This window comes from Aythya ferina, assembly GCF_964211825.1.
Source record: "Aythya ferina genome assembly, chromosome: 2".
Lineage (NCBI taxonomy): Eukaryota > Metazoa > Chordata > Aves > Anseriformes > Anatidae > Aythya > Aythya ferina.
The window spans coordinates 5,490,543-5,774,485 of record NC_140297.1 but is presented as its reverse complement, the minus strand read 5'-3'; the positions used below and the strand labels follow the sequence as shown (position 1 = coordinate 5,774,485).

At 48.3% G+C, this 283,943-nt stretch overlaps 7 protein-coding genes and 3 long non-coding RNA genes across 14 annotated transcripts; 5 read left to right on the top strand and 5 right to left on the bottom strand.

Annotated features, from left to right (window-relative positions):
- The first annotated feature begins 123,711 nt into the window (after nt 1-123,711).
- XIRP1 (xin actin binding repeat containing 1) lies at nt 123,712-145,676 on the top strand. The gene is made up of 4 exons (XM_084507317.1): nt 123,712-123,839; nt 133,546-133,703; nt 134,934-134,987; nt 136,728-145,676. Exon 4 carries the CDS (start codon nt 136,728-136,730, stop codon nt 144,426-144,428), a length of 7,701 nt encoding a protein of 2,566 aa, XP_084363443.1. The 5' UTR covers nt 123,712-123,839; nt 133,546-133,703; nt 134,934-134,987; the 3' UTR covers nt 144,429-145,676.
- Nucleotides 132,172-133,605, bottom strand: LOC311430587. Its single transcript, XR_014688887.1, has 2 exons — nt 133,522-133,605; nt 132,172-133,377 (listed from the first exon to the last, which is right to left on the bottom strand). It is a non-coding gene; the product is annotated as an uncharacterized lncRNA (long non-coding RNA).
- Nucleotides 145,677-149,659: 3,983 nt separating the features above from the next.
- On the top strand, nt 149,660-155,226 carry LOC311430586 (uncharacterized protein). The gene is made up of 3 exons (XM_084507318.1): nt 149,660-149,762; nt 150,492-150,616; nt 151,970-155,226. The coding sequence occupies exon 3, from the start codon at nt 152,028-152,030 to the stop codon at nt 155,190-155,192; it is 3,165 nt and encodes a 1,054-aa protein (XP_084363444.1). The 5' UTR covers nt 149,660-149,762; nt 150,492-150,616; nt 151,970-152,027; the 3' UTR covers nt 155,193-155,226.
- A 3,452-nt stretch (nt 155,227-158,678) lies between these two features.
- On the top strand, nt 158,679-166,216 carry LOC311432194 (solute carrier family 22 member 13-like). 2 transcript variants are annotated; one of them, XM_084510429.1, is made up of 11 exons: nt 158,679-159,030; nt 160,421-160,524; nt 161,087-161,241; nt 161,722-161,890; nt 162,180-162,300; nt 162,781-162,875; nt 163,355-163,569; nt 164,052-164,160; nt 164,647-164,857; nt 165,396-165,439; nt 165,568-166,216. In XM_084510429.1, exons 1-11 carry the CDS (start codon nt 158,764-158,766, stop codon nt 165,629-165,631), a joined length of 1,554 nt encoding a protein of 517 aa, XP_084366555.1. In that variant the 5' UTR covers nt 158,679-158,763; the 3' UTR covers nt 165,632-166,216. The 2 variants fall into 2 exon arrangements, with proteins under 2 accessions (XP_084366555.1, XP_084366554.1); XM_084510428.1 differs by having other exon boundaries at nt 165,565-166,216.
- A 2,592-nt stretch (nt 166,217-168,808) lies between these two features.
- Nucleotides 168,809-175,866, bottom strand: LOC311432425 (solute carrier family 22 member 13-like). The gene is made up of 10 exons (XM_084510861.1): nt 175,485-175,866; nt 174,531-174,634; nt 174,022-174,176; nt 173,160-173,328; nt 172,750-172,870; nt 172,174-172,268; nt 171,593-171,807; nt 171,004-171,112; nt 170,308-170,518; nt 168,809-169,753 (listed from the first exon to the last, which is right to left on the bottom strand). Exons 1-10 carry the CDS (start codon nt 175,854-175,856, stop codon nt 169,658-169,660), a joined length of 1,647 nt encoding a protein of 548 aa, XP_084366987.1. The 5' UTR covers nt 175,857-175,866; the 3' UTR covers nt 168,809-169,657.
- A 3,691-nt stretch (nt 175,867-179,557) lies between these two features.
- OXSR1 (oxidative stress responsive kinase 1) lies at nt 179,558-243,126 on the bottom strand. The gene is made up of 18 exons (XM_084511130.1): nt 242,678-243,126; nt 234,391-234,503; nt 228,242-228,350; nt 219,780-219,921; nt 208,997-209,052; nt 201,715-201,824; nt 198,227-198,328; nt 195,555-195,688; nt 193,695-193,743; nt 191,583-191,648; nt 191,218-191,340; nt 187,275-187,310; nt 185,547-185,702; nt 182,970-183,043; nt 182,191-182,243; nt 181,519-181,587; nt 180,534-180,598; nt 179,558-179,790 (listed from the first exon to the last, which is right to left on the bottom strand). The coding sequence occupies exons 1-18, from the start codon at nt 242,745-242,747 to the stop codon at nt 179,716-179,718; spliced, it is 1,602 nt and encodes a 533-aa protein (XP_084367256.1). The 5' UTR covers nt 242,748-243,126; the 3' UTR covers nt 179,558-179,715.
- Nucleotides 243,127-246,671: 3,545 nt separating this feature from the next.
- Nucleotides 246,672-251,621, top strand: LOC311432687. Its single transcript, XR_014690243.1, has 2 exons — nt 246,672-248,901; nt 250,077-251,621. It is a non-coding gene; the product is annotated as an uncharacterized lncRNA (long non-coding RNA).
- MYD88 (MYD88 innate immune signal transduction adaptor) lies at nt 251,383-261,808 on the bottom strand. 2 transcript variants are annotated; one of them, XR_014690241.1, is made up of 6 exons: nt 261,398-261,808; nt 257,915-258,046; nt 257,148-257,328; nt 256,424-256,515; nt 254,166-254,478; nt 251,383-253,296 (listed from the first exon to the last, which is right to left on the bottom strand). XR_014690241.1 is itself a non-coding variant. In XM_084511131.1 (5 exons), the coding sequence occupies exons 1-5, from the start codon at nt 261,771-261,773 to the stop codon at nt 254,324-254,326; spliced, it is 936 nt and encodes a 311-aa protein (XP_084367257.1). In that variant the 5' UTR covers nt 261,774-261,808; the 3' UTR covers nt 251,383-254,323. The 2 variants fall into 2 exon arrangements, 1 of the variants encoding a protein (XP_084367257.1); XM_084511131.1 differs by having other exon boundaries at nt 251,383-254,478.
- Nucleotides 259,974-261,101, top strand: LOC311432686. The gene is made up of 2 exons (XR_014690242.1): nt 259,974-260,516; nt 260,605-261,101. It is a non-coding gene; the product is annotated as an uncharacterized lncRNA (long non-coding RNA).
- Nucleotides 261,809-263,000: 1,192 nt separating the features above from the next.
- LOC311430929 (cryptochrome DASH-like) lies at nt 263,001-275,596 on the bottom strand. 3 transcript variants are annotated; one of them, XM_084507894.1, is made up of 14 exons: nt 275,506-275,596; nt 274,572-274,744; nt 273,072-273,165; nt 272,172-272,302; nt 271,523-271,671; nt 271,098-271,186; nt 270,063-270,136; nt 268,806-268,895; nt 268,108-268,187; nt 267,025-267,084; nt 265,915-266,072; nt 264,451-264,570; nt 263,603-263,779; nt 263,001-263,377 (listed from the first exon to the last, which is right to left on the bottom strand). In XM_084507894.1, exons 1-14 carry the CDS (start codon nt 275,560-275,562, stop codon nt 263,270-263,272), a joined length of 1,560 nt encoding a protein of 519 aa, XP_084364020.1. In that variant the 5' UTR covers nt 275,563-275,596; the 3' UTR covers nt 263,001-263,269. The 3 variants fall into 3 exon arrangements, with proteins under 3 accessions (XP_084364020.1, XP_084364021.1, XP_084364022.1); XM_084507895.1 differs by having other exon boundaries at nt 263,001-263,374; XM_084507896.1 differs by lacking the exon at nt 263,603-263,779.
- Nucleotides 275,597-283,943: the final 8,347 nt, after the last annotated feature.

Here is a 283,943-nt window from a genome sequence, read left to right as displayed (position 1 = left end):
CAGAAAGTCACACATTGGGCAATTTTGCTTCCAGGCTTTGCCTCCATTTCTCAAAATATATGTTTCAGAGCAGAGAAATCAAACGTTAGAGATAAGATGGGCCGCGCAGTTGGAAGTTGCTCACAACAGGCTCGGTTTTTCTCCCTGCTCTCGCACAGCACTAAGCATCTCGTTAGGATTCAGGGAGGGACAGAGCTGGTCAACCGATGTCTTGCAACCAAGAGATATTTCTTAATGAAATATGGGATTCTGTCAGACCACAACTGTTGTTCAAAACCATGACTTTTAGTGACATTCTCCTATTTTTCACCAAGTCTAAGCAAACAGCTTGCTCTCTCCCTGCCCCAACTTTCAAGTCATTGTTTGTAAATTTTTAGGTTTTAGATCCAAAGGCTATTATTTATGTCAAAAAATGTTGAAATCTTTTCCTGAGACCTGTCACCTTTTGTCAGATTTTGTTATTTGGTGAAGACACTCAGGTATGCCTGTTCCCAGGTTGGCTTTCTCACATTGTGTAAGGATGAAGCTGAACATTGAGATGTTTTTGGGGGACAGAAATTACATTTCCAGGGAATTAAGAATCTTGGGTGTTTGATATGAAAGCCCTTCTGGTGAAGACTATCTGAGATAAATCATCATGATTGGCATCTCAAATTGGGCACTGGGGGTCATGGTGGGTTTTGGTGGCCCGTTGTGCTACTTGCTGATCAAAGACACAGGAGGCATCACCAGCAGCAAGCAAAGAGCTCAGGGGCTCAGCCAGGAAGACAAAGCAGTGAGGGGAAAGGGAGGCAGGGAGAGGTGAAGTGACTCACCTGAAGTGCACCACAGGCCAGGTCAGAGCCAGCAGGGGAACCGGCATTTCCAGATTCCCAGTCCGAAGATGGCACGGCAGCCACGTCAAGGCAGGAGTGAATAACTGAGGATGTTTTGCTCAGGCAGTCACCTTGTGTCCTGAGATCCGGGGGACCAAAATGGCCTCTAGCAGAGGCCCAGTCCTCCCCTACCTGCTCTGAAAGGTCTTTTGGATAAGATCTGAGGGCTTGTCCTCCAGCAAGCTGAGCCTCCTCATCTACATCACCCACTCCATCATACAGAATCACAGAATAATCTAGGCTGGAAGAGACCTCCAAGATCATCGAGTCCAACCTCTGACCTAACACTAACAAGTCCCCTCTCTTCTTCCACCTGTTTTCTGCAGGAAACCCCCAAGCTTGTGGGCTCTGCAGGAAATCCCCGAGGCTGTGGGTTCTGCAGGAAGATCCCAAAGGTGTGGGTACCTCACTAGGTAGGGCAGAGCCACTAGCTACAAGCCTTTAGCAGATTTACCAGCAGAGCAAAGCTAAACACAGCAAACCTCACCATTACCACCACAGTTTGGCCTCCAAGATCAAGTGACACATGCCCCATGGATGCCAGGAGGCCTGGGTCATGCTGCATTGGTTTATGCTGCTGGATTTCATCAGAAAGCATGATTTGGTGGCCGTGCAGAGTGGGAGCATCCCCTCTTCCCACTGTGGGTCAGCCTCATCTGTGCACAAAAATCAAGGCCATCTGCTCCTGGGGCTGCTGAGCACAGCACACCTCCTGCACCTTCCCAGGAGGAACAACAGGCTTTTCGTCTCCAGCCCGCAGCAGCTGAGCACACTGAAGGAGGGGATCAATATCTATCGACCATCGCTATTTCCTTCAAGTGTCCCCAGCCCCCATGGTTATATATCTGCCCTCCTTTCTTGGCCTGCTTCCCACAGCAGGAATTCACCTCGTTCCCCTCTAGAACAGGGTTTCTTAGAGCTGGTAGCAAGTCACAAGCCAAAACAATATTATGGGAGATGTTTGTCTTTGGATTAGAGCTACTCTGGAAATTTTGGCTTTGTGGGTAGAAAATAATAGGTATTGCAGCCAAAAATGCCTTTCTGGTGCCTGTTCTGCATGGAAGCAAAATGCTCAGCCCTGGTGTGCAAAACATTTTGTTGCATCCCTGCAGGGGGAAGGGAGGATGGTGAAAGAAGGGGTTTCTGCAGGTGGCAGAGATGTGGGGTGCCCCCATAAACTTTAACTCGCTGGATCTGGGATCCCACCCTCCCCCGAGGCACCTGCCCTCCCCCTGCAGGCAGCTGGCTCGGAAAGCTGGAGAGCTAAGCCAGCAGAAACCCTCCCAGACAAGCCAATAATTTCCTGCTGGTTGAGTTCCCCGAACCAGCTCACCCCGGGGTGAGCCATGCCTCGCTCCCTGCCAGGCACAGTGTGCGAAAGTACAGCTGCAGGGGGATGGGGACAACAGGGTTTTGGGGGCTGAGACGATTTGCATCAGTTTCATCACAGCAAAATGGCTCTGTAAGCTGGCTGAGGATCAGTCTCCATGGAAAAAGGGGCACAGAAGATCCCTGGGTCCCCTCGCAACCAGCAGCTATGCACGGCAGCCCTTGTTGTTTGGGCATCCCACCTGGAAATACTGCCTACGCACAGGAAAACCATCCTCCAACCCTCTGATACCGACTGCTGAAAAACAAACAAACAGCTGCTGGCCAAGGAGAAGGGGAAAAAAGAGCAGTAATCCAAATCCCAAGCAGGCAGAGGGTGAAGAGTGTGTTGGGATGCCTGTGTGAAGCAGGCAACTTCTGGGAATCTGTGCGCCGTTGGCTGAAGGCACATCTTGATTGCATCTTTTCAGATAAAAGCTCAGATCCACTCCTCATCTCTGTCCTCCTCCCCACCCCCAGTGTTTACAGCTCTGAGACTCTGATTTAGGTGGTTTACTGTGGCTTTCATCTAAGTGCATCAGCATTTTTAAATTAGTCACAGGTGACTCAGAGGGTTACAAGAATAATGTTAAATTACCAGACATACACAGCCCATATACTTTATTACCTCATTTTTGTATCTTCTTTATGGCCTGTGATAGCAATGACCTTATAGTCTGTGGCTGAAGAGCCAGTTAAACTTGTTCCCTGTCAAAATGGTAATTAAAAAAATTCCTATAGGGTAGGAAGCAAACCTTTACTCTCCAGTATATTTCTCCTTCCAACAAGGCCCCTGAGTGAGGCTCTGAAAGAAAGAGAAGACAATGTGCACAGAAAGTCTCCGATGAGCACGCTTATCAGGCAGGCAGTGCTCAGTCATCTGCATTAATATTTTAAATAAATATATATTAGGCGTAACGGCGTACAGCGTATGCCAGGGCCAGAAAAACACAGCAATTTCTCTTTGGCCGTCATGCAATACTTGATCTGATTGAGAAGAAGGGGGAAAAAAAAAGATAAATACATTTAGCAAAGACTTTGTATTGTTCTTACTTTCAAATGAAGATGACAGCTTGACTATCTCCTTCCTTTTGTTAAATCCCCTTCTCCTTCTAATGTTTCAACTGTCAAGCTGGAGGAAGAGAGAATAAAAAGGAAGGGAAAATACAGTGTCTGAGGATATTTTGGTGGTTGGGACCATGAAAGAAACAGAAAAAAACTTGAAAATATAATTATTTTGTGGGGGAGGGAGGTCCCCCAAAACTACAGTAGTTACAGTTTCACAAAGGCATGTGTTTAGGATAGACCTTCATTGATTGCCCAGGATTTTTTCTTCCATTTCCCCTCCATCCACACCAGGAATAATATTGGCAAAAGCCATGGGGATGGTGGCAGGGCCAGAGCCTGTGGTGTAGGAGGGCAGGTCCTGAGCACCCGGCTGGTGCTGTGCTGTGGCTGCATCCCCAGGGCATCCGTGGGCACCACTGCTCCCAGCTTCACAAAGAAGAGGAAGAGGAGGAGGCTGTGATTCTTCACCCCCATCTGAACCCCTGGGACTGGTAGAGAACACCTCACAAAAGTGGTAGAAACAACACTGAAAATATTTCACCCCACTATTTTCCATGCTGTGATATTATAGATACATACTACTCTTTTCACCACCATCACTCCCCCACCCCCTGAAATAAATAAATAAATAAATAAAGACTTCCCTTGAATAAATGGGGGTTACATCCAGCTTTCCAGCACATGGTCCTTGCTGGGTGCCAGGTGTTTTTCTTGCTGGTGAGAAACAAATTCCCAGAAGCAGCAGAAGTACTGGATGAATCGCATCTTTTTCTTTCTCTCCTCCCTCCCCATTCAGAATCCCTTTTATTGGTGTCATTTACAGGTTACTAACCAAGTTGAAACATTCAAGCTGAAAGTCCAGCAGTTAAAAAGCAGCAAGGCATTCAAAGCCTGCTTCCCGTGCAATTTTTTAAAGTGCTGTACTAAGGAAATGTTCAGGAGAGTGAAGCTTCGCCTTTTATATATCCCAGCAGACTTACACTTTCTAATAGACCCGTCTAAATCAACAAAGTATTCCCGAGCCAGGGCCAAGAGTCGGCGAAAATGGCTCCAAGGCAACTGATGCAGCCACAACTTTCCACTGGAAGTTAATGAACTTTTAAAAACATTTTGGAAAGTGATGTATGCGCGAGGCTCCTTGGTGTACCACGGTTAATATAATGCATTCCCTTCCCTGGGGGAGACCCTGTCTGAGCTGTCAGCTGTCAGGTTGTTCTTCTGGAGCTTTTTCTTCATGTACGCAAGCCTTTCTCTCTCTTCTTTTGTTTTGCAGGGGAAGCAAAAAAGCAACCAGCTCCTGTTTGTGTAAATTCTGTGCTTTGAAGAATTTGAAGGGCATATGAACAGAGAAAAAAAAAAAAAAAAAAAAAAAAAAACTGTCTGAGTGAGCAGAGAAGTCGTGGTGCTGCCCTGGATGTCACCAGTGGGGTTACGCATCCCGTGGGTGTGTAGCTTGCACATGAGTGCACATGTTGCTGTGTACTGCTGTGCAACAAAGATCACTGGTGTAAGGGATCATCAGCTCATCTGCATGGCCTCAAGCACTTAATGGACAAGTTTCTCCTTACAAAACCCAAAGATTCCTTCATGAGTCCTTCATGGCAGCCTGAAGCTGATCAGCTTTCTCTTACCAAGGATGAATAAGAGCTGTCAGACCTGAGACAACATGGGGTGAAAGGAGGATCACATCCAGAACCTCACTGGTCCAGGAGGCCACCACTCCTCCAGCTGCACCCATACACAATATCCCCTCAAAGCTGAGCTGAAGCACAAGCCGGGATGCTTGGCAGCCTCTCTGGAGAGGGCCTGGTCCATCACCGCTCTCCAGACAGGTCCGTATTTGATGCCTCCAGCCTTTGGGATCTGAGGTTTAGTCTGAGCTTGCAATTTTTTTATTTCCAGCTACTGCTGTCCACTTCTCAGAACTCTTCTTCATGCTTACTCTTCCAACACACCTTGACACAGCATGGCATTCCGCCCAGGGCTGTCTTCTCCCTGTGCCAGGTGGCATTACCTGCCTTTTAAATAAATCCAAAGATTGGCTTCACTCTCCCTGGAACTGCAATGAGAGCTCATCCTGAAGGGTTATTGCAGATGACCCTGAAGCCATTCCTCAAGAGACTGCTTTCAAACACGGAGCTTGCTTTTCTGTAAGCACAGCCTTGCATTCTTCAATCCCAGAGGGACTCCCTCCTATTAGGCTGGACTAAAAGCATCCTGCTGAGCCATGGCCAGTTAAGTACACAATCCATATCTCTCAGTGTGAGTAACCCATATCTTCCTGATTTGCCAGTCTGCAAATTTCTGTGTCATCTGTAATGCCATAAATGGTTCCTAACCCCTATATGTTCTATATCACTGCCAAATAACTTATACAAAACCTTAAACAGTGTCGGAGGAAGACCAGTCTCTGGGGGAGCCACTTCAGAACAGCTCTACTCATTGCAGTTATGGTGTGAATGTTTTTCAACATGCAGCAGTGAACGGGTCCACTGAATTGTTGTCCTGTTGGCACTGCAAAAACACATGCTTTCAGAATCAAAATACCAAAAATACCATGCTCTCATGTGTGATGTTCTTTGATTATGCTTTATAAACCATATCAGCGTGGGTGTCTTCCTCAACCCCAGTCTATGATCATGAGAAAGATACGAGCAGGCTGTTTTCAGTCTCCCCTGACTCACCCCATCTAAGCAGCATTCAAAATTTCTCCATTCCTGAAGGAAGATTTGCTAATATTTGGCAGAAAAATAGCAGAGTGAAATCAATAGGGGGAACTGGAGAAGATTATGGATACAGGTCATTTGTTTACACAGCTTTGCTAGTGACCTGACTAAGGGAAAATTAACATAAGCTTGCCGTTTTGGAAAATAGAAAATTTTCACATGTTCAAGGAGTGTAGGAATCAAAGCCTGTGAAAATGGGCACACCGAAGCAATGTCCAATGGAGCAATATTTTAGCTGTCAACGTTATTCATTTTTGCTGGGTCAGAATACAATCCCTGAGCAAGACTTAACAACTAGACCCTGCTTTGTGTACTCAGTTTCATGGGTGTTGTGAATAAGAAAAATAATCTTCTTAGGAAGCTTGTAAAAATGGGAGACACTATTTAGAGACAAGCATTTTAGTCAAAATCTTTCCATGTTCCTACTGTTCCCGCTGTAATTGCACATTCACATCACTGTCCATCTCCACATCTCTCCAAAATGATTACATACAACCACGCTTTTCAGAAGTTTACGTGAAGTCTGCTATCACAAACACTTTGCTGAATATGAAACATCTGGAATGGACAAATATAGCACAGTTATGGAATGGCCTTTGTATAACACACTGTACGATGATCAAATAAGCTAGGACTTGTCTGTCTTTGGAAGTCATTGGGGAGAGGGTAGGATTGTGATGTCTAAAAACTCATTAGTGGCTCAAAGAAGATAAACAAGGACCAGGTGTCCGTGGTCTCCACCAGTACAGGAATAAGAAACCAGCAAGTAAAACTAGCAGGCAGATGGCTTAAACAAACAAAAGGATGTGGTTCATTACCCAACGTGCAGTTGAGCTGTGGAGGTCCTTGCTGCAGGATGTTGTGGATGCTAGAAATGCACAAGGGCTCATAAAGGAATTAGGCAAGTTCCTGGAAAAAAAAAAAAAAAAAAAAAAAAAAAAAAAGAAAAAAAAATCCATCAGGGCTTATTAAAGCTAACAACACTGCCTCGGAAGGGCTCCATATGACATATTGCAAAGTGTCCGGTGGAAATATTATATATCCTTTTCCTGTTTTTCTGCTTTTCTCCATGCATCTAGTCACTGTTAAAGTTGGCTAATCCACCAGTTCTTTAGCATTTTCAGCCTATTTTACTGTTTTCAGTGTAATTTTCCAGCAATATTTTGGTATTCCTAGTGAAATTAATTTTGCCATTGCCAAGACATTACAACAGGAATCCAACTGGCAGGCTAAGAAATCTACATGACTAGATGGATGGAACAATATTGCTGTCACTTTCATGAGCTTACATCAGGGTGCAAGCAGCTGTACACGAGTGGAGAAGTTTTATAAACTCGACAGGTTCCTCAAAGTCTACCAAGGGACCTGAAACACAAGCCTGTGGACACAAGCCTGTGGATCAGGAAGCCACTCATCTGCTATTTCTCAGCAAGCGGGGCAATAGAGAACTGAAAGCACCACTTCGGATTTCCTTCATTTCTCCTTTGTTCCTTGGGCATCTTCAGGGGACCACTACCAAATCTGAGAGGCTGCACTGCTTAGCCTCTGTACAGCCATTTAAACCCACCACGTTACCAGTCCTGGCAGAAGATGCCCTCCAAAGGGTTAAGAGATGTTCCTAGAGCAGCAGTGCTGCGTTTGTGCCATATGGTCCTCATCACCACGCTGTTACCAAGGCAGCTGCCGGCAGAGGTACTGTTAGGGCAGCAGACACTCGCACGTGGAGCTGCCCTGCTGCAAGCACCCAAGTACAAAACCCAAATGTTTCTTCTTAAGGCCCTTAGCTACAACAGCAGTAATGGAAGGATGGGGTTTCAGCAGCAGGTCTGTGAGATATGTAACCAGCTTAATTCCTCTGAGACTGTCCATGCTGGCACACAGCACACACCTGCCCACCTTCATCCCAGGAGCATCATGAGAGAAAGGGAGACTCCCAGAACATGAGCACAATATTAGCAGTGACTCCCTGATACTTCACGTCTCTCCAAAAACACCCAGGATGGGATTTGGCTGCCCATAGATAAAGTTTCTCGCCACTTGTTCTCCATCATGGGCTCCAACTCCTGCTCCATAAGGGCATGCATCTCCTCTAGGTCCTGGTCGTCTCTGTGAGGATGTCCCAAATAACTTGAAGCATCAAAAATGGCATTAGACATCCATGTTTAACTCATTGAAACCCATTTGCAATGTGATATGTGCTGAAATATTCTGTCTGCTTGTCTTCACCAGCCTGTAAAATATGGACAATTTTTACTTATATGTAGAGTGCTGCAAAATACAACTCATGGATTATGACCAGTCCTTCAGCCTGAACATATCTGCTCATCAGATGCTGTTCAATCATCACACTTCTTCCATGCTAGGGAAATCAGTGCCATCACCAAAAGATGATCTTAACTCTTCAGGCTAACATTAGTGCCAAAAAACCCTGCAGCTTCTCCTCATTGTGCCATGGGCCTTGTGATATCCATGGATTTCCATCCCTTGGAGGGGATGGAAACTGTTTATTAACATTGCAAAACCTTTATGTTAATTGATTCATGCCTGATAATGTGAACTGGTATCCTTATCCCAAAACCCCAGTAATTTTTAGTGACTACTAACAGGTCTGTAAAGTGCTGGCAATACAGTAAGGTGCACTGATTTGAGCACTGATGCTTTAGAATATTGCAGCTGGTTGGGTGGAGAAGGTCGGTTCATTACCCTCATCTCGGGTTGTCCCTCCAAGCCCCATGTCTCAGGGACTGCAGTCTCTCAGATAATATGTTCCTCACTGTCTTCAAGGCAAGTTTGTGAGCAACAACACGCTCAAAGATGAGGCACCAAAACATTTGTGTCACTCCAATATCTCTGTGTAAGTCTGTGCTGACTCTTAAAGATCTTTGCATGGTTCAGTTCATTAACTTCTCTCCATGTCTTCCAAGGCAGAGGCAAATCACCCTATTTAAAATGCCTGGTTTTCTCCACTGAGAACAACGTTTATATCAGATGGAGATGTCCACAGGAAAGAGTCCTGATTTTGGTTTGCAGGCAATCCCAGCCTAGAATGGCTTGTGAAGGTTAATGGCAGAGAAATTCCAGACACTTAGGAAATCTAGAGGTCTCAGCTTGTTCACAGGAAATCCACAAGCAAGAAGGGAAAACAGGGGGGTCAAATTCCCTGGACAATTGCCTAGACATTTTTATTAAGACTTAAGACTTAAGTCCCAGCACAGTGTGCACTTTCAGAAGGGTTGGTTTTGATGGGAACTTCATCAGAATGACTTTGTTGGTGCCAGAGGGGCAGAGAAGGAAGATTCAGGTGTCTGCATTAGGGAGCTTGACTAGGAGGCGAAGATCTCTGATCCTGGACAGCCAGAACACATGGACAGGCTCTTCCTGACTATTACTCATAGCAAAAGCCTGAAAAAGGCTCTGAAAAGGTTTTTTTCCTTGTTGCTGACCTACCTGAGCAAACCCTCACCACCCTGAGACCTTCAGGCTTGCCAGGCTTATGCCTTCAGTCCTGTTCTGGTGCAGTCTGAGATAAAACTGTCCTCTGAACCCTCAGGCATGGCAGAGACTTAAGCATCTGCAGCTCTAGAAAATGCCACATGTCACAGGGAAATATTTTAAAAACCTTGCTTTTGTTCCCATGAACGAGGAGAACAAGTCTGGAAAGGCTGAAGGTTGTGGACTGTCCTGCTCCACTGTCAGCCCAGCTTTTCACTCATGCAGGGGCTGACCTCTCTCCAGGAGCCCCTACAGAAAGATGAATTAGGATGAATTAAACCAATTATATTTGCACAGGTCCAGGTGATACCTGTCAGCTCCTTGCCACCCGTGGGAGCTGCAGCCAGGCAGCCATGCTGGCTGCTGGCTAAAATGCAATGGAGACAGCCCTGGAAAAGGAGCCCATCTCAATAACCATAGAAAAATGTTGACTTCTTAGGAATTCCTAGAGCATGTCATTGTGCACAGAGCTTATTGCAGTGTAATTGTTTAATTAGCTCCTGTGGGCACAGTGGACAGAGAGGTAGAGCATGGTGAGAGCTGGCACCAAGTCATTCTCCTGCTCCTCCAAACTATGCTCAGAGCGAGAGCAGCAGGTCACACCAGAGATCCAGCAGCTGCTAGAAACAGCACAGCCTTTGGCTGCTGTGCCCATCTCGGGTCGAGGTGCCAAAACCCAGGGCTGGATCAAATTGCCATCAGTTTGCAGGTCAGGCTGTGCCAACCTGACTTTTGCTTGCAGGGCAGACACATCTTGCCCAGGGCGAGCAGAATTGAATGAGTCCCAGACACCAGGATGAGCCTCTGCCTGAAACAGACACCAGACTCCTGGACCCCAAATGGGACTGCGTGTCCACATTCATCTCTGCCTGTTGACAGCCTCCCTGATAACAAGCCAGTTAACGTGGGGGCTGGAAGCTGCACACAGCTTGGGAATTGTTTCAAGGCTACCTTAGTCAGGCTGTGTGAGGTCCGTGCCTCCTTTCCCATCACTGTACATGGCCAGACAGTGTGCTGGGGAGCATCAGCCCAGCTGTGTGGGGCCAGCAGTTGGACTCAGTGATCCTTGTGGGTCCCTTCTAATGCAGGGTATTCTGTAATTCTGCGAGTCCAGCTAGTCTGAGGAGCTCTGCATCACACTCAGGATCTGGTCTTTGCTGTGCAGGAAAATGAAATGGGTTCTTTGAAACCGGCTTGTTTTCCCCCAATTCCTCCTGCTGGGCTTGGTGAGCTGGGCTCACCTTGGATCCCAAGGATCTCCTGCTCTCATACGGTGTCCCCAAAGAGCAGGGACAGACTCTCCAGCCTTCACCCACACTTCACACTGCTGAAAAGCACCGAGGGCCAGCGTCCAAAGCCAGAACAGCTCTGGATGTCCCAGCAAAAGCAGCCTACATGTGGCTGGACACCATTACAACCCCAGGTCCTCCCCTCACCCCTCTCCAGCAACCAACCCTGAGCAATAACTGCTTGCCGGAGCTGCCTTGTGCTCCCTAGAGAGCTTTATCTTTGGTGGTGGCTGCACACCGTGCATGTCCACTGCATGCAGAGTTTGTACTTCACCCAGTGCTACATTTTTCCCAGCACATATTATACTTTTTCCTTCACTGCTGTCTTGTGATCGGGAGCAGCCGGCAGGGTGTGCAGGGCTGCGTGTGTGTCTGTGTGGCTTTGCACGCCCCTGCGTAGGGGATCGGGAGCAAACTTTGCCCCCTGCCCGCAGTGGCTGCGGGAGCGATTTGCTATCACTTACCACCACTTAAGCACACCATCAGCAAACAAGCTGAGAAAATGCCACGGGGCTAACAAGCCACTCCAGATCCTGCAGGGAGGTTGGCGACTTCTGCAGCGCCGTGCCCTAGAGCTGATTTTATTAAAATATGTGCACCGAGTGCTCGAGAGCAGTGGATTTTTGATGGGATTGTGTGCAGGCAACTCGGAGGGACAAGCCAGCAAGGCTCAACCTGACCTTTCGAGCCTGGGTAATTGCAGCTGTGACTCTACAGCAGGATGAAGCCCGATTAGTGATTTTCAGAAACGTTCTGCTGATAACAGTGATTGCTGCAAGTTGCTGAACGAACGCAGACACTGGTGCCCCGCTTCCCAGATAAAAAGTGATTAAAGTCTCCTTAAGAGCTTCTAAATCTGCTCTTCAGAAATTCCATTAAGCAATCTAATTAGCTAATTCTATTAACTGATTAGGTGATATTAATTAGTTAATTTAGGGGGGAAATTTATAAAGCTATCGAAGGAAATACAGAAAAAGGAGGGGGGACTTTCGGCCAAGAGCTTCCTTTCTTCACCCCCACAGTGCCTTAATTAGAAATTTTAATTAGCCATATGCTGGGGGTAGGGAATCACTAATGGACCTCTGCTCAACCCATCCTCTCTCCTGCTAGTCTTGCATCTTCTGGCAATTCACGGTGACCAAAGCAACCATGGAGGGTGGAGGTTTGGCTCTTGGGTACATTTTCACATTTCTTCCCTATTCCCTTTGTCAAGATCACATCGCACAGGGCACCAGGCTGTGGGTTTAGGAGATAAAAGCCCTGGTGCCTAGGACACCTCTGAAGGGCACTACAGGGACATCAGGCAGCCTCCAAAAACATTCTTTAATTCGTGGCAATGGTGCTGAGAAGCTGGCAAGTGTTCCTCGTGCTTTTACAGGTGGATGCCCATCGGCAGGGACACCCAAGGCTCTGGTGCTTGTGAAACAAGTGATGTGCCCGTGGAGTTGCAGGGCTGGAAGGGTGGCCTGTGGGTGGTGTGAAAGAGGGATGAGCCATGCCCCAGGCACCTTCCCAGAGGTCCTGGGTGAGGGCTTAATCTTGGCAGCTTCACGCAGCATCATCCAGATTGGAAACTTGGCCACGCTTCCCAGTGACACCCAGATCTCAGCTCCTGACAAATACTGGCAGGGGCACAACCATGCCTGCGAATCCTCCTGACCCAGGCTGATGTATGGAAGCTCCAAGGATGCCAGGAAGACTCCCACCTACTGCATCCCATGTAGCTGTGAACCTGGTGCACCAGTCTGTCACCAGTTACACACAGATCTGGCAGGGGGAGGCAAGCAACCTCCCAGCCAGCTGCAGCGCTTCTTCCTGACAAGCACCATGGAAAAAAGGCTCAGCCTGCTCCTGGCACCTCTCTAAATACCTTCTCTACCTCCCCTCACAGCATCTTTTCTCAAAAGCCAATGGTTCCTGAAGGAATGGGAGTGGGTACCACCACCACACCGCTCCCAAGGTCTCTGGGAGGTGCTGAGCTAATCCCATCAAAGCCACTTGAGCAAACCCCAATATTGATTAACCTTGATGTACCAGGTGGGCTAGGGCAGAGGCTGAGGAGCTACAACCCCAGGGAGAGGTGCGGGTGGTTGAGGGGAAGGGGCAGCTGCTGTGAGTCAAAGCCCTCGTGCCTGGATCAGGAGCTCCTTGGGGCAGGGTGGTCTCACACATCCCTTCTGCAGTACCCACAGGAGATAATTCCCCAGGTTGAGTTGTTATCACACAGCAAAGGCAAATGAAATCCTGGGCCACGGTGGCTCTGTTAATATTAATGCTGCCAATGTTACCGCTAAAAGCACCAGTGCCACTGCCTGTGCCTCCACACACACCCACAGCAGGCTTCTGAAACCAAGAAGCGTCAGATTTTAGTGTAAATTTTGAGGTGTTAAGCCTTGCAATACACCCTGCTTTCAAATCTTTCCTAGCAACCATCAGGATCACAGATTTTCGAAAGGGAAGGTGAGAATTCACAAAAACCCAGGAACAGGAGCAAAACCCCCAGGGACAGCGTGACTCACGCGGGAGCCCTGGCAGCGTGGCGCAGTTCTGCCTCCCATCCTGGTGGGAGAAGAGCAGCCCCACAGGCTCAGAGAGCCCAAAGTGATCTCTGCAAGGCACTCACCTCCTTGCACCAGACTTCATGGCTTCAACCACAAATACTTGCTGCAACATGGGAATTGCAGCACTCACCTGTGGTGCAAGCAAGGCAGTTTTCAAGCCATGGTCCTGCTCCATCGCAGGGGCACACTGAGGCACAGATCAGTTTGGAGCTGACTTTAAACTGTCTTTGAAAGGTGAAGATTCATCCCAAGTAATAAATGTTGCTTTGAGGAGGGCAGAGGATGTCTCATGAAGCCAATTCCCAGTCAGGTCCAAATCAAAACATTCAAGTTTTAACAAATGGATGGTGAAGTGGCTGCTCCCTGTCTCCCCTGGCTGGATGCTGAGGAGCTGGGTACCAGACTCCCAGATCTAGGTGGTGCATACATTCCCTGCTTCTCATAGCTTTCAATGAGAAGTTACCAGCCATGCCACAACAGGGTGTTACATGCCCAGAGGGATCCAACGTGGTAATTCGCATGGCCTTTTGTTCACAGCAGCCTGCAAGCCATGCGTGTGAGAGCTCACCCACTTTGGGATACTTCTTACCACTGGGCTGGGAACAAGGAAGCCCAAAGAGTCTCCCAGCTCCTCAGTTCTCATCCTTCCAGGCACCCAGGAAATGATATTAGAAAAAATGAGCTCATCTTATGGGTGATCTCAAACATTTCATTGTTAAATATCAGATAATCCTTTGCTGGCTGTCCCACCTGTTTCCCAAAATACATCCCCCATATGCTTGCACATCTGGAGAGCAACCTTCAGCAGCAGCCACATGGATCCCATTTCCCTCGCCCTTCTGTCAGCGGAATGGCAATAGGTTGGGAGCAGTAAGGCCAAGGAACGTGAGAGCTCTTGATCTGAGCAGCAAAAAGTAAATCTTGGACAGCTCTGGGGTTGACCTCACTGTAAGCTGGATGCTTAAAAAGCACTGAGATGGATGAGGGCAAATTTCCAGCTCAACTTGTCAAAACTAGGCGGCACAACTAACCCAGCTGCATGCAGAAAGCATTGAGTTGGTGGCTTTTGTTATTTCAACCCATATTGGTTATTTTTTGTCCCACTTCTCTATTATGTGCCTCAACCCCATCAAAGTCTGCTGATTCTTCTTTGTTATTTCATAGAACAAATTCACAGTTTTTGGACCAAGTGATCATGTGGAGGAAAGGGCAGGGTCTCAGAGGGACTTTGCTATATCAGAAGACTCTTAGAAACCACTGCTTGAGCTAATTTTCCCAAAACTACCTTGATATCTCTTTGAAGAGGTGAGCCAGCAGGATATTTCTTACAGTGTTTCCTTAAATGCATGCTTTTTTTCTCTCTCTTTTTTTTTTTCTTTTTTCTTTTTTTCTTTTTTTCCCTGTTGGGTATTCCAGCATCAGCCCCCTTGGAGGATGAGAACTGCCACAATTTTCTCACATATCATTATGTCACGCTAAGAGCCTGGACCGTAACTGTAAGTCCTCTGCTGGGAATTGCCTCAAATCCTGTTTTCTGCAGAAGTGATGCAGGGGGCAGCAAGGATGCCCAGTGTTAAATGTAGGCGACGGGAGGCTCCCATGTGAGAACAGACTGAAAGGATTTGGGTTCTTCCTCTGAAGTGAAAGATTTCTGTGAGAATATGATATTAGAGCTTGTAAAACCATGAATAGGGAGGGAAAGATGTATATTAAACAATTATACCCAGGACCACTCGGAAAATTTGCAATTAAGCACATTTTAGACGTAAAATGAAATGTTTTCCCAAGTGCATGGAATTCACCTGCGGAACTCATTGCTGTGCAATGGCCAAATGTTTCAGCAGAAATTCAGATCTTTAGGGGGGGTATATCAATTAACATCTACTGATCTCCATCTTCGTGAGTCCTAAACCACTGGCAACAGCAAAGGAGGGCTTTGGGGACAGCCTGGGGACAGGACGTGGTGGCCTCTGCCAGCTTCACCGCTGCCCCAGCGAAGCATGCCGTGCTAGCTGCAGCTCACTGTGTACTTTTGCGAGGATCCCTGGAGCAGCAGAAGTTGGTACTAAAGTTCAGCTGTAACAGGAGCTTTGTTTAGCGGTGCTGGGACCAGAAGGTCAGCAGCAGCTGCTCTGCCAGGGTTTAACGCTTTGTTCACCTCCGCGTGCTCGCCCGTGCAGAATTTCCTGTTCCCCGGGCAGTGCAAGGAAGAACCTTCTGTTATTTTGTTAGCCCCTATTATTCATCAACTTTTAACGCCGAAAAGCCGAGCCGCGTGCGGCTCCGTTGTGCTGTAAGACAGCAGCCAGCAGCAGTTCCTCGCTGCTTTTTCCCAAGCAACCAGGAAATTTCGCAGCTTGTATTTTTGCAAAGTGCTGTTCAAATGATGGCAGCTCTTGAGAGCCACAGGGATGCACCACTGTCAGGATATTTAAATCACGGCAAACTTCAAGTGCCAGAATAAAGGCTCACATTGCAGGAGATAAGTGTAGCAATGCAGAGCACTCAGCTGCTATTTTGCAGCCCAGATCCCACCTAATTATTTTTTTCTTTTTGAGCAACTGCAGGGCTGAGGAGTCCGTGTGTTAACCTGGCAGAAGCCGGGGAGAGTTCAGAGGTGACTATAAATGAGCAGACAGCCCTCTAGGAGGCCATTTTGTGAAGTGGCTTGAGCACATGATGGACAGCAAGGTCTTCCCTGACTTCTAGCCCCGATTCAGGGCACGATCCTGGCTGCAGATGCCAGCAGGGTGGGCACGAGTCCCTTTTGCAGCCCTGAGGACGTGTGGTACAGGAGCACCGCTTGCGTCTATGCCACTGATGTCATCTATACCACAGATGTCTTGTCCTTCAAAACAGACGTGCGATCATGTCCCTGTGACAACTCCCACACTGTGCCTGGGCATCACCTGGGAAATGCCAGCACATCCGTGCTGTGATCACTGCCTAATAATACAGACACCCTCATGCTGCTGGGGGGGACCTTCATATTTCAGCACTGAGTTGAGGTGGTGCATGTACCCTCCAGCTGCTTTCAAACCCAAATTTCTCCTCCCAGCCTGGTAGCACACGTGTTTCCAGCAGCTCCTGAGAGGCCAACCCAGCCCTGCTCCAACACACGTGCCAAAGCCTCTGTAGGTCTGATCCCCCCTGGCAGAGACATCCCCGAGTGTGGCAGCACGCCACGTCCTGTGCGTACAGCCAAGGCATCTTGGAGGAGATAAAACTACAGCAAACCCCAGCGGCTCCCCAAGCTTTTACCCACCCTGCCAGGCCACCACCACGTGTCTCCCCCCGCTGAGCTGCCCTCCAGGTCAGCCCGTCTCATATCACAGCTCTCCAGCAGCCCCTGCCTGATGGCTCAGCAACAGCCCCAGGAGCTGCAGTCCTAAATTATACTGCTTTGTTATGGTTATAGTCTTTTATTCTCCAGGCTCTTCGCTGAACAGCCGTGACACTTTGACCAGAAACCTCAAAGGGCTCCAGCTACTTAGAATTTGCCTCTCCTCTTCACTAGGGTTTGCTAGTGTGAGACTTCCCTGGGGATTTACTGTTTATTCTTCCCACAGCGCCTTATCAAGCTGGATCAGCATGTTCAGATGAGAGCATTGTAATGTTGGCTATGTCACATCCAGGGTTCCTCAAATCCCAGCTCGGCACTACTCACTGCCATCTCCTGTGTCAGGTCTTGGACCTCCGCGCTATTTTGTAAAGTGCTGGAGGACTCTTTGTGCCGTTTCATAATTGGATCATAGCGACCTTTGGCAGAGTTGACCCTTTACTTTGAAGGTGATGGCTGATGATATCCCACAGGAGCTTGTGGATTATGGGCCATGCTTACCTGGTATCATGCAAAGGCTCCTTCTGCAGATCACCACTCCTCCTACTTGCAATTGCATGAGAGAAAAGCCTTTCCTGCGCATGGATGTTTTGGCAGCTTTATTTCTGTCTAGATTCCTATCAAGAAAATTTATCAGACCAGCCTTCCCCTCAATCAATATATCAGAAGAAAGAGGTGCAGTAGAGCTGGATAACAGGGGAACAGCAACCTGCCAACCTAGAGATGCCCAAGTAATGTGACACAGCCATGGGCACGTGGTCCATACTTGCCTGTACCACAGCAAGTCTCCATCTGTATACAACCAAATGGAAGGAAAAAGCCTTTTACAGCTGGGTAGTAGCTGCTCATCTTGCTGAGGCCACAAAGGGGGAAGCTGGATCATGCAATGAATGGCAAAGGTGCTTCCTTCACCAGCTCCACCACGAGCAGCTGTGGCCACAGGAGTTAAAGCCCCCATGGCTCTGCTGCTTTACAATATGCCAGACCAAATTTTAGGTTAGATGTTAGGAAGAACTTCTTTACAGAAAGGGTTGTGAGGCATTGGAACAGGCTGCCCAGGGAAGTGGTGGAGTCACCATCCCTGGAAGTCTTCAAAAGACGCTTAGATGTACAGCTTAGGGATATGGTTTAGTGGAGGGCTGTTAGCGTTAGGTTGGAGGTTGGACTCGATGACCTTGAGGTCTCTTCCAACCTAGAAAATTCTGTGATTCTGTGATTCTGTGAAATTACCTGTCGAGATGAATGGAGCTTGGCTCCACAGAATCACGCTGGGAGACAGTCCTGATGTATCATCCACAGAGGGCAGCGGGAGAAGGCAGATATTCTTATCTGATCTGAACCAGATTGCACATCTCTGGCAATCCCTGTGGTAATGTATAATCTTGGGCCAAGCCAGGAAACCCGATCCTGTGCTGAGGCCTCCAGCTGTTACTGCACAGTATCATAAAAACCTGCTTCATGCACCTGCTTGTATAATCCACTTCCACGGGGGAACCAGCCGTCCTGGCCATCCCCAGAGATCAGTTTTGCCCTGACAAGCGAACCTTGCAAGACCTTGTAGTTTTAGCTAATATAGTTAGCATTGGCTTCCTTCTCCTGTAGGTTTGTTAGCATGCTTCCTGCACTGAAAGTATGATCTTTGAGCCTTTGAAGTGTCTTCTCCTTCACTGTTCAGTGGCTGGTGAATCCATGGAGAGACGCAATCCACAAGAAGATGCAGACATGCCTTTCTGCATGGGCACTCAAGGTGACCAAGACAGTCTTGTAACAACCTGAGCTGGAATAGGAATACAGCCAGGACTGAACACAAGGACCTTTTCCTCTCTCTACTGATTCTCTAGGAACAGACAAGGAGAAACAACCATCATCTGAAAAAGCAAGAACACAAGTTACCTAGACCCAAGTTAGAGTCCCTGTGTGGGCTGTATTGACCATGAATACCACGCAGATCTTCTTAGTGACCGTCCTCATCAGGACAAAACCTGAGCCCCTCTCATCAGGGCAAGCCACAGCAGACTCAAGACCAGAGGCAGATTTCTATCATTCTCTCACCTTTTCATTCTTCTTTTTCCCCCAAATCCATGTGAATGTTTCCATGACACACCAGCATAAAAGGGAGTCTGGTACTGTAATTTCCTGTGGAGAGGAAGCTGTAAGTCAATTACCAGCTATCTTTAAGCCAGGAAAAAGACTGAATTCAAGATGAGAGACACCAATAAAGTCCTATAGGGACAGACTCCACAAATGAAAGAATGAACATTTTTGCACGGTTTCTTTTGAAACCACAGAAGAGCAGCGCTGGGCAGGAACAGAGCTTTCTCTGTGATTCACTGGAGGGTTCCAAAACTCCAGAGGAGACATAACCCTCCTCTAATAAATGACAAAGGACCAGCTCCCCGCTCTTTTCACTGGCTGCAGCAAAGTCAAAGCAGATGCGGTGACCCACAGCGAGCGAGGACTTGAGCTCGCTGCAGCAGCCCAGCACGTGGCCAAGGGTCTGGCTGCTCCACATCCCAGCCCCTTCCAAGAGCTGTAGGATGGCTGTTCCCCAGCAGAGCTTTCAGCTGGTCCGTCTGCTACAGGTTCTTCTTCTGCCCCCCACAGTGGGCTGTATTAAGTAAAATATCGGACATCTGCTGTCTGTGGTTGGTTTTCTTTCATCCCCTCCCCAGGCCGAGACCGGCCTGGCAGGAAGTGCAGCTCCCTTGCATTGTTTTGCACCTCCCTCAGGCTAAAAGGTGGGGAGAAGGCCCCCAAGTCACACTCAGCAGCTCCTTTTAGCAACAAATTGTAAATATTTGGGACAAAAGCCTTCTGGATCCACTCAAACAGGGCCTTTGCTAGTGCAGACAAAGACACACACAGCGGCAAGTGTTTCACTTAGCGCTGCGTCCTGGCCCTTTCTGAACCCTCCAGTTACTTACAGGGTTGTGTTTTGACCCGGCACCAAACAAAGTCAATCCATAGACTTTCCCACTCCAGTCAGTGAGTTGGATCAGGCCCAAAATCCCACAGTATCTAAATGTGTGACAAGCATTATTAACACCTTGTTAGTACCTGGTGCAATGGACTGCTCACTTCCCTGCCTGTGGTGCCAAATTGCTCCCAACCCCAAAATCAAACCACGACTCTTGGGATTCCCACACACCAAATAGGCAAAAAATATATCGTTCCTTTCTGAGAAGAAGACCTGGGCACAGCTCCTTACCTGTTACTGGTGGACTATCATGTTGCTGGTTTGTATAACAGGACCAGACTTTTTATAGCCAGGCTTGGGACCTCAGGATATGCCATTCCTACCAACAAGATGGTTTGAGGGAACAAATCCATATGCATATACCATGCCACTTCAATAACCAGCTTAAAGCTTACCATAAATGTCAGCTAACTTCTTGTTTTCCCTCTGGTGAGCTTCTAGACCTACCTTGTGCCTTGTCTGGCCTCTGTCTTCCTTGTTTCCCAGTCCCATTAGCATTAAAAGACATCCCTATACGTGCTGGCAGTGCAGTAAGAGTGCTTCTCATTGCAGTGTAATTGATTTCACTGTCACTGGTGCAGACAGCATAACTGGGGACCGAAACAACTTCAAACTAGCATAATTGATTAAGCAAAGTGACTGAAATGGTTATTAGTACCTGCATGGGTCAGAGATATTAAGACCAAAAAGGCATGGCAAAGCACAAGAACACCAGTTTCCAGCTGTGCTGAAGAGAAGAATGAGTGTGTGTGTGTGTGTGGGGGGGGGGGGGGGGGGGAAGGTGGGGAGAGAGACGTTTTCCTTCATTTTATTCAATCTCTATCTCAGCTTCACAGAACTAGAGAATAATTTGGGTTGGCAGGGACCTCTGGAGGGCTGCAGCTCAATGCTCTGATCAAAGCAGGTCTAGGTTCAAGGTCAGACCTGGTTGTTAGGTCCCTGCTCCATTGAGTATTTGTTATCTCCAAGGTCTGAGACGTCATTTTCTGGGCTCTTCTTCTAGTGCTTCAGTGCTCTCATAAGAAAAAGCTTTTTTGTTATGTCCAAAAGGATTTTTTCCTTCTGCAAATGGTGCCCCCTGCCTCTTCTTTTCTTGTGTAACTCTTCACTATAATCCTTTTAGGTAAACATAACATAAACTGCCTCTCTTTCTCTTCTCCATACACCTTGAACAATCCTTTTGACTCAGAGTGAAACACTTTACTTTGGGTTCTGGTAAGAAAAGTATCAATAATGAAAGCTGGCTTTTGGCTATGTGGGTTGATGCCACCTCCTTTTCTAGCTTCTCTCCACACTTTGTTTTCCAGCTGAAGCTTTTCAGGAATTTGGAGTTGAATATGTAAATGTTCTCCTGGGTGAACAAAAGTCACATTTCTAATAAAACTCAGTAGTCACTAGAAAAATGCACCCAAGGAAAATCATAGGAAGTTGTGTGTCTTTGAAAAAATCTCACCTGTTCTCAGCATCCTTTCCCTCAGCTCTCCTGGGTTTTAAATATTAAAGTAAGGAGCTGTTGGCTTTGATACAGAAATAGCCTAATTCTCTGCCCAAGGTATTTCCCTTCCTGGCTCTCCTCCCCTTCAGCTCGGAGTGATTCTTAAACTCTTTTTATTTTTAATTTTCTAGTATTTGCATATTTCCACCACCTCCCCCACGTGGCATGATGTCAAATCAGCAGCAAGCAGGCCAGAAGGAATGTATATCCCCATTACTCTCAGCACTACAGTGGAAGCTTTTAAGATGTAGCCAGTAAATTCAGTCTTCTACAGGGCGACTGCTAAGCAGAAGTCCCTCTTGCAAGAATGTCACCATGTGCTTCACACAACAAGGCAGCCAGCAGGCTCCTGCTGTTACCAACAGATGGCTGGAGGGTCAGCCCTCATGGTGCCAGGGCTTGCTGGATGGTTTTGCTGAGAAACAGGTAGGAAAAAATATTGCTACATGTCTGGGGAGAAAACACAAGACCAGAGCCAAGGTCAGAGCGCTTTTGAAAGGGTTTGCCACTGTCAGACCAAGTGCAGTTACCTAGACATGAACAGGCACTTTCTAATTGTCATGATTCCTGCTCAGTGTATGTTCCCGTGGGAGTGAGGTGCACAGGCCAGTGTGAAATTTTCCCATTGGGATATGTTTTTCTTTCATTAATTCCCTCCTGCTGTTATTTCTGTCTTATATCAAAGGCCAGGAGAATTTTGTCTATCCGAGAAAAGAATCAGAGGCACACACAAATCATATGACCCAAGAACCATTTTCCATTCTATTAACCCACTAAGACATACATGAATTATGAGGTAAACATTGTTGTTTCCTCTCTTTTTTTTTTTTTTCCAAAACAAAACAAATACTCACCCTGCATGGGCAATAATACCATCACACTGTGATTGTATTATCAGAAGGTCACCAGACCCAAGGAACTGGATAGAGCTGTTTTGGGGATATTTGCAGAGGTATTCTGGATCCAACTGCTTTGTAGAGGTCTAAACTTTAGCTGGTTTCAAGGAAATAAGCATATGTAGGTCTATGCTTTGCTCCAAGCCCTGAGATTTGATCTTTTCTTATCTCTACTGACCCAAAAATAAAGGTCTTTCTGACAGTTCTTAGCACACCAGCATGATACTTACACCCAGTGAAGATGAATATATACCTTCCTACTTAAAAAGTTCAAGTGTCACATGTGAAAATTGCTTTTAGGAAATGAACTGAACACATGAATATTCTGAACATGGTCATGGAAGGCAAGCTCCAGCAAGAAGCATGGGCTTTTGCTGTGGATATCTGGTGCCCTACAACACTTCCCCTATTTCTAGGAATAATGAAATTCTATGTTTCATTACAGACCATTGCTTTCTGGCTATTTTAAGCTGTTGTTAATTAGCAATATCTGTTCCAGTTGCCACTATAGGACTAATCTGGTTTCATGTAATTTATAGCAGACTGAAATGTTTCTGTCTTTATTATTTCTCTCCTATTCCTTCTGCAAACAACAAGAATAAATACTGATCAGCCTGACAGATAAACCAAACCTAACTAAGTTAGATTATTTTGATTAACTAACGTTTATCAGGCATTCAGTGCTTATCCCCATATTCTTGGAGAACAAAGTAGCTTTCCTGAATTATAAAAAGAAAGTGCATTGCGTGATAGGCGAAACTTGGAGCATATGTCTTGCCACAAGAGCATCATGGGTCTTTACAAAGCAAAGCTTTACTCCTTCAAAAATCCCTATTGCCACATATTTTGTAGCAAAAACTGACTATGCAACCTGGCAGCGCAGACTCACCTGTATTTTAAGTCAAATTCTCTTGCTTCATGTTGGGCTACCTTGACCCACGGGATCCTTACAATCCGTTTGAGAGGTGGGCATGCGGTCACTTTTAGAAATGATGTCCCACATTTCCATCCCCACTTGCAGATCTTTCTTTCTTCAATGTTATCAGTAACTCTGCGAAGAATACAGCTTGAAAACAAGACCCTTAAAATGTAGGCATTTGAGTGCCTGTGTCTACATGTAAGCTAAGTGCCCAAGCTTCCGTAATAGTCAGCAGAGGTCTGAGGCTCAATGTGGCTTTTCTGGACGTATCTGGTACCACTTGACATGCTCTCAGGATAGCCAAACTACCAGTACAGAGCTGGCCGATGAATCAAGGACCTTAGGGAGACTCTTCTGGGGCAGCAGCTGGAGCCCATACAGGACACTCAAGGACATCTCAAAGACACAAGGTAGTAGGGTGGAAGAGAGTCCTAATCCCACAGAATGCAGTTGAATGAATGTAGGGTTCACACTATCAGCTGATGGTGGTCTACTTTAGAGAAAGATTAATTTCCATCCATGCTCCATGGGCTGTACTGACTGAACTTCCACCAGCTACGGGGGGAACTCAGATGCTTAGATCCCACTTGGACACCCAACATTAAACGCCGAAATTTTTTCGTCGTAATTTCACCCTGAATAGCCAGTCGGGTGTACTGAATCAGGTCACATCGCCCTCAAGTGGACAAAGGCACCATCACAGTGAGCTGCACAAGGCAGCGATCACCGTCATGCTGTTTTCTTTTGAGGACATTTAAAAAACAAACAAACAAAAAAAAACACCAGGTATCTACCCAGTCGTACAGGACAGTCTGTACTATGAAAAAGCTCAGCTGCAAGAACACAAAGATTGCAAAGTATAGCCCAAAAATCTACAGTGGAGGAGGCCATAACTCATGCTGCCAAACCACCACCATAATTCAGCCACCTTGTACACTTCCATTACGATACTATCTCACCCAACTCAACATCAAACAAAAGGTAGTAGCAAAGCCAAGAATATAATTTACCTCTCCTGGATATCCATGCTGTGCCTTAATGACTAGAGAAAGTATTTGCTTTATGGCGCACTGCATTGTTCACTGTCCAACCGACGCACTGAATGAGCTTAGGGCCCTCTGCTGAAATATGCAGAATCTTGTTAAAAGAAATCAAAACAGGAGATCAAACTCAACTCATGTGAACAGCCTGACTTCTGGCAGCTTCCAGCACCAGGGTGCTTAACTTTGAAACCTTTGGAGTCTTAACTATTGTTCTTCATTGGACTTCCTCCAGGTTTAAAAACACACAAACAACAAAAAAGAAAAACACACACACAGAGTAATGTAAGAACAAAAGCCCTTTCACATGGAAATGTACTGACTAGTCCTGCTTCAGTCTAGAGAAAAAATTGAATCTATAGATAAAGATGCATATCTTTACAACTTGAAGGAATGGCTGACGATAGTAGCAGGAGATTATTACCCTTTGGAGGCAATACCAGAGGACAATACACGGTGTGCTCTGTTTACTTGTTAGATAGAGGAATAATGCCAAATATGGGAGTTTTCAGATCCTTCACCTGGCTCTGAGGAGGAACATTCGCCAGCAGAAGCAACTAGCCCCACAGCATGCATAGGAAACTCAAACCTGGTGTCTCTCTTCAACAGTTCACCAACCAGGAAGAGATGCACCTTGCACACACACTGTCCTCTTCCAGCTCTGTTCCTCACCCCCGTAGCAGAGGAGAACATGTCCTGCAAAGATGGTCCTATTGCTTGGGATTCTCTCTGTCTTCCTCCAAGCCTGCTCTGTCATTAGGTCCCCTAATTTATCCTGTAAAATCTGTGTTCAGGCTGTGGAAATGGTTGAACACTACCCGAAGGGAGTGGTGTAGATGAGTTTTCCAGGTTTATAACAAACATTTCTGACTGCCTTGGATACCCCAGATAAATGGTTGAGGTCAAAAGAAGGTGGTTTCTGGGACAAATCTCATCCTGCCAGATTTATATCAAGCACATTTCCACTCCAGGATAGCCTGTGCCTAATCTATTCCCAAATTTCCCTTGTAATCTCAGCCTGAAGCAGCATGTGTGCAGCCCATTTTACAGCACAAGGACCTAATTACATTTTCCAGCTGTGCAACAGACTCCCACAAAGCAAAATAAAGCCTATGAATGTGCATTTCTTAGCTACCACTCGTGGACCTCTTGGAAGCAGTCCGTGGTCCCTCAGGCTGATAAATGATCTGAAGGATGCCTGCACCCTTCCCACATCCACCTGGAGCACTTTTTCTCTATACATCAGACCTTCCCTTTCCAACCAAGTCCATTTAACATTTCCTCAGACTCCTAATAGTCCCCAGAAAAGCACAAAAAAAAAAAAAAATCCATGCTTTTCTGCACTATATTGTCTTTGGCAGCAGCTGATGGGTATTTTCCTCTCCACTGCAAGAAGTTTTGAAGAGCAGCTTCATGCCTCTGCCTCCAAGTCCAGCGAGATGTTTCTCCTGCTTGGAGAGGGCTCGTGTGAAGTCACCACCACTTGGAGAGGAGCCCAGGCACTGGAAGGGGAAACCCAGCAAGGTGCAGTCGGTCTGACAACCAAATGAGCTGCTCTGAACATGGTGGTTAGCAAGAGCCCCACAAAGGTCTCACCACAAAAGCCAAGAAACTGTGCGGTGGAGAAATGAAAGGAGGATTTAAGTGGAAGGCAAAAGAGGAGAGGCATTCTCCAAGAATTTCTAGCTCATTAAAAAAAAAAAAAAAAAAAAAAAAAAAAAATCTTAATGAGAAATGCAGCCCCCAGGCAGTCATAGGGAGTCTATTTAAAGGATGTTCATATTCCATCCCCTACAAAGTTTCATGGAGCATTTCATGGAGCATAAGGGCTCATCTAACTTTATCTCCGCTGAGAGCAGGCTGTGATTCTGCCCTTTCTGGAGCCTGACAAGGTAGATTTGGAAATGGTTCTTCACTGGCAAGGCATCAGCAGTGCTTTGGCCTGGAGTACGAGGCACTGAGGCACCCCAACCCAGAGGTACCTCTTGTCCTCTTAACCACAGGGTGCTGGGGGTGAATTCTCCGTCGGACAAGGCAGCCTCTGGGGATGGGGCCATGCCTCCAGTTAATCTTGGGTCTTTTGGTCAGATTACAAACTGACCACTTTGGCAGGAGAAATCTGGGTGAAGGTAACCATGAACTCCAGAACAGTCTGAACATGAGGAAACCCAAGTGTTCTGGGCATCATAGTACTGGCCAAGCTTAGCTCAGCAAGCAGAGTGGACTGAGCACAAGTTGGACCTGGCATGACCAAGCCATTCTACAAATGATTACCCAGAAGGGTTTTACACCCTTTAGACACCCTCATTTAAGCCTAATTCTTTCAGCAGGCCTCAATGTAGCACATAGCACACTATCATCTATAAAACAGTGTGTGATAACCATTGGAGATAATGCAGGATATGAGTTGTAGATTTGCAGATCTGAACTGTTACGGACAGCCTTAGGAAGTTCAGGGTGAGAGGGAATGGTCTGAAACTAAAAGAGGATACATTTACATTAGACATTAGGAGGAGATTCTTCACTATAACAGTAGCGAGGCACTGGAACAGGTTGCCCAGAGAAGTTGTGGATGCCCCTTCCCTGGAGATGTTCAAGGCCAGGCTGGATGGAGCCCTGGCCAACCTGATCTAACAGGTGGCATCTCTGCCTATGGCAGGGGGATTGGAATTAGACAATCTTTAACGTCCCTTCCAACCCAAGGCATTCTAAGTTTCTATGATTCAGGTTAGGCAGTAGCTAAAGAACCTGAGAATGTCAGGAGTTTGAAGAATCTGGGTCTTTTCTGGGGCAAAAGGCTACAAGGAACAGCTTGAGTATCACGTAACCAGTATACATAATTTTCACTTTATTTGGACTAAGATAAAATGGTGTGATTGTGGCCACCTACTTCTGATAGATGAGTATATTTTATATAATTTCTGAATAAAATAAAGAGATATCTGATGCCCCAAATGCATTCCTGTCCCCAAGCTGGCATTCATACAACATCCTCCACTTACAGATGCCCCAACCTGGCATGAAATTTAGTCACCACACTTATGCAAAATTTCTGGCTTAATAGGCTATTTCCCTATTAGCCTTTAAAACAAAAAGCAAACAAACAAAAAAACAGAAAACAGAAAAACAAAATTGAAAGAAAAACACCTCTTTTTATTGCAAATATCTCTGTTTCCTCATTTAACATTTGGCTTTATTTCTATTCTCCGTTCACATTTTCATACAGTTCCTATGAGTATTACACATAACTTTCCCATGCCATATCCTCCTTGCTTTATTCTCTGTTTTCCCTCTGTATTGGCTGATTTTATTGTTAAGAAAAATTTGTTTTTATCTGTCACCGTGAAAACCTAAATGCTTTGGGACAGGTTCCCTGAATACTTGTGAACAATGATCTCATGGGTGTGACTCAACCACCCACAGTAAATAGAGGACAATTCTGAGCATCCTGAGGATGAGACCATGCAGACTCAGGATGCAGTGGGGCTGTGGCTGACTTAGGGTCGGTGATGCAAGAAAATTCATTGTATGCGGACTCATGACATGAAGCTTGCTTTCTGCCCTAAAAAAGAAGCATCACCTGCATGGCTTTCCTATTGTTTCATGCAGCTTGATGTGCCTGCCCTCCACCATGTGCTAACACCTACTTGGCTTCCAGTGACTAAGGTTTGGGCTCTCATCATGGGAAGACTCAGGCTTGAGTCCAACATCTGATCACAGTGGCTACCTTCCCATTACACAAACCCTCTCCTTCTGCCAGTGACAGCAATAAAATCGACTGAAGCCTTTTCCTCTCTTAATTTCCAGTAATCTCCTGGATGAGCCATCCGGGCCACCTGTGCAGGGCTCCCTGGGTTTGCATGGAAGGCACTGAGATGTGCTTCCACTCCCTGTAGGTGTGAGTTCAGAAGCAAATCAGCCTTGCTGACTCACAAACCCCAGTATGGCTCTTTACCAACTTGCTCCGGGATGAGTCACCCCACGGGTGAGTAATACGGTGCATCTGCAGTGCATATTTACGGCAGTTTTGCATTGACCAAGTCAGCAGGGAAATTGTTTGTGTAGAGTAACCATGGAGAGAAAGGAAACGTTGGAGAGGACCAGGAGACTGGGGCTGAGGAAAATCCAAGGGGGGAAAACATATTCCAACCCCACAGTCCCATAGTGCCCTACACATGCAGACTTAGTGTTTAAGAAGGAAATATTTGCCTATGGCTTTTTCTTTTATTTCTTTATTTCTTTTTTTTCTTTTTTTTTTTTTTTTTCCCTCTTTTCCGTGATGTCTTCCAGTCAGGAAAAGCCAAAACACTATAAGAAGAAATAGCCTTGTGATGGTGTCATCTGGGTCTAGAGCCCCTGCAAATCCCACAAGGAAGCATGTTGACACAGTGGCGTCAGCTCTTCTGAGTTTTTCCTACCTACAATAGCTCCAAGGAGATGCTCCTTGGGTGTCAGGAGGGTTCTCCTCACCAGACTTTTCACCTCACCCCACACCCTCCCGAGATCACATCTCACGGGTTTGGCTCAGAAACCATGACTAAGTGGCTGCTGAGGGTGGACCCAAAAATCTCACTGCCTTCCCTTTTATTCAGTTTCGTGAGGGTGAGAGACAAAGAGGCAGGTAAAAAGAAGGCTGTGTCACTTGGGTCCTACGAGCCCATACTTGTAGCAAATTAATGTGTGTCTTCTCCCTTCCATCATGGTGCTCTGCACCATCCAGACTGCCTTTGAAAGGAAAAGGAGAAAAAATTAAAAATAAAACATCAATCATCTTATTCTTTAATGAAAAGCGAGATGTGTGTTTTCCAGGAACAGTTCACACCACAGGTGTTTTAAGAGCTGCTAAAGGACTATGAAGTTATTAGTATGTGTTTTCATAAATGGTTAATCAGTCAATAGATAGTGCCACCTCTATGTGTTCCCACTGATATGGTTTTAACCATCTGTTAGAGATTATACTTGTGTCTACAACATCACTTTACCCTGTATCAAAACAATGAATTATTTATAAATGTGCTTGGTTTTTCTCTTTTACTGCTTGTCTCCAGACCAGAAGCACCTTTAAGCAATGGGTTTTACAGTTACAAGGCTGGCTGATTCCTGAACATTATTAATTTGTCCACCTGCCTGGTAGAAACAACATCTCCCCCTGCAAACTTGGAGGAAGGGGGGCTTGTGCAGTTGTGCTCATTGCAACACAAACCACATAGTTCCTGGCTTGAGATATAGCAGAAAATATTCCTGCTTCTGCACAAAAAAGGTTGTAGCATGAATAGGTTGTTCACACGAAGTAGAAATAAAGACTCTTCTATTTTTCACTCTAACACAGACCTCAACTTCTAATTTTATTTACAGCAAAACTCAGCAGAAAATGCTCTTTTGGCAAAGCCTGGTATTATATATTTTTTAAAATCACTTAGAGTCGAGAATAGCAAAACCGAGTGAACGCGTTTGTTGGCTGATTTGTGCTGCAGAAAAAGCTGTACTTTGTACCACTCAGAACCAATGTGCATACAATGGGTAAACACACAATGAGAACCAGCCAGCTTAATTTTCTTTCCAAACAAACTAGACAAGGGAAAGATTATCTCCTCCTTGGAACTGGCTTTGAGAAGTTTACTGCTGACTTAGAACTGCACTACCTTGCCTCCATGGTGTGTTTATCTTAGATTACACATGAAAATTAGATATGCCAAAGTAAAAATAGCTACACATAATATCAGCCTGAAGATAAGGCTTTTCTTCACTGCATTTTTTTTCCCAAACATATTGGCACTTTCTGAACTTCCTCATGCTAGGACCAGTTTGCAGCCTGTCCCTGTGGCAGCACCTCCAGGCAAGGAGCGAGATGTGCTGGTGGTTACCGGCTGCAGGGATAAAGCATGCACCTGTGGCCAGCAATTAAAGGCAGTCAGCAGCTCCCTGGCTAGGGTGACCTCTTGCAAGCAGCAATTCAGATCCTTCTTTTCCCATGCAGGAGGAAAGGTGTTGCTGCTGGCTAACGCTGTTTCTTCTCCCTGATCACCAGTTGGATGTATGTTTCACGATCTCTCTGGGTAGTTAAAACCCACAGGCTAGAAAAAACTGCCCTAGACTGCACTCTGCAGCCTGTCCTGGCATGGGAAGTGTCCAAATTTACTTTCACAGAGCAAGACGTGACCAGCCAGCAGCTAACTCAAGGTATGGAAAACCCAGTAGAGGCTCCTTCTCAGAGCCAAAAAGCCAGGAGCACGGCCTGCCTAATGAGCATTAAGAAATGCAAAGACTAACTTGATTTTTTGGCAGAACTGAATTTACAGCTTGTCTACACGAAGATGTTGTTTCAAACAAACGGAGGATGGGAATTAAAGGCATTGTGGTTGTGCCAGAGTAGCTCTGCGTGAGCACTCGTTTTTCTTTTCAGAACCCCTGCTTCTTTCCAGGAGTGACTGGGACAGGACGGCTGTGCCAGATGGGTCGCTGGTGTCAGCAAAGCCTCAGGGACCCGCATGTGAAGCACAGGCAGTGGCTTACCCTGAACCCTGGGAACATTGCTGGCAGCAGCAAGGCATGACAAGGTTGAGGGCCAAAGGCTGATGGGGAGAGCCAAACCCCATGCTAGCGCTGAGCTGTGTTTGCCCAGGGTGACTGTCCTGGCTCCAGGAGGAGCCGGGAGGTTTTGCCAGCCTGATGCGAAAGTTAGAACATGGAAATTAACTGATTAATCCACATGGTGTATTTGCACTGGTGTTATTTTTATGCTGGGAAAATATAAGTACACTTCTCATTCCCTGGCCTCTGTTTAAGCCTGAAGCTCTCTGGAGCAAAGAGATGTGAGATGCTGCACGGAGGCACAACTTCCAGGTCCATCACAGGGAGCATCTCAGGCCTCCCTCATACACCCTGTCCACGGGGAGCCCTGGCTGCCCTGCTCTTGCATGCTGCTATCAGATGTAGCTCTGCAGTCCTTTCCCAGCACCGAGGCATGGGATTTTTACACCAAAGGTGGATATCTTCATGAGATCAAGTCACCGCCAGCTCCTCTTAAAGGTGAGGTCCTGGGGTGATTTTTCTCACCCAAAGTAGACATCCAGAATTGCTCAGAGGAATCCTCCCTACGAGGATGGATTGCTTCATGTCACCTTGTCTATCATCCTGAAAAAGTGCAGGTTCTCCACCCATCAGATGGCTAAAGGGATGTGGGAGGTCAGCAGATACCTGAAAAAAAAAAAAAAGAAAGAAAAAAAAAAAGCTATTAAGGCAGAGCTTTAGGCACTTTATCTGTGATAGAGATCGATGATAGACATGTCTGTGTTGTGTATTTCAAGTCCAGCTTCTGAAAATCAGGTGTATTTGGATTAAGAACTAGATGAAAAAATGGATTTAGGTCAGGACCTGAATTTCTTAGCGTGATCAGGGTGTATTGCCCTGGACTTTATTTTCCATTTCTCTAAAGGTGCACCTTTCCTGCAGCAAGAGAGCAAGAAACACATAATATCTAGTGAAGCTTTTCCTTAAAGACTAATACTGTTGAGATCTATCAGGACAATAGAAGGCAGTTGTGTTTCTTTTTGTTGTTGTGTGTGGTTTTTTTTTTTTTTTTTGTCAACTGTACACAAACGCAGACATTCTATAAACAAGGAATTGATTCAATTGTTTCCAGAGGTATGAGAGCAAGCGAACGAGCTGAGATTTGGCTATTAAAGACAATATCAGAAGAGGGAGGGAATTAGTCTCCAGTTGAGCCAAATATTTCCCTCCCAAAAAATAAATGAATCAAAGTCATGCTCAGTCAGCCAAATTATCCAAGCTGATGCCAGCATACCTGGTTCCTGGGCTGTATGTGATTTCAGGAGAGGGATACAGTGTTCTCTCTAAACAAAAGGGAGGCATCATGGAGGGGATAGGGACTATAGGTTATCCCAGTTTGGATTTTCTTAAAAAAAAAGGTGAAACAGGTGCATTTAAGAACAGCTTCATGCCCCACATGGATGGCTTTTAGGTTTTGCTTGCTGACAAACCCTGCTGGGATCTGATTGTTCCTAAAGCCGCTGCAGAACTGGGCTCCCTGCTCACCCTGGGACCATTTCGGCATTTGCTGTTTGTGGGTCTCACCTGGTGGCCCCCAACCTGCCATGGTTGCACAAAGCAGGCCCAGATGTGCTTAATTATCCCTGGAAAGAGTGTACCACGCATGGCTAACTAGTCCTTTGCCCATTACCTAGCTGCCCCAAGGGTAAGAGCACAGGCAGGAACCTGCTACAAGGCCCCAGTTCCAAGCTTTACACAGGGACCTTCACCACTAATACGGAAGGAAGGGCCCACCAGCGACGTTCACTGGGGCATTTCCACCTAGAGCAACCACCTCCACGCACGAGGAAGGCTTTGACACGTAAACCTCCCCCGTAGCATGACCACATCCCCTGGCTTCCTCTCACAGCTCCCTGACTCATGGCCCCAACGCAGCAGTGGGCAGGAGGCCAAGGAGGAGGTTCCTCCATGTCACAGCAGCTCCGGAGGCCAGCCACTGGTGGTGAGGACATGACAGGAGGAAGCCTGGCTGCTTGCCCTGTCCTCCTGCCCCACCACATGTCAGCTCAGCTTTTTTTTCTCTCTCACATGCCCTGCAGTGAGGTGCAGAAACACAGGGCCAAGGTATAAGCAGCCACCCCAGCTCTGTCCCCAAACCCTGATCCTATTAGTAGTGAGACAGTGGCAGCCAGCAACGAGGACCACAACCACAGCCACCCCTTGCTCTGTGTGAGCCCAGGAAGGGCTAAACCTGATGAATTCCCTTTGCCCTCACCAAGGGATGCAGCAGGAGAAGGTGTCAGCACCCATCACTGAAAACCATCCCAGCTCACTCGGACAGTGTGGTGGAGCAGCATCTTATGGTGCCAGGGCTGGGGTCCTTGAGCGTGAATGCATCAAAATGTAGCCATGCCCCATTTCCCTCCCTGAAGTCTTTACTCTGGGTGGCACAAATTGGCAAAGACGTCTGGGGTGGATTTTTGCAGAATATTGTATTTTCAGAGAATATTTTATTTGAGGGGCAGCTGCCACTTCTGCACAGACACAGACACAAGGATGCACTTCCAGCCAAAAGGTCTCTTCTTTTGTAGCAGCCAGAGTCCCCCTGTCCTCCCACTTCTGGGCAAAGAGTGCAGAGTACCTTGTCCCAGGGTTTCTGCTCAGGGAACATTTCTGTGTGCCCTGGACTAGGTGTGTGCCAACTGTAACTCAGATCCCACTGAGAAAACCTGAATCGAGATCAACGCCAGGATCAGTGTACAGAAGATCTACGTTTGAATTACAAGGTGAAGAAAGGGGCAGAGAGGGAGACCAACAGAAAAAGCAATGTTGTAAAATGTTGAGTGAAAGCTGGATTCCTACCAAAACCCAAATAGAAAATATGATCAAACCCAGGAGAGAGAATCTGGGCCAGGATGGATCTTGATCTTCTTGGGCAACCAGAGAGATGTACTGAAGACTTGAAATTTGGCATGAGACACACACATGTGGAGTGACAAATGGAGAAGCTTATAAGCCATGTCATATAAATAGAGCTCTCACAGCTGTCTCAGCGTAGCTTTAGCATATGGCCTTGCCACCTGCAATATCTTGGCTGCAATGAGCCAAGAAGTTTGCTTCTAGTTTGGTGGCTCTTCACCATGGCAAATAGTGCTGCAGAGTCCTTCAGCTGGATGCGATATGCTCACCCCGCTTACAGGGCTGGTCCAGAGCTTCTCAGCAGAGATGCTGAAAAACCCTAATTCTAGCATTGACCCCTTGAGAAGTGTTCGTGGGTGACTGGTAGGGTCTTCTTCACATCTGCTCACTGTATTTATCACCATCTCTCAAAATGCACCCGATTTTTCTTGGGTTTGGTTCATGTGGTTGAACATGGCCATGGCTCCTAACTGGGGCTGCTGGGTTGGCTACAGCACTAACGCTGGTAGTGCTTGATTAGGGAATAACTTGCCTCTGGCAATCTAGGTCCTGTCTACAGTATGGGGTCATGAAGAATGACCGCCCATCCATCTCCTCCCAGTCTTGGGTTCCTCCAGATGCTCAGCTGCAGAAATTTCCCAAGCTGTAACTAGCCAAGGGCACTAATCACTGACAGCCCTGACCCAGAGAAGTTTCCCAGAGCCACCTGGTCTCCCTGGAAAGCTTGCAAACCTCCTTCCATTCCATCGTATTTGACAGCAACTCGTAAATCAGCCCACAGCTGCTGGCATCCCTTTGAGGGTTGTGGTCTGCAGCTTGTGTTTGGGATAAAGCACGTGCACAAGTAAGGAGGGTCCTGGGGGAAGGCAGCCAGCTATGGATGCAGCAGCTGGCTCCAGGAGCACCCATGGGTCCCACATTCAGGGTTTAAGACAGCCTGGTAGTCACAGAGTGGTGGTTTCATTGGGCACAGCCTCCAGATGCTGTTCCACCAAACCTTTCCCACATCACCTGCAGCCACACCGGAGAGAGCTGCAATTGTCTGTGCTCCCCTTCCTCCCAGGATGGCTTCACCCGATCATATCAACTGTTTTCTCTGGCCTGCTTCTTTCCCAGCAAATCCACCTCTTTGTTTCTGCAGAGACTCAAGCTGCAACATTTGGAGGTGATTATTTCTGAAATCAGGGTTAGCACAGCAAAGCAGAGCTGAGATCACCACCACACTGCCTTTCCCAAGTCTGTGTTCAGGAATACAGCTTGATCCAAATCTCTGGATTTTTGTACTGTGGGCAAAGCCTTAGTTTAAACTGTCCTGGACCAGATTTTACTTCTTTCCCTGAATAAACTGAAAAGGTTTTCTTCAGAGCCAAAATAAAATAAAATAAAATGCAGCAGTTAAAAATAAAGCTCTGAGTCTCACCAATAACAGAGCACAGCAAGTATTTCCATCAAATAGTAATGCATTACATACGGACTCAGGGCCCTACTCTCCCTTTGAAGATCATGGGAATTTTGCCATTTATTTCTGTATAAAAAAATAAAATGCTGAATGCTCAGCATGAGTCTGGTTGGCTGCTGACTGAAACACTTTGCAAAGTGAAATCATCCTAGGTTTTCTGTCCAAGAATGGCTGCCTTCGTGGATTCTTACACTAGTCATGTGGAAAAGGCCAACGTGTTGGGAGATGGATGGCTTGAAAGCAAGTTGATGGAGTCACTTTGTCCACCTGTCGGCTGCTGGTGACATGTATGGCACCTTGGTGATGTCAAAAGGGCTGTTGGATGACTTCCTTCCCTTTGTCCACATAATGTGGGGAATGGTTTTGGAGCACTGCCTTCTCGCTGCATGTGGGGAATATGGAGACAGAGAGGTGAAATGGCAGCCCACAGGAGACAGCAGAATGATATATGGGACTACAGATTTTCCAGGTTGAAGTCACCTTGCTCTGCATCAAACTGGTTATCCTACCAAAGCCTGGGTGAAGATCAGCGTGAGACACTAATACTCAGAGTATACAACCAGAATTCAAGACGTGAATGAGGAATTGAGACTTCCTATAACCCTGGGCTGCCAGATCCTTGTTCCCCACCCAGTCAATGGAGAAAAGCAGAGGAATTAAAGGATCCCAGAAAGTCTCATACCTCTCTCCCCTGCCTGACATAGGGGTGCACACACCAGCTGGCAGTCTGAATTGCTCTTTTGAACTGCAATGACATTGAAAACGTTTCAAATACAGCCTTTAATCTGATCCCCTGTCATCTCTTATCTGACCAACAATTTCAACACATAAAAGTTCTGCTAAAACCCAAACACATATTGCTTCCCCTCCACCCATCTTCAGCTAATGATTAATGTGCTGTGGGAGCAAACGGGAGAAGCTGATCTTTAATGAGCAAAGAAGTTGTTGCAAAACACATCTCGAGCCCTGCAGGCTGCCAGCAGTTTGGTTTGAGAATAGCACTGACTTCACAGCCTTTACTCTCTGCAAGCACCAAGATTTTGTGGCAGGGACCAAGAGGTCTGCTTGCAGCTTCCCCAGATCAGTTTGTTTTCTTGTGTTCAGAAGTGATCTATTCTTGATATTGAAAGTCTGAGCCCAGATTGTGCCATTTAGTCATGAATGTTGGTATATAGCAAAAACTGTAACAGTAAATAGCAGATTTCCTTCCCTTCTTTGCTCCCCTTGGAACTTTAGCTGAAACCAAAGATCTTTCAACTTCCTGTTGTCCTTCTCCAAACAGAAAAGGAAAACCCAAACAGCTCATTTGCAGGGGAGTTCTAAAAAAGGTGAAAACATAATCCTTGCCAGAGCAGTGGAATAAAAATTTAATATATGCCGAGAGAAAAAGCTTCCCATTCCTTCCTCAGCCTCCCTTTGTGATGGGTTCAGCAGAAGGCCTAGCCCAATACTGGCCTTGAGTCACCCAACAAATGCTGGTATCACATTCCTCAGATCAGCTAAGGCACCCAAAAGGATTAGCTCCCATGTACCACATTTCTATAAACATCCTTATCTTATTCAAGGGAGCTCTGGGCTTTACCTTCGGTAACCCAGCCTTGCTTTGTATCCCATTTTGCGCTTTCCTACAGGCTAGAAATTACTATCCCCTTCAAAAATTTTCCAGTGGCTGCCTGGATAACTCTCTTATTATCATAGGCACTTCACAACCCTCTCACCAATGGACTAGTCTGATGTTCCTCATATTGGTTTAGCTGTCCCAGGAGACCTAGGGTTTATATTGCCTGGCTGAAAACAGACTAGAAGTGAAAAAGTAAGAAGCAATTCAGTCTGAGGACAGGAAAGTTTAAAGAAATGAACAGATTCAATGAGAAGCTCTGAATAAAGCCAAATAGGAAAAGAAGCAAGTCAGTCCTAAAGGCTACTACTACTACTAATAGTACTACTACTAATAATACCAATACTAATACTAATACTACTAAAAGGCTACTAATTCTACTACTAATTTGACAAAAATGGCAAGAGTTAGAGCAAATGTAGAAGGGATTTTGCAGTGATCTGAAGTTAAAAATAGTAAGAACAACAACAAACTGGTGGCTTGCAGGAAAAGGGAATGAGGAGATGAATGAGACTGCAAAGACTGAAAAGAGGTGAGATGCAGGTGATTTGGGGAAGGGAGCTAGCTGGAACGAGCATACTAAAATTCGGAGATTTTTTTTTTGTTTTTTCCTGACAGAGCTCATACAGGTAGATCACAACACCACATTCTGAGGTCCCACAGACCTTGTGCAGTGGGGAACATGGCACAAACTGGGCCAAGTGGCTGCCTGTCTTCCGTGGGACACTGCGTGGAGAGGTGGAAAATGCATGAAATTTGTGCGGGAACCAGAGCCAGCTGTGCTTTTTACCTAAAGTCCTTAAGCTCTGACAGATCCAGGGCATTAGCAACTCTCACAACATCCTCACCAACACTTCTGTTTATTTATACGTGATTTTGGAAACAAGAAGGGGGGTGTAGTGGGGCGAGGTAGGGGGTGAACCCTCCATGAAATAATGACTGGAAACCACAATGGGACCATTTTATAGGCTGTAAGATCCATAGAAACCACACGTAACTGATTTGCAACAAAAATCACCTTTAGATAACCTTTTTTTACTCATTCTAGAAAAGTGTAACACAGCAGGAGCTCCACTGTTCATGAAGTTTTGTATGCCAAGCCAAGGGAACTTATTTTGTACTTTATAGGCCTTATGTTCAATTTTTAATTATTAGCTTTTTCCCCTTGTAAATTTAAATCTGCTCCCATTACACTTCAGGAACAATAGTGAAACCCTCCTGCAGCTAATTTAACACCTTTAAATTCCCATGGAAGGTAGCCAAGGATTCTGTATCCTTATGGATAGTAAAATGCCTACCTTATTTCAGGGGAGGCAAGCCCAAATCCTGCTATGGCTGTATTTATTTAAAGAAGCTGTTGTTAAATTTATTTTGTTTTCTAACAAGAGTATTAAACAATTATCTTTGCTCATTATGATAAAATGACTGTCAAATAGGTATCAACTTGTTCAAAGTATTTCACATCCCCTGAAGATAAGCTAGGAAAACAGTAGTTTGATCCCATAAGGGATCAAACTTCTTCAGGCAGACTGGAGGAGTTAACATTGCAATCATCCAATTACGCAAAGGGAAAAAAAGAAGGCCAGAAGACTGACCAGGCTCAAGTACCACAGTGAAAAAAGGGAAGTTTGTAAAGTCCAATGGAAAGTCTTCACTCTAGCTCGGGGCTTTCATCTTTTATTCTTTATTCCACTGGAAGATGATGGTAAGTCTATTGCTGGCTGTACACTGATGACTATCTACATGTATTTCTGTTTTTCATCGTCACTGTTTTCCCCCTAGTGAAGGCAATTTGAACCATCTTTCCACTTTGTTGCAATGACGGAATAGCCTGCATGGCCCACGAGAACCACAAGTTTTTTATTTCATAGACATCCCAGCTCTATAAGCCTGCTCACATTTGCCTTGGATGTGCTGTGACTTCTGTCCTTATCCTGATCAAGTAACCCAAAGCTTACATTTACACCTGTACAACCTTCTGTCTTGTTTTGAGAAATTTAGTCCTGCAGGGGACCCTTGGGAGGAAAATAACCAAGTGCCTCTGCTGCAACTCTTTGTACATGGAATAAGTTCATTTAAACCCAGGGGCAACCACGGGCTTTCTGTTTCTTTCTGGATCCACCACTAATTATCCTATTCATTTTTTTGGGAGCACGATGCAAAGTAAACAGGAAATCGGTTGAATAGCTGGAATACCGATGAAAATATGCCTTTTTAATGAATGGAAAAATTCACGGAGTGTCTGTGCTAATCTGCTTTTATTAAATGAGTCCAAATGACATAGTGTGTAGATGAAAGAGAATCAGAGTGTCTGCAACTCAAACACTTTTGCTAGTGGCACCAGCTGACCCAGGAATCAGCAACAGCATGCACATAAAGCCCTTAATTTGTTCCTAAGCACCACTCAGCAGGAGACACAGGCACCATCTTCACATGCCTCCTGTGCTTCATGCAAGGGAATGTAGTAGAGATGTCTTAAGCATACAGGAGGCTGTGGGACCTGATCCACCTGATTAATCCATATATTGCGGTGTCTGAGCTGAGCCCAGGACCCAGGACCACCCTCAGGGGCCTTGACTGCTGGGAATCTCTCCAGGTAGCACTGCCAGCTTGCACACCACAGGCTAACTCATGCAACCAAGCACGTGGGGAGCTTTTGATGAGACATTCTCCAACCCTAAGGGGTCTGGTCCTGTGTATGGTTATTCTTTCTTCATCGGAGTTGATATATTGAGACAGAAATGTGTTACTAAATCAGCTTCATAATGGTGCTGTGCAGCTCCTGGAGCATTTCATAAATGAAGACAGCTGAGTTTAGGTAAGGTGAGTGTTGTGAGTGAGGTATCCAAGTCAATGGAGATCTAAAGTTCAGTTCGGTGAACTATGGATCTCCAAGGCAAAACAAGCAAGGTCTGCTGCAGGTGGGACAAGGAAGACTCCTTGGAAGGGGTATCAACCCAAGGAAGAAAGTAAAATGCACATTGAGTACTTGTGATGACTATCCTTGTATACCAGAATATCTCTTTTTAACTCAAACTTCTTGTCAAAAAGACCTCAGCCCCTATTACACATCCTGTACGTGCAAAAAGCATGAATAGATTAAATCACAGCTGCCTCTGGGGTGGAACAAACTAGCTGCTTAATAGGCCACAACCCACTTCACATAAATGAAAATAATTTTGCTTTTATTTAATGTTCATGTGCACCTTTGGGTTGTGTGTGGGTTGTCATCAGGTGGTTGGGGTGTGTTTAGTGTATACACATTTCTCAAGAATCAGATACTTTCACAATAAATAAGTTACTCAACGACTTTTTTTTTTTTTCTGTTTCCTTCTCAGTTTCTGTTTCACTTTAAGGATTTTACACATTGAGCTTCTGGGAAAGAAAAAAAGAAAAAGAAAAAAGCAGAAAAAAAGAACAACCAACCTAACACAATAATAAACTCTACCAAGTAATTTTAATGCGTAATTTCTAGGCAAAGCTCCCTGACACCACTTAAGTGTTTGGTCATTTACAAGAACCATTCAACATGAATATTGCCTTTATTAGGAACTTGTCATTTGTTAGTACTTAGCCTGGTCATGTGGAAATCTGCTTGGACAAATTCCTCAGCAAGTTACATTTCTGTCTGGAAGAAAAATAAATAAATAAATATATGCTTATGTGTATGTGTGTGTCTATTTATATGTATATAGAAACACATATTTAAACCTGGAACCCCAAACCTGTTGTATAAAGGCATGGACTTATGAGATATGGATTTATTGCAGGTGCACTGTGGTGGAAATGCATGCAGCAGCAAGTGACCAAATTTACATGCAAGATCCCTTATTAGCCCAGCCAACAACACTGGAAGGAACAAACCATCTGCTTCACCAAATCCTCTCAGAGCCCAAGGAAGGATTCGCATGACTGAAAGCCCAGTTGGTTGATTTTTCCAAGTATTCTGGTCTAATAAAACAATTTTGGTCTCATGAAAACCAACACCTTGCCCTACAGAACTCACATCACTTGTTTCTCTTGACCACCAGTGGTCCAAAACCACCAGCTGAGAAGTGCCAGCTCTGCAGAAAGCAGGTGTGACTCAGAGTGTTGGAAAACACTCCACTTCCCAAATTCAGACTGGTTGCAATATGAGGTTTCACCCACTACAGAGATTACCCCTTACCCTTGCTTCAGATTATCATCATTTCTGATGACTTTTGGTCAGAGATTTTCCACGAATTTGTGTATACGTAAAGCTCAGCGGAAAGCCCTTGCCCAAAAGTGGTCCAAAAACGCACATTTATAATAACCCAAGTGCTAAGAAGGTGGCTGACGGTGACTTTTATTTGATCGTTAAGTACAGCGTGTGGTTTCTTCCACGACCTTACACAAATTATGGTAACGTGCAGCTACTACACCAGCTCATTAGCCCATTGTCAAAATTTTTGCGACAATTTAAGGGTGAAAAAAAAAAAAAAAAAAAAGAAAAAAAAAAGAGAGAAGAAGAACAAGAAGAAGCTTTGCATGTGAAAGAGAAAATAGGGGGAGGAGGGTAAAATCACCAGGGTGAAGTACAACATGTTCAGCAGACTCCAGTCCCTTGGCTGCCTGCCCAATGACTTTCCCGAGCGGAGCTCTCCTAGCAACCGGTCCCCAGCCATTTGAATTTTTATGTATCGCTATGTCGGTGGTGATGTCACGGTTTCCATGGCTACTATCAGCTGGAGGAACTATGACACTTAACGCTGCTAAGTAGCTGAGAAAAATTGACCCGACTGAAATATCTCAGGCAACTCTCGAAGATGCATGCTTGGGCGCGACGTGGTGCGCATGGCCGTGCTTTTTGCTGATGGAGCCCTTCTTCACCGAGCTGCTTTTGGCTTGCAGCTGGAGCTGGATGCATCGCCTGTGCCACGGTGGCTGCTGCAATATTCCTTCTCCTCCGACTGCTTCATTGTAGAAATTAAATATTGTTATTAATTAAACTCCCCGTCCCACAGGCTGCCCAGCCCTGGCTGGTTAGAACAAACTTGTGAGAAGAGAACAGGCAACCCATTTGTCATGCGGTGACAACTTCTGGCATCAGGAATGAAGTGTTTCAATAAGAGAGGGCTTTGATCCTATTCATAACAAAGTATTTAAATAATTGCTAACCAGGCAGAGACTTCAGGCATTATCCCAGGGAGTGTTTCATTATTGCAAAAGGTTAAACCGAGTCTTTGGTACACAAGCCAAAAAAATAGTAGGACTCAAGAAATGTGGTCAAGGGATTAAGTCTGAAGCCATGGTTCTGCTGATGTAGAACAGGCCAAGGGCCAGGAGATGGTCTGGACACGTTGTCCACTTAAGAATGAGCAGAGAATGTACACATGGCACAGAGCAAACAGGCATGGCACTCGCAGTCTTGCAGCCGATAGCTCATTGCAGCAACTTCTACATTCAAAAGCCTCTGAAAATAATCTGAATTTTGCAACAGAAGCACAAAATACTGAATATTCCCCACAGAGATGATATTGCCCTCCGCCACATTACCAAGCCATGCTTACCAGCTGGGGGTTTGTCACACATTAAGTGCTCAGAGGAAAAAATCTTTCTGCTCCAAATGTTGATAGCGAAGCTTCGAAGGGCTGCCTTTTCTCTCAGCCAAACCACGTCTTCCCCACAAGGGATCTTCTTAGGACAGTTTATCACAAAGTCCTCAAGAAATAATCTTGGAAAAAAAAAAAAAAAAAAAAAAAAAACATCCTGAGAACAAATAAGCCTGTGAAATAAAATTTTGGCTAGCATTGGACAATGTGTGGTTTTTACAGGAGATTTTGAGAGGACGAAGCAAGTAAGGGACTTTCTCCATGGTTTGTGCTTGTAACTCTTTGGGGGATATGTCTGCAAAGGGGGTGAGCAGTTCATCACATACTGTCCACTAGCTCGGGTATGAAAGCCCCTTCCCAGAGGTAGCATGTCCTCCCTGGTGCAGCATTACTCCAGCTGCGAGTTCTGCATGTTGTTTCCACCTCTGCAGGTCTATCTCACCCTTCACGCTGCTGAGACCAAGAGCAATTCTCTGAGATTAAAGCAGTCGTAGTTGAAGTTTAGGCACCTACTTCTAAGGGTCTACACCTGGTCTGGCACCTAAATTCTTGTAATAGAAGAAGAGCCAGTTAATATATCTGAGATGCCAGAAAGCTGTTCAGGTTCCCCCAGGTACACACCTGCATATGGTCAGTTGAGCCATCTCTGGACTCCTGTGACACACAGTGAGATTCAGGTCCTCCCCCACAGGATTCCCATGGCATTTCAGACATGACACTAAATACACCAGAGAGGCCTGGCAGATATGACACTGGGCCACAGGACACCATCTCTCATGGCGGGACATCTTCAGCCCAGGTGGGATGCTGTCAGGCATTTCAAAAGTCACCAGAAATTTATACTCTTGTTCTCCATATATATGCAGATGTCTTCATGCAGGCGTCTTAATAATTTCTTTATAACTTTATAATTTCTGAGCTGATTTCCACTCGTGTCATCAGTAACAGCTGTGGTCAGATCCAGTTGCCCATGTGCAGGCAGGCAGTTTCCTTTTGGGTGCTCTGCATGTCTTCTCTGGCCTCCAGCTGCTACTCCAAAATGTCACTGGTCTGTAAATTCTCAGTATCCTTCTCCCATCCCTTGTGGTTTTCCCTGTGATGTTCCCATACTGTAAAGCTTTCCAAGTGGCACAAGGTATTTATTTTTAGACAATTTCTTTCCACCATTTACTGTACAGTTTCCAAGATTACCTTCTGCCCCGCAGGCTGATCAGTTCAAAGAGCCCACAACGTGCTGGATACCTCACATCCACCTCACATTCATTTTGGCAGTGGCCTATGTCCAGACACTCTCCTTCCAGCTTCCTTAGAGCTGACCTACCCGTAAACTCTGTTGAAACGGGAATTCATGCAAATCTTTGCATTTTTTGCATACATTTACTATACGATGACACATCACAGTATAAATATCCATAGGTCTGAGGATTCATTCACAGATGAGGTTCTCTAAACCAACAGGTGCATCTCAACATGAAGGCCTGGGTCCTCCCACATAAATTTGTGCGCCTGGCCTGTGGAGATAATGATCACTCGATGTTCCTGCTTGAGTCAACAGCCAGCCCCACAAGGCAATGCAAGTCTTAGCTGGACTGAATCTCCTTCTGGAAGATCTTCTGGAAATCTTGTAGTTCTCCATGGTGGGTGATTAACCACTGATCCTTTCAAGTAGGGTCACATTTGCCCAGGCTCACCAGGCACACTTCCATCTCCAGACAGATCCTTGGGGCAGCCATGCAGCTTTAGGGCCACCATGCAGCTTTAGGGAGATCAGTGCAGGAGAATCCAGGTTCAGGACAAACCAGAGATGGGTTTTCCTAAGAGGGTACTCCTCCTGTGGTACACATGGCCACAAGAAGGCGTAGATGCTACAAATGTGCCTGAGAATCCTGTCAGATCCAAGACACTAGGCAAATTCATAGAAGAGAAATCCCATGAAGGTTGATAAATATAGAAAAACAACAGTCCTCTCGGAGAAGTGGCTGGGGCTTTGGAGAGCTCTCCGAGAAATACATGTGTTTATCTTGTTTTATACCCTTCACTAGGCAAACTACTCATGGCCACAGTCGGGGAGAGGATGTGGGGCATTGTCTGACTCAGCATGGCCGTTCTTATGCTCTCACTATCAAAGAGCCATATTTTCATCACGTTATTTTTGCATGCCTGTGAGAATCCCCTGCTGCTGAGCCCTGGGCGAAGGCTCTCACAACAGCGATACCAGTAAGGCAGTCCAGATGTACGGTGTAATATCTTTTCATCCCTGCTAGTAAGCCGCTGGGCTCTCCCTGACTGCTTCTTGTTCTTACAGCATATTTTAAAGCAGAAGCTGTTCTCTTTGCTTGCATGGAGAGTACGAAGACTTTGCAGAGACTCAAGCCCCCTTTCTCTAGGTCGTGTTGACTGGCCAGACTGCAGCACTCACCTGCTCCTTCCCCTCTGCATGAAATCAGAGAGGTTTCAAAAAGAGAGGCCAAGCCTTTGGTCCTCAAGTCAGTGCTCACCACCTTGACTTTTTTTGTGCCATCTGAACAGCCACAGTGATGCTGCTCCATCCATGCAGCTGACCCAGCAGGACATCCCCAGGGGTCCTACAGCCCCATTTCCCACCCCACAACCAGCTGAGCCAGACAGACAGCCTCCCTCTGTCCTCCCCAGGACAGACAGACACCTCCCAGGGACAACTCAGAGGAGAAGACAGATGCAGGTTTCACCTGCCAATAACAGCAAAGGTGCTGAAACAACCAGGATCGAGCAGGTGACTGGTGTTAGGTGAGGACAAGCCTAGCTTTGAGTCATTTCTTGCTTGTAACACTGTTCCTCTCTGAGCAGTGAGCTGAGAAATCAAGACATGAATTCTCACAATGTTGCCCTTGCTTGCTTTATTTGAGATCCCTTGCAGGCCGTGCCAGCATTAAGTAGGTGATCTTCACATGATCAGACAACTGAACACTTGGCAAGGGCACCGTGATTTCACGACCTACAGAAATCACAAATCCACGTATTATTCCCCTGAATGCTGGGACAATGCCTACGCTCACCCCTGAGCCTCTCACACAGGCACTGGTGTTTTATTTTCCAGGAGATAATTAGATCTGCTAGGGACCATGTGTCTGCTTCCAAGTAATGTTGGATATGCTATTTTCAGGCATAATTCAGAGTATCCTACAGCAGCAGCTCAGGGTGTTTTTTTGGCAAGTGTTTTGCAACAGCGCTGTAAAGTTTTTAATGTGCCATCATTTCATTTCTGTTGTTAACACAGATGTCTGTTGAAAGATAATGTTGCACATTACAATCTCTCAGGCACCAGCGCAAGACCGTTTTCTCGGAGAGGCAAGTCCCTGGCAGAATTAGTCCCCGAAACAACACCCTCCGAAAATGTGTGGGAGCATTTCTCCCAGGCCCGCATCATGCCTAGAAAAGACCAGGCTTGTTAAAAGTGTGAACGCACACATCTGTGCATCCACAGTCGATTTGCTCAAGGAATCTTTGTAATTGCACACTTCATGCTAATATCTGCACATGGGAATGACTCTTTGCATATTCACTGTGGTCATTTGCGGAGGTCCTTATGAGGAACATATGTAGAACAGTGATTGCTTTTGTGATCTAGGTACGTGACCAGCAAATGCAATCACCAGATAGTCCGAGGCCCATTCAGGAGGAATTAACCACTGATGGAGAATGTGAATGAAATAATTCTGTGTGAGCACACACATCCTCACGCTTTAGCACTCAGCCCAGCCTGGTGTAGGGAAGTAAAAGAAGGATTTCCTCTGGCCTGGTTCTCTACAGAGGGCCATCAGTTGGCCCCTGCACTTTCCTCTGAAGCCTCTGAAGTGGTGTTTTTCTTCTGCCACCAGCGCTCTCCACCATCTTCGTGTGCAGGAACAGCAAGAGAGAGAGCTGTGGGCAGCAGAAATGTCTGGAGGAAACTCATCTTGGAGCAGATGTGTGCATCAGAGAAGCCACCAAACTTGGTTACATTGGTACTGGACCCCTGTGGTGGTCTGTTTGCAGATGCTTACCCCTCCTCTGGCAATGGCACAGTGTGGCTTCTAGGTTTCATGTTCAGCTCCCCACCACTGCTCACCCTTGTCTCCCTGCATCTCCATCACCCTTCACCACAGCTGCATTGTGCTCACATTGAGTGATTCTTTCCCTGCTCCTAGTTCTTAGTCTCCTTGATAGGTGCACAGAGGAGGACTGTATTCAGAGCCCCCGGATATCCAAAAACTGCCACTGTAGATCATTTTCCCTCCAGGAGTGCTACCCCATGGCTCAGCCCACAGTGAGGAGACACCACTTGGAAAGTGGGACGCTTCTTCTGGGAGAGCAGGTGGCTGGGACCTCCTCTTCACTCCCACACTGTCTGTCTCGAGGTGGCTATGGCTGTCCCACAGCCTGACCTCACATTGTAATATAGGATTGTGATGTAGGATTCCCCCATGTGCCATGGCATCGTGAGGCCTCCCAGGAGCTTTCAGGCCCTGCCACACAGATGGGTGTAGGAGTGTGCCCACAGGGAACTGGTACCAGCAGGGCTGCAATGAGTATTTTGGAGCAATTCAGTCCTCCCCTGAATGAAATGCTGTTCGCTGGCAGGCCCTGGCTCCCATTGTCACCCGGTGATGAATGGGGCATCAGCGCGCCGTAATACTCTATTTGTTTTAGAGGTCAGTGTCAGACTGAAGGGTATTCTTCATAAACCAAATCAGGGAGTTTGTGCTTACGTGACCAGATTGGCAAGAGTATGCGAAGCCCCCAGTAGCTCCCATTGTCCTGAATGGGAACAGAGCTCTTTTGAAGATCTTACCCATAAATTATCTACCACTCCCTGCTCCCCCCCTGCTCTCTGCCAGCTCCCCACTCGTGTTCTAATTCAAATAAAGCCTCACAGGCAATGAGCTTGTGCCGCTGCCAAAGGATTGTGCCTATCTGGGCCCATGTTTTGGTTCCTGGTGGAATGGCACTATGTCTGACACCAACCCCCACCACTTGCACAAGGACATCATAAGCTACCCGTTGAAATTCCTTCTTTGTTTTTCTTTTCTTCCCCTCCTGCTTCTGAGCATCATCTAGTCTGATCTGACAGCCCGCAGGGGGATGCACAGTGGAGGGGGCAGGGAGCAGTCGCTGGGAAGTCAGCATCAATCAGGATGAGGGATCATCATTTTGCCTTGCTTTAAAAATAAGGCTGTTTAGATGGTTCTTTTTGTGTTTCATTTCCTAATGAGTTCAAGACTCACAAAAGACCTACAGCCTGCAAGAGCACACACCGGTTTGATCTTTCCAGCTAGGACACATGGGACTGCCTGCCTGAGACTGGAGCTGTATTCAGGAATGTTTCAATCATCAACCCTCTTCCTCCATGGGCATAGGGAACAATGCTGAAGCAATGTCATCAACCAAAGCACAAGAGACTGGTTAATCCACGCAAGGCCATACAGTCAGTGTTCATGGATGAAACAGGGCATCTGGCACTCCGAATCCCCCTTTATGATTTGTCTGCAGCCTGGTGTGTTTTACAAGAATGAGATGGCAACTGTCTGTGGAAAGCTGCTGCATGTCCTTAGTATTTGCCACAGTAACTCTTCTCCACTGGCACCACCACTATCCGGTGGAAAAATGCATGGTGGTGTAAAGTGAACACATGAGAACTTCACTGCCCAATGCTAGTGTTAAGTTCTAACAAAAAAATTATATGAAATCTAAAATCTGTGGCAGATCTGCAGCCCACCTGAGCCTATATGTGACAGACACCCAACACACATGTACACAGGCATGGACAAATATATCTTCAAGGAGGAACAGTTTGAACAATGCAAAGGCCCTTGCTTTTCCAGCAAAGAATGGGTTACATTACACCAAATGAAACATAGTGTTGTGTTTGTGTTTTTTTTTAATTAAAAACAAACAAAAAAAAGAAATCTGATCATGCTTCAATTAAAGAACCCTATGTCATTAAGCTTGAGACACAATAAAATCATGTTATAAATTGATATAAAAATAAATAATAAATATAAATAGGTAGTGGAATATATTGCAAAACAAATTTCCAGAACTGAACTAAAACTGTCTAAATTCCAAAGGAAAAATATCCTGTGATAACTTTATTCCTGTCTAATCACATAATGACAAAATACCTGTTTTCATTGCAATTTAAGAAGAAAACATGTTCCATAACGTCAAAATACTACAGAAGCTGAATCTGTGTCTTGACTTGCACTGATCTTCAACTGCCACTTGAACACACGAAGGCAAAGCCTGTAAATCCTTTATCATTACAAAAGAAAGTCAAAAAGCTTTCAACAGCAAATGCTCTTGAAGAATACTAGACATTAAATGGCATGCTCTACAACAGATCTGAGGGTCCAATCCTGATCTCGTTGCTAACTGCAACTCTTCCAGGGCAGGAATAGCACTTTGTGCCTGGAGGCTGTGTCCTCAGCACCGATGCAGCTTTGCCAAAACTGCCATGGGATGGGACAGGCACTATTCCACCAGACCACACGTGCCATTTAGCACCCCCTTGCTTTTCTTCTCTTCGGGGGTGCTGATAAGAAAGGAGACTTGAATGGCAGATGATCCATAGGTGCCCTGCAACTCGTCACCAACAGAATTACCCAAAGTGCTCTCAGGAGATCTCTGGGCCTGTCCCAAACTGCTCAGATGTCAGCAGGAAGCCTCCTGCCTATCCACCCCTCAAAGAACCCAGCTGCTGGTTCGTCTCTCATTGCCTTTTATATGGATCTGGCAGGTAGAGATGACATGAACGGGGGACATCAGAAAGTAGAAGTGAGGATGTTTTAGAAATAGGCCCTGCTCTCCTCTCAGCTAGGCCTTACTGTAACAAATCAGCCACACAGTGAAGGCAGAGTTTAACATTTCAGCCATTTTTGAGAATGCAGTTGAGGCACAAAATTTTCCAGTTGTTAGGCCCACATCTCTGGTTTCAGAATTTTTTTGGCTGCACAGGAATGCCTACAAATGGAGGAGAATCCTCACACTTAAATCCAACCACAACCTATTCCTCTGCAGTGACCAAACCAGGCACTTGGAGTGACTCTGGTGTGCAGAAAGTCACAAGCCCTTGTAGACATCCATGTTTGAGCAGGTAGATTTCTCCCAACTGTTCTGCATGACCCATTCTTGGAGAAGAAACAACCTTGAATGCCACCAGGACATCCATGGTTCAGAGCTGCTCTCATTGCAGCTCCCCTGTATGGAGCAGCTCGCCAAAGCCACCAGCGTTTTCAGCTCCACTTTTGAAGCCTACTTTCTTATTAAGAAGTCAAGACTACGTGACCTTTTGCTGTGCAGAGATCTGGAGATTACTTACCAAAATAAAGCAGCCTATAATCTCCACAACTGTTGCCTGTGCATTGCTGATAGAGGAGAACAGCAAGACACCTCTCAGTGGAAACAGTCCAGCCTGATAAGATCTGTGGTTGAGTGTGTGTGTGTTGCACAGCAGATTCTCAGTATGGGGACCATGAAAAGCATTTTTTTTTTTTTTGTCTTCTCGCTGCATGGGTTTTGCTGCTTGCTTCATATGATTATTTCTGTCAAAACAACCTGGCCTGCTGGAAGTGTGATTAGATATTAGGCCCAGTATGTGGTAAATGCCTTCACAAGGGAACAAGTTGTGGGGAGCAAGGGAGGGTTTAAATAATCCTTCCCTTGGTAGTCACCTCTCTGAGGCCTCCAAGGCTAGCAGAAGGTGTGTACATATCAAGTCTATTTAACCATCAAGCCCTTTCTCGTCTGTCTGGCTTTCACACCTTGTTCAGAGGTAGTACATTGTAATGAAAGGGAGGAGAGTAGGAAATGTTTGTTTGTTTGTTTGTTTTTCCAATACAAGAATTAGGGGGGCATCAAACGAAAGAAAGAGGGAGGTTCAAAACGTGCAGGAGGAAGTTCTTCACCCTGTGCTGTGGGGTTGCAGATCTCCTTGTCACAGAACACTGTGGATGCTACACTTTTTCAGGAGCGCAGGAGACTGGAAAAGTTAATGGAAAATAAAATTATAAATTGTGGATTCTTACATGTTGTCACCATGAACCTGGAAATCAGTCCAACTCAGAAAGCCTCTGGGCTGTGTGCGGTTACTTGGAAAACACTACAAAGAACTGTCATTCATGATCCCTCTAATTTTACCTACTTTCTTAGAATTATACATGTACCTCTGGCCACTGCCAGAGACACAGGACTACATGGACCTGAAATTGCTGTTGTGTCCTTTTCTCAAAAACAACAACATGTTAATGTTTGTTAGCTGACTGTCATTCACATTTACTTTCAGTCTGCTGTGAAAATACACTTGAATATGCATATAAAAGTATTTCTTTTCTGTCCATTGAAGAGTTCAGATGAGCCATAGACATCTACGCTGGAGACATCTAAAGATGTGAGATGAATCTTTGCCTTTTCTGGTCACGCTAAGTCCTGCACTCAATGAGCTCCCCTGAAGAGTCCTGTGATTTAAAGGTTCCCTTGGCTTATGCACTTTGCTGAATAGAGCACATACAGTAATTTTTCTTTGACTCCAAGGGTTTTGCATTTGTGCAAAACAAATGATGTGAGGGAATCTGGCAAATCTTAGATTCCTGCAGCACCTATACATGGTTAACCTGACACTGGTCCCAAACAGCATCAGGGAAGCAGCAGTGTTCAGAGCACCCTGGAAGGAGGCAAAAGATGGGGGCACAAATGACATCAAGGTGTGGGATTAAAAGAATCCTGAAAGTGTCGTCTGCCAGCTCAGGAGTGAAATCACAGAGCTGGAAGGTGTACGTAGCTGTTGCCATAAAATGTGCAGATTCCAGGAGCTGAACGGCTTAGTTGCACTTGATAGCACCCAAGATCATGCAGTCAGCATACTAAACTAGGAAACCAGCTAGTATGATATGTCACAACAATTTATTTGAATTGGAGAATCATTATCCCTTGGGAGTACTTCTGGAAGACGGGACTTGTCCTTGGGTCTATGCTCTTTGTGACTTTAACAAGAATGTAAGAAAAATACTTAAAACAAATCAATCCCAGTATCATGTGTTGACAACATTAAAGAAATATGTGGAAAAGGCTAGGGTAACAAATAATTATACAAAGCAATGAAGATTGAATGGCAAACTGTCTTACGTGAACAACCCAGCTCAGTGCAGCATTGCTATACACCGCACTGACAGATCAGGGATTTTTTTCTGAAAGGGATTTCTAGTTGAGAAAACTCCCCCAAATGATGTGGAGGCAGTATGAATTTCCAGTGTGGTTAGAAGGCAAGATTTAACTCTGGATGTAAAAAGCTGAAAAGATGCAGTAGGGTGTATGATAGTGAGCATTGCCCTACCTGCACACTAGGAGGACAGGTCCAGGAATCTCTTCTTCACAGGGTTTTTGTCTAAATTGTTAAGAGCTCAGGGAAAAGCTCCAGTGATGACAGGTATGGAAAAGACTTAGCAAGCTCAATCCCTTCAATTTACCCAAGATGATAAAACAAGACTTGAGTCTGTGTTGCAACTCAGTTGAGTTACTCCAGGCCCTTACATTGCCAATAGATATCCAGCCAACAGAGTCAATGGATTGTAAGGTGAGATTTCTTTCATCCTACAGCTAAAACAGGGCAGGTGGATTCCACCACCACGTGCCTTTTTCTCTCCTCTGATGCTGAAGGAACTCCTGGACCATTAGCCAAGCTACACTGCTAGCTCCTAAATTTAGGTAAGATTAATACAACCAATTCAGGCTAGAAAGGATGTACACATCTGATGGCACACATAATGGACCATTGCAATAACACATCTATACATACAGTGGATTCACCATCCCCAAGGGCTTTAAATGAAGACTGAGCAGGTTCTGACACAAAATGCTGTAGTGCAACCAGATTTTAACCAGTGTTAAACAACTGACACAAAGGTTCCTGGACCAGAGGCCTCTGCTCAGTGCTGTGTAGGGGTCTGATAATAACTATCTTTTCCAGCCTTAAAAAGATTTTGAACTAAAATCCCAAAGGGCTATTGAATATTTTGTCAGTTTAAGCTGTGCAGGACATCATGCTTGGTATTCAAATACCTCTTGCACAGGGCCACTCAAAATTAGTATTTTCAGCCACTCACACACTCATTTTCCTTTCCTAAGCCAGAAAAAAAAAAAAAAAAAGATATTGAAGCTAAGCAAGAGAGATTACTCTGTTAGCCCGTTAGCTATGGCTTGGGTCTTTGCAATAGGTATAGTTTTTTGTGTGTCCTGTTGTCAGAGGTACAGCAAAGAGAGAAGCAATGGTCTTGGAAAAATCACCATGAAAAGAGCATTTGTTTTAGCCAACTTCTTCCTGTTGTGCTTTGTTTTCAAAGCTGTCTCGTATGAAAGAGGGAAGCTGTTTGGCCACAAAACACAACTGTCACCTATCAAAACCTGAAGAATTAGAGCTAAATATGTCAGTGGGAAGGGGGGAGGACAAAGGGGAGTATAGTGCTATAGCAAACAGCCTTCTGTTGAAAAATGATCTATTTAAACTCTCCTTCAAAACCACAGGAGAAGGTAGTGGCCATGTCAACTGTAAACACCTCCATCCCACTAAGTGGCATTGTGCAGACGTGGTCCATGCACAGAGTTCTTTTATCATCTCAGAAGTGGCCCTGGTGCAGCTATCACATCCACACTGCACCTGGATGGTTATATTTGGAAATTAATTGCCGCTCAGCCTTTCAAGGAAGATTATGAACAAACACATCCCTTCTCCCAGCATAGCTTGTCCTACAGGCAGCCCTTTAGGATCTCCCATTGCAACTGCTCCACTCTGCAGGTGGGCCAATGCCCACTGGAGCTGGGACTGGGATTTGCCACATGCTTTGTGGGAAGGAGAAGAAAGTTGCTTATACTCAGTCCAGTTTTAATAACAAAACTTGTCCTTTTCTTTCAAGTTCATTTGTATTTTTCTGAGGTCGAAAAACCAACATATGCAGATAAAGTGAAATCAGAGGACCCTTTCCTGTAGCGTCAACTCCTGGTTTACAGATAATATGATAACATGTAAGAAACGCGCTTGGCTCACCACATTTTTTTGTTGCAAACATAACAACAACATGATGGTAGGGAGTGACCACAGTGGAATCCAAAGCAGTAATACTGCGGTGTATAGTCCTGGATACAGTTATCTTTTGAGTCACCCTTCCTGTCAATATTTATAGAGAAATAAAAGGCTCTGGCTGGAAATGAAGAAGGTTATTTTACTGGAACCCTAGACACATTTTGGCTGCTAAAATCATTCACAAGGCATTAAAAAAATGATCACATGCTGTGAATCTATCATTAGACAAGACAACTTGGAAACAAGTCCTCAATGCTCTGAAACACTAGAAGATGGAAGGTTTTTTTCCACACTAGGGGGTCTCTTTCCCACAGTGCACTCAAGAGAAACAGCTGGTCCTCTCCCACCTTTGCTCAGTTTCCTGCTCCATCACTGCTTGTTTCCAGATTATACCCTTCCATGGGCCAGGGATGGAGACGTCAGAGAAGGCTACTATACTGTGGCCTAAAAGCTAGATAAAAACTTGAACCTGTCACTTTCCTTTTCCCTCATGCCAATGAATTCAAGTAGCACTGAGCAAGGCAGAGAAAGCCATTAAGACACCTAGCTGTGACCTTGCCTTTTTTTTTTTTTATTTTTTGCTGCTTTGGTTACATGCTTTGGTTGGCAGGTTCTTCTAAGGTGGTTTCCCAAAGCCTTCTATCAGGGAAGTTTCTCTTAATCTATGTACAGATAGGCAGCTTGCATTCAGGAGCTATGCCCAGAAACAAAGATATAAGAAAATGAAAAAATGAATATTATTTCACTTCAGGTGAGAGACATTAAGCAAGTAAACCAGAAAAAGAGTAGCTCCTTCACAGATACGAAATGGAGGACATGCTTCTCTTTCCAACCGAGCAGGAGAGGAGAAAAATATAGGGCTCTTGCTATTTCTGGCTACATCTGTGCTAGTAAATTAAGCAGTGTCAGGAAATGTTCCCTGCTAGTGGAGCTTGATGAGCCGTACTTTTAGATCATTAGCACAGTCCCTGGATGGTTTAGGCTCATGCCAACAAGCACCATCCCAAATCATTCCTGGGAAATCCCCATTCCCAATATGCAGTTTGAAACTCCCTTGCTTTGAATACTGTCAGATTGTTAAAAAACAAGCATGAGCTCTTTCATTCTAGTTGGCATCACTAAGCACATTTGCTTTGATAAGATAGACATAATTGCTAAGATCTTTTGGTTTCTTTCTCAAATCTGTCCTTTTGTGGCAGTGAGGGAAACTCAAGGTCCAGGTGATTCCAGAGTCTTTAGCACAAAGGGAATCAGCTCCATAATACATGTATGTGTATGGGTTACGTCCCCAGCATCATTTAAGGGTAAGGAAGGAATTGAGCAGGACAGAGGACATACAAAGCATTGATGGGGGGCACTGGGGAGAGGTTCAGCTTCCCATTTGAAACAGTTACATTGGGAATCCCACCCATAGGTGTCCAGCTGCAAGAGAGATTGGCAATGTAATAAATGCTGATCTAGTTAATAATGTGAGCAAAACCTGGAAGCTGTGCAACTCACCAGACGTGGACACCTATGCTCTCAATGATTGTCCACATGTACAAATCCAGGGACACAGACACCTTGCTGGCTCCAGAAGTTCACGGGGAAGCTCAGTGTTGAACTGCAAACAAAGCCAATGCACTGGAAGGCTTCTAGCACTAATATGCTTCAGAAATTATATCTGTGAAAAGGAGACCATGAATTTAAAATCTTCCAGTTGATAGCTTGATTCCTTCTGTGCATAAATATCCTCATAAATAGATAAATAAATAAATAAAAATCATCTGCTGTTTTGTTTATTCCTGAATAAACCTATACTGGTATAACCAGCATTGCATAAGGGAATGCTACTGGCAAAACAAGAGCATTTTAATTACGCCAGCGTAGTGGGGAAGAAATAAATAAATGCCATTTTCATCAGCTTTGGAAGCAATAGACAGCAGCCGCTCTCTGCTCCCAGACCAACCAGCAAGAGGGAATGAATCACAGCAGTTCTGTGTGATGCTAATTCAGCCCCTCTCCTCTCGAAGCGACTGGGTTAAAGCTCATCCTGTTCCTGCACAGTCAAACTGGAATTGGCTTGATCGAGCAATTCTTCAAGCCACCCAAAAGCTTCCCACTACTACGGTGGGCTTTGATATGGTTTTTAAATGAGGAACAAAGCTCTCTGCAGAGCAGCGGCAGCTGCATCTGTGAGTAACCACTGTCTTATCCCTCCAGCTCATTTTTCAGCTGTAGTATGTTTCTTGGCAAAATCAATTCAGCAAATGTCCAGATTTATAGAGTTCAGCCACATGGCAACCTTTTTCAGGGCCACATGAACAACTATTATTTAAAGCCTTTTACTGTGTACGTAGAGAGGAACAAAGTGCACTTGCCCATTAAAGATTTAAAGCCTTTTTGTGGCACAGCACATGTCACCCTGAAGGACACCTTGGGTCTTGCATATAGATGCATCTTGTGCAACTTCCACTGCAGGATCAAGGGGCTAATGCTTGAGAACACTTCTGATCCTACCATTAGGTTGCAGGATAAGATCTTTCTCAGGGGGATTATGAAGTGCCTCCCACATTGGCATCTTAAAGACATTTTATTCTGCACAGCGCAGAGCTGAGCAAAGACACCAGAAATATCTCGGGGACAAGGAACAATTCACCCATATTAATGCAGTGCTCTTCTCAAGGACTTAGATCTCAGAAGCGAGGTAGATCAGGCAGAGTTGGATATTTTTGTGCGTGTGTAGCTGGTGGGCATTAAGGTGGCATCACTTCTTCAGCAGCTTGCTACACCCCCTGCTGAAGGGCACTGCTGCCCACACCTGAGACCTGGCCTGCCTCCCATGTGCATCTTTAGCAGCATCTCCTGGGTTACCCTCGTTGGGTGACTTTTGCCTGGGTCCGCCCTAGGCAAAAAAGAAGAAATGCAGCTGGATTCTCCCTGCCCGGGAAGGGAGGACAAATGCATGAGCTCCTCCTCTTTGTTTTACTGGGAGAATTAGAGCTTAATCCCTGTGGGACAGCTGGCCTGTAAATTTGGCCTCAGGGAGTCTCCTGGCTCACTTGGGCTTGAGGAGATGGTCAGGACTGGTTTGGGGAGGGATCCAGATCTACTCTTGGCAGAGACAGCATCCCATATAGGAGCAGTGCTGACTTAACATGGGGAAGAGGATGGGAAATGGATGAGGACAAGAACAAGTCCTGCTTATGCTTGCCTTGTGGTGTTGCCCCCCAGCTCACTGTGCACAACCATCCCTGTGGCTCTCTTCATTTCACGGGAAGCTGTTGGTAAGGGGAAAATCTCCCCTCCAGTTTGCCTCCTCCCACCAAGTTACAGTCAGAAGTAACCCCCCCACACACAGACATGCCCACTCTCCCTGCATTCTCCCTCCCACCTAATAACATATCCTGTGACAACTGGGTGGGAGGGGGGTTGGGTTTTTTTTAGGCTTTTTTTTTTTCTTAGAGGCAGATCGGTCTCCATATAGCTGTGTCCCCTGGGCTTTACAGAACGAAGCACTGACAGAGTGCTTTCCAAGAGAGCTTATTCCCAGCTCTGTAGGGTAAGCACAGTGGGGCAGCAGAAGGAATACAGCAGGCTTCAGCACAGCATCTTCAATGAGCATCTCTCCAAACCCTGCACTAGGGTGGGAGGGCAGAGGGGGGCTCTCTCTATACAGACACCCCACCACGAAAATGGGCTGCCACCAAGAGATGCCAGTAGGAGCGCTTTAGTGATTTAAATGATGTACACGGCAAGAGAACAGCTTGATTAATTCATGTGAATGGTAACTACTTAGGGCTCCATTCATCTGGAATGATCTGTAGTCCTATCTGCCGCAGAAGTTACAAAAGGTCCCCGGCTCGGGCTGCAGGTGATGTATTAGTCACCCTCTCCCGATGGCAACCCAGGCGCTGAGAGCTGCTTTGTTCGCCCAGGGATCTGTGTGGGAGAGACTGAGAACAAGGGGAGGACGAGGGATCTGCTCCTCAGCAGGCAGCAGGGCAGGAAGGGGAGCCCCAACAGGCACCTCCCCGGGGAAGGGGGGTGCAGGCTGGGCATGGTCAACCCCAGGGCAGGAAGCAGCTGACTCCTTCCAAAACCTATGTGGGTTTTTTTTGGAAAGCCTGCTGTCTTTATCTAAAAAGTCAGCCTGTGGCACATACATCATGTGTGAGGACATCTGGCTGAGGCTGAAGGCCGGGGCCAGCCGCTGCTTTGTCACGGTGGCTCACGGGGTCACTGGGTTTGGTCTTGTTGCTCCTGCACGTGATCGAAGGGTTTGGCCACAGACTCCCAGTTAGCCACACTTGTTAGGATGCAGGACAGGGCTGCTTGGTGGCAACTGCTCCGGGTGACAGAGCCGGGGTCACCCACGGACCCTCTTTACATCTATTGCTTGGCCACTTGGCTAAGTGAGGGGACAGGACCCCCATCCTTCTTAAACCAACCCCCGCCTCGTAGGAGCACCAAAAGGAGCAGTGGGCACATCCCAATCATCTGCTGAATCCAACATATGCCTCACTTCACATGAGGTGATTCCTTTCCTGGCAGCATTGAGGGAGACAAAGCCAAGCCCTGAGGGTGCTGGGGCCATGATGAAACGTGGAGCCAAGCCCTTAAGTTTGTCTCAAGGCTTGTGAAGACCGAGCTAAGCTGTCCCACACCAGGCCCGCTGCCAGATTCGTACCTCCCAGCACCCAGCAGCTACCAGTCACCTCCTGTCCCCATGGAGAGCAATCCAGGATGCTTGGTCGCAGTGCCACCATGTGGGCTCTGCAGGCTCCCAAGGCAAGAGGAGAGGGACGTGGGGTGCTCCAAACTGCCTCTAGGTCCCTCCAGTCAGTGCCCAATTGGCCAGTGAAGTCAAAACTTTTAACTGGAAGCAGAAATCCCAGCTGGAATGTCTCTGGGGTGAGAGATGGCAGACGGATGGTTTTAAAAGGAGGTGAGCCCTGGGTGTTTATGTGCCCCCTGGGCATTTAAGCCACCAGTGTGGTACCCAAAACAGGACTTTGCCTAAGTCACAGCACCCAGACAAAGAGTTTTCATGTCTCAGTCATGAGAGCAGATAGCCAGGGACAGAAGACATCCCCTGACGGTGGACTGGGAACCCCAGTTTGTGCTAATGGGGACCCCAGTTTGTGCTAATGGAGGTTGGTGCCCTTACCAGTGTCCCAGTGAGGTAGCTCCTCCAGGACCTAGCAATGCTCATCACAGAACATCTGCCTTTGGACCTCTCCCCATATCCCAGAGCAACGTCATCTAGCCCAGATCTCCTATCACCACACCAGCTGCACAAAATCCACACATGTTTTCAGGAAAAACAGACAAACAAAATCAACCAACCACCAACAAAAACTCTCCTGGTGCATTTTAAAACTAGCCAAGCAAAGCCATGTGGCAGTGCTTTCTGGCTGTGTGATGTTGTGCTCAGTACCTAAGGAACAGGCACAAGAGACTGGAAGACGTTTTCTTCCTAAATCTTCAAACCTTAGGCATACACGTGGTCAAATCCTGCTGCACAACCCAGCACCCCTAGATGCGCCTGAAAAAAAACTCCAATATGAGACCCATGTTCAAAGCCAGTGTGACACCTGGATCTGCAATAACTATGGATGTAATTGGTCAGAAATGTTAAAAACAGCTAATTTTTTTTATTCTTTTTTTTTTTTTTTTTGGTAACATTGATTGCTCTCTGTTGGCCATTGCCTCCCTGTTGGCTCTTCCCTTCTCCTCAGCCCCTAAAATGCACAACTGGGTGCTGCACAGCACCCTAACCTGCAGCATGTCAAAGAGGTGCCTTCCTGCTTTGTGGCCATCGCGGTACCAAGTTATCCAACCCGCTGCTCGTGCCAGCTTCAGGAAGCCTTCAGGTGGTGGTGGCTGTGGTAGAGGCAAATGAGCGATGGTGGTCATGAACAGGAGAAGCTGCTGCCAGATCTTCCCATGTGCATTCACCAAATACACACCCCTGTTGCAGCAGCTCTTTCTGGAGCTCATCATCACTGTGTTTTTGCTGGAGGGAGACTGTATGAAGCTGCATGAACTGAGCTAGTTCAGGAACTGGAGGACAGGAGGGGAGAAAAGAGGGGAAAAATCTCTTTTTTTTTGCCACTCTTAGACTTTGCTCCATCCTCATGTACAAGTTCCTTGGATTCTTGGATCTCTTCTTTACACAGAGAAGGAAGAAGAAAAATAGCTGAAGGTCCAAATAGTTGAAGATCCCCAAAAAGAAAAAAAAAAAAAAAACAAAACAAAACACCATCTTCTTCACTCATAGTAGGTGTTGGGACTAGTGACAGCATTTTTGGGGCAGGAGAAACCTGTTTGAGCTAGAGTTCATCCCTGGTGCTCAAGGCACTGACCCAGTGAAGAGCCAGCTGGCAGCATGCCATGGAAAGGGCCTTGCTGGAGTTACCCAGGGCAGGACCAAGGGGAAGAGGGAAGGAGATCACATCCAGGGTCTCTAGAAATGACAGGGACAGGAAACTGAGGCTTGCTGTTGTGTGACCAACTCCATCACAAGGCGTATTTCTAAATTGCACCGGAGGCTACTCATCCACAGGACGCCTCTTTCATGTCAGAACAGGCGCTTACAGGATGGTAGATAAAAATAGCTACCTTCAGAGCAAAACAGCTTCTTAGTGGGAGTGAAATAAGGCAGAGGGTAAATATTTATTCAGGGATGACCGTAAGGGTGGCCCTGTTTGCTTTAAGATTACTGCAACAGGCTGTGGAGGAGGATCTGCCCAAAGAGCTCTGCAGGGCAGGGCTGTCCTACCTGCCCCAGACCCTGCACTCAGGACTGAGTCCCACAGGTCCCTTCTTCCCAAATATTGTACAATAGGGCTGGGAAGGGAGTCCCAAAGGCTTCAGGGACCAGCTGGTGGTGAATGAAGAACTTATCCTAATGCTGGCTGGGTCTGGGGTGCCCAGAGCAGTGACCCTATGAAATTGGCTGTCCAGCGTGCCTGGAGCTGCCAGAATAAAACACAGCACTCAGAGGAGCTCCCCTGTGCCCAATTTCTTGTGTTTTGGCATCTACCAGAGAAATTCCCACCAGGGAACACAGTAGGGTTTTTTAAAGCATGAAAAAGCCTATTGTGGTTCCAACAGTCATGCCTTAAGACCTCAGCTCTTCCCCTGTGGGCCCAGTGGTGAGCTGCCCTCATGTCTGCCTCACTGTCTACAAAGCTTCGTCATATTAATTGAGCTCTCCTGAGCAGAGAGGTGGCCTGAAGGTGCTGGTGGCCAAGCTAAACGCGGCAGCTGCCAAAGCCCCTGGCATGCACTGCTGGACCCCCTGCTGGTGGCCCTGCTGGAGAGCTCTTCTCTGGAAAGCTCTTCTGGAAAACAGCATGAGCAACCGAAGGGAGACAGAAAACCTATCACAGAAGCAAACTGCACCAGTTTATTGGGAATGGGAGAGGACATTTGTTTTATGATGCAGTTCTTGCTGCACTGATGAGCTCTTCCAATAGGGCTCTGCTGCTCCGGTGTTCCCTGTTCACAGCACAAGGTGTGGGGCACCTCTCCCTCTGGTCAGGAGCCACCCCCCGAGCACCAAGTCCTGCAACACCTTCCCCACACCCATCAATTTGTCACTTATCCTGACCATTCCTACTAATTAGGCCCTTCCTAATTAGCCATCAGCTCCCATCCTCAGCCCAGGACTCCAGCTTGCTGTTTGTCCTGCCTATTTACCTGTCTTGCACCCATATCATCTGCTGCAGGCAGGAGCTGTGCAGGAGCTGATGGCTGCTGTACCTGCATACAGCTCACCAGTGTACGTTTCAGGTCCTTCTAAAAAAAAAAAAAAAAAAAGGAAAAAGAAAAGATGTGTGACTAATTCTTTCCAAGCTGCTGCCTTGTTATCATGTTTACAGCAGGCACAGAAGCTTAGGAGCAGAGTGCAAACAGGTTTTAAACTGTTCACAGGCTTCTCCAGGCATCCGTGACTGGCTGCTGTTGGAGCTCAGAGCACTTGATCCCATCTCCTCCAGGTCAAGGAAGGGCTTTTGGGAGGCTTTCTGCCTGCCCAGGCGACACTTCTCTAACAAACAGAGCAGCACACTGAATTAGGGCTGTGCAAGAAAGCACTGCTGCAATAACACATTTTAAAAAACCCTCCCTGGGACCTCCTGAGAGAATCTCCCACGTTTTGTGCAGACCAGAATTGAGGAGACATAGCATGTGGTTGGTCCCACCAGCACTGCTCCCACCTCATGGAGGGCCTCATGGCCTCGCACCCTCCCTCCCTCTCAGAACGCTGACAAGAGTCCTGATACAGTATTTTATTAGGAGAAAAGAAATACTGCTTCGGAAAACTTCAAAATTTTTAAAGATTTAAGACGCCAGAGACACTATCATTCATAAGCAACAAATGCCAGCAGATTGGGTGCCAGAAGTGCCATCTAGCAGGAGAGTGATGGAGTGAGTGTTCCCATTCCTCATCACCAGCATGCAAGGTCTAATTGAAAATGGAGCTGTAGAGAAAGCTGGTCCTCTGCCCTTGTTATCCGGGGGTCCGTACAACCTTCTCAAGAACAGGCTTGTAAATTTAATACATCTCAAGTGCTCCCAAAACCTCTAAATGATAAATCTTTGGGGAAAGAATGCATCCTTCAAGTGCATTGTTCACCAGAGCTGCAAACAAAACAAGAGCTGTGTGCAGGTTATTTAATCTCATTCAGTTGCTTGGTAGAAGAAGGTGGCATCACCAAAAGTCTCATGTACCCCAAAATTTGCCCATTTCTGCCAGCAGTAGCAAATGGTGAGAGGAAAATATATGTATCATATCTGTCTTCCAATGTTGCATACTTTATTAGGAGCAGCACAAACAAGTGTTGAGCTTCACTTATCTGCATCCCAGCATCCTTGTGTTGTACTCCGAAAGCTAAATCCACCACGAGAAGGTCTTTGGTGGTCCCTAAGGATGCTGCAAACCTGTGCACCTCTCAGGAGCCCAGCTGAAGAGGAGCAAGTGCTCAGCAGCCCTCGTTAAAAACCCAGGCTCACACAAAGCATGAACTTTTGCCGAGGTCGGGAATGATGCTGTGAAGAGTGGTGGTCAAGGCTGAGCAAGTAGAAAATGCTGAGCCACCCAGAGCTTGGCATCTGCACCAGCACGTGATAAATGCAACCACAATGCAGCCAGGGGTTTTACTTTCATCTAGCAGGTGCACCATAAATGAGGTTGTTACGTGCTATAAGCTTTACTCTAGCTTTAGCTAGAGCTAAAGTCCTTAAAGGACTGCTGAGGAGTGCTTTGGGTAACACGTTGGGAGAGTTAATGTAGGCTGCTCAGTAGAGTTAGCTCACAAGAATCATTTTCCCTGCTTCATGTGGGAAAATGGGTATTTGTTCTTTAAATTTCCCATTATTTTAGAGAAAAAAAAAAAAAAAAAAAAAAAAAAAAAGCCTCCTCAGCTTAATTTGTGGAAAAAGACTTTTTCTAACCATCTAAACGTTGACAAGTCAGCATTCTGGGAGTGGAAAACATCCGCAGAAAACCGACAGAAAATTGTTACCCAAAATAGGTGGGGGGGAAAAAGGCTTTCCCGAGAAGCCATCAGCAGTAGCTCCTCTGCAGCTGCCACAGCTCCAAGCAGATGGACGCTCATTTGCACACAGCCAGGCTCAGTGAAACTTGTCATCCTTTGGACTTCGGTCCCTCTCCTTCACTGCTCTGCCAGCACCAGGGAGCTGAGCATCTTCTAAGCAGCTTCGCAGCGGGCATTTTTGGGCAAAGCTTTTGGCTCTGCCTGGTGCAAGGGAGCTCATGCGGCTGAAAGTGGGATGGATGAACAACCGTGAAGAGCAGTGACATCTTTCACCTGCTGTAATGCAATTTAGAAGACAGCTGTCCCCTGCCTCTTCCTGGGACACTTGTCACTGGCACGTGCAGCTCCGGCTTTTATTGACTGGGAATCAAAAGCTCGATGTGCCCTTGAGAGTCTCTCCCGTGCTGCTTGCTGCCTGACGCAGGAGATTGCTGCAAAGTGTAAATGCAGGGGGTGAAAAGGGGAAGAATGGGAAAAAATTACCTTATTCAGAGACCTTTAAAAGTTGGTGTTCAAATAAAAAGCATTGCAATGAGGTTGACAGCATCACCTTGCCCAAGCAGGCTGGGCTGCCTTTGGGAAGCCAGGCACAGCTGCAGTGGCTCTTCTGGCTGTTCACAGCAAGAAGGCTGGAAATCTGCACCAGGAACCATGTGGAGCTCTTGCCTACAGCCTCGATGCCACTGTGCTGGGCACAGCATGGATGGAAAACAAATGGGAAGATCTTTTTTTTTTTTTTTTTTTCTGCAGAGACCTCCCAGTCTAAATGCCTGGAGACACAAGAGGGAAGAAATTCCTTGGCTGAGCTGTAACCCTGTGCATAGGATCTGGCCACACAAATGCACACCATGAGGCAATCCTGCTTATGAAAGTGATGGATGTCGCATCCTCTTCTTTGCAACACATGAGAAACAAAGATCAGGTGGCTGCCTCGTGGGGAAATCTGTGCCTGCTGCCCCAGCACCTGAGCAGATGGGTTCCCACCATCTCTCACTGTCAGCTAGGTGCGAAGGAGCGATGTTGTGGCAGAAGTGCATTAACAAAAAGATTTCACAGCTTGTCCCCGAGGACCTCTGCCACATATGGTGGGATTTTACAGGGTGGGAGATTATTGTTTTTTTACAGAAGGGTCGTTCACATCTGTAAGTTCACATATACTTGCTGGTTGAGCGTTGACTTGAGCATCCCCCACAAGGGCATTGAGCTGGCAGAGGGGAGCAGAGGATTTTGCAAAATCCTGCCACCATGAGAAACAGACTCCACTTTCCCAAAGCAAGCACAGGAAGCCTTCTCAGGTGCCCAGACACTAATGTGCTCACAACCCCACACTTGCAGGGGCTGGGACCTGCCTGTCAGCCTCTGCTCTAAGACCACAGCACTGACAGCTTCCACAGGAGGAAAAAGTGCTTGGGATTTCACCCCCTGGCTTTCAGTTTATTTAAAACTCCATGGAAAGGGGATTTCCAAAGAGCTGTGTGTCCAGTACCTTTGCAGCACTACCTCTTTTTGGGTTCTTTTTCTTGCATTGCTTCCAAATCTGCATTTTCCCACAGCAGCAACATCCCATCACTGAAGGGCACTGAAGTGGCCAGTCAGGCATGGATATGTGTATCCAGCAATCCAATATGCTTTAATAAGCATCCTTCCCCTGGTGCAGCTGCTTGGACCGTCACCAGTAATATGTCCCTGTCTATTTGGATCACAAGGGAACGTGATCTTTCATGTTGCAGGAGATTTACATATGGCATTTTCACTGGAGCTGCACAACAAAACCCCACCCAAAGCCTCAAAGCTTCCAGGAAGTTCGGATACAAATTTTGCAACTTGGGACCTATTTTTATTTGGCTTTGTTTTCAAACCCCTTTTTCTTCTCCCTTTGATGCTGCTGTTACAGATGAATGAGAAGCAATCAGAGGCAACACCAAGGAGCCACGGGTTGCTCCCCAGCTCCCTGCTCCTGCTGTGCACCTTGTCCACAGCCCAGACACGTGCTGGGAGGAGGCAGGAGGTTTCGTGTCCCCTTCCCCAGCCCATGCTGATGAGGTGCAATGCCTCCTCCAGCCTGGACAATGTATGGACCACACCTACAGAGGAAAATGCTGTTGTGGAGGACAGCACCCCATGCAGGAAAGTAGAAGGGAAATTATGGCACTTGGAGGAGAAAAGCATCCTTTACCCTGGCGAGCAAGCACAGGTCTGAGCTTATTCCAGAGGCATGCCAGCCACATTGCAACCCCTCAGGCCCAGGCTATGATGAAAACAGCTTCATCTTCAGAGCATCCTGGGGAGGAAGAGCTCTGGAGCCATGCATGGAAAAGCTCTGGTGTGCTATGGTGTGCCAGGGTACTGCAAAAGTTTAGACCAGGTCTGGGCTCCGTGTGCCAAAGCACAGCCTCTGGCAGGAGAACAGCTCATTTGGCACAGAAGAACACAAACACAGAAGTGTCCTCTCCCATCTCCTCCTCTTCCTGGGGAAGCTCAAAGAATGGGTTGTCCACAGGGGTGCTAAGAAAGGGAGATGGTTCCTCAGTGCCATGCAGGGAATAAAAATCTTACACTCAGGGTCTGGAAGGGAGCAACCGCAGGAGAAAGAGAGGTGGAGAGTCCAGGAGTTTTACTCTAGGATGGGCTTGGCCCTTTCCCTGTAGCCTCGAGGCCAAGAAAACTACTTGACCCATGGAGCTGGTGTCCGCAGATGTCTTTTCTCAGGTGACAGGATGTAAAAAATGAGGTCACAGGGCTTGGTCAACAGTCTGTGAAATCTTCTGAGGGCTTCATACAACTTCTCACCATTCACAGAATCATTATCAAGAGCTCAATAACCAGGCTGAACCAATCTAGAGGTCTGCCTGAGCTATACATCTGCACAGCTGTACAGAAAATGTCATAAAATGCCATAAATTCACCCAATATGTGTAGCCATCTACCTAAATGCATGCACACACACCCACAAAACTATTTTTCCCTTAAATTTGTATCTGCATATCATCAGCACTTGGCTTACAACATGATTCCTATTATCAGAGTCTCATTTTTAAAGTAACTCTTCTGACCATCAGGTTTATGTGGAAAATAAAAAATGCAACTTGAGGAAATGAGAGGGAGGAGGCAAAGTGTTTTTCAAGTGATCTCAGTGGCTGATTTTTCCCAGCCTTGGAAATGGGTGCTGCTAGGGAGAAACTTTAAAGAGCGCATGAAAACGCTAATGAAGGCTGGAATGATGTCTAGTATCCAACCCAATAATTCTCCTCCCAGTAATTTCTTTAAGCCTCATACTTGGAGTTCAGTAGGTCATAAATTTTGCCTGCGCTGAAGTTAACTGGATCCACAAGATGTAAATGTATTACTCATCCACTGGTTAATTTGTATGCTCGTTGCTTTCCACCCTCTCCACAAATTGATTTTTAGATTCGTTATTTAGCCAGGAAGATATTTCTTTGCTCGTTCCCCAGAAGGTCACAGAACATCATGATGCCACCGACTGCCACAGGGAAGTAGAGAGTCAGGCAGAAGGCTGAAGGGAAAGTTTCTCTATCTCAAGCTTAGTCAAGCCAAGCGAGGTGCAAGTTGCACTTGGCAGACGCTCTTCCAGAGCCATGCTTTGGGCAAGGAAGCAGAATGGCAGGGTGACAGGACAGGGAGAGGGGAAACAAGGCAGCAAAGCAGCATGGGTCTGGGTCAAGTGTGTATAAACTCACATCTCCAGGTGGCATCTTTCTTCTTACATTCATCTCTGGGTTCATCTGCCAGCTTGAACCTCACAGGCTGGTGGGCCTCCATCCAGTTGGTAGGGCTCTGCTGGCTCTTTAGCCCATTTGAGGATGCTGTCCAGGACCATCCGTGTCCTTCCAGCATCCTGCTATCTTTGGACAAATTGTCCAAAGCCAAAGTCTACTTCAAGTGGTAAGAAATCCAGAGGGAATTAAGCCATCTCGATTTAGCCCTTTGGGTGCATTTGACTCGACATGCTGCCCAGGGGGTGCACAGCTCCCCGTCCCCATTGGGAAGCTGTTTTGGGTTGCTGTTTGGCACCAAGGTGTGATGCACAGCTGTGGTTATCTCAAGCCTGGGACCTTGGTGTGCCTCTAACTTCTCCACATCTTAACTGCACTTCAGGAAGATTGACCCTCACCTGCAAGGAGGAGCTTTAGGCACAAAGACAGGGCGCAGAGCATCACCAGGGTGTAAATTGAGCCATTAGCAGAATTAAACCTCTGATTTGCATTGGACAGAAAACTGGATGACCAACCTCTGCAAGGCTCTCCTGTCTGCCCCTGCATGCCACATCATATGCTCGTATTACACAAGTTACTCATGTCCTTTAAGGGGCAATTTTTGTTTTCCCACAGGTGCTCATTATATTTCTCCCTCATCCTTCTTTAGAGCATTATGCCCATGGCTGCAAGGCCATGGCTTGGTTTTTGCTTTTGCTTTTTTTTTTTTTTTTTTTTTTTTTTCAGCTGATTACATTTTGACAGCGATTTTGCAGCCTTTATGTACTGGCTCCCAGTGTTTGTATTCTAGGAAACATTTACTGCCTGTCTGACTTGCCAGCACCAGGATTGCTCACCATCCCTTGGGAGCAATGAGGAATGATGTGTCAGAATCTACCCGCTTCCCAGCACTCCCCGTTTACTACAAGGACCCCATGGGCAAGCGAACAAACAGATTACTACGATTTATATCTCTCTGGGTTATATCCTGCAGTTCCTTATCTTCCCAACTGGGTTATTGTTCACTCTGTTGGGCCTCTTTCAGCTTAGGGATTGTGTCATAGTGGCATCCACAGTGGTGAAAAATTGCCTGACAGCAACAGCGTTATGGGAAAATCTCGATTCCTCCTTCTCCTCTCAGATGTGCTTATTATAATGTGGTACAAATTAGAGATTAGGCGGGAAAGGGTTTCTGAGTCCCATTAAAACGTTTTATGATTTCCAAAGGTTCCCTGTTCCTCAGTGAGACGTGGTGGCAAGGTGCTTCTGCTGTGCTAAGGCTCACGTCTCTACTGCTGGTGCATCCAAAGGCCAAATGATGAATGGACCAGGCGGGTTTGGCTGTCCTGATGTGGTTCTGCCTCTTTAACTCTCTACCAGAATTGCCTCATTTTACATTCAAATGTCCATTTCAAACAGTGAGTTTACCATGGCTTTTCCACGTCTCTGGGCACCCACTGAAACACCAACCTTTTGAAAACGGTAACCTGACCAAGGGTGTGTGGACCTGAGGATCCTCATGCTTTTCCCTAAAATAATTTTCAGGCCTTGTTCAATCCCATGAAGTGTTAGTTTTTGACAAATCAGCATTTTCTGCTGAAAATATGTCTGCAAAAATCCCAAACAACTCTAACAACTTAGTGCAGAAGGGCTGCATGTATGGATCATTAGTGAAAATGTCCCCCTTTGTTTCATATTTTACCTATTGTCATCACTTTCCAAAATCTTCCTTTAACTAAATTAACCTCTTAACAACCACTATCAGGGTCTCTTTCACCTCTCAAGACACCTTCAAGAGGTCTCCTCACCCACATCCCCGTGTTCTTCCCTGGGCCTCCATGGTGGTGGTCACAGGATCCAGGTGGTCTCAAGTGTCCATCTCTGACCCCAGCTGGGTCTGTGGCTTTTGCTCTGGGATAACTGGTGTTGGGAGTCCCTTCACTAAGGACTTTTTAATTTAAAAACATGCTCATTGAAGGGCATCAACTCCTCAAGGAAGTGGCATGAAAGCTTTCTCACCTGCGTGCTCACATCTTTTCCCAAAGGACCATCTCTGCTGGCAAGCCTGTGGCTTATTCACTCTATCCAATCCATCCTTAACCCATTCCCAGTGAGGAGGCCTTATTAATGTTGGCTGGATGCAGTGGGAGGTTTGTGGTCTGAAGATTTTCCCACAGGAACAGAGCCTAGACCACCAACCCTTTCACATTGACCACCCAGATGGCAACAACCTTCGGCCAGCTTTGGCGTGGTGTGGGCTTGATGCTGGACATAAAACCACTGAATTCATTGGGTTGAAGCCATCTAGGGGTGAGGATGGGAGAGAGCACTGGGAGACTGCAGGGAATTAAGACAGCTCTGAGAAATATTGGTCAAGTGCTTCTATTTAATTATTCACTCTGCTTAATTTGTTCTTGGACAAGATGAATCGTTCATTGACGGCACAGTCTGGAAGCAAGTCCTTCCTGACTAAACAGACTCAGCATTAAATGGTGAAATAAATGGAGGCAAGCAATGAAAATTCCTCCTGTCAGATTGATCACGTCAGGGCAGGATTCCTGTACAGAAGCCAGATCTGATAGAAATATAAATACAAATTCTGCTATTTGCCAGAATAACTTTCTCCAGTTTTCTCTTTGTATCAGTCAGTTTTGTGCTTGCAGAAAATGTTGCACTGACAGTGCAGTCAATGCCACTGCAGTCAGTATCGACTTGAGGCCTGGGTGGCTCAGTAGCATAGACAAAGCTGGTTTAACAACCCAACCATTGCCTGGGGTATGAAGAGACATGGTAGGATGCATCTCTACCAGATTCAAACACCTGGAAGCAGTTTTCAGCCTCTTCAAGCCCACCTCTCTTCACCATCTTCCCAGTCTCTCTTCACCAAGGAGTAGGCATCCCTGTTCACATGTTACCTCTATCTCAGATGCCTGCCTGAGGATAGGAGGAATCACCTTTTATAGGAGACATGGTTCACATCTGTGGCCCCAGCTTCAGCCACCCAGCTGCATTCACCTGGACCATCCAGCCCCATTTTGGGGCTCCCCTCCTGGGTTGGGATCTGGCCACCCACTGGCAGGACAGGGACAAGTTGTTCCCACTTTCTGCTGTCCTACGCAGGTATGAAATGTTTCAGGTCATTTACTAAATACCCAAAGGTATTTATGGTCTATCCAGTCCAGCAGGATCCCCATCCGCATTTGGCTTCAAAGCAGTAATTATATAAACAACGGATGGGTGGATTTACACAGGAGTAAAGCAGTGACATCTTCAGCTCTTGATTTTTAACCATGGACTACCAGCAAAGACTTTTAGGCAAACTAGAATTATTCATTTACTAACCTCAACCCTTGAACTGGATGACTGGCAACTGTAACTCCAGTCTGAAATCATTCAACCCTCATTTTCAGGTTTTAAAAATAAACAGGACCAAGCTTCACACAATAAAGATGTGAAAATTCTTCCAACACAAATGTCTGAGCCTAGTGCATGCTACATTAATTTTATTTTCCTTCTTTCATCCTGATTAAACTGTCCACTAGTAATTCTTTGCCTCTGGGCAAATGCAAACACAACTCTGCCACTAATAAGAATTGAGTACGTCTGCATAAAAATACAATTAAAGTAACAGTACACTTCACATTTCATGCCACTCAAATTCTCAAGTAGGTCTGTTATTACAGGATTTCTCATGCATTGTTAGGATTTTTTCACATTATACTCTAAGCAACTGATTTTCTTCTCTGGTCAATCAGCATTAAATGTAATGCCATACATTATTTTGGCCTGAAATAAGAATAATATAAAAATTCTGTCCCAGATGTTTGAGAAGGTTTTTGTGTTTGCTTTTCTTTTTTTTTTCTTATTGAGTGAGGTTTAGATGTGAAACATTTTCCTATTTTCAGCATTAGAAGGAACCCACGAGCTTTGATTTTTTTTATTTTTTTTTTTCAAAATTTAGAATTGTCCAGATGGTTACAGGCAGTGCAAAGTAAACTCTCCTGGGGTGAGTGAAGGCTGATGGTCAAATCTCTGCTCTGAGAAGACAAAGAAAGAGCTTTGACCCCAGCAGCTATAGCTGGAGAAGAGGCTGCTTCCAGCACTGACCCATTTATTGAACCCCGAGAAGGGAAAGGGATGAACCTCTTCCTCCAGCTGTAAATCCTACCCTGCTCCCCAAGACTTGGGAGGCAATGGTTCAGCCTCAAAAACTGTCATTTCCTATTGAAAAAATAATAATAAAAAAGGGCTCTTCAAAAAAACTTCCCCCAGCACTATCTAAGCCAGGACTGGCCAAGGCTTGAGTATGGCCTCCAAATAAAACTTCCTCACCCAGCAGGGAGGAATTAGACCTTCGGTGCTCTTCTTCCTGAGACAGTCTGGGGAGTTGAGGAATGCCAAGGGACTTTTCCATCACGAAAACATTGGCACCCCGAGTGCTGCAGGTTGGATTGGGAATGACCATATTCTGCAGTCAATGGATTGTGCAGAGCTTTCTTTCTCGTGTGCTTCAGCCCAGAAGAAGCTGCATTTAGCGAGGTTAGGGAAGGCCTCTTCAAAGAGCCTTTCAGACGTGACACTGAGTAAGGACAGAGCCAGAGCTGGGAAACCAAGAAAGCACTGGCTGAATGAGTTAAGCTGTATGAAATCCTTGGCTCACACAGGGGAGGTTAAAGGCCAGAACCTCTACAAAGTGTATGGTCAACCCATGTGGGAAACACTCAGACATTTGTGGAGAGTTGCAGGTTTATCTGTACTGGCTGCACAAAAAAAAAAAAAAAAGCCCTAACGCAGCAACTCGTCTCACGACTCACTCTAAACAACCCCTGAACCTCCTTCCATAGCCAATTAATTCAATCACTTCTTTTATATCTGCTGGAATCCAACTTGAGCAAAAAGCTCAGCAACCCTTTTTATCGCCTGCCAACGCTACAGCAGTCATCAGAGAAGGTTCCAATAGGTCATAATTTAGTCAATATTTTACTTTGCAAAACACATGAAAACCCTTTGACATCAAAAGCAGTAGATTTACAGATGCTGGGCATTTACAGATATGGTTGTTTCTGCCAAGGAACAAGCGTGCTCACTAGCTCAGATTTAACTTCTATTATTTCCTGAGAATGAAAATTGGCACTTGTCCATCAGCTCCCCAAATTCGGCGCAATAGCTCCTACAGATTGTGACCATCTTTCCCCTCTGGCTTGCCTGTACCTGGGCTGCAGGGGTCAGATAGATGCTAGCTCTCAGCAATCACCCATGGCCATTTCTTGTGCAAATTGTGCATGTCTTGTTTCACAAATATATTTGTCTGTGAGTTCATATGTTACAGGGCTATCTGGCAGGAGCTCTAACTTATATATGCATATATATATACATACATATATATATATATAATTTTTCTTTTTAAGGGCTTTTATTTCATTAGGGACCCTTTCATTTCTTTGCACTACCGAAGACAATAGTCTGGAAAGCCTCAGGTAAACTCCAGTTGCCTGAAGGTACATGGCTGTGTTTCCAAAGCCAAAAGACCTCATGGCATGCAAATCCACTGACTTGTGAATGAGGAAGCGTTGTCACCAGTGCTCATAAAAAGGTGGGATAAATCCCACCTGCCTGCAGGCTCGACATGCCCTGTGAGCACCACAGAGCCCTTAGGTTGTCCCTCCAGGGCTTGTCATTGCTCCAGACACAGCAAGATGGCTGCGTGGCTCAGGACAGCACCATGCAGATGTGCCCAAACCTACTCTGCATGCCACGAGCACAAAGCCAAGCCAGCTTGGCATCATCAGGGCCACCACACCTCGCCCACAGCAAGAGCTTTTGTTCAGTGCATTCTTCAGAATGACAGCAACTAGGATTGGAAGACCCAACCCTATGACCAGGGATGACCCATCCAACTCACCACTTCAGTTACTGCTGGCTTTCATTCAGGCATGCAGTGAAAGAGGTTTGAATTTACTGGGAGGAAGGGAGGGCAGAAAAGCTTTCCATTTCCCTTTCTTCATTGGTGGTTTTCTCCATGAACCAGGCAGATTCATTAACATATAGGTTTTGCTGAAGATGCAGCTGCCAGTAAATTGCCCTGCCGTGATGCAGGAATACTGTGTGTGGGATTGAACTTGCAAGGCTGCTGGCTTCTGTTTCCAAACCTGCATTAACTCCTGAGCTGACCCTTGGTGCATCACAAGCTAAAATCCTCTCATTTTACTGAAGTAGAAAGGAAGAGAGTGCCAGGCTCATTAGACCCTTTCTAAAGTCATCTACTTTGGGTTCTGCCTGCAATATTTTTCTTTGGTTTCTTTTTTTAATGCATTAATTTGACATGGGAGGGGAAAGCTGCTTTTGTTCCTCACTCAGCCCATTGGCCCTGGGCTTCCTCCCCACGAGGAGGACAGGAGACACTGGAGACACACGGTCCCTGCCCTTTTTCTCATCAGTCTCACCATCTGGCTTTGTTTGAGACAATCTCAGCTGGTGCAGCACGGACAGTGACAGCTCAGCAACACAACTCACTCAGCCTGCTGCTGAGCGATGCTTCTTTGATCCCATCTTTTCTGCATGAGGGTGAGACCACCCCCCCAGCCCACTGTCAGCTCCCCAAAGTCCCCTTTGGGTGCCTGCTCCTGGCATCAAAGAAGAAAGGCAGAAGCTTCCCCTCCTCACTTGAAATGTACAGAAACTCTCACCCCACCAACCCCAGCAAAGCTAAAAGCACCACGTTTCTCTTCCAGGTGCCATCCACGACCAAATCCCCCCTGCTGTTCCTGCAGCAGGAGCAGAGATGTAGTTTCCCAGGGGCAGGCTGCTCCGTAGGGCACAGATCTGCCCTTGAAGAGACATTTCCCCCGGCTTTGCCTCGTGCTCAGTGGTTTGCAAGAGCGAGTGCAACGACATATGCTGCTGCAGGATTTATTCTGCTCCGAGTACGCTCTCAAAGTCCTTTAGCATCACTACGCAGGGTGCCTCCAACCTGTCCAGAGCCCCCCCTGTCTAATTCCTATGCATCCTGCCTGTATGGCTTGCTGCCTACATCTCACCAGCACTCCCATCCCTCAACACCCCCCCCCCAGCTCCTTGAACAAGCAGCTCAAAGCCTGAACACTCACTGAAATCCACGACAGGGAGACGTCAGAAGCGGAGCAGATGTGCCACGAGAAGCAGGAGGGGACCAGCACGGCGGGGGGCAGCAGCACAGGGGGGTGGCAGCTGCCATGCAGACGGCATCTCCAAGGCCCCACAAGGGGAGAGGGAGCCCCTTGCAGCTTGCCTGTGCCCCTGCCACACTCACACATCCTCACTATTAGCAGCCAGACAAGGTGATGGATAGCGCTCGGGGATGAGTTATGGCCAGCTGCCCCGTGAAAGATGCATGTAGCCAAAATCCAGGCAGGCTTTTCCCCCATTCTGCCAGGTTTGCAAGTCCAAGGGATGTTTATTTTCTCAGAAAGGTGAAGTTGCTTGGATTGCATCCTCTTTCCTGCAAAGTGCTGATGGGCTCAGGGCAGCAAAGAGAGACCCAGTGGGTGCTGGGGGTGCATGGTTTGTGGGTGGTGTATAGGACATAACAGGGAGCATCTTCTCCCAAGTGCATGCATTACTGTTCCTGAGATGCTTTCTGCAAATACTCCGTAACGGGGAAAATGAAAGGATTTTAAAAAAAATCAGACATTGTGTTTTCAGTATATTTGCACCTCTGTTTGCTTTGCTTCAGCTGGCTGGGGGGAGACCAGAGGAAATGGATGGATGGATGGATGGATGGATGGATGGATGGATGGATGGATGGATAGGGAGAGAGAGAGAGATCTGAAAATAAAATAAAATAAAATAAAATAAAATAAAAATAAAATAAAATAAAATAAAATAATAAAAACGTTAACTGGAAGATACAGGAGTGAAAACAGAAAATAAAATCCACATTAAAGACCTGCCCAGTCTCACCCGTGACTGCTGTATTGTGGGTGAGCAACAGCCTGATGAGGTTTTTCCAAGCAGGGATTTCTGAAGCTCAAAGAGTGTTGCACAGGAACTGAACATGACGCCAACATCACGTCAACTTGCACAGATTCATTGAAACATCTTTAGAAGTTTATTTGTTTCCCTGAAACCACTCTGAGAATACGCAGAGTTATTTCTGCCATGAGATTATCCTGGACTCGAGTAAATATGGTCACGCTGGGAATAAATAAATATATACAGCCAGCGCATCAAAGCTCCCCTAAAATAGAAACCTTCGCAGGAAGCGGGCCAGATCCTCCAGCAGTGTGAACGAGCCTCTCCCCACCATAGCGAGCAGCCCTGTGTTGAGCACCTGGCTTTAATTTCAGTTCCAAGATATTTTCTGTGTCTGCACGGCAAACGCTGCAAGAAGCTGGCTGCCTTTAACAAGTGGTTGTCATTGAGTGGAAGAGAAGAAGGTTTTCCAAAACCTTAATACCACCAAAGATGGTGGGGTAAGAAATAACAGAGGTCAGGGCACGAGGTACAAAGCAGGACCCCCTTCCCTCACATCTAGGCACATCCAGCACATTAAAATCCTCAGTGCAGCTCTCTAGGGAAGGAAATGGTCCATCTGCCCTGCAGGTGGGGAAACTGAGGCACGACTGTGTTACTTCTTGCAGGTTTGCCCACTGGAAACCATTTATTCTCTGCCACTGCCGGGCACTGTTATTTCCCCTGCTGCTGCCCCTGCTGCGAGCCGGACCTCGAGGGAGAGGCCAGGGGGTGGCGATCACACGGGGTTTTATTTCATGGGAACGCAAGTTAAAAAACACCGAGATCCGTATTCGGTTCCTTCATCTGCATCTGATTTCTGAACCTTCAGAGTCGTGTTTCCGAGCTTTTCCCACAGGCAGCAAGGCCGTGCATTTTCCTTAAATATACATTACGCAGAGCAAGCAAGTTGATAATCCTCCAAAATCTCAAGGCTCCAGGAGCTGGAGATTAAGAAAGCAAGAGAAATACTCCCAAAATTTCAAGCCATAGCCACCCCATCTGAAGAAATGAGGACCCCTGTGCTGTGCAGAGTCCAATTCTACCACCCCATCTAAGGGATGGGTATGATAATGTGGTCTAAATGCTGCCCCTAAAGCCAAACAGCACCTTCAGGACACCTACTTCACCCAGGCAGAGGCTGCCAAAGGTGACAGGTTTGGTAATGGACCAGCCCCTTCCTCCTCTAAAACGACACCTTCGTGAACCTTCGCACCTGAAGCAACCTCCTCCTTGGCAGCATCGAGCACAGAGCTGTCTAAAATGAGCTGGGTGGAATTAACATCACACAGCTCCCCTCTGCTTTCGAGTGCTCAGCCTCCTGCTATATTTAAACCGGAGACAACTGGTAAACAAAGGTTTGGTGTGCTCCGCTCCGACAGAAATAGGCACTGCAGCTATTTTTACCCTGCAGACTACACAATGCATGTCCAAGCTACAACCGGCAGCGATAAATATATCCCAAAGAGGGTCAAGAAGCCACTGCAAGCAGTGAGCAGCAATGAAACCACTCTGCACTCTGAGTGCCAGCGAGGCAGCCTTATCTAGTCCCTAATTCCTCCCTTCAAGGCTCATCACACAAAAGCCTTATAGAAAGCAGATGAGGCTGTATGTCAGGCTTTGCACTTCCTTTTTTTTTTCTTTCTTTTTTTTTTTTTTCTTTTTTTCCTTCAGGTTTTGTATTTTAGCCTGAACTAAGTGGTGCACTGGAAATATCACGGCATCCTGAAGACAGCCTGGATGCATTCAGTTCTGCCCAGAGCATGCGTGGATGAGACTAGACATGAAGCAAGGGGATTTACCTTCCAGGTGACTTTCAGCGGAAACTCTAAGGTTGAAGCTGGTGCTTCCAGCACACATTTAGGGCTGCTGCTGTGTCTTCTGCTGGCTCTGGGGTGGTTTCCCTTGTGGGACAGCATCAGTGACACCACTGAGCAGGCTGCTGGACACAGCATGGACCTGCCTGGTGAGGGGCTGAGCTGTGTGTGTTCACCTGGTGACCATGTTAAAGGCCTTCAGCAGGGCTTTATGGAGCACTGCAGAGAGGTTGGCCCAGAAAGGCCCAAAAAAGAGCCAAAAAAGGCCAGAAAGAGCCACCCAGGAGTGGTGGCTCTCAACCAGCCCTACCACCTCACCTTTCTCCATCTCACAGGGGATTTGGAGTCAGAGGCCAGGCAGCAAGGAGGTCTTCTCCTCCAGACCTGGCTCTGTCTCCCATAGCTCCCCAGCCCTGCCCTGTGCACCAGTACACAGAAGCACTTTGGGCTTCTCTTGTCTTCATGAACGCCCAAGAAGCTGCTCTGAAGACTCAGGATGTCTCCTGCTGAGCACTATTTGAGCAACACAGCTGCAGACCACAGCTGCAGGAGGAAGAAGGTCTGGCTGCACGTACCCCAGAGCCCTGTAGCCACATCTGATCTGTAGCTCTTTCCTGGAGGAAACACTTGGTTCCAGGAGCACGGAGCTCCTGAACGCGTGGCCCATTCTCTGGTAATGCAAACAGTCCTCCAGAAGACACTGCTCTATCAAGTGGCTGTGCCTGGGCATCACCTGCAAAATTAATAGCCATGGTGCTACTTTGGGAGACAAGATGAACAAAACCAGCACCAGGGCTTCCCAACACCCTTAGCACAATGTCCAGGCACTAATGAGGGTGATGGAAGCATCACCTCCACCTGTGGTGGCCAACTTGTCCTCTGGAGAGGCCCTGTGGCTTTACACTCATCTCCTCTTAGCCTTTTTCCCCTTCACATGAGTTTATCTGAAGCCCATTTTTTAAAGTCTGTGACCTGGAAACTCAAGTCCTGTGTGTGGGCAGGGGAAGGGGCAGGGTGAGTCCAAGTGTGCCCTGGTAGCATCAGCCAGAAAACTCATTTGGCTGCAAGGACTGCGAAAAAAAAACAGCTCCTGGCCATGCTAATGATGGGGAACATCTACCCTCAGTGAAAGCAAGCTGCTTCTGACCAGCAGTGACAGCCAAAAATAGTGGAGATTTTTGGGGGAATATCCTGATATCTCCTATAAACAAAAACTAAAGGAACTGCTGTGGGTTGTAAAAGTTCTCCCAAGCTTAGCAGGCACATCATGGAAAACCTGGAGTAGCTCCACACCCAGCACCATGATGCCACAGCACAGTGCCCAGCATGGCTGGGGATGCCCATCATGGCTTGGACCTGCAGGGGAAAAAAATAAAAAGGCCTTTAGTAACATCTGGAAAAAAAAATATATTTTTATATATATATATATATATATAAGCAGGGGAGGGAAGGGATGCATCCAACAGAAAAGACCAATGGAGTCTGGTTACAAAATGCTGAGAATTCAGCTGAGAAAGGGCACTGCAGAAGGGTGATGCTTTCCAAAAATGTCCTCGTGCAGCGCTGGGCAGGAGCCAGCAAGGATGGTCTCCTCTCAGGGCCAGGACCAGAGACTGCAGATACAGGTGAGCATCCTGCACAGATCTTTTCAGAGAAACTTGGGGGCTTTTTGGAGGAGACCTGAGCCTCTCAGAAGGTGCGTAGGGGCAGGCAGCTGTGACCTACAGAAGGCTGAGGCTGCCAAACAGGCAGACCCAGGGCTATCGGCAGGAGCAGATGCTCACCCATCTGTGGCCAGCTCCTTGCACGCTGCTCCAAGGTCCTGTTCACCCTCCCCAGAAATCAGCAAAGTCCATGCCCTGCAAAGTCCTGCTGGGTTGGATTTTACAGCATCCACCTCCGTGGGGCTGAGGGTCAGGGTCCACAAGTGCCAGCAATAGTCATTACCCTCTTTCCTGCTCCTTGTCAGCTTTATTTTATATTTTATATTCCTCCGTGTAAAAGCTTCCCTAACTAGCCATTAACCTCAGCCCCGGGACACAACCGTTAAACATTATTGTGGCTGTAACATGGTACATTACTTGCCTCGCAGCTCAGAAGTGTTTCCCCGGCGAAGGAGAGAAGAGCCCTGCACTAAGGTCAGGATCCTCCTGGACATCCCTAAATCAGCATCTGGCACAGCAGACCTACTGCAAGGAGCATGTGTGCACAGGAGGGACACGTTACATGATGAGCACACCCTGCTTGGTTTAACATACAAGCAGGGAAACCTGCCTTTGCTTTTTTTTGGGGGGGCAGATCCCATGCCAGGTGCATGTGGCCATACCATCACAGCCTGGTGCCCAGCAGTGTCACCACCCTGTTCAGGGACCAAACTGCTCAAGAGCTTCTCCCTGCTCACAGCCAGAGCTGACCAGCCTTGTGGAGGTGCTGGAAATTGGAGCTTCAACAGGAATCATCCTTCTGAAATGGACCTGGAGAAGTCCACCGTGCCACAGGCTGTCTGAAGACACCAGATGAAAGAGGGAAAAGTGCTGCAGAGATCTGGGGAGATGTAGTTTTCGCTGCCCACCTGTGCTGTTCTGGATCTTCAGCATTTCCAGCAGCTCCAGGAGAGGTTTCCAGCCACCTCCTGCCCTGCACACACACAAACAAGCAGAGAATTAATCTCCACCACAGCACCTATGGAAGGACAGCCACAGTGTCTGCTCCATCGTGCCATGCTCTGTGCAAGCTTCTGCAGCAATCAGCCACCTGGGAGACATTGTCCTACATTATCCAGGGAGCCTTCCTGAGATGAAGACAAACCTCCTGCATCTCAGCACAGGAGAGAGCCCAGCACATGCCCTCCTGGAAGGAAATCTCTGCAGAAGCACCCGCGGGCTGACGGGGAGCCGTTGCGATGGGTCGTGCCCGTTTCCATCCGTCAGAGGGCCTAATGAGACATGACTGATCTGAGCTGAGCTGACAAAAGCTGCAGACCACGTCCCCAGCTGGGGGGACACACCAGCAGGCTGGGGGGGAAGGCTGCCTTTCCACACATCGGGGCTGTTTCATCCAACAGCTCCCTTTCGCCAGCACAGGGGGTCCTCCAGCTGCAGCACCCACCTCGTAGGTTTGGTACAAGCTCCCCTTCCACCTCGCTGGCTCCAAGAACACGTCCACAGTTGAAAGCAACATGACATGGACAGTCCCCTCCCTAAAACCAGGCTGCCCTCCAGGAGCAGGCTGGGGATCCCCGGGCGCTTGTTGGATCACATCGATGTCCGTCGGGGAAGCGCTGCCCTGCGGCTGGTGATGGGTTTTAATGAAGACCTTTGATATTCAAAGGAAGCGATGGGTGTTTGGTAAGGTCGGGTGAGTTACAAGAAAGGGACAGGATGGAGCTGGACGAGATAACCCTGTTCTGATAGCAGAGCCCCATCTGGAGCTCTTCACAGGTATCTCGTTGTTGTCACACAGGTGGGAGGTGGGCAGCTATGAGGGTGCTGGTTTTGTGCCAAATGTCCCCAAACCACCACCCCCATCACTCACCTGGTGCCCACACCAGTGAGGTCAAAGCCTGAAGTCCTCACTCGGTCCTTCCCCCTTGGGGCTGAGCTTGAGATCGTTTTGCAGCAGAAAGGGAAATGTCAGGATTTGGTCATGGAGACACAAAAGCCTTTCAGAAGATGTGTCTGAGAAATGCCGTTAGTGACCCCAGAGCTCCTTCCTTTCATCCAGGCTCATTGCCATAATGAAGGAAGCATTTACCCTTCCATGGCCCCCAGGTGAACAGGGGAGCACCTCCCAGCCCAGCCGCTGAGCACCCTCTGCGTCGTGTCCACACCAGCATCCCTGCTGCAGCATTTACATCTCTCATGCAGCATGGAGCAGCTTCAGAAGGAAAGAGGAGACACAAGTCTCTTTTTCCCAGCTGTCTGGGAGCTGTTCTGGGAGATGAGAGAGAAGAGAAATTCCTTTAAACAACAGGGAACTTTGCCTTTGCTTCCACATCGCATGAGAAGTCAGCCCATTCAGAAGTTTGGATTGGGAAATGTAGAAACAGCCAGCTGGGTATTTATGAAATTTGTCATTTTCGTGTCTTCCGTAGACATTTTTCAAAAGCTACAAAGGGAAGTCGACAAAAGACAAAACAGCACTTTTTGTCCATCCCTGACAGTGACATATTTCAAATTTCTCTCCTGCCACAGTGTGTTTCTGCTAGCAATTGCATCCCCCTGTCTTCCCTAAGTGTAGTGCTTTTTTTTTTTCCCTTGCACTATAAAAGCAGCTGGTCGAAGCTGTGAGGAGAGTCTTGGTAGGAAACCATCTCGGTGTTAATGAGACAGCCAAGGCTGCAAGCACTGCACGCCAGCAGCACAGGTCCTCCAAAATAGCAGCACGTGGAGAGATGTTTCATCAGAAGCTGAGGCAAGGCTGGGCAGGACTTCAAAGACGACATGGTCATGGCCATGATTTTGCACTTGTAACAGGAAGGAGAGGCAAAAGATGAAGATTTCTAAGGCACTGATCTTTGTTGTTTCCTAAAAGATTTCTGTAGGTTTTTCCACCCGTTCCACCATTCCTCACCCACACATCCTTACCACCTTCGTGGTACAAGCAAGACCTATCTCTAGCAGACAACAAAGGACCTTGTCCTCCCCATTTAAACTGTAGCATCCTAGGTTGAGTAATTCATTTCTCTCAGCCCTGAGGAGATGCCATTAGAGGAGAGAGAAAATAGCCCTGTGACACCTCATGCTTCTTGCGGAGACTTGGGTTAGGGCAGCCAGCAGTGTCATTACAGCTTTAGGAGGTGTTTTAGCCATGTTCCCTGAGGGAATTAGTTTTTTGTGACCGTAGAGTCTACCTGCATGCATGTCAGTCCTGACTTCTCCAAGAGCTTCAAAGTGCACTGGATAATTTTGGCCATTTCACTGCAAGCCCTCAAAGATATTAGGAGGAGCTCTGCCCTCCTCACCGCACGTGCTGGTGGCCAAATGATTCATGTCACGAGAAGGGAAACACGAGAGAAAAAAAGAAATGAATCACCCTCCGCCGCAGGTCATTTAATTCATTCTCCCTTCAGGAGGCAAGTGTTTTTGCACAGCCTAATTAGATAGTTCATCCTAATGGCAGCTATATGATTATTTTTTTTCCCTCTTCTTTGTGTCTTTCAGCAGAATAGCACAAAACACGATGGATGCATAAAGAAAGGGACCAGAGCTACCCTGGAATAAGCCACGTTGCTGAGACAGGACAACCACAAAATCCCACACCGCATGCGTTGCCTCCACTGCAGTGCTCCCTCTGCTCGCTGCCTCCTCTGCCCTAGTTCCCAGACTTTGGGGTATAATTATAGAATACCAGCAACTGAAGCTGATTTATAAAAGATGGTCTTTTTCCATGGAAAAAAAAAAAAAAAAAATCTGAACAAAAATAAGAAAAAAAATAGCGTTTTTCTTGGCAATGTGTTAATTTTCTTCTTTTTTTTTTTTTTTTGACAAAATGAGAACAGAAAGCATTCCATCTTCTCCCCCTCCTGCCCACCTGCTTTTGGAAGAAAGTAGGGAAGAAAGAGAAGGGAAAAACCCTATGTTTTTAAGATTGTTGTTTTCAAAAGTACTACAACATTTCTGCCAAAGCTGACATTTTCTGAGGAAATTCTCATTTCACCTGTAAAGCCCCTTTGAGTTCAGAAAGTACAACTGCTTGTCAGAACAAAAAGAAAGAAAGAAAAGAAAAAAAAAGAAAAAAGAAAGAAAAAAGAAAGAAAAAAAAAACCCTCTCAGTGAGTTTTCCATCCACAAAGGTAGTGCAAGATGGCAAAGAAAGCACAGCCACTTTGGGTGAGGAGCCTGGCAGCCCAGGTGCACAGTGCTCAGCCTGGGAGGCGAGGAGGATTTTCCCTGGGTATAAGATCTGCTCAGACCATAGCATCATGGTAGGACATCTGTGTCTGGGCTGGTAAGGAGCAGCGTTTCGGTTTCAACCACAAAGAACTATGCTGAATAAAGCATCTGGGGATTTCGAACAGGCCCAGGGTCCTCCTGGCCCCATGAACATCCATCTGGGAAGCTGCAGAGTCAAAGGGTCCATCCCAAAGCCCCCACAAGCTGCAGGAGCTGTGGGGTCTCCCTCCTGCAAAATGACCCCAAGCAACACCTTGGTGTAGAGCCTGTAGAAGGAAGGTGGTTATGCATGCACGGGTATGAAATAGCACCTCAGTTTTCCCAAATAAGGGGTGTTTGAGTGGCAATGTACAGTGCACAGAGGTCTTGATACCCCTTCAGGTAGGTTCATTGTTGCAGAAGCTGGTCCCCTTGGACTCCGGTTTGTTCAGCTCCAATGGACACAGACGTCCCACCACATTCAGTGTCCAAAGAAAACCACAGGTTGTGGTGCCCAGTTCTTTCTCTGAGCTCTTCACCCTTCCCTTTCCAGCGGAAGACTGAGGCCTCTTTCTGACACCGTCTCCCATGTGGGATATCTTAGCACACTTCCGTGCTACATTTACATTTCCACCAAAGAGATGAATTTATGGCATGGGGGAACAAAGAATGTAGAGAACTGGAGGTCAAATCTTTTATGCATCAGCCACTGTCTTGCTTAGGAGGCCTTCCTCCAGAACCTCAGGGAAGCAGCAGAGATGTCTGTACCTAAACCCACCACCACCAAACCCTTCTGCTAGAACCCCCTTACCTCCATCCAGGAGGACAAGGACGAAGACAGTGGCCTGCAGAGAAAACAAGGCTTCTTTCAGATGCTTCACCCAGTGCACCTAGGTGTGACGGATGGAAAACAGCCCCCTCGCACCACAGGGAGGTGTTTGCAAATCTCCCATGCAAGATGAAGGCCCTGCTGTCCAGACATGCCTCACATTTCTAACGCAGAGGATGCGCTGCTATCCATGGGTCACCTGGAGGGATTTTCCTTCTCTGAGGCACGAAGCGTTTTGCAGCATTTGCATTTCCCATTCATCCTAGCCCAAATTATTCTCCTACAAAACCCACTAAGTCAAAACACTGTATCAAAACATATATTTTTTTCTCAAAGGACTGCCAAGAAAAGCTTATAGTTATTAAAGAAAACATTTTGGCTGAGAAATAGAAATCTGGAAGTCAAAATAACCTTATCAAGACGGCCTGGGGAATGTAATTAAGCATTTAGGAAATAGGGCACAAGCCCTGAGCCCCAACAATGCATCAGAGACCACATAATGCAAACGTAAGAGCAAAAAAGCAGCCTGTTTTACAACACCTTCTTAAAATACTTACTGCTCCATCTGACATTTCATACCCAAGCATCAACCCCCCAGTAAAATTGGAGGTAAGAGCATTTCGGTGCCCCCTAAGGGAACAATTTGCTGGAGAAGGAAACGAAGAGCTCATTGCCCTGCTTTGATCAAGACACCCATGAAGAGCCAGCCTGCAAGGGACAGGCCCCCAGAGGAACCATCTCTCCACCCATGGCACCCTGCAGGTGACACAACTGTGTCACCGATATTGTGGGGCACGTGCTGCTTGCTGCCAAACTGGGGATGCCAGCATTTAGTGCCACGGGTAAGGAGAAGCCATTTCAGACCTTTTTGTACCCACTGACACCCACACATAGATGTCCATCTCAGAGACATAGTCTCTTTTTTGATAGCCTCAGCAAGCAGAGCATGCACTTGGGGTCAAGACACATGGTCTTTTGTTTAGTCCCCATGATATCCCTCTCATGGCTTTATCTCCATCTGTCCCCAGGCTCCAGAAATCCCAACACAAAGGCAGAAATCCCCTAATTCAGAGCAAACCCCACACATGCCGGGGGAAGTTGCAATATCTGTGCAACACCTGTCTGAAGGTGCCTCAATGCAAGGGTAAATATCCCCTGCTGAGGCCATTGGCCTTGCAGCTTCCCAGGAGTGTGGTAACAAAACATAAAAGGCTAAAACACTTTCCTGGGAAACTTCAGGTCCAATTTTGATTGGGCAACTGAAAAATGTGGTTCATGTGAATACCCGGAATTTTTTCATTTGCTGCATCAGTGTCTTGGCAACATAGCAGACAGACCCTGAATCTTCTTGGAAAAGCAAAAGGGGCAAGAGTAGAGCAGAGAAAAGGATGGGTTGAGAGGGTCTGATATTTTTCCATGATCCACAAAACCCTGTTTTTCCTTTTGACCTTGTTAGGAGGCTGGAAGCTGCTGTTTAGTCAGTGCTGTCAGGCGGTGGTGCTGGCAGGAGATGGATGAGCTGCAGTGTGGCTCTGCAGAAGGCACGGTGGAGGCTGGCTGATTTAAGGAGCAGCAGCGGTCAGAAAAGGCAGCAGGAGAAGGCTGGGGTTGGGCTGAAATGCTAGGGCTGTGGGGTAGCAGGCTGTCTGGAATAGCTTTGCACAGGAGATACGTGTAAGGGAAACAGCAGGGCTCTGGGGCTGGGCTGACTGAGAAGAGTTATGAGGGTCATGGGACTTGGTGCCTCAGGATTTTGGTCCTGTCTTCTGTGAGGTGTTGGTGGACCTTGGCTGCAGTCCATGTCACACATTTGGGCTGCCCACCAGTGTGAAGAGAAGCTAGAGGTCTCCTCCAGCATCTCCTATCATAGCTCCACCACACCGCCTGCTGCCAAACCCTTACCCCAACACCGGCATCGCCACGCTCTGTCCCTGCCAAATGAGGATGCTGAAAGGTTGGCTTTGAGTTGTGCTGTGCCAGGATATCCACCACCAGGTTGGATGGGTTATCCAGGCTCATACACAGATCTCCTGAAAGTCTGCAAACTTACCCCAAAATCACTTTGTTTCACGGGGTCACTGCACGTACACTTTGCTGTTGATCTCTGCTCATTCAGTGACCTTTTCCTCCAAGAATTCACAAAGGCCAAGCAAAACCTGGGTGGACGTGGCCAGGAAAGGCCAGATGGAGGGGAATCCCAACACAGACCTCTCGTGGTGTGTTTTGCAACCCATCTGCACAGCAAGCAGCGACGTGAGCCACAGCGTAGCAAAGAATCAAGGACCTTGATGTGTCTCCTCGATCAGATGCAGACAGTAGCCTGTCTGGTTACAGAGAGCACTTCCTTTGATTAAAAGCTAATAAATATTCATCCCTCTCCTCCCCTGCCGTCCGTCCCAAATCCCCAGAGACAAAATTTAGACAAGCAAAACTGGTTGGTTTGTGATGTATTCTGGTGCATTGCTCCAAAACACTTGGAAACGCTCCAGGTAACAATGCGGGGCCGCGAGGGCTATGGATCATCAAGAAAAGAGCCAATACTTTGCATTCACTTAAAACAAGACTTAGGTCATAAAGTACATGCTCATTATTAATGGTGGGTGTTGGGAAGTAAAGCATCAAGTGTACACAGATCCTTATCCCCAGCTAATTCCTCAATAAATTGGCAAAGATATATCACTGCCTGCAGAGAGGGAGGCAGAGAGAAATTAGGTGTTAAGGACAGCTTAGTTTCCCAGGAATACAGATGTACCACGAGCTGATGAAAACTGCAGCGAGGGGCATGGGAAGCAGATATATCGACACTGAAGGTTGTCTCTTTTTAAGGCGAGGAAAACTAAATTCTCACCAGGAGATCACAGGTTCGAACAGATGGGGAGACCACAGCTGGTGTCACAGCCCAGGGACCACTGAGCCCATCCCCAGAAGACACCACCGTTCCCCAAGGCGAGAGCAGTGGGGAAAGGTTGCTGGAGAAAACCAGTCCTGGGGGTTGGGATTTTGGAAAACAAATATGGAATAGATGTAATGATGTGTTGTCCCAACATATATGTAAATACCAGCCCTACTGGGAAAGTCCCTCTGAGGGCATTATCCCATAGACTCTCCCAACTCTTTATGGGAACCTGTCCCATACATATCTCTATAACTACCATAACCCTGTGTTTTCCCACCTTTTGGCTTAAAATCTCAGTATAAGGCAATTATTTATCGGAGGACTGCTTTCTGTCTGAACTGGCAGGGGGTTCAGAGATGATCTCTCAATCCCAATAGCAATACTAACAGTAGTGATAAGAAGAATATTGTGATTGTAATTCAATAGTAATATTTTTTTCTTATTAAGTCACATAATTTCTTATTATTAAGCCACATACAAGCATGTGCATGCTGGGAACGTGGTGCTGGGGCCCCAGGCTGGGTGTCTGCTCAGGGCGAGCAGCAGCACTGTCTCATCCTTGTTCTCCTGCCCCGTGTCCACCAGCCCAGCACAGTGGTGAGATGGCTGGGTCTCCACCACGAGGATCCTCCATCCTCATCAGATGGAGACAAAATCTCCCCCCCGTGATCTCCCTGTTAAATAAGCACAAAGGAGCCTGTGTCTGCTGCCCAGCCCCACAGAAACCAAGCTTTTTGTAGCTGTCCTCGGATGCCAAAGCCTTAAGTCAGAGGCTGACGGCAGCAGCGAGCAGAGGATGAAGCACTGCGATTTTTCAGCTTTTCTGATGGCATCCCTCAGCTTCACGGGGGCTGCTGGGCAAACAAGGAGCAAGCAGCTTAGTGGCAGCATTTCAGCTGGCAGGAGCACCGTGGAGCCCGTGTTGCGGGCCAGGCTCTCTGCAGAGCTGAGATTTGCTTGGCACAGTGGCGAGGCTGGTCCCGAGGGAGCCCGCGGCCGCTCTCTGATCCTCTGCTTGGGTCCCAGCCAACCCCACAGAGCCGGCGGCTGTCCCATCCTGGGGTGAGCATGGCCAGGCAGGGCGCCCCAGCCAGGCTTTGTATCGGCTGATCAAGGCAAGGGAACGGGAGGAAAAGGGTGGTGAAATCACAGCATCGAACAGAGGGTTCCCAGCAGCGAGGTTGAAATCTCTTCCCAGAGCACCGCAGCTGAACACCTGGGTGTCAGCAGAGCCCACAAAGGCATCACACGCATTGGGATGGGCTCTAGACCTCGGTTTATGGGGTCAGGGGTAATAGCAGGAAGATTTTTTTTGTTAATGAAGATTTTTTGTTGTTGTTGTTACCCATGGAAACGGGACCCATGCAGTGGTACCTGTGTGAGTGCATCCTTCCTCCAGCACCTTCAGGTCCCCTCCACCCATGCAATCTGAAAGGGGTCTCAAACACAGTGACAGAAATGCCTGGCCATATTGTCATTTAGGGGCTTAAAAGGGGGAGGAAGGAGGAACACTTTTCATCTTTTGCTATTTCAGTGTTCCCTTTTTTCAACCTTTTTTAACCTTTTTTTTCCCCTCCTGTGTGGCCTCAGAGTCAGGTTTCAGCACTTTCAGACCTCTGGTACCTTCAGGCTCTGTCTCTTTCTAGGGATGTCCCACAACGTGGACCTCAGGTGGCTTGGAGATGCTCTGCATGTAGAGGTTATTTAGGGCTGGGTCGGGTTTTCTGCGTCAGGCAGAGAGCCGGGTGCATTGGGAAATCTGTGCTTTCCCTTTCCCCTGTCTACACCAGTTTGCAAACCCCCTTACTCCACGGCAGAACTCTTCTTGCTGAGGTGGAAGAAAACCATGTAACAACTTCAGAAAAGACACCAAGAAGGCCCCTGAAGGCTGCCAAAATGGTGCAGTTAAACCATATTCCTCGTTTCATCTTCACAGTCCACAAGCCATGGCAGCTCAGCAGGAGATAATGAGGAAAATACTTCAGTAAGTCTTGCTGGCAAAAGTAGAGTTTTATCTGCATCACCTCCTGACCAACATCTTTTCTGTGGGGTTTCTGTGTGTACATATACAGGCGTGTATGTGTATATATACATCATGATATCTTCCAGTCTGCTAGGCAGGTCGGATTTATTTACATGATTAATTTGCACAGCTCTTCTCAAAAGAAAATATTGTTCTAAAGTACAATGAAAAAAAAAATGTAGTTTTTCATGGGGAAAAATTAATCTTGGACATAGAGACTTTGCTGAAAAATTCCTTAATGCTCCCAGATGGATTTTTTTTGCATTTGTTTGTTGTTTTGCAAGAGCCTAGCAATGGTCCTTTTGTGCTTTGTGTTCGGAAAGAGCAGGCTTTAGAAATAGCATGCTTTAATGCACTATCTGTATCAGAACCCAGCCCACAGCAGCTCTGTGCAAATATATTCTTTAAAATACCCTGTGGAAAGTCACCTTCTTCCCCAAATGCTCAGGCAATGAAGAAATGAGAACTTTGCCACCAGAGACCCCCCTTGGAGCACATCTTCAGAGACATTCAGTCAAGGAGTTGCTCCAGCACAGCTTCCAAAGGGAAAACCAATCAGTAAAAAAAATGACATTTATGTGCTGTGCGAGGAATGATCACTGAGCTGACAGCTCTCATCAAGACTGAGGATTCATCCCACCAAAGCGTTGATCTCAAGGGAAACAACCCCTTTTATCTGGAGTTCAGACGAGCTCTCATACCCAGGGACATGTTGTAAGTGCTTGGTTTCAGGGAGTCCCAGGCTCTATCTCAGCACAGCCTCAAAATCCTTCCACAAAGGCACATCGTGGCTTAAACCCTTTGGGTCTCTTTTCACTGCTCCAGGAGCAAGCATGTTGTAGTCAGTTGCAAATCCCACAAATCCAGCATCATCAGCTGCAGCATCTGAGAACTACGAATAGCTTCCCCTTGCATCTGAACCAACACTCTCCTTGAAGGTGGGTTTCATGGGTCAGGACTTCCTGATCAAAGTCCGAATGTGCCTCACAATAAGTCTGATTTATCCAGAACAGATGGCTGCATCTGGACTTCCCACCCCACACCCAAGTAGTGGAGGCTCAGGCTCTGAGATCTGGAGGTCCCAATCCTATTTTGGAGACCTCTTAAGACCACCAAGACCAAAACTTGTTGAACCTTCTTGTATCTCTAGCTAGGGCCCACCAAACTCGATTTCATCCTAGCAATGCTTATTTGTGAGCCTGTATACTGCAAGGTGCCAGCCAGCAACCAGCACATGAAAAAACAGCACTGAGCTGTCCCGAGACACTCTAGGTACAAAATACTGAGATGCTACATCCATCCCTTCTCACATGTTACACACACGACTGTCCCAGCTACCCAGAGAGGAAGACACATCAAGGCTTTTATAAGAAGGAAGGGAAAATCCAGCCATAATAAACCTGGAGTGCCTGAACTTGATGCAACCAGATTATTAAAAAAAAACTCTCAGCGAGTTATTTGACTTCTGCTTCCCTTCTCTTGCAGCCAGAGGTCCCGGATCCCATCACATTTGACGGCATGCAGAGCAGGTCTGCACTGTCCAAGGAAATCACTCCATAGGCAATAAATTGCAGACCCCGTTGGAGACTCCTGGGGCACTTAATTCGGCCAAAGAAAAATTATATATTTAATTAAGAGTTCGGCATTTTCTAAATTGTAAGGCAGCAGGAAAAAGAAATAAAAATGCCCATAGCCACCAAGGCTCTCGGTTACCTTGAAATGGAAAACTTCCCCCCTTTGCACAATCTCCCACATATGGCATGTGGCCTAATTATATAATTACACAATAGATCGGAATTGCTTCAAAGGAACTGTTGTGTTCCATCAGGTACATAATAAGTTTATAGCATCAACTAATTACACTGTTATATAAGGGCCCAGGATGACTTTTAAGACCAACAGGCAGATCTCCCAGGCTATCAAACACATATTGTTTTGTTTGGAGATTTTTTTTTTTTTAATACCTCATTATGAAGGCAACCTGTGCTTTCCTCAGCCTTTCTGGAGGGGATATAAATGTTAATACTATGCAGAAAGTGCTGGGCCTAATACTGAGCTGGTGTACATCGTCTCTGCTACCCTCGGCGGATCATTTTAAATGCCAGCAGAATCCAAACACCACACTGAAGTCAATGGCTCAGGGTTTATGTTAGTTAAGAGTGCAGGGACACAAAAAAATCTAAATTATTGAACTTCAAGCAGCTGCTGCTGACAGCTGTCCATCTTGTGTCTTGCTGGTTTGAGCTCATGCATTGAGCCTCACCAGTGTAGGAGCACTCAGTGATGGATCCTATGGAGGTGAGACACACTCCTCTCCTCACCTGCTATGTGCCCCACAGGGTGTACATCATCACATAACCCCCAAAAAAAACTCCTGTCTGCCACTGAACACCATGCAGGGGGCTTGCCTGCTAAGGGAACATTAAGCTTCTAACCCACATGCAACACACAGGCATTTTTTTTTATCTGTTCACCCTTCTGAGAGCAGCTGGGATTCCCCAGCTGCAACAAGAGGTCCCTGGAACTACAACTTTGTAAACTTTAAAAGGCTCAGCTCAGCCTTTCAGGAAAACATTTCTAATTTTATCCAGGCCATTCATCCACCCTTAATTTGCAATGAAAAAAGAAACTGTTGCAGGGTTATTATTAACTATTGGCCAAGAGAGAATGAACTCCAGGCTTGGCTGGCTCCGTCTTTGGAGGAGAGCAAGTGCACAGACAGCAGACACATTGCTGTTTTGCTTCCCAAACGTTTCTACTTCTGAGTGAGGGCGTTTGATAGCCAAAGCAGCAGGAGAGCCCTTCGTGCACAGGTGGAGCTGCGTTGTCCAAGCTCCAGCCCAGCCAGCTGTGTTTGGGGACCTTTGGGCAGCCCGCAGGGCTCAGCTGTGCGTCCTCTCCACCCCTCCTAGCTGCAGTGGCAAATCCTTGCCCTGCTAAAACAAACAGCAGAAGTGTCCCCTGATCTTGCTCAGGGCAGACACAGGGAGATGTGTTTCACCATCAGAAGAGTGGTTCCTCCTAGCGCTCCTTGGGGATTTCTTGCAACAGGGGGCTGTATTCAGATGATCCCATCCAGCACCTGAGATGATCCCAGGCCTTGGTGCGAGGCCAAGGATGCAATCTGTTGGCCTTTCCCATCACAGGTTCCCAGGACAGAGATGTAAGTGCCCTGAGCTGGAGACCTAGACCTAGCCAAGTGAAGAGGGCCTCCAGCCCTCATGCCCGTGAATCAGTCTGCCTAGGAGGCGTGTTTGCAAGAGATGATTAATGGCAAGTCTTCAGCTAAAAGAAATCTTTTTAACACAACTGGTAAAAAAACAAAAGAAGAAAGAAATGGCAAGAAATCTGCATGCCTGTTAGCCGGGCTGGTAACCCAAGGACTCAAACAACTCCTCTTAAAAAAAAGATATTGCAAAGGTTGCTACATTTTCCCACGGTCTCTTAAAAAGACAAGTTACCCTTATGCCTGTCATTGCAATTTCTCCAAATTTACCTTGGGAAAAATGCTCTTGCCAACCCAGCAGGTACCCCACTGCTCCACCTGCTTGTGCTTGCATCCAGAGAAGATCCGTGTAACTCCAAGCAGCCCTTTATTTTAGACATAAATCAGTTTGCACTCAACCTCTATCCAAGCACCTTATCCCAAAATTTCCTACCAACTCCCAGCCAAAAGAGAGCGGAGAAAGGAGACAAACCAGGTCCCCAGAAATATACCCCACGACACATGAACGTGTAAAGCTGCGAGGCACGGGGACTTCCATAGTAACTCTGTGTATAAACAGGACCAAACAGCTTGAAGTAGCTGCTTTCCTTGCAAGGCTGATGAACAAAGTATCTCTGTAGCTTGGCCAACACAGCAAGCTCCAGCCAAATGTAAATAGCCTGCAGGGCTTTTTGGCACTTTGCACTCTATTTTGCATACAGCTGGTAATGTTTTAAAGGCCAGGCCCAGCCAAGGGTAATGCTTCCAAGAACAGAGCAGGAAACACTTTGTGTACAGAAAAGGGTCTCAGGAGAAATCAGTGAAATCTTAAGACCTTTTGTGTTTCTCCCTCCCTCCCCAAAGCTTCGTTTTTATGCTAAAAATTTCCAGAGCTCCAGGTAGGCTGCCTAGATGCTACCGGGGCTTTCTGCACTCCATGCACTCATAAGAAAGGTGTGAGCCAGGATCCTGCAAACACATAAACACTCGCTGTGTGTAGGTAAGTCCTGCTGAGCACATCCGTGACATCTTTTTGTGGAGAAGCAGCTGAAGCCAGCTGATGTGCGTGCAGCGCGTGAGAGATGGCATCGAGGGACGACCGAGATTGTATCGCAGCATCCAGTGACACACTTTAAATCTTCCATGGCTCTAACGCCACGGAAATACCATGATATTTCTAAATGTCAGGGTATCGTTCAACCTGTGGGAAGACTTTAGGGGGGCTTGGGGCCTGGGATGGGTTGTTTTTAATGGAGGGGGGCAGTCTGTACCTCGAGTCCTCCTAAACCTTTGCCCTTCAAGGGCTTGGCCTTGCTGATGGGCCAGGACTTACCTCTTGATAAGAAGCTGAGGCACTGGGGATCCACTGTTTTCATGAGCTTACAGCCTTAACACCACTGTTTAGGGTATGGAAAGCTAAAATCTGGCTCCCTGGCATCCTCTCCCACTCCTGTCTGGCTTGGGAAGGGGAGACCAACAGGCTGAGCAGAGCAGAATCAGGCTGAGCATGCAAGGCTGAAGCAGTCACATAGGATTAGCATGGCGATAGAAATGTTGTTACCCTTTTACTATCATGTGTTTAAAATCACAGTGTACCAGCACGGGCATTTTGCCCACCTGGCCCGCTCCCTTCGATTTCATTGTCTGTGTTTGAACGTGTTTGTATGTCGGGGCCATCGTGTCCTGGAGGGAGATTGTCCTTCTGCTAGCTGTCCCAGTCACTTGATTATTCAGGGCTGAAAGATGGGCTTTGGCTGAGTTAGCAGCAGCCATTGAAGCTGGCAGCAAAAAGGAATATGTGTCAATAACTCAGCAAAGGGAAGCAGGGACAACGTGCAGAGGAGCTATCACTGCACCCTCATGAAGTGAAACAGAGCGCTCTGCTTATCACAATTTAGTGCCCTCTACTTTGTAGCTTGCAAACGTCTGTCCTTCTTCAGGTAATTCATGTGCAGGGCGTGCAAAGCCAAATCGCTGCCATCCAGACAGGGCTGGAGCACAATGGAAGGAGCGCGCTGCGGAGCAGCCCCCTGGGACAGACCGGGGGCTGCGTGCTGCTGTCAGATGTTACAAAGGGCTTTCATGTCTTTGTATTGTGGCTGCACATCATGGGCCGGCCAGGGAACAGAGAAACGGGGAAAAAGCAGCGTTGGGATCTATAATGAAAACCATGTATTTGACCTCTCTGGCTGGGGACGAAGCCTAAACCTCATTGTTGCCTTTAAAGACAACTGAATCTGGGCCTCTCTGCTCCGGGCTTAATCTTCTTCCCTTTACCAGATTTAATATGTGTGTTTGGAGCTTTACATGGGCTGCTGAAACTCTGCTGTTGTCAGCTACCAGGGAACCAAACCGTCTTTGGCCAGGGACATGGGATGATACTCACACATGCTGTTGTCCAGTCTGCAAGTTGCAATATAATTGGCTTTACAGTACCTTAGCCTTGTTTCCAAAGAGAAAAGGCAGCAGAGTTTGCAAAGATATATGCTAGATGAAGGGAAAGACAGTACCTTCTTACCCTAAAGAAATAAATAAAAATAATAATTTAAAAAAAAAAAAAAATCATTCTGTTCCAATCCAAGGACTGATTAGCACACATGCAAATGTGTCTACATATGTTCCGGTACAGAGAAACTCTTGAACCTGTTAGCCAGACACAAGGGAGGATATCTTCCAGACAGTTACATTAAATGAACAAAAGCAAAGGAGAAATTAATTTCTTGGAATCTATTTGGCCATAATAACTTCGGAACCCAAAGGAGTTGATTCATGCAGTCAAACATCATCACCAGCAAGCCCAAGGAGTGTAAGAAGAGATATCAGGTTTATTCAAGGAGAGTGGAAGTTCTTAATACAGGCAATTGGAGAGAATAAAAATAAATAAATAAATAAATAAAAAATAAAAAAAAAAAAATCAAAGAAAAGCAAAGCAAGAAGAAAAAAAAATCAAAAGCAAAAACCCAATCTGGATACACTAATCGACATGAAAACCAGAGGTCAATACTTAACTTCTTGCCGTACGTAGTCACATGTTGAGGCTGACTCAGCTGACATCTGCTCAGTGGCTTACACAGCCACCCCACGTGAACGTGGCTACTCACTGTGTGGAGTTACTCACTGTGTAGGAGGCAGCACCACTTATGGATCACAATCTCTGCAGCCTGCTGGCTGAGCAGGATGTGACCCAAAATGTCGAGGGAGGTAGGGCTCAACCCCACCAAGAGCCTCCAGGGCCAGTTGGCTTGAACTTGGAGGAAACCCATGTAGAGGTAGGGCTGGCCCTACCCAATGCCAAAAAGGACTTCAGTCTTGAAGTCTCAAGGGAACTGGCACAGAGTCACTGCTGCCCATTATGAGCTGCAATATCAGAATCTGTCCCTTCTTACTCCAGGGGGAAGGAGGCAGGATGGCCTTGCAAGACAAGCAAGCACAAATGGCTAACGAAGCGAGATAAATACGGGACATAAATATGTGATGGTGCAGGAGGCGGTACCATAAACCTATTTTATTGCCACTTGTCTACAAAGGCTGACATAACTCACTCCCTTCGCCTCGCTCTGTCATTCATGAATAATGAGATTGCCCAAACACATGCCAATAAAAACCTCCTTGTGCCCTGCGCCAGGATGTGTGACCGCTGTCTTGGGTAAGAAAATAAAGAGATGAGAATTTTTAATGACAATCGAACCCCTGCTCTCCATATCCTGAATATCTGATGTAGTGTTTACTGATTACCAATAAAATCTGATCTTTCATGTCAGTTCCTACACAGTTGCTGTCTGATTTAGCCCCTGTCCTAAAAAGTTTTCAGGAGCTCCTTCAGGAGTGATATGAACACAGCTCCTGCAGGCAGAGGTCGGCGGTAGTTCACAAGCAGCCCCACAGCAAGGCAGCCCGTGCTCTGGGGTAAGCAGGGCAGTGGAAAAAAAAAAAAAAAAAAAAAAGTCAGCATGCTGCCATATCCAAGCAAGCACTCTCAAGGCTAAACTATCCCTTTCTGCCTCTCCACAGGGTTAATATGGCTTTTGACTCGCTCTGGCTCGCAGCAAGCCTTGCAGACACACTTACTGGACGGGACGGGGTTGTGCCCAGAAGCATTAAAAATGGACCAGGCTTTGCCCAGAGGAATTAAACAAGTCCTGACCCATGCCTCCAGCAGAAGCAGGCGGTCTGCCTTGTGGTTTGAAAGAGGCGTGCTGAACAGCTAATGCCTTGTTGTAGAGGAGAGGGTACCACCACCCTTGCACTGAGCATCGCTTCTCCTCACCTGCCCCAGAGGACTGTGAATTTGGGAGCTCTCCTTCTGCCTCCTGGCCCTGCCCAGCCACATCATTTCAGGCCATGTGTGAGCCAGCATCCCCTGGGGAAGGCACAGGGAGGGAACGTGACAGGGGTGGATGGGGGAACACATGTGCGACCGGCCTTGCTAGAGCCTGAGGGGAGGGAGCAGGATCAGGCTTGTGGATGCTCAGAGCCACAGGGAGAGGTTTCTGGTGCCTGCTCCCCAAACCAGAGAGGTACAGGCATGCCAGAGCCCACATCAGCACAGCCTCTGTCATTCCCAGGGGGATGCTGCTTCAGAACCAGGACATCTTGTCCCCTGCTCATAGCCCCAGCCCTGCCAGGCTGCCCTCCTGGGAGGCATGGTCACGCACTCCCTGCCTCCTTCTCTCTGCCAAAGGGCAGAACAGGAAAAAGGCAGTGAAACAGGGAACTTGGGTCAGAAAAAAGAGCCTGAGCCTTTTACCAGAGCTCCTTTCTGTAGCCCATGAGGGCAATTTGCTATAGTCATGCACAAGACATCAGTGGGCTGTAGCTGCACATCAGGTGAAGCCCAGGCAGAGCTGGTCCCCAGAGCTAGTCCTTTTCCCTCCAGCCACAGACTGGCACTTCTGTGGCACCACAGTCACGGGGAAAAAGGAGAGCAGATGGTTCTTGTTGCCTTCCCATTAGTGGGTGACACAGCAGCATCCCCCAGGTTGCACAGGCCGCATCAACTGATGCCATCACCGCAGTGCTCCATCTGGGCTGGGAGCTGGAAGCCATAAATCAAGGTGTCCAGTGGAAGACATAAGGGGATAAAGCATCCACAGTAAAATTTCTCTGACAAGGAGTCACAGCTGAGATACCACTTGATGGATGGCAGCAAAATCTCCATTGCAAGTCAATGGTTTCTCCGTGGCTGTGAGCAGGCTGAACTCCTACGTGGTTGTGATGGCTTTAGGATTTCTGCTGCTTCATCAGGTACTTGTGAGGATGTGCCCAGCCCGAACCCTACACCACTCAGCAGGAGCAGCACAGGTAGCTGCTTCTTCCAGTGGTCTCCAGCTTAGGAGAGCTGGGTTTGTCAGCTCCAGGGCCCCACAAGGACAGGGAGCTGTTGGGGTGAGTCCAGAGGAGGCCATGAGGATGCTCAGACTCTGGAGCAGCTCTGCTGTGGAGCCAGGCTGAGGGAGTTGGGGTTGTTCAGCCTGGAGAGGAGAAGGCTCCAGGGAGGCCTCCCAGCGGCCTGCCAGGGCCTAAAGGGGGCTGCAGGAGAGCCAGGGAGGGACTCTTGGGCAGGGGTGTAGGGGTAGGACAAGGGGAAATGGCTTTAAACTGAAAGAGAGTAGGGTTAGATTAAATATTAGGAAGAAATTCTTCAGTGTGAGTGCAGTGAGGCCCTGTCCCAGGCTGCCCAGAGGAGCTGTGGCTGCCCCATCCCTGGCAGTGCCCAAGGCCAGGCTGGATGGGGCTGGGGGCAGCCTGGGCTGCTGGGGGCAGGGGGCCCTGCACATGGCAGGGGGTGGCACTGGGTGGTCCTTAAGGTCCCTGCCAACACAAACCATTCTGTAAATCTATGATTAAGCCACCAAGTACAGAGGAATCAGTTTCTGTCCCACCTCAGATACCTTGGCCTCCTTCACCTCCCAGCCCACTTAAGTAGAAAAAAATAGGTAAGTGCCTCACCTACCTAGGCTGACTTCTTCATGGCAAGAGCCTACAATAAGCACCAAATGAAATGGGACTTCAAAATGGTTTAATTTCTCTGGGTGGTTATATAACCAATTACAATAAGCATTTACAAAGTGGACATACAGGGACCATGACATCCACACCAGATGCCAGGACACGAGGCAGATGATGTGCCCTAGAACTGGAGCCAAAACCAATGTTGAGCTCTGGCACTTCCCTGTCCCTCAGCATGGGCTGGTTCCCAGGGGTGGGCTCAGCAGATACAGAAGAAACCCCGTGTCCTGACGAAAACCAAACACTCCGAAGGTTATTTTCAGGATGGTGGGAATGTCCTCCAGCTCCTGGGAAAATCCCCAGCCAAATCAAGATCTACAATAACCCTGTAATAAAATTTGTCCTCATTTTTAAGATGATCATAAATGTTGCAGCAGGAGCTGTAACAGAGAAAATAGTACCAGATATGGCTTGGAAAAAATCAGGCAGGGCTTTATGATTCCCCCTTTTTTTTTTTTTTTTTTTTCCTAGAGGTACTAACAATTTCCTCAAGAGATTAGGTACATCTCAAGCATATCCTGGTACTTTACATGCTGAGCATCAGCCCTATGACTTATTTGGCCTGTAGGAACTGAGGTTCTCATGGGCAGTTTCCCAGAACTGAAGAATTGTATTTCATGTCCTAAAAAACTTAGACTATCTCAAAAGTAAAGTAAGCCTAAATACCCTGGCTGGATCAGTTGTATGGTTGTTTTTATTTTATGTTCTCTGCCTTGATTTTTTTTTTTTTCAAATAAAATATAAATTGTGGTTTTAGCCAGAGATTTCTAGGGGATCTGATGAGATTTTGGAAAGGTTCCTGGTTTTGAGACTTTGTCGGTTTTCTGCTGAGCAGGATTTGCTGGTGGTTCTCACTGGTGGTTCCCACTGGCAAAAGGAAACAATACATCACGGAGTCCAGTGCTCACAGCGCATAATCTGCTTGGGTATCTCAGCCCACAGAGGGGGAGCAAGAGCAAAATGCAACCCTTCAAAAGCTGCTACAAGCTCCAGACATTTTCAGTTTCATGCACAAAATGTAAGACTTGGATAAGTGAACCTTGCCAAGGTAGACTTGCATTTGCAGTGCTGAATTATGGTCCGTCTGCCTCTTCAGCTTCATGTGCTGCACAGAACTCAATGGCCTGATCCTTAATTCTCCATCTGGGGGACACAATTACGTGGTGCTGATTGAACAGAGGTCCCAGCAGCAGCCTGCTCTCATCTAGGTCCAATACCATGACCCTGACCTAGTCATGTCACCAATGTGCCCATGTTACTCTTATTAGACCCAACAGAAATTGTCTTATGCACTGGGAAGAAAGAATCCTGAGAGGTAAATGAGTCCCATTTTTCTTTTCAAGACTTCAGTGCTCAGCAGATACGTTTGAAGAAAAATGGGAGCATGTGCATAAAAGAGTTGCTTCCCACCCCCCTCAAAAAAACGGTATTAAAAAGTCTATAGCCTCATTTCTGCTCGGAAGAAGCTTAGTGTCATTTTGTGACTTGCTGTGGATGATGCATAACTCAAGCATGCTAGAAAACCAGTCTGGTCTGCACCAAAGGAGAAAAATGTGCATTACAATTGAGGGCTTTCCATCCATACCTCCCTTTCTGCAGGGCCCAGCTACAGAACAGAAGAGAGCTGTGATATGCAGTGCAGCCACACAGCACTCAGAGTTTACATGCTCGGAGTTTAATACTCTGGAGACAGCCTACACATAGCAGAAGGCTGTAATAAACACTACTGCAAGGCAATCCCATTCATCTCAGTGAGACTCTTCTCACGGAAAGCAAAACAAATCCAGAGATTAGGGAAGAAATATGCAGACTAAGGCAACGTTTGGATCTGAATATTTTATATTCTGCTTGCAGAAACTCCTGGTTGCATTTAGACTCACCTGTAGATGCACGACCTGACAGGGCACGTGTCCTTCTGAGCCCACAGCCATCCAGGTGGGGATGTGTTCAAGAAAATCTCAGCAGCACACATTCAGTCCTCGAGTCCTCAAACAGTCCCAATTAGTGCAACAGCCCCTCTTGGTGAACACGAGGACCTGCCCAGGGAGCTGTGATGCTGGAGCACCTAGAAAAGAGATCAGTTTGGACATTTAGGGGGATCTCAGATGCCTTTCGTAGCAGGAGATAAAGGATTACATCCTTTTGGCACATTTAGAGTTAGACTTGCAATCTGAAAGCTGTCACTGCTGCAGAAAGGGACATGGGAAAAAAGTGCTGTTACCCCTCAGCACTTTGGCTTTATCTTCATGATAACTTGCCTTCCTGCTAATACAGGCTAGATCAACACTGATAAAGCGCATAATGGGATAGAACAGTGTCAGACAGTCAGAGAGCTGATCTGGTAATGTTTATGCAACCCAGTCCAATGTTTTGGGGGGTTTGTTTTTGTTTTAAAGCAGAAGACAGAGCCAACCCAAAGCAAATGGGAGTAAGGGAGACCCGGTCGTTCCCACACATCTTTACCCATACCTGTATTTTTCCCCCATGCATTTCTATGCATTTAAAATCTGCAGTCAGACAGGGAAATCCTTAGAAACACCTATTACCCTTAAGACCCTTACAGATTTATTTTTGCCTGTGCAGGATCACATCGGCAGCTGGAGCACTTGGAGCTACACTCAGAGACCCCACTGCAGACCCAGCCCTGAGCTCTTGAGCTGGGAGAGAGATTGCCCTGTCACAGAAAAGTCACACATGCTGCATATCAAAGAGGGAGGGTGGTCTTTTCTTTTCAGCCTCTTTGCTGACATCTATGTTACATTAAGTCAAACCCCTCTTACGCAGCTGAACAGTTGCTGCTTTCTCACTGCAGTAACCAGCCTTGAAGACACACAGATGGCCATCTCTGCAGCGTCCATTCACCAGGGTTTGTCTGAGCTTCCAAAAACACTTCCACGCTTTCTTTGGATTTTATCCACTAAAGACCAAGGTCAGCACTGTTATGCTGCTTTTAGTACTATTTAGATGCCTGGCTACTGTCTGGTTTTAATAATTCTCCATGAAAGATGTGTCCCAGATCATATGCTGGTATTATCTTGGAGTTGCCCAGAGGAGGAAGATTAGGACTGCTCTTGGAAATCCATGTTTTTTAGCTCTCTTTGGTGTTATTGTGCCAGGTAGCCTTGGGAAACATACTTACCCAAAATTCCAAAATTTCTTCTGCCCCATCTCCTTCACTAGATATGACTGCATTCCTCCATCTTTCCAAGGCATGTCCTCATTCAGCACTAGGCTCTGTTATTGTTGATATTTTTCCTGTGTTGCCAGGTAATGTGCTAAAAGACTACATTTTGGGGCAAGAAGGGGCAAAGTGCAAGGACCCCATTCTGTTTGGGTTTATAACCTCTTGGATATTCAACAATTGGTGTAATTTAAATAAAGAAGGCGGCTGGAGGAGAATTCCAGCCTAATTACACATTACAATGGTGCTGTGCTGCTTCTGGGAGACCAGCCAGGCATCTGGAAAGAGGTTCAGCTCCCAGCAGGGGAGAACTGACAGGACAAAGGAGAGAGGGCTGGCGAGTAAGCAGGACAGAAAACACAACCAGAGGAGGGTGGCCAAGCTTCAACCAGGACATGGCAAGGCTGCCAGCAGCAGGCAGCATGGACACAGAAGCCCTGTGGCAGTCTCAGAGGTAAATATGAGAGTTTAGGTGCCTTGGGCTGCTCCTTAATCTCACTCTAAGCCTTGCACCAGGAGAAAACACAATTCATAGCTGATCTTCTTGCTTGCCATGGGCCACCTTGGAGGCCTCTTCAGACAAAGGGTTCCCAATGCATTCCCTAAGAGCTCTGCTCCTCTCCAATCAGTCCCACAGCTCTGCACATTCAGCAGGAGCAGGACCTGTCTGCATCTCTACCAAGACGCAGGTACAATCATCTCCCAGCTTCTCCCCCTTGGACAGATCTTCTTGCACAAATTCCCAGGGCAGAGGTGGGACTACAGGACCACCTTCCCCAATTTCTCCCCACATGCATGAGGTTTCCCTGGCCGAGAGCAGCAGCTGGGAACGGTTAGTAGATGCTGAACTCGCATCCCTCGCAGACAGAGGGTGGTCTTCTCTTTTTTGGCACACAAAGCAGCAGAGGAGGGTGCCCTGGCAGCTGCTGTTTGAAAACACTGCTTAAGTGACTGTGAAGAGCCAGATGGACATCAGCCCTGAAGACTCAAGCGCCCTATTTAGCCATGGAGCAGGGATGCAGCAAGCAACTGCAGCCTTGGCGTGCACGATGCCTCGTTATTCTCCAGCCCTGGTTTGGAGCACTCCATCTTCAGGCTGGATCCCCAGACCCATCCAGACCTGCCAACAAACTGCCGGAACAAACTCAGGGAACTGAGCGACGAGGAGCCAACCCATTTCACCAGCCTTCAGATGGTAACAATCTCTCCCAGCCCACGAGCCTGCAAGCAGAGAGGGAAAAGGCTCCAGATTTCATTCTTAATCCTCCAAGTTATTCATCCTACCCCCGTTCCCCAGCATTAGGAAGGGCAACGTTCCCTTATTTGGTCAAGAAAAAGTGGAGAATATCTGCAATACATTCTCACATCTGGGCTCAGCCGAGCCTGGCCAGCATGTCCCTGTGAATGCAGAGGTCGTAACTGCCAAGAGCTGCCGAGCAAATGCCTCCGCCCTGCTGTGAAAAGGCAGGCAAGGGGGATAAACAGATATGGGTGGAAACATTGCAAAATGGATTGCATTAAGCAACGCTGCTCATGGGTTTATGGTATCTGATCTGGGATATTTTCCCGTGCAAGCTTGGAGCCCAGTGGGAAAAGGCAACTTGCATATGTGAAAACAACAGCAAGAAAATGCTGCAAGGCCAAGTGCTTGAGAAGTAGCTAAAGTGGGGCATGTGGACCCCCAAAAGATCCAAAAGATAACCAGTCCTACTTATTCAGGTAAATAGGTGCAGGTTCCACTGGTGAAATTCTCTGACATCTTGCTGCCTGACAGTAGACTCAAGGTTTTAAATGGTGGAGGCTCATGAGAAAGAAAATTAAGGCAGTTTTTTTGAGGAAAAGTGATGAAAGCACTGGGAAGATCCTTCCAACAAAGAGCATGAGGGTGGAGTTATTCCGCATCTATAAGGAAGGAGATATTGCCACATGTCTCTTCTTATAGAGAAATAGATGAAAATTTGGAGCTTTAAATACTAACACCTGTACGACTTCATGGGCAGAGAACATGCTCCATTTAAAAGTTGCCCAGGGAGTGTTTGTCTAATGATAAAGTTCTTCATTGTGTTTATTTCCTGCACCTAGATGTCCTGCCTTCTTTCAGAAAGGTTCAGAGATGTTCATGTCCTCCTTGCTCTCTTACTACCTTGGTCCTGTCTCCGCAGCCAAAATCCCCCAAGGCAATGGTGCAGGGAGGAGGCACAAGGCACTGGGGCAGGAGCTGCTCCCCAGAGCACACTGGTTTTTCCTCTTAACTTCCACCACCAGCCAGATGATGAAGAAGAAGAAGACTAGAAGATGCTCCAGACCCAACGACAAGGCTGTGACTGGAGGTTGTCAAAATTTGGCTGGGGCTGAGGCATGGGGAGGAGGAGACAAATACAACCTCATCCTGACTGTCCCATGTTTCCTTCTTCTAATGAACATTTGGATTTGAGCTGGGATGAGGCAGCGGTGAAGAAGGATCTGAGTTGCCTGTAGCTGGCTGAGAAGGAAAGGCACCGTTTCAAAGCCTGGCAGCACTGCTCACGAGCCCCCTCACCAACTCCAGACCCAAGAAGCTATAGATGTGCTAGAAATCAGAGCCCCACTGTGTCAAGCTTTGTGTTCTAGGATATAAACAGAGGCACTACAAAGGTCCCAAATACCTTTTCTTTCTTCTTCCCACATTGGATGATTTTCTTCCTGTAAAACTGAAGCAATTTTAAAACTACTATTACATGTAACCAGTGTTTGGGGGGCATCCTGTTCCAGAGCACAGCTTCAAACACAGAAAATGATCTGATCTTCAGGAAAGACCTTTTTTTTCCATACAGCAGTGTCTCCAAGACCGACATCTTAACACATCTCAAATCAAGAGTATTTTTCAAAAACTAACAGGCAGTAACCACCAAGTGCTACCCAGCACTCACAAAGAACAGCTATCTCTATATCCTAGAGACTGTGCAGCCCTAGGAAAACCTAAAGCCCTACTGTCATGATGTAAAATACCCTAATGTTTTGATTTTCTCCTGAAAGTTGCATGAAGAGACCCTGCTGGCAGCATCCCTGGCCTCCAAACTACCTACCTCATGGGGAAACACAGGCGATGGGACTACGATGCACAGGAAAGCTGGGCACTGACTAATTGGGCTCTATTTAGGAGCAGGTAATTAGGTGTGGCTCTCGTAGCTGCAGTGAGATACAGGGCATGTTCCCAGTGCATGGATGTCCCTTAACTCTGCTTCTCTGGGGACAGCCTGTCTGGAAACAGCCTCACAAGAGGAAGGGAGGCAGCCTCCAACACCAGGGAGTGAACCTAGATCCCAAGAGTTAGCCAAAACAAGAAGGAAATACCAAGGTGCTACTACTGATGCTGTACATCCAGGACATTGTTCTGACACCAGGTATGGAGCACTTGGACACAGCAGTGAATAAAAATTACCTTTTGCTGTCAGCATTGTGATGCTTCTGTGCACAGCAGATCAGAGGTCCTGTGGTCTCCACCTCCAGAGCTCAGATGGCATGGAGCTGACAGCAAGTCAAAACCTTCTCATGAAAACAAGACGAGGGAGGAAAATGTCTTTAATAAATTAACATGAACAGGGTGTTTTCACAGCCTCTGACTGTTTTCTTACCTGTTCTGCCTCCTCCTCGGCCGTGGGGAGATGATCAATGGATGATCGACGTGCTCACTGCACTCCCTCTGCTGCTGCACCCACTGGGGCAGTGAGCACAGAATCTGCCCCCTCCATTAACAGGCTCCCACCTCCTGCTTTAAAATAAATAAATAAATAAATAAATAAATAAATAAATAAATAAATAAATTTCCCCTGGAACCAGCAATTCTGTTATATTCAGACAGGGTACCAGCAATGCCTTTTGACGTGTCTGTGTTTCTCGCAGTGAATGTCCAGACAAATGACATCTCTCAGAGCCAAGCTCCCCTGAGATATCCCTCTGAAAATCCATCACTCTCTGAAGTGGAGACACCCCCAGTTTTGGTATAAATAAATATGATTTCATTAGTTTGTGGGAGACTCTCGAAATCCTGTAAGGGCAAAGCTGCCTTCAGCTAAGCCCCTTGCAAACGCATCTTGGAGACAAGTTCCCCTTTTTTAAAGACCTTCACCCAACCTTCTCCAGCTGATGGGGCGAAGAGGAGAGAAATGTCTTCAGAGGAGGAAATGCTCCCCAAAAGTAAGCTGGAAGCGCCCTCTTGTGTCCTCGGAGGAGGCCAAGTGGCTTTGTTATCTGAAAGCAGGTGGGCGCACACTCCTCTTCAGACCATTTTGCACAAATCGGTAACACCATCACTACCTGAAGGGCAGGAGATGGGACACCAGGGAGCTCCCCCGGTGGGACAGCTTGGTCCTGGGAGAAGCCCCCAGCTCTTGGTGTGACTGTGGTGGGAAGGGCTGTGCAGGGGCATCACAGAATTTGGTGAAATCTGAACTACACGGTCAGGATACCCAGCACAGAGCCCACCATGCGTCAGCAGGCAGAGAGGTGCGGGGAGGAAAGTGTCAGGTGGAGGACGGCAGTGAGGGGATTGAGGAAAAGAAGCTGCACAGAAAGTTAAAATTAAATGGATTTTTTTTCAAATAAAATAAAATAAAGAATAATTCTGCAAGTTAGATCCTTTCCAGAATGGGATGTGGGTGAGAGACTGGCTTAGGGCATCTTCCAAAAGAGCTTTTACACCCTGAACAAGGCCAGCAGGGAAAAGTATGGCATCACCGGTACCCACCCATGGAAAAGGGCTCTGGGCACACACCTTGCAAGCAGAACCCTTGAGCCTCCATGGAGGAGAGGTGTCTCAGGCTCTGTCCCCTTCATTTGCCCAGCTGAGGGTGAGATGTTCATGGTGGATGCTGGTCTCCATGCGTGGGAAGCTCTGGGGAGGTGGGTCAGGACAACCCCTATGGGGAAAGAAAACAACAACAACAAATCAGAACAGACCTATTTGGAAATTTAAAGAAAAAAAAAAAATCTATTTGGAAAGAATAATCTGAGAGCCTCCCAAACCCACCATCCCCAGTGGACCGCCTCCTTTGGGCAGACAAATTCCCCAAGGTGTTTTGGGGTGCCCTTGGCCATTTCACAATGGAGTGAAGTCAGGGGAGTGGTGAGCACCCAGTCCTTCAGGGGAAAGGGGCCACAATAACACATAAAGAAGAAAAATATACATTATGGAAAACACATGCAGACTGCCTGACAAACACCGCAGTTAGAGTCCTTACAGTTGCAGACACGAAGAGAACGGGGCTGTAAACAAAGAAACGAAGCTCAGAAACACAACGAGGTCACAAACAAGGGGAGGGGGAAGCACAGCAGGGGTTTGTGGCTCTGCAGCTGGGGGTTTATTCCTCCAGCAATCCCGAGCTTGCCGTACAGACAGCAGGAGGAACTGGCTGAGCAGAGAGGGGCACCAAACCCACCCCTGATGTGTCCAGGGCTCTCTGTGCTCGACAGCTTCCAGGGAGAGCACTGGGGAGCCACAGTGATGCCGTGCTTTGAGATGCTGCAGGCAGCTTCTGGATCCTTTAATTTGCTGATTGCCATGGCTGGAGATCCCATTCTGTTCCTTGAGAAGGTGGTGGGACAGCGGACCGGGAGGCAGTGGGCCCAGCCTGGAGCCCAGGAGATTCCCCTGACCCCCAGGCTGCTCAGAGGCTGTGGGGTCTCCTCCTTGGAGAGCTCCAAAAGCCGCCTGGCCATGGGCCTGGGCACCCTGCTCTGGGTGGCCCTGCAGGGGCAGGGGCTAGGCCTGAGGGACCCTGAGGTGCTGCCATAATTTCCAGAGAGATAAAATATATCGGTGCAAGGACATGCATTTCAAACAGCCATGTTAGCACATACAGAAGGGTCCACTCCTCATTTTGTACCAGTTCCTCTTTCCTCCCAGCCGAAAGCAGCTCAGACAGGAGAAGATCCTCCCATGAGATGTGTAAAAGCTCTCCAGCTCTTAGCGTGATGAGGGTAACAAACAGACCCCGCTGGATGAGATCTCTCATTCCCCAGGGACTGTCTCTCCTGCCTCTCCAAGTCTAGCTGAAGCACACCCCTGTTAATAACAACAATAATAATAACGCTGAATAAATCTCACTCGGCTCCCACTTTGCTATCCTTATTTGCATCTTTCCAGAGGATCATGCAGATAGGAAGCCAGAACTATTTATTTGCAGCTGTGCCAAGCTGGCGACGTGCAGACATACACAGGGCTCAGGAACATGACTCCTCAGCGAGGGTTTGCAGGCAGTGGGGTGTCATAAAACAGGTACCCAGCCCTTAAGCCATTGCACTCTGCTGCACAACAGCAGATAGCTGCACCTTTCAGCCTACCAATCATTCTGACCCTGAATTCCTGGTGGAAATCAGCTGATTTTAGGGCTAGCGAGGGTAAACCTTGGTGTATACGAGACCAGTTCAGCTCTGCCACAGTCCCAATTCCCCATCCCAAAACCTTCTGCTGGCTCCTGACTGTGCACCAGGAGGGAACTCAGCCTGGGGAAGGAGGGATGGAGATGACAGCTGCCAAGCACCCGAGCCAGCTGGGAGGAGGCTGAAGATGGAGCAGGGCTGCTTCCTCCTGACCCCGGGGAGAAAAGGGGGAAAAAACATCAGCTTTGGTGCCTATTACAGCTGCACCCAGCCCTGATGTACACCCACAGAGCGCGGCAGCACAGGATACGCACATCGCAGTTTGCAGACAGACGCTCACAGAGCCCCACGGCATCTCAGAGGCAGCCAAGAAGTGTTTCCTCCTCACAAGAAATGTACTTTTGCTGGTTTTAATTTTCAGAGCTTCCCGGGGAGGGGGGATGATACACTGCTCAGAGAGGAGCTGAAGCCTGAGCAATCTGTGGGTTTTGCATTTTGCTGGGGAGGGTGAAAGAAATATCTACCTACAAACACCCCTGTGAAACCATCCCAGGCTCAAATCATTCCCTTTTGTAGGGGAGAGCCCATGAATGAACACGACCAGTCCAAAGGGATGCTGCAGTCCCATATGGTGAGAATAAGATGGCTTGTGCATGAAAAGTTTAAGTCTTTGCTTGAGAAAAAGCAGTTCGTGGGACAAGCGGAGCACCCCGGGTGAGGACAGCCACTTAGCATTTAGTTGCTTGGGTTTAATTTGCATTCAGAAAATAAAGGCAGCTTTATTTTATTAATTTCTAGTCCTCCCCTTTCTGTCTTTCCTCCCACTCTAGGATGCTCCTGGGGAAAAGCCCACATCCCCTTCCCCACTACGGCACAGCCGGGTGCATCGCTGGTGCCAGGAGAGGCACATGTGTGGGCACCAAATCCAGCTGGGTGATGGGGCAAAGCAGCTCTCAAGCAGCAGCATTTGGGGATTTGAGGGGGGGATGAGTCACATCCTAAAGATGCACTGCAGAAGGCTGTGGGCACTGCAACGAGCTCACGGAGGTGCAGGGACTGGCCATGGAGGAGATGACTGCAGGACGTTTCGTGCTGGTATGGAATAAGAGCTTCCTGGGGAAGCTGTCAGCAGAGCATTGCCAGAGGATCTCTCTGCTCCCCGGGGAGCTGGGTTGTGCCTGAGTGCAATGCAAATGCAGGAAACAAGGAGCCACTGCGATCCCCTGGCTTGCTCTGTGAGTGTTCAGCTCATTTGCAAGGTTCGTGCTGCACAGATACAAAAGGATGTCCAGTATGAGATGGAGCCTGGGGGCAGGTAAGGAAATGTGAGCAAAAAACACCAGTTTGTGGAAGCAAAGGCCATTTCCGGGAAGGGACAGCTGCTAGGAGGTCTTAAAAGCTTGTTTTAGATGACTTAAAAGCTTGTTTTAGATGCCCCACATGATGAAAATGTTTCTTTGAATCTTCAAAGTCTCATGGACCTGAGTCCTCATTCTGCTGCCTGGTGTCTAAACGGCATTGTTCATGCCAATAAACCTTGGTGGTAGAAGGTCAGGGTGCTTTCCACCCACAGGCCTCTGGTCCTATAGGCTCTGCTGGTGCTATTCTCAGAATCAGACCCTAAAACCTCAGAATGAGGGCCACTGTGTTCCTGGCAGGGTCTGAGGCCAAGCAAGAGCTGGAGATGCCCTCAGATGTTCTCCCTCCCTGAGCCCTACCACTTTGCCCATGTCACTTCTCTGCAACCCAACCTCCACCTGAACCTGAGACTGTGGAGTCTAAAAAACTTCCATTTTGGCTTTTTTTCTTCTTTCCTTAAAAAAGCCGGAGGCCGTCCTACTGTTTGAAGTGGAAATTACTAAATTTCCTTCCACGATATTTCCAACCCACACAAAATCCAGCCATTAACAGAGGTCTCCTGAGGAAAGCCAGTCTCCCAGGCTTTCCACCCTGATTCCCAAAATGAATTAAATGGGAAAAATATTTAGCAGGGAGCGTTCAAAGGGACCGTACAGCCTCACCCAGCTCCTTTTGCACCCATTTTCCTGTGCCCTGTGCTCCCAGGAGGTGAAGGAGCGCTCATGTGAGCTCCCAGCCCAGCACATGTCAGTGCCGTGGAAGCTCATTAAAATGGACCGAGTGATGTGCCAGCTGCAAATGCAAAGACAGGTCTTTTCAAATAAGCCCCATTAGTTCCACATGTGCTTTTGATAGATAATTTTTGGGTTACTTAACATGAAACCAATAATTATGGAAATGACTGCGATGATCCAGATACTTCTCCATAAGAAACAGACGGAGAGTAGAGGGAAGGCAATGTGAGAGACTTCGCAAGGGATTTTTCCTCCTCCAGTGCACCCATCCTCAACAAACTGCTGGTGCAGAGCCCTGCCCAGCAGATGAAAGGGAAGAAATCAGCTCTGCCAGCATCGGCTCTGTACATGATGCCTTCAGCTACAGGATTAAACCCCTCGCTGTGCAGCCACACACACAGCCCTGCTGCCACACGGGGCACACAGCTGTCCTTGGCCCCCCAAAAATGGGAAGAACAAGCTGGGAAGAGTGCAAAATTTGTCTCTTTCCTCTGTTGCTTGTAGCCAGTTGTGAGTTCCCTGACAGGGGATCAAATCTGGAGAAGACACACATTGCAACCAGCCTTTTCCAGAAAACCTTTTATGCATCAGTCTGTTTATAACTACTAGCAGATTGCTATCCCTAACCCACTCTGATTTATTCCTTCTCATGCTCGCTCGCACCCTGCGCCATCCCCACGCATGGGTGTCTGACACACAGGGCACAAATACACATGCAGCAATGCCACCCAGAGCAGCCAGAACAGGCTGGGCACATGGGGGGAACGAAAGAAGAAGAGCACAGACATTTTATTGTGGGAATAGAGCTATCAAAACAACATTATACAACTAAAAAAAAAAAAAAAAAAAAGTGGTTATATAAACTGAGTTCCCTGTCTGGTCAGCACAAATCTCCTGTGGGCTTAGGTCAGTCCATTTGACACAGCTAGAAATAATTGTCTGCGTTAACCATTAATAGGTCCCTGATCAAAGTTCCCTGCTATCTGTCTCCGTCTCCCTCTGCCTGTGCTCCCTCTGCCTGCCTCTCATGGCTGCCCGGCTGCTGCCTACCCTGCTGTGCCCGTGCTGGAGAGCTCGGTGCCTTGGCAGGGGATGCTACACTGACCACATTTCCATCCTGCACGCCCTGCTCTGCCCCATCCAGCCACATCAAGCGCCCTCAGTGTTCCCACAGAGCGCCTGACCCTGGCAAGCAAAGCCAAAAGCACAGGGGAACACGCCAAGAACGGGTCTTGCAGCACCTCCCTTCCCCATCTCCTTCACCTGGGTGACCACAGAATCACAGAATGGTTTGGGTTGAAACTCTGGAGGTTGTCTATAAACTGCTGAAGCTCAAAAATCACATCCTGCCAAAGCTCCCAGTCTCTACAATGACCTCTTCCAACTGCTTGCATGAAGGAAGAAGCAAAGCCCAAGAGTTTTCAACAGTAATGAGCCTCCTTTTTATTTTCCTTCCTTGGTTGCAGAAGGAAAAGGTGTTTGGGGAGCTGGTACCCAATTGAACTGGTGCCCTCCATCCTCTAAGCAGTCACCCCCCTGTTGTGATTTGGCACCTGAAAGCAAGTCAACCCAATTCCAGGGCTTTTTCAGTGGGGTTTCTCTAACCAGGCAGAGTATCTCTCCCTCCTCTTTCAGCACTGGCTACTGCACTTCCAAAAGGGAGACAAGAATCACAGCTTGTTTTCCTCCAAGCCCACCCATCCTGCTTTCAGAGGACATGGGACCCACTTCTCTCAGAAACTACTCGGTGTGAATAGTTTGTTCCCATCTTCCCACAGATGCCTGCCAAGAGAGCAAACCCAGCACACAGCGAACACCAAAGACTAAAATCACCGCGCTGAGCCAGGCCCCCAGCAGAGGCTGTAGCTGAAGAACCAGCCTAAGGCACTGTAATCCTGGCAAAAACAGTTTCAAAACACACTTTATCTAGCGAGTGTGCCTGGGAGCTACGCAGAGAGTTATTTCGTGCAGCCTTTTTATGGAGAGAGGAACTGGATAGCGGTAGTCCCTGAAATAATTCATGGGTCTTTTAGCAGCCTCCATTACTCACTACTGGATGGACAGCAATGTTCATTGTTTCATGCTGTCAGCCCAGTCCTTCCTCCCTAAATTAAATACCTAACAAGGAAGCATCTCAGCTTCAAAGTCTTGCTTTGCCCATTCAACTAAAAACCCATCCAACATCCGTCAGATTTGTCCCTTGGAAGCCCAGCAGCTGATAAAATCACAGGTATTTTCTCATCAGGGCATCCTGCACACTCCTCCAAGAGCTGAATCTCGTTCAGTGGAAAATTACCAGGTCAGGAAGACCCTGAGAGTGCAGGAGGAGGGCAAAGGGTTCAAGCCTGGTACACACCTGAATCTGTACAGAGCTGAGGGTGTGCTCTAGGCTGGCCCTTAGGTGCTGCTGCAACAAATGCACCTGAGATCATAAGCACCTAATGCATGAAATCAGACTCGCCATACCTGCAAGGTAGAGAATAAAAGTGTTAATGTTTCTCAGCTGGGTTTAAGTGCTGGAATAAAAGCTTGGTAAAGAGTTTTCTACTTGTTCCAGTAAGATTTGGATGAGAGCGCACAGAAAAGTGCAGGTTATTATTCATAAAGCGATGACAGTGGTGGTCGGTCCGTATATCCAGCTCTGTGTGTTGCCCAAACTCACCCCTAGTATCAAAGGTTTCTTGCTTAGCTTAGGCTTTTCTGGGTAAATGATTTTCCAGCTTTTGATGTTAAATGCAGCCCTTCTGGTTCATTATAAACCAACACACTATTATCTGCTCTTATTCACGCACTGCCTTTGTTGCTTGGTCAACCTTCCAGCATGTGCAGGATAAATCCCCCGAAAGAGCTTCATGGAAAACCATGAATTGTCAGGTGCAGTCCTGTTAGTGGGCACGATGCTTTTTGAAGGGTTACCTTTGCTAAACTCCGATTTTGATCAGACTTAGATGATGCATAAATTGGATCCCCACAACCAGTCCTGCCTTTTCTTACCCCTAATAGTGAACAATTTCGATTCATTGCACCCGGACCCTCTCTCCCTGAAGTCCTGACCACCTCATTTTTGCCAGGAGGAGCAGTGCATGCCCTAGAGCTGTTAACAGTCTGGAGAGATTTCCTTTCTTATGGTTCAGGCAAAGCCTCCTCAGCAAAGTCACAGGCATTTGGGACCATAAGATGCACTGAAAAACCTCCCTGGTTTGGAGGATGAATTTATGACCTTTGCAAGAAACATCCACGTTAAAATCCCCATGGTGAGGAGTTCATTTCTGCTCCACCTCAGACAAGGATTCCAGCAGATTTACACCCAAATCAGAGCCTAGCTGTGGGTCTAGACAGCTGTTCATGCCCCAGCTGGGCTCTGAATTTACTCGGTGGTTTTACAGGGAAGGATGAGACCTTAATATTTGGCAACAGGCTGGCAGGAGCAAGGAGGAGGCTTCAACTCTTCCGCTCTTCAGTGCCAGCTCTCCAATTCACACCAGCTCCAATCACACATCAGCTTTTAATATTTAATTGCAGCTTTGCCAAGGGACTTTGCCTCCTGTCTTGTAAAGGAGGAGATGAAAAAGGAGTCAGAAGCGTGGTACTGAAGAGCCCCAAGGAGACTATCAAATGGCAGATCTCAGGTGGAGGAAAGCACTCTAGCATGTAAGTGATTTTACACCAAAAAAAAAAAAAAAAAACCCTCCCAGATCAGAGGAGATGGAATGAATTAATATCAGTAAGCCCTTGGTGACTGGGGGGTGCTGTGCTGGTTGTGGGAACAGTTCAGGGTGGGCTGAGAAGAGTATTTCCATGTACTGTGCCTCCTGTATTGAAGAAAAGGGGAGCATAAATGAAAAATCAGGGAAGGCTTCCCTTCTAATGGGTTTATTCTACCACGAAGTAAATCCCCCAAGGGCTCTTCACGTGGAGTTGTTTAACATTAGACACAACCGCAAGAATGGGGAATGATCCCTGGACTGTGGGAGGTGGGTGTCTGTGATCTAATAAAGCTGTCTCTTCTCTAACATTGTGTGAAATGACCTGGGGAAAAAAATAAATAAATAAAAGGAGGGACAAAAAAAAATAAATTTTTTACAAAAGAGTAATTTCTAAAGCAAATAGTGAGAAATATACCTCCCTCTCTCTGGTCTTGATTTCAGATATGTTAAAGGGGGGAGGCAGTGATTCATAAGCTGCTGAGTATCACCCCAAGCCCCCAGAAAAAAATTGACCAGATCTGCAAGTGCAATAGAAATCATTTATGAAACATGTTATGCAAGCAACACAGCTTTTAAAACAAGTATTTTCAAAATCTCAGTGCAAGTATCTAATAATCCCATGGTTTGGATGTCTGTGTCAGTAATTAAAGAGCAATTACATATAACTTGTAGGTCCCTTGAGCTCTATCTAAATTCAGAAAATGAGCCCCAGATGACCTAATGTACTTCCAAGTGTCAGATCAGTCATCACAAATCCACTGCCTGAGACTTCTGCTGTGCCTTTCTGAAGCCTGGAATACAAGAACATTTTTGGCAGAAGAGGGCAAGAGGTGCTTAATCCTCCAGTTACTGCTTAATTCAGAGCTGATTCATGTCTACACAACACTGGAGACATTAAATATATATATATATATCCATTTATGATGCATACACATAATTTCCATCAAATTACTTTAAATGATTTAAAGCTGAACCTTTTTCTGGTTCTTTCCCCTTCTCTGTCACAAAGCTGGACTGGGTGACTAAGGAGAATAAGAAAATTGATGGGCAGATGTGGAAAAGACCCATTCCCTGCATTAGGAGTAATTTGACTTAAAATGCATCTTCTTAACCCTATTTTATTTTTTCAAAAGTGAATTTATGTGCTGAGCTTTTCTGATGTATCAGGGAAGAAATAGTTTGTTCCATGGCCTTTTACTGCTTTCCTGACCCCACGAGTGGAGAGGGATGCACTAGGGGTTGGCTTTCCGTGGATCTCACATCCAGCACCATAACCTTTACCCTCTTGTTCCAACACCTGCAGACAGAGGACATGGAAAAAGCTGAGAAGCTGCGGCCAGCTCAGTCCCTTCCTTTTCTGTGCCATTCTCCAAGAAGCATCCCAGAGCACGAAGCAGTTCCTCTGAAAAAATCTGTGTCTGTCTCCGAACTGGTTGCCAGGTGGGTGGCTATTCTACAGCTGCAGATGACCATAGACCTCTGGAGCTCTCCAGGGTGGACTCTCCTTCTTCCATATCCATAACAGATGTCACTCAGATAAAGTTTTTCCCAGGTACAGCATCCCAGCTTTTCACATCTCAAGCTAGAGGCAAGTAGTTTTCTGCCCCAACTGCTCTTATCTGTTCTTCATTATTGATGCATTATTTAGTTTTGGAAGCCAAGTCCTGTTCCCCAGATCCACTCAACAAACTTGCCCAAAGACAAAGGCATGGAGTAATTTGCCCTATAACCCAGTGACTGGAACATTCCCAGGTGGATAATTAAGGCTTTTAATCTGCATAGTCTCTAAGGTGCCATGAGAGAAACCAGCAAAGGCTGGAGGGATGAGCTGGTTAGGAGACAAGAGGTGTATGGGCATCTCATCCCGTTGTGTTTTCTCTTGAGTGTTTCTAATGAACATGCTCCAAGTAGAGTCGTTTCAACCCCAGCCCTTTGAGGAATAATTTCTCTCTTGGTTACAACCCATAACTGAGATCAGATCACAACTCTGCCAAGGGTGAGACAAATAAGATTAGCAATGGTACCCTCAGCACATCTCCCTCAACTTGAGTGACAGAGCTGCTGTCAAGATGGTCTCTTGAACTTCCCCTTGAGACAGTTTAGTTCTGATTATCCCGAAGCTGGTCAATCTTCAGTGTAAAAAGCCATCTATCTTGCAGGGTCTTGGAGAAAGCTGAAACAATGAGAAGGAAGGTGGTTTCTTCTGCAGAGGTCTCATTCACCACCAGTGTTATGTTAGAGCAGCTAGTGGCTTGATAAACCCTTTTAAGCTAGGTTAAAGCTAAGTAAATAAAAAAGAATTTGATATTCTGGAAAGCTTGACTTTAACAAGCCATATATTATTAGCAAAGTGCAATAACACACCACTTTTAATCTGTGTCACCCCCTTGCAGATCCCCCTCCAGTGGGGAGACCAGGTGCTCGGGACACATCTGCATAGATCATAGGATGAGAGGGCTTACACTAGATCTAGTGGCACTGCACTGAACTAACCTGTTGGTCCTACAGCCTGACCTCTTTACAGGAGTTTTCACATCTCTCACCCTTTAAAATTACCTTTATAGTCTGGTTTGATATTTTTATGAGGGTAGGGGAAGCCTGTCAATAAAATGGAAAAACACAATCAGGCTAAAAAGGGATTCATTTACCTTCTCCTGCCTTCCCTGCAGGTACCAGAGCATCCTGGACTGTGAAAGCAAAATGTCAAAGAAAGAATATCCCAAGGTGAGAGCCAAAGACTCAGACAAGGTGGGACAGAGCATGCCCTGACAACAAAATGGTCTGGTTCTTAGCAATTAGAGACAAAGATTTTCCCAATATCTGGTGCTGTTCTGAGGACAGCAGGTGAGATCTGATTCCCTTTTAGTATGTACAGATGGACTGAAACATATAAGATGCTCCAGGATGGGATGAAATCTTCCCATATAACATTCAGATTCCTTTGGAGTGAATAAATCGTAGTGGGAGAGACTAATGGAAAACCATCAAGAGGTATAGGACCTGGCAGAAGATTTAAAACTGGTTAGAAAATGAGAGAAAGATCTTGAAACAAAGGTGCACAAAGCTATTAAGGCACCCAGCCATCCACAATGGGCTGACAGATATGACACTGGGATATCTCTGCCCTCCTGAACCAGAAGATGGATGCTTTGTGGGTTAATCTGTGTGTCTCAAATGACTCACTCAAAGCATTTACTAAAGAAAGCTTTCTACCCTAGTGTGAAGAAATCACTTTCTTCGCTCTTCTGACTATAAAAAATAATAAAAATAAAAAAAAAAATAAAACAAAAAAGTATTTCCAGGACAGGATCTTTCTTAAAATGAAATTCGAGGTTTCCTATGAGATGATAGAGAGGGAGACTTCCTGGATGAGGAACCAGTGATCATATTTTTGCTACCCCAAGGCTTTCTTGCATTACCATGGACAAATTAGGAGGACACACTGGAAATAGCCAAGGCAGAAACTTCTCCCACACTTCAGAAAGGGCTAGAGTGTGTTTAGGTCATGTCCCTGACATTCACTTCAGGGAATATAGAGAAGAAAGCAAGGGATTATTTCACCTCAAAAAGTTTAAAGGTCAATAGGTATGATGCTTGGATTGAAAGAGGAGGAAATTAAAATTTCAGTTGATCTGATACTGAAGTTATGTATGAGCCTGTTTTGTTGTATGTTTGGGTTTTTTAGCTCATGGAAAGAAGATACCTATCACAGACTAATGGCAATCCAATGGGGAAAAAGTATGGTTTATCTCAAAGCCATCGTGGTGATGTGTCCTGGAGCAAGTCCACGGAGGATCTTCCCATCCATAAGATCAGTGCCACAACACGGAACCTCCAAGGACTCCCGACCACCTTTGACACCCATAAAGCCAATCCACAGAGTAACACTTTACCTTTTGCTCCACTCAAGACACCACCTCACAATGGGATTTTGAGGAAGAGAGAAGCTGATACCAGGATCCTGACAACAATCCAACCCCTGAGCAGGGAGACCAAATCCCACAGAGAGCCATCCTTCCCTTCCTCTCTTCAGAGCATGCAGAGGATGCAATGGAGTCCCACCACCATCACATGGAAGAAGTCTGCCTCAAAGGTTAGTAGGTGCTCTGCTCTTCTTTGAGAGCTCCTCTGAAATGTATTTTCTTTGGGTGTCCAGAGTCATGCTTAGGAGTGGTTGGGCTTCATGGTGGTTGTTCCTCATCCACTGGGCATGGGGGCTGCCCTGTGGAAGGGCAACCATGCCTAGGGATGGGGGACCAGGTTTACAGGGGAACCATGTTGTGCTATCAGAGCTACCACCAGTATAGAGCTTGCTCTAAGATGTGGTGGGGGTGAGCAACAAATCCACCACAGAAAATCCCTTAGCACATCACCTCCCTATGGTATGGAGGCCACTTTCTCTATTATTAAGGTCTGGCAGACTCTCCAAGAGATCCCCAACACATGCTGAATCTACCTTGAGACAGGTTCTGCAATGCCAGCTTTGGGTGATTTCGTGCTATCAGGGACACCAGTCACACATTCAGCAAAATATTTATTGCCATGATCCCTTCCCTGAAGGGGAAGAGTTAAAAATGGACAGCTTAGATGGGAGAGAGACCTTTACTAAGAAAGCAGGGGAGCCCCATGAAATCGTTATTATCTGAAATACTAATTCTGGATCAGATCCTGTTTGAAACAGTCAGATCTATCTCACCACCATATGATATCACCCCAATAATTACTGCTCCACAGAAAGGATTGGTCCTTTCACTGGGGATACAGCCAAGGGCAACACCAGCCCTTATTGGGTTTGAGATACTGCAGTCATTGTAAGGGCAGGTAAGGGAAATAGATGGATAAACCTGACCCGAAGAGCAGCAACAGTGGCTTCAAAAATCAAGATAGGTAAGAGAAAACACTACGTGGGTCTGGAAACTGAGGGAGGCCTTGCTCAAAGAACTGAGAAGGACTGTTCCTGGGGACAACAAACCAAGGCCAAGGCGGGATGAGGTCTACAGCAAAGTCCAACCCCACACAATACAAGGATGCAATATTGTGACCACCCCAGCATCTGGAAAGCCTTTGATGGAGTTGCTTTCCCCATGCTGGGGCCTTGTGCAGCTCCTCTCCTCTGTTTAAGGGAATTTACCTGTTTGTCACCCACCCACAGGAAGGGAAGATCTCCCGTGACAGACAGGTGATCATCTCCTCAGTGCCGGATGCAGCCAGTGACTCAGCCACGGGCAGAAGCTGTGAGTTGGATTTATTTTTGCTTACCAGTCATCATTGCTACTCTACTGCCAGCTCTGTAGTCGCAGCCGGGAAGGGGCAACTTGGTCCTGTACCCCTTCCAGCCCCGAAGGGGCCCATTGCACAGAGCTGGCACACCCCGATGCAGCTGGGATCTGGGCCAGCGATGAGTCCACGGAACCATCCTGACTCCCTGTGCTCTTATCCCAGCATTTAAAAATAGCTGGGACTAAACATCAGGGCAGAATTACGTCCGTGTTTAGATTGGGGTGAGTCATATCTGCCTGCACCTCAGCCTTGAGGAAAGGAAGAGGGAGAGGTTCCTTTGTACCTAAGGAGTCTTGGCTGGGCTCCTTTTTGGACTTGGCAGCAGTGATGTATCAGACAGAGTCATCTTTGGCTGAGGACAGGCTATGTAAGTGATCCCTAATGCTATGATATCATCGGGACTACAGCAGGTCAGGGATATTTCAAGGCAGGAGGCATCTGTGAACGGGGAGAGATCCAAGCTGAAGCTTTGTCTGGGAAAGGGTTGAATTTTACCAAAAGTATGCCAGCAGGAAGGTTTCGGAGGTTTGTTCTCAAAAGAGCATCTCTCTTGCAATCCCATAACGACTGGATTTGAGACCAGGGAACCATCCTGTCTGCTCTGGAGCAGGAATCTGTGGACCCCATATCCCAGCTGCTTAGGGTTTGTTCTCTTTCTTTTCCTTTTCTTTCTTCTCTTCCACATGAGAGAAAAAAAAAAAAAAAAAAAAAAAAAAAAAAAAAAAAAAAAAAAAAAAGATGATGTGCTTCCAGGATTTGAGACACTGTATTTAATTACCCATCTGCCTGGGAAAACAAGTCTCTTACATGAGCGCACAGACAAAAGAAGGAGCTGAAGTTTCCACAGCATCGCTGGGATATTTTTTTAATATCAAAGCATGTGAAGTCACCATGCTATCCTGCTAAATGTGATCACAGCATTTATTAGCTGCAGTGTGCCTTTTACAGCATGAGGAACATCTTTTCTTCTGGTTGGTGAATGGTGACTCATGGTCTATCTTAGAGCCTTACACCACTCTCCAGCCCTTGGCTTAGAGCCTTGCAATAGCAAAGACTTTGTGTCTTCTTGGGCTCTGCTTCTGTGGTAGGGCTAGGGCTTGTTTGGGGTGGGATCCTTCTGGAGAGGTAATTGCAGCCAGGAAGAGAGCTGGGAATATGATAGCTACCTCTGATGCAGGCACTGGATTGGCTCAGAGATGGGACTCTAGCTCAGAGACAGGAGATGTAACAATTCCTAAAGAAGCCCAGGAACCAGCTGTCCCGTACCTCTTCTGGGACAAGACTTGTCCATGACTATACATGTGCTGTTCTTGGTTGTTTCCACAGAAGGACACATCAGTGCTCCACATGCCACAGCAGGTTTTCTTCAGGAGGCTGCTCACCATCACCCAGGGACTGCCCCACAGCTATTTTATTTAGGGTTAAGGAGTGGACACCTGGCCAATGCAGTGACCTGGGATGGCGAATGAAGCGTGTTCAAAGGCTTGAAGCCACACAGTGCTCTAAGGATATACAGAGCACAGGTTTGGGCCACCACGAAATGGTGGACACCAGCTTGGCAGTGCTCAGGAAAGCTCTGCTGACTGGCATTTGGCTTATCAGCAAGCTCATGTCCATGAAACAGTTCAGAGCTGAATAATTACACATAAAACCAAAATACCAGTAAGTCCTTTGAGACCATGCTTTGTTACCTCTGAGATACTAAGGGAGTCCTGAGCATTTTGCAAAGGGCAAAGCTGGCTACATCCATTAGGAAAGCCCATTCCCAGGCACATAAACCAGCTGGGCTTCGTCCCCAGCCACACTGATGGCATCAAAAGATCTGGAGGAAGCTGTCACTGAGGACATCACCAAGTCACTGATTAACGGGGTCCAAAAGGCTATAGTTAGCAGTAATGAGATTAAATTGAGCTGTGAAAGGCTTACATGATCTAACAAAATACTTCCTAAGATGGAAGACTGTAAATCGAGGAGCCGTTTTCCCGAAGGGAAATAGTTGAAAGCTTGAGTCCTTTAATATTAAAAAGGAGAAGGCACCAGCTAATTTGCTGCAGGTATAGTCTCTCGAGTGGTCCGGCTTTAAAAATTTACAACTTGCAGATGAATATTGGCGACCAGAGAGAGGAAAATCACAGCCAAGAAAGAGAAGAGAGGGGCTCGTGTGTGGGCATGCCGCTCCCCCAGCTCACACACATACTTAAGCTCGTGCATGTATGCATTGATATAGCTCCATTATTCAGGGCTTTCAGCTGAAGGGCACGTGAGGAGGATGTTATCTCGGTGCCATACAAAGATGAAACAGGAGTCTGACGTGACTTCAAATTACAGAGCATCGAGATTGCTTCCAAAAGTGCCTTTAATTCCATTCCCCTTTCTATTCTGCAGTCTGTACCTACGGGGAATTTTCAAAGCCCAGCAAGGAGGGGAGGCAAAGGGGAGCACAGAGGCGGTGGGCTGCCCCATCCTACAAGCTGGTTTTGGCTGCAAAGCTTGCTTACCAGACAGCAGCATCCCCTGTCCACCACAGCACCAACACCTTCTCCTGCAAGAGAGTGCGCTGCCATCTAGTGACAAACATCCATCCCCCTTTGGTCCCAAATCTGGTCTCTGAAGGGACACTGCTGCACGGTGGCTGCCAGACACCGTGTCCTTGGTGGGCTCTCACCCTTGGTCCCTCCACTGGGGTCTGCAGCCAGCACCCTCTGTTCGCAGCAAACCAGGCAGCAGGCAGGCTTGGGAGGTCACTGCTAGAACCAGAAAACCTGAAACCATGGGGGGGCAAATGCTGATTTAAGATAAAAAACTCTGTGTGTGTTACGGGTTAAAAACAACTCTGGCACGTGCAGTGGTACAGCCTCCTGCAGCCAAAATAATCCTTAAAAGCTCATTTCCCTTTCACCAGCTGCTTTCCATGAGCATGACAAAAGGGAATTGAATGACAGGGCTCCCACAAGTGGCCAATCTGTCCAGCTTTAAGAGCTTTGTGCCTCTCCAATTCAGCCAGGGAGGAAGCTTGGGGTGTTCAAGTGTGGGATATGTCTGGACCCCCAGTTCCCAGGAGGAAGGGGCAGAAGTCGGTGCTGTCCTTCCCTGCTCCCCTCTCCCAGCCCCTATGGCAGCTGGCTGGGGGTGCTGGGATCACAGGCATGTTTTGGAGCTGTGATGGAAAGGTGCAGATGTTCCTGGGTGGTTGCAGAGTACAGGAGCGCCAGCTCCATCTCATCACACGTGAGCTGTCAGTGCTTATACCTGGCCTAGCTCTGCCCCAATCTGCCCTTTCCTCCTGCCTTTACACCCCTCCACCCACACAAATAACTAAGCTCTGCTCCACCGTGCATTCTGCCCCCTGCCTGATGCTGTGCTAGCTGACACCTCTGCCATCCAGTTCGTGCTACCTGCTGTGTGTGACAGCCCCAGCCATCCCCAAATGATGTCTCCTGTTTTCCTGCCCTGCATCACAGGATACACTCAGCATCTGTCACATCAGTCTGCACCTCCTCATCTGCTCAGCACCACCTTGCTCACATGCTGTACAATCCCCTTCTCAGCATGCAGCAGTGACAAGAGTGGCTGTATTTATTATTTTTTTTTGTTCCCCTCCCATTCTCTCCTCCTTATATGGCTAAATTTCATACTAATTTATTTCTTTGCTATGATCCTCATTTATTAAAGGAAGCTAAATAGAAAATGGACACTATTTTAGAGAGAGGCATGGTGGTCTTCCTAGACACCAGCGTTAACAGAGAGCAGGGAACTGCTAACTTGCAGTCTTGCAGGATGTTTAAGTATCTGAACTATGGTAGGGAGGAGCAGGGTCCATTCAGGATCCTCAGTGAAAGCTGGTCATCTGGAGCTGGATGTGATGTGCTGTGCCATGACATGACATGACGACGTGATGTGATGTTGGTGGGGAAACCTCATTGCATGTTGACCCGCAGCCTGAATGGTGCACAACATCCTCTCCATGGATTGATATTTGCAGATCCATAGGGGAATGAGAGGGGCAAGGGCCCCTCCAAACATGTCTGTAAAACACCTGTGAAGGTGTTCAGAGGTAGGGAATCCAAAAAAATCTCGCATAGGAAAATTATTACTGGAAAGTTGCTTGGCCTTTTGGAGCAAAGAGCATGGAGACTCTTTGGGATCAGGGATATGCTCCACCAACTCAGCAGAGTTGCTGCTGAGATCTTACTGTGACCAGAGAAATGGGGGCATCACTGTGCTATGTGCTGTACAAGCATACCACAGAGAGGCAGAAAAAGCTTAGAGGAGCATCCGACTCCTTGTTTCTGTTTTTGCACTGGGGGTCAGAAAAGCTAAGCCTGCTTCTGTGCAGGCAAATAAAACACGATTTTTGCCCCTACAGTGCCTGGCCCAGCTCAGCTCACATCTGTGCAACTCTCTCCCCCGTCACTGCAGTCCCATGGAGTCTGGCATTGGGTGTGTGGGGCTGTGGGTGTCTGTGGCCTTCACCCAGTGTTTTGTGAGCCCAAGCAGCTCTGATAGCTCAGGTGATGCTGGCTTCCATACTTACCCTTCTGATACTGGTATAGCAAACCCTCATCTCCTTTCAACAACATGTCATGCTTTAGAATCACAGATTCTTAGAAACATTGAATATCCCAAGTTGGGAGGGACCCACAAGGACCATCGAGTCCAACTCCTGGCTCCACACAGAACCACCCCAAAACCAGACCCTGTGTCTGACAGCACTGTCCAAAAACTACTTGAACTCCTGCAGCTCAGTGTCAGGACCACATCCCTGGGCAGACTGTCCCAGTGCCCGACCACCTCCTGGTGCAGACCCTTTCCCTAACCCCCAGCCTGACCCTCCCCTGTCCCAGCTCCATGCCATCCCCTTGGATCCTGTCACTGTCCCCAGAGAGCAGAGCTCAGCGCCTGCCCCTCCAGTCCTCTCGTGAGGGACCTGCAGGCCGCCATGAGGCCTCCCCTCAGCCTGCTCTGCTCTGGGCTGAGGAAACCAAGGGACCTCAGCCGCTCCTCATACATCATGCCCTCCAGACCCTTCACAATCTTCATAGCCCTCCTTTGGACACTCTTTTTATGTCCTTCTTCTGTTGTGGTGCTCAAAATTTATTCAAGCATGCTCCCTAGAAGTGTCAGAAAAGCAAATTGAAGGGAGAGCAGCTGGGCCCAGTTCAAACATTACCAGGTTCCTCAGCTGTATCACTAACACAGCCCAATAAAGGCAGCTCATTAAAGCCCTGTGCCATCAGCTGTGTCTGCACTTGTAAATCACCATGTCCAGGCTTTGGTCTCAAGCTCTGGCTACCCCTGTGCACACCATTAGTGTGCTAATAACACCACTCGTTGCCCAGTTGAGTTTTGAGGGTGTTGAGAGCCCTCCATGGACTTAGGACTTCATTATCATCATCTCTTCCCCAGAAGGTACCCAGAGCACCTCCTGGCAGTGCTGCATCATCCATGGAGGAATGGGTTGGAGGAGGGAGGATGCATCATCCTTCTTGGCATACACACTTCCCCTCACTTTCCCTTTCCTAAAATATTTTTTTTCCTTCTCAGTCCTAAAATATTTGAGCAGAAGAAATTAAGAACCAGAAAATGTAACTCATACCTTTCACCTTCCCAGCTTTTCCCTTAAGATGCTGGCTGCAACCTGAGGCAGAAGAGGCCAGGCGGTGCAGATCACAGCCTGAGGACATGACAGTGAGTCAGGGAAATGCCTCTTCCGTGTAGCACCACTGCTTGGAAGCATCCCCCTGTCCTGTACTGGGTTACACTGGGTATATTTTGAATGAACAAGTTCTGAAAATAAGCCAGGCCCCCAGACTTTCCCCACCTCCATGAAGGATTGCTAAAACTCATGATTGACTCAGCCGGGTGGACGAGCAGCTTCACCCTTCCCTAAAAATAGACCAAGTAGTTCATCCTCTCAACATAGCCCAGTGCTCAGCGATAAAGTCAGCTGCCAGAGGCCACTGGGAGGCAGTGAACAGGACCGAGGTGTGGGGAGTGGAGCAGGGCTCCGCTAGGATACTCTAAGTGCTGCCCAGCCGTAAGTTTCACGGAGATTTTTCCACTGGGACATTGTGACAGAGCTATTGGGACTATCGAGACCTCTCTGTAAGTAATTTCGGGGTAGATTTGAGAGGGGTGAGGTGTTGCATGAATACAGAGCTCTGGTTGACGTGAAAATATAGGGCAAACGAGGACGCTCGGGACCTTGTACTATGAAAGGAGTGGTGGCAGCTCATAGAAAGCTGTGGATTTTATTGGCCTAGAATTTGCTAAATCCCCCAAAGCACCTAATATTTGGTCTGGCTTTGCATCATTGTCTTGGGTGCTTGGGCATGTTCAAAGTGGAAGCAGAGCATTATACATGCGTGCTTTTCCCTCCTCCCAAAACATTGAAGTTCCTAGGTTTTAGGCTTAAATTTATGTGTCTACTCGCTCACTGCTCTCTACTCTGTGTCTACTCTCTTCCCCAAAAATGCTGTGAGGTACTAGGATTGTGGCCCCTGTGATCAGCAACAGGAAAGAAAATACGTACAGGATTTAGACAAGCCAGGTAGTCACTTTGGGGCAAGGGTGGGATAAATTGTTGATGTTACAACCATGTTGAACCGTGTTCAAGACTGGTTGCAACACAGTAGTCATCAAGGACTTCAGAGGGAAATGAGCTTCGCTTCAGCTTACATCCCTGGGATGAGTAGGATTAGGTACGGAGGGAACTTCTTCCCCTTACTCTTCTATCCTAGGCTCCAGGGAGGTCTGAGGAATGTGTTTGTCACCCTGAGCCAAATAAAGGGCTTCAGAAGGGAATCTGCTGGGTTAAGAGCATTAAGCTGGACATACCACTCGTAGTTGTGCTCATGCATGGGGAGAAACTCCAAAACCCTGCACAGCTCCATAGGACACAGCTTGTGTGTCTACCTCTGCGTATCTCATGGTTTCTGAAGCTATTTAGCTATCAAAGTTCTGTGTCACGGACAAAAAGAGAGAGAGAGGGGACTCCAGGCCCATGGGTTGGTGCTCAGTCACTGTCTGAAGGGCCTGATCCCAACACCCTGAGCTAAATGTAGTGCTGTTCTCATGCATTCAGTGATGGTTGTGCTTCCTTCTGGGATACACGTCCTGTTGATTGTTGCAAGTACAGAAATTCTTTAACTTCCTCCACTTCCCTCCAGCTCTTCAGTTTTCATCCAAGTTTTTGCTGGAAAATATCTGAAGTAGGTTCTTTTTTTTTTTTTTTTTTTTTTTTTTTTACTAGGAAAAAAGGGACCTGTGGTAAGAGAGGTGAAGTTGGTCCTTCAAATATATGTCACTTAATGAGAACAGCCAAAATATGAAAATTTGTGTTCTTGTCCAGGCAAAGGGGTAGATAATCCCACTTCTGGCAATTAAGGGATGCAGCATGGGTGGAAATTTGTAGGAATTTCCTTGATTGGATGCAGTATTTTGCAGGATACAGAAGCCTCTTTTCTAGGGGAAATCAGGCTGGGATTCCCCAACTCTATTGCCAAGGAGGATGGAAATCCTTCTTCAGCACCAGTAAAAACTCTGGTTTTGGATCAGAACACAGTGGCAGGAAACTTTGCTTTTAGTACTGTAAAGCCTGGTATTTTACTCTTTTAAAGCCAACCATTTCTCTCCTCCCCCCTCTTCTCACTGGCAGCTTGCCTCATTCAGAAACAAATGGAAATACTGAGGAAACTCAATAGCTACAAGTGGGTTGGGAGGTTTCTCTTTAAAGGACAATTTTTTTTTTTCTTTTTTTTTTTTTTTTGGCTCTGGCTCTTTCTTCCAAAACAGTATTCAGATTTCTTGGCTGTCAGTGATGAGGAGCTGACAGCAGCCTGGAAACTCCATGATAAGAATAGAAAGCAGAGGCAGGAGCTCAGCAGCTCCTCATGCTGCATGGCATCCCTGCAATGCCCCCATATAAACTCCGTGGCGTGGCCAAAAAAATGCTTAAAGATGCTGCAGCCCCGATCCCAGCCGCAGAGGGGCCAGTGATGCTTGCAGCAGACATTCCCAAGGTATCGCTTCTTTGCGGTGGCTGGAGAGGGCTTCCCTTAAAAGGCCTGGTATTTGCGGCATGCCAAGAAGCCCTCTCCCCAGGCATGGGTTATTTCGGTGGGTTGCTCTGTGTTGCTTTCCCTAGGAGGGCTTTGGGGGGAGGAAGTTGCTATCTCGCATCACCTTCCTGCACAGCAGTCCTCAGGGGAGCAGATGCTGGTCCACGGGAGCAGCGCAAGCAGGCAGGGGGACACGCAGCTTGGCAGAGGGGTTAGGGCTGAAAAGTGTCCCGGTACCAGCACAATGGGTGAAATGGAAAAAAGAGGGGAAGAGAAGCAGCTAGGCTGTATGGCATAATGGTGGTTATCACCACTTCCATGAAAAAAAAAAAACAAACCTGTGTGAATAACAGTTGAAGAGTTGCTGGAGGATACAAGCACAGTACCAGCGTAAGCAGGATGTGCAGTACATGTAGGCTACCCAGTGACACACAGCAATTTATTAAACCCTCACTCAGCTTTTATCAACCCCTTGCAAACAGGAGGGCAACATGAAGAAGGAGGCAATGCCCAGCTGATCATCAGGGCTCCTCTGCCTTCTCCAGGCACTTCATACCCCAAAAAATGCAGGGGAACTGACCCAGGGAAGGTTAAAGCCCTCTGTAAGGAACGCCAAACCCCCAGCAGCTGGCGCACTGGGGAAGGCCACGTCCCCAAGCAGCAATGCCACCCGCAGCTGTCTCTGGGCGAAGCTTCTTGGCGTTTTTTTGGTGCCAGGAATAGAGTCCTGCACATTCCTGGATTTTTGCGATGGTCAGAAATAGCCCCGAGCTGCCTCAGGCAGACACCCAGCTCTGCCTGAAGCTAAATTTTCCTGGGAGCTGTTTAAATTACCTGGGGGTTGTGATATTCCTCCTGCAAAGGGAAGTCCAGCTGCCACCGAGGAGCCACAAACATTTGCAGAAGTGACTGAAGTTCAGGGACCATCAGTTTGGAGGTGCTAGAAACAAGACACTCTTCAGTAGCTTTATTTTCCTTCACCCCTTCCCACCCCTTAGACTTGCAAACTCATCTTTATACACATACAAAATGTGAATTGTTCGGCTACCATTCAGTAAACAATTCCTTAAATATGAAATAGCATTTTAAATGTTAGTTTCCTCTTCAACACATTTGCTCTTTAATTACATTATTTGGTTTCACTCATGCTTAGCACCTTCTCCTGATTTTGGCACTTTTTTTCCAGCCTACTTCCCATCCCAAATTTCATATATTAGCTCTGTGTGCCAGAGCTGCTCACAGGATTGCAACATATGGCTTGCAGACAGTGCAAATTCTCTCTTAATCCCTTTCCAAAGAGAATGGCTTACACTTTTTGATGTGTGTTAGTCATTACATTTATTATCTACATCAGGGATGCCCCCCACTTCCAAATCAGGGATCTATTGTACCAGAAAAAAGTGTTATGAATTCATATGATTTTTGTTAGTTATCTAACTATAATCAGTGGTGTTCTTACCTCTGAAATTAAAATCTCACTTCTAAAGGTAAATTGCTAGCCCATGCGGTTTCCAAAAAAAAAAAAAAAAAAAAAAAAAAGTGGACCAGAACAATCAAAAACCAGGTGACTTTAAAAACAAAAAAACAAAAACATGTTTACAATTGCTGCTGTCTCACGTAATTGGCCAATTCACAGAAAAAAAAAAAAAAAAAAAAAAGCTTGAATTTGAAATCCTCACTGTCCTTTGTAGAACTGAAAATGAGAGAAAATTCTGCGGTTTGCAAACAGAGCAAAGTGTAATCAAGGAGCCAGGGAGCACCCATGAGGATAAGCAGGATGCTTCCAAGCATCGCTGGCCCTCTCTTTTTAATAGCGGCTGCCAAATATCCCGTAGATGCTTCCCAACACAGCCTTGTACCGTGATTTTTCCCCTTCCTTTGGAAAAAGCCACGCATGGCATTTTAATATGTGCTAAAGCCCTAAGAGCAGGTCACGAAGATGCTAAGAGAGAGCAAGAAAACCCCTTCTCCCCCCACCACTGCCCTTCCCTGAGGACCCTTCACCACAGCACCCAGGACCACTCACCCTTGGCAGCCTGAAATTGGGGCAGGGAGGCCACCTGCCCTGCTCCCCTCGGCGTGCATCTCCTCCAGCACAGCCTCCCCAGCACCAGGGCCACCAGAGCTTGGGCTGCAGGCAGAGATTTAAGCCTTTCCCCACTGACCGAGCACCGCCAATGGGCTGCCCGGCTCCTGGATTAAGCAGCAGCACCGGTTTCCCAGACAGCTTTTATGGGTGCTCACCCAGCCGAGCAAATCCCCCCGGCCCAGCCACGGAGCGACGCCGGGATTTAAGAGCTCTTTTTGTCCTGGGACCGATCCTCTGGGAGGCAAGGGTGGGAAGAGGACAGGGTGGGTGTGATTCAGCACATGCAGCTCTAATATCTGGGGATAGAGGTGCTCAGAAAGGGGGTCCGGCTCTAGCAGGGGGCAGGGAGTTTCGAGGTTTCACCAACACATGTGTTGGAGACAAGCAGGTAGGAACGGGGCACGTATTCACCATGCAGCCTCAATCAGGGGACCCTGCTGGTAATGACCTTCCAAATGGTTTAACACATGACTCATATCAGGCAGCAAGGAATGGCTAAAATTGCCCCAAATTCTAAGAAAGCAGCCAGCCTAGAATATCACAAACCCAGGAAACCAGGAGCATCTCCTTGTTGACTCACCTCCACCCTCCTGGAAAAGAGAGTCCCTCTTCAGTGTAAAGAAACTGCTGTTTTCCTGCCCTGATTTCCCAGAGCTAAACTCTGGGACGTGGGTCCTTTTGCTGCCACCAGCCTTTGGGTGTAGGGTTTTGTGTCCTGTGCTGTAGACTGAACAACATCTCACTGTGCCCAAGCAGTGCTATGAGACCATAACATATCTGCACACCATGGCATAGGACGTGCCAGGTCCACAGGACACGATTAACACAAAATTAGCCTGCAGAGGAGCAACGGGAACTGAAAACTAACTCAAAAGTTTGTCTGCAGCGTTGCAACGTGTGGCTGTCAGAGGATACTGTTTTTGCTGGCTGGGAGGGGATGCACTCCGGAGCACCACTCCCTTGGGCAAGCAAAGGGAGAGCCAGGACCCTGGCACAACTTGCACCAGAGGCTTTCCCTCTCCCCCTGGCTTGTGCAAACCCTGTGCAAGTGGAGCTGAGCTCAGGTCCCGTTACACAACCCCACAAGAGGTGCACCCGGCAGCACAAAGGGCTTTGCTTAGCAGCTGTGTTTGCTCAGGACGGCTGATTTTGGGAGCAAAGCCGATGACATGTGGTTGGCCGGGCAGCCTGGGAGATCGGTGCTGAGCTTGCAGCTTCCTTTTTTAATAGGTGACTCAGGCACTCAGTAGCTCACTGGGGTTGGAGGTTGGAGCCAGGCTACGAGGGAGTGCCGGCTGCGGCCGTGGTGGACACCAACAGGTGGGTAGCGTGGTTTCTCTGTAGGATAAAGAGGTTTAAATAGAAATCAGAGATAACAGAGCTGCCGTGTTACTGGAGAGATGGGGTTTTCTCAGGGGAAGGAGGGAGAATGCACTTTGCTAGGAATTTGTTTTCTGTTTCCTGGGAATTGGCTCTTAATTGCAGCACAAAGAGCCCTGTAATATTACTTTCTGCAGAAGACAGAGCAGTGATTTATGGGCAATAGCTGAACATGAAGTGACTGAATTTTTAGATGTGTATTTAAGAGTCTTTTTCCCCATTCTCTTTCCTTTCCCCTTCTTCCCCCCATGTCTAGAAAGGTCAGTGAGTAGAGGTGGAGATGAGGAATGATTTTCCTCCATTGCAGGGCTTATTATCTCTACAGCTTAGGGTTGATTATCTCAGAACACCACATCTGAGCCCAAGCCTGGTGCCAGGAGGGGCGTACTCTTCCTCCCCATGTTTAGTTGAGGGGAGCAATTTTCCTAAACAGGGTCCCCCAAAAAACAACTCCATCCCTCCCTGTTCACCCAGGGCACAGCTGATGGGGCAGAGGGGCTGCCTCTGGACCTGAGCTGCAAGCACGGGGCAAAGCAGGAGCTGAAGGGACCCCAGGAGCTGCTCCTGAGGGACATCCTTCCCATGGTACATGCAGCGTGCAGTTTGTCTGGTGCCAGGCACTTGCACAAAGGGGGGCTCGGCAAGGAGGCATGGCAGGGAGGAGCATTTACCGTGTCCTTTGCTTAGAAAGTAGCACTGTGGGTGGGAGATCTCAGGTGCTCTTTTCTTCCCTTTTAGCTCCTGGGGATGCTTTAATGGTCAAAACACTGGGGTTTAAATCTCTGGGGCCACAGTCAACCAACAGTAGTAGTTGAAACAGTCAACCAGCAACAGATAGGACATGTCCCTCAGCTCTTTGATGGATGCCCATGGGTGCCAGCAGAGCCCTTTTCTCCAGCAAGGCAGAAACGAAGAGCCCAGCACAGGTCTCAAACTGGGTCTCCATGCTCTCAGTCTCCCACACAAGTCAGACAATAAATAACACACCCTGTTGGCACAGCACCCTTTGGCTTTGCTTTAGCATCCTCAGCTGGGAAGCCCTTGAGATGCTCCGGGTGCTGTTTGGGTGCCATTAGGCACATGCACGTGACAGCCAGGCTCTCTCGTTAGCAAAATGAAGTTCTGTTCTTCCTCTCTTATCTATAATTAGCCATTTAAAGGGTGGCAACAGCCTGTTTCGTCAGGCAGAGCCTCATGGAGCAGTGCAGCACCCGACACCTGCCCAGCTGCTGCCAGCAGCCCCTGTCTAAGGCAGGCAGCAGCTAATTATATCCTTCATTAAAGCAGAAACCCCGTGGCCTTTAATCCATCCGAGCTAAAGGATGAGGGAAGAGGCAGCTCTGAGGCTGGGCTGTTTTCCACTGCTGGAAAGCTTCATCCAGCTGCATCCGTGGCTGTTCTTTGTGCAGCATCTCCCCACCACAGGCCAGTACAGATAATTTTGGGACAGCAGTGATACCCATAGCCTGGGGTGCAGGGGATTTTTTCTCATTAAACATTACCAGCCCAGCTCTAGGATGTGGGGATGCTTTTCCTAAGCTCTCAGCACTCAAGTGGTTAAGTGTAGCAGTGCTGGTGTCAGCCAAAGCAGGCTCTCTGCCTTGCTGTGAAGAGCTCCCACCTCCTACAGGGAGTTTTTAGGAGCTTTTTCACTGTGGCCATGCCCTTACAGAGGGCTTGGTGTTCATTTTCCCAGCCAGAAAGCAATTGTGCTTGGTTTTCTTTCTGCTCTAAAGATAGTAAGGTCGTCTCTTCCCCAGCCCTCACCTTTGCTATTAGTGGGAGGTTTTGCCAAACCTCGTTACCTTGCAAGGAAAAAAGCTTCTGGCTTCCAGATGGATTGGACCCCATTTGCTTTTCCAGTAGGCAATTCAGCAGTAGTAGGAGAAAAAAAAAAAAAAAAAAAAAAAAAACAGATTCCCTGGCAAGATTTATCAAAGACCTCTTCAAAGCTTGCTGCAGCTAATTCAGCACATGCTTCAGTGCTATTCTCACAGGGCATGGCCATGTTAAGGAAAGACCATGAAATCCCAAGTACCTGCACTGGCTATTACTTCACTTTCCCTTTTTACAGAGGGAAATGTGTGCCTCAGTCCTCCCAGCAAAGGGAGAAGCCCTCTGCAGCAGATAGAGGGGTTTGTGTTAGCAAGCATCAGCACTGTCTCCTTTAAAATTGGGTGTCCCAGCAATGCCTTGACCCTCTCCTCCTCATTTCTAAGGTATTGATCATCTTGAAAAACCAGGCATCCAGTCAAAGTCTTGAGCAGAGGGGGAAAAATCTGATATCTTGCAGTTTCACAGCCTATCTGAAGATGTACCAGATCTGCCCCAGCTGTGCCTCTATCTCCACTGGCTATGGACGGATAATTAATTTTGTTTTGGTGTTTAACCTGCAGACAGCAGAAATCAGGGGAAGAAGCCCCATATTTACGTGGTGACTTAGGAGAAAAAAAAAATAAAAGGAAAAAAGGAGAGACATTAAGGAAATCTTTTCTGTTTCCTCTCCTCATGTCCTGCTTATCTCTGGCAGAACCAGGCAGCTACATCTGCAATGCTTCCAGCTGCTTCTGCATGGATCCAGCCTTGGTTTTGCATCAGAATGCCTGGGCACCTGCAGAAGCAGCTGGAACCCAGGATGAAAGAAACACCCGCCGGTGTCTGACCATCCCAGTGGGGTCCCTCTGCTCTTATCTCAATGCCTGGTTGGTGTTGTGGACTAACACGTCTATCTCACGGGAACTGGTATTTCATCTGAAGCACCAGCTCCTGGAATCCTGTTAGCACGTAATGTTAACTGTTGTCACTCCAAAATAAAAGCAAAGCCAATCTCCTTTGGTATTTCACAAAAAAAAAAAAAAAAAAAAAAAAAAGCTGGAAAATCTGACCTCAAAACCCAGAAAACAAAGGAAAGAGTCATTAACTTTATTTACAAAATCTCATGGTTTGGGGACTGCGATTTGAGGGCAAAGAACACCGGAACTGTGGCAGTGTTTGCAATGTGCACATATTAAAAAGTATATCAGCCCTTTCCTGGCTGTGCAAAGGCTGGATTTGTGGAGAGCGAGCCCATTGTTCAAACAGAAAGCATTGCAAATACCGCTCTAAATCCGAATGCAGCAGTGCAAGCCTGCAAAAAGAGAGAAGCTTCTCGTGTTTTGGCAGTGGTAACAGAGAAACGACAGCTCTGGCTAACCCGGAGGGCTAAGAAGCAGCACACAAGTGCAGAGCTCTCTGCATGTCTGTGGTGGGATATAGGAGGCAGAGCTGGCCATTCTGCTCACACCTAGCAGAGTGATGCAAAAATAAGTTTTTCAGTGGGGATTTGGAGTTGTCCTGTTGTTGGGAAAGTGAAGCTATCTGTATTTGAGCCATTCATTTTGATACATCCTCATCCTGAGGGGGAGTGGAAGCCCGGGCTCTTAAGGGGATGGAGATCATGGGAGGGGGTGCAATGGGTGGGAGTGAGGGAACATGGGCTGGGTACGGGCTGGCCACGCGTGACTGCTCTAGCCAGTGGTCCCTCTGCACACCTCTGGTCTGGCTGATAGCTCACCTCCTCCCAAAATAGCTGTTTCTTCATGAACTAGACAGGAACATCCCCAGCTGGAGTCATCTCCATGGGAGGCAGCTGAACAAAGGCCGGAGGAATGCCAAATATCTCAGGAATGCCATGCTGGGCCCCAGTAGGCCTCACGGGGACTGGTGCAGCTCAGCTCATCACATCTCTAAGCTAAGAGAAGGGCTCATTCCTCTGGCTCTGCTGCAGACCCCAAGCTATGTCTGTGGGCAAGTCTCGTAGCCTCATCATCTCTTGGTTTCCTGAAGGGGAGAGATGAAGATAAATGGGTATAACTGCTTGTGAGACATGCTGACAGCAGGGGGAAGTGGTCACGGAGCAAAAACAGTAGGAATTGGCTTAAGTTCAACACGCATAGCTCCTTCACATCCACCGACTTGTTTCATTTTGGTGATAGCCTTGTCTAGGGATGCAGGGGTGGGTGCAGGATCTGTGCCACAGGCAGGATGGTGGCATCAGGCCACTGCCTGGTGGGTTGCTCTCAGGTTTCACCATCCATTCTGACATGGGGGCAGTGCAGATGCCCACGTTTTCTCCCTAAAACAAAAGGGCACGATGGTAAATTTGGGGAGAGGGGCAACCACCTGGGGGTCCAGGAAGAATGGGTGCGCAGATAGCAGCTCGTGGAGGAGACGTGCCCTGCTTTCACTATGCCAGCGTCCCCGTGGAAACATAACTCACCGCGCCCACCGGTCTATGTTTCAGATGAGAGGACGCGGTCATTTTTAGACGTATCAGACAGCACAAGGCGCATACTCCAGCAAGGACGAGGGAGGTGCTCTTCGCTCTCTGTGAAGGAGCTGTCGGCTCGCTACCTCTCCCAGGCAGCTGCTGCTGCTGCTCACAGCGGCCCCACACAGCCGGTAAGCGCCGCGGCATCCCAGCTATGTCCCGTCCCAGCCAGGGGCCGTGGGAGGGTGAGGGAGAACACGTCTGGTTTCACAATGCTGGAGGAACACGGCATTTCTTTTCCAAGAATGACCAGACCTCCTTGTTTTTTGCATATATCATTTAAATATAGCACATAAATAGCATATAAATATATAATGTAAAAATGCCATGCTGTAAGAGGTGCTGGTATGCATTGTGTCTATATATGATGTACATGCTGCATATACATACAGACACATTCATATATGTACACATACAAACACATGCCCAAACACGCAAACACACATCTACCTCCACTACCCCATGCGTATGTTTGTTCATTATAAGATATCCAATATTTGTATGTACGTGTTTGCACACTCACATCCACGCAGCAACACGTACACCTCTGTGCTATACCCATTCCAACACACAAATCTGATGGGTCCCAAATTTGCCCCTTGTACGGAGGTGGAAATGGGAGCATCAGCAGAGGATCCAGTGAGTCATCCAGCCTAACGTGATCACTGGGTCATAGGATAGCTCATGTTGTACATGGTATGAAGCACTAAGCTACGTTTGTCCCTCTTGCCTGGCTTTCCCACGTTGGACCCACACTGGACTGAGGCTACGCAGGGAATGAGTCCTGCTCAGCAATGTACAATAGTCCATACAGCTTGCTAAGAAATGTTTCTTTACCAGAAATGTCCCATCATCAGAATCTATACAAAATGAAACTTTCTAATTAACCTGCATTGCAGTAAGGTGTTCTGGTTGGGAAAGAAAAATAAAAGTGTGAGAAAAAAAAAAATATATATATATATGTATATATATATTATTATTATTTCAAAACAACTTTTCAATGACCTTTAACTTCACAATTCATAATGCCCTTACAAATGTAGATATGTTTTGTCTTAAAAATATTGCCGTATAAAGAAAAATATTGGCCAAATCGAGCTTTGGATAAATCAGGGTGGGTTCTTTTGTTGTTGTTTTTTTTTTTTTTCCCTGACTCTGAACAAATGTGTCCAGGTTTCATTTGTCCACTGAAACTTGCAGAAAAAAATATTTCTGCTCAACCTGAGATAAGAGCTGCCAGCAATTCAAAAAACCCTCACCTGTAATGGTTTCCAGCTCCCGATAATAGACACATATATATATACAGATATCGTATGTGTCTGCCTATGCAGTTTGGTCATTTCTCCCTGTGTCTTTTCCAGACAACTGTGAAGGACAGCTCCACTCCTTCTTCTGACAGACAGAAAACAAGCAAGGTAAGAAGTGTTACAGATAAGCACCCTTATCTAACTGCATATTTGTGGACTGTGGTGGAGTGTGATTTATACACCCATGCCAGGCAGCAAGGAGTGCTTTCATACTGAATATAGCTATCAGCTGCTGAGCTGCCTTTCCCCACATTTAGAAGTTCTGAACAGATTCAAAAAAAAAAAAAATTATTTTAAAAATTGCATTCAAAGTATGTTGGTTCATATGAACAATTTGCATTTGACACTTGCTGCAAAATATGCTGATTTTGGTATTCTGGTGTTTTGTCTTGTTGGTTTGTTTTTAGTTTTTCTTTTTACTAATGTTCAATACTTATTTTTAGCCAGAACAATCTGTGTGTTAACAGAGTGAAATAACATCGCGCGCCAGTGCTTTGAGCAACAACTAATAATATTCCAGGCATAACTCTACAGACGTAACTCTAAAGGCATGCCAAGGATTAGCAGATCTGTTTACTGAAAGGAAAGCCACCAGGATTATAGTCCTTTTTAGATAATGATTATAGGCTTCAAACACCTTCCCTTTGGATAAATGTCAATCCAGTGCAGGTCACAGGTATTCAGTTCGGTATTCGGCTGATATGTGGTGAAAATTCCCAAGTTAAGGAATAAAATGCAGAAAGTAAGACTCAAATGTAGGCTACACAGCCAGTCCAGCCCATCATGACTGCAACTTTTGTTCAGTGCTGTACCAGCATTGCTGTGAAATCCAGCTGAATTCAGTCTGAGTGCATCCAAACATAAACTGAGTTAGTTCACAGGCTAAGGGAGCAGAATTAGAGAAGAATAATGCTTGAAAGAAAGGCTTAAAAGAATAGGAATTAAAAGCAACTGCACTGTGACATGATCTAACAATGATATATTGCCTTCAGGCTCCATAGCAGGTGAATTACTCGTTCTTACAGGACAGGCTAAATGTGAGCAGTCTTAAGGGGACATCAGTTAGCCTCATGCCTGTCCAAGTGTCCAAGTCAAAAAAGTTTTACTTCACTCTCTAACTGTGGAACCATCCATCTATTTTTATACAAATGATGCTGTGGGGTATATGCATTGAGTCCAGCAGAAGAAATCATCACTCAAACATCCTTTCCCAAGCCCTCACTCCTGTGCCATGGACAGCACTAGGGGTGTTACCAAAAACCTATCACACTAGCTGCCCGCCCCAAAATAGGATGTCTTCATCAGCTCACTTTCACACTTTTATTTGGTTCCCTCTCACTGTTTTATCCCTGAGACCTCTTCACAAATAGCTCCTTGGCTTTTTCCCGGGGCCATATCAAATGCAAACTCATTTTAGGTTCCCACACTGCCCTGAACACCTGGGGGCAGGAGGCAGAAGTTCACTCTTATTTTGCTACTCAGAGATAAGCCTTCTTTACATTATCCTTGTGGTCGATCTCTCTTGCTGACAGTACAAATTGGGCCTCTCTGTTGCGCTGTAGCTGGATGGAAACCTGGAGAGTGTAGACTAACCACTGCGCATGCCCGGATTAGAGACCTTGCTTTAGAGCACGTTGCTGTGGAACCAGAGCTAACACCGCGACTGGAGTGTGTGCAGTGGTGTGATGCTTTGGAGTGCTGTGTGCTACTGAACCCAAGGTATGGAGCTCAGCAGGTGCATGGATTTCCCTTGCTGGGCTGGCTTTTACATTTGCCGTTCTCACTACTAATGGCCACTGGGCTCTGGGGTAAGAGATAATGCTGACGTTTACAACTGTTTCCCTAAAGATGGCAGAGGCTCAGAAATCATCTCAAGTTGCCATCAAGAAAATGGAAGAGGACTTACCTCCCCCTCCCGCCCCTGGCTCAGTCCAGGTCATCCCTCCAGGGAGCCAGGATCCCAACCCACTCCCTGTGCCTCCCCCAAAGCAAGCCTTCTCCAAGTTCTACCAGCAGCGGCAAGTGAATGAGCTGAAGAGGCTCTACAGACACATGCATCCTGAGCTCAGGAAGAACTTGGAAGAAGCAGTGACTGAGGACCTGGCAGAAATGCTTAATGCCGAAGATCCCAATGCACAGGGATCTGTGAACCTGGACAAAGTTCTTCCAGGAGAGGTTCAGTCCATGCGCTGGATCTTTGAGAACTGGGCACTTGACTCTATTGGGGACCACCAAACCACAAAGAAGCTGACAGAGGAAGAGATCATTCCTGGTGGGGATGTGAAAAGTACTTCCCTGAGGTTTGAAAGCCAGTCGATCAACGGGGACAGTCTGTCAACACCAGCCAAAGATTCGGAGACAGACCTTGCCAGAGGGGATGTGCATACCGCCCGGTGGCTCTTTGAAACCCAGCCTCTAGACTCATTAAACAAACTGTACTCAGATGAAACTGAAGTGCAAGAGGCAGTCCTCAAGGAGCCTGTCCAGGGAGGCGACGTGAAAGGTGCCAGAGAACTCTTTGAAGCCCAGTCCTTGGATGCTATAGGCCGCTGCTGCTCGGTGGAGGAGAAGAGCATCCTGCAGCTCAAGTCAGAAATCCAGGAGCTAAAAGGCGATGTCAAGAAGACCATCAGGCTCTTCCAAACAGAGCCCCTCTGCGCCATCAGGGACAAAACTGGGAACATCCATGAAATCAAGTCTGTCTGCCGAGAAGAAATTCAGAGCAATGCAGTCAGAACGGCTCGCTGGCTGTTTGAGACTCAGCCGCTGGACACCATCAACAAGGACACTTCCAAAGTGCAAATAATCCGTGGGATTTCCCTGGAAGAAATAGGAAGGCCTGATGTCAGTGGAGCAAGGTGGATATTTGAAACTCAGCCTCTGGATGCCATCAGAGAAATTACTGTTGAAGAACAGGATTTCAAAGCTTCCACGGACTTTGTCACGGGGGCAGATGTCAGTAAACAGCGATTACTCTTCGAGACCCAGACTCTTGATTCTCTGAAGGGAGAAGATTCAGAAACCGTTGCAGCTAAAGAACAAGTCATTGGAGGTGATGTGAAATCTACACTCTGGCTCTTTGAAACCCAGCCCATGGAAACCCTGAAAGACAATTTTGAGGTGGGACGTCTGAAGAAAGTAGAGCTTTCAGCAGAGGAGAAGGGAGATGTGAAGCAAAGAAAACATGTCTTCGAGACCTGTCCCCTTGGCAGCATCTCTAAGGCATTTGAGGAAGAAACTACAGAAACCAGCAGGGAAGAGGTGGTGAAAGGGGACGTGAAGTCTTTCAAGACACTGTTTGAGACTCTCCCTTTAGACAGCATTAAGGAGGCTGATGCTGAGCCCATCACCAAGGAAGAGGAGAAGATTCCAGCTGGCAACGTGAAAGCTAACCAAATCCTGTTCGAGACTACACCTCTGTATGCCATCAAGGACAGCTTTGGCAATTTTCATGAAGTCACCTCTGTAAGCAGAGAGCAAGTCATCAGTGGTGATGTCAAGAACTACAAATGGATGTTTGAAACCAGGCCTCTGGACCAGTTTGATGAAAGCACCAAAAAAGTGGACATAATACGGGGAATCACAAAACAGGAGGTGGTGGCTGGTGACGTGAGAACAGCCAAGTGGCTCTTTGAAACTCAGCCCATAGATGTCATCCATCACCAAGCCATGCAAGGTGAGGAGCACTCCTCGGTGAAGCGGGAGATCTCCCAGCGGGGGGATGTGAAGACCTGTAGGTGGCTTTTTGAGACCCAGCCCATCCACACCTTGTATGAAAAGTCTGAAAAGAAACAGGAAGAGGATGTCTGCGTGCCCCAAGCTGATGTGAAATCATACACGTGGATGTTTGAGACTCAGCCTCTGGACTCCCTGAAAGGCCAGGAGGAGCAGTATTTGAAAGTCAGTAAAGCCTACAGTCAGGAGGAATTACAGGGAGTTGATGTCAAGACTGTCCGGCATCTATTTGAGACCGAACCCTTGGGCAGCAGCACCATCAGTGAAGCTGACCAAAAGAAAACCATGCGGTACTCCAGCCGTGTGGAGATACAGTCTGGAGAAGTGTCCAGAGTGAAGGAGTTCTTTGAGGCTAAGCCCTTGGATACAACAACTAAACCAACAGCAGTCGTCAAGAATGACGGGACAATTGAAGCCGGGTCCGTGCACAAATTCACCTGGCTCTTTGAGAACTACCCCATGGATTCCCTGAAGGACAGCTCTGAAGGCATCCAGGAAATCCCTCCAGAGAAAGATATCAAGGGGGGAGATGTTGGAGGCAAGAGGTTCATATTTGAGACCTACTCCCTTGACCAAATCCATGACAAAGTAGATGAGACAGAGCTCCAGAAGATCCAGAAGGACACCATGAGCAAAGCTAATGTCAAGTCTTGCACAATGCTCTTTGAAAGCCAGCCCTTATACGCTATCCAAGACAAGGAGGGGGGATACCATGAGGTCACCTCAGTGCAGAAAGAAGAAATCATGAAAGGTGACGTGAAAGGCGCACGGTGGCTGTTTGAAACGAAGCCTCTGGATCAGATCAAAAAGGAAGAAGAGGTGTTTGTGATTAGGGCTGTCACCCAAGAGGACATCAAGAAAGGAGATGTCCAGGCTGCCCGGTGGAGGTTTGAAACAGAGCCTCTTGACTCTTTCTCTGGGGGAAAGACTTCTGTGCCCAGAACAGTGGATGACGTGCAGAAGGGAGATGTTCAGTCCAACAAGCAGCTCTTTGAGTCCCAGCAAGTGGGCCAGAAGAAATATGTGCGGATGGTCAGCGTCAGCGATGTCCAGCGGGGTGATGTGAGGACGTCTACCTGGCTTTTTGAAAACCAGCCTGTGGACTCCCTTCACGGGGATGCGGACAGAAGCTCATCGATCAGTACGGTGCAGAGAGAGGACAGCCAGAAAGGGGACGTGAAACGCTGCACCTGGCTGTTTGAAACCCAGCCCATGGACACCCTTAAGGACACAGAGGTGACAGCCACTGCTGGGGCCCAAGAAGCAATCCCCCACGCAGATGTGAAAAGCACAACGTGGCTCTTCGAGAGCACACCCCTGGATAAATTCAGTGCTTCTGAAGGTAGTGGGGAAACAGAACTAAAAGAGAGGACTATGAAGGAGACTTTAGAGACACTCTGCACTTGCCAGGCTATTCAGCATGACGGGATCCTCATTGAAGCCAACGATATGGAGAGTGTGAAGATGGTGAAGTACCAGCTCAGCACCCCAGGTGCTCCAGAGATCCTGAAAGAAGAGATCGTGGGAGGCCACTTGCAAAGGATCATGCTGCAGCTCCTGCACAGGACCAACGTGGAAGCCCAGAGTGTGCTGGTGGAGGAGGACAGAGAGGGCAAGATCAAAGTAAGCTCACTGCAGCTCCTGGACCAGAGTGAAGCTGTTAAAAGCAAAGAGGACTTGAGCGGAAATGTAGCTAAGGCTCTCCAGGGCCTCCTCAGTCAAGATGCTTCCATCAAAAAGGGGATGGTCTTACAAGAGACAAAGTCAGGCTCAATGAAGATGACCCTCTACTCCCTCCTGTTCCATTCTGTCCAGCAAAAAGTTGTCAAGGGGGATGTGAAGTCAACGATAGGGAACCTGCTGGCTTCTTCTCAGGAACAGAAGGCAACCGCAACTGTTAAGCGTGAGGACAACGAGAAGGGGAACGTCCAGCTTTTCGCGAGCTGCATTGAGAAGGGAGACCTGGACTACCTGAAGAACCTCCAGCAGGAGTCAGAGATACAGTCCCTCATCTCTTCCCAGGCAGAGCAGGGGGCGGATGAAAGTGTCCCACTTGTGCAGGGGGCTAAGATTCATGTCTTAGCAAACAAAGACCAAGCAGAGAAAGTAATTGCTGAGGGAGAGTCAGGGGCCGTGGAGGGAGCAAAAAAGGTGTTCGTATGTGAAAGCGTGGGCAAAGAGGGTGCGTTACAGAAAGAGGCTGTGCATGCAGCGGGTGTGACAGGCGCCACTGTGCAATGTCTTGGGAAGCCCCAGAGCCTGCCCACAGTGATGGGAAAGGAAGAAATTTTGTCAGGGGGGCTTAAAGTAACTACAAAGTCAATTCAAAGGGTTGCGGATGTCAGCAAGAAGGCAGAGAAAGAAGAGTCCACCTCTGCTTGTTTGAAGGAACCCAAAGCTATGACGCAAGGCACAACTCAGACCCAAGTGACAGCTGAGAGGGGTGAGGTGGCTGGAGAACACCAGAGTTTGGTGACGGGGCAAGCCAGCCAGATGCAGCCAGGAGAAAAGGTCCTTGGGAGCGATCTTCAGGCGGCAATGCAAAGCCTGAGGCTAGCAACAGCAGAAGCAAAAAACATCCAGCACCACGTCCAAAGCAAGCTGCAAAAAAACAGGGAGGAGGTCCACACCGCCTGCAGGCAGCAGGCAGCCGGTGTGCAGGGGACCAAGACCCTTCAGTCAACCGTACGCCAACAGGACTCTGCATCTACCTCGCGGGAGAGCACCAGCACTGCCATCAGAACCACCACCGCTAGAGTCCAGGAGGCATCCCAGAGCCACACAAGCATGTCTCAGAAGAGTATAGCATCACACAAAAAGGTCAGTGCTTCAGAGGAAGTACAGGGAGGACAACTATTGAGCCAGGAAAACCAAGTTGTGCCCAGTAGAGATGTTAGCATTAAGGATGGCCTTTATACTGCCACGCCCGTGAAAACCTATATAAATCCTTTTGTTGAGTCTGATTACAAAGAGCAATCAGTGCAAGAAGAAAGAGATGTTATTATCAGAGGGGATGTACAGACAGCTATCCGAGCACTGCAAAGTGCCGCCACAGAACAGCGCCTGGTAGAAAAGGAGGATGTTGTCCGAGGTAATTTAAAAGCCACACTTCAGTCGCTGGAAAAGTCTAACGTTAATGTCTCCAGAGGGGATTTTAAAGCCGCTATGATATACAGAAATGCAGGGCAGTCCTATTCTGTGTGTAAAAAGAAAAATGAGACTCAAGTCATTAGTAACCAGACAGCTGTAGTGGCTTCAGGGTCGCAGGCTGATAATGACTTTCCTCCTCCTCCTCCAGTTGCTGTGATGAAAGCAGAACATTGCCCACCCTCAGCTAAAGCAACAGGAGAAGGTGCCCTTCCACCGCCAGCCTGCAAAGATGAAGCCCCAGGATGTTCTGCACCAATCCAGACCCCTCTTCCAACCCTCCCTTCTCTGTCCTGCAAACCCAGTGAGCAGAACGCTGCAGAGAAGCCCAAGATTTCTCCAAAATCAGAAATTACTGCCCCACCTAGGAAAAAACCTGTTCCCCCTCCAAAACCTGAGCACCTGCTACACGAGGCATATTGTGCCTCCACGATTAACAGCACAAGCAGATCAACCAAACCTGTCCCTCCACCACTGCCTCCAAAACCTCAAGGCCTGAGGGAGGTCAGCAAGCCAAAGCCTCCCACTGCAGAGCTGGGATTAGGTTGTGTGGAAGTATGTGAACAATCAGGCCATGTGGAGGGACAGGCAAAATGCTGCACTTTGGAGTCATCCATGGAGAAATCTGTCACGGTTCAGGGTATGAGCCCTGAGAGAAAGCTGCCTAAAGACACTGCCAAAACCCCTCTTCAACTGGCAGAGGAAAGGTACAAAGCAAGTAAAGGAAGACAGTGCAAGTCAGAAGTGGACAGTGCTAAGACTTCAAAGCCAATGCAAAACGGAGTGGTTGGCTTTCAAGTCGAGCAAGGAACAATGAGTGGGAAAGCAGCAGCTCCAGGGAGCTGCCTGGGCAAGGTAGTGCAGAGGCATTCAGAGCTGTATCAACAGGAGGACAGGTTCTCTTCAGTATCACATCCAGCCTGTCCTGGTAGAGCACAGACCCTTAACGTGCCAGGGCAGACTGAGCCAAGCACCTCCTCTGTGGGCCGCAGCACTCCTCCAAAGAGAGGAGATGACATCTCAAAAAATGCCTTGCCCAAGTTGGAAAGGGAAAGTGTGTATAATGCTTACATGTCATGGGATAGTCAGAGAGTCACGCAGCAGGTGAGTGAGAGGAGACAAATGAGTCATTCGATGTCCTTCCATCAGCAGCCAGTGAACCCCTCCAAGGAGGAACATCAGGGAAATAGCGGGCAACAGAAATGTCCCGATGGGGAGGCAGAGGCACCTGCTCAGGAGAAGCCAGCAGTCATTATGCGAGAAAAACCCAAGAAAGAAACCGAAGATGAACGTCGGAAGAGGCTGTCAGTACACAAAGAGGAGATCATGAAAGGCAATGTCAAGGAGGCAATGGAGATCTTTGAAAATCTCCGGAGACAGGAGGAACTGCAAGAGATCTTGACCAGGGTGAAGGAGTTTGAAGAGGAGACGAGCAAAGTGGATGTGAAAGCTCTGAGGAGCTTCTTTGAGAAGGTGCCTGACTGGGTGGTTCGTCAGAAGACCACCCAGGCCAAACAACAGGATAGGGCTGAGACACAGGCAAAGGACGATGCTGACAGCGTCTCCTCAGTAGAGCTGGTTTTTGGGGACCTGGAGAGAGCAAGTGCTGAGATTATTCACCTGAAGGAACAGACACTCGCCCGACTCCTGGACATCGAGGAGGCTATCAAGAAAGCTCTTTATTCTGTCTCTAGTCTCAAGTCTGAGTCAGACATCGCTGGGCTCTCCGGGCTGTTCAAGGAGTCTCTGGGGAACACCCAGAGCTCTGTGAGCAGCAGCAATATCCGCAAAATCAGCATTGTCTCAAGCAAAGCCAGGCAGGATGGAGCCACGGTGGAGACAGGGGAGGCAGCCTCTGGAGGAGGTACAAAGGTGGCAGAAAAGACCGAGGTAACCAAGTCAGAGCTAGAGGTCCCCCGCCTTGTTCACCCTCGTGTCAGCTCTCCCTCCTCACCTTCCTACATCTCCATCGAGTCTGCTGCCAGGAAACCTGCAGAATCACCCAGGACAGCACATTCTCCACGGGACATGGCCTCCCCAGACTGTCCTGATGCTCCAGGAAAGAGGGATGCTTTTGCTCAGGACGGTTTTAGCTCCTTCAACCATCCATCCGCAGGGTCTGCTGGGCGTGATAAGGCTCCCTTCGAGAAGAAACCAGAGCCCACCCAAACAAACTCCGGGCTGAACTCGGTGAAACAGCACAACCTTGGAAACGCCAACCACCAGGTCAGTGAGAAAGAGAAGTGCCCTCCGGACACCTCCAAAAACAGCTGTCACTGTGGGATGAAAGGAGGCTTTCCAGAATATTGCTCCCTGAACACCCCCAGCCCACAGAACCCACGGAGGCAGAAAAGCATCTTGGAGCTGCAGACAGGGCCTGATGGGTCCAAACTCTACGGGGCCACCCGGACTGTCACAGAGCAGTACGAGGAAATGGATCAGTTTGGCAACAAGATCATCACTTCGTCCACCACCGTCACCAAGCAGTCTGAGACGCAAACATCCTCCACCTGCGACGTGGTCTCGCACCCCCGATACGAGGTATCTGCCTCGCCCCTGTTTCGGAGGTACGTGAAGAGCCCGGGTGAAGATTTCCACACCAACGGCAGCTTCCAGGAGCCAGGAGTGGTCTTCGTCACCTTTGGCAACTCCAAGCCAAAGAAATAGGAGAACCTGAACGGCAAGAGAGAATGGTGTAAAGAAGAAAAAAGAAAGTCCACAATTAAAAAAAAAAAAAAAAAAAAAAAAAAAAAAAAAACAATTCTCCTGGTTTATCCATGTTATACACAGGGATTCATCTACACCCTAAGGACTTCTCAGGGTCATCATCTTGGTGTTTGCCTACAGACAGGACAAAGTGACACTGTCTTGACACTGGAGGGGAACAACAAACCTCGCCTGGACAAGCCAACAGACCCAGTGCTGCACCACACCCCAGAGCCCTGACACTGTTAGAAGCACAAGGGAAAAATCCATCCATGGGCATCTTAGGGCAGCTTTTTCCCCTTAAAGTACTATTTTTGGGTGGTGGGGGTGGTGGATATATCAGGCTTCTCTGAACTAATTCATAAGAAAGGATAGACAGAATCAGATGAAGAACTAACCAACCTGGTCATTGGCAAACAAATACCTATATGATATCTATCTTTTTTATCTAATTTCAGTACAGAATTGCCAAGAAGGGCATCCTAAACACACATATATGTGTATGTACACATACTGACATTGATGGGTGGGTTGGACGGGTTTTCTCTTAGGCGTTAACAAATAAAATAAAATAAAAAAGGAAAAAAAAATCTCTAATTGCTGACACTACCACAGGTGGGGGGAGGCATTTAACAGAGTTAATTTCCTAGAAATACTTGATGCTACTGAAAATTGTCACATCAAGCTCTACAGCTATTATCAGTGCTGTTCCTCCAAAGAAAGATTCAAAGAAAGATGCTCTAGATGTGACAGAATTGTTATTGCTTTCCTTTATTTTTAGAATTGTAATTTATTATTCAATATATTCAAAAAAAAAAAAAAAACTTATTTTAGATTTTCCATGCTTTCATACATGTTTATTGTTTAAATTCATTTTGAAACTTTGTAAAGCAATTTTCTTTTTATTATGACTTTGTTTTGTACATTCTCAACTCATGATTTTAGATTTTTTGTGGCTTTTTTTTTTTTTTAACTTTTACTGCTGCGTTCCGAAGGTAAACATTACCTCCAAAAATACTTCAGTCTGGTTGACTTTCTTTTGTTCAGTGCTTGTTTCCTTTCAAAGTACCTAGAAATCACCTCTCAATGAACGGGTTGAATCACACATTGCATTCTGAGTCACTCGAGTGCTTTAGTCTGTGTCATCTTTGCGATGTGGGTGGGCTATTAGCCCTGTGGCAAGCATTAATGAACCAGCTGCTGCTTGGTGCTGGTGCCTCACATCACAGGCTGGCCTCAGTTTGGGAAGGAGATGAGCTAGCCAGGAGTTTGCTCCACACATGGGAGAATGTGAGGAGCCTACAGAGCCACTGGATGGCTTCTCAGGGAGTTGGGTCCTAGAATCACGGAATCAGAGAATCATTAAGGTTGGATAAGCCCTTCAGGATCATCTGGTCCAACCACCCCCCTACCACCAATGTCACCACTAAGCCATGTCCCCAAGCACCACGTCCAACCTCTCCTTGAACACCCTCAGGGACGGTGACTCCACCACCTCCCTGGGCAACCCGTCCCAATGCCTGACTGCTCTTTCTGAGCAGAAATGTCTCCTCATTTCCAGCCTGAACCTCCCCTGGCACAACTTGAGGCCATTCCCTCTAGTCCTATCACTGGTTACCGGTGAGAAGAGGTCAACTCCTAGCTACCACCAGCCTCAAGCTACTGACTGCTGGGTCTGAGTGTAGACATTCTGGTTGATCTACTCCATCTCTCAGTGCACCATTTTACCTTTCAGCAAAAAGGGACAGTAAGCTCATTCAAAAAAAAAAAAGAAAAAAAAAAGTTTCAGTGAAACATTATGGTTAATAATTCTTTTTTTTTTTCCTCTGAGGAAAAAGAGCTCTCACTAATGACTGAGGAGCAGGACACTGGGGAAAAGGGGATGGTTTCAGAGCATACCACTTCATACCACTCAGTTCATAGCTAGGTTTTTAAATAGCAGATATCATCTCACACCATGCAATACCTTGTCCAAGGTGTTGTAGACTAGATAGGTAGATTAAATCTAAAATTGTTATTAGCCCTGGGGGAAATGCAGGATCATAATACATAACCTCTTCAACCTCCCTGAAGGATTTTTACTAAGATTAAAATAATGGAAAACGTGTTAAGAACAAATAATACTTCTCTCGTGATGCCTTGGCATTGCTGACTGAAAAAAATGGGGAAGATCTGTCATCATTCACAGAGGGTTTGAGTCTAAGAGTCGTAAACCCTGAATAGCAGTGGTTGAAAACACATTCCTACCATAACAGGTTCCTGGCAGTTTTTTCTGAGCTTTCTTGGCCCATAGAAATGTTCTTGAGGAGAATAAAGAAAAAATGGTTTGAGCTGCAGAAGTTCTGCTTCCCCGTAGAAAAGCAGGCAAGTACCCAGAGCTCTTTGGTGTGCTTCTAGGACCTTAGAAGCTGGAACGTGGCACATGCTGAAAGAAAATTAAGAATGTTGTTTTCTGTTCTGCCAAAGAATATACCAAAGGTTGAGGTAAAAGAGCAGATCACCATAAACTGAATTTCTCCAGTTTCAGGGAATCAGAACAAATAACTGCTCAAAACTCCCCAGTTCTTTCAGTAGGACCAATTGTAGAAATGGGAGAATTGGCAATTCTGAGTTCCTCCTCGTTTTTTTTAATACCACCACCTACTTATAATCTTACTTTGTTTCAGGACACCAGTAACTTGTTTGTTTCATCTCTTTTTAAGGACAGACACAGAGCAGTTTTAGTAAGCTCCAAACAGGTTGTTTGGGCAATGAAAATGATTCCACAGGAACTCAAATAAACCCGAATATCCTGCACTGCCAGTGCTTAAAAAATAGTGATCTTATTGTTTGTGCTTCTGGTTCTACAGTGTTTCTAAATATCTCAATGAGCCATTTATGAGGCTAAGATTATTTGAGATGCATTTTTTTCATGGCATTTCCATCAGCCAGGAACCAAAATATCATGAGGAGACAGATGCTGCATTATTTCAGCACCATGCATGGCTCCTCAAAGCACTGAAAGAGATGGAGAAAAATAAAATACAAAAATTTGAAACTCAAGTATAAGCTGAAGCTTGCAAGATCTCTACCAAAACAGTAGATGCATACAAACTTCAAAATACCAGATGAGTTGCCATAGGTTTCCAGGATCTTTGGATACAACATGATATTGTTCATGATTCTTTGTCCTAGCAGGTCACTGTATGCTCACACAGTTTGTTTTAGGCAGATATTTTCAAGAGCAAATTTGTTGGAAGAACTACTTGTAACAGTGGACAGGGGATAGATGACCTTGCCTTGGCCATACCTCTGGCTGGTCACAGGAGAAATTCAGTTGCAGATCCAGCTCTCATGAAATAGTAGCCATGAAATGTGCCACATTTGAAGTTAAGTGCCCATGTTGAGTACAGTCTGTCCCAACTCCATTTCAGCCACTGGTCTCCATTAAAATGCTTAATCTTAGGGCAGAGAGCTTGGTGCTCACAGTCTTCTCCACCCACTGATAACAAGAGCATTTTTTCAGGCTGATACTTTCCTACCATAAAGATTTTAATGTACCTAGAAAACAAACAAATAAACAAGCAAACAGACAACAAATGATAAGATATAAGCCAGCTGCCACCTTCAGCATGGCAGCAATCAGCAGTGTACTGAAAGCCTTCCAGCAATAATCCGTCACCATTATTCAAAGAAGTCTTAAGATAATTTCCTTGCCCACAGTGCCATTTGATGGCTGCTAATCACCTCCCCATCTACCAAACCATTACTAAGGCTTATGCCTGGGGCTTGTTAAAATACCTCTGAAGACCAGGAGTATTTGCCACGCATCAGTGAGCACTTAAAATAAATTTCCCTGGTGTCCTCCCTATAAAAGATTTTATCCTGCATCCCCTATAAAAGATTACCCCACTTTGGGAACACACTGAAGGAGTACATGTATTTATTCACAGCTACGAGCAGAGTGATCTTGTTTATTTGCTAAACAGCTCTGCTTCCTTCCTTGGTCATGATTAAAGGAAAACATTATTTTTTATATGGCAGAAACATGTCAATAGTTACACTCTGCTCTGCCAGAACACACCTTTGTGCTCCAGGAGAGCTCATCACTGTCAAAGGGAATGTTTGCAATACTACCTAGATGTAACCGTGATCTGTATCACAAAATACATCAAAACAGCTGGATGCAAATCAGTCCAGTGACTGAAATTTATTGTGGCAAGAATCAGCACTCCATCATCACAAGTGGTGCTGTGTTTATGCCCATCACCTCTCCCTGGTTTTTGCCAAATAGCCTGCTTGTTTCCTCCAGTGAGCCAACATCTATGCCAAAGATGCAGAGCTTCAACTTCTCTTTGAGAGACCCACTAACACGGTATCACTTCCCATCTGTTTCCTGCTACCATTTTCCACTTGGAAGATCTAGCTCTTTGCACAAAAGCACATTTCAGCTTCACCTTCACCAGCCCTTTGGCAACAGCACAGTTCTGCAGCCACGTTGGTGAAATTCATCTTGCCTAATTGCCCAGTTCTGTCCAGCTATATGGGCCTTTTTTTATTGTAGCTTTATCCCCTTCTAGATTTCATTAGCTGGGTCTTCACTGAGTGTACTGTGAGTTTAGACACTTATTACATATGTATGTGACAGGACGATGGTCTCCTCATTATAGAGGATCTGGAAAAGCAGAGGTATGTTGAGATCACTGAAGGCTGAAGAGAAGATGGAGCTTTTGTTTGGATTCTTCCATCTAGACAGAAGGAAAAACTGAAGACATTAAATTCTTCTTCTTGAAAGTGTTGGAAACCAAAAATGACGACTGCGCTGGTCTGTTCAGCCAAAAAAAAAAAAAAAAAAAAAAAAAGAGGCAATTAAAATATTTATGTCCACACAGACACACATTCCGAGTGTCTGCTGCAAGTAAAAGAAAGTGCTCTGGTTTCCTTCTTAGCTCATCTCTCGAGATATGCTGTGTGTTTCTGATGCAAAAATATCTTTCATGCTTCCTCTGTTCAAGTCTAAAATCTGGCCATCAGCCCACACCGCATAAGAGCAGGAAATTAAATTTGCCTGTTCTCTGAGCTGACAGTGCAGAAATCCGGGATCAGCACATGTTAACAAAAAGCGAAAGGGCGAGAGCACCAGTAAAACTCTATCAGATCGAACTGGGTCAAAACAGACCATAAGAAAAAGAAAAAGACACCCTCATATGAGGTGATATCAGTACCTGGAGCACTGACCTAGTTACAGTTAGGACAGAATCAGATGCATTTCTTCTGAGGCTTTGGGCAGACTTGACTTGCAGAAGACCTCACCAGGTAAGCTGAGCTTCTGCTTTGCACCACAGCAACACGCAGCCCACAGAGATATTCGCACTGCTGCCCACAGCCTCTGACCACGCAGACAAGCTGGAGCTATTTTTGCAGATAGGCTGATGGCCAAACTTTTTAATTCCCTTTCTCCCCCCATGGATAACATAGCTGGTGTTGGCGATGCTTTCCAGAGAGATTCCTTGGACTCTTCACATAAAGTGGTGTTTGAGGAATTGGGTCATGGTGTAAAATTTAGCCCACAGAGTAAACCATCGGGTTTATGGAGCAGTTGGAACTTTAATACTGAGACGTGCTGTCTTTATAGGGTTTGGACTACATGGTTTATGTGAGCAGCTATGTGCTATGAGTGATTTCAAGAGCTGCCCATCCAGAGTTTTAGAGTCGGAGTCTCTGAACAATGTTTCTTAGCTCACACAAGACTCTTAAATGATTCAGTTGTGTGAATCATTTGCTTTTGGTCAAATGAATCATTCTCTCATGAGGAATCCAAGGATGGCTTGTCTTTCTGTCCCAACTGAACATTAATGCTGACCTATCCAAGATTAAAAGTGAATAAAGTCAGCCAGAAATCTGAACTCCCACAGCAAAGCTCTAAAAGGACATCAAGAAAATCCAACACAAGCAGCAGATTCAGCAAATAGGCTTGCATATGTTTTTTTTTCCAAGTGGTCACAATTCAGAGTTATTTAACTGCAGTTTCTCCTTCTTCTTCAGCCCACATTGAAAGAGGTGTGTGCCTCATGCCTGCAGCCTGTCTACTCTGTGGAGCGTGTGGTCACTGACAAAGTCTGCCTGCACCACTCGTGCTTCTGCTGCAGGGTCTGTGGGAAGAAGTTGAGGTGAGTGGTAGGACCCCAGGTCCATTTATTTTTGAGAGATGTCCAAGTAGTTTCCATCAGAATGGCCTGGTGGTAATTCCAGCGGGGTGAGCTCAAGGTAACAGGGAAGGGCAGTTTCCTCGATACAGATTTCCTCTCCATGATTAGTCTGAAGACTGCTCACCCCAAGCTTGTGTACACCTGTGAATCTGCAATCTGCACGGTGGTGCAAGGGTGAGGTGCAAACACGAGAAATATTTTCAGGTTGGGACTGCTGATAGGGATTTTAATTGCAGGAGTAATCGGGGTGCTTCACATGTTCACAGAGTTGGGTGGGTGAGAAGGAAGCTCTGGAATCCTCCACCCAGCCTCCTGCAGGTCCAAGGAGGGCAGGTTGCTCAGGGCCATGACCATGAGGTGCGTATGGTTCCAAGGTCGGAGATACAATAGCCTCCTGGTTGCAGCCACTCTTTCAAGACCTGATCGCCAGTGAAAATGTTCTGTTCCTATATCTAATCACGATTTCCCATGTTTACAACTTGTTCTTATTGCCTCTCATTCTGTTACTACACCTCCTCTGACCCTCCCACAAGATAGACACACAGCAACGAGATCCTCTCCTTTAACCTTGCCATCGTAACACAGCTAACCCAGCTCTCAGCCTGTCCTTATATCACACACTCCAGGTCCCAAACCACTTTGGTGGCCCTTCACTGGATTTCTTCCACTATATCAATGGTTTTCTTGCACTGGAGCCCAAAACTGGACAGAAAACTACATGTGACCCCACAAGCACCAAACAGAGAGGAACAGTCACTTCTCTTGACCTGCTTGCTGGGCTCTTACTAATGAAGTCCAGGATGTTGGTTGCTTTGTCATGAGGGCACACTGCTGGCTTGTTTTCTGTTTGTGATTCCCCAAGGAACCTTTTCTGCAAGGCTTTTTGCTGTCTTCTTGCCCCCCAATCTGTGCAGACACATTCTCTTATCATGCAGTCATTGTATCACGGGAGCCCTGTGAATTTTTACCCATATGGGCCATGCTCTCTACACAAGGAGAGAGATGAAGCCCTGGTGTGAAGCCTGGCTGATAACAGAGAAAGGGATCTCACATAACTTGGTCCACAGCTCCCCAAGGTATTGCAAGGAAATGTTTAATTTTTCACGTGTTTCAGTTTTTGAAAGAAAAAATCAAACATATCCTCAGCAAACAGACACTGCTTTTGAAAGGCTTCATTCTTCAGACTCCCCCCCTCTTTTCCCTGACAGTTTTCAGTTGCAAAACAATTTTGCTGAAAACCCCTCCGTCAGCGCTACTGCTAATCCTCCCCTCCCACACACCCTCTAACAGCTCTGCCAATGTGTTGTTTTCCAGCTTGCAAAACTATGCTGCCCTCCGCGGGGTGTTTTACTGCCAGGTCCACTACAAGCAGATGGCTGGAGCTGAAAACAGAAGCGAGGCAAGGAGGCTGGAGCAACAGCTCGGGGACCATCAGGTTCAGCGAGCAGCAGCAGTGGGCAGAGAGGCACAGCCCCAGGGCTGGTACAACAGGGCAGAAAATAAGACTGAAGGAAGAAGGAAACCCACATCCTTCAATGCACAGGGCAGCTTGCAGCTGGCTGAGCAAAGGCGAGAGCTGAACAGCAGGCCCGTGCTCTTAGGGAACAAGCTCAGGACCAGCTGGCCACCTTCAGAAACAGCCTTGTTGGCTGGAGATGGAAAAGATGGGAATCTTTCCTGGAAAAAGCCCGCACTGAGCTTGCAAACTGGCTGGGCTGCGGGCAACGAGGAAAGCAGGATGGTGCTTGGGGTTCAGAAGGGAAGAACAGCAGTGGAGGCAGCCGTGAAGAAGGGAAGCTTCCTACCTGGTGTCACCTACCCTGAGAAAAGACAGCAAGTGTGTTCCTGGGCTAAGCCTGGAGAACAGCGAGATGGTGAGAAGAAGCTGGCATTTGGGGACGGGGACGTACCCGGGGGGAAACGAGGGGGCAGGGTGTCCCAGCGAGTTGCTGAGTTCCAGCAGGGCAGGGTCCAGCTGCAGAGAGGGTCTGTGTCTGCCTCCTCCCCTGTGCTGCTGGAGCCTGTTAAATCTGTGACACGTCAGAGCACCAAACCCACCAACTGGAGGTACCTGGGGACCAAAGGGGGCTGCAGCCTGCCCGCAGCAGGGCTGCCGGTGAAGGAAAACGGGGCCCGTGGGTCTCTCTCACCACTGAGCACGTCCAACGAAGGAGGCACAACGCCTGCAGTGACAGCTGACAAGCTTGAACAGACCACAGCCACCCCAGCCACTGCAGGGGGCAAGCATCATCCTGGAGAGAGAATGAGCAGCCCACAGCCGGTCTGTGTGCCAGGAGGGCTGGAAACCAGAAACACCACAAATATGGAGCCAAAATACAGAGCTGAGGGGGATGATGCCCCTGAATACAAAGCTGAAGACCAAGCTTTCTGCCCCTCTGGTGTGCCAGGGAGCCCCAGTGTAGCATCCAGCTCCCTGGAGCCAGGAGGACTGAGTGCATCACCTGAGATGGATGAGCTGGTGCGTGAGAAATCAAAGACAAATGTTGATGAGTTTCCTGGGAAACAAACACCAGTGAGTTTGGAGGAATACATGCTGCTATCCAGTGTAAGTCATTTCCCTGAGGTTGAGAGCAAAGGGGTGGAATTTGAGAAGACCAAAGAAACGAAACCAGCAAGTACATCAAGGTTTCTGGAAGAACCCAGTCCTGAGCACACATCTCAGGAAGAAACACCAGAAAAGAACAGAGTCCCTTCACCTGGTTTGCCAGAGAAGACAGATGACCACGATGTGCCCCAGCTACAAGAAACAGAACCTCAGGCCACGTGTAGCCCGCTGATGGCTAACCCTCACGGGGATATTCTGGTCCATGATGTAAAATCACCTGACGAGGATTTTCCAGTATCAGCAGACATGCCTTTGAAAGGAACCTGCGCCACTTGGCCCTCACCTGATGAAGCTGACAACTCCAAATCAAAGGATCCAAGTGAAGTTCTTGATGGAAACATCTTTAACATTTCTGAGCAACCAGCCAAGAAATTCGACTCTTCCAAACTGAGTGAATCCTCAGATGAACATGGGGGTCATCCAGAGGGTGAAGAAAAAATGGAACTGAAACACCTGGGGGAAAGCACTGTGCGTACATCAAGACCTGGTGACCAAAACAAAGAGACCAGAAGCAGACAAGCCAGGACAGAGGTGTTGGGTAAAGGTCTCAGGCTTGGGAAAAACCCCTTCACTATGCTTTTTGGTTCTGAAGACAAAGGCAGCACTCCCAAGAAGGAAACGAGCCAAAGGAAACCCACAAAGCCCCAGTCAGCCCTTGTCACTTTGTTTGGTTACTCCTCAGAGAAGAAGCAGAGTCAACAAGAAAAGCCTGCAAGATCCTCAGAACAAACGGATGCTGAAAACAAGCAGGAAAAGCCCCGGGGCCTCTTCAGCTCCTCCAGCCAAGCAAAACAAAAGGACTCCAAAAATGATCAGCTGCCACAGCCAGGGGAGACAGAGGTCATCCCCAAAGATAAGCAGGAGAGTTCTGGAGGCTGCTCAGATACCACCAAGGGCAAGGAGACCAATATCTTGTTGTTCCCTCCTGGTACAAATATTTCATGTGATGATAAACACGAGGGAGTTGAACTTGAAATTCGTGACCAACCAGCTTCAGACAGGCAGGTTCAGCAGCTACAGGAGAGCTGCTGGCCCTCTCTCGTGCCAGCACAGGAAAATCAGAAAGAAGGTGCAGCAGACGTTGAAGGTGGAACAAACCCTTTCCATCCTCCTCCAGAGCTTACGCCTGCAGCTGATACCAGCAAAAAACTCACCAGGGAAGGAAGTCATCGTGATGCTCATCTACTGGAAATTCAGAACTTACCGAGTTTGGATATCCAGGACACAATGGTAGAGGATGGGATTTTTTCTTCATCAAGCAATTTAAGAAAGTTACCCGAGGAAGCTGAGCTTCAGTTAGACAACGTGGATCTTCTGGAAGACAGTAACGTTCTCCTATCTGTAGAAAACAAAGGACAAGATTTTCCCGGGATGGTGAGTAAAATCCCAAATTTAGACTTGCAAAATTCACCAACGGGAACTTCACCTTGCTTTGATCCAAATCCTTCAGAACTGTGCCAGGAAATCCTGGCAAGTGCTCCACTAGAACTGTGGGACCCCTCCAGCTTCCCCTTTCTTGTTGGACAAGATCAGATTGTTACTGGAGGCTCCGAAGGGATTCAGGGCTGTGCACTGCTGCAGCACTTCGATCCGCAGTACCAGGCCCCAAAGGCTGCAGAAGATGCATTTGGATGGGGTTGTAGAGCTGAAGGCTCACCAAACAAACACCTCTCTGTGCAGGAAGGGAGTTTTCCTCCACTGTACACAGTCACCAGCCATGCTTCTGAAAACCCTAATCAGGGTCTCTTTGATCCCTTTCGTGTTGATTCAGACCAAATTGGCCAGGGTGTTCCTGCAGAAATGGACGGGAGAAGAAAAATATCAGGGGCTGAAGAAGCTCATGAAAGTCTCTGCTCTGCAGACCCAGATGCGTTCAATGATGACCCTTTAAACCAGGAGTTCTTTATATAGTTGAAAAAGGAAAAAAAAGAAAAGGAGAAAAAAGAAAAAAAAAAAAAAAAAAAGAGAGAGAGAAAAAAAAATGAAAAAATAAAGAAAAAAAAAGAGAGAGAGAGAAAGAAAATTAGTTTCTGAAGTTAGCTGATATGGGACAAAACGTGATTCATGAAATCAGCTTAGAAATCCCCACTGCTCTGGCACTAGGTGAATTCAGTTGTGCATAGGCTGATTTATTAGTGGCTTAAGGAGTTAAATTTAAGATCTCTCTATCCTGGTCATAGTGGATCAGCGCTCAGGTCCCAAAAAAAGAACACCACAAAGATTGGCTTCACCACGAGGAACCTCCAAGGAGAGATTAACCTCTCCAGTGGGAGCAGCACCCCATTCCCTGCACTTGGAGGGGGAATCCTTGACCCCAAGTGCACAAGCAAAATGCAATGAGCAAAGGCAGAGCTGATGGGGGCACACTAAAAATTCAGCTCCAAATTTGGTTTAGGTGTCTGCGACAGTAATATTTCAATATAAATCAGATGCCCAAGCCCACTCAGAATTAAAGGAGAGTCAGTAAGCACTCGCAATGCAGTCCAGGGAGTGATTCAGCCCGTGATAAGCAACTGCATTCAGAAAGCTAACAGCTCTCTGAACTCCACTGAGCTTATTGATTGATCTCAACTAATTACAGTACAACCTTAGATATCTATTTATCATAAAGACAGCAATATTTAGACATCTAGAGCTGATTACATGGCTTGTCTATGCTTAACCATAGATATCTCGCTCCCCTCATTATATTTTTCCTTATTTAGACTGGAAAATTGCTTCACATGGGAGGTTACTGTCATTATCCTCTTTTTATAACAATAAGCAAAGATAAGTGAAATGACCTTGCCAAGGTCACCCGGTCAGAAGGGCAGAGCAAGACAAGGCATCCGGGTCTCCTGAAGTCCTGCTGTCCCTGTGTGGTCTCACGCTGACCCTCCCTGGCTGCCTTTTGCTGCCGTAACACAGGTGCTACAGAGGGTAACAATTACACGGATGATAACAAGTTCACCTTGAACATCAGAGAGACAAAACACGAACACGCCTTACAAAAAGGTTCATGGAGCACATCGCTTTGACCGTGTTAATTGGCTGTCTGTTATAAAAAGGATAGAGATGTTAAAACAATTAATAAATACACATATCATCTCTGCCACATCGGTGCTGAAATGTACACTGGCTCTGTCAGATCTGCTGAAGGAATAAAGCTGCTTAATGACCGCATCTGCTGCAAAGTCAGTGCACTCTGCAGGGACATCAGTGTGTGTCCAAGAAAAAGAGGGGTGGCCCGTAAAGCTACGTGACCCATTTGGTGCTAAATTGGTCTCATCTTGGGGTGGGACAAGTGCCTCAGGACAAAGGTGCTGGCATCCCACAGCCCTGGTCAAGCTGTATTTAGATATGGAGAAATGAGACCTAAAGGCTTGAAGGGGTTAAGCACAGCATAATTGATGTCCAAATGGGCTTCCAGCCACAGTCACTGCTGACATCCCGAGCTCTGCTGAGGCTGCAGGCATGTCTGAGTCACCCACAAGAAATTTTTGTGGTCAAAACCTGACCTCTTTGCCACAGGAGATGCTGGTGGCTGAGGAGTGAGAAGGAAGACCATGTAGGCTGGTCATGCACCACTGAGAAAGGCACCTACCTCCCTGTTCATCAGGATGGGGTTGAAATGCCTCTATATGGCAGATCTCCCCGGCAAAGTCACCCCACAACAAGGATTTGGAGTAAAAGGAAACCTCTGGAAGTTATTTAGCCAGCCTCCTGCCCACAATATGTCTCTGAACAACAGCAACTCCTGTCGTCCAAGGATGTGGGTCCAAAGCTCAGTGGCATGTTTAGCCATGTGGTGTGTGTGTATGCACGATCTAATTGCTCCTCTCTCCCCTTGCTCCCATTAGCTTAGGGGGTGATGTTTTAAGGTCAAGTCTTCCATAAGTACACCAGTGCTGTACCTACTCCACACAGACCTGGACTTGTCTGATCCTTCTGTAGCTCTTCTGGAGGCTCAGATTCACTCCTTGAGCTGGGGGGTGATGGACGAAGGGTTTGAGAGGAGATATTAGTGAGTAAGTCCGTGTCCACTGACCTGTCCTAATCACTTTGGTGAAAGCAGCCAGGAGACCTTTGACAAATCACACACCGCATTTCAAACACTGAGGACAATCTGTGTTTCCAGTTCCCAGGAATAAAGATGCAAAGCACTCAGAGAGGCTGCCCAGGAAATAGCTCAGACGTGCAGCAGAAACCAGGTCAATCTCCTTTGCAAGTGACATCAGAACCTCAGGCAAAACCAGGCCAATGTCTTTTCTTATCCCCAAACCCTGTGTGCTCTGTGTGTGTGTGACAAGTCTGATATGTTTTTCTTAAGGGTACTCTCCCAGTCAAATCTCTTTTAGGATTCTCTTCAAGACATTGTAGTTTAGATTCAGTTTTATGACTGACCAGGGCTTCTACCTGGGGCAAATGAAAATCGACAGCTTGGGACATAGCTCTCAAGATCATGTCTCCTTGATGACCAACAATTTCCCTGTCCAAAGGAGAAGTCATCAGGGTGGGCTGTCCACCCATTAAGCCATTAATGAGAGCATCACATGTGAATGAGAAGCTGCAAGCCCCTGTCTGCCCTGTCATGTGGAGCAAAAGCAACCTTCCTTGTCTGAAAGGGGATGTGCATGGGGGAGAGGAGGGAGCACAGCCAGCAGATGTGGCCCCAGAGAAGACAAGAAACAAACCAGCACAGTGGGTCCACCTGGAAATTGTGCAGCAAGTATTTCCTAGATGGGAAGTCCATCCTGAACTTTACCATGCCACATCAGTCCTAGGCGTTCAGCTCAGATCAAGCCATCATGTCCCGCTGGGGAAGTCGGCCCTGCGAATCCAGACATTTGATTTGGGGTAATTCAGCATGGGAAGTAGCAGGGCAAGGGGGGGGTTGGCTGTAAGAAAAGGCATGGCAAAGGAGCATTGGCTCTGAGCATGGCAGGGGCAGAGCAGGAACGTGGCCCCAGGCCCCCAAACCCTCCTGCTTCTCTTTCAGCTGCACAGGACCAGCCCCAAAACCCACACTGAAACCCCTTCTGTGCATTCACACCTCACAATTTGGAAAAAAATCACTCTGCAGCACAGCTGCCTTCAGGAGGTTTGGGGAGATACTGGGATAAGACAAGCTGTCCGCCCTCTGACCCCAAGAGTGACAGTGCTCTGGCACCTTTGTTCTGGCCGCAGGAACAGGGAGGGAATGGCTGGTGGCAAAGTGCGTCCCACAGGACTCCGATATATCTCATCTTAATGGGGGAACGTGCTGATTCAGGTGCTCATGAGAAGTGCTCATTTTATCACAAATGATTAGGGGTTTAGTGCTCAAAGAGTTTAAACATTAATGTTTTGCTATTTAAGCAAGGCGTTCTGGTGCAGCCCGGACATAGAGGTACACACCATGGCCGAGTTTGGGGATTTTATAAGCGCTCTGGGGGAGTTCGGGCTATATCAGAAATGGCTCGTGCTGTTGCTCTCCCTCCCGCTGCTTCTTAACCCTTTCCAAATGATTGGCCAAGTGTTCATAGTTGTGGACGTGCCTCACTACTGCAACACCAGCTGGATCCGCGCCGTCGGCCCCAACCTGACCGAGGAGGAGCAGCTGAACCTCACCCTGCCCCGCGGCGTGGACGGGGCGTACGAGCAGTGCTCCATGTACTCGCCCGTCGACTGGGACCTGGGCTCCATCGTGGCGTACGGCCTGAACGCCACGGAGAAGTGCAGCAGTGGCTGGGTGTACCCCTCAGCACAGCAGCCCTCCCTGCTCACCGAGGTCTGTAAATGCCTTCGGACGCCCCGGGGACGTGCAGGGGAAGGGATGGACTTTGGGGAAGGCCGAGACAGAGGCGGGGTGGGGCTGAGCCCAGCGTGTGCTCTGCCCACCGCACAGCCCCTTGCCAGCACCCGAGGCACTCACAGTACCTGGCCTGGGGGTGCCTCTCTGCACCTCTCTTCCACTCTCTCCCCACATTCCTCCCTCATTTCTCCTTCCCTCTTTCCTCCGTTCCAGCTCCAACTTTCTCCTGGGTACCTTCCTGTGGGCTAAAACCAGATGAGGGAGCCCAGCCTCTGGCATTTCCTTGTCTCCCCTGGAGCCCTGTGTCCATTTCACATCCAGTTTCTCTGGAGGCCCCTCAGCAGCTGCTGCATCCCTTCCCTCTCCTGCTCCAGCCATCCTTTCCCAGCAAAAACGCTGCTCTCCTGTGTGGTGGTTTCACTCGGGTGAGCAACAGAGCTCCACCACAGCCGCTCTCTCATTCCTCTTCCTCATAGTGAAAGGGGGAAAAAACAGCGATGCAAAGGGCTCAAGGTTTGAGATAAGGAAAGGGAGATCGTTCAGCAATTATCGTGACAGGCAAAACAGACCCAGAGTAGGGAGACAGTAAGATTTATTGCCTATTACTAAAAAGCTAGAGAAGTGAGAAAACAAAGGAAAGAGGCCAAAAGCACCTTTCCCCCATCCACGCTCTGGGACCCATGGCTGCAGGGGGACAGCCTGCTCCACCAGGGGCCTCTCCACAGGCTGCAGGGGAACTTCTCCAGTGCCTGGAGCACCTCCTGCCCTCCTGCTTCTCTCACCTTGGGGTCTGCAGGGCTGGGTCTCAATCCTCTCTCTCCCAGCTACTGTTGTGCAGTAGTTGTTTTTTTTGTTTGTTTGTTTGATTGATTGATTGATTTTCCATTTCTTAAATCTGCTCTCACAGAGGCACAAACAATATCACTTATTGACTCAGCTCTGGCCAGCTTCGAGGCCCTTTGCTAACATGAAGCAGCTTCTGGATTCTTCTCGCAGAAGCCACCCTTATGGCCCCCCACTATCCAAACTTTGCCATATAAACCCCCTACACCATCTCCTCCTCCTCCCTCCAGCCTGTCCCACCCTGCCCGGCCTTTGCAGCCAGGTGCTGGGACCCCTCTCCAAGGCCCCGCTTCCCCCAACACTTCCCAACCAGGAGGCTCCCTTGGGCTGCCTGGCCTTGATGCTCTCCTGCAGGTTCTGCTGCTTGAGGCCATCACTGAGTGCCCAGGGGTCTGTCCCACCTCCAGCTTGTGCAGCTCACACACACGCTGGAGACTTGTGTCCTCGGGAGAGGGATCTGTGATCCCAGGGACTATGGCGAGAGCCTGTCAGCAGCAAAAGCAGCTGTGTTTCCCTCCTCCAGTTCGACCTCGTGTGTGACAGGAAGGACCTGACGGACATCTCACAGTCTGTCTACATGCTGGGGCTGTTCCTGGGAGCCATGATCTTTGGGCCACTCAGTGACAGGTGAGGAGACACAGACACCTATCTAGAGTTGTTGCCTGGCACCCTCAAACAACACAGCTGAGGCTTCAGGATGCCCATGCACTGGTCACAAAACTTCACAGAAGTCTATCCCCATTCCTCAACAAGAGAGGTGATAGGAGAGGGAGGCAGATACAACCTTAGGGGCCCTTCAGAAGTCTCATGTTCAGCCCCAGTTCTTGTCTCAGCTACCCAAGGTTGTCTCTAGGGATCCTAGAACATGGAATGGAGAAGGGCACAGTATGCACACAGGGCATTTCGCAGGTGAAGCTGTATTACAGCCTGTGTAAGTCTGGTCCTCAATGCTGTCAGCAGAGGTAGCATGGGAGCCCTTCAAGGGCATGTTACTTTAACCTTTACTGGTATCACATCTGGCCAGAAGTGGCAATGCTGCTTTTGCTGTCTTTTCCTCCCTGGGTCAAGGAGCTCTATTCACACAGGAGTCAAACCCCTGGTGTGAATGGTTCCCAAATCATTGTGTATCCCTCTGGATTCCCATGGGGTCTCTCCAGATACCAACAGTAACTTCCCTATTCCTCTACAGGATCGGCCGCCGGCCAGTCCTTCTGATCTCCATCTTCATCCAGAGCTTGTTCGGTTTGGGAATTGCCTTTGTGCCCCATTTCTATGTATACATGGCCTTAAGATGTGTCGTGGCAACTGCTGTGTCTGGAATTCTGATTACTGCCTTGGCCTTAGGTGAGTAGGATGCCCTTGCCCTGATGCAGACCAATGTGGCCTCTCAAGATATGATAGAAAAAGACATAAAAGATAGTCCTGCATGCTTTGGAAAAAAAAAAAAAAAAAAGAAAAAAGAACTCTCAAATGAAGGCTTAATAATAGCCCTGTTCCTCCTCTCTCAGGGTGACAGCTCAGGGAAGACAACCAAGATAACATGGGAGGATGATAGATGTAGGGAGAGCAGGAACAGGGGGGGCTCCCCTCGCAGGGACAGGACAGCCAATCCAGAAGATGCTGTCAGCACACGAAAAGGGGTATGAAGAACTGTCAACTGTGTCCCTACTGTGTGAGAACATTTCAAACATGTCTCTGAAAATGGAGGTCTGACTGAAAGTGTCTTCTCCTCAGCACCTGGAGAGTTCTTCTCCAGGAGAAACAAACTGCTTGAATAAGGGGAAATCACTCACGATGACCCTCAAACTCTGTTCTTCTTTTCAGCTACGGAATGGGTTGGGGTCTCCTATCGACCACATGCAGTGCTTATTACTCACTGCTGTTCTGCCATCGGACAAATGATTTTGGCTGGCTTGAGCTATGGCATTCGTAACTGGAGGTTGCTGGAAATTGCAGGATCTGCTCCTATGTTTGCCCTTTTCTTCTACATCTGGTAAGAGGCAGGTGGGCAGTATGCTCCTCGCAGGCATGACAGGTGCCGGAGGGGTTTCTGCAGAGCTCAGCACATCTCCCTGAGCCACTGGGCCTCGGAGAGCTGTAGCTGCTTTGCTTCAGGTCCTCAGATGTGGCGTAAATGTAGCCCTGGGAAGCCTGATAGGAGGAGGCATTTGGACTCCCATCACACATCGTGCCCATTACTTGCTGGGCCTGGTTGCAGGGAGATGGGCTCCGAGGAAAGTCAGCAGGTCACAGGGCATCTTCTGCTTCCATCTCCTCGGCAGGGTGCTACCAGAATCAGCTCGGTGGCTGGTGACAAAAGGTAAAATAGAAGAAGCTAAGAAAGTCCTTCAGAAGGCAGCATCCATCAACAAGCGCACCATCCCCCCGGATCTCCTTGAGCAGGTACCAAAACCAGTGTGGGGAGCTGCTCGTCCTCAGAGACCTGCCTCTGAGTGTGGCTTTGTAGCACTCCTTGGAGCTGGGCTCACTTGGTAAACATCTTTCCATGAATGCTGGGATCATTTAGGGATGGGCTTTTCTTCAGGGAGGGCTTCAGAAGTATGGAGGATGATCATGAGGTCCCTGCTCTGTGGTTTTCCATGCCTAAATGCCCAAAGGCAGGGAAGTTACCACCCTTCCCATCCCAAGGACCCTGCACAGACAAAGTGTTCATCCTGAGGAACCTCCCAGTCTCCAAATTATTGCACGACACAGCCACACCATAGGCAGGGGAGCCAAGCCCCGCTGGGCTGCCGCCCCTCCCACAGCAGCTTTGGGTCACAAGCCTGTCCTGCTGAGCTTATCCTTTGTCTTCAGCTGGAAAAAGAGCTAGCCACGGGTTTCCTTTGTCTGCTCTGACTCTCTGCTTTCTCAATTTTGAAGCTGAAGTGTGAGAAACAGACCAAGCCTGGAAGTATTCTGGATCTCCTTCAGAAGAAGCACCTCCGGAAGGTGACTTTAATCATGTCGTGTGCCTGGTAAGACATTGCCTGGTTCCCTCTTTCCCACCTTCTGGGTGAAGAAAAAAAGGTCTTGAAGGTTATTCATAACTGTAAATTAACCCCATTATTTTTTTTCATGTCCATTTGTGTTTGCCATTTTTCTTTCTCCTGGCACTGGACCAGATCCATCTTGTCTGGGTTTGGGGAGAAGCTGATTATTCCAGATGCTGTGGGGTTTGTAATTCCACTTTCATGACAGACCCTGAGTTTTGGAGTAGTTTTGTGTCCCCACAGAAATTCTGGCTGCAGAATAAATATTGCTGAGCGTATCAGTGTCTATACTGTTTTACCTCATTCAACTATGTTCTGCAAAATTGTCACAAGTGGTGACTAGAAGCAAAACAGAGGTTCCTGGGAATTTAAATAAGCGTTTTGTGCTCTAACTAGCCTAATTTTTGAAGAAAAGATCCATAGAAAATCCATCTGATTGCATGTTTCATTCCATTGCATTTCAGGTTTGTGGACAGCCTAGTCTACTATGGTCTGAGCCTTAGTGTGACAAATTTTGGTCTCGACATCTATCTCACACAACTTGCCTTTGGGGCAGTGGAGTTACCAGCTCGCATTTCCTGCATTTTCCTGCTACAGTGGTTTGGGAGGAAAAAAAGTCAGGCTGTTCTGCTGCTGCTGGCTGGTGTGATGTGCCTCCTCATCGCTGGCATCCCTGAAGGTGAACAACCTCTTCCCAAGTCAAAAGAGAATCCAACCCCTATCTATCCTGGTTTAGAACCTATTCCCCCTTATGTGTTTCTACCTAAACACTGCCTAGAGCCAGTATCTTTGCACCTGCTGCTATGGTGGTGATGCAAGCAAGGCTGAAAGAAAGAGCAGGTTTGCAAGATGCTTTCCAGCTCATAGATAAGATATTTTCAAGTGAGCACTTCCCGATGACCTACAGTAGCTCAGTGACTCACTCTAGTCACAGATTTAGAAAACGTTCAAGGCCTGGGAACAAATCTATGTTCTCGTTGCCAGTTGTCCAAAGGTTATTTTTCCAAACATGATATCTGGGAGTGGTATCCAGTAGCTTAGCTGGCAGATTTCCTTGCAAAGTTCATTAGAAAGGGCTGTCCCAAAAAAAAAACGTCCAACTGCAGAGCCTCTGCCTGAACCTTGTCCATGGAAGCCACAGCAACTCTCTCTTCCCCTCAGACCAGGCCGTGGCGATCACTGTCCTGGCCATCATCGGCAAGTTTGCCGCCTCAGCCTCCTTCTCCTGCTCCTATGTCTACTCCGCAGAGCTCTTCCCCACCGTCGTCAGGTGAGGTTTCGCCAGGCTTTATGGCTTCCCTCCCACAGGGCTATCCTCCTCACGGGAGCACAGGTGGTGGCACCCCACCATGGGTGGTGATGGTGGCAATGGTGGCACAAGAACCCTGCCATGCCCATAGGCGCGCTTGTTCCCTGGGCAGGGGCAAGAAGAGGTGGCACAACATGGCCGCCATGGCTGCCCTATACACCTCTGGCCTGTCCCCTCAGCAGGGCAGTGCTGACGTGGCTGAGGAGAGCAGCACGGATGCATGCAGCTCTCCTGTGTGGGCACCTAAACCCATGAGAATCCCTCACTGAGGGAAGAAAAGGGGACGTGGCACTCCACCATGGTGGTGGTAATGCCGGTGACAGGGCAGGGCGGAGGCAGCATGCCATGGCCGCCGGCTCTGCCCCTTGCACTCCCCCTGTGGTGTCGCGCTGCTCCCCCGGGGCACCGAGCTCGGCCCGCAGCTCCCAGCGCCCCTCGCTCCTGCAGGCAAAGCGGCGTGGGGCTGTGCTCGATGGCGGCGCGGGTGGCGGGGATCATCGCCCCGCTGATCCGCCTCCTGGAGCAGTACCACCGGGCCGTCCCCATGGCCGTCTTCGGCAGTGCCCCCGTGCTGGGGGGGCTGCTCTGCTTCCTGCTGCCCGAGACCCGTGGCGCCGAGCTGGTGGATGACACGAGGGGTGGCCGCCCCACGGCACAGGTGAGCCCCCGCGCTGCCTCCTCTTGCTCACGGGGGACAGGGGGACCACAGAAGGGCCCGTGGGCATTGCATGGGCTGCGTGTGGGGACATCTTTATGGGTTTACATTGATGGAAGAGCAGGGAATGGGGTGCCCCATTGCCGACGGAGAGGAGGGAAAGGGGTGGTAGTGATCTGCCCCATAACACATCCCAGAAGGGTATCTCAGTGCCATGGTGGTCACTGCTGCCCTCCTGTCCATGAAATGAAAATACCCCAGGAGTGGAGAGCACTTCCCTTGGCTCCCCCATCCTCCAGAAAAGGGCTGATGCCTTGTAGCTGTGCTCTCCAGCTTTCAGCAGCTCGTAGCTTCGAGCTTCCTGTTCCCCACAGGGCTGGGTGGAATTGCAGCCTGGTACTTTATTAGGTATCTATGGGTGCTCACAGATGCGTGGGAAGGCAGGTTGTTGAAGGCTGCATGTCTTTTGGCTAACTTCTGAAGGCTGCCATCAAGTCATAATCTGTGTTTCTTTGCTTTTTAACTCTTTTCTGTGTCACAGAGATGTGTTTCTGACAACACAGGTGTGGTACCCCCCCAACAGAGGTAAATATCTGGAGGTCTGAATTTAAAGATTTAAAAAAATGTAAATTTAAGGCCATACAGAAATTATTCAGAAGTCAGGATGGATACAATATAATAATGTTTCTTCTCCTACCTGTCTCTTTTAGCAGTTTGGAGACTTTTTCCAAGACAGACACTGAAGAGCATGGGGTAGACTCAGAGCATGCAGTCTGAAGATGCTTGGAGAAAAAGTGATGAACGGAAGGGCACATTCTGAAGGTCTACTCTGATGGAGTCTTTTTTATAGCAGAACAATGAGACGCTGCTGTCTGGACGCTGGCCTTGCAGCTGATCAACAACCCAACTGTATTTGTTGTCAGAGGGAGAGGAGATCTGTGGCACTCTGCGTGTGGAAAAGATGCACTTGGAACTGTTCTCCAGCCCCGGCCTGTTACGCCCGGCTGTGCGAGTCCTCCCCGACGTGTTTCCCAGTCCTTTGCAAACTGGTACCCGTGGAACCATCCCTGTCGTGTTTTACAGCAATAAGGAACTGCCAGTAGAGTGGTATTACTGGGCAAGCGAGCACCGGACTGTGTCCCTCCTGCACTAATCGCTTGGGTCGTCAGCCTTGGCGGCGGCCCGAGCCTCGCCGTTTGATCAGGATGTCACTGAAACCCTGTCACACACGTATTTAGGTTGTATTTCTATGTGGTGTTGAATTTGAATTTCTACATGAATAATATAAATTATACTTTGCGTTTGATAAGAGACACTTGTAATGCAATATGTGAATAATAAATGGTGTTGATTTTTTTTTTCCTACTGTTTCACAGTTGGCCTTTGTAACTGCTATTGGCTCTGGAGTGTTTTCTACACAGAAATTAGAAGCCTGTAATTTAACACACAGATGGAAATGTGTTTGGTTTCCATCAGCCACAAACAATGCAGAAACAGAGTGTTAAAGCACTCTGGGTAACGACTGGGTTCAATCAGGACTTATTTTTATTTCCAAGTTTTCTGATGAACAATCTTTGTTTAAATATTTTTTCCTCTATGAGCAGCTGCAGAAGCTTCCTGAATTGTGTGGTGCACGCTGTGTTTCAATTTCAGTTAAACTGAGTGGACATCTGGACATTTTACCCCAGTCATTGTCAGCCTTTACTGGTAACCTCAGTTGGCTGTTGCCAGCTCTACCACAATTTAGTGTCATCTAATGTCATGCAAAGGCAAGAGAAGGGTGGCCTCCTCTTCTGCTCTGCATAGTTACAGTCAGAGAGTGCATTTGGTGCCCTTTCACAGAGCTGCCCCTTCAAAGCTTACAGCGTAAATCTTGTTCCCAGGAAAATGCTGATCACTCAGGTTTGTAGCATCCTTTTGTTTCCAATTATTTTGTGCCGTGGTAAATAGTGTTTTGAAGGCTGGGGTGTTCCAATGCCAAGCCAGGCGTTCTTGGAGGCAATGCTCATTCTGTGCTTTGGCTGTGACACACAAGATCTCCTCAGATTGCAAGAGTGTGATGGGACCTGGCCATGGCTGGAGATGAGGACTCATTAACACTTACTCATTGTAGAGAGTCACGGCAGCAGCACTAATATTGCTTCTTACCTCCTCAGCCATTCTCTGCTGTATCCCTTTCTGCAACCTATTCTCCTGTCATGGGTCTGAGGCTTTCCCAGCATGGAGCTGGGAGGAAGGAGAAGACAATGTCCTCTGCTCAAAGGACAGGCTCCGGGATCCTGACACCTCCACCCCACAGAGAGAAGTTGGGGCTGATGCAGGGTTTGATGGTATCACTGACATTAGGGCTGTGCTGATTGCTCCTGTGCTCTCTGGGGGATCCTCTGGCAGCAGGAGCTGCTTCACCTTGCCTCGGGCAACGGGTCTAGGTGTGGTTCTGCTGCTCCTTCACACCTTAAATATCTCTGGCCCTGCCTGAGCATTTTCCTTGGCAGTGAGGAGGTCCTAATGGATAAACTTGGGTCTCCTCCAAGAGGGAAATGGAGGTCAAGAAGTCCTGACCTGAATGCAGGTGTAAGTTAGGATGTAAGTGCAGAAGCAGGGCTTTGCTCACGTGCCAGCTGTGAACAGTCTGAAGAAGACTCAGACATAAATTGATCTGTCCTGGCAAACTCTTCAGCCACCCACAGTGTCCCTGACATTTGCTCACCACAACCACCTTCAGCACCATCCCAAACTGTCTCTCTCATCATGCTTTGACAAACTTCTCTATTAAGGCCTTGCATTTGCTACTCCATTTTGTTCCCACCTCCCCTTCAGACTTCTGACTCCTTCCCTTGGCTATAGGGTTATTCTCTTTCCTGTAGTTATCCGTTCAGTCACCTGAGACACCTTTTACCCAAAACCTCATTATTATGTGAGCTCATAACATCCCATTATATGTATGCAAAATGTGTTTCATTTACACATGCTATTCTAACTTGACTTTGTACTATCAGCTCTATTTACTACTGTGCAGGACCACACATTGACCAGTTATCAATGGCATTAAAGCACAGCGATACCATTGGCCATCCTCCCATTCCTGTTGAGCTGGGCAAATCACCACAGGTCAATTTAGGTTCTCGTCAGCCAAAAATGCATCATCCTGTAGTCTTCAAACTAACCAGGTGCGGTGGTCTAGAGAAGAGGAGGCAAAATAGATCTTCAGCCTACTGGAAGCGTAAATGAGTTGGAGTAGAAGTACATCAAATGTGTCTGGACACCATTAATTACGAAGTGAAGTGAAACAGAGAGACTCAGAGAAGAGTTCTTACAAGGAGAAACCACGTTTCACTCAGTAACTGTTTTACTCCAAGCTCTTCCGTCAACATTTACCTTCAATTCCTGATTTTCCATAAAAAACTGAAAGAGGCAGACTCCAACCTTTGTAAAGGAAAAAGAGTGTTCTCACTCAAAAGACTGAGCACCTCTACACTCAGGTCCACTGAACAGGAGCACCACAGCCAAAACTGAGCAAATGCCGTGGAGAGCAATGCCAGAATGAAGATAGCACCATAGCCATCTGTGGTGGGACTGTTGCATGTCACTGATTTTATCCAGAGCGCTGTCTTCAACAAACTGCATATCCATGGGATACTTTAATCCAAAGAAAACATGTAGGCATGACAAGGAGAAATAATGTCTCATTTGAAAGCTTCACAGTGTTACTAGAAAATAGCCTTTGAGCTGTACACGGTCCTAGCTTTGCATATAACTTCTGGGCTCCGTCTGTATAAAGTTAGAGGTAAAAAAAAGTTTTCTTGTGGGACAGGCAGTAAGAGGAGTGAAAGCACAGGAAAAGAACATGTTTTTCTTCATAATGTAAGACAAAAGTGTTTATGAAACATTTCAGTGTAGGTTGTTACAGCAAGAAGGAGTAATGAATAGAATAGAATAGAATAGAATAGAATAGAATAGAATAGAATAGAATAGAATAGAATAGAATAGAATAGAATAGAATAGAATAGAATAGAATAGAATAGAATAGAATAGAATAGATCTGATAGTTCCCAGAAAGATTTGCACTTTTCTTCTAAGAGACCAAGTGCCACAACATCTCTCAGTTTCCCAAAACAGATAAGCTAATGTGGTCCTCCAGCACAGCCTGACACAAAACACCACTACACCCTTTCACTCAAAGCCACCAGCACCAAGGCAAATATTCTGCTTCCTCTTAGACATCCTCGTTCACTGCTTGCTGTTTATTCTACCATGTTATTTTTTTTTTCAGTTCAGTATCTCAAACCTTAAAAAAAAAAAAAAAAAAAAAAAAGAGTGTTTTAAGAGAGAGTGAGAAAACCATGCTAGACAGTCAAGAGAAATCACTCCTGCAAGTGTGAGATTGTTTTCAGTGTTACATCTGCTCTGGCTTTTTCTTTACTGAACACAGTGCTCCTTTGCTAGTCTATTCAATACTCTGGCAGGTGTCTCAACAGGAGAAAATTAACAGTCTCGCATTCTTGGAGATGGGACAAGAAAGAGAAAATATTGCATCCATCCTGGCTTCAGATTTCTTTCTCTTTTCTTTAAATAAAAAGCATTTTCTCCTGTGACAGCACTGTAGAACATGAAAGACAGCATGCAGTGTCTGAGGACAAACTATAGAGGGAGATACAGGAAGGCACAAAAGAAAAATAAGGCCAGGAATTGGCAGTGGCTGCTTGAGGAGGGTAGGTGGTGTACTGTAAATGGAGACCCTGTTTGTCCTCAGTGCTGCCACAGCACCAGGCAGCCTCAAATTAGAGCTGCTTGCAGGCCCAGCTAGAAATAAGTGGTCTTTGTGTATTCATTGTCTTGGCCACCATCTTTGACTTTCACTTGTCCATTTTCAGAGCTGCTGTTGGCATTTTCACAGGCCTAATGAAAAAGAAAAGAGTTAAAAAGCAAAGAAACACAGATTATGACTTGATAGCAGCCTTCATAATTTAGCCAAAAGACATGCAGCCTTCAACAACCTGCCTTCCCACACATCACCCACTCTCTGAGCACCCATGGACACCCTTCTCCTAAAAAAAGTACCAGGCTGCCATTCCACCCTGCCCTGTGGAGAACGGGGAGCTCGAAGCTACGAGCTGCTGAAGGCTGGAGAGCATGGATACGAGGCGTCAGGCCTTACCTGGAGATGGACAGGAGAGCCAAGGGAAGTGCCCTCCACTCTTGGGGTCCTTCCATTTCATGGACAGGAGGGCAGCAGTGACCACCATGGCACTGAGATACCCTTCTGGGCTGTGTTATGGGGCAGACAACCACCATAACCCTTCCCCTTCCTCTGCAATGGGGCACCCCATTCCCTGCCTTCCATCAAAATAAGCCCCCAAAGACGCCCCCACACGCAGCCCATGCAATGCCCACGGGCCCTTCTGTGGTCCCCCTGTCCCCGGTGAGCAAGAGGAGGCAGCGCGGGGGCTCACCTGTGCCGTGGGGCAGCCACCCCTCGTGTCATCCACCAGCTCGGCGCCACGGGTCTCGGGCAGCAGGAAGCAGAGCAGCCCCCCCAGCACGGGGGCACTGCCGAAGATGGCCATGGGGACGGCCCGGTGGTACTGCTCCAGGAGGCGGATCAGCGGGGCGATGATCCCCGCCACCCGCGCCGCCATCGAGCACAGCCCCACGCCGCTTTGCCTGCAGGAGCGAGGGGCGCTGGGAGCTGCGGGCCGGGCTGGGTGCCCCGGGGGAGCAGCGTGACACCACAGGGGGAGCGCAAGGGGCAGAGCCAGCGGCCATGGCATGGTGCCTCCGCCCTGCCCTGTCACTGGCATTACCACCACCATGGTGGAGTGCCGTGTCCCCTTTTCTTCCCTCCATGAGGGATTGCCATGGGTTTACGTGCCCACACAGGAGAGCTGCACACATCCGTGCTGCTCTCCTCAGCCATGTCAGCGCTGCCCTGCTGAGGAGACAGGCCACAGGTGTATAGGGGAGCCATGGCAGCCATGTTGTGCCACCTCTTCCGCCCCTGCCCAGGGAACAAACGCGTCTATGGGCACGGCCGGGCTCTTGTGCCACCATTGCCACCACCACCATGCGTGGTGGGGTGCCACAACCTGTGCTCCCGTGAGGAGGCTAGCCCTGTGGGAGGGAAGCCATAAAGTCTGTCGAAACCTCACCTGATGATGGTGGGGAAGAGCTCTGCAGAGTAGACGTAGGAGCAGGAGAATGAGGCTGAGGCGGCAAACTTGCCGATGGTGGCCAGGACAGTGATCGCCATGGCCTGGTCTGAGGGGGGAAGAGAAGAGACTGTGGCTGTGAGATGGGTGGCCTGATATCACTGCTGAAGGATGGTGACTGGGGACTTGTGGTGACAACCACATCCCCTGAAGGGAGCCATTGCCACCGATCAGTGCTTGAAGATGGTCTTAGGAGCATCGCTTCTTTGGATGTCACCCTCAGGACACTGCATCCATCTCACTACCCCTGCAACCTACCCAGAGGGCAGCTCTGACAGCTGAGCGCATTGCTCAGACCTACCCTCTCCTATCAGTTGGCAGGCAAAGATTTGCTGACCAAAATGGTCTGTGGGTACATGACCAAGCCCCTTGTGTCCATGGCACCAGGTTCAGCTCAGTCCCTGACAGACATGTGGGACTGCAGCCAGATGGATTGGCAGGATGGGACCTTCACCAGCAGGGGAAGTGCTGGAGCTGTCAGCTCCCTGCCCCAGAAGCTGTGCTCTCAAGGCAAGAAGAGGTTGCTCACCTTCAGGGATGCCGGTGATGATCAGACACACCAGGCCACTCAGCAGCAGGGTGCCAGCCTGGGATTTCCTCCTCCCAAACCACTGCAGCAGGAAGATACAACCAACACGGGCTGGGATTTCCACTGCTCCAAAGGCAAGCTGTGTCAGGTAGATGTCCAGACCAAAATTAGTCACGTTCAGACTCAGACCGTAGTAGACGATGCTGTTAACGAACCTGAAAACAGAGCAGAATGGCAACAATCACATCTGTTAGCCATGAGAAAATACAGTATTGACCTCCACTGACAACACTTTCAGCATCAGCTGAAAATCTGATCTGATGGAAAGCTGAATCTGAAATCAGCTGAATTTGGGCATAAGACCCAACCAGTACCACAGGACTGCCAAAGCTGGGACTGCTAAGTGTTTCCCACAAGTGTTTCCCACTAAGTGTTTCCATTTCATCTAGAATAGCCAGAAAGAGCAATAACCATCAATATCATCACCAAAACACAAGGTGAATTTACAATTATGAATAACCTTCAAACCCTTCTTTTCTTCACCCAGGAGCTAGGAAAGAGGGAACCAGGCAATGTCTTACCAGGCACACGACATGATTAAAGTCACCTTCCGGAGGTGCTTCTTCCGAAAGAGATCCAGAATACTTCCAGGCTTGGTCTGTTTCTCACACTTCAGCTTCAAAATTGAGAAAGCCAGAGAGTCAGAGCAGACAAAGGAAACCCATGGCTAGCTCTTTTTCCAGATGAGTATAAAGGATAAGCTCAGTGGGAAAGGCTTGTGACGCAAAGCTGCTGTGGGAGGGGCGGCAGCCCAGTGGGGCTCGGCTCCCCTGCCTATGGTGTGGCTGTGTCGTGCAATAATTTGGAGACTGGGAGGTTCCTCGGGATGAACACTTTGTCTCTGCAGGGTCCTTGGGATGGGAAGGGTGGTAACTTCCCTGCCTTTGGGCATTTAGGCATGGAAAACCACAGAGCAGGGACCTCATGATCATCCTCCATACTTCTGAAGCCCTCCCTGAAGAAAAGCCCATCCCTAAATGATCCCAGCATTCATGGAAAGATGTTTACCAAGTGAGCCCAGCTCCAAGGAGTGCTACAAAGCCACACTCAGAGGCAGGTCTCTGAGGATGAGCAGCTCCCCACACTGGTTTTGGTACCTGCTCAAGGAGATCCGGGGGGATGGTGCGCTTGTTGATGGATGCTGCCTTCTGAAGGACCTTCTTAGCTTCTTCTATTTTGCCTTTTGTCACCAGCCACCGAGCTGATTCTGGTAGCACCCTGCCAAGGAGATGGAAGCAGAAGATGCCCTGTGACCTGCTGACTTTCCTCGGAGCCCATCTCCCTGCAACCAGGCCCAGCAAGTAATGGGCACGATGTGTGATGGGAATCCAAATGCCTCCTCCTATCAGGCTTCCCAGGGCTATGTTTAGGCCACATCTGAGGACCTGAAGCAAAGCAGCTGCTGCTCTCCGAGGTCCAGTGGCCCAGGGAGATGTGCTGAGCTCTGCAGAAACCCCTCCGGCACCTGTCATGCCTGCGAGGAGCATGCTGCCCACCTGCCTCTTACCAGGTGAAGAAGAAAAGGGCAAATATAGGAGCAGATCCTGCAATTTCCAGCAACCTCCAGTTACGAATGCCATAGCTCAAGCCAGCCAAAATCATTTGTCCAGCGGCGAAACAGCAGTGAGTAATAAGCACTGCATGTGGTCGATAGGAAACCCCAACCCATTCCGTAGCTGAAAAGAAGAATGAATAATGAGGGTCATTGATGTGATTTCCCCTTCTTTAAGCAGTTTGTTTCTCTCCTCCAGGACCTGAGGAGAAGGCAGCAGCAGTCAGGACACTGATGTGTAACATACATGCAAGTCCCCAGTGTTTCATGAGCTGCATCACCTCTCCTTAACCCCAGGGTGTCCTGTCAGCCACAAACATAACGAGGGTAAAGTACACCAGCCTGGACACCTACAAGAGGACGTGGAGCTCATGTACCTCAGCTCTCTGCTCCCAGTGTCTGGATATCCCCTTGCTGGGGTAAGGATTTGGGGGATCGGGGCACAAGTCAGTGGTGTCCCAGAGCCCTTGGGCTCTCTCCCTGTGTTGACCACTTCATCTGGGAGGCAGTCCCCTTGCCCTCGTCTGAGCACTGCCATCTCCCAGACACCTTGTGTGGATCTCACTCAGGCTTGGCAAGATGCTGAAGGGCAGTGACGATCAGGACCTGTCCTCACCCCTCCGTATTGCCTCCTCAGCTGCAGAAGCCACTGAGACGTGTCAAGCTGTCTGTCCTGCTCAGGTTAAAACATGAGCCATTCATTTGGGAGGATGTTTTTCAGGGTGTAATGAATGACTTTTTATCTCTTTGCAGGCCATTTCTACTGCCTGTTGAGAGACCACATCTACCTGCCTCAGGGCAAGGGCATCCTACTCACCTAAGGCCAGTAAGGTCATGGTGATCCCTGACACTGAAGCCCCCACGACACATCTGAAGGCCATGTATACGTAGAAATGGGGCACAAAGGCAATCCCCAAACCAAAAAAGCCTTGGAGGAAGATGGAGATCAGAAGGACTGGCCGGCGGCCGATCCTACGGAGGAAGAAGGAGGACACAGTTGGTATTTAGAGACCCCGCGGGATGGTGTAGAGCCTGGAGGGATACACAGTAATTTGGAACTGTTCATCTTTTCTTGAGACTACCCCCAATTTACATGTGAAGCACTCTGTGCAGATGCTTTGCCCTCTTCCTTTCCACTCCATGTTCACGCAAGGCCTAAGGACCGCTAGGGTCCTTAGCTAGGGTCACTAATTTTGGGACACTCACTGTAAGTGAGGAGCAGTGACAAAATACACAGTGCTGTGGTCATCCAGTCCTGGAGCAGTGCACGGTGCTACACACGACTGGTTTAGAGGAGACCACGGGCAATTCCTTGTGTGTCCTCACCTGTCGCTGAGTGGCCCAAAGATCATGGCTCCCAGGAACAGCCCCAGCATGTAGACAGACTGCGAGATGTCATTCAGGTCCTTCTTATCGCACACGAGGTCGAACTGGAGGAGGGAAACACAGCTGCTTTTGCTGCTGACAGGCTCTCGCCATAGTCCCTGGGATCACAGATCCCACTCCTGAGGACACAAATCTTCAGCGTGTGTGTGAGCTGCACAAGCAGGAGGTGGGACAGACCCCTGGGCACTCAGCGATGGCCTCAAGCAGCAGAACCTGCAGGAGAGCAGCAAGGCCAGGCAGCCCAAGGGAGCCTCCTGGTTGGGAAGTGTTGGGGGAAGCGGGGCCTCGGAGAGGGGTCCCAGCACCTGGCTGCAAAGGCCGGGCAGGGTGGGACAGGCTGCAGGCAGGACACAGGGCCCAGGGGAGCCAAGAAACCTTTGGAAATGCCAGAGGCTGGGCTCCCTCATCTGGTTTTAGCCCACAGGAAGGTGCCCAGGAGAAAGTTGAAGCTGGAATGGAGGAAGGAGGGAAGGAGAAATGAGGGAGGAATGTGGGGAGAGAGTGGAAGAGAGGTGCAGAGAGGGAAACACAGGGGATGCCAGGAGGCAGGGCCTTTGCTCATCCGCATGGGCCACAGGAAGCTTTGTCTGAACCCTGTCTAAACTCTGGAGGTCCCAGAAAACTGAAGGACAAATAAAGCTCTTGGAAAGCAAATGTCTTTCAGAGGGAAGGTGCCGTGAGGAGAACCAGGGAGAAGAATAGAGGAACCCGTGGCAGGGAGACCAAAAAGGTGCCCCCCGGCCAGGTACCATGAGTGCCTTGGGTGCTGGCAAGGGGCTGTGCGGTGGGCAGAGCACGCGCTGGGCTCAGCCCCACCCCGCCTCTGCCTCGGCCTTCCCCAAAGTCCATCCCTTCCCCTGCACGTCCCCGGGGCGTCCAAAGGCATTTACAGACCTCGGTGAGCAGGGAGGGCTGCTGTGCTGAGGGGTACACCCAGCCACTGCTGCACTTCTCCGTGGCGTTCAGGCCGTACGCCACGATGGAGCCCAGGTCCCAGTCGACGGGCGAGTACATGGAGCACTGCTCGTACGCCCCGTCCGCGCCGCGGGGCAGGGTGAGGTTCAGCTGCTCCTCCTCGGTCAGGTTGGGGCCGACGGCGCGGATCCAGCTGGTGTTGCAGTAGTGAGGCAGGTCTGGAACCATAAAAAGCTGGCAGAACTGGTGGAAGGCCAGGCTGAGGCACGGCAGCATGGAGAAGAGCACCAGCCGCTTCTGAAAGGTCCCCAAATCCCCGACTGCCTTCAGAATTTCCCCGATGCCCGACATTGTCGGCTGAGTCGGGAAGAGGACAGTGCATGGGACAGGCTTTCCTGCGGGCTGGAATTAATGTTTAATCCCAAGATAAGCTCTGCAGACGTAGGCAGGCACTACAAATATGCAGTCTCTTCAGGAGAGACTCAGCGCCTGGTGTTTTACACGACCTAAGAGCACCATGTAACACATTAATCATTTCTGGGCCACCCACGTATGGTGTCTCCTACTGGGTAAAGCGTGCAGGACCGACCCCGTTTCAGGAGATCTGGATCAAGGGTCTGCCAGGGCCGTGTGGGCATGACACGGGGGAAGACCGAGTTGTCTGAACCGATTGCAGGTGCTGCTCTACTCAAGCGAGCAAGGTTCTCGGAGGCCAAGACAGCCCGGCGTGGTGCGGAGCTGGGAAAAGTCCAAGAAATGGAGTGATGCTAAGGGCTGGGCAGAGCCGGGGAGGAGGAAGGGCGGCCAGCTGGCTGCCATCCCAGCCCACGGGAGCCTCTGTTTCCTTCATCTCCCGCAGCTTCCCCGCAAGCCCTGCGTGGGACACCCGCCCTTCGTGGCCCTTCTGGGCCCCCCCACAGTTTGGGAGGGGGCTGCATGCAGGTATTTGGGGAGGGAGAATGTGGACGGTGGAAATCTGGTAGAGGGAAACGGTGCTTGAGCTAAGTTTTGTCACTCACGCTGCATTCCCCTTTAGGGAAATGGAAACTTCAGGAGGCGCTCACCCTCCGGGGTAAGGTTATTTTCCAGGTGCAAATTCATCAGCAGGGAGGAGACTGTGAGAAGGCGATGGGGAGGTGGTGAGGAGAAGTTTGGGAAGCCCAAAAGGAATGGGCAGCACGGTGTGGACCAGTGACCCACGGGAGGGTGGTGAGGTCCTGGTGTAGGGCAGCTGCAAAAAGATTTAGGAGCAAGCATAACGGGATTTCCTACAGGAAATGGAGGCTGAGAGATGTGGCTGTATCTGGGGTCTCTCACCTCCGATGTGTTTTGTTGAGGTCCTGGCTGCACTTCGGGTGTAGAGAGAAGACTTCGGAGGCACCTTTGGATCAGGTCTGTCCTGGAGAAGCGCCCAACCCTAAATGCCACCCTGACCCCAGCCCCACGCAGACATCCATGGACCACCACCATTGAGTCCTCCCGAGGGTCACCAAGCCCCCACTGCCCAAATAAATATCTCAGGTGGTGTGGATGCCACTCGGACAAACCCCCAGCCAACTCAACAACACGTAAAGCACACGCCAAACACACAGCAATGGACAATTTGTTCTTTATTGATTAAAAATTAGAGACATGCAGTAAAATACAAAGTCCAAAAAAGGAAAAAAAAAAAAAAAAAAGAAAAAAAAAACAGCCTGAATATTTTACATCTCTCATTATAATCTACAATACACCAAAGTTGTGAAGAGGATCCGTTTTCATTAACAGAGCATTGTCCTTAAAAGTAGGAACTTAAAATTACCGCCTGTTTTCAGGTTCGGATCAGAAATTCGCACAGAAAAAAAAAAAACAAATCCTTAATGACACTGGAAAACAATGATGAACAGCATTGGCACTTACTGGAACAACATCAGAAAAGACAGTTGTCTAGCACTGTAATAGCCCAAGTAAAAATTTTTTGGATTGCTACCCAAAACGCCTGGAGAGCTACAGAGCAAACGACATCAGTTGCTTGCTGATTTTCTCCCGTGAAGAACTACCGAGCCCTGGGGCGGTGCGAACTCACACTCCGAGTCCTGGCGTTGGGAAGGTGGGAAATAACTTAATAAATAGAGGCTGTGTTGTCACACGTGAGCGGTTCGAGTCCCACCTCTCTCAGCACCAGGACCCAGGAGGCCCCCAGGGCGTGCAGGCAGGAGGAGGAATAACGCTGCACACATTGCACCAAGACCACGTCCTCATCAGCCACAGGGCGACACGAGAAGTCCGGGTGCCAGCCCGCTTTCCCCAAACCAAAAGGCTCACTGGGGGAAGCCCTTGGGAGTGCTTTGTGTCAGATTTTTCTTTTTTTTTTCTCCTGTGGCAGAGCTGGCACGCACACGAGCGGCCAAACCCAGCCCCCGTCAACTCCTGGCACCCACCTCCTTGGCTGCTCAGGGCTCCTGCTCAGCACCCCAGGGTGCTCTCATTCCCAGGCTCTCCTCCTCCTCTCCTTCCCCTTCCACCTCACCAGTCCCGGGGCTGCAGAGAGCCGGCAGCTCCACGGGGACAGAGCCAACACCCACCTACAGGCTAAAAGGAACTAGGGCAGTATAAAAAGAGCATGCACAAGGCAGGGAGCTTCCGCAGCTGCTCGTAGAGGAAAAAAAAAATATATAAATATAGATTGTTCATCAGAAGAGTTGGAAATAAAAATAAGTCCTGATTGAACCCAGTCGTTCTGCTTTAACACTCTGTTTCTGCATCGTTTGTGGCTGATGGAAACCAAACACGTTTCCATCTGTGTGTTAAATTACAGGCTTCTAATTTCTGTGTAGAAAACACTCCAGAGCCAATAGCAGTTACAAAGGCCAACTGTGAAACAGTAGGAAAAAAAAAAATCAACACCATTTATTATTCACATATTGCATTACAAGTGTCTCTTATCAAACGCAAAGTATAATTTATATTATTCATGTAGAAATTCAAATTCAACACCACATAGAAATACAACCTAAATACGTGTGTGACAGGGTTTCAGTGACATCCTGATCAAACGGCAAGGCTCGGGCCGCCGCCAAGGCTGACGACCCAAGCGATTAGTGCAGGAGGGACACAGTCCGGTGCTCGCTTGCCCAGTAATACCACTCTACTGGCAGTTCCTTATTGCTGTAAAACACGACAGGGATGGTTCCACGGGTACCAGTTTGCAAAGGACTGGGAAACACGTCGGGGAGGACTCGCACAGCCGGGCGTAACAGGCCGGGGCTGGAGAACAGTTCCAAGTGCATCTTTTCCACACGCAGAGTGCCACAGATCTCCTCTCCCTCTGACAACAAATACAGTTGGGTTGTTGATCAGCTGCAAGGCCAGCGTCCAGACAGCAGCGCCTCGTTGTTCTGCTTTGCGGACCGACTACATCTACGGACGCAGGATGAAGGACACGGTTTGCGGAAGGACTGCTTAACGTAAATCAACGGGTTCAGCCCTCATGCCACGCCTGGCACTCATGTGGAAAGAACCCAAATGATATATAAAAAAGCAAAAAAACTTAAGGCAGTTTACAAAGGGAAGCTGACTTCTAACACCTCGAAGTCAAGGAACTTCTCAGGAACGCAAACACAAGGGAAGATGGCTCTCCCTCCTGTGGGTTAAGACTTGGCTTGCTTTCTTAGGTGCAAGCATTCAAACCAGCAGTTTTAAAAATACAGCTGAAGAGAAGCAGATTTCTCAGCACTCCAGGTGACCCAAACAACATGTACATTGGTGTTTCAGGTGGAAGGAGAAGGTAAAGAACAAAAAAAAAAAAAAAAAAAAGATCCATTCAGTATTAAAACTTGTGCAAAAATAGCAAGTGAAAAAAAAAATGAAACCACATGTAAGCAAACATTTAGGCGAGATCATCAGAGCAGTGGAACCCCCGCTTCGTACTCAGTAGTATTTTTCTTTAAAGTAAGGCAATAATAAAACGAACATGCAGGCAATGACGTGTTGGAGCTGCATGTTTGAGATGACATACAAAAACATGAGACTTGTTTACAAAAGGTGTAAACGCCATCGGTAATTTCAGGAAGGTTTGTGATCCTATTAAGGAAAATGTTAAAGCTTCTAGGAAGGGGGCTGTAGTTCAATTCTTTGGCAGTAGTGGTTTTTTTTTTTTTTAGGCTAACAGAAGCATTACGAATATGCACATGTGGGTTCTCTGTTGGGAAACATCTCCTGGGACCATTGTTTAGCTGATGCTGAGCTGTGCAAATCCTATAAGTTTGCCATCATCGGGAATATCTGAGCCTTCGACACCGGACGCCTGGAACACAAGGAACAGAGATGCAAATAGCACCAGACATGCTCTGCCCTGACACACACCGTGCCTCCTACCACGAGGTACATCAGATACAGGCTGGGGAGGGAGCAGGTACAGACAGCTGAGCATTGCGTTCAGTAGCCGGCCCTACCCAAAGTTACATTATTTTTTTTTTCCCTTTTTTTTTGGAGTTAGGAAGGGCTGGGACTGAAGCTTTGCCAGTGCCTGCTCTGACTAGGGCTACGTGCACTAAGCGGGGAGAAAGAAGCAAAAACAGCTTATTCACGGAAAAGGTCAGAAGTAACATAATTCACTGCTTTCACTACCACCCATCTGGTTACACCCTTGCGGTGCTGCTATAATTCCCTGTGCCTTTCACCACTTCTGAAGATTTCATCTGCTGTTACCTCGCCTCTTCTAGCCTCTCTTAGCCGTCCCCCACCGCCAAATTTCTTCCTCAAAGACCCTTCTCCCCCGTTCTCCTCCAAGAAAGGAGCCAGTGGCACTTCTTAGCCCACTTACCTGCCACTTCTGGGCCGGTGTACCCTCCAAGCCCAAAATACCCCAAAAAAACCTTTCTGTAACATTTTGGTACCTTTAGTGGCCGGGACAGGGCAATGCCCGTGTTAGCATTAGATTTGGATTGCACACATTAGATGCCTACAGGAGACGACCACAGGCACCTCTGTGCAATGCTTTATCTTTGCGAGTGACAGCTGGGGCAGTTAGGGAAGAGGGATAAATACCAGTTTGAAAGTGACGGATCTGTTTGCCTGGGGCTCTTCCACAATTTTCTGCAAATTAGCTGCGACTGAAATCACACACAGACAACAAGAAAAATGGGCAAATGTTAGGACAGGCTGGAGAAAAACCATCCCAAAGTCACAAGACCTCTTTATAGGACTCCAAATTAGAATTGTTTAAAAAGATACAGGAAGTTCAGGCCTCCGTTAGACTCAATCTATTTAAATCGAAAGCTTTACACTGTGAAAACGCTGCCACTTGTTACAACGCTTCTTTTTCAAAGGTTTTTCCTCAAAGTGATGGGATTAGAAACAACGAACTAGCCAATTGCACCTGAAAACCCAGTTCCTCCCACACTGTCAGCCCTCCCAGATGCTGCAGGCGGTGTCTAAGGAAGTCTTGCTTGCTGTAGCTGAAGCACACGGGTACTGTTAATGGCTTAAAGTTTCCCCTGCTGCATAAAGGGACATGTTTGTTTAGGAATCTGTTGCTGGAGGTAGCTGTTCACATGCACTCAAGTGCAGCAACACGTGCTTTTGCCTTAAGCCAACTGCAACACGTGCGCTTCACACTTCCTTCCACAGCCTGCCTTAAAATGAAATAAAATTTAAAAAAAACCTGGCTGATTCCAGTCCCAGACCTCTCTTGTACAGAGCCTCTCAGCAGCACAGGCTCGTGCAGCAATTTGGCAGCGCCTGTGTCAGATGAGCTTGATTTAGCTCATGCACTGATTAGCCTTCGTTTTGCATCACAAGGAACATTTGCTTCATCATCTTTCCAACCAGATCATCTGCCTGTGAACTGATGGTTGCCTAAATGCACTAGCACAGAACTGCCGCTAGAATTAAAATTAACAGCAGTTTTGTGGAGCTGTTGGAGAAGAGGACAGAGGCCAGAGAGAACTTTCCTTGTACCCACTCATCAGGTCACTGTAAAGATGCAGAAGTGACTGAAATGGTTAGAGCAGACGAAATCGTTTGTACTTACCTATTACCAGATCTCTGCCATCAACAAGCCCTGCTGAAATTAGTTCTTGAGACACACCATCAGCAGTATCTGTGGGGGAGGAACACAAGAGCCAGTTACCAGGCACAAGAAGTTGTCCAACCGATGGAGGCATCGTGCAAACCTCAAAGAAACTTGTGCAAACCAAACAGCAAAACTGTTCTTTACAACTTTCCACGTGGAGGGCAACAGCCCAACAAACTGCAAGATCTGTGCTGAGATGTCCCTCAGTCAATTCTTCTCGCTACAAGTTTTAAAGATGGGAGCCAAAGCCACAGAAGGGCAGGGGAAGAAACACTCGCACTCACTTGTGGCTGTCAGCGAGCCTGCTGCCCGCAGCACTGCAGTGAGGCAGCTCTGAGCTACGCTGTAAAACTCAGTAAATTCACTGAAAGTCTGAAACTAAATTCAGCTCCGTAAAATTCACTGAATGCCTGTGCCTGCGTCGTGTCGATGGGAGTTTTACTGCAGTGGTCTCTGACAGCAGTGCTCCGAGCACTTGCTAACAGCCCAGACACAAGGCACGCCTTGGAATATCCTTTTAGGAAAGCCCCATGGACAGACACTTCCACAGACACAACTGAACAACACCAAACACCAAAGATCCCCTTCACCAAACCCACCCTGACATGCAGGACTTTCACACCAGCTCACCTCTCCCTGGGGTAAATTCAAATCGGATATCATTGAGTTCTTTTTTCGAATTCCTGTGGGAAGAAGAAAATTTTATACAGAAGAGAACATTTCATTGCACCGAGCGGTGCCCAGGAGAACGTGTTATCACTGCAGAATCAGTCTGTGAGGAGAGCTGAGCTCACCCCTGCACCTTTTTCCCCTTGCAGGGCAAAAACTGCTCACTTGGCTGTGCTTTGGGAAGCCAGGCTCTGTGTTGGCTGCCTGTCAACTTCCCAGACCCGAGTGGGCTGAATTTCAGGATACACGAGGGCCACAACGTGGTGTAAGGCCACTTACAACCCTTTGTGGAGTGCCCTTACAACCCTTTTTCTCCTTTCTCTAGGGACATAAACCAGAACCCACGTCTTGAACGGGATAAACAGCTCTTCGATCTCAGAACTGGCTGATGTCTAAAGCCGTGCCTCAATACCCCGATGATCCACAACACAAGGACCCCTGAATCCCTGACCCCATGTAGGGAACCCAGCTAATTCTTTCCTTCCCAGCCCACTGGAGTTTGGGAGATTTATACAAATACCAAAACCTCTTTCAGCCTACAGTTCTTGCCAGGCTGAAGAAGCAGCAAAGATGAAACCTGCACCCAGGGTGGATGAAATCCAAATCCAAGCTGACAAACACTACAAGGCCACCACCCTTTTAACCGAAAGGGCAGATGGCAAGGTGGGCTACAGAAATCTCCCCATGTCCCTCTCCACAAAGGCTCACCTTACCAGAACAGGGCAGTTTTGTGTCCTTACCTTAACCTTAGTACGAGGCTGATGGGGACTTTCGTTTCTTCCTGTACCGGAGCTGCAGCAGGGGCAGGTGGGGCCTGCAATAGGATTAAGTTATTTTAAAACAAAGACCTCCTTTCTCTAGTATTAAACCTAGAGATAACCTCGATTGACTGTAAATACAAATTAAAGTTTAACCCATCGTTGGAGCCATGACACTACTGTGAAAAACAATGAGTATTAAATGGAAAAACTTTATGCTTAAACAGTAATTCAGGAGGTTCTCTGCAGTTGTCTTTAAAAGAAGAAAAGCTACTGAGCTATGAGAAACGTCAAATCAGCAGGAAACTTCAGAAAAGGTGCTAAATGTAAAGAGACTGCTTGCTTTGCCTCAAAAACTAAGGTTTTGGGGCACTCATGACAGCTTCAAGACCTCACGTGTTTTAATCCCTGCCCCAAAATATCTGATTTTAAAAACTGATACAGTTGTGAAGAGCACCTAGGGAAAAATAATTGGTAGATTAGCATATTCTTCAATGACTTTTTCGTGAAAATGAAGACTTTAGGAGCATCTAGCAGTGAATTCAGAGCTGCCTATTCTCACTTCTAAATTACCTCTGCGTAATTATTGGCGCACACAGTCAAAGCATTTTATAGTGCTCAGCAGCAGACTTCCAGTGGGAAGGATCCATCTTTCTAACACTAGTGAGACTTCCAGTGAAGTACTAATTATCAATCAAACTCCACAAAAAGAAGAAAAAAACAGAAAAAAGTCAATTACTCTTCTACTGTGCAAATCATCTGTGCTGCACGTGCAGAGCCAGGAGTTTTAAATCTGCAGTAACAAGACAGACAATGGCTGGCTGATAATTGAAGCCTAGAAATCTTGACCAAGTTCTTTTCCTTCTAAATTGTTTGCTTTTTCATGAGAGAAAATGATCGCCCTTTGTCTGAGAGGAGTATTTTACTCCATCTGTTGGTGTTCTCGTGCTACCGACCACACTTTTGGTCTTGTTGAAGCCTGAAGAAGTTTTTTTACCAGCTCAGTGAAAACAAACAAGAGCCCACAAAGAGCCCATCGGTCTGCAGAAAGGTAGCCAAGGAGTTAGAGGAACCGAAAGAAAGCTATAAGGAGGTGCATGCTGACACAAAGAGCCATAAAAAAGAACGGGGTGACACGCGGAGCTATAGGGAAGGACGCAGTGACACGGGGGCATGAAGTTCACCTCAGGCCAAGCTACCAACAAACGAGCTATTGGGGACGAGTGGCAGGGAGCAGGATACTCTGCTAGTGCAAATCAAAACACTCTGGTTGAGGCCAACGCCGCTACATCAATTCACTGAGCTGACAAGTCCCGGCCTTCACTGCTGCTGCAGTTTCAACTGCTGCATGAAATTCAGGGATTAAACACTGGCCCCTTTTCAAGAGATTTGAAAGGATTTGATTTAAGCGTTAAAGCTACTTTTACCGTAGCCAAGAATGTGGCAGCCCCCAGCCCTCCTGGTTTTGTTTAATGACTAAAGCATCAGCTCTAATGGCTTTGTAAACAGGAACACGAGCTGACTGCAGGGAAGTGATACACGGATCTTTTCGCTTGCTTTATAAGAAAAATAACGGAATGTTTCTAGGAAGGACTCATTTCAGTTATTTTTCTAACCCAGGCTGCCAAGTTTCTTCCCTCTGGCTCTGCCAAGGGGTGATGCTATCTTGGACCTCTCCGGCAGGGCCAGCCTCTGCCCACCAACAAATAGGAACATTAGTGTCTTTTATAAAGAGGTGCCATCACTCAGAAGCCTGGCAAACTCGGCGGTGCTTTACTCCAGCAAGCCACAAGACGTGTTCCAAGTATCTCAGTAATGATTTGGTTTGGCCATTTGTCTCTTTTTAAACACAAGTCAGTGCTCTTTCCCAACTCTGGCACGTCTGCCTAGCTGACCTATTCCCTACACTTTAAAGTGATGTAGCTAAAAATTAAACAGGGGCTTGTCGAGCTTTTACATCCCCTGTTCTTCCCCCCCAGGATCAATTCTGCTCAAAATGGATGTTTGAAAAGTACCACAAGATTCAGAGCTTCCCAAAGACGGAGTTTCTCTGCTATTTTTGACTGCTCCAAGGACAGTTTCAGGCTTCCTGTCTCTCCTTTGAAGCCAGGAGAACCTGGATGTTCTGCTTTCTTCTTCTCATTTTTTCTCTCCATTCTTATTCCATAGACTGCAGCCATGCTGAGACACAATCAGAACCTGTTTGTGCTGCACCTTAAACACGCTGCACCTCTTTATACACCAGGAACAAGCAGCTGCCACTCAAACGACTCTCCCTTCTTACCTTTAACCCTGCCTCAAGCCAAACATTACACTCCCTGAAGAGCAGAAAAGCACAAATCACTGCTCACCCACGGAATATGAACAAAAAACTGCTGAGCCCAGACTGGCTGCCTTAATTTTTGCAAACCAGCAGGCCAGCTGTCTCTTCTATGCAAGCAGCAGCACTACGGCAACCCCAAACAAACAATTTCTAAGGGTTTAGCTCATTTTAGCATGTCTTCAACAGAACAGTGAAGTGCAAAGCTGAAAGCTGGCATGAAGGCTGTCAGATCTCACCTGGGCTGCTGCCGGGGCTGCTGGAGGAGCCTGGCTAGGTGGAGGTACAGCAGCTTGAGGTTGTGCAGGTACTTGTCCTGCAGCCTGAGGTAGTTGAGTAGGTGCCTGTGCTGGAGCACTGAGCGAAGGACCTGGCGGCTCGGCCGATGGGAATAGCTGCAAGCAAAAAGGTGTTTGAAGGAGTTAAGAAAACCTCAGAGTTTGGACTCAAGCACTTGCTTCCCACAGAGTAATTGTTTGCCACATAAATCACGTCGAGAAGTTTGATGCCAAAGGCATTCCCAGGCCCCAAGGACACTAGCACTGATCCCAAGTTGGTGTTCAAGAGGTTTAACATTTCCTCACGTCCAGGGACCCTTCTTGCCCTGCCATTTTCAGTTTTATTCACCAGTAAAGAAGGAAAGGAAACCAAGACAGCAGCATGACCATGGATCTTGGACCAAAATTAAATATTGATGCTAGCAAGGCTGGTGCATACAGACCATATCCTACCTTGGAAGAGAGCAGCCCTGTCCAATAATTCTCCCTTTCTCAAAATCTGAGGCCTATGGATATTTTGTAGTAGCCATGCAGTCAGAGCACAGCAACTCTGCTTTGCTTTGTACTTCTCTTCAGAGAACACAGCCTAGCAAAGCTTTTCGATATCTATCAATAATTTATCTGTTCATAAAACAAATGCCAAGAGTCAGAGCACTGGGGGATACAACAGAAAAGTGCATTCAGACACAGTGCAAGCTCTTCCAAAAAAAATGTGTGTCATATAAGGGTGGTGGAAGGAGATAAATGAGTAACTTGTTTGTTTGTTTGTTTTTTAACCTCTCGACTTATTCAAAACAGAGAATTTGATTTTGGTGTGGTAGCCAAAGGACTGTAAGCTTGCTGGCTTCTTTAGTGCACCCTCCGACTTACTGCACTCAGGTAAAGGAAATGTAACTCGCCTTGCACGTTTAAAAGCCTGGGCATTAGACCTTCAAACTACAACATATATCAAGGGATGGATCACAGTGGAGAAATTCAACCCAAACAGATCCCGGTGTTCATTTTTTTTCTTTCAATTTAGCCTGTGCTTAAAATTGCACTCCCAGACCTGTAGTCTTTCTTATAATCATTCCTTGCAAAGAGGTGAAAGTAGAACAGGGCAGCCTAACCCAAAACTGATTTCTAGGAGACCGACCGCTCTATATCTTCCCACACAGGTAGGGAAAGGAAAGGCATGACACATCCTCTAGAAGATAAACAGTCTCTATCACCAAAAGATAAGATATACTTATATTCATAACATCAGAAACACAGGACAGAGCTGAAGGCAGATTATAAATTGCAGCTGAAGTTTTGTTTATGATCTAATTCTATTGGAGATTTATTTCACAGTTTTCAGCACAGCTGCCAAACCAGTGAATTACACCATGCTTAATAGACCTTTAAAATTTTTAAAGCAATCAGAACACCGTTGTTCTGTTTAGATTCTTCTTGCAATCAATTCACTTACAAACTTTTGCCACAGCAAGTGAAGTTGAAAAAATATGCACTAAACATATCTTAGAATGACCTCTTAGCATTAAATAGGCAATGATTAATTTTCTTTTTTTAAATTTCAAGCACAGCACAGCCAGATACTAGCTTCTAGTTTATACAATATTGTTTTCAAAGGCTAATAAAAACACACTCCTTGTAATAGAAATAATAAGAAGTCATCATTTCAGGAAGCAATTTGCATTTAAAACTTACCTCTGAATTCTGTACAGGTTCTTTCACTCTGGGAGACTGAAAAAAAACAAACCAAAAAAAACACAAGAAAAAGTTATTATTGCCTTGACAGAAATTAAATTTACTGATGAAAAGGACCTTTCAGAGCCACATTGAACAAACGAAACCTACATTGTTTTCAAATTATGTATACATATTAAGTTTCATAATGAAATGGAGGCCACAGTCTGTTGCCAACCTAATCATAATACCTCAAAACCTGCAGTCGTGCTGCAGGATTGCAGTTGACAACCAGTGTATAAACTGCTGTAATAATTAACCAACAGCAAAACCGAGTCCCCTTGAAGATCATTCAGATTGGATCAAATTGCTCACACACTGAGATGGCAAAATCCATTTGAAGCTACCCAAGTCTTGCAGAGAAATACAGGAAACAGATCAGCCTCAGCCTTCCACGTGCTGCTTTAGAGAAAGAAGTCTCTTGCCTGCTTCTTCTCGCCCTTGGACTCTGCACCGTGCTGTGCTCTCCATGAGAGAGAGCAGAAAACTGATGGCCGTGCACGAGTTCAGCAGTGCAACTACCAGAGGAATGGAGAGGAAAGTGCAGTCAAAGCAACGTGGCCAGGCCTTGCTTATCAATAAGCAAAGACAACGAGCATCAGTTATTTCACGTGAGCAGAAAGGAATTGCCAAGCATTCCAGGGAATCTCTGCAATTAGGATATCCTGCAGCTCTGACTCCTAACGGGTCAATTACTGCCTGGAGATAAGATAGGTAGGGTGGCTTGGTCCATGCTGGGATTAACAAATTATATGTTCTTTCTGTGCCTAGAGGTCTAAAAGACAGGTTGTGGTCAGGACGGGACGAGTCTGACAGAAGAAGAAAAGTTTCATGGTGCTACTGACTAGAGGCAGTTAGTTTATGAACTAACCAATGCCACTAATTTAACCAAAGCAGGTCAGGGTGATTTGTAATGGATGACCCAGAGGCATCTCAGGAGAGAAAATAAAAGGTTTTATTCACAGAACAGCCACTTGCAAAAAGCCCTCTGGCCAAGAGGAGGAGGAACAGATCCTTCCCAGTGACTAAGTGAGGACAGGGTCAGGAAAAAAGTCACGCAGCTGGAAAGGTAAAAGCTGAAATCCAACCTGGAAGGGTAAAGGCTGAAACCCATCTCGATATGTTAAGCCTTCACGTGACAGTGACCAGGAAAAGACAAAAAATGTGGCATTGCTCCCTGAGACAGACAGCCACGCTCCACATCTGCAGGCTACAGCTTCAGTGCTGCTCTTTCAGGCAGAAAGTTCACAGCTAGGGTACCCGGATGCCTCGAGGAATAACTAAAAGGAGCTTGTCTGGAAGATCACAGTGTGCCAGACGCTGCACAGGCAAGTTTGGGGACACTGGCCCTGCCCCACAGCTACCAACCAACCCAGATCAACAGCAGAAAGAGGTAAACTAAGGAAAAACATGAGCAGGCAGAATGGAAATAAGATAAACATCAGAAGTCATTTATTTAAGGCATAAGTAGGATGACTTCGGGGATGTGCTTAAATATATTAATTTATTTTTGCCTGTGTAACCCAAGAAATGAGCAACCAGTGAAATGTGACCACACCAAACAGTATTACATAGATTTACTGAGTAATGGAAGGTGAACGATTTAAAAACCCACACACTGCAATTGTTTTAGTTTGAATTCAAGGTTTTAAATGCAGAGAGCAAGGAAGTTCAGCAAGGATTCAGATATAAAATGTAACATTGAGCCAGCAAGTTCGCATATTCAACCAATTAGGCAGAAATTTCTGGCTCCGTTTACAAGAACTTGTCTGCTTTCAGGTGCACTCCTAGCAACAGACTTGTAAAACACACATTTGTACGTATTAATTTCACCCTCTTTTTTCTGTAAAGTGAAAACAAGCAAAAAAAATGCAAACACTTTACATATAAGCTTTTATACAGGATAGGACTGAAGTGTTTTAGCAAATAAAGTCAATGGGCCAGCTATCCTTTTAGGGTGACAGCAGTTAAATGCAGGCGTAGCTGGAATAAAAGGTGACACTTTGTGAATACAAATCATTCAATTCAACAATTTGGTTGAAATTGCAATGGGATTACAGGCAGGTGGAATTTATACGGCGTTTGAAATATGGTCAAAACACAGCATTGACACTAGATCTCAGTAATATCCCTGTATTTGGAGCAAACATTGGCAGTTTAGATCCAAGTCTTAAGACTGCTTGAAAAGGGATCAAATGGAAGAGGTGCACGGGCATTCCTGTTCTTTCACCTGAAGAAAATAACTCAAAAGCTGTGCAGTGGAAAGACACCCAGGGAAGGACTCAGGCACCTAAGCAGACAGCGCTGTCCGAGATGCCCTTCCTGACCTCCAAGTGGTTTTGGTCTCCTGAAGATCCGTGCTATATCTACACATGGTGTCCCCGAAATGTCAATATTCTTCTACAGTTAGAGTAGCTGAATGGAGACCTGCTGCTCCAACAACCATCCCTTGTTAAAAGACTAAAGGCTTCCTGAATGGGAAGCCTAAAAGTTAAGGCCAAGCATGGCCTAAATTAAAGAAATCAGAACAGACAGAAGTACAAGGAGCTATGCCAAAGCTCCGAGAAAATAAACTGGCTTGAAAAGGAGCTTGTAAACATGTGTTTTTTTCTGTGTAAAAGGACTGAAACAATTAAGCACTGTTCAAAACACAGCAAGCAGTGGTAATTCATAGGATTATGAGCTTAGATACAAGACAAAACAAATTCTAAGTACTCCCTGAAATAGAGGTAGGGTCTTTTACAGTATTCCATCCTAAAAATTGATCATTTTAGCCTACAAGAGCTATTTAGAAGATTTGAGCTTATAAAGAACAAGAGGAAATGACCTTAAGTTGAGCCAGGAGAGGTTTAGGATGGATATTAGAGAAAAATTCTTCACTGAAATGGTTGTAAAGTATTGCAACAGGCTGCTCAGGAACGTAGTTGAGACACCATCCCTGGAGGTCTTTAAGAAATGTTAGATGTAGAGCTTAGAGACATGGCTTAATGGCAGACTTGGCAGTGCTAGGTAAAAGGTTGGACCAGATGGTCTTGGAGGTCGTTTCCAACCTAAATAATTCTGTGAATGTCAGTAGTACCCACCTGACACCAAGAGATCCTCCTTGACTATATCTGAAGCTTGATACAGTAAGCTCTTTTAGTCACAATAGCTATTGCCACAAATTACTATGTGGAATTATTGTATTAATAATAAATTAAAACATTTAAATTAATAAATTTATTAATAGTAATACCTTTAAACCCCCAAGCATTTCTAAAGATGCTGAAGACAAAATCTTGCTTTTAATGTTTAAGTATCTACACAACCAGCAGTAGAAGGAAAGAGAAAAATGAAAGTTACAAAGCAATAAATGCTTCAAACCAAAAATGTTTGCTTGTTTTTTCCCTTTCGTATTGAAAAGTTTCCTTTAAACAGTTTCTTTTAAAAAGTTTCCTTTTCAGTGTAACTGGTGGTACAGAGCTAGGCCCGCTGTGGGTCAGCTATCAGCCCTAAGCACAGGCCACACCGATTTCAGTTCCATCCTGGAGAGGGCAGCAGGACAAAACCTCTCCTGACACTTCCAGAAGAAAGCATCTCGAGCAGGCAGCACCCTTCAAGAGAACATCCCAGCTCGAGTGCATTAGTATGCTGAGACGGGAGCAGGTCGCCTGACTTCATGTTCCCAATTACGCCCAACAGCCCTGAATTAGAGCAGCTGCGCCCCAGGATGAGTACAGAAAAGAGATCAATAGGCTTATTTTAACCTTCAGTCTGCGTTCTCTGGTTTGGCTGCAAACTCAAGGGGCAGGATAACAACAGCTGAACCTTACTTCAAACAAGGCTGCATGCTTCCCAGAGATATACTATAGAGACATACTATAGATAGGAAACAAAGCTGAGATATCAGAGTTTGAGGACCCACCCTGAGCTGTGAAATTGCTGCTCTGCCTTCCTCACTTTCTTCGTCTAGTTCGTCATCGCTCCACTCCCAGCCACCATCTTCAGTCTTATGAAGACGTCCACTGGAACCTGGGACTCTCCTTACCTGCTCAGCACAAAGACAGAGAAAAGATATCAAGAAGACAGCTTCTAAAATTTTTATTATTATTATTTTTTTAAGTAGAAATGCACAAGAGCATCTTCAGCCAGGGCATTCAATTATTTTATTAAAATATCTTAGCTCTATCTAGAAAATGCTATACTACTATAACTCTCATAATAAAATGTGAAAACAAGCATAAAAACTAATACAACTGTAATAGCAAGAGCCCAGGAGCTTTAGAGTACCTTTTTGGATCTTTCAGTAATTGTTGGTGCTCTCTGCAACATCTTCTCTTGTAAAAACTCTTTATTCTGGAAAAAAAAAAAAATACCAAACATTTACATTGCTGAAAATACTCTTTGATTCTTTCAGTGCCTCTGAAAATGAAACTGCTTCAAGTATTTTTAGCAGAAAGTGTTTTATATGCTTCACACTCTCCTCCCCTCAAAGAACTGAGCTCTAAAAAAAGTTAATCACTGTCTTCCTTTTGGACTACAGTATATGGTCTTTCATCTTAAATACCTTTTAAATTAGCAGTTGCACTTTTCCTGCACGCACTGATAAGAAGTTAACGATTGAGGAGCTGTATAAAAGTGTCTGATTTACTGGGGAACGTGATCATACTCGTTACATCACAGCATCTGATATCCTGCTGAGACGTTTTAGGTTCTTCCCTTTGCAGATCTTACAGCATCTGGCTCTAGCCACTTTGCTGTTTCCTCTCCCGAAATTTATGCCTGTCCTACTGTCAAAGGCAAGCCTCAGATGTCAGGCCAGGACGCGGGAAGCCCCACACGCAGGGGTAATGAGACGCAGGAATTGGGGGAGCAGGAGTTAAAGTACAAGCACAGCACGTGTGAAGTTTAGAGAGGAAGTAAATGCAGTCATCACGGTAAGTTAAATATTGGGGAACTGCTGTGATGCTTTGCTGTATTAAATTTCCTCAACCAGCTGCATTTTGATACATGGCTCTCAGCATTATCAAAACACACTTTGATATAATATAAACTGGCTTTATATTTGGTTCAGTATAAGCGTGTAGAAGCTGGACTCCTCAAGTTACAGCTGTCAGTTTGGCAGTGGCCGATGTCTGAAAATCATTTAAGACTGAGTGCTAACTGGCACATATTTTCACTCTGGGTTTAAGCATTGCCTCTTTTACAATAACGTTAATTTTCTATCACCACATAAGCTAATATGTTACTCTGTCGCCGTTTAATGAAAGCATGAAAGAGATTTTGTACACGGTGAAGTGTGACATGAACTAAAACGTGAGCCAGAGAGAAAGGTCAGCAATGTGTAACCCATGTGTAACCTCCTTGTCACTTTGGCCACCAAATGCACATTCAATACACAGCCGCAAACACTTCAGTTGCCTAAAACCCCATTAGGGATAACAAAAAACTAGTTAATGCTGTCAAGAGTGAAGACATCAACTAAACTTGCCCTAAAGCAACCTCTTACATTTCCTAAGCTGGCTCACCCTCTAGACTTCCTTGGCTGCACGTACTGGATTTGTGTTAACGTTAATAGGACACCCTGCTCCTTTATGCATGCCCAGATGTGGCCACTCCCATATAAACACCTCCATTTGGGGAGCTGAATGCTACTTTCTTTACGTTTCACTACTTTCATTAGGTGCTGACACTGCTACGCTGTCCCAGGTTCAGATATCTCTGACACTTTCCTGGTGTTCTGCTGTAAACCCCATTATTTTGATGACAAATATACCAAAGAGAAAAAAAAATAAGCACACAGAAAACGTTTCCTCATTCCCCTGGAAATTAAATTCTCCCTTATTTTGGTTTGTGTCCCTCGACAAGATGTCACAGATGGCATCGGCACCGATCGGCAGGCACTAAGTAGGTAAATGCTCGCTGGCTGTTTGCCCTATGGCTATAAACCAGAATTTCCCACTATTTTATGTCATAGGATTTTCACTTTCCATAACACAGGGCATAATAGCATCAGGTAACCCTCCACACAGTGAGCCTTATTCACTGTTTTGCATAGAGACTGATCAGAGAGCTCACTAAAGCACAAGCTACAGCTCCTGCCACGGAGACCTTTATGGCCGGCCACGCAGCCAGAATGGCACCGGGACAAGAGGAGAAAAAAGCCCAAACCCACTGAAAAGCCATTTAAACGCTCGAGAATTTCTAAATAATTTCTCCTGATGGTGGCATACGCGAGGAGGTAGAGAAGAGAGGTTTCATTCTGTCCGTTCACAATGCCCCATTCAGCTCAGCCAGCTATGCTGGCCCCCGCGCCACTAAAGCTCTCCCCATACCTAGCATGCATCTGCTAACTCCTCTCTCCTCCCTCTGCACAGATCGGTTTAGGAAGTGTTTTCTTACCTTTGCTTTCGTGAAAAATTTGTGTCTTAAAAGCTCTGCTGCTGTAGGTCTGTGGATAAAAACAGGTAGAGAAAAAATGTTATAAATGTTCCCTTTCGGTGCAAGAGTTTTCCAGCTTGTTGCAGCTGTAACATGACAGCTCCTAAGGGCATCAGCTTCTCCTGTACAAGTCACTCGACGTATTCAACGCAAATTTTACACCACCAGTCCTTTAAGTGTCAGGGCATTCTGATCAAAGCCTGCTGTGAGTTAACTGGGCAGAGAACGGCCCCGTTTTGATGCTGAACTTGGCTCTCAGAGCCTGGCTGACAGGAGCACAGGAGGAATTTGCTGCCAATTGAGACAAAGGATCCTCACCTAGAGCAGGAGGCAGGACTTGCCATGTGCAAGTGGCTGAGCTCTTGCAGACACACCTGATTGTATACGTGCAATTAGTTCTATTCAATGCAAGTGGGACAAAGAACCTTTGTCTAACATCAAGTCCAAAATATTTTCCCTTTTACGCTACACTTTAGGACCAATATTGAGAAGTAAAAGCCATCCCTTGGTCAATTCAGGAGTTTTCTAAAGACTGAGACAGCTGCACAGCTGCTTGAACGGATCTGATTCTGCAAGCTGCTCTTCACAGGCAACCTCCTGCTCCCATAGCAAAGACGATGACAGCAGCTGTGATGTGTGAGAGAAGGGGGATGCCACCATTCCAGGTGATTACGTTTAATTTTGATCAGCACAAATTCTAACCTGTAGGGGCAGGACATGTTTTAAAAATGAGGAAGAAAAATATCAAGCTGGGGGAAAAAAAAAAAAAGAAAAAAAAAGCTGCTATCGGCATTTATCAAGCACTCCACTGGATTCATTAAGCCTTTCAGATGTAAAGCTGGTTAGAAGAGAGAGACCCCATCTCACGACGTGTAAGAAGCTTTTGTTCCAGGATCTGTCACAGGAGGGAACTGCAAAACATCTTCATTATTTGTAATTTAGGAAGGGACTTTTCCCTTTCCAGAATCAGTTTGCTTACTGAGGACAAAAGAAAATTAAGTGGTATAAACGTAAAAATCAATCTGTGGAAACGCTTGTTTGTGTTTTTTCTTTTTAATCTTACGTTTGAAGGAATGATATTCCTAATGCAGGACAAAGAAGCTTTAACCAGCTTCGCTGAGGCTCTCCTGTGTGACGGGCTGTGGGTTTTAAACAGTGCTGTAGGCAGCTGGACCTTCACCCAGCTTCAGATGCTGCCACAACACAACAAAATAAAGCTATCCTGGGAACCACAGCATGCACACCACCCCCTCGGTGGTATTTCTAACACCACGCAGTGTCAAGCTACTGTTAGGAGGAAGACTGGAAGTGTTGTCAGGTCACTTGAGCAATCTGTATTGACGAAAACACGTCGGGTAAAATTTGCCAGTGTTTTTTCCTTAATTTGTTGCCCCCAAAACAAATACGACGTAATTACTCAAGTCAAAACGACGCAGAAAGCCTTCTTTACGCTGGCAAATTTTAAAAAGTTTATTTACGAAGCTTTGCAAATAAACCCACGCTGCCCAACGTGTAATTGCTGATCTACAAACACTGAGCAGCTTTGACCAGAAACAAACCATGAACTGCAGCCACCTGTTGGAGGCGGCAAGGGGGAGAATGGTCCCATGCAACAGGGGCCTGGGATGCCCCCGTTAACCCAAATGAAAGCTGCATGCCCTGCCCAGGCATGGCGACAGACATTTATCCTTAAAAATAAGGACAGCCAGAAGAATTTGCTGCTACACAGCAGAATTGCTGCGTTCACCGTGACCACAAGGTTGGAGAGGAGTTTTGACATTTTGTTTCCCTTCAGTTGACTTTGGCGTTACCAGCTCTCACCTTTTCTCCGGGTCTTTTTGTAGGCATGAAGAGATCATCTTCCTAAAGGATTTCCCATACTTCTTCAGCATCTCTTTGTCTTGCACGCCCGTTTCCAAAGACGGAGGATCGTTTTGTAGCGTCAACATTAACACCTGGAAGAATCACGTCTATTGGCAGTGAGATTTTTCTTGGCTTTCGTTAGGTACAGAGCTTTGGAACACAGCATTTTCAACAAGCATCTGAGCCAACAAGGTCTGTTTCACTGCAGCAGCTCTCGCAGGAAGCCTGAACTCAAAACAATTTTTTTTCTTAAGAGTTTCAGCTGTCTCCTCCTGTTTGCCAGACAGCACGAACTCACCTCACTACCTTTCCCTCAAGAAAACTACAGGGTCTCTCCTTTTCTCTCTTTTTCCTATAGCCACCAAGGAAACAATTATTTTCAAACCTTTACACCTCAGAAAATTCTGTCAGCTGAGAGTTTCAAAACTCATCCAACACAGAGAGTTGCCTCCACCTCCTTTCCTCGAGAAGCCAAGTTAATTTATACCCAACAGCCCAGGCTACTGCCTCCTATTGCATCTCCTAGCCCACAGAGCAGTCTGCAGGCCCAGCCCAAGGTCAGGATGAGCTTTCAGGGAGGTTTGGCGCTGTGAGAGGCATAAGGACTGCAAAACTTTCAGCAGCCTTCCTCATCTCAGCTGAGCGGTCGTGCAAGATGTTTGATTCAAAGGCTGTTTAGGCTCCCCTGCAGATGTTTTGCATTCAGAAATGAAGTTAGTGTAAAAATGCTGTTAAATTTCTGTAAAAGCAGAAGGGCAATGTGAAACAACGAGTGCTCACTTCCATGTACCACCACCACAACAGGTGAAGACATGTCTCACACAATCAGTTTGGCTTGATGGGTACTTATTTCCTTCACCTCACTCAGCTATTCCAAAGGAAAAGACGAAAATTGCTCATTTCCATTTTCGCCTGCCACCTACCTACAGATGAATATCTATTTTTAGAGAAGGAAGCAGCAAAAAGCACCTTTAAAAAAGCTTTCAACAGCTCTATTGCTTAGGGCAGCAGCAGCCCATCAATCTAGCTGAAATTATACAGCCTGCAAAGAATTCAGGTTTTCTTCCCCCCCTCCTTGGAGGGGCACTTAATGCACGGGTCATTTTGCTGCACAGCAGTGAAATACCATCACACTCGATATATAACACAAAAAGTTCCTCTCACAGGCTGAATAACTGGAACCCACACTTAATAACTGGGAATTAATAACCTACAGCATGACAACGTGATGCTAAATGGGTGATCTTTGCATTCGAAGCCGCAGCCCGTGCACTGAAATCAATAAACAGAAGCACGGCTTGCAGAAGCTACTGCAGAATGCTACTAATAACCAGCGAGCAGATGGAAATACCAGTGAAAACAGCAACAGCTAAATCAGCACAACGTTTCCCTGAACTCCTCACTGTTCTGCCACAATCACTGGCACAGTGTGAACTTCAGTGGTATTTCCAAACTGCTCAGCCACTCAACAGTCTCGGCACAGAGCTCATCCAAATCTTGCAGTGAATGCTGTTCCCCAAGAGTTAAACCACTGCAAAGCTCTGGCATTTGAAGAAATACGTGGAGGCCCCTCCTCTAATGAGTTAGGAGCTACTGGACTCCTAAACACTATTGTAATTAAGAGCTAGGAGGAGATGCACCCAAGTCCTAAAGAGATGACACCCACCTCACATAGGATTCCAGCAGTTAAAGGACTGAGAAAAGGAAAACTTGCTACCTGATATGCCTGAAATTGTGGGATGTAGCAAGAGTGGTACAAGCAAAGTGGCCTTCAAGAGGGTGGGAAGTGCAGAAAAGGGGCCCAATGTTTTGTGGTCGTGACAGGGCCCCCATCAGATCTCGCAGAGGGCCTAAGGAAGATCTCAAAGCTCAGAAGACGGGCAGGATGCTCCAAACCTCAACTAATGAGGTCAACTCTGCTAACTTTTAACATACAAACTCTTTGAAAGAAGAACAAGCTAGAAGCAGTTCCTGTTTCAATTACCAGGAAAGCGGGGAAACTTATGCAAACTAAGACAACCCAAAGTGCAAGATATTCAAAAAGATTTTTGAAGTGGCAGCGTTTAAGCAACAAAGTTTCCTCCACCTCAACTTCAATAAAATATTAACATCACCAATTCCTTCCCATTTCCTCCTGATGTGGTACTTTCCAGAAACGCCTGACCCTGTTGAGTGATTAACAGGACTGTGTTGGTGTTAATGCAAGAAATTCTTTTGGGAAAAGTAGCAACAGGATTTCTGAGAGGTTTCCAGAAGGATCATCAATGCAAAAGGAATAGTTTCCCATCCCAATGTCAGTGGATGCCACACAATATTTTCCGAATCATTCTTTACAGTGGTAACATCTGCCTACAGAGAGGCTCCAGGATTGAGCCACACAGCACTCTCCTCACGAATGGTTACCCTGGCAAGTCTCGGGATCTAAGCAAGAGCTGTGCACACTTTCAGACAACATTGATTAAGGAGTGTATTTTTAAAAGGTGACTCCAAACATATCTAAGAACATCACAATCCAGAAACGTAAGGAGAGAGGATAAGCTCTTCAACAAAGCAGTCTGGCCAAATTCTTTGGAACGCCCCCGGAACACACAGATCCTTTGCCTAGCATGAGTATTCGAAGACCTGCTCACCTTCATCGGTGGGTATTTATGGTAAGGAGCTGCCCCTGTAGCCAGTTCGATAGCAGTGATCCCAAAGCTCCAGATGTCTGCCTTGAAATCGTAACCTCTGACCTGAAAGATATTGGAGAACGTTAGCACCTGCCTCTCCTGGTGTTGTACACCACCATCTCCTTCTTCAGGGTTTTAATCATCCTTTCACCATTTCCTTACTCTCTCCTCATTTCTCATCAGGAATTTGGAAGCATCGCTACTATAGTGTTAACCAGATGGAAAAAAAACACTTTCTCCCTCCTCTCCCACAGCTCCTAATGCTTGTAACACCTATTTGAGGGCTTAAGAAGCCACGGTCTGATGGAAATTACGGTCTTGGGCTGTGCAACCAGGGCTGCTCCATCACAGGCTTCTCCTGTGCGGAGCATAAAGGGGCACTGGGTTAACCCAGGCTCTGCCTTCTACACAAAAACACAAAGTCATTAAACAGCACAATGAAACTCTCGGAGTTAATAGAGGGACTGTTATGCCCTCGGGACACGTGCCTCACTACACTTGTAGCCAACAGCTTAATCAATCTGACTGCAGACACGCTCAAGCCCGAAACTTCAGGGCTGGGAAGTGCCTGGCAGCTCAGGAAAAAGCCCCTCGTTCCTGTCCGCACGCAGCCTCGTGTTTCCCTCCCCTAATTAAGAGGAGCTTCTGCACTTGACATTAAACACAGGCTTGTTCAGGAAAATTTATAGCATTTACTTCCCCTCACGCACAGGAAAAAATATTTCATACGCCAAAGCGGTTACTTCCTCATTATCATTAGGTAATATTTTGGCACTTGCTCTCTCCACTGCAGGGGAGAGACACCGTGTACTAACTCCAAGAAGAGCTACAGAAATCAAAGTGTTTTGGCTGCTTAGCGTGGTTTGTGTTTCTTCTTGTTAGACCACGGAAAAATGAATAATGAATCAGAGCAAGGCTAATAGGCTTACTGTATTCAGCCCCACTAACGAGCTTTAAAAAGACGCCCATTGTGACGAAGCCAGGAATATTCCCCAAACTGCCTCTGAGATGATCTGGAACTTGGAGACCAACAAAACAAAACAAAAAAAAATCCCCTCCTCCGTTATTTTTCATGTGATTTGATAACTGAATTAACGTTTGTTATAGCAACAGCAGTTTGTATCTTGTACTCAGTTCTTCGACTCTGCAGGCATCGTTTTCACGAGCCTTCAGAGCTCAGAAGACTTCCTGAAGCAGAGTTTATGGAAGCCATTGTTATGGATGGATTTCAAATAATTAAACTAAACAAATCTATAGGGATCTCTTATTATTTATAAGAACACAGTAGATGAGGAAATATGCCGTAAGTTTTACAAAGTGATGTTTCCTTTCACCATTTTTAGGTTTTGTGAACAACTTTGGCACATTTCTCAGCTTTATCTTTCAGCTGATCTCAGATCCCTGCACTGTACAACTCCCCATTTTAACATTTTTCATCGTATCGTGGAATCCCGCTTCCAAATGAAATCTAGGAAATTCCAATCTGCCTCTGGTAGTTCACCTTAGCATCTATCCGTTATGTATTAGTCACCATCCCGAGGTTAGTTTATCGTCTGTTTTATCTCATCAACTTTTTTTTTGGCCATAAATCCACCAAGTGAACATTAAAAGACAACACCAGGCCATCACGTAATAATATACTAAAGCTCCTTAATGAGGGTGAAATAAAACAGATGGAATAAAGAATATCTACAGACCGGAGGCTAACCCACAGCTACCCCTTTCCTTTCCCCTGGTTGGATATAATGGCTCAGAGTGACACCTGCTGGAAGGCAGCAGGATGATATAAACAGGCACAAGGATTTGACAGCAGCATCCAAAATGCCTCCTTCCCGCCTACTGTTCACGAGTTTGATGTGCACCCTCACAGAAGTCACAGAACTGCCTCCTTGGAAAACATCTGCCCTGTCAAATACATCCCTTTCTCAGTTAAAAAAAAAATTGTTTCTTCTTTCCCCCCAGTGCCTTGCTGATTGCAGCCACCCCTGAGCACCAGAGGCAGCACTGACACAAAAGAAAGAAAAGCAGGGGCAACTCCGATCCAGTTCTAGACACACTAAATGTGCTATTTTTATTTACTTTTTCCTCCCCCTCTTAAAATTCAACAAGAAAATCCAGAAGTATGTGATGGCAGAGCGGGTCAGAAGCAAGTTCTCAAAGACAGCTCCTGACTTGGGGAACTGCCTGGTGCCCTGGGGTGTTAGACTCGAGGAGACAGCAGGAGTGCTTTAACACATCGACCCCGCAAAGCTGCCATGGGGAGTCACTGAAAAGGCCAAGCAGTGAAAAAGCCCTTCATCAATAGTATATTTAAACCCCTCCAAAATTAATTAAATTCCTGAGGAAGTTTTAGGTGTAGGAAAAAAATGTATTAAAACTCTCCCACTGTTTTAGCTACATTTCACTCTAGATACATGAGGGTCTCATTCAATTTCTCCTCAAGTATTTTATTGCAAGTAATAGGAAAAAAGTTACAAGCCAGGTTTATTTTAATAAAACAATGTTTTTTCCTTTTTTTTTTTTTTTTCCCTTCCAGGAATCTTTGTAACAACAATATTTTGGAAAAACATTTAGATCACTGTATTTTCGTGTGGTGCACATGCCAAAACTGAGACCCTGAGCTCTCTGTCAAGCTTTTTCAGATGATGAGGAATATTTCTCCGAATGTTTATGGCACCGAACAGCAGTGCAATAAACAGCTGCTACGAAAGGCCTTGCTGGCACGTAGCGTATTGATTTTACTCAGCAATGGGCAGCAGAGCTTTACGTTCAACAAGGTTTTCAGGTGGCCTGCGTCAGAAGCCGTGCAGACAAAGCTGAGCCCTGTCATTTAGTCTACGAGTAGGAGAGGACAAAAAGTGACATACCTCCACCCAACAGGAAGCATGACATCTATGAGCCAGCCAAAAAAGCAGAAGAGGAAGGGGGAGAGGCGAGCATTCCTCAATATTTACAGGCTGGGCTCTCGTAAGCCAAGAGAAACTGAAAAGCTCGAAGTCAACCGTGCGTAACTTTGCTGTGAGAACTCCCCCCTCGGATAATTTTCCATTTGCTACCTCAAATTTTTGGATTTGCCCATGCAGAAGAGCACGTTACCTGACTGGCTATGTGTGTATTTAACGTGTGTGAAGCTATTTATATTCCACCTCATGCTCAGGCATGAGGGAGGGGCAGTTTAATCATCTTTATGCAACTGCTCAGCTGCCTCAGACTTACCTGGGGTACAACCCTCGAGAGAAGCAACATGGCCAGAAGCTACCAAACCCTAAATAATGCACAGTACAAGCCTAGCAGCAGTACCAAAACCTAAAGACAATTCTGTGGTTCTAAGAAAGCCTTAAAGGATGCAAATTTAGCATTTTAAGTTGAAGTAAATATGGCTGCTGTGGACAACGGGGAATTATTCCACGTGCAGATGGGCTAAAAGGATGCTAGGAAAAACGCTTCACCTGTTCCATCACTTCTGGAGCCATCCAGCAAGGTGTGCCCACAAAGGTTTTCCTGACTTTATTTCTGGTAATGTCGCCACCGGTGGCCAAAAACGCGCTGACGCCGAAGTCTGAAAAGCAAACAGACGAGATTTGGTTAAGAACACATCCCGAGCAAGCTGAAGGGCTTATTCCCAGCCACCTATCAAGCAGCAGACCACGCACGAGGAGTTTCCTAACGAAGAATCATCAACAGTTAGCAAGGAGTGCTGGTGGATGAATACCCTGCAGCTGACCATCCAATTACTGGGGAGAGCAAAGGGTTCGGGGCTGGCTGGCGGAGAGGAAAATTCCACTTTCCATCACAGCCCACTGGACATCTCAGCCCGCCCTCGCTCTCCTGGCAGGCCTGCTGGGGCACAAACCTGCCTCTGACAGCCTTCATTTGCATTTCTGTACGTACGTAACAAATTACTGAGCCTCGTTAGCGTCTGGCTAATATTTACAGCAAGGGTTTTCTGAGCAAAAGAAGTCAATGCATAAAAATCTCCCGGAGTTTGTAACATTTGAGTGTCACGACAGCATCGGGCAGGGTGGAGGCATCACTCAGTCCCTCGTTTGGGATCTCCTGTTAGCAGAACGTGCTTTGCTCGGTAATCTTCCATCACAGAGATGCTTGGTGCTTCAGCAGGACAGGTTCTGACTGCTTACCATGCCTGAGCCTCACAGGGGATGCCTTGCAGACACCCTGCACAGGGTTCCCTCGCTTGAAGCATTTTCCACAGGCTGCAGGATGCTCGAAGATGCGCTGTGCATTCACCCAAAACTCTTTCTTTCACAACAAAATCACAAATCACTCTTCTATATGACAACAGCGACGCCGACGCTTTCCCAGTTAAGACCGATGTGGAAAAGCCGAGCTGCAAACAGCAGCAGGGGGATGCAGGGCCAGCAATAGGATACGAGATGTTTGTTCAGAATGAAGCATTACAAAAGAGCTGGCAACCAGGCCACTCAGGAGACTTTCCTTTGAATACAAATAAAATCAGTCAGGTGACAGGGGAACTAAACACAAACCAAAAGTATTTCCTCCCGATTCGCTCTGAACAACACCGCTTATGCCTTGCAGAATTACAGACCTACAACTGGTCTCTACAACTCAGTTTTACTCCCTTCCCTCTGTTTCTATTTTTAATTTTTAAAAGCAATCACGATCTTCGATGCCGTTTTTGAGGTTGATGACAGGCTTGGAGGGTGAGCCTGAACTCCAGGGGTTATTTTATGTAACACCAGAACATCATTTTGGTTTAAAAACACAGCTCAGCCACTGACAGATAACTGCAACTGAGAAATCAGCTGCTACAAAAGATGCCTTTTGCAGATCTGCCAGCAACAGCAGCCACGTGAGAAGAGGGCCGAGCTTCCCCCTGCCCCACAGCAGCAGTGTCACCGACCTCTCAGTACTGAGAAAGGAAATCACCCCTGGGAATAACACCACGCCGAGAGCTTCCAGCTCCCCTGGGTTAGAGGCTTCCACGGACACGAACGGAGAAACCAACCATCAATAACTGAAGGTTTGCATTGACGAGCAGGAGGTTGCACTGAAATGGCAGGGTTAAAATCCTGAGTTTACACCAAATGCCTCCAATTAGGGTCCGGCTTCTTCCAGATGTGCCTTTCTGTCCCATTCCCTCTTGCTGGAGGCATCCCATAGTGCTGCTGGCGTGGAATTTGTAGTGTTGTCTATCCAAACATCTATGGCTGGAGGCACTGCGACCTTTATTTCTCTGGAAAGCCACAAGACCTGCTTCCTGCAACAGTGCTTTGGCTTTTTCCACGCGTGCATCTCATCCCTGCTTTTCTTAGAAACTGAAAGGGCTTCCAGAAAAGCCCGGAGTAAAATTACGTGCACTTTACCCTTTATTATGGGCAAGACCTATTGTTCTGAACACCAGAACAATCGGGAGTTATTTTAAATAAAGATAATGCTCCTAGAAACTTGTCCGGGTGCCATCAGCATGCTGTTGTGATGGGCTGGTGGACGTTATCTTACCTCGGCTTCGTTCTGAGGGTAAAGGAAATGCCACTCGGAGCAAAAGCAGCAAAACCACGCGGCGCTCACCCAAACACGAGGCCGAGTTTCTAACCTCCAGGCTGGAATCGCGCCCCTACCGTCTGCCAGCTGAGGGCTGCAGAAAGCTTAAAAGGAATGAAATCGTATTCCATTACACGGTTGATTTATTCAGTGTTTTCCCAATCAATTCCCCTCATTTGCAGTGGGCTGAAGCTGGCACGAGCAGCCCGGGCTACCCGGCCGTAAGGAATGCCTTTGAAGCAGCTTTCTCCAATGTCACCTCGCTGCCTTTATCCGAGCCCCAGCTATTAAGATAAGCGGGCGTTTGCTCTCAGGAAATATCTGGGAAGCAATAAAATAAAAGCCTAACCACGAGCTGGGGTTCAGCCCTCACTTCTGGGCAGCTGATGTGATCTGCGTCTCCTCCCTCTGCCTAAACTCCTGGATTCCTGGGGGCTGCCCCTGGGACACTTCCCTCCCGAAGGCTAAGCCAGAGAAACGTGCAATGAAATAGGGCAGAAATATGCTGAAATCTGGCAAATTTTGCCTTTTGCACGTGGTCATAACCCCACGAAAAAGAAGTCAGCCTTGGACAACTCCTATTTTAATATTAACTTAATTCTTCAATCAATATACCTGCTACTGTAGCTAGCTATACTGCCAAGGAAAAAAAAAGCCACTGAGCACTAACCAGGAGCCTGCTGAGATCCGAAAGGCTCCCGAGAGCTGGCTGGGTTTGAATCAGACCCTAAAACAGCAAGCTCCGGGTGCAGAACAGCATAAACCAACCTTGAGTGCAAACAACTCAGCGCTGCTTTTAAACTCAGACAACCAAGATGCTGCGCTTCCTCGAGCAAGAAATAAAAAGCACTCAGAAGGCAGCACCAAGCGGCTCTTGCACTGAGCACCTTGCTTCTCACACGTCAAAAACTCGCTGCAGTGGTACCGAGGGCTGCTCTTCTGCAAAGCTCAGGCTGTTCGAGCGCTGACGGCGAACAAAGCCCGAGGAGAAGACGATGCAGGCAGCGGTGAATGGCAACTTGCTGCAGGGAACGCAGCAGGTTGGTGAGACAGAAGAGAGAAGAAGATTAGGGAAGGGTAACAAGCTTAGTTTCCTTTGAAGACTACATGGTCGTGTGGTGCTGTTGGATCTGCAAATATAGAATCAGAGAGTGGTTTGGGTTGGCAGGGGGCTCAAAGCCCAGCTAATCCCACCCCCTGCCATGGGCAGGGCCCCCTCCCACCAGCCCAGGCTGCCCCCAGCCCCATCCAGCCTGGCCTTGGGCACTGCCAGGGATGGGGCAGCCACAGCTCCTCTGGGCAGCCTGGGACAGGGCCTCACCACAAGGCCAGGGCTGTGAGCTTGCTGCGAGCCCTTCTCACTGCCCTAAGGGCTTTTTTCTCACCCAAATTCTCCTTTGGCAGGCAGAGCTCTGTGCTCACACACATTTCTAATCGATGACAGCTTTAGATGCGCCACCATCAGTTTAGTCCTCTTGCATACATGATTAATGAAAGCTCTTGAAGTAAACGAACAAATCGCTTCTGAAAGCGAGCTGGTTAACGAAGGTGAACGAAGCTACGCCAGAGGGGTGACGAAGCCCATGAAGACGCCGCCCTTGGAGGAGTTCACAAGCGGTGACGTTGCTTGGTTGTTGAAACATCTCTTCAGGAAACCCCACTAGGACACGCAACACGAAGCACGGGTTACCTCACATCACGCTGCTGCAGGGGAGGCACCAAAACTCCTCCCCAGCCACTCGGAAAACCCTTTTTTTTGCCTTTTTTTGAACAGCAGAAGAGGCTGGGAGGTGTGAGTGCTGGAGCAGCCCCTGGGGGCTGGAGCCAGCCCTGCAAGCAGCGCTCCTCTCCCCGAGTTAGCTCCCGATTTCATCTCCCGAAGCTGCGATTTCCTAAGCTGAAGTGGGGGAATGGCAGTGCCCGCGTGGCCGCGCGGTGTTTATGCAGGGCGCTATTTTAGTCCCGTGAATTAGGAGCAGTCAGGAACAGGGCGAACTGGTGACAAGTTGGCATGGCTGGGTGGAAAGTTACACAAATTCAGTTACACAAGTTGCGCCTGGCCTGAAGTATCCCCGTTTTATAAATAGATAAAGCGAGAGGGGGGCTCGGCAGCTTGCCCGGCATCAATTAGCGAGTCCCCGACGACTTTGTGAGATCTCCATCTCCTCCAGCCACCAGGCAACACCTGGAAACTGCAGGTGAGCGAGTATTTGACGCTATCGTTGGACATCCCAGGGACTAAAATCAGGAAAAAAAGGAATTGTTTTGCACCCAGGCTCAGCAGGATGCTAACATCACGCCTGCGTGGTTCTCACCTGCACCTTGGCAGAGCGTGCCTCCTCTCCCATCCGTCCCAGGCTACCACGAGCCTGCTGCTCTGTCTCGCAATAACCCACAGGACCTGCACAGCTCAATAAGCTCACGAATATGAAACCTTCCTGGCTGGCAGAGGAAGCCTCCTGCTTTACGCTGCAGGACTGGGACCGACGCAGTTTGTGTCGGCAGGAATGTTTTTACCCACGCGGGCCTTTAGACTCCACGGAGCCAGTAAATGCCAGGGCACAGAGGTTTTATGTTCTGATTAAAAAAAAATAATACAGTAATTGCCATGGAGCACAAAAGCACGCAGCTATCTCCATTTACATTGCAACCGCCGCCAGCGCGGCCCAGAACAATGGTATCTGGGAAAGGAAAGTCCAGCTCGTGAGAAGACAGATTAATTCAGCGGGCGAGGAAACGCTCCAAGCCGAGAAAGCGATACGCTCGGGATCGTAACAGGCTCCAAAAGCTTGGTGCCAAGCCACAAGCCCAAAGCAGTGCCCTTGGGAAAAAAAATCGAAAAGAAGTGATTTCGGATAAGGGAGCAGCTTCAGCTCAGGTCCGGGTGGGCAGCGGTACCTGCTACAGGCAGTTTTCTGCCCTGGTTCAGTGGCTGCACATTTTGAAAAGGAGCAGAGTTAAAAATAGGCATGAATAAAAATACCAAGTCCTAGGAGCCGGGGAGGAGCTTTGAGCTGGGTGTTTGTGCAGGCCATTAGAGGAATTTTTAGAACTCGGACTTGGAGCAAACGCCTCTGAACTGAGAGATTGCTCCTCCAGCACGCTGCCTGCACCAGCCACAGCCTCCCGGCGCTGCTGAAGTGGTTTCAGAGCCAAAGTGCATCCCTCAGCTCAGAACTGCAAGCAGGACCTGAGCGAAGTCAGGCAAACCTTCATCACCTCGCTCTTTCTGCTCAGCCTTACCAGCCCGTATCAGCAAAGGAGGCTTTTAGCTTCCAGGGAGCACAAACACAATTGTGTAACACTGCAGCAAGATTGCTGCCGTGAATGGTGTGCAGGGAAGGCTCCCCAGTGCGCCTTACGTGAAATAAAATCACCGCCGTGTTGTGGAGGCACAGTCCAGCAGCGGGGTTTCCTCCATCACGGGTCAGGCGGTTTTTATGAACCTTCCTAAAAGCAGCTCTTTGGTTTCAAAGGATTTGCAGTTTAGGATTTGCATTCCTTACATTTAGGATGCGCATTTCTTCAGACACAAACTGTGTCAAGCAGCAGCGAGCACGCAGGAACAGGAGGTCGCAAAGGCCAAACACTAAAGGAGAACTTCTCCCCACTACTCCAGTAGCTTCGGGCAGCTTTGATACAGGAACAAAAGGGAAAGGATCCATTATAAAGCGCTGAAGTCATTTTTTCCTACTAAACTATTTGCATTTTTTACGTGCAGCAGGCCAGCGCCTCCACTCCAAGGGAGGTGCCCCATTTACTCTTAACCTCAGGCTTCGTTCCACAGCTGATCAAGTTTTTTTTTTTTCCCCTCGTGCTGTAACTTTCCAGCGAAACTTCAACACATTCCTTCCATGGGAATGCGGTGATGTCATCCGGATGATAATTGAGGCAGCCAATTAGCGACCAAATTATTCATAAATTGCACTGAGATTGTCAAAGGCAGGTGCTTTAATCACGTCGAAACAAAACTCCTTTTATTTGGGCTGGCTGGCTCCCAGCGTTGTTTTTTTTCCCCTCCTCAAAAAAATCCACGAGAATCTTTGCTATTTCATCCCAGGTCAGGAGGAAAGGAAGCTGACGTGTTAGAAATTCCCACAGAAAAAAATTGTTCACAGTTTGCCCACGTCAGGCTCCTCTCTAGCGTTCGGCCATTCATTTATTTTTGTTTCTTTCAAGCCATCGGCTGCTGTCACAGAAATTAAAGCGCTTCCTGGCGCTGCCGCGAACTTGTTGACCTCGGTGGAGTTCAGTTTTCCTACTTGGTGGCAGGGAAGATTACAGAATTACTCCTCCTGCATGTTTATGCAGAGCAAAAAGTTCAAAAAGGGAACTTTGCACATCTCGCTGGGTTGCTTTCGCAGAACATGCAGAGAGAAGGATTTCATCATTTACGCATTGCGCATATAAGCTGCCAGCAGACAGCTCGGTTCAGGGGAATATCCCCAAATCCCGAATAAATGAAACCCTTTAAAATTCGCAAAGGCTAAGCAAGAGGTCTTATGAGAGTTATTATGAGGTTTTAAGTCAGCCTTAAAACTACCCATCAACTAAACATTATTCGGCGGACAAAAATACACGAAAAGGCACCTAGCACCTTAATAAAAACCTTAATTAAACAGTCATGCCCTTAATTAAACAGCCATGGCACCCTTGTGGAAGAGAAACACAAGCAGCTTTCTCCTGGGCTGGCTGAAACGCTGGAATAACAGGGCATTGCTCTAATGCAACAGCTATTTACGGCCTCTCCCTGCATATAACCTAGCATTCTGTCCGATTCCAAACCCTAAATCTTGGCCCCATTATGGGAAAACCTTAAAATTCCCTTCAAAAACCTCACAGTGCAGCCCATCCTGCCTCCCAGTGGAAAATCCATGCCCCTCGTACCGAGGTCCAGGCGCAGACACACACCAGGGGGTTTCACACCTCTCAGCTCTGTCCCCGGATCTGGCAGCTGAGCTCCCCACGTGGCTGCTTCCAGGACGTTCATTTCACCCCACCAGCCAAAGGATTTAATCACGCTGGCGTTCATTACACCAAAAACCAGTAGTTTAAGATATCGACATGCAAAATTCTTACTTTATTAAAAATAAACCAACTGCGAGGCTTCTTGAAGCTAACATCTCCACGTAGGTTTGCCCATTCAACCGTTTCTTCAGACGCAGGGCTAGGCCCACAGCTTTTTCAGAGCGATTAGGAAAAAGTTACCTGCAATTTGCACCGAGCCATCTTCTCCGAGAAGAATATTTCCTGCTTTCACATCCCTGCGGAAAGATAAAGCAGCGGTTAAGTGGAACTCATTAAACCTGTCCTTCACCCAACAAAAATGTCATCCAACTTTGTTATTTCTCCTGCATTAGCGCCTCTCGCTTCGAGTCCCGCAGAAGCAGCAGGCACTTAGCACCAGCTGTAACTTCAGCAGACGTTAAGTGGTCTCCTCGTTATTTATAGCTAGGAGCGTTTTAAGAGCTATGGATACAAAGTGGAAAAAAAAACTTACCGGAAAGTTCCCTAACAACAAAAAAAAATCCAGCAAACCAAGTGGTTTGTCCCAGGTTCTTGATTTAGCTATTTTTATGGAAGCAGCACCTAGCACTTTATACCTTTAGCACCTGCACGGCCTCTAACTTTGCACCCAAAGCACGCAGACCCAGTGCAGACACACACTGGGAGGGCTGCGAGCAAAGCGCCCGCCTGGGGAACGGAGGCAGCAGCGAAATAACATTTCACCACGCACCTCGCATTAATCTGCACGGAGAAAGGAGGGGAAAAATTGGAAAAAAAATAATTTAAAAAAGCACATTCTTCCCCCACCTCTTACAAATATCCCAAATCCTTGCGCAGAAAAAGGCAGGAGTTATTCTTCTCTCCTCCCTCGTGCACCATGAGCGCAGAGCTGGCACGATGGCCTGGCCGAAGCATCCCCGAGGTCTCCTCCTTCCTGGCGTCCGAGGATGCTCAGGCTGCTGCCAGGGTAATTTTCAACACATCCTCTCCATCGTTTGGGCCTGCTCAGTTCCTCCCAATATCCAGAGGAAGATATTGGCATGGGGAGAGTCCCCCCTGGCACGGAGCAGGACAAAAGGGACTAAAAATTCCTCTCCGTAAGGGCTGGAGAAGACGGTTTTAACAGCAAAGCAGCGCTGCGAGCTGACTTCAGCCTTCAAAGCAGCGTTTCAAGCCCTGCCAAACGCACACCTCCTGCCAGCAGGGACCATCCGAGGGGCCTAATCCATGGCAGAGGCACAATTGTAAAAGGAGAGGAAAAATACTTGCTTTAATGATGAAGAAAACGTAGACAGAAATGCAGGGAAACACTGAGGTTGTATGGGGAGCCAGCCTCCCAGGGCTGATTTAAAAGCAAAAGGGGCTTCAAAGCAGTAAGGAGATGTGACGGTGCCACGGGAATAACCAAACCTAAAAGAAATCCCCGCTGGTCACCCTGAGACCTGCCCATTTTCCACATCCTCCTCCCACAGCTGGGAGCTGCAGCCACAGCAGACCATCAGGCAGCAGCACGTGGGGACCCTCCGATTAGGCACCTTAAAACCATCCTTAAGACAAATTAATGAGGTTTAAAGCGACGAGGAGGGGAGAGGGAATAGTGGTTTCCTGTTTGTCCTCTCCAGGAGATGCTCAGAAACTCGCCTGTTGAATGTGAGACGTTTTTGTCCCTCCAGGCCACGGTTACTGCCAAGTCCAGGAGTCTGAAGGCAGTTCCCACTGGCATGGCAATGCCCCTGTCCTGAGCTGACAGGTTCGGAGTAAACCGTGTGCCTCCGGCATAATTACCCTACTGGAAACGGGAAGCAGGAATTATATCACCTTTTAGATGAAGTTACAGAAAGCTGGAGCAAATGCTTCTTTTGTCAGTAGCTTAACAAGTGCACCCATCATTCGGGATGTTCCCACTCCACTGCTGCCGCCTTCCTCTCTCCCAACGCCTCCAGGAGCCTTTCCCCAAAATCCTGACTTTGTTTTTATTTACCGTGCACTTCACGCCAACAGGGAAGAAGGGTTTGGACTCCCTCCAGCGCAAATCCTGATTCTGCACCACCTCAGCCTTGAAAGGTTTCCCAGCAGGGCAGAAATGCCTCCTTCGTTTGCATTCTGAACTGGTTCAGCTTCCCAGAGCTACCCAACCTTACGGTTTCACTTGCATCACATCAACGCCTCCAGGCTGGGGCTGGGCCACAGGCGTTTGGTGCTGTATAAACAAAATTGATCCCTGATCCAGCAAAATCAGCATCCAGCTACAAGAGAGCTGGAAGGCAACGCGGGGATGCTCTCCAGTTGCAAGTGTAGCACTTCCACGCTGCCCTCGTTTCATTTTTCAACAGGCAGGAGAAAAAATTAGGTTGGAAACCACATCCTAGCGGGCTTGTTCCCTCTATGAAAAGCCCACTCAATCCCTTAAAATCCTTCGGGATCAGCTCTGCCTTCTTGGCACTGTCCCGGTGTTGTCACTGCAGGGACGTTAGGGTTAAAGGCAGACTTGCTGCCCCGAAATGGAGCATGACATTTCCAGCAGCCAGCTGCGAGCTCGCAGCGCCGGCGTACGCAGCACAACCCCGCAGCACAGACTTCGAAGAATTTGCCAGCAAAGCAACGGAGCATGACAAGTTATTGCTTTTTGAATAACCCTCTTCATGTTGTTTGGAAATCAGAAAGGATTCGCTTGGCCTGTGCTCAGAAGTCTTCTTCAAGAGTTACAACTACGACAGCAATGTAAGGCCGCTGAAAATGCAGGATGTGTAAGGGACCTGGGCGAAGCGTGGCATGCCAGGACTCCCGCAGCCCAGCAGCAAGAAGAAAACTGCAAAGTGAAGGGGAAAAAGGAAAAAAAAAGCCCTGATTATGAAGCCTTGCTGTGCCTTCTCTTCTAAGCTGCCTGTATGTTACTCTAGGACTCGGTGCTGGCTGTCAGCGCGGCCGTGAGTCATCTGCCCATTGGATGTGATTTCCATCAACTGCACCCAGAAACGTTCACGGGCTGAACTCTGCAGCGCGTAATTTGGCATGAAGGAGGCGCGGCTGGTCCTGCCAAGTTTCATTTAAAAAAAAAAAAAAAGGTGCGAGATAGAAGAATTACTGCTTTCTGTTACCGGTAACGAGCAACTCGGTGTTTATGGATGCAACCCATTGCTGCAGCCAACGTTACTCCGAGTAATTTGCAAAACGCTTCCAGGACAGGCTCTCTGCTTTGTTAAACACAAAGAAATTTGGGGTGTTGTACACCAAAGAGCACCATTCCCTCCCCACAATCAACCACCTGAGTCGTTTCAGTGCTGTTACCTACGTTACCTCTTCCCCTTGCCTTGCAAGGCAGGATACAAAGTTACAGGAGGCGCCTTATCACTCGAGACAGCGCTGCAAAATGGCAACGAGGCTTGGCACAGCAGGATTTTTATGCTCCCCAAAGCCAACACGTTCAGCTTCACATAGGAGACGTTTGAGACAAGTGTGCTGGAAGCGCTGGAAGTCAGAGCGCTCCCGTTCTCGCTCAGCAAAGCCATATAATATTTCCCTGCCCCAGGGGTGAGCCTGAAGCATTAAACTTCCAGGTGAGATGCAATTACTGACCTGCACGGTGCGGTACTGAGCTCCGCAGGGGTGGATTTGGGAAGATAACCCAACGCCAGAGGGCTTCCAGCAGCACGGAGCGGGCAGAGCAGCATCCTGCTCCTCCCTGCACCCACCTGCACCAGCAGGGAGGCTGAGAGCTCGTAGGGAAACCCAGGATTTATTTCAAGTCTCATACACATGGGAATTATTTTTAAAGCCTTCAATTCGTATCTGTAAGTGGACTTTTCCCCTCCAGTGCTGCAGAAGTGGGCTGCTGCTTGAAATCCAAGGTTTGGGGTCCCAGGAGCCACGACTCAGAAGCCCGATTCAGTTCAGGTTAAGTCACTGCTTCGGCTCAGACAGGGGGGAGCGCAGCGAAGCAAGCTGCCGGAGATGTTCCTGAAATCTGGGCTGTCACCTCGGCGAGCCGAATAGCTCCGAGGATTTGCAAGACGCTGAGGCAGGACAGAAAACGTTGAGCCAAGTCAGCACGAGGCTGACAAAGGCAGACAGCGTGGGGGGAAGAGTGCCACATCACTTACTGCCTCGCCGCGTCAAACGCCGTTATCACAGCGGCTGCAACTCGCCTTTATCTCCAAGGATGATGTCCAGCTTACGCCTCTTGCTCCTGTGCCAACTTTGATGGTTTTCCTTCTCTTCCCACGTGCTCACGAGCCGTGTGATGGTTCAAACAGAGGTGTGGTGCGGTGACAGATCCTGTCTGCCTCGGTCTTTGCCTCCCACTGCCGTGCCTGAATGCCATCAGCGTTCAAGCTGAACCACTCCTCGGTGCAGGGGCAGAAAACTAACCTTAAGAAGTCTTTCTGGGCAGATCGGCTCCTTCAGGAAGATGAAGGAATGGTGCAAGCACTGCACCTCGCCCTGCCACCAAGCACCGAGATGATCTAACCACAAAAACCTCCACAGCCCTGCTTCTTCCTCCTGAGGATGTTTCACAAGCTTGCCCCGCTGCACATCGCTGTTTGGTGGCGTCACACAAGCACAGGGGATTTGGGATTTCTCCCATAAATTCACCCCCTCAGCCCTTCCATTTCCTGAGCTGACTTCCTCTGGAAGGACGGCAGCAGGGAGGAGAAGCAGGGTGTGTAGCTACACACACACAAAGCCACCAGCATCGGTAGGTGATGGAGAAGGGAGAAATCCGAGACACCCAGGGCTGGCAGGAGACTTGCCCCTTGGACTTTCTGCTCCAAAACCCAGAATAAGACGATTTTAGGGGAAAGATCTCCTTATTTCATCCCACTTTGAAAGTTAAGGCAGTTAAAAATGGGGTGAGTTTCCATTGTAAAGTCACCTTTCAGTAGAAACAGTCCTCATGAGGCTCCCAGTCCATCTCAGTGATGCTTTCCTTACTTTCACAAAATGATGATTTCTCTCCAGCAATTCCCTGTTTGTTGTCCTAGACGTGTGGGGGTTTTGTCTTGAATGCGTTTGAAAGCGTTCAGCTTTGAAGTCTGATAAGGACTCCGCAAGATGGGACGTGATCTGATTTAGTAAACGCTTAAAGTTAACATTTCATGAGGCTGCACCAGAAATTGGAGCGTGCTTAACGTTACCACACAAACTCGGCCAATTCAAGCATTTCTGATGCTTTAGAGTAAGATGTGAACAAAGACACTGAAGTAGCCTGAATAAAGGCTTAAAGCTTCTCCCCGCATGCAGCTTTTGGGATCTCTGAAGGCCAGGGGAGCTCCTGCGTGACACAGGGGACAATATTCAAAGCCAAATTTTTGAAGCGTGCTACTCACTTGACACATGGATGAACATCAGTGACTTAAACAACTTCTCTACTGCTGGAAAGATGTTGAAGAGCCTGTCCCAGGTCACCTACTCCCTCCCAATAACCCACAGCAGATAAAAGCAGAGGCGGGAGATGCTGCAAACAGGGTGGCTGTGAGTAAATAGGAACAGCACTGGGGTTCTGAAAAAGCAAAAGGTAAGCGAGGGTGACATTTTCTCCTGCTCTAACTAATGCTGCAGACAGGAATGAAGATTACCAGCCCTGAACCACGTCCAACCCAAATACTCCCGACAACTCAGGAACTGCTGGAGACCACACTAGTGTAGTGTGCAGCTCGGGTAGGGCTCACTGACCCGAACCTACAAGCGCTGCTGAACCTTTCACAGCTCGCCCCGCTCTGTCTCCTGCTCCTTTCCTTCCCAAAATCAGAGAACCTGAGCTGGAAGGACTCCCAAGGAGCATCGAGTCCACCTCCTGAACTCTCTGCACGTAACTTCTTATCTTCATGGAACAAAGGGGACAGAAAACCTAAAAGCCCATCTCCGTTTAACGCAGCTCCTAACAGTTGTACTGAAAAGTTTGTGTGTGTGTTGGGTTTTTTTTTAGGCTAAATCAAAGCGATTTTGGCAGGGCATGCAGTGACAAAGCCCAGGGGCAGCACCTGGGTCATGCAGCAAGTGTCCATCTTCTGGTGTCCCCATGGAAGCAGGCACAGGGACCTCAAACCACGCTGCCGCCAGCCTGGAGCCGCAGCAGGGCCCTGCTTCCCTCAGGAAATCCACGTTCACCCCAGGAACTCTGATGGCCAGATTTCAGGCTTTGGGGCTGAGACAGTTTTCCTTGAAGCAGATAGAGGCAGTCTCCACGGGAGCTATTGTTTCTGGCTGGCTGCGGATTTGGGATTTACATCTGGTTCTCATTTTCTCCTTGCAACCACAGGGATTTTTTTTTTATTTTATTTTATTTTTTTTAAGGCAATGAATTTCTGGATGATGCAGTGGAAGAAACAGCCACCAGGAGAGCAGGCTGGTTTGCCAAAGCCCCACAATACTGCCCAGTAGGACTGCGGTGCGCACAGCGGGGAGATGCAGAGGTCTTTGTGCTCGCAGTGCTGCCCAGCCAGGTGTTTATTTGGGGGAGAAAATCACCGAATGCAATCCAAAGCACTTCTGCTTTCCCACCGAGGAGCCCACAGGCACAAGAATAACATTTCCATCACTCTGGCTACTCAACAGTTCATAAATTCAAGCTGCAAAACTTTTAGTAACCAACACCTCTAAAGGCTACTTCTGTCCATCCTTTATTTTCAGGGAGAAGAGACCCAAAGCACACTGCCCTGAATACAAAACGATTGCAAAATACCGGTCTGGAGTCAGAACCTTCATTCCCCTCCCTTTGCTCAACACTTCTCGGCCTCGGGGGACACGATATTAGTCCCATACCTCCGAGGTGCCAAGTTTCCGTAGGAGAGGGCAGCCTCTGTGAATCGGATCAGGGCAATCCCCTTCCCATGGCTGAGCAAGAGCTGGTTTCCAAATTACTGGTGGCCTGACTTAAAAATAAATCAACCTGGCAATTAGAGGGGAAAGGCTCCACATCCCGTTATCCCCCAGTCTTTCCTTGCCAAATTTCACTGCTGAAACACTCCCTAAAAGATTACAGCCCCGGCTGGAGGGGGGCTGTGAAGTTTTCTTCTGGTTTCACTAACACATCTGCCAGAAGGACACATCGAGAATTATTATTTCCAGGGTCTCTTCAAAGCTACGTCGCAACAGCTGCCACAGCACCCTGCTGTCCCTGTGCTCGCCAAACTGATTTAAAATGAATAAAGAATTAAAAAGAATAAATACATACAAATAAAAGATGGTTCTGTACTGGAGCACGAGCTGATCTTAGTGTATCCATTGGGCTGCTGCACCTCTCTCCTCCCCAAACAGTAGAGCAGTGAAAAAATTAATAGCTGGATCACCGCCCTGCCAGTATTTCGAGTGCATGAGACCCTAAAAACTTCCTCGGCTTTTTTGTTTTAACAGCAAAACAAGCATCACGTCCATTACGCTGCAAGAGGAGCATCTGACAACACACAACCACTCCAGCAATGTATCACTGCACCTGGACCGAAATATTCGGTTACACAACGGCTAATCACGGGCAGGAGATAAGCTCGGAGATAAAAATAGGGAGAAAGACACAGAGACCTTGCAGCAGTTAATCGGCGTGATAGGGCTGTCAGCTGCCCATAAAGAGCAGCACTTGGACAAGCTTTGAACTTCCTCCGACGAGCCCCTTGAAACAATAAACCCTACCCCCGGGGTGCTTTTGCTTTTTTTATTTTCAGGTCATTCATTGAACTGCTGGGTACCTGCTGAGCCCAACACCACAGAGGAATCTGAGCCCAAGCAGGGAGAGGCTCGATGTGCCCTGAGTGTCACCTGCTGCAGGCACCCTGATAAAATCAGCCTGGCAGCGACCCCTCGCAGTGTCACAGGTCCTGGGGGACTTCACAAACGTGTCCAAGTAGGGTCTGTCCCTGCAGGATGGCTTCACACAGAGCTTTCAGAGTGGTTAACCCGTTAACAGGGTCACTGGGGTTTCAAATTGGCCTTGGGATCGCCAGGAGACACAAAATCACAAAGGGGCTGCAGAGCTGCCAGCCTGAGAGAGGAGGCAGTGCTGATCTGGGGGGGGTGATGGGGATCATTTGCTCTTGTTACCTGGTTCATGAAAATAAAACCTATTCTGCTTTCTCCTCTGCCTTTTCCACAGGGCCTCGTGCTGTTCCTTTCATCCCTTGCACGATGAAAGCCAAAAAATATCACTTTGGAGACACGCGCTGAACAGCAGCTATTCAGGGCTCAGCCTCGCTCCGGCTGTTCATTAGGAAAGCAAACAAAAAAATGATAATTTAAGCTTTCACTACGTATTTGGCTTTCGGATCTCCTCTAGAGAATACCGCCCAGCTACCCTCCCGTCCGAGGCAGGAGATTTACACTTCCCCGCGACGCCAGCTCCCCCAAACCGTAATTGGAAGTGGCATTAAGTTCAAGACGAGCTTAGGCCGGGTGAGATTCAGCAGCAGCAGAATGTCATTAAGCCGGTTTTCCACGTGTTCACTTAATTTACCCATTTAACGTGGTACATAATTCAGAAGTATTGAGCCTCTCTGCTGTCAGATACACGCCCTCTGGTCCGACGGATGATTTAGAGCAGCAAGGAGCTGTCCCCGTTTGAGGTCAGCATTCGGGTCCTGACGTTAAATATCCCAGCTGAACTCTGTGCCTGGCTGGACTGCTGCTCACTTTGGGGTTGTTAAAGGAAGCCCTTCAGTTCTGCCCCTTCCCAGCTGACCTGGTTTCGGCCCGAGGTGTGCTGCAAACACCGGATCCCGCAGCTCAGCCATCCCCTGGTGCCGTTTCCTTGAGAGACAGAAGCTCCAAGCTGCCCCCAGGGACCAAAACGCAGTTATTTTAAACACTTCCTCTCGAGAGCATCTCTGGCAACACCGCGAGGCTCCCACCTGTGTTCCCCATCAGGCAGGAGCAGTATTATGACCCCTCGAGTCAGGCAAAATAGGAAAACCATACAGAGATTCGTATGCGGTGCAGCTGGGACCTCTCCTCGTGCAGCTTTAAGTTGTGTTTATGCCGGTGCTGTACGCACATCTGGATAAAACGCACGCCAGCACGATTAACTCCATAAAGGAAACGTGTTTCCTCCCTCAAAGGCACGTCAGCCTGCCCAGTGCCAACCCAATCGGGAACCCATCCTTCGTGGCACAGGTAGGGAGCCCACGCACAACTTCCCTTCCGTGCCTCGAGCATTAGCACTGCTCCAGGTTTTTCTGCATAAAAAAGTTCCCCAGATCACTCTGCTCCCACGTACAGCAGCAATCCGAATGCTTTTTTCTGATAAATCACCCTACAAGTTACTGCAGGAGCCGCCCTCAATAAATAGATCAAAGAAGCTGATGCACAACAGCAGCCCTAAGCTGCACCAAGGACACGGCTCCAACAACCGCGGTGATTTCGTTACTAAATCAGAGCAAAACGCTTCGACGTGCAGGACAAGAGCAGTCCCAGCACGTCGGATTCAGTCCGTCGCAGAGTGATTCAATCTGAATCACATTTTCTTCGGAGCAAGCGGTCTGAACCCTGCGAGCATCTCGCTTTTGCTGACTGCAGGAAGGAAAAAACCACGAATATGCTTTGTACGGTCCTCACCACAACCACCAGTTCTGCTCTTCCACTGCAGCACGGCACGTGGAGAAGCACCTCTCTTTCAGCACAGAGATCACCATATGACATTTTCACAAAAAAATTAAGGTTTAACACGTTACTGCTGCTTTAACTTATGTATTTTTCAGTTTCATGAGACGAGATGAGCCAAGCAAATCAAGTGGAAATCACACACGAGCAGGGTTTTGTTAATCACTCGTGCAAGAAATGACCACGTGCTCAGCAAGCAAGATGTTCTGTTATGTTATTAGCTTCCTAGGCTGCTCGAAGTCAATTCTAGAAAACATAATTAAAACAGCTGTGAAATGAAACCTGCCTTCAGTGGAGACAACCGTCCTTGTTAGATCAGAGCTTTAATGGAGGCTGGAAGCTGAAATCTGAGATTTCCTTCAGGGAAAAGAACGATTCCAAAACTGTTTCCAACCTTCTGGTTTGTTTTAACCCCAAACAATCTACAAAGACCAGTCGGTTTGACCAAAACTATGAAATAAATGCCGCTTGGATTTTCTAATTAAAAGAACGTTTTGAAGAAAAAAAAATAAAGTCACCTCTTCTTGCGCAGCTCTCGCAAGCGGACTGAAACTTATTCCAGCACAGCAGCAGCAGTGCTTATCATGGCATTGGACCAGAAGATGACCGAGCTCAGCGAATTCCCAGGGAAGAAGAGGCTGTTGTTCCCAGCAGCAGCTTGGGGCCGGGATGATGTATGTTCCCCACAAGCTGTACGTTCTATTTTCAGTGCATACTTAGGATTGTGTCTTTATTTTTTAATGGCAGAACGTACTGACTTAGTATCCTCTCTCTCTACAGCACGCCACACCTTGAAACGCCAGGGGACAGGAAAACATGCTTTAAAAATACCTCCCAAATGACAGAGCAGCACAGAAACCCGCGTCTCAGCGATCCATCAAATCCCAGGCCATTAGCGGGCTTTTACCTACAGAATAAGTTTTTTCACTTCTAATTCTGTTTCCATCTCCTCGAAATGAAATTACCCGAATTTACATTTTGTCACGTTGATCTTGCAGCTAGCCTTAAAAAAAAGAACCAGGCTTGAAGGGCTCTTTATTCAATTGCCCAACGTTTCTTACGCAGTGCTCTTCGTGATCTGCAGCACTGCAAGAAGCAAAAGCAGCTGAAGTTTTTCCAGCTCTAACAACTACTCATTGTAGCTGGAGCTTGACCCTTGAAAAGAGGTTTTCTGTACAAGAACTTTCGATATCTTGAAGTTTACCCAAACTTACCCTGCTCATGGCTTTCCTAAAGAAGCAGCTACTGTGTAGAAAGTCAAGTTTGCAGTTTCAGTAAAGCTCCCATCTCTATTTTCCACTTTTCAGACCCTGACAGCTGGCTGTGTGGTGGGACTGCACGTGCTCAGCTGCTCTGTTTCAGTGCCATGCATTTCAGGATGATGAGAAATGTAAAATACCTGTGGATTTGCCCGTTTTTATGCAGGTAGTCCAGCCCCTCCAGCACCTCCTTGAGGATTGTGGCTATACAGGGTTCATCCAGGACGCCGGTCTTGTGTTCTCCCTTGGCCACGATGTGCTTTATAATATCCAAAACGGAGCCTAGAGAAAATAATGAAACACGTTAGCATGAACTAGAAGAACTGATTTGCAGCTCAGGGTATTTTATAAGCTCTTGGTACCCAAGTTCTTGGAATTTGTCGGGAGGGGAAGCAACAACGGTCAGGATGACAAGTGCCTGAGAGGTTCTTTGAACAAAGCAAAACGTGAATTGCACACACACAGACCTCTCGGAAGGGCTTTAAGTAGATACTGATGCTACAGCTGGAGGAGCAGGAGGGGGAAATGGAAAAAGCAGGGGGCTGCCAGGACTCACAAGCAGCAGGCAACGAGCTCGATAAAATTAGCCTCGTTCTGAGCTCTCAAACTCAGTGCAGAGGAACAGCAAGAAGAAATGAGTATGTTAAGGGACGGCACTGCCCTAAGAAAAAAAAAGTGGAAATAATTATACAGAGAACAAACGGGGCTGAATTCTGACAGTGAGTCACTTCTTCACTGCAGACAGAACTGGGATGGCTTAGCCCCTTCCCTAGAAACATCAGCCTTTAGTTTTTCTCCCAGCCGTGGTGTGAATGACATCACCTTGCATGACAAACCAGGCTTGATAGAGCAACCCACCCCCCGGAGCTGCAGCCAGGAACAAACGGAATCAATGACCAGGAACACATCTCTTGTGCCAGGTCCCATTTTGATGATATATTGGGTACTGGGCTCTTGGAGAAGATCATCTTCGGTCTAGATGCACACACACAGCTTGATTTTATTGCTCCCACAGCTCCAGCACAGGATGTCTCATTTTGTTTGCCAGGCGTGTGCTAGTTAGCACCTTCAGCCTTGAGTTTATACGGTTCCATCACCGGATAGCCAAGCGCTAGGATCTTTAAAGATCTGGGCACAAAGTCGTGTTAGCAGTACAAGTTCTTAAAGAATGAGGAAAGCAGGCACGACTGCAAGGCACAAATGCAGCCTGGACTGTCTCTGAAAGGAAACACAACACTTCTGCATCTGAAGAGCAGCAAAAGCTGAGAGACTTGGCCGTAGGAATTTGGTTAATGCGGAGATTACAAAGTTCCACCTCGCAAATTCTTGAAGCAAACTGAAAAATACAAGGCGATTTTTTTTTTTTTTTTTTAATTTTTGTCCTTTTCATCCTCTAAGGATGAAGGAATGAGCGTCAGAGCCAACAGAAAGGAAAAGGAGGGTAAGAAGAAGGGAGAACCCATGTGTGAGCAGGGGAGGATGCTGGCAGCCCTCCTGTGCCAGCAGTGAAGCTGCTCTGAGCGCTTGCTGCTCCCCTGACCGGCACCTCCAGCTTCCTCGTCCCCAAAAAAAAATTCACTTGGCTCGTGGGATTTGCAAAAGACCTGCTCTGAGCACACACTAACAAAACAGAACATAGATAAATGAAGTAGAGAAGTCCCGTTGCACAACATCCCCTCAATATTTCATGTCAGAATACTCTTCTTCGCCTTCCTTTATCCCGTCCAAGCACAGAACCACTCCTCTTCGGTTAGTTTTGACTTGGGTCTTCATCAGCTGAAGGTTTTACCCAGCCATAATTCAGGTTGTTTCTACATATATATTTCTTCACGTGAAGCTTTTAACACCCCGCAAGTTCATGGGCACATGATCCTTCACTGAAATCTCACCTTTTAGGCTGGCTGGCTAAGAAAAGGACTCTCCTGGACACCACGGGGACTCACCTGGGATTCAGCCCATCACAATCCCTATTTTAGAAGTCCGTGCTTGCAAGCCCTGGTGCTCTTATTTTGGGCACGAATTTTTGTGACACCTACGAAAAAACCACCCAGCCCCCTCCTCTTCCACTCTGCAGGTTTTCCCTCTGAAACGTGCCTTTATCTGGGGAACAAACTGTCACTTGTGTACAAGTCCAGCGAAAATATGCGGCTCTTCACCTACTCGTTTTGTCCTCCTCCCACCCACAACGCTGTCAGCAGACTCAGTTCAGAAACGTTTCCCTTCTCCTGCGAAGGGCTCGGGGAACAGGAGGAGGCAGATCAGCTGGTGCTGAAAATCCTTTGGTCGAAAACCCCCGTGTTAGCCGAGGTTGTGCTTAGCCCAGAAAAAGGAGTGGGGGCAACGAGGCTGTCAGCGAAATGCTGAGCTCAGGGAGCAGCAGAAGAGCAAAGAGCCACCTTCCTGGTGAGCAAAGCGTTGTAGGGATCATCCCCGTTTTGTTTACACGTGTTAAAAAAAAGCAGTTTTGCTCCTGGCATCACAACACAGTGTTGTATTTCTCCCAAGACACGGATCAGTAGCTGGGGAGGTCGGAGCTGCCTCCAGAATCAAAGGCAACCTTGTAAAAGTTGGCGCAGGGGGATGCGAAGAGCTCAGCCAAGCTTCATTTCCACACGCTGCTGAGTGCAGGGTTAGAAACCTCGTGATTTTCTGGTTCAGGAAGCTGCTGTGGCGGGACCGAATACCCCCAAAGAGAAAACCACAACTTAAACGGGGAGCCCCTCAAAGACAAAGTCACGGGAATCTCACTGCTGAGGAAAACAGCTGCTACTACAAGGCTGGCAGTGTATTTCAGCATCAGCCTGAGATATCCAACTCAGTCATTCCCAAGCATTCCCAAGGCTGAGCGTGCGATACCCTTGGTGCCACCTCCTTGTTTGCTCAGGCAAATGTTCTCACTTTCCCCAGCGCTGGTTTCTGAGCCAGCTTCCGAACCGGCTTCAAAGAGAAGTTGGGGAAGGAAAGAGCTCACCTGAACTCTGCTGCACCTCTGCTTAAATGCAGTTGCAGCGTGGATTTGTGCTCCCTGTGTGCAGAGGGGTTGAACAATCTGCAAGCAAACAGCTCCCATAACCGAGTGGCCAGAAGAGAAGGTTAACAGCAGAAACAAGGCACATGCTACAGGTATTACAGAACAGCTATCACAACGTTTTTAAGGACAAAAACCCACTAGAATGTCTTTTTTTAAACCTTAAGCTGGGAGAGAAAAGAAGTGAAGGCTGGCTGGGGCTGACTGAAAAGCCATGCCAAGCCCAGAAGGGGAAACACGTCGGGAAAAGACAAAACAAGACTGAGGGCAGAGCCAGAAGCGGAGCCGAAATGTAAACACAAACAAGGCTGCCGTTTAATAAGGATGTTTAAAGAAGCCTGGTGATGAGCAACCGATCCCAAACTCCACACGAAGGGAAGGAGGAGATGCTTAGAGATTGATGGGGAAAAAATGCAGCTATAAACAAGTTCCTGCCTCTCGAGTGCACGCCGAGCAGCGCGCCGCCAGGAAGCCCACAGGATGCCGTGCGAGGCGAGGAAACGTTTCGTGTTGTTGCCCGATCGTTTCTGAAGTGCCTCAGCGTCGTGCCACCCATCACCAACCCCGTTGTGGTCGCAACCCCGTTGTGGCTGCTTAGGAAGCCCAGTCTCCACGTGCAAATTGAATGGAAGTTGGAAGCGAAGTGGTTTTCCGCTCAAATTACACGAACAAATCCCCCCTCGCTGCTCTCCCCCAGGACGGGAAGCTCGGCGGCATGCCTTGCCCTTTCTGGCACGGCGAGGAAACAGCTGATGAGCTCTGACCCCCTCCTCAGAAGGCAGTTTCTAATTTCCGGAAGCGAAGGGTTCATTTCCACCCACGGCAGCAGTATCTGAGCAACGAAGACACAAGAAACCTGCGAGCAAAGCAGCGTCCTGAATTTACCAGGGGGCAATGTCCTTGTAGAGGAAGATCAGGCAGAGCATTCCCTGTGTGAGCCCTAATAAACGCGATCCTGTCCTACACCCCACACACGCACACCATTTAAAGGCCTGGCACAAACAGGCTGGAATCCATCCCTGGGGAATCACCGGCGTTTCACCACCCGGTTTTGGGGGAATTGAGATGTTCAGCAGCCGTATCCTCTGAGCGCTGGGATTCGTTGCTGCTGCTTTAAGACCTCTCAGCAGAAGGCAGCGGTTTCGGTGAGCCCGGCTGCCGTCGGAGCCAAGAACGAAACCTGCACCTCGTCAGCCTCTGACAAAGCCAGGAGGAAAACGCTCAAGAAGGAAGCGCAGCCGCCTGCGGCCGGCAGCTCTGGGGCCGAGGAGGACAGAGGCAGCAACGGAGCTCGAAAGGAAAGGGAAGAACAAGTTACACAAAGCAAACCAAGACACCCAGGGAGTTTTCTGAGGTTTGCTCATTTTTTGAAGTTTTCGTAACCCTGGTTAAGGCATATCGGAGGGAGGAAGTTAAGGGAACTTCCACTTCTTGCCCCTTTCCCTCTGGAGCTCTTGTGTGGATGCCTGCAAGGGACAACATTAAGGCAGGCAGCAAGATGTTAAAATAAGGGGGCAGGACAGCCTACTGCGGTTAGGCCTGAGACATTTACAGGCGAAAACCTGAAGAAAATAAAGTAAACAACTTAATTTTTCATGTTTCTCTTATTATAGCTAGGAACGGGGACGTATCCATACAAGCTCCGCATCCCGTACTCGTATACAGCCCCTCCAGCCTCCTGCCTTCTCCCATCCTTAAGGGTTGGAAATTTATTTGTCGAGACACAAATTAACAGCCCTCCGGAGGGCCTCAGAACGGCGTAGCTCTCTCCTCACAGAATAATTCAGCGTAATCACGAGGATTTCTAAGAACCTGTGGCTTTGGTCTGGCCCCTCCTAATTGCAGCAGCGCGTTATGATCAGAGATTAACGCGGCAGAAGGAGGACGAGATGTCTTGGGTCCCCACCAGGGAGATAGGACCTAGATAATGTTCAATTTGGGGGAAAAAAGGCAAGGTTTAGCTATTCCAATATTCCAATCTCCTTAGCAGATTTAATGAGGAGCCTTCAGGAAGGCAGAAGATCCAAGAGCCCTATCTGGAAACGTGTCAGCGTTTAACAAATTCACAGTTTGAAAATATTTTTGGAGGGCTCCTCTGATTTAGCCTGGGACAGTAAAAGTTGCTGGGCGATGCAGCAGACGGCCGATTCTTCTGAGCACCTGTTTTGTGGAGTTAGGCACAGCCGAGGGTCACCTGTTAGCTGAGAGCTCTTCAAACCAGGGAGAATGTAGAGGAACAAACGGGTCACAGGCAGAAAAAGCACCAGAACAAAAGGACAGCTGCTCCTCTTCCTCAGAAAAAGCCCCGGAGAGAGGGACGGGGCATCAAAGAGCTTTAAAAGGCACGAGTGAAATCCGTGAGATGGGAATGTCAGCGAGGCCCAGAGCAGCTCAGCAGCTGTCCAGAAATATCCATCGGGGTTTAGTTTGGAGTAACAGCGGACCAAAAGGCCGGGGTGCCAAGCTGACACCGCTGAGCTTAGCTCCCTGAAAAACGGTTTCATCACCGCAGGGAAGGAGGCTGCGATTTCTGCTGAAGGGAACGAGCAGCAGAGAACTTCCCAGATCTGCCTCGGGCTCACGTTGCCAGAGCTGAAGGAGGGTGTCAGAGGGACGGGGCACACCAGCACCTCTTCTCAGTGCCAACGGAGATAAATAGCCCAGCTTCTGGGACAACTGCTCTCTGGCTTCGTGGGATACCTCCCCTCGGAGATGTTTCTGAAATATCTGCCTGTACGGCCAGGTTAAGCTTTCAACAAGCTGACTGTACCCAGAAAATAAATTAAACTGCCCTCAGAACAACAAAAAGAGGCTTGCATCCAGGACTGTTTATCAAAGCAATAACATCCATGTAAGCAGAACTATTTGCAGCCTGAAAACGCACGCCAGCATCGATTGACACTGATGGAAGAGAAGCAGTAAGATCCTGAACTTTTACCCAGAAAAAAATCCCAAGTAGGAAACCACAATCAAACAGATTTGATTACGTGCTCACTGGGATGCACAAATCTCAGCCCAGGCTCTATGAATAGTTCGATGGAATAAAAGAGTTAGGCTCCACCTTTTTGTTTTTCCTTCCCCTTTTGGGTTCATAAAAAATAGCCCGAGTTTTTTCCTGTTGAGAAATTCAGCTCATTATTTTTCCCACTGGCTGACAGCTGACCACGAAACTCGGCCCGTGTATTACTGATAAGCAGTAAGCCGAAAGGAATGAGAAGCAGTTCTGAAAGCATCTCTCGTGACATAAATCACCCGGCCCAAAAAACAACAGGAAAGAGTCTCATTAAAAGTGAATGGGAAAAGCTCTTCAGTCAGAAAGCTCCAAATAAAAAAGTTTCTTGCCCCGTCTTAAGGGCTATCCCATAAAACTTGTCTAGGGCATCTAAAATGCAACTTCTGAAGTTCAGCCACGCAAAGAGTAGAAGCTGGAAGAGGCTGGGAAACCTCTCACGAGGTATTTCCTGCATAAATCCTAACAGGTCACCCTCAAAAGTCTACTTCAGCCGTTCCCCCAGCCCCCAAATGTTTTGTTTTAAGTGAGAAATCAGCCCGTCTTTTATTGTATGCCCCTGGCCTTCAACGTGGGCAACAAAAGGTGAGATTTGGTAGGGCTGCTTTACAGCAGTACCGCGTTTAGGGCCAAATGTGCACAGGGGTCAAACCCCCGCTGTATAATGCAGATGCCTGTTCAAGGTGACTCGCCCTGACAGCCATTTCGCACCACCAAGAGGTTGGTGCTGAAGCTCTGGTTATTCCCCAGCAATTTTCCAGTCTGCCCTTTACCTTTCTGGGCCATCTTTTCATTATCAAGGCACCAGAGTCTGATTTTTTTTTTTTTTCCAGCTACACCCAAAAAAAGAAAGACAGAAAAGTGAGGGCAAGCAGAAGCAACGTTTGGAGGATCAAGGATGAGCCTAACCCCGACTTGGTTCCAACATTAAACCACTATGAAAACGTTGCACATTTTCTTCAAGGAGGCCATGAATCCTCCTGAAAAAGGTCAAGAACGTTGCTGCCGTCTGTCCTGCACCCCTAAAATGTTGGGAAACTTTTCATGTTGGGAAAGCTTTCCCCCGTAGACACTTCCTATACCAAAATTATTTGCACTGAATTGGCAAGGGATTCGTTTCTGCACACAACCAGCGATCCTATCCTTAACGACCCGCCCGTTAAGGGTCCCTCCAAGGAAAGAGGAGGTATTGCTTCATGACACACGAGCACATGGGTCTTAATAAAGCCTTTAAAAAAGGCTCAAGCTAGCATGAAATCCGACCGCCCCCAGGAGAACTGGGGAGTTTTCTAAAGAAGATCCTGAAAGCTGCCTGTTTTCTGGTCATTAGCGAGCTCTCGTGGAAGAAGCCAACAGGTTGAGCCAGATTTTTCCACATCAGCATCTGGCATTTTACAGCCTACGATATTAAGCCAAGAGCAGAGAAGCCAAGAAGGTTTTTTAAAAAGGCAAGAAAACGATTTTTTCAGCTTTCAATGCCTTTTCACTACGGTGCCAGGAAAATCAAGCCTCCTCAAGACAGGCCTAAGGTTTAGCAACAGTCCTCAGTTGTCATCCAGAACCCGAATCTCTTTCTTTTCTCTACGGCAACTTAAACATGAAGTCTGGAAAATACTATGAGATCAAATTAGGCAATAATGATAGAGAAAATGTAAAAACTTCTTTTCTTTCTCTCAAAAAAAGCTGTTTCTACAGCAGCTGAGTCAATAAATCCGGGAAGGGGAATGTTTCCCTGGCTCTGGCAGTTTGAAACTGCCCCAAGCACTCGCAGTTATTTTGTCACCCAGAACTAGTGGCAGGTAACCCAGCTCTGAGGAATGAGACAACACAAATCAAGCTGCTCCTACCCTGATCTTCTCCTCCCTTCGTAACACACTGGCATCACAGGGGCAGTTCTGCTGGCAATCCAGGTGATTTAAATTCCTCACAAGGGCAGCCAACGTGTAAATAAGTTAAATCAATAGACTGAATGGTTGCCTCCGAGCTCCAGGTGAGAAAAGGTCAGGCCCTCAGCCCTGCAAAAGGAGTTGCAAACATCACAGTCCCCACTGGAAACGTGGGAACTGGTGGGCTCAGTCACATACCTCTCTAGTCCAAAACTTTATTCTAGGCTTTTGGAGCAAAGTGAAGAAGCTTTTGTAAATGTGATCCAAGAAACACCACTTCAGATCCATCAGATGAGAAGACACAGGTCAGATTTTTAATTTTTTGCATTTCTTTTTAAGTTTGGGATGGTTTCAACTGCTGCATCTGTACCTGAGTTTCTCCTGTCACTGTCTGAAGTCACATCCTCCCAAATACTCAAGTGAGTCACTCAGCAAACACATACAAAACACCATCAAATATGCAAAGCAGGCGCTAAAACAAGCTACCAGTCATGCAGTTAGGCATTACTACCGGTGTACATAAAATGAAAAGCTGTTTCTGAGCCAAATGGGTTGAAGTTGAGCATTATCATTCAAGCGTGTTAACTCCCAAGGAGGAGGGAAGCCTGGGAGGGAGACGAGAGCACGCCAGCCAAGTTGTGACGTCGTTTTATAGGGTCTGTAAATGGGATCACTCACCTCCACTGAGCAACTTCATCACCAGCCAAAGCTCGTCCTTCACCACGAAGGAGGTGTAGTAAGATACGATGTTGGGGTGATGGCACTGACTCATCGCTTGAATTTCTTTCTGCGGAGAAAAACAGAGCATTAGCAGCTGGACTCGAGGGGTTTCATTCCGTGGGTACAGAAAATAGCTCCCTCGAGACACGGTGTCTGATAGAGGGTGAGAAGGAAAAGGCTACGAGGGAGCTACCCACAGACAAATCCAGAAGTGCTCCTAGCACTCAGCCTGCACCATGCTAGGGCTCAAAGATATTTTAGGATGCTCTACCTGTCTCTGTCTGGCTAGCAGAAGGCAAGAAGTGACAGAAATCCCCTTGGCAAAGGCAATAAAATGCTCTCCCACCAAGCACCTGCTTCCAGCTGCAGCAGGCTTCAGCTGAAGATTTTACCCACGAGGTTCATGCCGCCACCTCCTCTCAGTGAGCCACTACACACCAGGTGTCACCAGCTGAAGGCTATCCTATAGAAAGGGAAATACTGGCCTCTGGGAAGGAAAAAAAAGAGTCTCTCATCCCTAATGTCTCTCCCCAGCATGAAAGCAGACGGCTCGGCTCCGTTGGGTTGAGGGCACAAAGGACAGGTCCTGTTTTTGTTGTAGGGGAAGAAGAGGAAAACAGCCTGAGATCACAAAGTGCTTGGCTACTCCTGATGGAGCACAATGTGAAGTGCTCTCGGATATGAAATTGCTCGAGTTTTGACCGTGCTTATTCATAGATTTTGTTATGGGGTAAGGGTTGAGGTTTTCCAAGGTACAGGGGAACAATATCCCAGAAAACTGACCGAGTTTTCATTATTCAGGTACAAATAACCACCATGGACAGAAAGCCTCCCAGTTTCTTGGTTTCCCCTATCAAAAGCCATCCTTTGGGCCAAGGCTGGCACCCCACAAGGGGAAGAAGGAGAAAAAGGTCCCCCCACAGCCCTGCCCTCATCCTTTCCTCCCTAAGCACAAAGCTCCCTGCCACCAAAGCTCCAGGGGAAGCTCTGCCCACGCCTCACGTTCCTCTCGACCTGCTCTCGCTGGAGCTGGATGATCTTTAAGGTCCTCTCCAACCCAAGCCATGGGTCTGTGGGGTTAAGGCAGCCCCACAAACACGTTCATGGAGACCTTCTCCAATTTACCGCTGCTTTTCAAGGAGCAAATGAGGAATTGGTTCCTCTTCCAGCTCCTCCAGGAGCACCTCCAGCTTTCCAGGACGCCCCAATAAGCTGATTCTTCTACACAAGGAGGGATGTTTGAAGAGCTGTGGAGTTGCAGGTCATTGATCTCACACCGTTGACTGAAAACCACTCTGTGAAACTAAATACAGCCTGAAATGAAACCTAGCTTCCAGTTTCTGCCTGGGGATGGAGGAGAAGCAGGGAGGTGGACAAGCACTACGTCCACTGCATGACCTCCCCTTTACACAGCCTCTCCCAAAGGCAGCTCATTTAAATTCACTCGTTTAACCTGAGATCATTTGGGGTTTGCTCTGAGAACTGGGCTGAGCCCCTAGTTAAGGGATCCACGAACCTGCCCCAGCTTTTGTCCTTCCCCCTGGAATTAGCTCTTGATGTAAGGCTTTCAATTAATTGTAAAGCTTTTTTTAAGAAACACACAAGTAAATCCAGGTGCCTAACCTCTCTCTGACAATTAAAAGATAAATAAAAAGTGCACAAATGACACCAGAATAAAAAAAAAAAAGAGGTGGAAAGAAGCAAGTGGGATGTGGCTTTGTGAAGTCTTCCCATCAGGCAGCCCTTCCACAAAGCCACCATTCTCAGAAAGGCTCCAGAGGAGCTGGTTTTAATCTTTCCTCAGTTAGACCTCAAAATATTTTGAGCTGACTCCCTGGGAGATCAAGCAAATCGTACAAAAAGCCACACGCAAACATTCCCTGTTTTCTATCTGTTAGCATATCCCGTCGGAATCCAGGAGCCAGCGAGGCAAGGTCTGGCCCGAGCTTCTTTAACAGCCTCGATCTGGCTCGGGTCTCTGCCATCGGGGCAGCTCTTCGCAGGGATCCTGTGTCACTTTATTCCTATTTTATTGTTCTCCAAGAATTTCCTCTCCTGCACGTTACCAAACGCTGCTCCCCGGGCTGGAAACAACAGTTGGAAGAAAAAAAAAAGCTTGTGTTTGTCACGTGCTGCAGTGCACAAAGGGGGGTTGCTGTGGTTGCTGGTATTTATTTTCCCTTTTCGCAGCTCTGTGCCAAAACACCGCCAGCTCAGGGCTGTGTAGCAGTGGCGGGGTTGAACCATTCCTTGCACGGCTCTGATCAGTAACTCCAGCCCAGCCCACAGCGTCCAGTGCTCCCCCGTTATTAAATCCTTCCTTATCTGTACAATTCAAACGCAGGGGTGAAAAATCTGGCTTTATTTAGTTGTGCTTCCTACACGTTGACGCAGCACGGATGCTGCCTGCTCGCACGTGGGTACCTGCAACTTCCCAGGAAGCTGCTGGTTTGGTTATCCTGGCTGAAGGCAACCACAACCCAAAAAAAAGATGGGGTTGGGAGGGAAAAATCAAAGCAGGGCAGATGCAATCTCCTCGAAAACACCAAGCGGTGCTCGAGCTGTGGGTGGCAAACACTTGCTTTAAGCGAAACTCCAAGGGTTTAGTTCAAAGAGTGTAAGTTCAAGAATATTGATTTATTTCTGTTTTTAAATATCAGGGTAAAAAAGCTGAATTCTTCTGCTGCAATCACCTTAAGAACAATTATTTGAAGGTGATGAGGAAAAAGGACAGAGCTCAAAATGAGAGATTCCAACCCAGCTGCCATGCCCAGTTCACCTCCACACCTCAGGACATGGAGATTGGGACTAAAAAGGGACACCAGTGGGAAACGTTGCAGGTACACAACAATCCTGAAAGGGGCAAGAAGTCTTCGTAGAGGAATTAACCTCAGGTGATGGGAACAAACGACCCCTGTGTGAAACGTGCAACACGGCGCCTCAAATCACCACGCAGAGGCTGTGTTCCACGGGGGACTCCCTGGCACTGACACCTGGGGACTCGTTTTCCCCTTTTGTGATGGCAATTCCTGTCAGATGCCACGGGTGAAACATCTGTCCTGCTCCAGCAGCCCGCTCCTTTGTTCCCACCGACCTTATGGTCGGCTTAATCCACTTGTAGGAGCTGCTGGCAGATCAAAGCCACTTCGATATCCCGGCCGAGTCTTCAAAAGAAGGTGTAAAACCCCGTAACCAGCACTTACAGAATCATCTGCCCAGAGGGGAGACTCCTGCCGAAGCCCGGGCAGTTAACAGTTGGCTCAGGCCTTAAACCAGGGGAGTTCCTAATCCTGCTTTAAATCCCATCTCATTTAACCTCCTCGACTAGGAGGTTGATTTCTTTAATCTCACGCCATGTTTGATCTCCGGATTGCTGGCAGCGAGCTCCCCGGGTCAATCCCCCGAAATTCAAGAGGACATTTCCTCCTGCTGGAGTCCCCTCGGCACCCCGAGATGAACCCGCGGCAGTAACCGAGACATCGTGCAGGGTTTGCAAAGGTTACCCCGACCCACGCTGCTTCTGAAGCACTCTAGGGGAAAAAAAATAAGCATTTTAAGTGCAATTTTCCCTTTTCTGTGCCACGGGTTGATGGCCGGGCAGTGCTGTAACACAAGAGCATTGATTTAGTGCCTGGGGGACAGAGCGAAGTTTCCCGTAAGCTGGCTGGCGTGCTCAGCCATCCCCAGAGCACCAGAAGGATAATGGATCTAATGAAAGCCCGAATTCGTGCTTTTAGCAGGGTTAGGGGAGAGGAGAAAGCACGTGGAGAGCATAATATGCTCCAGTATGGACCCAGCTATTTCTCTTCGCACTCACCTCTCAAAAACACCATTCTCTGCAAGGACTCAGTCATATTTAGGGGTTTTGGAGACAAAATCTTGCAATGACAAGCGGTTGCTCAAAAAAAGGTAATTAACCTGATCTGGGAAACTGCCACAAAGGGAGATGACGAGACTGAAAGCCTTCAGAGTACCCTAAAGAAGCAGCGAATGCAGAGGCAAGATTAAAAAAATCGAGAAGGTAACACACAGGAGGGAGATGAGTTTCCATCCTTTTGGCTCTTGCACTAAGAAACGCCGTCCAACACACTGAAAAACTCAGAAGAAGCCAAGGGAAAGCATTTTTTCCACAAAACACCCCTGCCTTGCTGACCCCAGGAAGCTCCTGCAGCTCCACAACACCCTTCTCCCCAGCCCTCCACGATTTAAGTCTCCAGAACTGCCTTTTGAAGATGTTTTCAAAAATCATTACGAGATCAGCTTCAATCTGGATAAATCGGAGCTCAGCTGTTGCATGTCCAAACGGGAACTTGTTTGGGGAGAGATTTTCCCCAAATGCTCAGAGCTTGATTCTTGTACTTTCCTCTGAAATAGCGGTCTCTTCCAACCTAGAAATTCGGTGATTCTGTGATTTACTGACTGCAGGTAGAGGAAGAGCTCAAAACCCTGCCCTCACCCCAGGCACTAAGAAGCACGATGTGGAGCTGTAAACGTCCACCTTTACAAGAGGCCTACAAAGAAGCCTGCAGAAGGAGCCACGCTCTCTGGTCCCAGAATTGGGAACTCGGACCTGGTGAGAGCCATTCAGTGCAGTCCTGCCCCTAACAGGAAAAATCCTGGTGAGGAAGGGGACAGCTAGAGACTGAAAACAGGCAATTAGTTATCTAAAATGCCATGGTGAGTCTTCGTAGCATCACTTTCTGAACCTAACCCCTTTTAGTTGGAACTGGCAATGACTCCAAGGCCGACAATCTCAATTAAATCTCCCGATGACACAGTTGGGTTTACCACCAAGGCACAGCAGCAAGGACGAACCACAGAAAAGTCTTGAAGAGCACCAAGGGATGGCATCGGGACAGAAAGGCCCACTGGGAAAAAGGAAGGGAGCCCAAACTCTAGCGAGAGCAGCAAGAGGATGTGACCGCAGGACATCTGAAGAGTCCTACACACGGCTCTTCACAGGCACACTAAAAGGTGACAGCTGGAAGGGAGCCTTTCCTCTCTGCAGGAGTATTTGCTGATATCTACAGCGATAAAAACAGCGTTAGTCACTAGATGGGAACTGGAGCCGTGGTTTAAGTGACTTGCTGAGGATTAGAGCTGAGCAGAGCTGCCTCTCTCTGTTCTGCTTTCTCATTGCACCTGGGTTAACGCGACAGGAACTGCCAGGATGCAGGCAGAAAGATGGAAAGGGTTAAAAAAAAAGATCCTAGCGAGCTGCTTTAAAAGGAGAGGTGACACAAGACCGCTCCCTGCCTCTCCTCAGACCCTGCCCTCAGTATTTACGTTGGGAAGTTTTTATTCCAGGCGCCTCTCTCAGCTCTGGGGGGGACACCTCACGCTCAGGGGAATGCCCCCGTGCCTGGCTTCAACTCAGGGGCCTTCCGCATGCAGGGCGAACGCGGCAGCTGCTGCTCCCACACGCAGCAAAGCAGCAAACAAATCCCATCAACATCCGAGCCAGATAACAAAAAGCGAATTTTGGTTTCCATGGCTACCTGCCCGAAGCTGTTTCCCATTGAGAAAAATCTTCAGAGGCACACATCAGAGGGAAATCACAGAGCTGCAGCTCCGGAGGAGCCCACCTCCTGTCCCCAGCTCGGGATGAGGGAGGGTTTCCACGCAGCCTGCAGCACAGCAGAGCGATCCCTTAGCTGGCATCGGTCCCATACCCAGATTAAGAGCAAGAGCTCGTTTATTCAGGCTCTCTCTGTACAGGTGAAGGATAAAAATGCAAAGAACTGAAGGAACGGGGGAGAAAGCAAAACCACTCCCCTAAATTCTGAAGCTTCTCCAGGCACACAGCTTTTGATCCCCCTCAAACCACAGAGCTCTCATACAGGCAGCTGAGCTTAACCCTTGCACGTTAATTCCGCTCAAAACAAAGGGATCACACAGAGCGCTCGGCTCCAAACAATACCCTGAAGTTCTCCAACAATTGATCTTTTTAACGTTTTCTTCAGCGCTGTGTCCCACAGCCAGCAGCTGAACTGCCTCTGGTGCAAGCAGCCGGGTTCTCTCCCAGCACCGCGAGGAGGGATGCGAAAAGGTGCTGGGCGAGCAGAGCTGACTGAAATAAAACCCGCGGGGCCATCGCGGCTGCATACCAGGAGCTCGTCCATGCTGGTCTGACACTTCTCCAGATTGATCCGTTTAATCGCGACCTTCTCCTTCTTTGGAGCACAGAAGGCTGCCTGCACCACTGCGGTCGCTCCGCTCCCTGTAGGGGAAAAAAAAAAGAAAGAAAAAGGGTTAACATCACCTGATGGGACTTGTGAGGCAAGGAAGGGAAGGCAGACAACAAAAACTACAAGTGCCAGTCGCTAAAGGCAGCAGCAAGGTAAAAACCAAGCAAATCCCACCCCTAAAAACTGCCCCCTTCGGGTCCATGCAGCTCAAGGAGCTGTGGCAAAGAGCTGGGCTCGCACAACCCACCACGTGGACCTTCCCGAGGGCTCAGCACAGCCATAAAACAAGCCGGCAGCTCGCTCCTAACAAAGGGCTGATTCTTCCAGCGGGCTTTGAAAAAGGCCGCCGAGGTCACCCGGACTTTTAACCTGATGTGTTCGCCCCCAGTGTCGGAACAAGGCACAGCCTCGGCTCCCAGCGCTTAATGAGATTTTTGGCATAGTTTCGTGCCCTAATTGCTCTCCTGGTCTCCCCTCATTGTATGCAGGGGCACGAGGCGAGCTTCATTCAGTTGGGCTCCTGCTCTCCCGTGGCAGCTCAACACCTCGCTTCTCGGGATGTGAAGCAGGCGAAGAAGCTCTGAAATCAAACCTCTGGGCAAGATCCCGTCCTTCAGGATCAGAGAGCACCCAACTGCTTTTGGACCTGCCTTTATGAGCCTCCAGAAACAGCTGCAGCGTTCGCATCATTTCTATCCCAGGCATAACTCTCAGACCCGTTTGGGTTGATGAGGGAGATGAGAAGAGCTATTCAGCATTTTGGCACAAACCGCCCCATTTGGGAGCTTCTCAGCACTATAAAACCTCCTGATCCTGCAGGACGGGCCAAGCACAGTGTTTTTGCAAAGAATCCTTTTCCTACATGCAGATAAACCAGGGGTGAAAGCCGGCAAGCCCCAAACAAAGGGCACTGAAGCTGCCTGCAGCAGCTCTCGGTCACTTCTGCACAAAAGTCACACCAAAACCCATCACACCCGAGCGCCAGGCAGGGGAAAGAACCTGACATCCAGCCCTAAAGCATCAAGAAAAACTGCTCCGTCCAAAAGAAACGACAAAAGCTCCGACTTTGGTACCCAAATCCCACAGGAAACCCTCCTGGGCACAGGGCAGGGAGGATTCCCAGCTCGAGGCTCCCCCCGAATCCGATCGCCACCTGCTCTCCCCGCTCCTCCCCCCTTCTCCAGCTCGTTCCTCATTTCTTTCAGCTCCTCTCCGGCGCTTAATTAGAGAGAAACAATGAGATCTCCAAAGCCTCCCAGGCGAGGATTAAACCAGGCTGCAGCAGGACGTGCCACCAGCAAGCTGCTCTTCAGGAGCCGCACACAAAGAGGGGGAAGCGTGGAAACCCCAAAGGGCACAGAAACAGCCACGGGGCCACCGAAGGGTTTGCGGCCCTAAAATTTGTTTAGGAAATCAGAGGGGGGAAGAAGCGAAGCTGCAGCAAGGTTGTGAATGGGAACAAGCAGGGATGCAGAGGATGCTGACGGAGGGGAGGAGGAAAATGCCTGGCAAGGAAGTTTCTGTGAGTTTTGGGGGCAGGTAACAAGCACGTGGGGGAAGGAGGGAGGAGAAGCGGTTCCCCACCTGCTGGGTGGATAAAGAAACCCTACAAAGGCAGTGTTATAGGGTGGCACAGCTCAGGCAAAGCAACTCTCCCTGCAGATGCTGCCTGAAAGGCACTAGGTCAGGGGAAAGGAAAAGGAGAGAAAGGGAAGAGACCCCAAGGGGTTTTAGGGTTTGTTTAATGCCCCCCGCTTCTGCCCCCATAGGCTCTCGGCTCCAGTCCCAAGCCCTGGGGTAGCAGCTGCCAAATTCTTCCCGGAGAGGGTCACGACCTGCTTTAGGAAGCGCTGCGAGGGAGGAAGGCGTGCCCTTCCCAGCCCTTCTCATGTTTCTGGGTGCTTTGGGAACTAACCCCAACTTCTGACAGAATGAAAACAACCCAAACCTCCCAAGGATCGCCGCTGAAGCCCCGTTTCCCCGGGCCAGACATCTCAGGGCCCGTGCTCGAGCCCAAATTCTCCTTTAGGACTGCTCAGACACAAAGCCTCGGGTGATTTAGGGGTCTTCACGGCTGCCCAGGAGCTGCAGCCACATCCCTGGATGTCTCCTCACACCAAGCTCTGAAGCCACCTCCCCGCTGCAGAAGGGATGATCTAACCCTTCTGAAGGGGAAATTCAGCTGGTTTTGCTCTGTGCCTGCTTGGAAATCCCGCAGGGCCCTAAGGCAGCAATCCACAGCTGAGAGATAACCGAAAAAAAAACCCTACAAAAGCCCCAGAGCAAAGGGAGCTCCTCTCCCACAGCCCCGCGGGGACCCGGTGAGCCCTCCTGCAGCAGGGGAAAGAGGTCAAACGGGGGGAAAGAAACAGTTCATCCAGAGAAAGGAAGAAATAAATCATCTCTAAATCACCTATCACAGCACAGAAGCTTAAGGAAAATGAACAGACAGCAGCGGATTTAACACAAGCGTTGCGAGGGAGCCAATTTTAGGGTTTGTATTGGGGGGTGGAGGAAAACCAGCAAGCCCCAGGGATTATATATATTTATATGTATATCCCAGCACGTTATATAGAGTGAGATACAGAGAGATCTACCTAACAGCGTTCACCTAGGAAGGATTTCCCTCTAAAACACAATTCCACGTTTTCCTAAAGCTCGGGAAATCTCCCCATGGGTACCTGCAGCAGGTAGCTCACCCCCCAGCACTAATCCTGCCCAAAGAACTCCACAAAACGAGAAGCAGCTTTCCCAAACCCGCCTGTAACACAAAAAACAGCCCAAATATCGGAACGGGGTGCAAAGTTGCTGCCTGCAAACCCCTCACCGAGCCCCTCTGCTCCTCGATTCCACCGCTGAGCACACACAAAAAAAAAAAAGCACCACAAGGAGCCCAGGCCATTTGGGGAACCACCTCGGGCCCCTTTCCCCAGCCCAGCAACTCCAGGAAGCAGCAGGAGACAGATTTCATTTTGCAGGCAAGGTGTTCACCCCAAGATGAAGCTTCTCATCTTGAATTCACGAGGTTTCAGCCAGCAGGAGAGCCCAACGTCCTGCTGCCTGCCTGGAGCTGGAGACACCCGAAATGAGGAGCGCTGCTACCTGCCCCGCTCACCTCAGCGGGTCCCAGCTGGTTTTCTTTACGAAGAATATTCTGCAGGTGCTCTCCCTCTTCAAAATTCCCTTTTCTACTGCTCTCCGCACCCTTTTCAGAACTCAGAGAGCTGGAATTAACCCTGGATCCCACGAAAACGGATTTACAATCCACCAAAGACCAGAAATGAGCATGAGCCTTAAACCTGACCTGGGACAAAAGGCAACCCAAAGTTTCCCACGTGGGCAGAGGCCACCCCAGCTCTCCACGCTCCCATCTCCCCAGCAGAGTCCTCGCTGGGGTTCCCAAGGGCCAAGTTCCACCCGCAGCGTTCAGTTCCCCCTCCTCTTAAAAAAAAAACACAGCAGCTCTTGACAGAAAACGGATGAAAATTGAAGGTTGGCGAGGAACAAAAATCTTCCCAGGAGCTTCTCTGTACCCAGCAGAAAGGCGTTCTGATTTGGCCAAGCCATGAGGTGCTCCCCATGCTGCTCCACGAGCACGCAGGATAAAACTTTAATGGACGTACGGAGGGCAGCTCCAGCTAATTTGGTGAGAAAGTGAATCAGCGCTCTGGCTTTCCTCTGATTTCACTCGCAGATGGGATTTGTGAGGCTTTTAGGGCTTGCTGAAGACAGCCATTCCCCACAGACCTGAAGGGGTCTAAAAAAACCCTAGCAAGGCGAGTTAGATCCTGGTTTGGTAGGGGTCGATGCATAACCAAGTGGGGTTTTTTTTTGCAGTGTGGAATTTCTCTTGCTTGCACACCAAAAAAAAAAACTGTTCAGCAAAAAAGTCTGCGCGCGGTGACTCACATCAGGAAACAATGATCCTCGAGAACCTTGGGGAGTGGTGCAAGAAACGGCTCCAAAAAAACGTTGCTGGATGTCGTAGCTATTGTGTACAGGGGGAAAAAATACGGGATCCTTTCGTTTTATGCTTAGGATCACCGCAGATCCCCACCTGCCTGCATTACCTGGGTAGGAACGAGGGATACGAAGCCTGGGTTGGCTGACCCAAGAACCCCATTAGCGGTCTTTGACTTCATCCACCAGAGTGCCACGTGTCTCCCACTGAAGTGTGACCCCATAAAGACCCCGCAGTGGGTCTGAGCTGTGCCTCCAGGCCTCCCCCTGCCTCCAGGCAAGACGCTGGGAGCTCCGTTCACCAGAAACATCCCCTCTGTGCTCCTCCAGGTGAAGTCCCGGGAAGCCAGGCTCCATCATCACATCTCAGCAGGACGACAGGCAAGACTCATCTGGAAGGTGCAGGATCCCAATATTTTGGGGATTTTGTAACACTGGGTTCCAGGGCTCGGCAGCAAAGCTCTCCGACGAACGCCCCATTAGCATGTCTGTGGCTGAATTCGCTGCTGCGGAGATTTCCGACAGGTATCGTCCATGTGAAGGGAAATCTTCCAAGATGATTTGCCCCAAAATGCAGTTTTTTAAGTAATTTGCTAACTCAATTAGCACCCAGCACCGCTGCCTGTCAGGAGAAAAGATTTTCTCTCCAGCCACCAGCTTGGCGGGCCTGGTTTGCCAGCTCTCAGCGAGATTTTTGGGTTAAAGCGAAGCTGTTTAAATGCTTTTTGGGCGCTGAACGTTTGAATTGGCGCTGGAAGCAGCTGCCACACGGAAAGCAGCCCCGGGGAAGTGCGAATTGCTGCCCCGTGGAACACCCTGTATGGGTTTTTTTCCCCCTTAATGCCCCAGAAGAGCTGAGAACAGCAGGAAGGCTGCCACGCTGCTTCCCTAATACCACGTGCTCCTTGCAGGCAGCCTCCTGCACCCACATTTGTCATTTTTGGTCCTTTTTGTGGCCTCCGCCTGCTTCCCTGGGCGTTTTATCCCGCCGTGGGATCCACGAGCACACAGCAGAGGCAGCACACGGGGCGCACACACCCCCTGCTTTCGCTTCCCAGGGGAGTGCCACAGCTCGGCCGGTATCAAAGGTCTCGGAGGAAGGAGAGGTGCCAAGGAGGGGAAGGGAAGGCGGGGGGGGGATGTCCAGAATTGATTTTACGTCAGCTTTAACTTCATTCAGAACGAAAAAAAAGGCTTCTCCACCAGCTTTAAGTGGAAGAAGTTGACGGCGAGCACGCGGAGCCGGCATCTCGGTGACTTCACCCCCCTGAACGTGCCGCAGGAACCCATTTGCCTGGCCGGGCTCGGGGAGGAGGAGCGGGAAGCCACGAGGAAACGCTAAACCAAAACAGATGGCACGCAGACCGAAGCCTGAGCGCTCGGTTTAGCTTGCAGGCAGTTGTGTTTTACAGACAGCTCCACGTTTTCTTGAATGGGTGTAAAGCAGGCGTAGGGGGTGTCAGTGCGGGAGGCAGCTCCCGAGCACCAGGCGACCACGGGTAGGTTGGTAAAATCTCCGCTCCCCCAAATTTTAGCTCTACGTACCTGTAAAAGAAAGCTGCTCCCACGTGTGTGCTCACCTGTACTGCTTGGGGAAACCCCGGCTGGAAAACTAAACCTTAAATTGAGCTCACAGACAAAAGCCAACTACAGCCATTAAAAAAAAAACTAATTATTTAGCGAGTCTTTGCTTCAAATTTTTCAATTTCAGCTGGATTTCTGCGGGGAGAAGCAGCTCCCACCACATCTGCTCGCCCAGCCTGCGCAGGAATCTGTCGGGGGAGAAAGGGCGCAGGAACAGAGCAAGGGAGATTCCCCCCTGCTCCTTTATCTCCTGCTTCCAGCTCTGTTGCAGCCCTTTTGGAAGCCGAAGGCCGGCTCTGATCCTGGGCACCGGGAGGGATTGAAGCCTCGGGAGGCCGCTCGGCAGCTGCTCCCCACCACCAAGGGGGCAGAACAACCACGGCCATTAATCCGTACCTCTGTAACGGCGTGAGTCACCTCTGCTGCTGAGCAATAAGGTGATTTTTTTTCTTGGTATCAGCCCGAATGAGGAGGGCAGGTTTGCAGGAGTTCCCTCTGCAGCTAGGAAACGTGCTCCTTTATTCCCGCACCGCACAGCGCGGGGCCCTCCGCGCTACAGGACAGCCCCACGGCGCCGTTTTCAGGCAGAACGAACCCAAATTAAGGAATTTAACTGCACGTGGATTGCTTTTTTTTTTTTTTCCTGATGTGGGAAAAAGCCTGAGCTGGTAACCCCCCGAACGCTGTGCTCTCAGCTTCAGGAGACATTGTTCACCAGGAAACAAGTGAAATCCTTTAAAAGCACCGGCGCGAGGTTCGGCCCTTCCCACGCCGGGTCCTCCCTTTGTTCCCTGCCGAAATACTTTTACGGCTCTGCAGGAGTGAAGGGAGCTCAGAAACCTCCCCCCGAGGCTTCCAGGGGCCGCGGAGCAGCCCAGCTCGGTGACATTTTGTCCCACAAATCGCAGCCGTGCTGGGAAGCTGGCGTCACATCTCCATCCAGGCCGCTGGCAGGCACGGCGATGTTTGAAGTGAGTGAAAGGAGGGGGGGGGGGGGGAGAGGCGGGGATGGCGGAGTTAAAAAGAGAAACCAGATGTCTGCAATCCGCACGGCGCGCCCCAGCGGGGCGGCACGAGCCTTCAACGAGGGGATGACATCCCAAAAGTCACCCCACGGGACAGGGGAAGGGACAAAACGCTCCTGGCCCCGCTGCTGCCCAAGCTCGGGGCACGACCGCGGGGGCTGTGAGTGCTACGTCCTCCTCGTAACGGTGTGGGGCTGTAGGATGGGTGTTTTGGGCTGTAAAATGTGAGTTTGGGGACTGTAGGATTTGCATTTTGGGGCTGTAGGACATGCTTCTCCTGCAGTGAGCGCTCCTAGGAGCAGAAGGGCATTTCTACCCCTTCTGTTCCCATCCCACTCTGCCCCCCAGCTACAAAGAGGCAGCTCAGCTCGCCCAGCCTTGCACACCGAACCCCAAATCCCCTCTTTGTGCTACCAGAGCACCCTTTATGCCATTTTGATGCATCCTACATGCAGGGACCGGTCCCTTTCCTGGGGATCTGGGAGCCTGGCGGTGTATCAACCCCCTCCTGTGGGGGAAAAGCCACGCTAAAAATTAACCTCTTGCCTAGGAGCCAGGAGAGCAGCAGGAGAGGCACCGACCTCACGCTCACCTGTGGCACCACCTCGGCCGGCTCACATCCCGGCCCTAAAGCCATTTATCCCTCAAACAACCCCCTAATTAAGCAGTTGGGGCAGGTGGGGGGGCCCTCCGGTAACCAGAAGGGAAAAGAGAGCAGGAAAAAAGAAAAAAATAAAAAAGATTTAATGGAGAGCAAGGGCTGAGGCCTCGAGACGAGAGGACAATGAATGGAAAGGCAGAGCGGCAGCACAACGAGGCTGGATGGTGGCAGCACAAAAATCCCACCCCACATCCCCCGATGGGACCACGGGGTTGGGGGGGGGCAGGAGGCGTCCCCCAAAATGAACGGGGCTGCTCGGGAAGGGGAAATGTGGAGTTTCCTTCCAAGGAAGCCCTCAGGAAGGATGTGGGCAGGAGATGGGGGGGAGGGAACACCCCCTTCACAGCCACATGCGGGGAAGGGGGGCACGGGATGCCCCTAAAAGGGGGGTGGTGAGCCCGCAGGGCACCCCCTGACCCCAAATCCACATTGTGGTGAACCAGGAGGGGGTGCAGATCCCCCAAAAAACCCTCCCCATATTGCAATGAGGGGCAAACCCCATAGACCACATCTCCCTGACAGGAGGGGGCATCCTCAGGAAGGAAATAGGGTGCCCAGGCACCCCAACAACAACACGGAGCCCTCAGAAATGGGGGTTGCAGCCCCCCCCCCATCCTCCCCCCAAAAAATTAGGGGAAGGAGGCAGCTCTCCCATCAAAATTAGGGGCTGGGGGCAGCCCCCCTCACACACACGACCCCAAAAATTAGGGGATGGGGGCAGCTCCCCCCCTACAACCCCTCAGAAACACTGGGGGGCACCTCCCCTTCACACACACACCCCAAAAAATTGGGGGTTACCTTCCTCTCACCCCAAAATCGTGGCGAATCCCCCCCAAAAAAACCCGGGGGGCGCCTCCCCACTCTGAGAGGGAACCGCGAGCCCCCCCCTTCCCTCATCGCCCCCCTTCACCCCCCGGGGACCTTCAGCCCCAAAATTTCACCTCATCCCCCCCAAAATTTGGCCAAAAATCCTCACCGATGACCTCCTGCAGCTCGTAATCATCCTTGTTGATGGACCAGGGCAGCGCGCTGGGCTCCTCCGCCATGGCTGCGGTCCCCAAAACTGAGGGGGGGGACCCCTGAGGTACCGAGGGGGGGCCCTGAGGTACCGGGGGACCCCTGAGGAGCGGCCGCGGCCCCGAGCCCGGCCCCGCCGCCGCCTCCCGTCAGCGCCGGCCAAACTTTGGCTGCTCCCTCCACCTGCCCATGCCCAGAGCGCCCTGACGTCAACCGCCGCCACGTTCGCCTCGTCGTCGTCGGGGGGTGGTGATGGTGGTGAGGCGGCGGCGCCATCTTGAGCGCGGCGCTTTTTCACCTCCTTGGGTTAATTCGGGGTAAAAAGGGAGCCTCCGCGGCTCGCTCCGCCACGATTACTTCCGAAATGAGCCCCTCATGCAAAAACCTGCGTAAAAAGTTGTATCAAGGTGTGGGAAATATATAGAAAGGGAGGGTGGGGATGCCACACACAAGATGGCGGCCGCCCGCACCTTCCCCCTCCTCCCTCAGAGAAAAAGCGGGAGGATCACGGCGCTGGAACTGGGATCTGAGCAGCGATTGGCTGACGGCCGCGCAACCCGCGGTTCCTATTGGTGGAGGGGGTTGTCAATCATGACCCGTCCTTCTGCAGGGTCCCTACGCCCGTGGGGCCTTGGGGTGGTTGGGGAAGCCCTGAGGGGAGGAAGCGCTGTGGGGGTGCCCCGGGTACCCCGTGTGTGGGGTCAGAAACCCTCCAGGGAGGGTTTTTAACACGTTGTTAATCCCCCTTCACACAATCACAGAATCATTAAGGTTGGAAAAGCCCTCCAGGATCATCTGCTCCAACCATCCCCTACCACCAATGTCACCACTGAGCCATGTCCCCAAGCACCACGTCCAACCTCTCCTTGAACACCCCCAGGGACGGGGATGCCACCACCTCCCTGGGCAACCCGTCCCAGTGCCTGACTGCTCTTTCTGAGCAGAAATGTCTCCTCATTTCCCTCCTGAACCTCCCCTGGCACAACCTGAGGCCATTCAACCCCAACATTGAGGGTTTGCTGTGGGAGCAGAGCGCCATGTCAGCCCCGAGGCTGCGTGCAGCGGGCCCCACGCCTCCGTTTCATCCCCACCCTGGTTTCAGGATCCTCATTCCTCGATTAAAAATAGGGCTGGGGATATGAAGGGGTCGGGAGGTCGGGTTTTCCCCTCCCCGTCTCCAAAGACGAGCAATTCTAAGGTTTCCCAGCTGGCAGGTGTTTCTGCACGCTCCACTGAATTTCAATATTCAGTGACCAATCCAACACCCGTGCCTTATAGATGATGGCTCAAAAGTCTGTAGCTGAAGCACTGAAGATCTGGATACATGAAGTGTTAAAAAAAAAAAAAAATTAAAAGAATGAGGAATATGGGACTAGCCCGTACCATGAACCCACGTAGGCCGCTGTCTACACATTTAGGTTTAAAGTGTTTACAGTTTGGTGATTTATTCTTTACTGACATAAAACAGATAAAAAAACTGCATCTCTTGCTATTGCCAGGCATAGTAGTGTTCATCAGGAGAATCTGGCAAGATTTGGGATTTCTGTGTCAGGTTTCATTGTTCTTTTGCCAGTTCCTATAGCTTGACAGGAGATGCTACTGTGAGGCAAAGAACATCAGCTATACATATTTTTAGCTTATTAGGACAAATTCCTGAGATGCCTCTGATGAACCAGGCTTTGTAGAGGGCCACAGCACCCTGCCAAACGCATAGTGTGACTCCAGGATTTTCACTCCTGCTACCTAACACAGGACAGCATCTCCTTCTTCCCAGTCTTTTTCTGTCCTACAGATGCAAGAGGCCAACGGGCCCACCTCGGTGCAGTTTACAGACGCTGAACAAAGATGGTCTCTGTCCATAAGGCCCAAAAGCTGTTCGTTTTTCCTAGTTGTCTGCGTTAAACATGCCTCTGCCAAGCAATATTGCCTATTTGCTAAATATGCTTTAATTACTGCTTGGAACCGTCTCTCTGATCTTTTAACTATGCTATAAAAGCAGTATTTTGTAGCAATTAAAAGTAGTTTTTTACCCCAGAGCATGCGCTCAGGTGGCCAGTGTCATGTTTCTGATAGTAACAGCATGGTAAAAAGGGATCTGAGCCAGGCATCAGCAGCAAAAAAAAGACGGAGGCCCTGATCCTGAAAGTATTTAAGCACGTACTTTAAGCCTTTCTAACCACAGTGATGCATATGCCTAATTTTACCACAGTGTTTATTTAGAGCCGGAATCGTATTTTGAGTTCTCTTGGTTGAGGTAGAAGAATCGCCGCCTGAAGGCAGCGCGAGAGCTCCTATTGAATTAGGTCAATGGGACAGGATTAGGCCCACAATGAACCCCGTTCTTGGTGAATTAGCACGGGCTTTGATCAAAATTAAAACCTGAAATGTGAACTGACGAGACCACCAGTGGCCACATGAACATATGCGAGTGAATGGGAGATTTTCACTCCTCAGGTCTGCAGTGAAATACACATTTGTGTATTTTTAAACCCAAATCTCTCGCTCGCGTAAAATCTGGATCCCACGGATTTTGTAATATATTTTTTTAAATGACCATTTAATGAAATTTTAAATGAACACTTTGGATCCCTCAAAAGTCAGACGTTGCTGTCACATTCATTCATTCACACATTCATTCACTCAGCGGGTTGTGTCAATGGCAGTCTGGTGAAGGATGAAAAAAGGGAGCTGTCTTCCACGAAGATCTTAATCCTTAGCCCACTTTACACCTTCAAGCAGCACCTTCTCCTGTTTCACCATTAATATCCTGCTCATCCTACTTTTCCCGATTTGCTCTATTTTGTCTGTCTCGTGTAGGTTGTAAGCTCTTCAGGGCAGAGGAAGCGGCTCTATTTATAAACCAGCCTGTGAAGTGGTGCTGCTGAATCAAGTGGTTTGTTGCAATAACAAGACATTTTAGTAGAAATCTGAAGTGGAAAAACTGTTTCCTGTGTATCCACCTCCAGGCTTTAGGAGAGGCCGAGAAGTGGAAAAACTCCGGATTTCTTTCAGGTGGGAAGGCTGCAGGCCAAGGGAAGCTCTCACACCTGGGCTTCCCGTACTTTTTGAGTTAAACTAAAATAAAACATCGCAGCGATTAGTGCAGGCAGGCCCCACCTCCCATTGATTTTGCAGCTCAAAAGGGCTTCCTTCTGACACCTGGGGCACATGTTCCCCATCGACGTGCCCCGAGCCTCTGCAGGGAGCGAGAAGAGGCAGGCACACACACGCATGCACCAAATGCTCTCATTCTCGTAAGGCACATGGTTTCCTGCCTTTGTGAGCCAATTACTGTTCCAATTAAACTTACTGGCACTACCCAGCCCTCTGCCTTTTATTTTTTTTCCATTCAGGTAATGTTGGCTATCATAAAAGCGATGTTGAATGGATAGAGTGGCGGTTCTGATACTCGGTGCGCAGAAGTTACTGCCTCTTGTACCTGTAAAACCTGCGCTGGCTGGTAACACATTTTATCCTCGTCATAAGGGCAACCGTAAATAAACCTCATTTACACTTGGATTACAGAAAACGAGTCTGAACTTGTTCCCTTATCAAGCCATTGCAGATTTCATCTTACCACTCACGCAGCCTCTCAAAGAGCTTCTTTGCTCCTTGGTACGGCTGAACTCGCAGCCGCTCTTTCAGAGCAGCCGTGCAGAGGCATTTAGCGGCACAGTTCAGCAGTGTTTCGGGCCACGGCATTTACTGCCACATTTCTAGTTCAAAGCTTTTTAAGGCATCATAAACCGCTGTTTGTAAGTGACTGCGCATTAGCTGCCACCAGTCCTGCAAACAATGGCAGTGAATGTGCTTATTGCACTGCTTGGTACGGGCCTGGGCTGCTAAAGCAAGAGGCAGCCCCACAAAGCCTGTGTGATTGCATTCACAGCAGCACGTGTGCAGCGGCAAGCAGAATGCCTGACCTTGTTTCCCTGCAAAACTTGCCTGCTGGTCTTTCTTCGTGGAAATACTTCCAGGTTTATTGAGGGAATCGTACTCATTAAATAGCAGCTGGTTATTTAATGAGGAACGAGGTGGTTTGCTCTCTAGTTAGCAAAGGCAAGAGTGTACATTGTCTCCAGGCATTTTTCACGGCATTTTTTGCCCAGGACCGTGCAGTGGAGTAAGGAGGAGTGGTTTAAAACCCTCTGACTGGAGAAAGTCTTTCATAGTGGTTGTTTTCAAAACACCAGTGCCAGTCTAAACCTCACAGACAGGTTTTCCTAAATGCTTCTGTGTAGCACCTCCGCCCCAGCGCTCAGTGCCGGTGTGTAGGGCATTAAAACTCACCTTCGGGGTCACTTTGAAGTCAAGTAGCTGAAGGCCCGGTTCTAGCAGGTGGATTCTGGCTCTTACAGCATGTGCACTGAAACCAGATTTCGCTCAGCACTGAAACCAGATTTCGCTCAGCAAACACACTGCTGGTCCCATCCCACTGCCTCTCTGCAGAAACGCTGCACTGTTCTCTCCCTTCCTCCCCCCAAAATCCCCAGATTTTAAGCATTAGGAAACAAGCAAGGAGCGTGTGAACAAGACATTTTTGTTCTTACTCTTTTTTTTCAACATTTATGCTTTTTTTTTTTTAAGTATACAAATTGAAAGCCAATTAACCTTGTCTCTAACAAATTACAGCTTTGCCGTCTCCTCTAAATCTAATACAAAATTGATGCTAGGTTTAAGGAATAATTATGACAAGATCTTGATTGCCACGTACCTGAACCACAGCTTAATAATCATTCTCGCCTTCTTCTGGCTAACAACAATGCTGTGTGTTTAAAGAAGCTGCTGAAAGACGTTTCTCTTGCTCGTGCTTCTTTAACCCCCAGGAATCCAGCTGTCTCCTTGGAACAGCTCATCAGGGCAGAATGGTTTTCCCACCGGCCTTTTCTGTGGAGGCTAAATCAGAAAGGATTTGCTAAATGGCTGAGCAGGACAGGGGGAATAAGGATGTGTTTCAGAGCTTTTCTCTTCTTCATTAAAAGCGCAACACAAGCCTGATGCAAGCATCCAAACCTTGCTGCACCAGCGGGTGCACCTGGACGGGCTCCTCTTTTGTAGGTTATGAGGAGAGGCCAAAGATTGTTGGCTCTGTTACATCAAGCATCGTGGGTGTGCCTCTATTTAAGGCCATTTCAGGCATTTTATTATTCAGCAATACTCTTCTATCAAAATCCAGATATAATTCCTAACAGAAATCAGCTTAATAATGCCAGATCGCCTCCTTGCTGTTCGATGTTGCAGCAAAGAAGTCCTGAGTGTCCGTGGGGACTTGCATCGTATCTCAAGAGCTGGTTGTGGCAGGACTGAACAAAGAAAGCAGTCTTCGGGGAGAGAAACTGCTGCTTTCAGGTGATGCTCCATGGATATTCTGGCAGCTGGGAGTCGCCCAGGCCAAATCTGCCCCATTTACAGCTGGCAAACTTTGAAGAAATAAAATAAAACATCTTTTGTGGCACTGCAGGGAAGCAAGATGAATTCACTTTAAAAGGCAGTGAGAAGGGAAACCTTAGAAATAGAAAAGATCAGGCTGAATACGATTTCATTTATTTTTTTGCCATCTGGGAATGAGGAATGTAAGGGAAGATATCTTACAAATATCTCCCTGAATCCAGCTACGCCGAGGCCAGGCGAGGTTAGTGGTTCACAGGAACAGATCCTAATGCCATGAGTTTGCAATCACAGTTTAAGAGTTCAGTGTAACGGTGACTCACAGCTCATTACTGTGTCGATAGGAATGTAAAGAGATCTCGTTTGAAAAAAAAAAAAAAAAAGAAAATAAATCTGTTTGGATGGTTCGCATCCTTTCCTCCCTACTCATGGATTCCTGTGTCACTGACTGCGGGCTGCCAAAAATAGGCTGGCTTTTTGTGTAGCCCAAGTCAAGGAAAACCTTGACTAGGAGGAAATATTTACAGCGAAAGCTCCCTGCGAGCACAGGGGTGTTTTAAAAAGATGGGAACTCTCGAAGTATAAGGAGGTGTTTTGCAGGAAGGAGAAGAGTTGATGGATCCCACCAGCTCCCTGCTTTGATGTTTAGCATCACGGGGAGGTGAAAATTCACCTCGCCATCAGACGTAGGCTCAAGCTGTGCTTCTGTCTCCATTTTACCAGCAGGAGAGAAAGTTTCAGGGAGCAACTCAGGACTGACAAGGAGCCAGAGAAGAGCCACAGAAGAAGCATCAGGTGAGCTCTAAAATCCGAGGCTGTTTTGCGGTTGCCTGCTCTTGCTGAGGTCTCTTTGGATCCGCGAGAATCTGGGAGTTGACGCCTGGAGCCTCTGGATGTCTCGGTAATGAGGGAAGCACTCAGAGCTCCCCAGAGAACAGAGAAATGGAGAAGGAGGCTTGAAATGAAAGGAGGAGTCCTTTCATTTGCAGTCACCTGAAGCCGTACAAATCGTTTAAGTAGGAGAAGGGAACTGGGGGGGCAGGAGCAAGGTGTCTGTGAGTTACGTGCACTCCGTCCCCACCCTTTTGGGAAAAAAAAAACCCCGCATGGCACCTCGGAAACAAACTGCTGAAGTGTGAAATCAGGCGGCAGGGAAAGCTGTCACAGAGGATCAGAAATGGAGTTAATAGGAAAAAAAAAATCGACTTCTGCATAAATTGTGCAGATTGCTGGGAGAGGGAGGGCGAGAGATCCCCGGCTCCGGAGGGTTTAACCGCGCGCACCGTCTGGCGCGAGGTGCAGAAAGCAAGATTTCGTAGCCGGCGGTTCGACGTGTGCTGAATGCCTCCTCTTCAATACCCGACAATTAAAATCGATGACAAGATGCTAGGTAACAAAGGGAGATGACTGATCAACATGCATGTCTTGGAGCTGAAGGAAAAGCCGCCTGCCAAGAGCCGCATGCTGATGAGGGCAGATTTCTGAGAGCTCGGAGGGGAGATCTTAAAAGCTTCCATTCCCAGCGCTCGATAAAACAATGCAGTGAGCCAGATGCCAGACGCTGTGCTAGGAGAGGTGAAGTCACCAAGGAGGCTAAAGAATAACTGTTAGAAAAAACAGGGGATATTCGTTTTTAGGGGAAATGGCTCTGGAGGAAAAACCGTGATATTTCTCTTCCTTGCCTTTCTTTCGAAAGATCTCAAAAGCTACTGAAAAATTTGTGTTTTTCAGTATCATTATTTGTTTTTTTTTAATACCCTTGTGAGGTTTGGAGATGCTGATGACGTTTTAAGGCCAACGTCTATTTCAGTCCCCAGATTTCCAGCAGATTTCCAAATATTTCTGCAAATGTTGCTCCGAAGCAGCCCTCATGGCTCACCATGGCTCGGGCAGCACAGGGACCAACACACGTGGCTTTTCAGGTTCATTTACCCAATTTTCCCATCTTAATGGATTTTTTTCTTCCCGAGGTGGCGGCTCACAGGCTGGCAGGCGAGCAGTTAAGCACCTCAGGACGTGCGGCTCCGAAATCTGTTCTGCTGACACCGACAGAAGGCGAGCGTGGCCGGGGATCGGAGCCAGAAAAACGCTGCAAAAAAATAAAAAAAAAAAAAAGTTTGTGAAAGTTCACTTCGTCAGAATGACCACGTGGGTCCAAACATATTCCCTCCAAGTCCATACTTTTCACCCTAAAGGGTGGATAAAGACCCGTTTTATCACCCTGTGGGGTTGATTTCCTCAGCAAACCCCATCGGGTTCGTACCGTGGAGCCCTCACGTTCCTACTGGGGGTTCTTCTCCCCCGGCTCCTGCACCTCCTGGCCTGTGGGCCCCTCTGCTCTCAGCGCAGGTGAAACCAGCAGCAAAACTCACTGACCTTTCCCCCCTGCAGGCTGGCACCTGGCCTGGCTCATTCTTTTTTTCCTCCTTCATGTGACTGCACGCTCGGGCTGCGAGCAGAGCAAAACCTGTCCGGCCCGGGCCAATTTGGGTGCTTGGCAGTCGAGGAAAGCCTGGCACGTTTCTCCCGGTGTTTCTGTGCTCCCAGCCTTCTGCCACCTGCGTCCTTAACCCCCCAGGTGTGCCGGGAAGAAGTTTGGAAGGAGAAACTGCACCAAACCGTGTCCGGAGGGCAGGGACAGCCCCAGCTCTGTGGGCAGGAGGATTTGGGAACGGCGCCTTGCGTCGGCTGAACCAGGAGCAGTTCTAGAGGGGAGTTTGTTGCTCTGTCAGGGCAGTGCTTTATCCATCACCCTCCGGCTCAAAGCTTGGAGCATTTTGCACCTTACCCAACGCCACCAGGTGAATGCTGTCCTCCACAAAACGAGGGGATGGCGCCGACATTCCTGCCTCCCACCTGCAAAAGGGAATGAAATTGAAGTTCCTTCTGGCACAGGAAAAATGGCAGAGGGAAAGGAGCCACCACAGCCCTGACCCCACCGGGCTCTGAGCTAGTTTTACGCTTAAAAACAGGCAAAAATCACCCAGATCACTGAGTGCCACAACATCACATCGAAAGGGATGCTGTTAGGGACCACGAGGCACGGGCGGGTGCTGCGAAGGAGAGGAACCACACGTCTCTGAAGTACAATTTCTTGGTAATTTTCTTGCTGGTGCGACACAACAACACCTCTCCCCGTTCCAAGCCTTCCCTGAGGAAGCTTTTTTAGGCAAAACAAGAAAAGAAAAAAGAACCAGCCCGTATTATTCCCCACTAACGCTTCCTTCTGAGACCCAGGATATATTTTTCCGACGCCCAGGAAGGAGGACGCTCGGCCCATGGGGGTTTTCTGCTTTATTTTACAATGTTTTCTCACAGGTAGCAAAAGTTTGCTGGCAAGGAGGAAGAACCACAGAGGTGTTGGCTATTTTCAGAATGCCTGTGCAACACAAACGCGTTTCTAAAATGCGTATCAGGATAGAAATATAAACACATCTGTGTACGTATAAAAATAAACGATTTGGTATTAACAGCTTCAACGAGGACAATTTCGGGGAGAGAAAGAAACACAATTTTTTTTTTAAAAATCATCATTTTTAAATCTCTTTTTTCCAGGTGTTCAGAACGGCGACCTTCCAATAAGCACCGAAGAGGGGAGAAGGGAACCGTGCTGCCACGGAGCCGCGTTGACAGTAAGAGCATTTTGTCACCCACAGGTGTCACCCTGCATAAAGTCAGCGTGCCGAGACAGATGTAGAAATGTCACAAGTGCATACGTTGGGTTTTACTCGGAAAGGACTGACATTTAAACCACCTATTTTACATCCTAGGGCTACTGCTTCGCTTTGCAACACCCCCAGCCCCGAAGCGCAGCACCAGGACCCACGCAGAAGGGCTGAATCTGCCTCCAAACCTCCCAAACTATTTTAGGTGCATTTCCCTTAAAATAGGCTGTGAGAGGCAAAGGAAAAAAGCCCCGGGCACTCCCCATCTTCACCCAGGACTCACTCAGGCCATGAAAATGAGCAGTCAGTGCCTGTTTCTCCTTCGTGGAGCAAGCAAGCTTCTCCCTCCTGCTCACAGCACAAGCCCTGCAGCTCCAGAGCTGGCAGCACGGAGCATTGCCTCCCTCTAGCGTCTGGACCAGAGCCTCCTGCTTTTGTTCCTGCCCCTAATAAGACACCGGACGAGTTCTTTCAGCCCTCAATTCGAGAGGAATCTGGTTCAGTCCTGTGAGTAATGACCCGTAATTAATGTTGAGAGGCACTCTGCAGTATGGGAATTCACCAAGCCCCAGGAGCGGCCGGGGATCAAGCGGCCTCCAGAAACTCGTCCGTAATTAACATTTAACGATTATGCAGAAGCCCCGAGGCCAGCAGCTGGCTGTTTCTGCAGGAGAGGCCCGAGGGTGACAGGACACGAAGAGGAACTATTTAGAAACCCATCATCAGCTCAACTTTTCTCCTCCCGTGCCCGGGGGGCTTCTTATTGGAGCCAACAAGACAGGAAGATGCAAATGTCACCTTGGCACCATGGCAGTGGTTGTTTTTGTAGAAGGGACTGAAAAACACCCAGTTTGCAGTCCCAAACTGCCCTGATGCTGGCATAAAACGTGTCACCAAGCGTTGCTGTGCTCAAATCAAGGCCTGAGTGCTCCCAGCCAGGAGGGAGCAGCAGCCCCCGGTGAGCCAGTATTAATTTCTGCTGTGGGTGAGGAAAAGAAACGTGCACGTTCCTGCCTGAGGAACTCAGCCCTGGTAATGCTTTAAAACATCTTTAAAAAAAACTCACATCCACCTTAAAAATGTAAACTAGTAAACCATTAAGCTGTAAAATCAACAGGAGGCAGGGGCTGAAGTGAGGAACAGAGAGGCAGAGTTCAGACAACTGCAGAGACACGAGCAAGCTTCCCCTCTTCCCAATTAGTGGGTAAATATTTACTGAAAAGCTGTTTAATAGACCAACAGGTCACTTGAAAGCACTGCTTGGGGCAGAATTCTTGCCCACACATCGGTGACTCTGCTGGTTAACTCAAATATGCTCTTTCCTATTAAGGGCACATTATCTTTTATAATTTAAACAGCCCCATCTATAATTCAGTACGCTTTTTATTTGATATTTATCCCCGTGCCTTTGAGGCATCCCAAAAGCTGATGTACTTCTGGCAGGCTCTTCAAGGTGACAGTTTAAGAGCCGGACCCACGGAGGTGCCCAGCTCTGTTCCTCTTCAAGTCAGTGAGCAAAAGCACCCTGCACTTTGTGTGGCGAGGCCTCCCCCTGAAAATACAGGTTTAAAGACTGATTCTCTAATAACAAGTGTCTGTTGTAAACGTTTAACAAGGCCTGGGAGTGTAAAATCCTGGTGTAAGACACGCTGCTTAATCAGATGTCACCTGAACACAGGCAGGCACGCTGCAGGAGCGCGTCCTTCCTCGCAGTTCTCGCTTCAATAAGCAAAAAAAATCACTTCTGTCAAACCTGAGGAACTACCTCAGGAAGCGCTGGTGCCAAGGGATTCACGCTGTAAATGAACGCTGAATGGGAATCCTGTCAGAGAGCCTAAGGATGGAAACATCCGCGGAAAATAAAGCCGAGTTCAGTGATTCTGCATCAGTTCAAATTGCAAGGATAACAGCTCCGATTTTCCTGATATTGCTAAGAACAGAGGTAAAAAACCAGACCAGAAGACGTGGCCGATTTTGGTGCCACAGTCGGTCGTTCTGCTGGTGCTGGCCATTCCCAAACTGGGAACTGGAGTCCGAAGCCTCCCCTCCTGCAGATCACCGAGCAGCCGTGGGATTTCACTGATGTGTTAACAAGAAACCAACCCTAAACGTCACTGTAGCCCGTAGAGAGCTTTTAAAATAGCACGGCAATTTTGTTTACAAAAGCCTGCAGTTAGAGGCATTTCCTATCTTACACCAGCATTTCATGTTCCCAGGTTTCACTAAATGCTTACAGTCGGCCTTCTCGTGCTAGTGACTCAGTTTTTAAATGTGTATTTCCTCCATCTCCAGTAGAAGTTCTTCCTACACAAAACGCCGGGCGCTGTTGCTCACCGACCCGAAGAGGAACACCCGGGCAGTTCCTTTATCTCCCCGTACAGGTTAAGAAAAAGCAGAAGAGAAAATTCTTTGCTCCCAGTCGCCGGCTCCAAGCACTGATGGTGAAGATCCAAGTTCTGCAGTGGTAAAAGGCACCGCGTGAGCGACACCGTGGTCCCAAAGGCAAAGTCAGGAAAAATTAAAAAAGAGCAGCTGGAACTCGTAGCTTCGCGTCACGGCAGCATGAGGGATTTGGCCAGTCTTGTCCAGAACCATTTTTTGGTGCAAGGGTTGGTGTAATCACAGATTGTGATGAACCGCAGGATACTCGGGAACTCGTTCTTCATGGCTTTGCACTTCACGGGAATCAGCCGCTTGAGACGAGCGCCTGAAAGGTGAGCACGGGGAGAGCGTTACACAGAGCCCCGCTCAGATCACAGAGTCACAGAAAATTTGGGATGGAAGGGACCTCAAAGCCCACCCAGTGCCACCCCCTGCCATGGGCAGGGCCCTCTCCCAGCAGCCCAGGCTGCCCCCAGCCCCATCCAGCCTGGCCTTGGGCACTGCCAGGGATGGGGCAGCCACAGCTCCTCTGGGCAGCCTGGGACAGGGCCTCACCACCCTCACTGGGAAGAATTTCCTTCTAGTATCTAATCTAAATCTCCCCTTTTTTAGTTTAAAGCCATTTTCCCTCATCCTACCCCTGACCAAGAGTCCCTTCCCAGCTCTCCTGCAGCCCTCTTTAGGCCCTGGCAGGCCGCTGGGAGGTTTCCCCAGAGCCTTCTCCTCTCCAGGCTGAACAACCCCAACTCCCTCAGCCTGGCTCCACAGCAGAGCTGCTCCAGCCTCTGAGCATCCTCGTGGCCTCCTCTGGACTCTCCCCAACAGCTCCCTGTCCTTCTGGTGCCCCAGAGCTGAGCGCAGGCTCCAGGTGGGGTCTCAGGAGGGATGCTGTACGCATTTCCTCCTCACAGCAGCACACACATCACAGGACCCAGGTTTGGTCCCGATTTTGTGTCATCTCAGCACAACGCACCGAGCTCTCACCCTACAGAGCAAGGTTCTCAGTCACAAACCCTCTGCTCAGAAGGTCTCAGCCAAAATACAGCTCAGGTCCCACGTTTCATCTAGCCTGCATGATATAACAGCTCGCACTGAGCCCATCTGGGAGTGGTGAGGCTCTAACAAACTAAAGATGTAGAAAAAAAAAGCGCAGTTTCTTGTCAAAAGCACCCAGGAGTGCAGTGCTGAGTACTTCCAGATGTGCTTGGAGATAAAATCGGGACACTCAGCTTCTCCTAGACGGTCAGCTCTGCTGGGTTATCTCCAGGTTTTTTTCTTCCTGCCCTGAATCCCTCACAGAGGCTGCAGAGAGGGGCTGCGAGGGATCCCTGATAACAGGAGCTGCTTTCTGGGGGCGCGCACACGATCAGACAACCGTCCCTGTGACAAATGCTGCTCGAAGAAGCTCTGGAGAAGAAGCTCTCCCCTCACAGCTTCCCACAGGGACACCTGCCACCAGCACGAGGCAAGGACAAGATCTGGGAACTGCAGGAGGTGCTTCGGTGCTGTGTGAAGCCACCCAGTTCGTCACTGGGGTGAAACTGCGAGCGAGTCGTGTTCCTTCTGCAAGCCCGTACTCACACGCCTGTTTTTACAGGCAGAGCTCAGGTTTTACGTTCACACAGGCATTTTTTTCCCTTTTCCTGCTGGTGCAACACCTGAACTGAAAACTCTTTGCTGCAAATCCTCCTGGTTAGGGGCCGATGCAGTGCGCTTGAGATGCTCGATGGATTAATGGCCACGACAGGAATTATTGCATCAAGGAAGGTGCAGCCGACTCCCAGCTCCGCCACCCGCTTCTGACTTAACTTCTGGCATGTCCTAATGCCACGCCAAATCCCTCACCTAGAAACGAGGCTCGGTACGTGGGCACTCCCACAGATATTGCTCAAGCTCCTCCTCCCCAGGAGCAGGGACGTATAAAACACGTATAAAACCCCTGTTAGCTTCAGCGGCTGCTTCTGGCGCTGATAAATCTGTTTGCTCAGGGAAGGGCAGCCCCAAGGCAGCCCCTGGGACTTTTACACGTCTGAGACATCGGTCGGTGGAAAGAGCCCGGGCCTGAGGCAGTCACTGCTTCTGTAGCTGTTGATTAATCATTTTCTCCTCTCTCACCTGTATTTATCTCACCTGTTTGATCACATCTAGGACCACACCTCATTCTGTGGTCACGAGTAAGGCGCTGATCTCAGCCGGAGCTTCAGATGTGACCGTAGTACAAGTTACGATGTGGAGAGGCAATTTGAAGTGGGGTGGTTGGGAGATCTTACCTGGGGAAAGGCTAAGAGCAAATTTGGTCTGAAAGTCGCACTCGTCGCTTTCCAGGTAATCGTCTGAAATGACGACCACCATCCTCCGACACCTGGAACCGAAGCAGTCAAGGGAGAAGAAAAAATAAAACGTCGATTGAGACAATTCTCACCCTCACTGGTAAAACTACAAATCCCTCCAAATTGCTCTGATGGAGAAATGAGCCCAGGAGCTGTGTTCCAGCAGGAATTAACTACAGGTACAGACTACAGACAGACAGACAGACAGCTACACTACGCACAAAAACTTGATTACAGACACACTGAACCACCACAAGATGAAATAGCAAAGTCCAGGTTGTCTGTGCAATCGTTATTTGGTCCTCTCTTTATCCATTATAAAAACGCCATCTTAATTATCTGCTCGCATGCTCCCTTTAATGACTGAGCATCGTTAGTGTGAGAATTAACAGGACAGAGCTCTCTTATATGACTGAATTCACCTCGCGTAATGAATTTGAGCTTTATTCACCAATTTCCTGCTTCCATTCGTTGGAGGAGCCTGGCTGCAAACTGCGTGTTAGGCTCTTTAGGGAAGGCTTTGCTGCGTGCAAACTCCTTCCTGGGGGTTCTGCACAGAGCTAAATCTGGCAGGACTGAGGGAGCAAAAGAGCTCCGGAGGTCAGCATTTCCCCACGCTGCAGGCATCGCGGTGAAACCACACCGAGCTGACCCCTCTGCTCACCTCCTTTCTATAAGCTCTCCGCTGATGGACCACACGCACGTTCCTGGCAAGACGTCCCGGTCAAAGACACAGAGCTTCAGCTTGAACTCAGTTTGTTCCAGCTCCCTGATCATCTCCTGGACAAACTGGAGGTCTTTCTGACAGTAGCAGATGAAGGCGTCAAACAGCTCCGTTCCGTTCCCTGAAACCACGAAAATTTTAGCTGTCATCTCCTCTAAATAAACTCCTGCAGCGAACATTCACGTCTGGCAGCTCTCATTTATTTAGCACTCCTACCAACGTTAAAGCTCTTTATTTTAAGGGCCACGTCTCTCGGAATTAAGCACCTCAATATGGCCGGATGGTTTTCCACTGCGTTATTTTATTCCCGTGCCAGTTTCACTGCACGTATCGTAAAGTTTTTATGCCAGTCGAAGCCTGCGACAGTGAGAAGTAGGTCAGGCCCCGAAAGCTGAGGAGGGAAGCAGCAAGCCGGCAGGCAGATGCAGCCCAAGCAGCGCCCAGCCAAGCAGAAGGGCAGTTTGGCTGCCAGGAGGGGAGGGGAACAGAGCTGCCGTGGGTCAAGGCAGGCAAAGCCGCTGTGCACAAGCCCTGTGTTTACTGCTCTGTGGACGTTTGGTGGGGACAGAGATAACAGCAGAAGCAGCCACCCAAACTCAGACCAGCCTTTTTGCTTTTCTGTGCGTCCCGCAGGGCTGTGGGGGGCAGCTGGAGGCGATTTCTACGCGAGGCATCGTGCAGCGCTGCGAGCGCGGGCAGGCACTCACCGTACGGATCGTCCCTGGTGGTGATGCCCATCAGCTCCGACGTTTTTGGCACGCTGCTGTCGACGGCCGGCACCTGCAGCGGCTGCTCGGCTTGCTGCTGCTTCCTCTTCAAGTACTTCTTGCAGTCCTCCTCTGCAAAAACACAGCAGCAGCGGCACGTGAGGCTCCCGTGACGGCGCTTTCACGCTGCCGGAGCTCGTCAAAACAGAACTCAAAACCTATTTCATGGAGTAAGGATGTTTAGAGAGTAAAACCCTGCCTGGTTTTTGGTGCCTGTTTGCGGACGTGTTGGCCTGGAGTTTATCTAACCCCTCCTCAAGCCTCTCGTTGCTGCCCCCAGCATCTCCTCCAGCATTTAGCTCCTGCTCACTCTTGCTGTGTAAAGAACTCTCTTCTAATTGTTTTAAACTTCAGCTCTGGTATATCCCCGCACACTTTAAGCATCACTTAACCTACTGCAGGCTGCCACCGCTGTGATTCTGAAATATTTATCATTGCCAAATAACTTTGGGAAGGGGGAATCTCAATTAGAACTCCTCCTCTTTTTCCTTTTCCTAATAAACGTCACACTTCAGCTGATTTCACACCTCCAGCCTTCGTAAGCCGGAGCTGCAGGTCACGATGAGTGCGTGTGCTCATCACAAACAGGAGGGACGTGCAAAATTCCAGCAAGCCCCTGAAAAAGGCTTTATGTTCTCCAAGAGCTATCAGAAACCTTCTTGTGGCTCAGGCACTGGGATAACGGATAGGGCAAGGAGCTCTGCTGCTACGAATTTCCCAGCCAGAACAGCCCTGATCCATTACAAACAGGTTTTGTTCAAAAAATGAAGTGGTAAATCTGATGATCAAGACTTTGGAGAAGCGACAAGAAATCCTGCAGCCTCCGCTACCCTGAAACGGGCAGTTACAGAAGAACTTGAAAGTAAAAGGAGATTTGAAACTGGCGATTACCAAAAAGATGAACCTCCCGTCTGCCTTCTGCTGTGCTTAATGTATAGAAATAAAAAGAAAACAAACAAGCAGCAGTCAGAAAGCCCCAGTAACTCCGAGGGCTAGGCTGAAAAAGCGACAGGGATGGCTGGCACTGCAGCCCTGGCAGCGGGAAGGAGTGCCTGGAAGCACCCTGCCTGCAGTTGTGAGCAGGTGTTTGTTTTCAATGCATTTGCTGTCTTCTCTTCTTCTTTCTCCTCGTTGCAGAAGTGGCATCTGTGCCGGCCCTAGCTGAGTTTCTGCAGCTTGGTCCCCGGCTTGGTCACCTCTCCACTCCCAGGTGCTTGCTGGTTCACCCGGACCAGCCACATTCACAGATTTTTGATGGCTTCATGCTGTAATCTCATCGATTCCTGCAGCATAAACCTGAGCCACCAATGAGCCTGAAAGGATGGAAGACCTGCAGTAATTTGGCTTGGATCAGTCCCCAGCAGGAGTCACTGCCTGGGCACTCACAGGTTAATGAGAACGAACAGGAGTCAAAGACAGTCAAACAAAGCCTGAAGTATTGGAGAGAAGGAATAAAAGGCGTTGGGGAGGATAAAACATGAAACCTAAAGTGGAAAAGCTAAGCATGTGGTCCTTGTAAGAGAGAGAACAGACCCACGCCCTGTCAAGCGGGAAAGCAGCACTTGTAACTGGTCAGAAAGACTTAAAAATCACTGAGTTTCAGCAGGAACCAGTACACACGTACCAAAGCAACGAATTTTACATCCCTAAAGACGATCGTAAAATGAAATAAGCTGCTGAGAAAAATTAAACATAGGGCACTGCTGCTGAGATGGAAAAGCTGCCCCCTGTACCCGCAGGTAGGACGCTGGACCTGAAATGACCTGTGACAATCAGGAGGTAGAGGCCGTGCAGGACATCCTGAGGCCTGTCAAGTGACTGAAGACGCCTTTGTGGGGTCAGCTGCATCGTGCCCCAGATCTGCTCCTCCCGTAACGGAAGCAGAGACCACAGGAACCTCGATGCTGATGTTTTAATCTCTGAGCTGAATCCCACAGCTGAAGTCCTAATACGTGAAGTCCTAGTTCACGAAGATGCCTTTCGGCATCAGGATATACCGCACGTGACAGTTTATGCAACCGTCCATTTTCTTATAAAATAAATAGCTCCAACTTCTGCAAGAGTTTGGAGAACTAGCAACAGATTGCAGGGCCCAGCCGCAATCCTCAGCCAAAAATCATAAAAGACAGGAACGGCCACACTGGGTCAGGCTGTGGGTCCATCTAACTGTCCAAACAACGCTCAAAAACAGCTGTCTAAGGGAGAACAGAAGAATAAAGTAAACACAGAGTGATATTTTCCAAAATTAATCTTTTAGCTGTAATCTATTTGTAAGATCTATGTTGTGGACAACTCGCAGCTCAGACATTTCCTGAGCCAGTGGCAATATTTTTGTACCCAACAGCCCTCAGTGGGTTTTTCTTCCAAGAATTTATCCGTCTCCTCTTATCAGCGTGACCCACAGCTGGGCTCAACTTGTGGCTTTCCTGGAGCTCTGGCTCCTCCCGCTCACCCCGCTATTGTCTGTCCGGGGTCTGAAGAAGTCAGCCCACTGCACTCCCTCCTGGGGGCTCGGCTGAATTTGGGGCCACGAGCAGCCTCAGTGAGCGATGTGTGCCATTTCTGATACCTCAGGTCCCTCACGCAGCTGTGGCTCACAAAACACTGATTTCTTTTTCCTTTCCCCAAAGTCTTCAGAGCGTCCTTCGCTGGGCAGAGCAGCGGGAGCACAGGGAAGCCCTCCGTCGGTTCGTAGTCAGGCTCTCCGCGCAGCCACATTCCTACAGCTTCAGCTCTTGCAGTAACAGGAAATGAGATTTGTTATTTCTTCATCGGTAACCCCGTAAACGACACGCCACAACACACGGCCTCAGAGCAGCCCCTGGCTTTGGAAGCGCTTTGGCAGTGAAGTTCCCCTCCAGTTCTCGCAGCCGGCTTCCCTGTGAACTCCTGTGATCGCGAGCAGAGCCTACAAAGCACAGGTTATAAAAGCAGCCGTGGGGCCTCCACGTTCACTGCTGTGTGCTGATTCTGCCTTGTAATTTTTCCGTTTACATGGAAATGAACTTCCCCTCCTGGCACCCTGACCCTACAGGCGGTGCTGCACACCCCGCACCCCAAATCTCCCCCTAGCACCGCACCGCTCCCACATTGTTCAATATCTGAGCCTCCTTCTGGCCCAGGGTGCCGAAATCATCCTTGGACGTGCTGATAGGAACCGAGGGGGACCTCTGGATAAGATGAAGCTCGCGATTACTTCGCAGGGCTCACGGTTAGCAGAACCGGGGCGCCCTTCCCTCCTGAAAGCCCTGTGAGGAGGAACCGTCAAGGGGCTGCTGCGTCGCTGCGTGACCCCAAAAACCTCCACCAAGGAGCCGTGGGGCTCAGTTTCCCCTCACACCCCCCTCTGGGGACATCCCCAGGATAAAACCCGGCCCCTTTGTGCCCATTTCCACCTCCCCCTGAGGTACTCCCGCGCCTCACCCACGCTGGCCGCCAGGTCAACCAAGACGTCGTGGCGCTCCAGCCGCCTCAGCAGCTCGAGCAGGCGGCCCACGGTGGCCCCGCCGGGGCAGCGGCTCTGCCACTCGTCCAGCAGAGCCCCGGTGGGGTCTGGCAGAGCCTCCAGCCGCCGGATCTCCAAATATTCGCAGCCCAGCTCCTCGGCCAGCGCCGTCCAGTCGGCGGCGGCGGTGGTGCGGGGGTTGAGGTAGAGACCGAGGCGGCGCCTCACGCCGTAGTTAAGAGCCACCATGGGCACCGCCGCCAGCTCCGGGGGGAAAAAACCCGGAGCCGAGCCCGGAGCCGAGCCCGGAGCTGAATCCGGGGTCGAGCCCGAGCTCGCCGGGGCCGTGGCCATGGCTGGGGCCGCTTTCGGCTTCTACTTCCCTCCCCCAGAGCCTTCCCGCCCCGCCTCGCCTCACGGGGCAGGACCCGCCTCTGCCTCTGCCGCCCCCGGATCGGCGCTTCAGGAGCCTTTATTATTACTATTATTATTATTATTATTAATGTATTTTTTTTGCCCAAATAACACTTCAGGAATCCACATTTTGTCTTATTGCCCAGCTCCAGGCTTCTCCAAAGGATCTGGGGGTGCTGGTGGATGCTCGCCTGAGCGTGACCCAGCGGTGTGCCCAGGTGGCTGTAGAGCTCAGGGATATGGTTTAGTGTTAGGTCATAGGTTGGACTCGAGGATCTTGAGGTCTCTTCCAACCTAGAAATTCTGTGATCCTGGCTGGTAGCAGCCAGCAGGAGCAGGGCAGTGATTGTTCCCCCGGGCTCTGCTCTGCCGGGGCTGCACCTCCAGGGCTGTGCTCAGCTTTGGGTCCCTCAATACAGGGACATTGAGGCACTGGAGTGTGTCTAGAGCAGGGCTACGGAGCTGGGGAAGGTGATAGGACCAGAGGGAATGGCCTCAAGTTGTGCCAGGGGAGGTTCAGGTTGGAAATGAGGAGACATTTCTGCTCAGAAAGAGCAGTCAGGCGTTGGGACGGGTTGCCCAGGGAGGTGGTGGCGTCACCTTCCCTGGGGGTGTTCAAGGAAAGGTTGGACGTGGTGCTTGGGGACATGGCTTGGTGGTGACATTGGTGGTAGGGGGGTGGTTGGAGCAGGTGATCTTGGAGGGCTTTTCCTGACTTAATGACTCTGTGATTGTCCCACCCAACACCCAGACCACCAGATTCACAAGGGAAGGCTGACAGCTGATGTACACCCAATCTCCGTGTCCATGGTTGTGCTTCTGCTCCTTTTCCACTCAAAAGCTGAGGCACTTCTGCACATCCAGCTTTGGAGCTGCCAACTCTGCATTATTCAATTTGTTTCCTTTTGACAGATCTCGCTTTTGTGCTCCATGTTGGCTGTCTTCTCAAGGCAGTCCTGAACCCCTCTACCTAAATAACTAAGAGATTTAGCAGAGTTATGGGATTATTCTTTACCAAAGAGGTCCGAGTGGATCCCTAGTGGTAATAAATCCCAGAGCCGCGTCCCTTCTGCTGAGAGGGGCCTGCTTCTAGGCACTAGACATCCCCTGAAGTCTCACTATCTGTGGATCTCTGTTGCGTCAGTGGAAATGAGGAAGATAAAACACTCCAGCAGCAAATTTTTTAATTGCATAATGAGCAGTGGTTTAAAAGCTTTAAGAATGAAAAATCAGCATAACAAAATTTGCGCTAAATGGTTCTTTCTGAGTACCTGCTGCACAAACCAGCTGCTCCAGTTTGTAAGAAGAGGTAGAAATGGAGCTTGTAACAGCTATAAGGAACAGTGCCAAGCAGGAGGCACTGGAAAAGCAGCAACACCTGCTCATAGTCCCAGTGAACTCTTCTCCAGCTCTTCTTCTGATGTGGATCGCCTCCGTCACTCATCTTTCTTGCGAGAGAAGTAAAAATCTATCCCTCTGTCCTTGTGCTGCACTTGGGCGTGAGCAGGTCCTCTCCTGCCCCGGGGATGGGGGCTTCTTCCCTGCTGCAAAGGAGAGACGAGCACTGAGACACTTCTGCTGCTGCGCTGGGCACAACGCAGACTTGGCACGCAGTGTCAGGAAGAAAAACGTGCACGTGGCTCTTCCAGCCCCCAGATACGGGGCAAAAATTTGGGGTTGGCCTGAGAGGCATGGTTCTAGTCCTGGATTTGGGAAATGAGAGTTTCTTGTAAGGTTTCCCAGCCCGTCCCAGCTTTCCCAGTACTCACAAGCCTCTGGTTGATGTGCCTGCTCCACTCCGGGGCCCTCACGAGCGGCTGTGGGTAGGTCTGGCCCAGAATTACGCCCGCCTGGCAGAGCGTGGCGCTGCTCAGTGCCCACGGGGCGTGGGCATCAGCTCCCGCAATGCCCCGTAGCTCTGGCAGCCACAGCCGCACGAAATCTCCCTGCAAACAGAAGGGGCAGGGTCCAAAACTGAAGGGTCCAAAACTCCCCAAAAGTTGCATTTTTCTTTCCAATGACAGATGGAAACCAGCACTAGCTTAACTGCACACCACGGTGCTTGGCTAAACGAACCCCGGGATCTCTCCAGCTGCGTCCCCTGCTAGGAAAAATTCTGATTCCTGCTAAATTCTTCCTGCTACAGTGGTAAAAGGGAATGCTGCTACCTAAGGAACGGGGTGGAAGCAGGTAGCCCAGGATGCGAACGACACCAAAGCGATTGGAAAGGGCAATCTGTGTGCTTGGAGAGAGGCAGAGAAGCCGCAGGTTTCATCCAGCACCTCCTGAGGTGCCAGGCGAGCAGCTGAGGCTCTCCGGCCACTTCTGAGTCCCTCCCGAAGCTGCTGGAGGCAGGAGGTGCGTGACACCGATGGGAGGTGGCCGCCACCCGGAAGAAACGCTGACGAAACCAAGCCGCGGGGAGTTGGGGAGTGCAGCAGGCTGCAAACGTCAGCTTTTCCTGCACAGGGAGGAGGAGGAAGCTGCCCGCCTGCCGGCAGAGCGAGCACAGGGCTGCGGTGCCCACACGGCGCATCGATCCCCGGTCCCTGCAATAGCAAGACGAGTTTTGCTCTGCTGCTCGCTGCGAGGCAGCCCGGGATGATTTATAACTTACGTTGCCATCGTAGTCCAGGCCTTGTTTAATCACGTTGAATTTCCTCTTGTCCCTGGGGTCGTTGCCAACGCCGGCGCTGTACAGCCAGTTGCCGTAATTGCTGCAAACGTCGTAATCAACCTCGAGGAGAGGAGGAGGAAAGGGAAAGCTTGATCACAACTCCCCCAGCCTTCAAGGGCTCACGTTCCGAGATGGAGCAGCCCGGAACATTTCAAATACTCCAGAAATTCTTCCTGGAGACCACAGACAAGCAAAATCATCCCTGCAGATCCCATTAGGCAGGCTGGAGAAAAGTCTGAGGGAAGGGAGTGAGCACACAGAGTGCAGGAAGCTGCCACCAGCACAAAGCAGCAGTTGAGTTCCTGCTACACTTGGATCTATTCGACATCTCAAAAAATCTATTCTGCACCTCAACAAAAAGCTCTCAGGGATGCTTGTGCAAAATGGAGCCAGGATTCTGAAAGAGGCACAAACGAGAGCAGAGCACGGTCCTGCCTGAGTGCCCTTGGGATTGCCAGGATCCTGGCCACTCCTAGCTCTTAATCACCGCTAGCTTTGAGCACCAGGCTTGTCCTGACATGAATTAAGCTGGCCTCTGCATATCACACCCACCTTTGTCAGCCACAGCTGGCAGATGCCACCAAAAGCCAGGCATGAAGCCATCCAGAAATGTGTCAGCGCCTTTGTGCGTGTGGGTGCCCCTCAGCTGTGCCAAACCAGGCTTCAGGGCAGCCCGTACACACACGGCACTCAAGGTACAGGACTTAAATCAGTACTGAAATGCAGATCTTGGCTGCCAGAGCCCAGCTCCAAGGGAGCTCGGAAAAGTTACATTAATAAAAAAAGGCTCTTTTAATTAATTAACAAAAAAGGCTCTTTTAATTGCCTGTAGGAGGGAAGTGATGGTTTCGTTGCACCTCCAGCTGCTCTCGTGAGCGGAAAGTTTCCTGAATATCCACAGCCTCTGGCATCCCACAGACGAGGTCTTCCTGGAAAGAAGCTGTGGGGCCAAGGGCAGAAAAGCAACCCAGCCATTTAACCGGGACTGTGTGAGTGCTGACTGGCACAAGGGAACGCTGCTCCCCTTGGCAGGGCGGCCGCTGACTCCCCAGAAGGAAGAAAGATGCCTCCAGCCAGGGTGGAGCCCCGTGGAAGCTGAGCCAGTATTGTCCCTGCTTGCCTGCTCCTCTCTGGGTGATTTCTCCGTCCACATCACCGCAAGGATCTGGGCCAACCCTGGCTTCAGTGGCCTGAACGCATTTCTTTTTCTGTTCTATTTCTGGGCTGCCCTCCTCCCCAGCCTCTGGGGCGAGCAAATTAGAGCATTGTTAACGTTATCTATGTTAACGTTATCTATGCTTGACAGTTTTATTGAGTATGACAGATTTCTGGCCAAAACTCAACAAGAGAAGAACCAAAATTATCACTGCAAACTTCCTGGCTACCTCTTGGCTTCAGCCTTACCAGCAGGTGTTCGAACCACTCCGCCCCCATCCTCCAGTCCAGCCCCAGGTCCTTGGTGAGGAAGCTGGCGACGTTCTGCCGCCCTCTGTTAGACATAAAGCCCGTGGCAGCCAGCTCCCGCATGTTGGCATCGACAAAAGGAACCCCGGTTTTGCCCTCTGCGGAGACAAAAGGCGCTGCTGGGATGTGACAGCATTTTTTGGCACTCAGAACCGACCCGTGTGCATGCATTCATGGCTATCCGAGCAGGTAAAACAGTGCCAGTGCGCAGCAGCAGGGAGAGAAGTTTATGCTGGGGAGATTTGCTGATGTTCAGCTCTAAAACACACTGGGAAGTAAACTGAATGGAAAAGTAAAATGAGAATTTAAAAATAAAAAGGTACAGAAAAACTTCAGCTTGGAAAACCAATGCATCAGGTGGAATTGGAGCAAAATAAATGTACAGACAGCAGGGAGATGGGCCAAGGACAACAACAAAAAAATGTTGAGAAAGGATGAAGAGCGGAGTGGGGTGTATGGGACAAGCCCCTGAGGATTAGCACCTGAAAAGCAGAGAGCTTTGTCTGTTGATAAGGAAAAAAATTGCTGTAGCTCTGCGTGAATGGACACACATGGCAGTAATGTGGAGAAAGATCCACAGATGTGCATGTCACTCGTTTGATACTTTAACCTGTTAGGCCCTCTGAGTTTTAATTTGGGATACTATCTTGGCTATTCATGTGACAACAAAGTTATAAAAGTTAAAAAAAGAAAACAAACAACAAGTGTATGAAAAGGCTGTGTGGCACAGCAAAAGGTGAGATTTATTCTAAGGCTGCTTTAACCTCACCAAAACCTCCTGGAAGAACAAACCTGGGCAGGGAAATCTACCTGCGGTTCATCTCACAGCCTGTGGCAGACAGAACCCGGGTATTTATGACATCCTGGGGGCCTGCTCCTGGTGGTGCTCGGTCTGGAAAGGCAGGCAAACATCCTGCACTCACCCAGGGTTCTGTGCTTGTTTGGTGATGAGAGCACAAAGTACAAACCTGAGCTGGCGCTGGGGCACACGTAAGCATGCGGCAGGTGGAAATCAAGAGCACAGCTAGCCAAGCCTCTTGTTCTACTGACCTTTCCAGCAGTCAAAGAGCTGAAGATCCTTTTTCCAGGGGACCTCCTTACTCTGAAGCCCTGTTGAGGATAAAAAGGAAGTGTTTGTGAAGACAAACGCTGACACAAGCATTTAAAAATGAAATGCTGACAGCCAGAGGTGCCTTGGCTGACACAAGACATCAGGATGGAGCTAGCCCCTCTGTCATCACAAACCACATTCCTTCTGCACAGATTTAGAGATAATCTGTTCATCCTACAAAGTGTTGTAAAGGGGTGCCTGGTGCACGCAGGCGATGCTCAAGGCCTTCTGAATTTTGATTATTTGGCTTGCTGGTGTTTGCTGTTTAACTTAAAAATGGCTCAGACCTCCTAAGCAGCTAGAGATACGCTCTGCTCCAAGGTAATATTTTCTTGTTCGGTTTTATCCCAGCACAGTGCGTGTGTGAAATCCATTTTCGCAGCAGATACTGACCCCAGAATTACTCTGCAGAAGCCCCTGGTAAGATTTTGCTCCTGCAGCTGGGTAGGAACAGATAAGGAGGATGAATTTTAGGTCTGCAGGGGTCCGATGGCAATTACAGCTCTGCACGGTGGGACGGAGACAGCAGGGACTCAGCTCTGGCTCCAGACATCTCAGTTCAGGCCCACCACTGGCACCAGGTACGATTCGAAACGCCACGGGGTGTTTGAAACAGCCACTTGGGCTTGGCAAATGTGACTCAGGCCCTAAGGGAGACGCGTGCCCCTCCGCAGCCACAGCTAGGTGCCAGGCAGAATGCCCAAGGGCATCTAAAAGTGCTGCCCGAAGGAAGAGGGTCTCTGGAAACAGCACTTTTACTCTTGTTGTGCTGCTGTTTCCCACTAATATTTGTGATACTGTTCCCTGTAGTTAATCAGATTGGAGGCAAAACTTCACAGCAGCCAGGACCGTGGTGTTAAGGCACTTCTGTGCAAAAAGCAACTCACCAGGAGCGTCCCAGGGCAGTGACACAAGCACTGTACCAAGGGTGTTTGTACATCACAGCGCCTGCAGCCTCTTCTCTTCCTTTCCCCGTTTTAAGACCATCCCTTTCCCCTCCGGATACCGAGACCCGCACGCACCTCTTACAGAGAAAATCCTTCTGCCGTGCTTCAGGGCCACGAATCGGAAGTAATCCCGCCACAGCAGTTCAAACAGGACCCTACAACACAAAGCCAGGCGTTTGAAGAAGAAAACAAACAAAGAGAAACACACACATAAGCGAGCAAGAGGTCAATATCTGTCGCTTGAATTGGAATTGGGCACGAGCGAGCTCAAGGCCAGCCCAGAGATGGATTCACTGACCCCAAGCACCCCGCAGCAGCGCAGATTCCCCCAGTGCCACCTGCAGGCGCGCAGGTGGTGGGTGAGGAAGAGCAGGGATCACCGGGCTGGCTGCGTGAAGCCCGCTTCCGATCCCTTCTTCCCCTTTTCTAAGGCGTCGTGCTCGTGGGCAGCCAGCTGAGCGAGCGCAGGGCCCTTTTGCTGATTTACAGAGATCCGTCTTAAAAATTCTGAGCAGAAACCCGCCACCGATAGCCACGACAAGTGGCATTAATAATCCTCACTTATAAAACGCCTGAAGCCTCTGGATGTCAACGGCAGAGCAATAAACCCGTCCTGAAACAGAAGTGTGGTGAGCCCCAGAGGAACCAGACAGCAGGCACAGGCAAAACGAGCATTAATTAAGAAGAAAGTTAACAAATCGCTCTCTCCTGTGCGTGAGACGCCAGTTTCCTTTCCAGAAAACACGCGCCACAGCCATCACGCAGGGTCGTACCAGTAGGTGCTATCGTTTGCTCCTCTCTCTTTTTCATACTTCCGTAGCTGCTCGTAGATGTAGCGGGGTGAAATGCAGCCCAGCGCCAGCCTGGAAGCAGAAGGGAGATGTTTGGAATTCAGAACAGGGCAATGCCTCGCAGCCTGGTGTCTCCACAGAGGGCACGGAGGGGCAGCTTTGTGCTTAGAGCCTGAAAAATCTCGGAGGTCTCTTTCAACCGAGATGATTCTGGGATTCTGTGAAACCTCTTCAGCACCTGCCTCTGCTGTCCAGCTCCTTCCCCTCCAGACCAATTTATCCCAACATCCAGGGCTCCTACAGCTGCAGCACCCACGTGTCTCGTTTGAGGAGCCACAGAAGGCGAGTGGCTTGCCGAAAATCTCAGGCAGGGTAGGAAAATAGGGAAGCAAAGCCAGCTCTGGCATTTCAACCCTGCAGGCTCCTTCTGTTTGTTCCCCCATCGGTGCCGTGCAGGGCAGAAAACAAAACGCAGACTCCAGCCCGATGGAGAAGGGTGATAAGACCCTAAGATTTTCCCAGAAATGTATTTGAATGCTATTCTTCACCGGGGCTGATGGAAACATTTGACCTTCTGGTGAGTTTTGGAAAACAGGAAGAAAGGATTTGAGTTTTTCCTTAATTGCTGACCAGCTGCACGCCTCAGCAATGCCCAGCGTGAGGCGTGAACGGCTGCAGCCGGAGCCGGCCCGGTGCTGATTGTCTGGCAGAAGAAGATTTCGGGCCAGGCAGATCGGGACTGGCTGTGCTGGGCAAACGGCCAGCTTGGAAAAAAAAACTCGAGTGGCCACAACGGAGAAAAGAACTTCCCAGTGGCCCTGGGATCCCCAAGTGCCAGCAGGTGGAGCCATCCACTGCGAGCACTGAAGCAGAGGGCTGAAAATAAAAATTCCTGTCCTGGAGCAGCCCCGGAAAATTGTTTCGCGTTGCAGTTCTGTGCCACAGATCCACAAAGCAGCACAGAGCCCGCACTGCTGCTCTCAGCACGCTCAGCTCCTCACTGCTACCCTTCAGCAATTCCTAACTGCAGGACTGTTCCCGGGGAATAAAGAGCCTGATAACAAAGAGCAGTTCTGAGACTGCTGTACCCCGACAAAAAGGACAAGGGAATCACACTCAGGCCCCCGTCCATGCTAAACGAGTGTTGAGCAAACAGGTAACATCGCTTTAGGGTGGGGGCAGAAAGGGAGCTTAAACCTCACAACAGAAGTTGTTTTTGTTTTTGTTTTTGTTTTTTACCATGGTGCGAATTTGGTTGAGTAATCCGTTCCTATCAGCCCGTTCCGAGTCTCCTTGTACGATGCAACCAGGTTCTGGGCGAGAAAAGAACAAACGACTTTAATACCTGACGTGCCACCTGCTAAAATGTCTTTTATGTCAGAGCCAGGACGATCCGGCAGGGCTGGGTTCCCTCTCACGGCTGCCTGCAAGGGTTACAGAGCTGCCAAATGACAGCCTGGAGAGCGCAGGAATTAATCAGGCCAGCTCTGGGAAACGTGTCACGAGCCGTGCTCCCTGCTCCAACCTGCAGCGCGTTTCTTTCTGCAAGCACTGTGAAACACAGCACAGGTTACGAGCACTAGCGAGCTGTTCCGGCTCACCAAGGGCTGATAATATTTGCATAACTGTAAAAAAAAAAAAAAAAAAGGAGCATCCAGCAGTGATCATATTAGTGCTCTCTAAAGATTAAAAGCTGTCCGTGCTCCCCAGCACCAAGCAAACGCAGGATTTTCATAGCACAGCTGAAAGAATCCCCTGGAAGCTGTGTCAGTGAGCGCACCGGACAAATCGTTTCTGAATTATTTGGCCACGAGTTTTTGGGCCAGACTGCTGGGAACGGCTGGCTGTGGGCAGCAGGCTGGCTCAGTTGTTCCTCACCCCAAACACAACTGCAGCCCTTCGGGCTCCTTTTCACTCCTCCAAAACGGAGGAACTGAATTGCTGCTGACGTGGGAAGGGAAAGCAACACGAGGCAAGTCAAGGTAAAGAAACCAAAAGATGGTTCCAATTCCCTAAAGCTGAAAAAAAAATAATACTAAAAAGGGATGGCCACTAAACTATGTTCCTAAATATTTGTCTTACATTTCCAGTTCCTGGATGGCTTCTTTTTGATTTAGTTTGTCTCGCTGTAACACTGAAATAATGCTAATTCTCTCCTTTGTACAGTGCTAATACAGGAGCTAAGGAATTACTAGGAAGTGAACTGCAGCCTCACCCACTGGTACAGCTGGAAGGAGGAGGGGGAGGATGCAGAGAAGGAAATGTGTGGGTTACCGTGTCCCAGAAATAATACTGGAGCCTCGCTAAAGCCTGGGTCTCTCCTCCACGGCAGGGGAAGGCTGTTCGTGGATCAGTCCCAGGATCTGCCACAGAAAACATTACCAACAAAAATCAGCCTCTGGAAAGCACCTCAACGGCAAGGAGCTTAAAAACAGGACGCTCAGCACGAGGGATGCTGCTCCGGGGAAATGCAAGGTTCTGCCAGAGCCTTGCTTTGAAAAAGGGCCACATCAGACACTCAAAACTGCTGATTAGGAGAATGTTTTCCACCCAGGGCCTGCCAACCCAGCTCCTGCAGGCAGGGAATTTACCAGGGGCTCAGCTAGTGTGTGAAGGGCAACCGCTGCCTTGCGAGGCCTCCTTCTTTTGGTTCTCACTAAGGAATTCACGGGAGCAGCGGCCAAATTCTGTTTTCTTACCTTTCTGTCCCAAATCCTCCATCGTGGGGATACAGCCTTCTTCCACGCCCGGAGCCAGAGGCTTCAGCTGATCTGGCAGCTGCAGGGTTGGTCGGACCTTCCCCTCGGATTCCACCGCTTTTCGGAACTGGGTGTAGACATCGGGCAACCTGCAGGGATCGGAGCGCGGTCACATCTCCGTAGGAGAGCCGTGGAATTTCTGCCGTGTGCCCTCCTCACAGCCCTTCACTAATTCGCTTTTTGCTTCTGATGTAAACGGTGCCTTTTCCACTTGTGGCGTGTCCTGATGGGGCGATTTATCTCACCTGAGGGGCGGATTTATGGCACCTAAGTTTTAATCACCCCCAGGACTGACCTCAACGTACAAATTTGCAACCTCAGGCTGCCTTTACGATCGATGGAGACCAACAGGCATCATTTTGGACTGGCTTTTCTGCCCTATTTTATATATTTTCTTTAGGATACCACAAATCATTCAACTATGAACGAGATATCAAGGGATTATTGATGGAGGCATGAAGGGTCCACACCCAGAAGGCTCCTGTCACAGGCAGTTCCATCACGACCCCTCCTAAAACCCCTAAAACCCCTCCTGGGCATTCAGTGGAGCGAGCAATCAGTGGGACAGGGGAGGAGTGCGTGGCATCACCTGGCGATGGGCCCGAAGGGAAGGTCGTCGCGGTGGTACAGCGTGGCTGCCCAGAAGGGCTGCACCTCCACCCCGTGCTGCTCGCACACTTGGCACAGCTCCTTCTCCACGTCCAGCTCCTCCTGCGTAGCCTGGGGAGAACACAACGCGGTGAGAGCACTGCGGGGCCAAACCCAGCTGGCATTTGCACTCTCCGTTAGCAGCACTGACACCAGAATGGGGAGGAGGTGAGAGCAAAGCTGCTCTGAGGAGCCAAATCCACCACCAGACGCCCTGGAATACTTGTTACAACCTCAGAGATGAATGTAAAGCGGATAAACGAGGCCAGGCTTTTTCCAACAGCCAAGCAGAAAAAGATTCAACAAACTGCCACTCAGGGCAAGAGGCTGGGTTATCATCTCGTGAGCAGTGAAGCTTGATAGATATTTTTGCAGATATTTTACGTTTGCATGGACTGCAAAGGTAACTGGGCAAATACATGGACAAGAAGTTTGTTGATCAGTAGGGAACATCAGGACAGCACTCCTGCCTCGAGAAGTTCTTCAGCCACGGGATTTTGGGGGCTGGGGAGGTATTTAGGGGGAGCATCTCGCCCTGCTCCTTTGGTTTTCTCTCCCCATCTGCTACTGGGCACTGCCAGGAGATGAGTTCCAGGACAGGTCAGCGAGGTGCCAACCCTGCCGGCAGCCAGGGCCCAGATTCCTGCTTCCTTCCTCACCAACAGCTGCAATCCAGCCAGGAATCCCACCAGACACCGACACCGCCCCCCTTCCAGGAGCTCGCCAGCTTGTCTGGAGTTGCAACACCCCAGGGAAGGAAGGCTCTGAGCGTACAGGACCTGCATCATGTAGAAGAAACCTCGCTAATTTTACCTTTTAACCATGACAATACTTCTCTTACCTCTTCATGGAAAGCTACGACTCCAACGCAGCCCAGCTGAGTAATCAGATCACGGACCACATCTTCTGGCTTCCCTTTTCTCACAACCAGGGTACTGCAAACACAAAAGGTTGGCCCCAATTACTTTTGATGTCATCGCTGGTTGTGTATAGAGGAGCCCAGGCACCCGGGTGCCCGTTCTGTGAGGAGCACAGCCAGCCTGTGGAGGCAGACAGACAGGATTTGACTAGCCCACATTTTTTTTAGGAACCACTGAACGCAGTTTGCAAGCCACTGAGGCAGAGTTTGCACTGAACACATTCCTACCAGCCCGGAAGCCTTAGAAAGGATGACCGGGCAGAAAGCCAGGCTGTTACCTAAACGTGAATCTGTCAGATCTGCTCAGCCTCACACACGCACAGGCTGAGATTCGAGAACTGAATCCTCTTCCGATCTCCTTCACAGGTAGTGGCAGCTTGTGGGCAGACCCCCCTCTGCTTTCATGTGGGATCGTTCAGAGGAATTCTTTCCTCATCTTAGTAAGAATCAACAAAACTCCCCTCCCACACTGCAACCCCACAAACTGCCCGGCTGTGTACCCAGGGCACCGGGCCAAAAGAGAAGCTGTGGTGAGAAAGCTGGCCAGAGGTGGGTGCAGAGAATTCCGGGCAGAACCATCTCTCAGCAGCCACTAAGGGTGGCCCAGCAGCATTCAAGCAGCTCTGGATCTGTTCGCTGCAGGGTGAGGGTGCAGCTACCCACTGATCACTTGTTTCAGCCCCCCAAAACACCCCAAACCTGCATGGTCCACACCACACTGCAAACGCAGAGCCATTCCTCATGCATCTCCTGCCAACGCTGTGCTGCCCTGGGAGAAGACAGGCTCGCTGATGAATTTTCTGCTAGGCAAAGCCAAGTGTTCCCAAGTAATGGGATCTCTTTCATGCCCTGGTCTACCCTAAGTATAGTTCCTAAAGGTACACGAAAGAGGAATCCCTGAAGATCCCCTTGCCACGGCGTAGCCTGCCAAAGGGAACAGGTTTGCTGGGACAGGGCATGAGCAAATTTAACTCCAGTCTCACAGGACAGGACCCACGGAGGTCTGGCAAGCCAATTCCTGAGGAAAACTTGCTAGGGACAAGGAAGGAAGCATGCCGAGGTGCTTGGTGCCACCGCCTGTGTCTCGGACAACTGCAGTTCGTGTCTCTGCAGGATTCTGGGCAAAGAGCTGAGGCTGACACCCATCTGTGATATCTGAGGTCAGGAACGCAAAACCTGACTGGCACACAGCCTGGATGTTACCTAAAAGTGAAAAGTTAGCCTCAGTCCCTTGCAGATGTCACAGCAAGTCATCCAAACAGGGCTTGGGCAGTGACCAACGCTAACAGAAGGGCTGCTGCTCTCTGGAACAAACCATCATCGCAGCCCCAAACTGTCAGGATTTGACTCACAGCATAGATAAGTGTTGAAAAAGAGAAGGAAAAATAAAATAGATGTGGTATCTCTATGGTGCTTTCTCACCTTCCTTTCTTCTTGAGCGTTTCCCTCAGATCTTTCACACTTTCCAGCAGAAACCTGAGCCGGTGCGGCCCCGTCTTTGGGAAGCCGTAGCAGTGCGTGCCCACGTAGTGCCGCGGGTCGAAGCAGTAGAGGGGAAGGAGGTAATTGGCATTGCTGGCTGCCCAGTGCAGCACCTGGAAATACAGAGGGCCTTGACAGCACAGGTGTGGGGGATTTAGGGTTGGGGTTGGGGTTGGGATTGGGATTAGGGTTAGGGTTGGGGTTGGCATTGAGGTTGGGGTTGGAGTTGGGGTTAGGGTTGGGTTGGGGTTAGGGTCAGGGTTAGGGTTAGGGTCGGGGTTGGGGTTAGGGTTGGGGTTAGGGTTGGGGTTAGGGTTAGGGGTTGGGTTGGGATTGAGGTTAGGGCTAGGGTTAGGGTTGGGGTTGGGGTTAGGGTTGGGGTTAGGGTTAGGGCTGCGTTAGGGTTAGGGTTGGGGTTGGCGTTTGGGCTGGGATTGGGGTTGGGGTTGGGGTTAGGGCTAGGGCTAGGGTTAGGGTTACGGTTAGGGTTAGGGTTGGGGTTGGGATTGGGATTGGGATTGGGGCTAGGGTTGGGGTTAGGTTTAGGGTTGGGATTGGGGTTAGGGTTGCCGTTAGGGGTTGGGTTGGGATTGGGGTTGGGGTTAGGGTTGGGTTAGGGTTAGCGTTAGGGTTAAGGTTGGGGTTGGGACTGTGTTTGGGGTTGGGGCTGTGGTCGGGGTTAGAATCGTGGCTGGGGTTAACATAAGGGGTAGCATTGGGGTTGGGGCTAGCATTATGGTTAGGGCTGGGGTGAGGGTTGGGTTTGGGGTTTGGGGGGGGCCACCTCTCCCCAGATTACCCATGAGTGGGGTGGCATCGGGGGTACTTGCACAGAACCCCCCCTGCTGAGGGGATTTCACCGGCCGGGCCCTACCTGGTTATCGTGAGCCCGCAGGTCGCAGCGCAGCAGGCAGACGGCCGCCCTCGCCATGGCCCTCCCTCAGCCCGGCCCCTCAGCCCTCCCCGTTCCTTCATCCCGCCCCGATTCTCCTCATCCCTCCCCATTCCTTCAGCCCGCCCCGGTTCTCCTCAGGCTGCCCGAGGCTCTGCAGAGCCACCACATCGCCACCAGGCCCTCCTCGAGGTCCCTTCCAACTCCCCGTCTTGGTGGTTCACCTGGAAGCCCCGAGGAGGCACGGAGACCGTGGTGTCAGCCTACTGCTTGCTCACCTGCTGCTTGCGAGCTGTCACTTCAGCAATAAAAGTTGTGATTCCCAGCACTGACGGCAGCAAAGTGAGGCTGGCCTCATCCGATCGTTTCCATAATTCGGCGTCGGACAGCGGGGATCACGCATCCCTCGCTCAGTCTGCATTACTCACTGAATTGTTCCTCGGGGTCTTTTTATTTTTCATTCAGCTGCTCTCATAATACAAGGAAACGTTAAAAAACAAAACAAAACAAAACAAAACAAATCATCTGCGTGGCTCCCTGGCTGAGGTCTCCAGCCACATCCTTCTCGTGTCTGCTCCGCTGGTGCTGCTGGGCTGGGCGAGGATGGAGAGGGGTTACTGGTGATGTCAGGGGTCAGGTTTACATGAAGGAATTCTTCCAGACATACCCAAAATGCTGAAAGGGACATCAGGGCGAGCCACACCGGCTCTTAAACACCCACCAGATTGTAGCACCCTGATCCTACAGAGTCCTGGAGAGTCCCGGTTTTATTTTCAGCGCTGCGCGTTGGCCGCCTGCGGGAAGCGGCGCCGCTTCCCCACGTGCTCCCCGTGACACAAAACCTCCTGAGTCCCTTTCTGTGGGCTCCTTTTCCTGGCTCAGCAGCCTGCCAGGCCCTCTGCAAGAGCCGGTGACTCATCTCGGAGGCCTCCTGGTTGGTGAAAGAAAAAGGAGAGCCGCAAACTTTGGCCCGCGCCCAAGGAAAACACCGCCGTCGGCTCACAGCGCGCACGCTGCGGAGGGAAGCCTCTCCCCTCATCGCACCAGAAATTAAAGGGTTTTATCAGTCCGGTTTAGTAAATCTTCCCTGTTTGCCTCTGCCTTCATCGGGCCAAGGACGAGCAGCGCAGTTGGCTTCACTTCTGTCTGCAGACGAGTAATGACATCCGCTGGTGGCTTGCTCAGAGCTGGCACTGCGACTCCAAGAGGTCTTATTTAAGGTGCGTGTAACAGAGCGGTGCCCAAAGGCTGAAAGTGCTCCTTTCCCACTGGAAAGGAATGCTGCTTTAGCAGAAATAAAGAGAAGAGGGGAGATTTGAAACTCCTGCTACGCCGAGGAGGAAGCAAAAGTGGGTTTAGAAGCAAGCATGGCTCGGCCAGCTTGCTGTTTGTGTAAAAGATGCAATGGTGTTCAGGAAAAGCGGTGGTGAGGAGCACTTTGTTCCAAAATTAGAAACCAGGAGAGCTGTCTGTGTTATCCGTGGGCTCTGGAGATCCTCACCTGGCTTTTCCATTCCGATGAACGCAGTCACCGAGAACAAAAAGCTTTATTTTTTTCCGCTGACACCTGTCTCTTCACTCCGAGGTGGCGTTCCAGCTTTCCAGCACCCCCTGAGCAGCGCAGAACCTTTGCCAGGAGGCTCTGCAGTAGCAGCAGGCCTTACGCCAGCACGGAACAAGCTTTCCACGTTCGTGGGACATGGGGGGAGGTCTGTGAACTCCCGTAGCCGTCCTCTTCCCCTTCGGGTGTCCCTGTTCATTCACTAAAGCCATTTATCAGCTTGCGTTTATTCCCGGAGGTGTCACGGTCAGAAATGTTTGTTGCACCTATGGGTAACACAGCCACAGCATTACAGCTCATCGTTCCTGCAGCACACGCTCCTTTTGTGCCTTGTGCAGAACAAATCTGTCAGAAAGCCAGCTGGTTTTGTGCCAGAGGGGGGTCAAAGCTTCCTTTTGTCCTCCTCCTCTCTCCTCTGTCCTGTCCTGTCCATGTCCATAAGCACCTGTGACCAACCAGCTCCACTCAGGTGGTGTTTCAGGCGGCTAAAGTAACAAAACGGGCCTGAATATTTCCTCTCTCAGTTTGGAAGCAGGTCCCAGCCTTTGCTTTCTCTAAGTCTCTGTGAGAATGATGCTTTTGCAGCTAGTTTGTCGTGCATGAAACGGCTGGCACCACTATTTGATGGTTTACTGAGTCTCCCCCTGGGCCCCGTACAGAATCTCGAACCACGCCACCATCAGCTGTTTCTGTAAGAGCTTATCTGTGATGTAGCGCTCAAAGACAGCTTGGAGTGATTCTGTTTGCAGTCCTGCCGTGGCCAAGCATATGCCCTAACGTCTCCTTTGGGTATGACAAGGACAATCTCATTTTCTGGGAGTTGAGCAGCCTGCTAAATCCTCCCCACCAGCATTAGACACCTCTTCCTTTTCTGATATTCCATCAGAGCCTTTCCCCGGTGCCATTTGTCACGCTTATTTGAAGAGCTCTTGGCTTGTCTTGGCTCTTGCCAGCAGGCAGTGTGTGGGGACCGTCTGATTTTGGTTCTGCCACCTTTGTAGGACAGCACACAGACCGGTCGCTCTCCCTAGGTCAGCCCGTGATCATTAAATCTGTCATTTCCCCCGCTGCCTTTCAGCGCTGTTTCCTCCATCGGGAGCCTGATGACCTTCTGCGAGCTCTCATCCACCTGCAATTACTGCACTTGGCTGAGGTTTGCCAAACGGTTTAAATAAATGGGTTAGTGGCGAGGGTCAGCTACTGCTTGTGGCTGCTGTAACACACCCTCGCCTGGAGTATGCCCTCAAAATACGAGAAGAAGCTACCTGGCTGAAGGATCAGATGTGCAAACTGCAATTAAAGTAGCTTAATGTCAGTGAATTAAATCCTTGCTTAATGTAATCCAATGTGGCTTCACCGGAGCTGACCGAAGACTTGCTTCAGCCCTCGGTTGAGCAGGAATCTCAGTTCAAAAGGCTTCTAAAGCAAAAACAAAAAAAAAAAAAAAAGAATTTGCGGTTTTGTGGTCACAATTAGGCCTGGGAACATCACGTCTTTGTCGTGGTCTGATTCAGACTTCCTCCTGTATTATTGGAACGGCCCGGTTCAGCCTCTGCCTCCAGCTCTCGTGCTGCACAGTGGATGTAACATCACTGCCACGGCGCATCTCAGCGTGGGCTGCCTGCGTCTCAGAGAGCCATCTCTGATGAGAATGGAAGCACGGAATATTCCAGACAACAGCATTTATAGAAGGATACGCTCAGATCACCTCAGGCATCGTAAAACACAGATCCCAATGTTCCTGCCCGCTGAGGTACGTCGACAGACACCAGGCCTGTGATGCCCAGTATGGGCTCCACATCTCTCGGAGTTTTCTCTTGGGGACGAATCCCATAATCCTAGCAGTCCTGCAGGCCCCTTCTCCTTCCCGTGCAGCAAGGAAAGGTTCTGTGCTTTCTCCACTCCTCCCCAAATAATATTTAGCGTGGTGCCCACCAAGTTCTACCTAAAATAGCTTTTGTCTGTCGCCATTTACCCATTTAGATCAGATCTACGAGCTGCATTAACTTGCTGCTATTGTACTATTGCAGTTGGACTCTTGCCATCCTCCCCCCGTGGGTTTTCCACAGATCTCGATTTCAAAGTTTCGGCGCTTGCAGAACTCCGTTGTGTGAGTTCAGACAAGCTAAAAAAAAAATTAGTCATGTTTCCTCTATTCCTGCTGCTTTACGAGGCTTCCTATTTGCAATCCAATTATTTTTAATTTTGCCCGTGGTCCTATTGTTTGCCGGGGAGATAATCATCTTATCTCGCCGCCGGGCTATTTCTCTCCTTTCTCGTGTAGTTTCAGCTGGATTCAAGAAATCCCCCTCGCACAAAGCACGCCGAGTTGGGCGAAAGGGCATCTCACGACCGCTGGCTGCTGCGAGATTTGGGAAATGTCTCCCTTTTGGACAAAATAAGAGGTTGGAAGGACGCGGACATGCCGCAAGGGCAGCTGTTTCGGTGTGCTAATTGTACAGATGGTTAATTTTTATCCATCCCGGAGCACCCTCATGGAAACACGTGGGTGAAGTGACAAGGTGACACTGAGTTTTGCTCACCAGCTCTGACCAATGGCCACAGATGACAGCCGGCTGTGATTTTGGTCAGGGAGAAGCCAAAAAAAATGTCTGAGTGCTCCTGCGGGACCCTTCTGCTCCTTGTTTCCCTTCTGAAACCACATTAGCTCCACGCTGGAAAGTGGGATCTCCCCGCCAGGCTGTCCATCCCATAGGAAGGCTTTCCACAGGACATCCCTGAACGCTCTCAATCCCCTCCACGTGCCCTGAGATCTTATCAAAGGGATTTAAACGGCAGCAGGTCAGCTCATCGCATTTTGAGGCTTGATTTTGAGTCATTTCCACAGGAAAACAAATGCCCAGGACCGGCTGAGCACAAACCCAACACATCAGGCCCCTCGCAAACCTTCCTGGTTTCCCCCGTGCGTGGAGGATTTGGGTGGTTAACACACCAACAGCCACGCAAGGGAAAGTCGGAGGGACTGCTCCCTTCTGTGTTTCGTAACCTTCACCCAAATCCACTCTCCCAGCGCTGGATGCCGCGCGCTTTACCCCCAGCTTCCTAATTACGGCTCGTATTTTGCTGCAGCTGAGGAAACGAGGACATATGGCTGCTGTGATAAGAGACGGCCGCGAGCTGTCTGTGCAGCAGGGCTGCAAACTTTCTGTGCAAGCCCACTTCTAAAACAAAACAGGCGTAAACAGCCAGCTTGTGATTGTTTCTGCCATTTCTTCCCCCCCCCTCGTGACAGATTTAAGGGAAAAACCGCGGGTTTGCAGTCGATGCGTGCGGATAAGTTTATGGCTAACGGGACGGGTCCCACTTGTGGTAAAGCAGTTTCTGCTTCCCCTGGTTTCTGGCAGCTCAAATCCAGCTCCATGAAGAAATACGAAGGATCATGGGCTCAATGGTTGCTTGTGCTTGATTCCCCGTCAGCTGCGGGAGTGCAGACATGCCTGAAGAGTTCTGGTGGGAGCTTCTTCAGCAAGAACGCACCAAGAAGTGCAAAATGCTGTAAAACGGCAGCTGTAATCCTGTGATTAAAGGGTAGATGGGTTACGTCCCAAATCAGGAGAGGGATAATGGAAATAGGGTCGGGTTCTCAGGGAGCCAAAGTCTGGGGAGTCAAAGAACGGGGCAGGCTGGAGGCACACGCCTGAAGCCAAGCCAGTACCAAGTCTCAGTCTCATCCCTCAGCCTTTACTCAAGAGGGGCCAGTCACAGCGTGGGGAATCTCAGTTCTACCCAGGAAACTTGTGATTTTCTCTGAGCTTTCAGGGAAGTTGGGACAGAAATGCAGGATATCCCCTGTGATTTTTGGCTTTCTTGCACTTTCAGCTGCAAACGCTGCAAGGACGGTGTTTCTTGTGCTCCTTTCCACAAGCTTCTGGCATCAGATGAGCCCGTGGATATTTTGGGATGGTTCTGACCTTGTCTGAAAAAGTCTCAAGTGTGTCTGTCTGCAGCCAGGGCTTTCAGCTCTGCCCCTCTGAGCAGCCTGATGTCCAGCATCACCGTGCAAATTCTGCTTGGAGGATGCAAGTTTCCAGGTACACACGGTGTGTGCAGGAGCACTGCAGAAAAACGGTCAGTAATTGCGTTTGCTCAGCAACCCACCCTGCAATCGGGTCCCCTCCACTTTCACTTTGTCCTCCTTGGAGCTGTTTCTGCCTTTGTTTAGGCAGAGAAGGTGAGTCATGGAACAACGGCGGCACGGAAAGTTACATCCAGCCATGCGAGCACACGTGACAGCTACCAGGAAAACAAAAAAAATCATCCACACAACTTAACCTCGGTGTAATCCCACCCGGTGGGGGTGAATTCTGAGTTAAAACCTTCGTGGTTTGGTGTATCAGCGCTGCTGCACGCTGCTGTCACGCTCAGCCTTCTGCATTTGTTTGGGGAAAGAAGTCAAAACCCACTGAGGCAAAGAGCCTGCTTGCTGAGAGGGCTTTCCCATAGCAGATCCCACGCAGGGAGGACAATCCCAACGACCAGGGAGCATTTCGTGCAATATGAGAGGAAGAGGAGGGCAGCTGGGAAGCGATGGCGGCTCAGCAACCCTGCCACAGCCCAAAATAGCAGCAGTTAGGTAAAAGCCAAGTGTCTTCCCCTTTCGCTCCTCGCAGCAAACGCTGGTGCTGACATCATGAAAGGAGGAGCATAAACTGAACTGCCCAGGGCTGTGATTTGCAAGTTCTGGGGCTGCAGATCCACTTTTCTTGCATGTCACTAGCACCCACTGGTGTTACCCAACTTTTCTCTGCAGATTTTGTCAGGGTGGTGTAGGCCTGCACGAACCAGTCCTCCACTAAACCATATCCCTAAGCTCTACATCTAAACGTCTTTTGAAGACCTCCAGGGATGGTGACTCCACCACTTCCCTGGGCAGCCCATTGCAATGCCTCACAACCCTCTCAGTAAAGAAGTTCTTCCTAACATCCAACCTAAAGAAAAGAAGGAAGAAGCAGGCTGTATGGATACAAGGTGTGCCGTGCCTGCTGTCCTCAGGGACAGAGAACAGCTCCGTGTCTCTCTTATTTCTGCATAGCAAGAAAGAAATAAGAAATTAAGAAATTAAGAAATAAGAAATAAGAGAGCCAGAAATAAGAGAGACACTACAACCACTACAACCACCGTCTGCACTGACTTTCCATAAAGCTCTCCACTGTGTGTTCCCTGCTCCTCTCCAGAAAGGTGGTGAGGGAGGGTTGCTGGATTGCGTTTGTACCACAGCATGCAGAGCCACACACCTCCACGCATCCTGCCAGGCTTCAGCAATGCTTTCAGGAGCAGCTCGAGGAGGCAGAATTTCGGGGCAGGGCCTCAGCACGCCCATCAGCAGAGAGCTGCTGGCATCAACAGAACGAGGCTTTGCACACAGGGCGGGCGTTGCATTGTTCAGGAACACCCTAGAACCAAAATCCCTGAAGCTGGAGTCCTGGAGCATCAAACGAGTCGAGGAAAGAGAAGCTGCTTGGAAGGAGTTTTCACAAGGAATTGCTGCTTGCCTAATGGATTCCCATTAAAAACAGGAGGTTTTACAGGAGATCCTTGTCACTTAGTGCCTTATATACTCGAAGCCCAAGTCCTGGAGCCCTGTGCCTGGTTCCCAAGGTAAACACATCTGATTCATTTCAGAAATGCATCTGCACGAGAATTCATTACATAAATCCCCGGTGGGCAGGAGCCAAACATTTCGAATGTGCCAAGTTACCAGAGCTTTATTAAAAGCTGTAAGGGTTAGAGGGAAGGTGCAGAGAGAGGCAACCTCCTTCTCCAAGCCAGGTGGCTCAGGATAGACTTACGCCGCTTCCCAAACCGATGAGGCAAGCTGGAGTCAGAGGTTCCTTCCAGCAACAGCTCGGTCCCCCTGGATGCCTCTCCGTAAGCTGCACAAATATTCTGGGGAGGGGGAGGGAGAGGGAGAAGAGTGAAACCTATTCAATTACATCAAGATCACGACTAGCCCCAGTAAAATCATTTATGGAGTGAGGGAACCCGGAGCGGTTTGGGCTGGAGCCATCTGCTGTTATTTGGTACACAGAATTGGTTTCTATGGATTTTATTAATAGGTCACGCGATTGTATGCGGGGCTGTGAGATCTGAAGCTCTCTGGAGGGGTCCCTGGTTGGGGTTTCTATTGCCTTTACAGGCAATAGGCTTTTTTGCTTAAACTTTCTTGCAGCAGCCAGCCCTGAAAAGCTTGAGGGGAATGGGTCTGGGTTTAGGATTCTGCCTGTTTTGTGTTTTTTTTTTTTTTTTTTTTTTTTTTTCTCTCCCACACAACTGCAGACTGACTTTGTTCCTGTTCTTCTCCACAACGCATTTACTAAATGGGGAAATGGGGAACCAGTCAGCAAAACACTCTTACTCACTTTCTCCATCGTCTGCAAGAGTTCTCTGCCTTTCTCACAAGCGTGAGTGATTTCTAGTGCAAACCTCAGGCCCCACTCACATCATCTCTGAGGCTCAGGCCTTGTTTTCACTTGTTTTGCCTTCAAGCCTTCGAGGGCTGAGCCCAAAGGGACCGGGACGCACCAAGGAGCCTTGGGGCAGGTGGGTGTGAGTCAGAGCAGCCCCGAGGCTGTCTGAGGAGCCTGGAGTCACTGTGCAGGGCATCACTGACAGCCCAGGAAGGGCTGGGGGTCCTTCGGTCCTGGCTGCTTATTGCTCACCCTCAGCCCCCCTAAAGTGGCAAAAACAAATTAAGTGACAAGAGGAATCCTTTCATGTCCTGGCTGTGTGCAGACAGCTACACAGTTTAAGCAGTTTCTTCATTGTCCCCCCTGCCGCAGCCCCATGAGGGGGCTTCACCTCCCTCCCTCCTCACCCCCCCAACCGCCCCCCGCCTCAC

Coding starts and splice junctions, on each gene's coding strand:
- LOC311432194 (XM_084510428.1), top strand. CDS start 158,764: ATGATTGGCCAAGTGTTCATAGTTGTGGACGTGCCTCACTACTGCAAC. Junction 161,242..161,721: donor GATTACTGCCTTGGCCTTAG/GTGAGTAGGATG, acceptor TCTTCTTTTCAG/CTACGGAATGGGTTGGGGTC. Junction 165,440..165,564: donor GTGGTACCCCCCCAACAGAG/GTAAATATCTGG, acceptor TGTCTCTTTTAG/CAGTTTGGAGACTTTTTCCA.
- LOC311432425 (XM_084510861.1), bottom strand. CDS start 175,856: ATGTCGGGCATCGGGGAAATTCTGAAGGCAGTCGGGGATTTGGGGACC. Junction 172,269..172,749: donor CCCCGGATCTCCTTGAGCAG/GTACCAAAACCA, acceptor TCAATTTTGAAG/CTGAAGTGTGAGAAACAGAC. Junction 169,754..170,307: donor GTGGCTGCCCCACGGCACAG/GTGAGCCCCCGC, acceptor CTTTTTCATTAG/GCCTGTGAAAATGCCAACAG.
- LOC311430586 (XM_084507318.1), top strand. CDS start 152,028: ATGGCTGGAGCTGAAAACAGAAGCGAGGCAAGGAGGCTGGAGCAACAG.
- OXSR1 (XM_084511130.1), bottom strand. CDS start 242,747: ATGGCGGAGGAGCCCAGCGCGCTGCCCTGGTCCATCAACAAGGATGAT. Junction 219,922..228,241: donor GATGAAGTTGCTCAGTGGAG/GTGAGTGATCCC, acceptor TATTTTCTCTAG/GCTCCGTTTTGGATATTATA. Junction 185,703..187,274: donor AACCTGTACAGAATTCAGAG/GTAAGTTTTAAA, acceptor TTTTGCTTGCAG/CTATTCCCATCGGCCGAGCC.
- LOC311430929 (XM_084507894.1), bottom strand. CDS start 275,562: ATGGCGAGGGCGGCCGTCTGCCTGCTGCGCTGCGACCTGCGGGCTCAC. Junction 273,166..274,571: donor ACGCTCAAGAAGAAAGGAAG/GTGAGAAAGCAC, acceptor TTGTGTTTGCAG/TACCCTGGTTGTGAGAAAAG. Junction 268,896..270,062: donor TCAACCAAATTCGCACCATG/GTAAAAAACAAA, acceptor TTCTGCTTCCAG/GCTGGCGCTGGGCTGCATTT.
- MYD88 (XM_084511131.1), bottom strand. CDS start 261,773: ATGGCCACGGCCCCGGCGAGCTCGGGCTCGACCCCGGATTCAGCTCCG. Junction 257,329..257,914: donor CACCAGGGACGATCCGTACG/GTGAGTGCCTGC, acceptor TCGTGGTTTCAG/GGAACGGAACGGAGCTGTTT. Junction 256,516..257,147: donor GGAGAGCTTATAGAAAGGAG/GTGAGCAGAGGG, acceptor CTTCGGTTCCAG/GTGTCGGAGGATGGTGGTCG.
- XIRP1 (XM_084507317.1), top strand. CDS start 136,728: ATGGCAGAGGCTCAGAAATCATCTCAAGTTGCCATCAAGAAAATGGAA.